We start from the raw sequence: 288,358 nt of genomic DNA, 5'->3' as shown, positions 1-288,358 counted from the left end.
CTTTGCTTTCTGCTATAAGGGTGGTGTCATCTGCGTATCTGAGGTTATTCATGTTTCTTCTGGCAATCTTGATTCCAGCTCATGATTTATCCAGCCCAGCATTTCACATAATGTACTCTGAATATAATTTAAATAAGCAGGGTGACAATATGCAGCCTTGACATACTCCTTTTCCAATTTGGAACCAGTCTGTTGTTCCATATCCAGTTCTATCTGTTATTTCCTGACCTGCATACAGATTTCTCAGGAAGCAGATAAGGTGGTCCCATCTCTTGAAGAATTTTCCACAGCTTATTGTGATCCACACAGTCAAAGGCTTTGGCAAAGTCAATAAAGCAGAAGTAGATGTTTTTCTGGAACTCTCTTGCTTTTTTGATGATCTAGCGAATGCTGACATTTTGATCTCTGGTTCCTCTGCCTTTCCTAAATCCAACTTGAACATCTTGAAGTTCACAGTTCACATACTGTTGAAACCTCACTTGGAGAATCTTGAGGATTACTTTGCTAGCATGTGAAATGAGTGCCGTTGTGCAGTAGTTTGAACATTCTTTGGCATTGCCTTTCTTTGGGATTGGAATGAAACTGACATTTTCCAGTGCTGTGGCCACTGATGAGTTTTCCAAATTTGCTGGCATATTGACTGCAGCACTTTAAGAGCATCATCTTTTAGGATTTGGAATGGCTCAACTGGAATTCCTTCACCTCCACTAGCTTTGTTCATAGTGATGCTTCCTAAGGCCCATTTGACTTTGCACTCCAGGATGTCTGGCTTTAGGTGAGTGATCACACTATCATGATTATCTGCATAATGAAGATCTTTTCTTATGGTTCTTCTGTGTATTCTTGCCACCTCTTCTTAATATCTTCCACTTCTGTTAGGTCCATACTATTTCTGTCCTTTATTGAGCCCATCTTTGCATGAAATGTTCCCTTGCTGCTGCTGCTGCTGCTGCTACTTCTAAGTCGCTTCTGTCGTGTCCGACTCTGTGACCCCATAGACGTCAGCCCACAAGGCTCCCCAGTCCCTGGGATTCTCCAGGCAAGAACACTGGAGTGGGTTGCCATTGCCTTCTCCAATGCAGGAAAGTGAAAAGCGAAAGTGAAGTCGCTGAGTCTTGTCCGACTCTTCTCGACCCCATGGACTGCAGCCTACCAGGCTCCTCACATCCATGGGATTTTCCAGGCAAGAGTACTGGAGTCGGGTGCCATTGCCTTCTCCAGAAATGTTCCCTTGGTATCTCTAATTTTCTTGAAGAGATCTCTAGTCTTTCCCATTCTATTGTTTTCCTCTATTTGTTTGCTCTGATCACCTTGGAAGACTTTCTTATGTCTCCTTGCTATTCTTTGGAACTCTGCTTTCAGATGGGTATGTTTCTCCTTTTCTCCTTTGCCTTTGGCTTCTCTTCTTTTCTCAGCTTTTTGTAAGGGTTCATCAGACAACCATTTTTCCTTTTTGCGTTTCTTTCTCTTTGGAATGGTCTTGATCACTGCCTCCTATACAATGTCATGAACCTCTGTCCATAGTTCTTCAGGCACTCTGTCTATCAGATCTTATGTGCTCATCTTCTCCTGCGAGAATGCCAAAATTGCAACTTGCTGCTGAACAACCATCAACAGGAGAATGTTGGATCCCACCAAAAAAAGGTACCCCATATCCAAGAGCAAAGGAGAAGCCCCAGCAAGCCGGTAGGAGGGACAAAATCATGTTTAGAATCAAACCCCATACCTGCCAGAAATGGTCGGAGGGGTCAAGCAAAACCTGGTGTGCACCAGAACCTAGACACCCCACAGAGACTGAGCCAGACCTGCCTTTGAGTGTTTGAGTATCTCCTGTGGAGGCACAGATCAGCAATGGCCTGTCTCAGGGACAGAGGCTGTTGGTGCAGCAGACCTGGGTCACACAGCGTGTGGCATAAGCCCTCTTGGAGGAGGTCGCCATTAACCCCACCATACAGCCACTGAGCAGGTGGCCCACAAACTGCAGAACAATTATACCAAATAAATTCTGTCACTGTTAAGAAAGTTTTAGGACCCACAGCAGATTTCCCAACCTAGAGATCTGGCAAAGGGACTGAGAACCCCCAGGGGGGATTTAATTACAGAACTTACACGGGACTGGGGAAACTCTTGGGGGGCACAAACAAAACCTTGTGCACACCAGGACCCAGGGGAAAGGAGCAGTGACCCCACAAGAGCCTGACCCAGACTTGCCGAGTCTCTGGTGGAGGTGTGGGTCGACAGTGGCAGGGTCAGGGGCACTGAATACAATAGTGCAGGCAAAAGACCTTTTGAAGGAGGTCACCGTTATCTTCATTACCCCCACCATAGTTTAGTCTCAGGTCAAACAACAGGGAGGGAATAGAGCCCTGCCCATCAACAAAAAACTGGATTAAAGATTTACTGAGCAAGGCCCTGCCCATCAGAACAAGACCCAGTTTCCCCCTCAGTCAGTCTCTCCCATCAGGAAGCTTCCATAAGCCTCTTATCCTTCTCCATCAGAGGGCAGACAGAAGGAAAACCACAATCATAGAAAACTAATCAAAAAGATCACATGGATCACAGCCTTGTCTAACTCAATGAAATTATGAGCATGCCATGTAGGGCCACCCAGGGTGGATGGGTCATGGTGGACAGTTCTGACAAAATGTGGTCCACTGGAGAAGAGAATGGCAAACCACTTCATTCTTCTTGCCTTGAGAACCCCATGAACAGTATGAAAAGGCAAAAAGATAGGACACTAAAAGATGAACTCCCCAGATAAGTAGGTGCCCATTATGCTACTGGAGAACAGTGGATAAATAACTCCAGAAAGAATGAAGAGATGGAGCCAAAGCAAAAACAACACCCAGTTGTGGATGTGACTGGTGATGGAAGTAAAGTCCGATGCTGTAAAGAACAATATTGCATAGGAACCTGGAATGTTAAGTCCATGAATCAAGGTAAATTGGAAGTGGTCAAACAGGAGATGGCAAGAGTGTCAACATTTTAGGAATCAGTGAACTAAAATGGATTGGAATGGGCAAATTTAATTCACACAACCATTATATCTACTACTGTGGGCAAGAATCCCTTAGAAGAAATGGAGTAGCCCTCATAGTAAACAAAAGAGTCTGAAATGCAATACTTGGATGCAGTCTCAAAAACGACAAAATAATCGCTGTTCATTTCCAAGGCAAACCATTCAATATCACAGTAATCCAAGTCTATGCCCCAACCAGTAATGCTGAAGAAGCTGAAGTTGAACAGTTCTATGAAGACTTAGAAGACTTTCTAGAGCTAACACCCAAAGAAGATGTCCATTTCACCATAGGGCACTGGAATGCAAAAGTAGGAAGTCAAGGTATACCTGTAACAGGCAAATTTGGCCTTGGAGTACAAAATGAAGCAGGGCAAAGGCTAACAGAGTTTTGCCAAGAGAACGCACTGGTCATAGCAAACACCCTCTTCCAGCAACACAAGAGATGACTCTACATATGGACATTACTAGATGGCCAATACCAAAATCTGATTGATTATATTCTTTGCAGCTGAAGATGGAGAAGCTCTATACAGTCAGCAAAAACAAGACTGGGAGCTGACTATGGCTCAAATCCTGAACTCCTTATTGCCAAATTTAAGCTTAAATTGAAGAAAGTAGGGAAAACGACTGGAGAAGGCAATGACACCCCACTCCAGTACTCTTGCCTGGAAAATCCCATGGACGGAGAAGCCTAGTGGGCTGCAGTCCATGGGGTCACTAGGAGTCGGACACGACTGAGTGACTTCACTTTCACTTTTCACTTTCATGCATTGGAGAAGGCAATGGCAACCCACTCCAGTGTTCTTGCCTGGAGAATCCCAGGGACAGGGGAGCCTGGTGGGCTGCCGTCTATGGGGTCGCACAGAGTCGGACACGACTGAAACGACAGCAGCAGCAGCAGCAGCAGGGAAAACAACTAGACCATTCAGGTATGACCTAAGTCAAATTCCTTAGGATTATACAATGGAAGAAAAAAGATCTTAATGACCCAGATAACCACGATGATGTGGTCACTACTCACCTAGAACCAGATATTCTGGAATGTGAAATCAAGTGGGACTTAGGGAGCATTACTATAAACATAGCTAGTGGAAGTGATGGATTTCCAGCTGAGTTATTTCAAATCTTAAAAGATGATGCTCTTAAAGTGCTGAACTCAAGATGTCAGCAAATTTGGAAAACTCATCAGTGGCTACAAGACTGGAAAAGGTCAGTTTTCATTCCAATACCAGAGAAGGGCAATGCCAGAGAATGTTCAAACTGCTGTACAATTGTGCTCATTTCACATGTTAGTAAATTTATGTTCAAAATTCTTCAAGCTAGACTTCAGCAGTATGTGAACTGAGAACTTCCAGATGAGCAAGCTGAGTTTAGAAAAGGCAGAGGAACCAGAGATCAAATTGCCAACATCCATTGGATCAATACAGAAAGCAATAGATTCCAGAGGAACATCTACTTCTGTTTCACTGACTATGCTACAGCCTTGACTTTGTGGATCACAACAAACTGTGAAATATTCTTTAAGAGATGGGAATACCAGACCACATTACCTGTCTCCTGAGAAACCTGTATGTGGGTCAAGAAACAAATTAGAACCAGACATGGAAAAATTGACTGGTTCAAAATTGGAAAAGGAGTACAACAAGGCTGTATATTGTCCCCCTGTTTATTTAACTTCTATGCAGAATATGTCATACAAAATGCCAACTAGATGAATCACAAGCTGGAATCAAGATTGTGGGGAGAAATACCAACAATCTCATATATGCAGATGATACCACTCAAATGGCAGAAAGTGAAGAGGATCTGAAGAGCTTCTTGAAAAGGTGAAAGAGGAGGGTAAAATAGCTGGCTTAAAACTTAACATTCAAAAAATTAAGATGATGGCATCCAGTCCCATCACATCATGGCAAATAGAGGGGAAAAAGTAGAAGCAGTGACAGATTTTCTTTCAGCCATGAAATTTAAAGATGCTTGCACCTTGGAAGGAAAGCTATGACAAAACTAGACAATGTATTAAAAAACAGAGACATCACTTTCCCAGCAAATGTCCATATAGTCAAAAATATAGTTTTTCCAGTAGTAATATAAGGATATGAGAGTTGGACTATAAAGAATACTGAGGGCTGAAGAATCGATGCTTTTCAATTGTGGTACTGGAGAAGACTCCTTAGAGTCCCTCAGACTGCAAGGATTTCAAACCAATCAATCCAAAATGAAATCAACCCTGAATATTCATTGGGAGGACTGATGCTGAAGCTGAAGCTCCAATACTTTGGCCACCTGATGCAAAGAGCTGGATTATTGGAAAAGACCTTGATTCTGGGAAAGATTGAAGGCAAAAAGAGAAGGGGTGGGGCGCAAAGGATGAGATGGTTAGATAGCATCACTAACTCAATGGTCACGAACTTGAGCAAACTCTGGGGATAGTGAAGAAGAAGATGGCCTGGTGTGCTGCAGTCCGTGGGGTCACAAAGAGTTGGACATAACTTAGACCTAAACAACCAGGACCCAAGCTCCTTCATGAATATGCATGTACCCTTAGCTTAAAACTTCCCCAATTTCACTGTTCACATAGACACTGCTTTGGGAAATATTTTAAGTGTAGTCTCCTTATTTGCCAAAAGTAATTAATCCTTCTTTCTTCTGTTCTTTGTCTTGGTTGTATCTTTTGGCTCAGTACCCAACAATACGCAAACCCAGTTTTTGGGTAACATAATGAGTCTGTTTTGATTATTGCCTTTTGTCATTCTCAAAACTGACCCACCAGATATTTCCCTTGTGGTCCAGTGGCTCAGATTCTGTGCTCAACGCAGGGGGCCCAGGTTCCACCCCTGATCAGGGAACTAGATCCCACATGCTGCAACTAAGAGTTTGCCTGCCACAACTAAAGACCACACACGCCACAGTGAAGACTGAAGATCCCAAGTGCCGCAACTCAGACCTAGCGCAGCCAAATAAATAGGTAAATAAATTTTAAAGAAAAAAAAGACCCACCAGCCTTACTTCTGACCCTTCTCCTTGTTGAGTCTTTATCTCTCTCCACCAAATTTTCTTCTCTCCACTTTTCAGTCTTTCTTTTGAACCACATCATTTTCTGTCTTCATTTTGCTTATTTTCCCAACAACTCTCCATGACTTCCACTAGTTTGGTTTCCCTTTTAAAAGTCTTATTTTCTCTTTGCATATATGCTTCTAACTTTCTCTGTTTATCTCAATTTTTACACACTTTTCTCCTGTTACTATCTCATTTGGAATCACCAGTTGTCTAAGATAAAAGATCTTTAACCAACTCTCTATATGCTAGAAAAACATCCACATTTTAGGGTTATATTTGTCTGATTTGGAACTTTGAGAACTTCAGTTTCCTCACCTGTGAAATAAGGACAGTAGGAGTCGTATAAGATCATGCATTGGTAAGCACTTTGAAGACTATGTGACACTAAACAAATGTTAGGCGTTATTAGTGCAGAGAACACCAGAGCGTCTTTAAAATATGGAAAGAATAAGTGAGTTCCACTGTGCATTATAAACCAGCCCAAGAATTAGCCACTTTGTTCCTGTTCTTTAATCTTTATAGCCAGTGTTGATATATAGAGCAGAAAGAAGCAAGTACATTAGGAAAACAGAGCATATAATAGCTGCAGGCATTGTACACATAGGTCTCTGCACTTTTTCAGCATTTTTGTCAAAATCTTTTGCAATCTCTTCAAGTCCCTGCTTTTTTCACTAGAATGGGAATAAAAGATTAAACCATAGATTGCAAACTGGTGGTTTACTGGCTAGCTCTGGTATTCTAATATATTTTGTTTGACAGAAAAATGACCTTTTTAAAAATTGCATGTGAATGCATTTAGATAATATTGTAGGCTGGATTTTTCCAGAAGCAGTGTCTTAGCCAAGGATTTGGGTTGTTGTCGTTGTTTAGTTGGTATCATGTCTGACTCTTTTGTGACCCCATGGAATGTAGCCCACCAGGCTCCTCTTTCCATGGGATCTCACAGGCAGGAACACTGGAGAGGGTTGCCATTTACTTTTCCAGGGGATCTTCCTGACTCAGGGATCCAACCTGCGTTTCCTACATTGGCAGGCGGATTCTTTACCACTGAGCAACCTAGGAAGTCCCAAGGATTTTGGTACAGGTGAATTATTAACATTCTTCCAACAGAAACCAATGGGGTCACGAAGCAGAAGAAGGCAATAGAAGAAGCCAAGTTAGGTGTGATTTCAGGTGGCACCCCATGTTCAGCCTGACCCCACAGGGCACAGTAGAGCAGAACTGATGTTTTTCTCATCTAGGGTTTACACCTCCTAGAGGTAAAAGAGGTGGGCTTTTATACACTCACCCCATTGGCTATGGATGACCAGAAAGAGGGGAGGCCATCACTTCTAGGCACTTCTGTCCTTATCAGGGATTAACCCTAAGGCCCAAGAATAAATCTCTCAAGGTCACAGAGGTGAATCTCTAGTAGCAAATCATGTAAGGAGCTGGGAGATGGGCACACAGAGCTCGTGAAAGTGATCTGGGGGTTCCTGTTACAGCGTCAGCAAGAGTCCATTACAAATAGGATACACGCTGTCCAGTTTGCCAAAGTCCAATACTTGTCCTTGGCTAGCTGCAGTACCAAGGTTTCTATAATAGAGAGCTTGGGTATGAGACTGTGTTTGGAAGTGGAGTGCTTGAGTCAGGACCCCCAACTTGAGGCTCTGCTTGCTTAGCATGACAATACAAGTTATACAACATTACATTCAGTTCAGTTCAGTTCAGTTCAGTCGCTCAGTCGTGTCCGACTCTTTGCGACCCCATGAATCGCAGCACACCAGGCCTCCCTGTCCATCACCAACTCCTGGAGTTCACTCAGACTCACGTCCATCAAGTCAGTGATGCCATCCAGCCATCTCATCCTCTGTCGTCCCCTTCTCCTCCTGCCCACAATCCCTCCCAGCATCAGAGTCTTTTCCAATGAGTCAACTCTTCGCATCAGGTGGCCAAAGTACTAGAGTTTCAGCTTTAGCATCATGCCTTCCAAAGAAATCCCAGGGCTGATCTCCTTCAGAATGGACTGGTTGGATCTCCTTGCAGTCCAAGGGACTCTCAAGAGTCTTCTCCAACACCATAGTTCAAAAGCATCAATTCATTACAAGATGAAAAAAACATCAGCTGTTCATGCAATGGAGATCATGGGAGTTGGGATTAAAGTACTCTCTTCCCAAGACTCACCCTTCTTTTTACCATTTTATTTGGCAATTCATTTATTTGGCCTGATCCCTACAGCCATTTCAGTTTGGCAATTTCATAATTGTATGATGGAAGATTAATGGCACCATGAAATGTCCGATCTAAAAAGACCTAGAGTTTTGGCCCCCTCACTTAACTTCACAGATTTTGAAAGGATGTTCCAAGCATTTATGACTTTCTTAAGATCTCAGAGCTAGTCATGAGCAAGAGCAGGTAGCACCTAAGTCTCTTGTCTCTATGGGTTGCTTAGTCTGGGAAGCTGCTTCATCCAGCACCTTAACTTGTGGGTCAGTAGGCTGACTCCACAGGGAGACGAGGGGAATGAACTTATCAAATTGCCGAGCACAATGTAAATGTTTAAGTGTGATTTTGATCTCGAGAATTATCCGGTTCTGCTGAAACTGATGAGTTTTGAGGGGCAGAAGCTACAGATTATTATACAGAAAATGAAAGACATTAAACCTAATTCTCTTTATGATGCCTTCTAATCTCTCCTAAATGTGTTTTGTATCCTTCACATTTCCCACAAACTCATCTATAAAGGCTTTGCTTGATTTTAGTCCATTGAAGATGATGACTGAGGTAGCTTAGAAAATTGGCTTATTCTTCACATTTAAAAAATGTAAGTGATTCCATCATTGTAAACGTCTCAACTGATTTCAAGCATTAGTTTGTGGAGAATTCATGCTATGCCTGTGTACTAAGTAGCTTCAGTCGTGTCCGATTCTTTGTGACCCTATGGACTGTAGCTTGCCAGTTTCCTCTGTCCATGGGATTTCCCAGGGAAGAACCCTGGAGTGGGTTGCTGTGCCCTCTTCCCAACTCAGAGATCAAACCCTTATCTCTTATGTCTCCTGCATTGACAGGCGCCACTAGCACCACCTAGGAAACCCTCTATGATATCTACATTAGTAACATTTACCATATAATATAACCTAAACTAAGAAGATTTATTACTCATTTGACACTACTTCCCATGTAATTCAACATACCAAATGAAACTAATCTTAAAGTTAGCTAGAGATCAAAGGACTTTATTAAATTTTGATATAGAAAGTTTTGTCAATAAATTTTAAAAGGGTTTGGAACACTCAGTCAAATAGGATCATGTTGTTCAGTTGCTCAGTCATGTCCAACTCTTTTGAGGCCCTGTGGATTGCAGCACTCCAGTATCCTCTTTCCTTGGATTTCCCAGGCAAGAGTACTGGAGTGGGTTGAGAATACATCCCTAGAAACATGGAAATGCCAATTCAATGAGATAATGCCCAAATGAACATTTAGTCCTGCGCTTGGTGTAAAAACAAAAGCAGCTAATAAAGTTTTTAAGCATTAGCAAAAACCATATAAAGGATCATAGACTTCTGATTTAGGTTGGAGGTGCTGTTCATTTAAAATTTGTTCCTGCTACATGGGAAGCAGGAAACTTGATTTGGCTGCTGATTGAGATAATTTTCAAGAGGAGATCCAAGGAGGTCAAGCTGAGTGGTAGACATCTTGGAATGTGAACCTGTGATAAAGGAGATGGTGATGCTATAGAAGACATCTGTGCGTTGAAACATGAGGGTCCAGTTTGACTGAAGAGCTGAAGTTGGAGACTGGATTGGCACAGCATAAACCTGGGAAGACACTGCTGGGACTAGAAAAAGAAGCAGATTCTTTACCATCTGAGACACCAACATGAATACTATTCAGCAATAAAAAGTGAATAAATGACTTCTACATACAATAACATGGGAAAGAGAGCAGATGCAGAAGAGAATATATTGTATGATATGTTTAAGAACATATTAGAAGTTCAAGAACAGGCACAACTAAACTATAGAGAAAACTAGCCCCTGTGGGAGAGGAGCAGCTGATAGTCATAGTCTCATCTTGGAATGTTTCTTATAGGGTGTTGGAAACTTTCTATGTCTGGATGGTGATTAGATGGAGATCCATTGAGCTTAGTATTCAGTTCAGTTCAGTATACTTTTTCATTTAATTTATATGTTTTAACTTCAATTTTAAAACATATGAACATATTCAAAGATAAAATACGCAGTATATACATGAAAACAGTTGTCCATGGTGCAGGTAAGAAAGGAATAGGAGTGAAGTATGTGGATAGAAGGAAATCATGGAAACAAAAAAGAGAACTGTAAGAATCAAAGATGACAATGCATCCGGAACTACAACAGCATAATGATCAACTCAACTGTATTCTCTTGAGATCCAAAATTATATACTTTCAAAACATAAATTTTAAGAAAAAGTAAAATTGTGAGAAAGAGGAGCAGAAAAGAAAGAGGCTGATATGCAGCAGAATAAAGAACCAGTTCAGGATGACTCTGACCTGGATTGTAAATGCCAAGAATCAAGGCCCTGCTGCAAAGAAGCGAGGTCTGACTGGAGCCCTCTCTAGTCCAAATCACTGTGTCTGTTTCCTTGAAATCACTGAACACTCCTAGTGAAGCTGGAAGCCAAGACTTAGGAGAACTGGGACTATTAACAAGAAGCTATTTTAAAATATATGTGTGTGGACTCCGGTTCAAGATGGTGGAGATAGAAAGATGTGTGCTCATCTCCTGCTGTGAAAGCATCAAAATTGCAACCAGCTGTGGAACAACCATTGACAAGAGGACGCTGGAACCCACCACAAAAAGATACCCCAAGTCCAAAGACAAAAAAAGAAACTGCAGCAGAACAGTAGGAGGGGAGCAAACACGATAAAATCAAATTCCATACCTGCTAGGTGAGTGACCCACAAACTGGAGAACAATAATACCACAGATATTCTACCATTGTTGTGAAGGTTCTGAACACCATGTCAGGCTTCCCAGCCTGGCAATCTGACAAACGGACTGGGAATCCCCAGGGAATCTGACCTTGAAGGCCAGAAGGATTTGATATAGGACTTCTATAGGACTGGGGAAAAGAGAGACTTCAGTCTTGGAGGGCACAAACAAAATCTTGTCTGCACCAAGACCCAGAGGAAAGGAGCAGTGACCCCACAGGAGACTGAACCAAAAATACCTGCTAGTGTTGAAGGGTCTTCTGTGGAGGTGTGGGTGGGGGCTCACCACAGGGAGGCACTGGTAGTAGCAGTCCAGGAAGGTTCCCCCTTGTGCTAATCCCTCTTGGAGGTCACTATTAACCCTACCATAGAGTCCTTAGACCCTAGGACTGGGTCACTTCAAGCCAAACAACTATCAGGAAGGGAGATAATCCCATCCATTAGCAGATAATTGGATTAATGCTTTACTGAGCAAGGCCCTGCCTACCAGAGCAAGACCCAGTTTTCCCACTGCCAGTCCCTCCCATCAGGAAGCTTACACAAGCCTCTTAGCCTCTTCCATCAGTAGGCAAACAGAAGAAGCAAGAATAACCACAGTCCCACAGTGGCTAAAACAAAAACCATTTTAGAGAAAGTTAGGATGAAAAAGTAGAAATTTATGTCCCAGATGAAGGGACAAGATAAAATCCCAGAAAAACAACTAAATGAAGTGGAGATAGGCAGTCTTCCAGAAAAAGAATTCAGAACAATGATAGTGAAGATGATCCAGGATCTCAGGAAAACAATGGAGAAGATGCAAGAAATGTTTACCAAAGACCTGAAAGAACTAGAGAACAAGCAAACCGAGATGAATAATACACTAGAAGGAATCAGTAGCAGAATAACTGAGGCAGAAGAATGGATAAATGGCCTTGAGGACAGAATGGTGGAAATCACTGCCACAGAACAGAACATAGAAAAAAGAATGAAAAGAAATTAAGACAGCCTAAGAGATCTCTGGGACAACTTAAATGCACCAACATTCTCATTACTGGGGTCCCAAAAGGAGAAGGAAGAGAGACAGGACCTGAGAAAATATTTGAAGATATAATAGCTGAAAACTTCCCTAACATGGGAAAGGAGATATTCAACCAAGTCCAGGAAGCACAGACAGTCTCGGGCAGGATAAACCCAAGGAGGAACACCCAGAGACACATAGTAATCAAACTGACAAAAATTAAAGGCAGATATAAAATATTAAAAGCAACATAGGGAAAATGACAAATAACATAAATGAGAACTCCCATCAAGCTATCAGCTGATTTCTCAACAGAAACTCTACAAGCCAGAAGGGAATGGCACCATATTTAAAATGATGAAAGGGAAGAACCTACAACCAAGAATACTCTACCTAGCAAGATTCTCCTTCAGTTTTGATGGAGAAATCAAAAGTTTTCAGACAAGCAAAATTTAAGAGAATTCAGCACCATCCACCCAGCTTTACAACAAATGCTAAAGGAATTTCCTAGGCAGGAAATACAAGAGAAGGATAAGACTTACAGAAAAGAAACCCAAAACAATTAAGAAAACAGTAATAGGATCATACATAGCAATAATCACCTTATAAATGGATTAAATGCACCAACCAAAAGACATAGACTAGCTGGGTGGATGAAAACATGTGCATGTATGCTCTTCCACTTACCACATCACTCTGTTTGACCAGCCCCCAAAATTGTATGTAATTATTTTATATTGTTAAGTTACTCATGTTCCCATAATGGCTTGCAATTGTAATGATCTTTTATTTTTTGTCTGGCTATTGATTGTGAAAACTATTCTTTTTTTATTTTGATTGTGAAAACTGATAAACATATTTTACTATTGTGATTACGTAACTACTCACTTAATATCATTGTATCATGATTGGTCATCAGAAAAGTAATAGAACTCTATATCACCAAAACTATGATTTAACAGAAAAACCTGCAATCATTTTCTAAAATTCAGAGGCATATCAGAATTATCTTGAAATTTTTTTGAAAAATACAAATGTCCAGATATTTCTTTTTTTTACCTCCAGAGCTCCAGATACATTTCTAATGAGCAGCCATGTTTAAAAACAACTGGACTATATCATGATCTTTTATCTAGTTTGTTTCACTTTTTCTATTTCATATTCAGTGCTCCCATTTCATTTAGTTTGTTTTCTAACTTCTCCATCTCTTCTTTACTTTTCTGATGTTCTTTCTCTTTATCCAGTGTAGTAGAAAAGCTTTTGTATACATGTATATAAATAATGTGTATTATAGAAATATTTTAGAAAACTTACAGATTTTTTCCTAACTATAACATTTTGATTTCACTTGTTTGACTTAGTATGAGTAGAATGCTAGATTGCTAATTTTAAAAGTAGATAAGCAACAAAGGTTTACTGTAGAGCACAGGGAACTATAATCAATATCTTGTGGTGGTGGTGGTTTAGTCGCTAAGTCATATCCAACTCTTGCAACCCCATGGACTGTAGCCCGCCAGGCTCCTCTGTCCATGGGATTCTCCAGGCAAGAATCCTGGAGTGGGTTGCCATTTCTTTCTCCAGGGTATCTTCCCAACCCAGGAATCAAACCCGGGTCTCCTGTATTGCAGCCAGATTCTTTACCAACTGAGCTATGAGGGAAGCCCATAATGGAAAATAATTTCAAAATAATATATGTGTATATATGTAACTGAATCACTTTGCTGTACACCTGAAACATTGTAAGTCAACTATATGTCAACAAAATATATATATTGAGAAGAAATTAAAAGATAATGTAAAAAAAAGCCATCAAATACTACTTCATTGAACTCATTAATGAGGTACCCAATAAGAATTACAAGCAGTTTGAAGGTCAATTTAAAGAGTAGAGACCTATAGGGAATAAAGAACTCTGCAATGAATTTCCAAGTTAATACAAAATAGTTCTATCCACAGAATGGGTCTGTCTATTCATCTGTGTAGTAATCAGTGCATTTCACTGGATACAATTATTTTGCCTTTCTCTAGACAAGAATCATTTATATTATCAGTTTTCTACTAACAGAATTATTTTTAAAACTAAACAAATATAGTGAAAGGATGAGTTAACCTGGATGGGTGAGCTACAGAAGATACCACTGTTTAATCTTTTAAAGTTGTTCTGAGTATATATATACATATATATGTATATATACACACACACATATATATCTATAAAAAGTACATACATACACACACATAAATTTAACACTAGGAAGCCTGATAAAAACATAGATATAAGCCTGTTTTAGTCCATGAACCTTTAGTTTTCAAGTGCTGATTTAGAATAATGAAGGGACCTCAAAGATCATCTAGTTAAAAAATCTCTCAAGCTACAGGAATAGCACTTTCTTGTAGATTCTTGGCCACTTCTCAACAGGAATACATTTTAAGAGACAGTCTGTTCTTCCAAATGTCCAGAAATCACCCCATTTCAGCCACCTGTCTTCCTACTGGTGTGGTTGGCCCTGATTCTGGAATCTGGTTTCATTGCATAATTTTAAAAAATCTCGAATGAGAGGTGCTAGTGTAACTTTCTGATAGAAGATTATCAGATGCTGTTTTCATGGTCATTTGTTTTGCTAGGTTTCTGTCTCAGGTGGCGAGAGAAGATGCAGCTCAATTCTTGATCGCAGGCCAGAAGAAAATGCAGAGTGCACTCAATTTCACAAAAGGAACAAAGCTCATTTACAGCACAGCCCTGCGCATAATAGAATTTCATGAGTCAGTCAATAAGGATAATTAAACAGTGTAGGTCAAGGACTAGACACAACCATTCAACTTCCTGCAAATCCATTAGGCAAAATCTTGAGAAACATTATTTAAAAGCGGGAATATTTAATCATTGGTGCATTTTAAAATGTGGTTTTTTGCTGCTAAATAATGTTGAAAAAACAATAAAAGTCAAATCCTTAGCAACATTACTTTGTCAAAAAAAATAGCTTCAAAATATAGTGATGAGCTTTCTTTTTTCTCAATATGTGAATTCCCCACTCTTCTGCTTTGCTCTTATGGTTTCTTCTCCCTGGTCTGCCTTTTCTCCTCTCAGGAGAAATATTTGTTTCAGGAAGCCCTCTCTGGAGATTGGAGCATGCCAACTCCTTGCCCGCCACCCACTCCCACCCTCCTGCCTCCCCCTGCACCCACCGGCCTCATAAATCCTAAATCCTTTTAGCATTTTTAATACATAGTTTCTGCTGGCACATTTAAAAAATATTGACTTCCTTGAACTATAATTCATGTATAATAAAAATGCACCCATACTGAATGTAAGTTTGGCATGTTTGACAAATGTATCCATCACTACAACCACCATAGAAATTAAAGTAGAGAATATTTCCATCACCTCAGAAAGTCCCCTCATGATCTGTTTTCTGTCACTATAAATGAGTTTTCCCTGTTTCTGAGTTTCACATAAATGGAAGCATGTAGTATATACTTCTGTATCCAGTTCATGTGGCTCAGCATAATATTCCTGAGATTTATCTATGTCTTTGTGCGTGTCGGTATTTTGTTCCTGTTGATGGCTAAGTTGTATTCCATTGTACAAATATATACAATTAGTTGGTCCATTCACCTGTTGTTGGAGATTTGAGCTGGTACCATTTTTCTGCTATTGTAAATAAAGCTCACATGAACATTTGTGTGGATATATATTTTTATTTCTCTTTGGTATATACACATGTACACAGACACAAAAATATGATTGTATGGTAACCATATGTTTAATCTTATAAGAAAACTGCTAAAAGAAGTGATTGTACCATTTTCAATTCCACCAGCCGTGGACAAGATATTCCTTTCACATCCTCAACACTTGGTTTTATCAGCTATTTAAATTTTTGTTATCCTGTGCTGCGTTGCGCTTAGTCGCTCAGTCCTGTCTGACTCTGTGCAACCTTATGGACTAGGGATATCTTATTGTGGTCTTAATTTGATTTGCCTGAAGCTGAGGTGGGCATGTTTTCATATGCACATATCTTCTTTGTGAAGCTCTAGCATTGCTTTGTTTTGTAGCTCAGGGCCTTTTGTCTATTTTTTAGACACTCCTGATTGGTTCCTCCTCACTCTCATTACCTTGCAATGCATTTGCTTTGAAGTTCTTTCCCCATATTGTCACAGACTGGCTCCTTCTCATCAGTGAGACCATGAATGTCACCTCCTCTGAGAAGCCTTCAACTACTCTTCAGCATCTTACCCTGTCTGGTTGCCTTCATAACACTTATATAACTTCTGTCTGAAATTATTTTATTTATGCATTTGCTTATCATCTTCAAAAATATTTTATTATTCGTATTGCTATTTTATTTATTTTTATTTTCTGGCCATATCATGCACCTTCTGGGATATTAGGCTCTTGACCAGGGATTGAGCCCAGCCTCCCCTGCACTGGAATCATGGAGTCTTAACCCCTGGACCACCAGAGAAGTCCCTGCTTATCTTCTTATCATCTATTCATCTCTATTGGAATATAGACTCCGAAGAGTGGGTCTTTTGTTTGTTTGGTTCATAGTCAATACAGACAATTTAGCAGTATAGATCAAGGGCTAGACACAATCATTTGACCTCCTGAAAACCCATTAGTCAAAAGCCTAGGAAATAATATTTAAAAGCTGCAAATTAGATTATTGATACATATGTAAAAGAGCTTTGCTGCTACTACTAGTAAAGTGCATGGAACACTGTAGGTTCCCAGTGGGTATTTGCTGAGCAAACAGCAGTATAGATTTTACAAAGTGCTCTCAAGGAGTTTCACTTCCGTCATTCACTTATTCCATGCACATTTACTAAGAACTATGAAAATATTCCAAGCCTTTTGAGGATATTAAGAAGAATAATTATTCCTACACTCAAGTTGCTTATGATCATTTTGAAATACGGACTTTTATCTCAAAATTAATACATGTTAATGATAGAAAGTTAAGCAGTACAGAAGAGAAAGTCACTGCTTCTCCAAGACCAAAACTTCTTAGGAATAACTATTAGTAGCTTTTTTGTATCCTTCCAGAATTTAGACAGTCATACACACATAAACACACACACACACACACACACACACACAAATGGCATCGTAGAAAACATACACTTTTAAGTTGCTTATGATCTCATGGTAGAGAGTAAGATTGCCAGATTTAGTAAATAAAAATGCAGAGTCCAGTTAAATATGGATTTCAAATAAGCAAGTAAAAAGTTTTGGTGTAAGTGTGCCCAAATATTGCATGAATATACTTCTAAATGTTTATTTGCTTCTCTAGACGTCATATTTAACTGGGTACCCTGTGCGTTTTCTGCCGGCCCGGGGTGAAGGCAGACATTCAGAATGATGTGCTACAGTCTTGCGCTGTGTCTGCAGTCATGGAAGCCAGGGCACAGGTCAAGGGACTACAGAGCAGAAACTAAGTCTACCCGGCAGAATCAGGAAAAGCTTACAAAGCAGACATCTGCACAGGGACTCAGTGTATGAACAGGAGTTTGACAGTTGGAATTAGAGAAAATAGCAGGAAAGGGGAAGAATTGTGGAAAGATTTGGGTGGGTTTGGAAAATAGGATGACCTTTAGCGTCATGGAGGCTTTAGTGCCCGAGAACTCTGTGGGGACACAATATCTGGAGCAGGAAGAGCTGAGACCACAGGCAGCGTCAGACAAAGAAGGATCCTGCACACAGGCTGCCAAGAGGCATTTTTACCCAGGAGACCAGTATTTGCCAGCCTCTTGCTACCTCGACCTTTTAAAAAGAAACTCCGGAATCCCTTTCACGGAAGTGTATAAACTTGCTAGTCTTTTTTGGATTCATTTTTTAAAATCGTTTTTATGGTATAATGTAATTGAATGAGCAAAAACAAAAACATAACTGTTGTGTTACAAAGTTTATTTTAAATACACTCCTTAATAACAGTAATATACAAAGATGAATCTTGACTGTCTCCCATGATGTTTAATTTACTTTTAATTCTATAATAAGTGTGATTTATCACCTAATAAATCAGGATTTTGAGACAGGCTGGGATGTAAGACCTTTTGCTGCGGTGCTGCAATGCTTGTGTCATGACAAACATCTCCTTGAGCAGTAAAATTCTAAGAAACTACAAAGGACTAAAAGCAACTGTGTACACTCGCAGTTGGGGCAAGTTCCGGACAAAAGATGCAAAAGACCAAAAAGCCTAACTGCCATTTCTGAAGAGCCTGGAGCAACAACAGAGTGTCTGGAGCAAAAGGGTACAAAGTGCACAGACTTTATACTCAATTCCACCAAATGGGTGGGCAAAACATCTAATTCGCCCCTCAGGCCAACCCCTGGACACACCCCTGCCCTAATACCATATACGGACACAGCTCACACCCCCCTTAAGAAGTGAGCCAGCAAAGGAATCTTGTTTTCGCTCTCCCCTGCTGCAGGAGGGGCTCCAATAAAGTCTTGCCTGAATTTCTTGTCTGGTCTCTGATCAGGTTCTATTGATTGGAGAAGGCCAAGAACCCTGGCTGGTACCAATATAACCTATTATACCGTGTTTGAGGATGCTAAAATGTGGAAATGAAATTTAATTTTGTTTTATGGCATCAGAAAGACTTAAAATTCTTCTCATGATCTGATGTTTAGAATTCTTGCTTTTTTACAGTTTAAAATGTCAACAGGTTTGTGTTTATCTTTTTATGTTTGACTCTTTAAATGACATAAGAGACAAGGTTTCAGATTTTTCTTAGTACATAACACATACGCATGCTGTTTATATCTAACAAATTAAAAGCCAAATGGAATATAATTGCCACTATATTCCCTCTTTTAATACTATTTTTGTAATTATTTGACATGATGTTACAGTTTTTGATGAGAATCAGGCAATTTACAGATCTATTGAAGCTCCACTTGAGGTGAATTAGTAGCAGTCTTATTTTCCCCTCTTATCATCTTACTGTATTTCAAGACTAATGTTTGTAGGCTTTCTGTCTTTAACCAATGGTCATTGTAACTTGGTGAATTATAATGGGGTAAGTATCCTTGAAACCACCATTTATGTCAGAAGACAGACTTTCCAACATATGTCCTGTTCAATCTCAGCTCATCCTTACTTCAAGAGTAAGCACCTTCCCTGGTAGCTCAGTTGGGAAAGAATCTGCCTGCAAGGTGGGAGACCCAGGTTTGATCCCTGGGTTGGGAAGATCCCCTGGAGAAGGGAATGGCAACCCACTCCAGTAGTCTTGCCTAGAGAATTCCATGGACTGAGGGGCCTGGCAGGCTACAGTCCATGGGCTCACAAAGAGTTGGGCATAACTGAATGACTGATACACCAAGCACTGTACCAAACTTGTAACACTTATACCAAGCAAATATCTTGACCTTATTATATTTACTTAATTATTTTGGGGGACAGTTTCATAGCCCACTGGTGCTGAACTAAACTCTTTAGTTTGGCCTACTTTTTTTTTTTTTTTAAGATTTGTCTTTGAGCCTCTTAATTTACAGATTTCCTCTTCAACTCTTTTTTCCCCTTCATAATTATTTATTGTAGAAACATGCTGATTTCTCCTGTAGTTTCCACAGCCTGAATTTTCTGGATATATTTCCCTCCTAGCATGTTCCTCTGTGTCCCTGTACATAGGTGTTGGATCTCGAGGCTTAAATTCTGGTTAGATTGTTTTTGCAGTACTGCAGCCAGCGCAGCAGGTAGGGATGGAAAGTGGTCGACAGCACAGTTTGGGAAAAAGAAACTAGAGACAGAATTAAAGTTTTAAAGACGGGACCGGTGGACTCAAGACCTCTTGGATCAAGAGCCATGTTCCTCAGAGCCATATCACTTTTATTTAGTATCTTTCTGCAAGCACAAAGTATCTGTTGTGCTACAGTGAAGCCAGCCTCCGGTGTCTCCAGTCATATCTCCCATTTTATTGATTATTTTTTAACTATCTTTGTTATTTTCTTGTACAAGGGGTATCACCTAGCTGGAGGCCATAGACCTGCATATGCCTTGGGAAAGCATCTTGGTGTGTGCACAAGCAGCATTCTGAACTTGCGCTGACCTGGTGTTCCAAGGTCCACAATATATGTTTTTCCTTAGCTTAGCAGGGCATGACGACCCCAACTAATCAACCTGATGTACTTTTATTGCTATATTTTGCTTTTAGTCTTTTCCTGTGGTGATTTTCTCATGGCTTAGCCAGAACAACAGGTGACTGTTATATTAACCCCTGCATGGCAGGACTGTTTCACTTGCTTTCCTCAGCAAGCACATATGTCTGATTGTCCCTTTCTGGTGCCCTGAGAAGTTATGGATGTTTAATGCCTGGTTAATTTAATTCTTAGGGCTTGCAAAATGACAATATTCTTCTTCTCATTTTCCTTCTTCATTTACTTGCTGGAAATCATTTATAAAGAGAAATTTTGCCATGTCTGTTATTTATGTGGCAACATAGTTCATAGTTCACACATAGCAAACACCCTTTTCCAACAACACAAGAGACAACTCTACACATGGACCTCACCAAATGGCCAATACTGAAATCAGACTGATTATATTCTTACTCTATACAGTCAGCAAAAACAAGACCTGGAGCTGACTGTGGCTCAGATCATCAGCTCCTTATTGTAAAATTCAGACTTTTGAATTTTGAAGAAAAAAATGTCCCTACTTTTGAAGAAAGTAGGGAAAATCAATTGGCCATTCAGGTATGACCTAAATCAAATCCCTTGTGATTGTGTAGTGAAAGTGACAAGTGGATTCCAGGGACTAGATCTGGTACACAGCGCCTGAAGAACCATGGATGGAGGTTTGTAACACGGTACAGGAGGCAGTGACCAAAACTACCACAAAGAAAAAGAAATGCAAGAAGGCAAAGTGGTTGTCTGAGGAGGCTTTACAAATAGCTGAGGGAAGAAGAGAAGTGAAAGGAAAGGGAAAAGGGGGAAGATATATGCAACTGAATGCAGAGTTCCAAAGAATAGCAACAGAAGACAGAAGAAGTGAAAGTGAAGTCTCTCAGTAGTGTCTGACTCTTTGCAACCCAGTGGACTGTAGCCTACCAGGCTCCTCCATCCATGGGATTCTCCAGGCAAGAATAGTGGAGTGGGTTGCCATTTCCTTCTCCAGGGGATCTTCCCATCCCAGGGACTGAACCCAGATCTCCTGCATTGCGGGCAGACGCTTTACCCTCTGAGCCATCAGGGAAGCCCAGACATAAGAAGGCCTTCTTAAATTAACAATGCAAAGAAATAGAGGAAAACAATAGAATGGGAAAGACTCTTCAAGAAAACTGGAGATATCAAGGGAACATTTCAAGGAAGGATGGGCATGATAAAGGACAGAAACTTTAAGGACGTAACAAGCAGAAGAGACAAAGAAGAGGTGGCAAAAATACACAGAAAGATACAAAAAAAAAAAGCCTTCATGACCTGGATAACCATGAGGGTGTGGTCACTTGCTTAGAGCCAGACATCCTGGAGTGTGAAGTCAAGTGGACCTTAAGAAGCATTACTATGAACAAAGCTAGTGGAGGTGACAGAAATCCAGCTGAGCTATTTCAAATCCCAAGAGATGATCATGTTAAAGCGTTGCACTCAATATGTCAGTGAATTTGGAAAACAACAATGGCCACAAGACTGGAAAAGATCAGTTTTCTTTCCAGTACCAAGAATGTTCAGTCTACCACACAATTGCATTAATTCCACACGCTAGTAAGGTAATACTCAAAATCCTTCAAGCTAGGTTTCAGCAGTACATGAGCCAAGAACTTCCAGATGTACAAACTGGATTTAGAAAAGGCAGAGGAACCAGAGATCAAATTGCCAACATCTTTTGGATCATATAGAAAGCAAGGGAGTTCCAGAAAAACATCTACTTCTGCTTCACTGACTATGCAAAAGCCTTTGATTGTGTGCATCACAACAAATTGCGGGAAATTCTTAGATGAGAATACCAGACCACCTTACCTGCCTGTATGCAGAAATCTGTATGCAGCTCAAGAAGCAACATAAGAACCAGATATGGAACAATGAAGTTAAGTGAAGTGAAAGTTGCTCAGTCATGTCCAACTCTTTGCAATCCCATGGACTACACAGTCCATGGAATTCTCTAGGCCAGAATACTGGAGTAGGTAGCCTTTCCCTTCTCCAGGGGATCTTCCCGACCCAGGAATCTAACCAGGGTCTCCTGAATTGCAGGCAGATTCTTTACCAACTGAGGTATCAGGGAAGCCCATGGAACAATGGACTGGTTCAAAATTGGGAAAGTACATCAAGGCTGTATATTGTCACCCTGTTTATTAACTTCTATGCAGAGTACATCATGGGAAATGCCAGGCTGGATGACTCACAAACTGGAATCAAGATTACTGGGAGAAATATCAACAACCTCAGATATGCAAATGATACCACTCAAATGTCAGAAATGAAGAGGAACTAAATAGCTTCTTGATGAGGGTAAAAGAGGAGAGTGGAAAAGCTGGATGGAAACTCAACATTCAAAAAAACTAAGACCATGGCATCCAGTCCCATGACCTCATGGCAAACAGAAGGTGAAAAAATGGAAACAGTGCCAAATTTTATTTTCTTGGGATCCAAAATCACTGCAGATAATGACTGCTGACCTGAAATTAAAAGACACTTGCTCCTTGGAAGGAAAGCTATGACAAACCTCAACAGCATGTTAAAAAGCTGAGACATCACTTTGCCGACAAAGATTCGTACAGTCAAAGCTATGATTTTTCCTGTAGTCATGAATGGATGTGAGAGTTGAATCATAAAGAAGACTGAACATCAAAGAACTGATGCTTTCTAATTGTGGTGCTGGAAGAGACTTGAGAGTCCCTTGGACTGCAAGGAGATCAAACTGGTCAGTCTTAAAGGAAATCAACCCTGAATATTCATTGGAAGGACTGATGCTGAAGCTGAAGCTCCTGAATATTCATTGGAAGGGCTGATGCTGAAGCTGAAGCTCCAATAACTTTGGTCATCTGTTGCAAAGAGGTGACTTATTCGAAAAGACCCTTATGCTGGGAAAGTTTGAAGGCAAAAAAAACGGGGGTGGCAGAGGATGAGATGGTTAAACAGCATCACTGACTCAATGGACATGAGTTTGAGCAAGCTCCAGAAGACGGTGAAGGATAGAGGAGCCTGACGTGCTGCAGTCTATGGTGTCACAAAGAGTCAGACAGGACTTAGTGACTGAACAATAAGTAGTTCACACAAGAAAAGCAGAATGAATAATTATTTCCTTTTATTTATCAATTTTCAAATGAATAGCATCTCCAACATGACCAACGAGCTGTTTGTGTGTGTGGTAATTAACTTATAGATTTAAACATATTTGATGTGTTTGGATTAAGTCATTAGCCATTGCAGTCACCGACCTTTAACACACCCTGAAAGGAGTTCAGGGTGAGATAAGGAAGGAGACACTCTGTGCTCTGGGAAAACTGGCAGAAGAGGCCTTCAGATAGTTCAGTTCAGTTGCTCAGTTGTATCCGACTCTTTGCGACCCCATGAATCACAGCACACCAGGCCTCCCTATCCATCACCAACTCCCAGAGTTCACTCAAATTCACGTCCATTGAGTCAGTGATGCCATCCAGCCATCTCATCCTCTGTTGCCTCCTTCTCCTCCTGCCCACAATCCCTCTCAGCATCAGAGTCTTTTCCAATGAGTCAACTCTTCACATGAGGTGCCCAAAGTACTGGAGTTTCAGCTTTAGCATCATTCCTTCCAAAGAAATCCCAGGGCTGATCTCCTTTAGGATGGACTGGTTGGATCTCCTTGCAGTCCAAGGGACTCTCAAGAGTCTTCTCCAACACCACAGTTCAAAAGTATCAATTCTTCAGCGCTCAGCTTTCTTCACAGTCCAACTCTCACATCCATACATGACCACTGGAAAAACCATAGCCTTGACTAGATGGACCTTTGTTGGCAAAGTAATGTCTCTGCTTTTGAATATGCTATCTAGGTTGGTCAGAACCTTCCTTCCAAGGAGTAAGCATCTTTTAATTTCATGGCTGCAATCACCATCTGCAGTGATTTTGGAGCCCAGAAAAATAAAGTCTGACACTGTTTCCACTGTTTTCCCATCTATTTCCCATGAAGTGATGGAACCGGATGCTATGATCTTCATTTTCTGAATGTTGAGCTTTAAGCCAACTTTTTCACTCTCCTCTTTCACTTTCATCAAGAGGCTTTTTGGTTCCTCTTCACCTTCTGCCATAAGGGTGGTGTCATCTGCATATCTGAGGTTATTGATATTTCTCCTGGCAATCTTGATTTCAGCTTGTGCTTCTTCCAGCCCAGCATTTCTCATGATGTACTCTGCATATAAGTTAAATAAGCAGGGTGACAATATACAGCCTTGACGTACTCCTTTTCCTATTTGGAACCAGTTTGTTGTTCCATGTCCAGTTCTAACTGTTGCTTCCTGACCTGCATATAGGTTTCTCAAGAGGCAGGTCAGGTGTTCTGGTATTCCCATATCTTTCAGAATTTTCCACAGTTTATTGTGATCCACACAGTCAAAGGCTTTGGCATAGTCAATAAAGCAGAAATAGATGCTTTTCTGGAACTCTCTTGCTTTTTCCATGATGCAGTGGATGTTGGCAATTTGATCTCTGGTTCCTCTGCCTTTTCTAAAACCAGCTTGAACATCTGGAAGTTCACGGTTCATGTATTGCTGAAGCCTGGCTTGGAGAATTTTGAGCATTACTTTACTAGTGTGTGAAATGAGTGCAATTGTGCGGTAGTTTGAACATTCTTTGGCATTGCCTTTTTTTGGGATTGGAATGAAAACTGACCTTTTCCAGTCCTGTGGCCACTGCTGAGTTTTCCAAATTTGCTGGCATATTGAGTGCAGCACTTTCACAGAATCATCTTTCAGGATTTGAAATAGCTCAACTGGAATTCCATCACCTCCACTAGCTTTGTTCATAGTGATGCTTTCTAAGGCCCATTTGACTTCACATTCCAGGATGTCTGGCTCTAGATGAGTGATGACACCATCGTGATTATCTGGGTCATGAAGATCTTTTTTGTACAGTTCTTCTGTGTATTCTTGCCACCTGTTCTTAATATCTTCTGCTTCTGTTGGGACCATACCATTTATCGAGCCCATCTTTGCATGAAATGTTCCCTTGGTATCTCCAATTTTCTTGAAGAGATCTCTAGTCTTTCCCATTCTGTTGTTTTCCTCTATTTCTTTGCATTGATCAGATAGATATTTTCAAAAGAAAATTTTATAAACCCTAAACCTTTGCATCTTCCCATACTTAGAAAAGCACTAAAACCATTAAGTGACATCTGTTCCTTATAACTAGCAGCAACCTTCTACTGAGATGTGTGCTTAGTTTTACACATACCCACTTCACCAAAATACAAATATTTGACCTCCCCACTTACCTCTTCTGAGCTGTTCCTCATAGCTCTCTGGGAAGCTGTCTCCCAGGCTATAGTCCCCTCATAAAACTGAAATTCACAGCTCTCACATTGTGCACTTTTATTTTAGTTGACACCTCTTACAGATACTTGGGCTTCCCAGGTGGCACTAGCTTCCCAGGCAAAGAAACTGCCTACCATTGCAGGAGACATAAGAGAACTGGGTTCAGTCCCTGGGTTGGGAAGATCCCCTGGTCAAGGGCATGGCAACCCACTCCAATATTCTTGCTTGGAGAATCCCATGGACAGAGGAATCTGGTGGACTACAGTCCATAGGGTCACAAAGAGTCAGATACAACTGAAGGGACTTAGCACGCACATGCACAGATGCTACCCTTATTCATATGAAAACTGTCCGATCTTTGGGACAACTCCTCAGGCTGGCTCCCAAGTCCTCAAAGATATATTTTTTATGTCATTTAACAGGAAGAATCTGAGTGTAAGAAAGGACCACAAGGAAAATAAGAATTTTGTATCAAAGATATTTGGTTTGGATCAGTTAAGGCAGATTTTGTAGCTATGCCTACCCTATTTTATTGGAAATTGAATATTCTTTAATATTGTCAGTTTCAGGCCTGTGTGGGTGACAACATTTACTAAAGACAAGTGACATTAGAATGTGAGTTACAGAAACTCTGCCTGATTTTAAGAGAAATCAGCAGGCTGTTTGACAGATCCTTACTATCTTTCTTGCTGGGAAATGCCCATGGCTGGTCTGAGGAACTGCTGTCTGCCCTCGGGGATTAACAGCCAGGCCTTGACAATAATTTGCAGTCTCCGGAGCATTGGAGCTGTCTGAGTCCATTTATGTTCAAATCTCTTTGCCCTTAATTGCAGCTTCTCTGACTATGTGTGCGTGCTAAATTGCTTCAGTGACTAGACCCTGGATTTAACTGTTTTGAAGCTGCTTTTTGTAGGGAAATAGATTTTGCTGAAATATTTTAAACATACAGAGAAACAGAAAGGCTAACATTATAAACAATGGAACACTGGATCTCTAGACTTCACAAATTTTGTTATTTTGTTATATTTGCTTCAGAATATTTTTAAAAATTTATTTTATTGAAGTATAGTTGATTAATAATGTTGTATTAATTTCTGCTATACAGCAGAATATGTATACATATATATGTATTTATGTATATTATACATATATATGTGTTTACACATATATATACATTCTTTTTCATATTCTTTTCCATCGTGGTTTATCACAGGATATTGAATATAGGTCCCTGTGCTAGTCAATACGTCATTGTTGTTTATCCACCCTATTTGTAATAGTTTGCATCTGCTAACCCCAAACGCCCAATTCATCCCTCCCCTACCCTCTCTCCCTCTTGGTAACCACAAGTCTGTTCTCTGAATGTGAGTATATTTCTGTCTCATGGATAAGCTGTTTGCGTCATGTTTTAGATTTCACATGTAAGTGATATCACATGGTATTTGTCTTTCTCTTTCTGATTTACTTTGCTTAGCATGATCATCTCTAGGTCCACACATGTTGTTGCAAATGGCATTATTTCATTCTTTTTTATGGTTGAGTGGTATTTCATTGCGTATATGTACCACATCTTCATCATTCATCTGTCAATGAACATTTAGGTCATTTCTATGGTTTCAGACCATTTTTTAAAAGAAAGGAGATATTAAGCATGTGGTCACCTTTGTTCTCTACACTAATGCGAGTTTCCTCCCTCATTGTAGAGATGGGTACTATACCAGTGTTGATGGATATCTTTCTTATGCTTGTTGTTATGTTTATGTTTATATGTACATATCTAGGAATAATGCTGAGAACTGTGTGTGTTTTCAAAGTTTATAGAAATGTTATTATACTGTATGACATCTTCTCCACTAAGTAGCTTTCCTCAGTGAGCATTTTGTTTCGGGGATCTATGTTGACATATCATGTTTATTTATTTCACTGCTACACTGCATTCTATCATCTGATTATATGTGAATTTATTCATTCTGTTATTAATGTACACTTATGTTTCTATTTTTTTTCTATTACACACAATGCTTCAAATAACATCCTTGAATATGCATGTGACAGTTTCTCTAGGTATTTGTGTAGAGCAGAATTTCTGGGACACAGAGTATCATACATCTTTAACTTCAATAGCTATTGCCAAATTACTCTCTGATGTGGGTGTCCCTGGTGGCTCAGACGGTAAAGAATCTTCCTGTAATGCAGGAGACCCAGGTTCAATTCCTGGGTCAGGAAGATCCCCTGGAGAAGGGAATGGCAACCCACTCCAGTATTCTTGCCTGGAGAATCCCATGGACAGTGGAGCTTGGCAGGCTACAGCCCAAAGGGTCGCAGAGTCAGACATGACTGAGCGACTAATGCATACACACACTCTCTGATGTGGTTACATTAATTTACATGCCCACCAGTAGGAGCCAAATTTCTTATTTCCCCATATTTAGTGTTATCAGACTTAAAAAATTTTGTCAGCCTACTAGTTATGAAATGGTACCTCATTGATGTTTTAATTTTTATTTCCCTAAGTACTGTTGAAGTTGGATTTTTTTATTTATTGGCCATTTTTTCTTCTAGAGGTTGTAGGGCAGGGGTCTTCAAATTGTTGGAGAGTGATGGCTGTGATGGGGATGTACCTAGGCTTGGAATCCTCATAGCTTCCTCTCTGATTTGCATCTTTAAATTGCTTTGACTCGAAGTGTCTCTGCACTCTTCTGTACATTTCTTGTATCAGGTATCTGAGAGAATAATAAAATTAAGAGGAAAAATAAAATAAATGCAAGGTTACAAAAAGAAGAAAGATAACAGAGACAGTGAAGTCTACTTGGATGTAAGAATTATAAGGCTTTTTAACTTTCTGTTTTGTCCATTGGACTGAGTAGCCCACCAGTACAATATTTCACTAAACAACTGGCAAGGGAATCACAGAATTTAGATTTTAAGCTTTGCCCATACATTCCATAGCTTTGCTTTCTAGGGTCCCCACTTACCTCTTTATCTTAATTGAAGGTATATCTTCACTGCCTGTGTTTTTGGTAGAGGAACAGATTTTTCTCTGAGGTGTGCTATGTAGTAGATAAGATGAGGGCTCTGGAATCAGGTACTAGGCCCATTGCTGGTTCTCTTACTTACTAGCTTTGTCAACCTGGAAAAGTTTCTTAACCATCCTACATTTAGTTTCTTCAAGGTAACTACTACTTACTTCATAGGGTTGTTGGAGAAGGCAATGGCACCCGACTCCAGTACTCTTGCCTGGAAAATCCCATGGATGGAGGAGCCCGGTGGGCTGTAGTCCATGGGGTCGCTAAGAGTCGGACACGACTGAGCGACTTCACTTTCACTTTTTTACTTTCATGCATTGGAGAAGGAAATGGCAACCCACTCCAGTGTTCTTGCCTGTAGAATCCCAGGGACAGGAGAGCCTGGTGGGCTGCCGTCTATGGGGTCACACAGAGTCAGACATGACTGAAGTGACTTACCAGCAGCAGCAGCATAGGGTTGTAGTAATGGTTCATGGATATAATATATGTAAATACTAAGCCTATGACACAGTAAGCCCTTAAGGTCAGTAATAATTAATCATCTAAATAAATAAGACATGGATGAAAATATACTACAGAAATTCAGTATTCTTATCTTAATGAAAAATCTGAAAGTTTGTATGACTTTCCTAGAAGTAGATGTGGTACTTTCTGTGATTGATAGATATACCAGTAACTTCAGGGTGATTTAAGTGGAAATGACTCAATTGATAATAGAATTTCCACCTAGTGTTGGGGAAAAGATGAGCACATTATGAAAGCAATCATTCATTTACTTATTCATCAAGCATTTATTGAAGACTTATGATGTGCCATGAACACTCTGTACAAGACAATGGGGAAATTAAAAAGCTAAATGATACTTCAGTTCAGTCACTCAGTAGTGTCTGACTCTTTGCGACCCCAGGGACTGCATCCCTGTCCATCTCCAACTCCCAGAGCTTGCTCAAACTCATGTCTATAGAGCTGGTGATGCCATCCAACAAAGGCATTGTCTGTTGTGCTCTTCTCCTCTTGACTTCAATCTTCCCCAGCATCAGGGTCTTTTCCAATGAGTCAGTTCTTTGCATGAGGTGGCCAAAGTATTGGAGCTTCAACTTCAGCATCAGTCCTTCCAAAGAATACTCAGGATTGATTTCCTTTAGGATTGCCTGGTTTGATCTCCTTGTAGTCAAGAGTCTTCCCCAACATCACAGTTCAAACACATCAATTCTTCAGCTCTCAGAATTCTTTATGGTCTAACTCTCACATCCATACATGACTACTGGAAAAACCATAGCTTTGACTATATGAGCCTTTGTTGGTAAAGTATGTCTCTGCTTTTTATATGCTATCTAGGTTTGTCGTAGCTTTTCTTCCAAAGAGCAAGCATCTTTAAATTTCATGGCTTCAGTCATCATCTTCAGTGATTTTGAAGTCCAAGAAGATAAAGTCTGTCACTGTTTTCATTGTTTCCCCATCTGTTTGCCATGAAGTGAAGAGACTGGATGCAATGATCTTCATTTTTGAATGTTGAGTTTTAAGCCAGCTTTTTCACTTTCCTCTTTCTCTTTCATCAAGAGGTACTTTAGTTTCTCTTTGCTTTCTGCAATAAGGGTGGTGTCATCTATATATCTGAGGTTATTGATATTTTTTCCTGCAAACTTGATTCCAGCTTGTGCCTCATCCAGCCTGGCGTTTCAATTAAATAAGCAGGGTGACAATATACATTCTTGACATGCTCCTTTCCCAATTTGGAACTACTCTGTTGTTCCATGTCCAGTTTTAACTGTTGCTTCTTGACCTACATACATATTTCTCAGGAGGCAGGTAAGGTGGTCTGGTATTCCCATCTCTTGACAAATTTTCCACAGTTTGCGATCCACATAGTCAAAGGCTTTATAGTCAATGAAGCAGAAGTAGATGTTCTTCTAGAATTCTCTTGCTTTTTCTATGATCCAACAGATGTCGGCAATTTGATCTGTGGTTCCTCTGCTTTTTCTAAAACCAGCTTGAACATATGGAAGTTCACGGTTCACATATTGCTGAAGCCTGGTTTGGAAAATTTTGAGCACTATTTTGCTAGTGTGTGAGATGAGTTCAATTGTGTGGTAGTCTGAACATTCTTTGGCATTGCCTTTCTTTGGGATTGGAATGAAAACTGACATTTTCCAGTCCTGTGGCCACTGCTGAGTTTTCCAAATTTGCTGGCATATTGAGTGTAGCACTTTCACAGCATCATATTTTAAGATTTGAAATAGCTTAATTGGAATTCCATCACCTCCACCTGCTTTGTTTGTAGTGATGCTTCCTAAGGCCCACTTGACTTCACATTCCAGGATGTCTGGCTCTAGGTGAGTGATCACACCATTGTGCTTATCTGGGTCATTAAGATCTTTTCTGTATAGTTTGTCTGTATATTCTTGCCACCTCCTCTTAATATCTTCTGCTTCTATTAAGTCCATTTCTGTTCTTTATTTTGCCATCTTTGCATGAAATGTTCTCTTGGTATCTCTAATTTTCTTGAAGAGATCTCTAGTCTTTCCCATTCTATTGTTTTCCTCTATTTCTTTGCATTAATCACTGAGGAAGGCTTTCTTATCTCTCCTTGCTATTCTTTGGAACTCTGCATTCAGATGGGTATGTCTTTCCTTTTCTCCTTTGCCTTTCACTTCTCTTCTTTCTCAGCTATTGGTAAGGCCTCCTCAGACAACCAGCTTGCGGTTTTGAATTTCTTCTTCTTGGGGAAGGTTTTGTTTACCACCTTCTCTATAATGTTACAAACCTCTGTCCATAGATCTTCAGGCACTCTATCAGATCTAATCTCCTGAATCTATTTGTCACTTCCACTGTATACTCGTAAGGGATTTGATTTAGGTCATACCTGAATGGCCTAGTGATTTTCCCTACTTTCTTCAATTTAAGTCTGAATTTTGCAATAAAGAGTTCACGATCTGAGCCACTCAGCTCCTGGTCTTGCTTTTGCTGACTGTATAGAGCTTCTCCATCTTTGGCTACAAAGAATATAATCAATCTGATTTTGGTATTGACTATCTGGTGATACCCATGTGTAGAGTCATCATTTGTGTTGTTGGAAGAAGGCATTTGCTATGACCAATGCATTCTCTTGGCAAAACTCTGTTAACCATTGCCTTACCTCTTTTTGTGCTCCAAAGCCAAACTTGCCTGTTACTCCAGGTATCCCTTGACTTCCTACTTTAGCATTCCAGTCCCATGTGATGAAAAGAACATCTTTTTTTGTTGTTATTTCTAGGAGGTCTTGTAGGTCTTCATAGAACCATTCAGTTTCAGCTTCTTTAGCATTACTGGTTGGGGCATAGACTTGGATTACTGTAATATTGAAAGGTTTGCCTTGGAAATGAACAGAGATCATTTTATCATTTTTGAGACTGCATCCAAGTACTGCATTTGGACTCTTTTGTTGACTATGATGGCTATTCCATTTCTTCTAAGGGATTCTTGCCCACAGTTCAGTTCAGTCGCTCAGTCGTGTCCAACTCTTTGTGACCCCATGAACCACAGCATGCCAGGCCTCCCTGTCCAACACCAATTCCCAGAGTTTACCCAAACTCACGTCCATCGAGTCGGTGATGCCATCCAACCATCTCATCTTCTGTTGTTCCCTTCTCCTCCTGCCTTCAATCTTTCCCAACATCAAGGTCTTTTCAAATGAGTCAGCTTTTTGCATCAGGAAGCCAAAATATTGGAGTTTCAACTTCAACATCAGTCCTTCCAGGACTGATCTCCTTTAGGATGGACTGGTTGGATCTCCTTGCAGTCCAAGGGACTCTCAAGAGTCTTCTCCAACACCATAGTTCAAAAGCATCAATTGTTCGGCGCTCAGCTTTCTTTATAGTCCAACTCTCATATCCATACATGACTACTGGAAAAACCATAGCCTTGACTAGACGGATCTTTGTTGACAAAGTAATGTCTCTGCTTTTTAATACACTATCTAGGTTGGTCAGAAGTTTCCTCCAAGGAGTAAGCGTCTTTTAATTTCGTGGGTACAATCACCATCTGCAGTGATTTTGGAGCCCAAAAAAATAAAGTCAGCCACTGTTTCCCCATCTATTTGCCATGAAGTGGTGCAACCAGATGCCATGATCTTAGTTTTCTGGATGTTGAGCTTTAAGCCAACTTTTTCACTCTCCTCTTTCACTTTCATCAAGAAGCTCTTTAGTTCCTCTTCACTTTCTGCCATAAGGGTGGTGTCATCTGCATATCTGAGGTTATTGATATTTCTCCTGGCAATCTTGATTCCGGCTTGTTCTTCATCCAGCCCAGCTTTTCTCATGATGTACTCTGCATGTAAGTTAAATAAGCAGGGTGACAATATACAGCCTTGATGTACTCCTTTTCCTATTTGGAACCAGTCTGTTGTTCCATGTCCAGTTCTAACTGTTGCTTCCTGACCTGCATACAGGTTTCTTGCCCACAGTAGTAGATATAATGGTCATGTGAATTAAATTCATCCATTCCAATCCATTTTAGTTCACTGATTCTTAAAATGTTGATGCTCACTCTTGTCATCTCCTGTTTGACTACTTCCAGTTTACCTGGATTCACGGACCTTCCAGGTTCCTATGCAATATTGTTCTTTACAGCATCAGATTTTACTTCCATCACCAGACATATCCACAACTGGGTGTTGTTTTCGCTTTGGCTCAGCCTCTTTATTCTTTCTGGAGTTATTTTTCTACTCTTTTACAGTAGCATATTGGGCACCTATTTATCTGGGGAGTTCATCTTTCAGTGTCCTATCTTTTTACCTTTTCATACTGTTCATGGGGTTCTCAAGGCAAGAATATTGATATTTCGTATTTGCCATTAAGAAATTGAATAGGGGAAATAGCCACAAAAGTAAACTAATGAATTCAATGAATTTTACAACAAAGATGCAGTGGGACCACAAAGAGGGAGTTTTCAGTTCTATATTAATGTATTAGGAAAACGTCCATAGAGTAGCATGTCATAAGGAAGGAAATCTCCCCACCACCTTTCAAATTCCAAGAGGTGGTTGCCTCTGGGCAGAGCCAGGGGAGAGCATCATGGTGAAGAGTAGTATTGGGAGGACAAGTCAAGCTATGAGGGTGCCTGAACCACATAATCTATGGGCTCGTTGCCAGACCAAAGATGCAAGGTAGTGATTAAGAGGAACCAAAGTCACAGCCAGGAATGCAGAAGTATGGTCAAGATAAAGACAGGGCCACGCCCTCTCTGGAAATGATCAGTGAAGTTGGAGATCCAGTCTAGAGAAACAAGAAGAGGTTTGTGGTCCAGATGTAGATGCAGATTCAGGCTTGTTAATCAATGAGCCCCTTTGGCTGTGCCAAGCATCACCCTTGGAATAGTGTGAAGTTATTTCAAGAAGCCATGCCAAGTTGAACAGATGCTGCCTAATTTGTCATCTCAGAAGTCTGATTTTCTAGCTATTTTTCCTCTTCATTCTAGTTCATGTAGGTGCTATCATCCTAAGCATAATTTTTGCTAACAGGTCCTGAAATGTTAAAATTCCTGCTTTAAAAAGTCTCATTTCTATTGGGCCATATTCAGATAGTAAAACACATGATTCATCTATATTCTGTGAAAGGTGTCCAGTGGAAATTGTGTTTAATGTGTTAGATATAAAATTACACCATCCTATTTAAGGCTCTATGAGAGATTCCAGGAGAAGAGGACCAAAATGTGATGATTTAGTGTGGAGAGTGGCCCCAAAGAAAGAGTTGCTTGATGTTCCAGCTACTGAATTCAGAGGCCAGATTTAAATGGTACAAACACATCCAGTACTGATGCTTATTACCAAATGCATACCAGACAGTGGCCCACTTGGCAAATAACAGACATGGTGTGATTTTCCTTCCTTTTGTTGTTATTGTTTAGTCACTCGGTCACGTCCAGCTCTGCACAGCCCCATGGCCTGCAGCACGCCAGGCTTCCCTGTCTTTCACTATCTCCCAGAGTTTGCTCAAACTTGTGTCCATTAAGCCAATGATGCCATCCCACCATCTCATCCTCTGTTGCCCTCTTCTCCTCCAGCCCTCAATCTTTCCCAGCATCAGGGTTTTTCCAATGAGTCAGCTCTTAGCATTAAGTGGCCAAATCATTGGAGCTTCAGCTTCAGCATCAGTCCTTCCAGTGAATACTCAGGGTTGATTTCCTTTAGGATTGACTGGTTTGGTCTCCTTGCTATCCAAGGGACCCTCAAGAGTCTTCTCCAGCACCACAGTTCAAAAGCATCAATTCTTTGACTTGCCTTCCTCCTTGAGCTATTAACTTGCTTTCCATGGATGGTACTCATGTCCATCATGTTTAAATCTGTCCAACTTGTTTAAATCTGTATGATGGTAAAGTGTGATGGGAATTCTGGTCAGATCAAAAATGATTTATCAGTCTCTACAGGAATGGGCAGCTTGCTGGCAGGCCAGTGGCACTTCTGTCATTTTGCCAAAGTTCACAACTGGGGAGAAATAATTAAACCTAGGCATGAAGCTCATAAGTCTTTGAAAGTTTCCTGTAACGTTACCTTCTGCTTCAGAATTTGAGGCTGAATTCAAAGGTCAGTCTCTGAAAACCCAGGGACCATCCAAATCAGCATATTATTTTAAAATAATGCTACTAATAAAAGTCCCACACAGCTTTCTTATCATTAATTCAAAGAACACCTGTCTCTCTTCATATCTTAATAAATTACTTTTGCCCCTGGACAAATATATCCTCTGTCACTTTGCCAAGTCCTCACTTACATGCTGAATACACATTAGTAGAAGAACACAGATGATGTTAGTTGCCACCATAAGAGAGCTCAGCCTTCCTGAATATGAGAAAAATAGCTTTTTTCATGGTTTGGGCCTTCCCAGAATCCAGTCAGACATAGTACAGAGCTACACTGAATCTAAGTTATTAAACTGAACAGGAAGTACCTTGCTCAAATACTAAGCATAGTCTTAAAATTCTATGTTCTCAACTTCCTTCTCATAGTGGAAAAGTTTAGGAGAGTGAGGCGAACCCAACTTGTTTAAATCTGTGTGCCCTGACAGATGAAAGCCAATGGGGTTGGTATTGGGGGATCGGTGGAAGGACACAGTGTGGTATTCAATATAATTGAATGAGAATCCAAAACCAAAGAGGAGGATCTAACGAAATACAAAGCAGGTATGTGAGGAGACCTTATGGGGAAATCTTAGCATAGGCTGTGGGCACTCGTGTGTTTCCCTTTACTCTCTGCGGGGCAATACATAGGTGAGTCAGGTCCACTTAAAGGGCTATGTGGGATGCGTTTCCTTTGCTTTTTTTTTTTTTTTAAGTGCTGTGGAGCTGGTTGGGTTTTACTTCCCCAACCAAGGATTGAACTCCTGGCCCTTAGAAGTAAAAGCACAGAGTCCTAACCTCTGGACCACCAGGGAATTCCTGGATGTATTTCCTTTGATTCCCTCTGTTCATGTGGCTTTAGATGGTCTGTTATATTTATTCCATTTCAAAGGTGAAAGGCAGAATTCTGTGATTTCTGGCACCTACTCCTTTCCTAGTTAACAAAGCACTGGATATTCTTGGGAGCCCTCTGCATCTTCTCAGCCTTGATTCAGTGGGGCTTGGTATTGGGGTATGAAGTAGAAGAGTGGAATTTCTGTGGAGGCAAGTGGGAGGGGGATGCTGGAATACAGATGATGGGCAGACTACTTCTGTTACCCAGGAGCATTCCTAGCAGAGGTCCTCTGGTCTTTGGCAGAGGTGAGGGAATAATTAGCAATGGGAGGAGAGTCAGATGGAAGCTTTGAGTTTCTCTATGTGCCGGGAGCCAGCGTGAGGAACTCCGCCCATGGCAAAGGTCATGAGGAAGGAGGCTCGGCATACACAAAGGCGGGATCAAGCCTCAGGAGTCCCCCTGGAAATTCTCGAGCATCTACCCCCAAAACCAGAGTCTGCCTACTTTACTGCTTTGTGCTCGTACCTACACCTCTGACTTTACGGGGGGCTGTCCCCCACCACCTCTCTCTGAAAAAGAGTTAGCTTACAGCTCCAGTTAATAAAGTTCCTGGGCATGCCAAGGGTGTTTCAACCTACAAACTCCTTTGGAAATTCTCTAGCCTGCCTGAATAGGTTCTTCTGGCCTCATGTGATTGTTCAGAGCCTCCCAACTGTGAGAGGCATCAGATGTTCCAAACTGTCTAAATACAGATTCCTTTGAGCAGTTAAAAGATTGATTAGAGATTGTATTGGTGAAGGGTTTTTCACTTGTTGGGCCAATGTCTGCTGCTAAGTTTCCCTTATCTACTGTGTCCCTGGCAGTGTATTGATTAATATAGTTGGTGTATAGGAATGTAAGTAGTAGCTTTAATGTTTGTAACCTTGGACCCTCGAGTTAATTCTTTTTCTTGTTATAGCCCACCACACCTTTGCCCTATAGGAATGCAACTTTATCTAATGCTTTCGGAGGGTGGCGCCTGACTTTAGAATAATCACCTTTAGAGAAAAATAAGTTTTCTGAAGAAAGGGGCTTAAAATGTTAACATGCCTCCGGGCCAGAAGATGATGTAAATCACCTAAACTTTTGCATATGATAAGTTTGCAGGAAGAAAGCCTGGCTTACTGCATGACTCTACCCCTTCCCCCATTATCCTCTATGCATAACTTAAGGTATAAAAACTACTTTGGAAAATAAAGTGTGGGCCTTGTTCACCGAAGCTTGGTCTCCCCATGTCGTTCTTTCTCTCACCTTCCGGCTGAATTCCTATCTGGGACGTGGAGGCTCGTCAAGCCTACTAATTTTGCCTGGGCTTCTAAGATCTGACCGGGGAGGCCTTAGTGTCTCCTCTCCTTTAGGACAAGGGGAGGACGCCTGCGGCCTATGTAGGTGACGCAAATTCCTTATTTTGGAATTTTATTAGCTTTCCACGTAAACCAAGTTATTCAGCCTCTTTCTCCACTGAATTTTCCTGCTGAGCTATCCTTATTCTATTACTCTTTATATGTCTAATTAATATTTAATTAAAGCTATTGTATCCAGTTCGCCAACACCATCCCCGCTTTGAATTCCCTGGATCCACGGGGGCTGGACCCCGGCATCTATGCCTCTCAGGCATGAAGGCCTTCTTGAACTGTAAGTATCACAACTTGGTAGAGACTGGCTCCTAATTACTGTGGAAAGTCACATTCTGGGTGGAAAATTGTATCCAAATGTCATGGTAACTTAATCAGCCTTTAACTCCAGGAGTGCTGTCTCAGTAGCTGTAGAATGGAGGAACTCTGAGCCCAAATGTGCTCTATTAGGTAAATGGTTCAAACAAGCTGGGAAGTTGGGAAGATGGATGAAAATTTTGAGCTTTTTGAGTAGCATCCTACAAAATAAAAAGTTTGCTAGAGTCAGAGATGGTGTGCTTGGCTCTTCCGTGGAGACGGACAATTTCCTTGCTGATCAAAGATGCAGTAGCTGGAATATATGAAGAAGGAAGACAGTTTGGGGGAGGAGACAGAGTCATTCTTTTTGAAGATACAAGGAGGAATGTCTTTGTATGGGGATGGGAGCAGTCTTAAATGAAGTTTGTTGCCAATGAATCCTCATTTAGATTTAGAACTGGGAAAGGAGATCCCAGATTCTTATACCACCTTGGCCTTTTCCTTTATGATTTTTAAAAATTGAAGTGTAGTTGATTTACAATCTTATGTTAGTTTCTGGTACACAACAAAGTGATTCAGTTATATATGTGTGTGTGTATATATGGTTTATACTTGTTATGGGCTATTGAACGTGGTTCTGTGTGCTATACAGTAGGACCTTGTTGTTAACACATTCTCTGCATAGTAGTTTGCATCTGCTAACCCCAAACTCCCAGCGTATCTCTCCTCCACTCCCCTCCCCCTGGCAACCACAAGTCTGTTCTCTATGCTTGTGAGTCTGTTTCTCTTTCATAGATATGTTCATTTGTATCACATTTTAGATTCCACATATAAATGAAAATGATATCCCATAGTATTTGTCTTTCTCTCTCTGACTTACTTAACTTAGTTCAATAACCTCTAGGTCTATCCATGTTGCTGCAAATGACATTATTTCATTCTTTTTTAGGGCTGAGGAGGATTCCATTGTATCCATGTATCACATCTTTATCCATTCATCTGTCCATGGATATTTAGGTTGTTTCCATGAATTGATTATTGTGAATTGTGCTACTATGAACATAGAGGTATACGTGTCTTTTCAAATTACAGTTTTGTTTGGATATACAACTTGGCCTACTCCTAACTCCCCAAATCTTTGGCCATTATGTTAAGACTTTAAATGGAGTCATCCAGGGTAATTTCTGGGTGAGAGACTTTCAGGCTGTGAAACAGAACTGATCATCCTACTAGATTAGAGGCCTTTGAAGTCCTTGACCCCTGGGGCTCCTCTGCATAGTTCTGGAGCTCCAATAATAGCTACTGCATCTTCTTGGTCAGCTAAAACCTGGGGCTGGATGGTCAAAGATTTCTCACACCAACAATTTCCCAAGGCCTGCTGGCACCCCATTATCACCTTTTATAGACAGCATTCTCTGCCTGGTGGGGCCAGAACTGGGCAAGGAAAAGCCAGGGGTTCCACTTCAGGCTCTCAGGCACCTGTTTCCTGATCTGGCCCCACACATGTTCTATTATCAAAGAATACTCAGATCAGGGGGGGTTGTAATGCCAGGATTGATCAAGAACTGAAACTGCCTCCTATATCCTATGGTGCTCAAGCATAGAGAATCATCCGAATCACCTGAAGGAGTCTTTAAATGGTAGAATCCCAAATTTCTAGAACTCGTTTAATAGAAACAAAAACTAGCCTTCATCAAGTGGTTCTTATTATTAGCCAGGTTTAGGAAACTGTATGCAATATCTTTTAGATCGAGAATATCGAACTGTCTTGTAATTCAGCAAATTGTTGTTCTTGCTTTTGTGGTCAAGACCACTGGTGTCCTGGATGCCCAGGTTCAGGCCAGGACCACCAGAAGAGCAGAGATCAAAAGGTAATTGAGTTGAAGCTGCTGTCATGTTTTAATTGTACTGTTTCTTTGCCTCCTTGATATTATGGAGGCCCTTGTTTTCTGGAGTGCACCCTGGTGCTGAGAACTTTGCTTGGGATCCATCACAGTACATTTGTGATGGCCAAATAGGTTGCAGACCTCCTCAGGTTCCTGGTCTGATGCTGTTTCCTGGTTGGCATTAGGAGCCTGATGTTCCAAGACTCCATCCTGGATATGGAGGAGACTACCTGCCATAGCTAGTTTCATAAGAATACATCAAGGCTTTCCTGGTAGCTCAGTAGTAAAGAATCCTCCGCCAATACAGGAGACACAGGTTTGATCCCTGATCCAGGAAGATCCCACATGCTGCTGAGCATCTAAGCCCATGTGCCACAACTATTTAGCCTGTGCTCTAGAGCCCAGGAACCTCAACTATTAAGCCCATGTGACACAACTGCTGAATCCTGCCTGCCTAGAGACTGTGCTCTGCAACAAAAGAAGCTACTTTAATGAGAAGCCTGCACACCACAACCAGAGAAAAGCCCATGCAGCAACAAAGAGCCAGCACAGCCATAAATAAATAAAATAAAGAATATATTGTAATCTAATCCTGAGATTAGAATACAACAAATGTACAGGAAATCTCTACCCAATTTCCTTCCTTTCTGTTAGAAAACATACAGGGTCAATAAGTAGGGAGATTTTAAAAAGTGAATAATGAATCAGTCAAAGCAGAGGAAGTGATCGTGATGGTGGAGATGTTGGTGCTGGTGCTGATGTTGGTGATGGGGAGATGGCAGTCATCTTGATGACCGTGGTGATAGACATGATGTAGGAATAGTGGTTACAATCTAATAAATGTCTGAGATGGCAACTGTTGCTTGGGGCTAGCCTTTATTTGATCTTTTTCATATGATAAGTGCTGGTGAGTCAGCTACTTTTAAAAGGCTAGGAACAGTGAACAATATATAAATCAAAGTTTAATAAATATTTCCAGTGTGACTCGTTATTAATTTCAGAAGCATTAAATCTTTATTTCTGAATGACCTTTCATTGTCAGTGATGGAATAGTTTAGCCTTAAGTTACCCCCCCCCCCCCATTCTCCTCCCTAACATATAGTTACTTTGTAAAGAAACTGCAAAATGATTCTTGGAACTCATATTTGAAGAATCATTTTGTAATGAGTAGTTGGCATATGTACAATTTATTAAATATTTTTGTTTTCCATCAGATAAAAAATTTTACACTGAAAATTCTAAGAGAAATATGCTGTACCATCCCTAAGGCTACATAGCTCATGAGGAATAATATTTAAAAGACCTAAAAGACAAATTATCTGTGTATTCCATTTTCTTCCTTTTTGGGAGAGATGATTCAGTTAGGAATTTTTAAAAAATAGCAAAAATGTGATAATGATATTCCAGACATTAAAATGACTAAAATAACACTTTGTAGCAACATGAAAAATTTTTCTCTGAAGTTTAAAAATGCTGAAGATAGGATATTAGAAAAAAAACAGAATGTTTATCTAAGAGAATTTCACTTAAAATAAAAGTATATTTCACCACAAACTTTCTAATATAAATCTCAATGAGATAAAGCAATTCAACTAACTTATGAACAACTTTAGTCCAATAACTATAATTATTTTAATTTTCTTATGCTCCTTTTTAGTAGTTTTTGTCATTATCATCATCAACCTGCTATTTTTGTTGAGCAACATTGTATGCTTGACACCATGCTGGACATTTTGCATATACAATCCCTTTGAATGCTCAAAGCAGTACTAGGTGGTATCTGTGATTGTCTCCATTATCAGATGAGGAAACTGAGGCTCAAGGGCTTTTAAGCAATCTACCCAAAGACACACAGCTTGTAAGTGAAGACAGGAATGATTCTGAATAAGGTCAAGATTAAGCTCTTAACTACTATGAGATGCTTATCCACAAGCATACGTAATTCATATGAAGTGAAGTGAAGTCGCTCAGTCGTGTCCAACTCTTTGTGATCCCATGGACTGTAGTCTACCAGGCTTCTCTGTCCATGGGATTTTCCAGGCAAGAGTACTGGAGTGGGTTGCCATTTCCTTCTCCAGGGGATACTCCTGACCCAGGGATTGAACCCAGGTCTCCTGCATTGCAGGCAGACGCTTTACCCTCCGAGCTGTTGTAATTCGTATAGAGCATCTGAATTCAATTTTTTTTTTTTTTTCACTAAACACTGTATTGCAAACATTTGCTCTATTTGCTGGTCTTACACCCCCAGGACTCGTAGGCTGGGATCCTCTCCGGGGTGCACTGCCCTCTGATGGAATTCAGTTCACAGAGTACTGTTATCCCCTCCCCAACCCCTGGGATAAAGAAGGGTTTTCTACTGAATTACTGTCTATTGTTGCTGTTATTATCTCAAATATGGTGAAATGTTAAAAGGTCTTTTTCCTAGCTCCTTTAATGTAGAGAAAGATGATTATGTCCAGTTTTCTGGGTTGAGGGGTTGGAAAATAAAGTGAACCCCAAAGAAGTTCTGAAATATCCTCCAGGGAATGAAGTAAGTACTAGGTGCTCTTGGTGTTGAAAGCTATATGACTGCTCTGTTCCCTGAAGTAATTGGATATTTCAAGCATCTCCCTTCAAATTACATGGAAAGGCTTGAGAATGTGTCAAACTGTGTTAAGACCAGCACTGGAAGACAAAGCAAGACTTTACTGGGATCCATTAAAATAAAAAACTTGGAAATATATTTAAAACACAGGAAATTCAAACAGATCAGGAGTTGTTTTCCTCTGAGCTCACATAACTTCCTCAGTGTTCATATTTTTCTAAAGAATCTTTCAGTTTGATATTGCTAAAAATCCTAATTGGATTTAAATGCATAATTAGATGGCCTTGCAGAGAAGGCAATGGCAACCCACTCCAGTACTCTTGCCTGGAAACTCCCATGGACGTAGGAGCCTGGTAGGCTGCAGTCCATGGGTTCGAGAAGAGTCGGACACCATTGAGCAACTTCATTTTCACTTTTTACCTTCATGCATTGGAGAAGGAAATGGCAACCCACTCCAGTGTTCTTGCCTGGAGAATCCCAGGGACAGGGGAGCCTGGTGGGCTGCCGTCTATGGGGTCGCACAGAGTCGGACACGACTGAAGTGACGCAGCAGCAGCAGCAGCAGCAGTAGATGCCCTTGGTTTAATTAGAAAGGACTTGGGTTAATACCGCATTGTTTTGTAGACTCAGACATAGACTTGTGTGGTTGCCAAGGGGGAAGGTTGGTGGGGGAGGGGTGGAATGGGAGCTTGAGATTAGCAGATGCAAATTGTTACATACAGAATGGATAAACAGTAAGGTCTTACTGTATAGCACAGGGAATCATACTCAACATCCTGTGACAAACCATAATGGAAAAGAATATGAAAAATAATGCATGTATGTGTATAGCTGAATCAATCTGCTAAACAGCAGAAATTAACACCACATTGTAAATCAACTATATGTGGATAAAAAAAATATTGCGTTGTTTTGGGGAAAGTGACAGGAATGTGGTGTGTTTTTTTTTTTTTTTTTTTTCTTTGTAGAGAATTAGGCCATTATTTCTGCTATTGTTCATCAAAAAAAAGAAGCCCTGAGCAAAATTGCTGATGCTATCACATGGAAAAGGGCTGACTGGTGAGTCGTAATTGCTTTGTGTGCAGTCTGTGGGGCACACTATAGAGAGGAAGGGGGAAACCTGCCAGTTTTATCTTTATTAGCAAGCTGGCTCTTAAATATTAGATGTCTTTTATGCTTAGTGAATGACCCAATATGAAAAAGGAGAAGCAGCAAAGACAGGCTTAGATGGTATTTAATAAAAAAGAGTTTCCCAAGGATTCTTAAGGAAATTATATTTCTTCATGGCCTCCACTAAAATTATTTCCTCTGAGCTTAGATTTCAGGACAGGGATTGTAAAAAAAAAACTTAATAAAAAACAAACAATTTTAAAGACAAATACTTCTCAAACTAATACATAGATAAATTACCCAAAGGGTAAAAAACGTCCATGACAAAAATACTCTTTAAGGACAGAAATGTACATGAGAGTCATGGAATATGCATTTAGTAGATTAATTTTGTTCATTTAGAGTCTTCTTTCCCAGCTTTTTTCTTTTTTTTTTTTTAATTGAAGGATAATTGCTTTACAGAATTTTGTTGTTTTCTGTCAAACCTCAACATGAATCAGCCATAGGTATACATATATCCCCTCCCTTTTGAATCTCCCTCCCATTTCCCTCCCCATCCACCCCTCTAGGTTGATACAGAGCCCCTGTTTGAGTTTCCTGAGACATACAGCAAATTCCCATTGGCTATCTATTACACATATAGTAATGTAAGTTTCCATGTTACTCTCCCCATACATCTCACTGTCTCCTCCCCTCTCCCCATGTCCATAAGTCCATTATCTATGTTTGTTTCCCCACTGTTGTCCCTGTAAATAAATTATTCAGAACCATTTTTCTAGATTCCGTATATGTGCATTAGAATACGATATGTATCTTTCTTTTTCTGACTCACTTCACTCTGCATGATAGGTTCATCCACTTCATCAGAACTGACTCAAAGGCATTTCTTTTATGGCTGAGTAATATTCCATCGTGTACATGTACAACAGCTTTTTTATCCATTCATCTGTCAATGGGCATCTAGGTTGCTTCCATGTTCTAGCTATTGTAAATAGTGCTGCAATGAACAATGAGATACATGTGTTTCTTTCAATTTTGGTTTCCTCAGGGTATATACCTAGGAGTGGGATTGCTGGGTCATATGGTGGTTTTATTCCTAGCTTTTTAAGGAATCGCCATACTGTCTTCCATAGTGGCTGTATCAATTTACATTCCAAGCAGTACAAGAGCATTCCCTTTGCTACACCCCTCTCCATCATTTATTGTTTGTAGACTTTTTGGTGATGGCCATTCTGACTGGGGTGAGGTGATATCTCATTGTGGTTTTGATTTGCATTTCTCTAATAATGAGCAAAGTTGAGTATCTTTTCGGGTGTTTGTTAGCCATCTGTATGTCTTCTTTGGAGAAATGACTGTTTAGGTCTTTTTCCCACTTTCGGTTCAGTTCAGTTGAGTCACTCAGTCATGTCCGACTCTATGCAACCTCATGAACTGCAGCACGCCAGGCCTCCCAGTCCATCACCAGCTCCCGGATTTCACTCAAACTCATGTCCATCGAGTCAGTGATGCCATCCAGCCATCTCATACTCTGTCGTCCCCTTCTCCTCCTGCCCCCAGTCCCTTCCAGCATCAGGGTCTTTTCCAATGAGTCAACTCTTTGCATGAGGTGGCCAAAGTATTGGAGTTTCAGCTTCAGCATCAGTCCTTCCAATGAACACCCAGGACTGATCTACTTCAGAATGGACTGGTTGGACCTCCTTGCAGTCCAAGGGACTCTCAAGAGTCTTCTCCAACACTACAGTTCAAAAGCATCAATTCTTTGGTGCTCAGCTTTCTTCACAGTCCAACTCTCACATCCCTACATGACCACTGGAAAAACCATAGCCTTGACTAGATGGACCTTTGTTGGCAAAGTAATGTCTCTGCTTTTGAATATGCTATCTAGGTTGGTCATAACTTTTCTTCCAAGGAGTAAGCATCTTTTAATTTCATGACTGCAATCACCATCTGCAGTGATTTTGGAGCCCCCCAAAATAAAGTCTGACACTCTTCCCACTGTTTCCCCATCTATTTCCCATGAAGTGATGGGACCGGATGCCATGATCTTCGTTTTCTGAATGTTGAGCTTTAAGCCAACTTTTTCACTCTCCTCTTTCACTTTCATCAAGAGGCTTTTTAGCTCCTCCTCACTTTCTGCCATAAGGCTGGTGTCATCTGCATATCTGAGGTGATTGATATTTCTCCCGGCAATCTTGATTCCAGCTTGTGCTTATTCCAGCCCAGCGTTTCTCATGATGTACTCTGCACAGAAGTTAAATAAGCAGGGTGACAATATACAGCCTTGACGTACTCCTTTTCCTATTTGGAACCAGTCTGTTGTTCCATGTCCAGTTCTAACTGTTGCTTCCTGACCTGCATATGGGTTTCTCAAGAGGCAGGTCAGGTGGTCTGGTATTCTCATCTCTTTCAGAATTTTCCAGTTTATTGTGATCCACACAGTCAAAAGCTTTGGCATAGTCAATAAAGCAGAAATAGATGTTTTCCTGGAACTCTCTTGCTTTTTCCATGATCCAGCGGATGTTGGCAATTTGATCTCTGGTTCCTCTACCTTTTCTAAAACCAGCTTGAACATCTGGAAGTTCACAGTTCATGTATTGCTGAAGCCTGGCTTGGAGAATTTTGAGCATTACTTTACTAGCATGTGAGATGAGTGCAATTGTGCGGTAGTTCGAGCATTCTTTGGCATTGCCTTTCTTTGGGATTGTAATGAAAACGGACCTTTTCCAGTCCTGTGGCCACTGCTGAGTTTTCCAAATTTGCTGGCATATTGAGTGCAGCACTTTCACAGCATCATCTTTCAGGATTTGAAATAGCTCAACTGGAATTTCATCACCTCCACTAGCTTTGTTCATAGTGATGCTTTCTAAGGCCCACTTGACTTCACATTCCAGGATGTCTGGCTCTAGGTGAGTGATCACACCATCGTGATTATCTTGGTCTTGAAGGTCTTTTTTGTACAGTTCTCCTGTGTATTCTTGCTACCTCTTCTTAATATCTTCTGCTTCTGTTAGGTCCATGCCTATTATATATGACATTTACTATGTTGAGGTAGGTTCCTTCTATTAGCCATTATGGTCAACAAAAGAGTTCAAAATGCAGTATTTGGATGCAATCTCAAAAATGACAGAATGATCTCTGTTCGTTTCCAAGGCAAACCATTCACTATCACAGTAATCCAAGTCTATGCCCCAACCAGTAATGCTGAAGAAGCTGAAGTTGAATGGTTCTATGAAGACCTACAAGACCTTTTAGAACTAACACCCAAAAAAGATGTCCTTTTCATTATAGGGGACTGGAATGCAAATAAGAAGTCAAGAAACACCTGGAGTAACAGGCAAATTTGCCGTTGGAATACGGAATGAAGCAGGGCAAAGACTAGTAGAGTTTTGCCAAGAAAATGCACTGGTCATAGCAAACATCCTCTTCCAACAACAAAAGACAAGACTCTACACATGGACATCACCAGATGATCAACACCAAAATAAGATTGATTATATTCTTTGCAGCCAAAGATGGAGAAGCTCTATACAGTCAGCAAAAACAAGACTGGGAGCTGACTGTGGCTCAGATCATGAACTCCTTATCGCCAAACTCAGGGTTAAATTGAAGAAAGTAGGGAAAACCACTAGACCATTCAGGTATGACCTAAATCAAATCCCTTATGATTATACAGTGGAAGTGAGAAATAGATTTAAGGGACTAGATCTGATAGACAGAGTGCCTGATGAACTATGCTCGGAGGTTCATGACATTGTACAGGAAACAGGGATCAAGACCATCCCCATGGAAAAGAAATGCAAAAAAGCAAAATGGCTGTCTGAGGAGGCCTTACAAATAGCTGTGAAAAGAAGAGAAGTGAAAAGCAAAGGAGAAAAGGAAAGATATAAACATCTGAATGCAGAGTTCCAAAGAATAGCAAGAAGAGATAAGAAAACCTTCCTCAGCGATTAATGCAAAGAAATATAGGAAAACAGTAGAATGGGAAAGACTAGAGATCTCTTCAAGAAAATTAGAGATACCAAGAGAACGTTTCATGCAAAGATGGGCTCGATAAAGGACAGAAATGGTATGGACCTAACAGAAGCAGAAGATATTAAGAAGAGGTGGTGGGAATACATAGAAGAACTATTCAAAAAAGATCTTCATGACCAAGATAATCACGATGGTGTGATCACTCACCTAGAGCCAGACATCCTGGAATGTGAAGTCAAGTGGGCCTTAGGAAGCATCACTACGAACAAAGCTAGTGGAGGTGATGAAATTCCAGTTGAGCTATTTCAAATCCTGAAAGATGATGCTGTGAAAGTGCTGCACTCAATATGCCAGCAAATTTGGAAAACTCAGCAGTGGCCACAGGACTGGAAAACGTCCATTTTCATTCCAATCCCAAAGAAAGGCAATGCCAAAGAATGCTCGAACTACCGCACAATTGCACTCATCTCACATGCTAGTAAAGTAATGCTCAAAATTCTCCAAGCCAGGCTTCAGCAATACATGAACTGTGAACTTCCAGATGTTCAAGCTGGTTTTAGAAAAGGCAGAGGAATCAGAGATCAGATTGCCGACATCCGCTGGATCATGGAAAAAGCAAGAGAGTTCCAGGAAAACATCTATTTCTGCTTTATTGACTATGCCAAAGCTTTTGACTGTGTGGATCACAATAAACTGTGGAAAATTCTGAAAGAGATGGGAATACTAGACCACCTGATCTGCCTCTTGAGAAACCCATATGCAGGTCAGGAAGCAGCAGTTAGAACGGGACATGGAACAACAGACTGGTTCCAAATAGGAAAAGGAGTACGTCAAGGCTGTATATTGTCACCCTGCTTATTTAACTTATATGAGAGTACATCATGAGAAACGCTGGGCTGGAAGAAGCACAAGCTGGAATCAAGACTGCCGGGAGAAATATCAATCACCTCAGATATGCAGATGACACCAGCCTTAGGGCAGAAAGTAAAGAGGAACTCAAAAGCCTCTTGATGAAAGTGAAAGAGGAGAGTGAAAAAGTTGGCTTAAAGCTCAACATTCAGAAAACGAAGATCATGGCATCCGGTCCCATCACTTCATGGGAAATAGATGGGGAAACAGTGGAAACAGTGTCAGACTTTATTTTGGGGGGCTCCAAAATCACTGCAGATGGTGATTGCAGCCATGAAATTAAAAGACACTTACTCCTTGGAAGAAAAGTTATGACCAACCTAGATAGCATATTCAAAAGCAGAGACATTACTTTGCCAACAAAGGTCCGTCTAGTCAAGGCTATGGTTTTTCCTGTGGTCATGTATGGATGTGAGAGTTGGACTGTGAAGAAAGCTGAGCGCCGAAGAATTGATGCTTTTAGACTGTGGTGTTGGAGAAGACTCTTGAGAATCCCTTGGACTGCAAGGAGATCCAACCAGTCCATTCTGAAGGAGATCAGCCCTGGGATTTCTTTGGAAAGAATGATGCTGAAGCTGAAACTCCAGTACTTTGGCCACCTCATGTGAAGAGTTGACTCATTGGAAAAGACTCTGATGCTGGGAGGGATTGGGGGCAGGAGAACAAGGGGACGATAGAGGATGAGCTGGCTGGATGGCATCACTGACTCGATGGACGTGAGTCTGGGTGAACTCCGGGGGTTGGTGATGGACAGGGAAGCCTGGGGAGCTGAGATTCATGGGGTCGCAGAGTCGGACACGACTGAGCGACTGAACTGAACTGAACTGAGAGTATTTTTCGGAGAAGGCAATGGCAACACACTCCAGTACTCTTGCCTGGAAACTCCCATGGACGTAGGAGCCTGGTAGGCTGCAGTCCATGGGCTTGCAAAGAGTCGGACACCATTGAGCAACTTCATTTTCACTTTTTACTTTCATGCATTGGAGAAGGAAATGGCAACCCACTCCAGTGTTCTTGCCTGGAGAATCCCAGGGACGGGAAAGTCTGGTGGGCTGCCATCTATGGGGTCACACAGAGTCAGAGACGACTGGAGCGACTTAGCAGCAGTAGCAGCCTCAGAGTATTTTTAATTTCTATAATTGCGTTGTTTCTCTCTGCATGTTTATTTAATTCTTCTGCTGCTGCTAAGTCACACCAGTCGTGTCCAACTCTGTGTGACCCCATAGACAGCAGCCCACCAGGCTCCTATCCCTGGGATTGTCCAGGCAAGAACACTGGAGTGGGTTGCCATTTCCTTCTCTAGTGCATGAAAGTAAAAAGTGAAAGTAAAGTCGCTCAGTCGTGTCTGACTCTTCGAGACCCCACGGACTGTAGCCTACCAGGTTCCTCCATCGGTCTTTGTTAATTGATTCTTGCATTTTCTCCATTTTGCTTTCAAGGTTTTTGATCATCTTTACTATCATTATTCTGAATTCTTTTTCAGGTAGTTTGCTTATTTCCTCTTCATTTATTTGGAGTTCTGTGTTTCTAGTTTGTTCCTTCAATTGTGTAGTATTTCTCTACCTCATTATTTTTTTTAACTTATTGTGTTTGAGGTCTCATTTTCCCAGGCTTCAAGGTTGAATTCTTTCTTCCTTTGGTTTCTGCCCTCTAATGTTGGTCCACTGGTTTATGTGAGCTTCTTAAAGGGTGAGATTTGTGCTGAGTTTTTGTTTGTTTGTTTGTTTGTTTTTCCTCTTATGGGCAAGACTGAGTGAGGTGGTAATCTTGTCTGCTGATGATTGGGTTTGTATATTTGTTTTGTTTGTTGTTTAGATGAGGCATCTTGCACAGGGTTCTACTGGTGGTTGGGTGATGCTGGGTCTTGTATTCTAGTGGTTTCCTTTGTGGGAGTTCTCATTATTTGATACTCCCTAGGATTAGTTCTCTGGTACTATAGGGTCTTGGAGTCAGTTCTCCCACTCCAGGACTTGATCTCTGGTCAGGAATTAAGATTCCACAAGTGGTTTGTTATGGCATTAAGTGAGATTAAAACAAATATCCAAAAACGAGAAACCAAAGATGAATCCCAAATGGCAGTTACAAAATCAGGTAAATAATAATTAAAATAATGGAATATACACATATACATATACACCCATGAGCAAAGTCAAAACAGTTCAACTAAAATAAAGTACAATAGATTGACCCAGTGAACAACGGGAATCAAAAATTACATTTACCGGTTAAGAACAAAACTAACTAAAGCACAAACTGGAAAACAAAACTAAAGCAAGGTGCCAAGTGGGGAATAAAGCAATGAAAATAAAACTAACAAATATGTTGAGAGGAAAGAAAAGAAAGAAAGAATAGCTATGCAAAGTTAAATTGAGGTAGATAAAGAAGATTTATATACACTGAAGATTAACTGCAAGGGGAAAAGAATAGTAGGAAAGGCAAACAAAGGAATAAATGTAGAAAAAATATAAAAGGTTAAAAAAAATTAAAAGTTAAAATTATAAAAAGGAGAAAAGATTTAAAAAAAAAAAAAAGAAGAAGAAGAAAGAAAAAAGGGGGATTAATGAAAACTCCACAGAACTGCAAGTGCCCAATGTAGAAGCAGAGGTTTATAAAAACAATAAAAATGTGACTGAATATGCACATATACATATATACCTATAAGCAAAATCAAAACAGACCAAAAAAATAAAGTACTATAGACTGACCTGGCAAACAAAGGGAACCAAAAATTATGTCTCAGTTCAGTTCAGTTCAGTCACTCGGTCATGTCCAACTCTTTGCCACCCCATGAACTGCAGCATGCCAGACCTCCCTGTCCATCACCAACTCCTGGAGTTTACTCAAATTCATGTCCATTGAGTCAGTGATGCCATCCAACCATTTCATCCTCTGTCCTCCCCTTCTCCTCCTGCCTTCAATCTTTCCCAACATCAGGGTCTTTTCCAATGAGTCAGTTCTTCCCATCAGGTGGCCAAAGGATTAGAGTTACTGCTTCAGCGTCAGTCCTTCCAATGAATATTCAGGACTCATTTCCTTTTGGATTGACTGGTTGGATCTCCTTGCAGTCCAAGGAATTCTCAAGAGTCTTCTCCAACACTACAGTTCAAAAGTATCAATTCTTTGGCACTCAGCTTTCTTTATAGTCCAACTTTCACATCCATACATGACTACTGCAAAAACCATAGCTTTGACTAGATGGACCATCATTGGCAAAGTAATGTCTCTGCTTTTTAATATGCTGTCTAGGATGGTCATAACTTTTCTTTCAAGGAGCAAGCATCTTTTAATTTCATGGCTGGAGTCACCATCTGCCGTGATTTGGGAGCCCCCAAAAATGAAGTCTCTCACTGTTTCCATTGTTTCCCCATTTATTTGCCATGAAATGATGGGACCAGATGCCATGATCTTAGTTTTCTCAATGTTGAGTTTTAAGCCAATTTTTTCACTCTTCTCTTTCACTTTCATCCAGAAGCTCTTTAGTTCTTCTTCGCTTTCTGCCATAAGAGAGGTGTCATCTGCATATCTGAAGTTATTTATATTTCTCCCCGTAGTCTTGATTCCAGGTTGTGCTTCATCCAGCCCAGCGTCTCTCATGATGTATTCTGCATATAAGTTAAATAAGCAGGGTGACAATATCCAGAACAAAACTAACTAAAGCACAAATTGGAAAACAAAACTAAAGCAAGGTGCCAATTGGGGTATAAAGCAATGAAAATAAAACTAACAAATATGTTGAGACTAAAGGAAGGACAGAAAGGAAAGAAAGAATAGATATGCAAAGTTAAATAGAGGTAGACAAAGAAGATTTTTATATATTAAAGATTTACTGCAAAGGGAAAAGAACAGTAGGAAAAGCAAACAAAGAAATAAATGTAGAAAAAATAATAATAGGTTTAAAAAATTAAAATTTAAAGAAGTGTAAAAAAACAAAACAAAACAAAAACTCCCCAGAACTGCAAAAGCCCAATATAGAGGCAGAGGTTTACAACAATAAACAGGGTGACTGAGAAAAAAAAAAAAAAGCTCAAAAGCTTAGTTATATTTCATAGTGCCAATAAAATTGACAACTACAAAGAGGTGGGGAAAATCCAAGAGAATCTACAGGACAAGTCAAAACATAAGAATAATAAGTGTTTTTATTGAGTCACTGCTGTCAGAGTACTTTCCTTCGCTGGGAGTCACAGTCCACTTCACCTCCCTAGGATGCCATCTAATGCTGTGCTGATGCCTAGACCTGCTGTGAGGGCAGCTCAGATTCTAATCTGCTCCCACTCGTACTCTGTGTTCTTGCCTCCAATGTCCACAGCTATCAGAACTAGTGCATTTTCTTTGGTGGGAGCTCTCAGTGACATTTTATATATTCCACAGACGCAGAGTCTGCCTAGCTGATCGTGCAGATTTAATTTGCAACTTGTACAGCTAGTGGGAGGGTTTTGGGTCTTCTTCCTTAGTCACATTGCACCTGGGTTTCAACTGTGGTTTTATTACCACCTTTGGATTTGGGTCGTCCACTGGGGTTTGCTCCTGAGGCTTCCCTGGAGGATTTGTGTTTGCCCCTGTGAGGGCCAGGTGTGGAGGTGGTGCAGCTGCTTGAGTCACAGGGGTTCTGGCAGCACTAGGTACTCAGAGGAGTTAGCAGCTAGGGCAGCAGAAAATACAGTGCTCTAGAAGGGTATGGCAACCAGTATTGGCCAATACGCTCCAGTATTCTTGCTTGGTGAACCCCACTCCCTGACAGAGAAGCCTGGCAAGCCACAGTCCACAGGGTCGTAAAGAGTAGGACACTACGGAAGCAAACCAGCATGCATAGGTGCAAGAATTTTTTTGCCTGTGGAAGCTCTGCCCCAGTGAGAATTGAGTGTGAAGGTAGCGCAGCTGCTCGGCTTGAGGGTACCCTGGCAGCGCCAACAGTGCAGTGACACAGACTGCCTCCACCACAGGAGTTATGGCCCTATCAGAGTCTTTTTTCAAGCCTCTTGTAGCTGATGATCAGAAGGCCCCTTTAGCCAGTCTTTCTCTGTAGCTCCACCTGTGCAGGCACTTAGAGGGCTTCCTTGTCTGGGATCCTTCTCTGTTGTTCGGCGCATCAGGCACTTAAAGGAGCACCCTGGGTGGGGTCCTACTCTGTAGTTCAGTGCATTAGGCATTTCATGGGCCAGCCTCTCTATTGTGCAGCTGCGGAGGCTGTCCTGTAGGGGGAGAGAGGCTATGGGGATGGCTCCACCCCAACACGTGACTTAGCAGTATCGCCTTGCTTCCATGGCTGCCCAACTTTCCTCCACAGGCATTTCCCACCACAGTCTCCTCCCTCACATCTCCTTGATCTGTCTCTCTGCAGTCAACAGCAGCCCTCGCCCTAGGATTGCTCCACAATCCCTGAACTCCAGCTCCCAGCTGCTGGCCATCTGGGGTATGTATGGCTGCAGCAAGGACTGTCTGATTCTCATTCCATTTAGGCTGCCACAGATCAGCTGTTTCCCTCTCAGCCTTAAATGTTTCTCCCTTGACTCAGATGCCCCAATGTGGAAGTTGGACCCCTGCTTCAGTTCCTCCACCCGCCAAAGGCAGGTCCAGTCCTACTAACCCTCTTCTTTTCCCCCCTAGTTCCTTCATCCTACTGAGTTTTGTGTGGGTCTATATATTTTTTCTGCTGGTGAGGTACTCCTGTCCACTCTCGGCTGCTGTTCTCCATGCACTTCTGTGTCTGAAGGTGTATTCTTGATGTATCGTGGAGAGAGATGTATTCCACATCCACCTACTCCTCCGCCATCTTGTTCCTCCTCTTTGCCAGCTTTATTGAGATGTACCTGTCACATAACATTGCATAAGCTTAAGATGCACAACATGTTGATTTGCTGCACACATATTGCAAAATGGTTACCTCCACAGTGCTAGCTAATTCTTCCATCACCTTACATAAATTACCATTTCTTTATTTGTGGTGGGAACATTTAAGATGTACTCTCTTAACAACTTTTAAGTATATAATACAATATCATTAACTATAATCACCATGCTATACGTTAGGTCCCCTAATGTACTCATAACCAGAATTTTGTACACTTGATCAACATTTCCCTGTTGTCCCTACATTTGAGATCCTGGTAACCACCACTCTATTCCCTGTGCCCCCTGCTTTTTTTTTTTTTTTCATGAGCTTGACTTTTTTTGATTCCGTGTATAAGTGATATCATACAGTATTTGTCTTTCTCCATCTGATATTTCATACAACATTATGCTCTCAAGGCCCATCAGTGTTGTCACAAATGGTAGGATTTCCTTCTTCTTATGGCTGAACAATATTCCATTGTGTATTTCTACCATATCATCTTTTTCCATTCATCCCTCGATGGAAACTTGGGTTGTTTTTACATCTTGGCTATTGTGAACAATGTTGCCATGAATTTGGGAGAGTAGATGTCTTTTTGAGATCCTAATTTCGTTTCCTTTGGAGATATACACATAAGTGGGATTGCTGGATCATATGGTAGTTTTTTGTTTTTTTTGAGGAACCTCTATACTGTTCTCCATAGAGAACACTGTGAAATGGAATATCCCCTTCCATCTCAATAAATAAAGATGTCACAGCTATCTGAGACTGCAGCCCTCTAATATGAATTTCTGAGCCATGCCAGCAAGCAGCAGCTATGAATTCCTGAGCCAGGCTGACAAGCAATGCCACTCCTTACTTAAGAAACTTAAGGATGTCACAGTCATCAGCAATTAACAGCCCTCAGATGTGAGCCAAAAGGCCCTAAAGGAACTCAAAAAAGAGAAAAATGTCTCTGTAAATATGCTGGATGCTGGCCCCAGATAGCTGAGATGCATATGAAAGGAATGACTAAATAATCCCAGACTCTTGCATCTTCCCATACATAGAAAAACACTGAATTCCTTAACTTGATATCTGGTTTTCCTTACTTAACAATAATCTTTGATGTTCAGACTGCCTGCCTGCTTTGTTGAAAATTTGTGTATAGTTTGACTCCCACTCCTGTCTCCTTGGAGCAGGCTCTCAGGGCAACTGAGATGTTCCTTCCCAGGCTTGAAGTCCTAAACATTCCCACCAAATAAAATAAGTCTCTACTTTCAGATTGTGACTATATTTTTAGTCGACAACACATATACATATTTCATACTACTTGCTCTTCTTACGGGCTTCCCTGATGGCTCAGATGGTAAAGACTCTGCCTGTAATTCAGGAGACCCATGAATTTGATCCCTGGATCAGGAAGATCCCTAGAGGAGGGCATGGCAACCCACTCCAGTATTCTTGCCTTGAGGATTCCATGGACAGAGGAGCCTGGTGGGCTACAGTCATGGGGTCACAAAGAGTTGGACACCACTGAGCTCTCTTTATAATGGGAGCTTGACCTGCCTCCATTGAGAGGTGTATCGGCAAAGAAGGGAGGAGGTGTATGTCCCTTTCTCTTGAATCTGAGTGGACCTTTATAATTGTCTCACTCAACATAAGGTAGAAGATGTGACACTTTGTCACACTGAGGATAGACTATAAAAGGCAATGCAGCTTCCCTCTGACTCTCTCTCTCTGGATGCCCACTCTGGGAAAATAGCCCCCATGTTATAAGGAAACCCAGGTCACATGCAGAGGCTCTGTGTTGGGTTGCAGGTGACAACCCCAGCTAGACCTCCTCCATGGCCAGCAACAACCTCCAGACATGTGAGTAAAAGAACCTTCAGATGATTTCAACCCCCAGAATTTAAGTCTTGAGGCCCCAGACTGTAGAGCTGAGACAAGCTGTCCCCACCTGGATATCAGATCCACAGAAACCATGAGAGACAGTAAATTCTTTTTATTTTAAACCACTATGTTCTGAGGTAATTTCTTACATAGCAATAGAAAACTAAAACATGTTAGGTTAAATCAGATCACTTCCATATATACACAAGGGTCTCATTCAAAGGAAAGGAGTCTCAATCTTTCTGAATTCTATTAAATACAAAGAAAACAAAACAACCACACCTATCCTATAACTACCAGATCCTTCCCTATACCAACATCTTTATTAGTAGTTCACAAAAACATCATGGTATCGATTTTACTATGTGGCAAGTACTGTCAAACTGAATCAATTAACATTTCCGGGAAATTTTCATTTCTACAAGCAAACCACATTCAGCTGCTAGAAACACATGAACTAAATTAAAGGTCACGGGTTTACTTTTATTTTTCAAGGCACATGGGCATCCCCATCTGCTACAAATGAGATCTATAAAGGTCAGATTGTAATATAAAAGTCAGCTCCATCATAATTGCAAACCTGAACAGTGATATCCCCTGGAATTAAGTGACTTTAAAAGTTCTCAGTTCAGTTCAGTTCAGTCACTCAGTCGTGTTTGACTCTCTGCGACCCCATGAATCGCAGCACGCCAGGCCTCCCTGTCCATCATCAACTCCCGGAGTTCACCCAAACTCATGTCCATCGAGTCGGTGATGCCATCCAGCCAGCCATCTCATCCTCTGTCATTCCCTTCTCCTCCTGCCCCCAATCCCTCCCAGCATCAGAGTCTTTTCCAATGAGTCAACTCTTCGCATGAGGTGGCCAAAGTATTGGAGTTTCAGCTTTAGCATCAGTCCTTGCAAAGAAATCCCAGGGCTGATCTCCTTTAGGATGGACTAGTTGGATCTCCTTACAGTCCAAGGGACTCTCAAGAGTCTTCTCCAACACCACAGTTCAAAATCATCAATTCTTCGGCGCTCAGCTATCTTCACAGTCCAAATTTCACATCCATATATGACCACTGGAAAAACCATAGCCTTGACTAGACGGACCTTTGTTGGCAAAGTAATGTCTCTGCTTTTCAATATGCTATCTAGGTCGGTCATAACTTTCCTCCCAAGAAGTACGTGTCTTTTAATTTCATGGCTGCAGTCACCATCTGCAGTGATTTTGGAGCCCCAAAAAATAAAGTCTGACACTGTTTCCACTGTTTCCCCATCTATTTCCCATGAAGTGATGGGACCAGCTGCCATGATCTTTGTTTTCTGAATGTTGGGCTTTAAGCCAACTTTTTCACTCTCCTCTTTCACTTTCATCAAGAGGCTTTTTAGTTCCTCTTCACTTTCTGCCATAAGGCTGGTGTCATCTGCATATCTGAGGTTACTGATATTTCTCCCAGCTATCTTGATTCCAGCTTGTGCTTCTTCCAGCCCAGCGTTTCCCATGATGTACTCTGCATAGAAGTTAAATAAGCAGGATGACAGTATATGAGCAAGATAAATGTATTCACTTTTTACAGTAATTTATCAGTTAAGGGAGCTATTTGGTCAAAAGAGCAGAAAATTCAACTAACATTGGCTTAAACAAATGTGTTTTTTTTTTCTCATGTAATGGGAAATTTGGAGATTGGGGCTGTTGACATTGGTTCAGAGGCCTGAGCATCATTAGGGCCAGAATTTCTGTGATTCTTTTTTTTTTTCTCATGGTCTTAAGTTATGGTCGCATTATAGCTATTGGAGCTCTAGACAATCTGTGGATGGGGGCTGGAAGAAGTCAAAGGAGAAAAGGTGGTGCCAGCAAATTTCTCTTTGTATCTCAGTGGGAGAAACACACCAAAGTCACTCCAGGTGTAAGGGAAACTGGAAAAAAACAGTATTCAGCTTTCACATCCTCTGTAGTAGAGGCAGCAAGGAAAATAGCTAGAAGTTGAATGAACCTGCAGTGTCTGAAATTAATATTAAAAATGACACTTTATCTTGGTCAAATATTCATGAAAATATTGACCAATAGAATGTATAGATACATCAGGCCTTCTTTTCACTCATGAACTCATCCTTCTGATTACAACCTATATACATATACATCTCAGGTTCCAAAACTGCATGAATTTCTAATCAGTCAATTAGTGTGCACAGTATAGTCCTATTTTTGTGAAAAATAAACATGAACAAATAGACATTCAAAATAATGTAGAAGATTTGTTGTTGCTGAGTCCCTAAGTTATGTCCAACTCTTTGTGACCCCATGGACTATAGCACGCCAGGCTCCTCTGTCCATGGGGTTCTTTGCCGGGGTCCAGCCCCGGTGGATCCAGGGAATTCTAAGCGGGGACAGTGTCGGCGAGGATCAGGAAACAATTGCTTAATTAAACGTTAATTAAGGATATAAAGAGTGGTTAAATAAGGATAGCTCAGTGAGAAAATTCAATGGAGAAAAGAGGCTGAATAATTCAGCCAGAAGGTGAGAGAAAGAACGACATGGGGAGACCAAGCTTCGGTGAACAAGGCCCACACTTTATTTTCCAAAGTAGTTTTTATACCTTAAGTTATGCATAGAGGATAATGGGGGAAGGGGTAGAGTCATGCAGTAAGCCAGGCTTTCTTCCTGCAAACTTATCATATGCAAAAGTTTAGGTGATTTGCATCATCTTCTGGCCCAGAGGCCTGTTCACATTTTAAGACCCTTTCTTCAGAAAACTTATTTTTCTCTAAAGGTGATTAGTCAGGCGCCACCCTCCGAAAGCATTAGATAAAGTTGCATTCCTACAGGGCAAAGGTGTGGTGGGCTATAACAAGAAAAAGAATTAACTCGAGGGTCCAAGGTTACAAACATCAAAGCTACTACTTACATTCCTATACACCAATTATATTAATCAATACACTGCCAGGGACACAGTAGGTAAGGGATATGGAAACTTAGCACCAAACATTGGCCCAACAAGTGAAAAACCCTTCACCAATACAATTTCTAATCCATCTTTTAACTGCTTAAAGGAATCTGTATTTAGACAGTTTAGAACATCTGATGCCTCTCACAGTTGGGAGGCTCTGAACAATCACATGTGGCCGGAAGAACCTATTCAGGAGAGAGATGGTGGTGAGGGACAGCCCCCCTTAAAGTCAGAGGTGTAGGTGAGAGCACAAAGCAGTAAAGTAGGCAGACTCTGGTTTTGGGGGTAGATGCTCGAGAATTTCCAGGGGGGACTCCTGAGGCTCGATCTCGCCTTTGCGTTTGCCGAGCCTCCTTCCTCATGACCTTTGCCATGGGCAGAGTTCCTCACACTGGCTCCCGGCAGTTCTTCAGGCCATTTCCCTTTCCAAATACAGGAGAAGAGACACACACTAAACTATTGAGAAAATCATGCTTCTTCCACCTTTTATGCCACCTGATGTGAAGAGCCAACTCATAGAAAAAGACCCTGATGCTGGGAAAGATTGAAGGCAGGAGGAGGAGGGGATGACAGAGAACCAGATGGTTGGATGACATCACTGACTCAATGGACATGAGTTTGAGCAAACTCTGGGAGATGGCGAAGAACAGGGAGGCCTAGGGCGCTGCAGTCCATAGGGTTGCAGAGTTGGACACGATTGAGGAACAACAACACCTTTTATACTGCTTCACTTTTTGTTTTACAATAAAACATATTAACTATGGCAACCCACTCCAGTATTCTTGCTTGTAGAATCCTCATGGACAGAGGAGCCTGGCAGGCTACAGTCCATAGGGTTGCAAAGAATTGAACATCACTGAAGTGACTGAGCATGCACACAAGAAAAAAAGAATAATATACGTAGACAATTAGCATTAAAAATGTCAACTTTTATGAAAAAGGACATATATATGTATAACTGAATTACTACTTTTCTGTACACCTGAAACTAACATAACTTGGTAAATTACTTATATTTCAACTTTAAAAAAGAAAATGGAAAAAAAAGTTAACTTTTAAAAGTATAAACCAATGAGAAATAATCTCCGTTAACATTGGTATCAGTTTAGTTTGGTCACTCAGTTGTGTCCGACTCTTTGCAACCCCATGGACTGCGGCATGCCAGGCTTCCCTGTCCATCATCAACTCCCAGAGCTTGCACAAACTCATGCCCATTGAGTCAGTGATGCCATCCAACCTCTCATCTCAACCTCTCAACCTCTCATCAGTCATCTCATCCTCTATCATCCGGTTCTCATCTTGCCTTCAAGCTTCTCCAGAATCAGAATGAGTCAGTTCTTCTCATCAGGTGGCCAAAATATTGGAGTTTCAGCTTCAGCATCAGTCCTTTCAGTGAATATTCAGGACTGATTTCCTTTAGGATGGACTGGTTGGATCTCCTTGCAGTCCAAGGGACTCTCAGGAGTCTTCTCCAACACCACAGTTCAAAAGTATCAATTCTTTGGGCTCAGCTTTCTTTATAGCCCAACTCTCACATCCATACATGACTACTGGAAAAACCATAGCTTTGACTAGACATTGGTATAAAGCTTTTCAAATGGATACACAATACACTCACACACTTAACATATACTATATGTCAAAATCCTAATATATGATAGTGTTATCTTATGTAATCCAAACAATTATGTGATAAAGTTACTACAGAGAATCTTTCATTTCCCATATATTTATTATCTAATCCCAAAGTTAACAATGAACATGAAAGTAATGGTCATAAAAAAAATCACTAATGAACACACCACCAATAAACCCACTGCTTACTCGGATATCATCCTCCACTCAAAAACTAGCATGTTTTTGTCTAGTACATCAATATCTTTGTGTTTATTTACTACTTTTGACTTACTAAGAATTTGATCTTAAGTAAGTTATTAACTCTCTGTGCCTTCATTTTATCATTTGATAATTGCAGATGTAGAGCTATCTGCTTCATGGAACATAAGTTTAAATGGACAAATATCTGGCACATAATAAGCCCTGTACAAGGGATATCTTTAAAAATTATAACATGCTTAAATGTAATAAGGTTAAATAGACATTAAATATATGAACTCGGGCTAGGTAAGGGTTTGAGAGGGAAAAAAAATATAGGATTGTCAGCATACTGATGATGTTTAAAATCACAGAACTGGAGAGAGGGAGTTTCTTTTTTTCTTTTCCATTATGGTTTATTACAGAATATTGAATATAGTTTCCTGTGCTATACAGTAGGACCTTGCTATTTATCCATTCTATATATAATAGTTTGCATCTGCTAATCCCAAACTCTCAATCTATCTCTCCTCCATTCCCCTCCTCCTTTGCAACCACAATTCTGTTCTCTATGTCTGTGAGTCTGTTTCTGTTTCATAGATAAGTTAATTTGTGTCATATTTTAGATTCCACATATAAGTTATATGGTGTTTTCCTTCCTTTGTTTAGTATGATAATGTCTAGGTCCATCAATGTTGTTGCAAATGATATTATTTCATTCTTTTTTATTACTGAATAGTATTCCATTGTATAAATGTATCACATTTTCTTTATTCATTCATCTCTGGATGGACATTTGTTTTCATGTCTTGGCTATTGTAAATAGTGCTTCTATGAGCACTGGGATGCAGGTACCATTTTAAATTATAGTTTTGTCTGGATATGTGCCCAGGAGTGGGATTGATGGATCATATAGCAACTCTGTTTTTAGTTTCTTAAGGAATCTCCATACTGTTTTCCAGTGGCTACTCTGATCGATTGATATTTTTCCCACCAACAGTGTAAGAGAGTTCCCCTTTCTCCATACCCTCTCTAACATTTTTTATTTGTAGACTTTTCAATGTTGGCCATTCTGACTGGTATATGATATGTTGGATCATAGAAAAAGCCAGGGAATTCCAGAAAAACATTTACCTATGCTTCATTGAAGCATATGTGAAGTCAAGTGGGCCTTAGAGAGCATCACTATGAACAAAGCTAGAGGAGGTGATGGAATTCCAGTTGAGCTATTTCAAATCCTGAAAGATGATTCTGTGAAAGTGCTGCACTCAATATGCCAGCAAATTTGGAAAACTCAGCAGTGGACACAGGACTGAAAAAGGTCTGTTTTCATTCCAATCCCAAAGAAAGGCAATGCCAAAGAATGTTCATACTACCACACAATTGCACTCATCTCACATGCTAGCAAAATAATGCTCAAAACTCTCCAACCCAGGCTTCAACAGTACATGAACCGTGAACTCCCAGATGTTCAAGCTGGATTTAGAAAAGGCAGAGGAACCAGAGGTCAAATTGCCAACATCCGCTGGATCATGGAAAAAGCAAGAGAGTTCCAGAAAAACATCTATTTCTCCTTTATTGACTATGCCAAAGCCTTTGACTGTGTGGATCACAATAAACTGTGGAAAATTCTGAAAGAGATGGGAATACCAGACCACCTGACCTGCCTCTTGAGAAACCTATATGCAGGTCAGGAAGCAACAGTTAGAACTGGACATGGAACAACAGACTGGTTCCAAATAGGAAAAGGAGGACATCAAGGCTGTATATCGTCACCCTGCTTATTTAACTTCTGTGCAGAGTACATCATGAGCAACGCTGGGCTGGAAGAAGCACAAGCTGGAATCAAGATTGCTGGGAGAAATATCACCAAACTCAGATATGGAGATGATACGGATGAAAAACCTAGACAGCGTAATAAAAAGCAGACATCTCTTTGCTGACAAAGGTGCATGGTTTTTCAATAGTCATGTGCAGATGTGAGAGCTGGACCATAAAGAATACTGAGTACCAAAGTATTGATGCTTTCAAACTATGGTGCTGGAGAAGACTCTTGGGAGTCCTTCAGATAGCAAGGAGGTCCAACCAGTCAATCCTAAAGGAAATCAACTCTGAATATTCACTGGAAGGACTGATACTGAAACTGAAGCTCCAATAATTTGGCCACCTGATGCCAACTCGTTGGGAAAAACTCTGATGCTGAGAAAGACTGAGGGAGGAGAAGGAGACAACAGGATGAAATGATTGGATGGCATCACTGATTCAGTGGGCATGAGTTTGAGCAAACTCCAGGAGATAGTGAAGGACAGGGAATCCTGGTGTGCTGCAGTCCATGGGGTTGTGAAGAGTCAGACATGACTGAACAACTGAACAACGTTGTGACTGGTGTAAGGTGGAATCTCATTGGAGTTTTGATTTGCATTTCAAGAGGGAGTTTAAATGGAGATCAAGTGCCTAGAAAGACAGATTCTTTAAACATATCGGTCCCAAGTGGTAGGCACCATATTTACTGAAACACTTAGTTAACTCTGTAGAACATCTTTGCTCCTGATATTTACTTAACATGTTAACTAATGTCTTTTCTACAAAGATTCAAGGGGAAAAAATCCCACCTTGAAGCTGCTCTAGGGAAAAGTTTCCTTTCCCTATGCATGAATTTATTTCCCTTTCCTGGACAATGGCAATACGTAAACCACAAATTTAGTTTTGGGGATTAGTTCCCACAGTTTCAAAGCTCAACTGAAAATTCATCTGCAGTTCAATTCACTGACTCTAAGTACTAATAGTTCTTTACTCTTTTTAATGAATATTTATTGTTTCTGTTTTCACTGTCTGATTTGGTTTTGTAAGGTCACTCCAGATCCTTTGTGGCAAAGTGTTGGTGGAGAAGCAGAAGCGGAAGAACATTGCTGGAGTAGAAGGATGGCACTGATGAGTGAACTCTGCATGCCTACCTCCTCACTGTAGCTGGCTTCACACACTGTCCTTCCCTCCCCGCTACACTGGCTTTCTCCTGGCTCTTTGGTTCAAAATTCTCCCACCATCAGGCTCCTGGGGTGTAATTCGAGGACCACCAAATGGGTGGGGAGTTTACCTTTTTTTTCCCCCCACCAGAAACCAGAGGCCTGAACTCAGTTCAGTTCAGTTCAGTCTTGCCCAATCCGTTTCGACCCCATGGACTGCAGCACCCCAGGCTTCCTTGTCCATCGCCAACTCCTGGATCTTACTCAAACTCATGTCCATCGAGTCGGTGATGCCATCCAACCATCTCATCCTCTGTCATCCCCTTGTCCTCCAGCCTTCAATCTTTCCCAACATCAGGGTCTTTTCCAAGGAGTCAGTTCTTCGCATGAGGTGGCTAAAGTATTGGAGTTTCAGCTTCAGCATCAGTCCTTCTAAACCATATTCAGGACTGATTTCTGCTAGGAGTGACAGGTTTGATCTCCTTGCAGTCCAAGGGACTCTCAAGAGTTTTCTCCAACACCACAGTTCAAAAGCATCAATTCTTTGGTGCTCAGCTTTCTTTAGTCCAACTCTGACATCCGTACATGACTACTGGAAAAACCATAGCTTTGACTAGATGGACCATCGTTGGCAAAGTAATGTCTCTGCTTTTTAGTATGCTATCTAGGTTGGTCATAGCTTTTATTCCAAGGAGTAAGTGTCTTTTAATTTCATGGCTGCAGTTACCATCTGCAGTGATTTGGGAGTCAAAAAATATAAGGTCTGTCACGGTTTCCATTGTTTCCCATCTATTTGCATGAAGTGATGAGACCAGATGTCATGATCTTAGTTTTCTGAATGTTGAGTTTTAGCCAGCTTTTTCACTCTCCTTGTTCACTTTCATCAGAGGCTCTTTAGTTCCTCTTTGCTTTCTGCCATAAGGGTGGTGTCATCTGCATATCTGAGGTTATTGATATTTCTCCCGGCAATCTTGATTCCAGCTTGTGCTTCATCCAGCCCAGCATTTCACATGATGTTAAATAAGCAGGGTGACAATATACAGCCTTGATGTACTGCTTTCCCAATTTGGAACCAGTCTGTTGTTCCATGTTCAGTTCTAACTGTTGCTTCTTGAACTTCATACAGATTTCTCAGGAGGCAGGTCAGGTGGTCTGGTACTCCCATCTCTTTCAGAATTTTCCACAGTTTGTTGTGATATACGCAGTCAAAGGCTTTGGCCTAGCCAATAAAGCAGAAGTAGATGTTTTTCTGGAACTCTTGCTTTTTTGATGATCCAACAGATGTTGGCAATTTGATCTCTGGTTCCTCTGCCTTTTCTAAATCCAGCTTGAACATCTGGAAGTTCATGGTTCATGTACTGTTGAAGCCTGGCTTGGAGAATTTTGAGCATTATTTTGCTAGTGTGTGAGATGGGTGCAACTGTGCAGTAGTATGAACATTCTTTGGTATTGTCTTCCTTTGGGATTGGAATGAAAACACCTTTTCCAGTCCTGTGTCCACTGCTGAGTTTTCCAAATTTGCTGGCATATTGAATGCAGCAGTTTCACAGCATCATCTTTTAGGATTTGAAATAGCTCAGCTGGAATTCCATCACCTCCACTAGCTTAACTCAACCAGTTCCCAAACCAGGGGCGTCATGAGTGTGGACAGGAAGCCCTCCAAGATTGGGGGAGGGGCTTTCCTAAGGCTTTGATTGCAGGACAAAGCTCTGTGGGCTTTTTAAAATTAATATTATAAAGAAGGCTGAGCGCCAAAGAATTGATACTTTCAAACTGTGGTGCTGGAGAAGACTCTTGAGAGTCTTGTGGACAGCAAGGAGATCAAACCAGTCAATCCTAAAGGAAATCAACCCTTAGTATTCATGGGAAGCACTGATGCTGAAGCTGAGCTCCAATACTTTGGCCACCTATTGGGAAGAGCCAACTCATTGGAAAAGACCCTGATGCTGGGAAAGATTGAGGGCAGGAGGAGAAGGGGACGACAGGTGATAAAATGGTTGGATGGCATCACCAACTTGATGCACATGAGTTTGAGCAAGCTCCAGGAGATGGTAAACGACAGGGAGGCCTGGCATGCTGCAGTCCATAAGGTCACAAAAAGTCAGACATAATTTAGTGACTAAACAATAACAACAGCAAAATAATTGCTTTTTTGACTTCCCTGGTGGCTCAGTGGTAGAGAATCTGCCTGCCAAGGCAGTAGATGCGGGTTCAATCCCTGGGTCAGGAAGATCCCTTGGAGAAGGAAATGGCAACCCACTCCAGTAGTCTTGCCTGGGAAATCCCATGGACAGAGGGGCCCAGCCGGCTACAGTCCATGGGGTCACAAAGAGTTGGTTGTGACTTAGCAACTAAACAACAACAACATAATTGTTTCACAATGCTGTGTTAATTTCTGTTGTACAATGTAATGAATCAGCTGTATATATACATATATCCCCTCCCTCTTGAGCCTCCTTCCCATGCACACCCCTACCCCACCCTTCTAGGTCATCACAGAGCACTGGGCTGAGCTCCCTGCATATGCAGCAGCTTCCTACTATCTATCTATTTTACATATGGTAATGTATATATAAGCCTCCCAATTTGTCCCACCCTTCCCTTCCCACCATGTCCACTTGTACATTCTCTACATCCGTGTCTCTATTTCTGCCCTGCAAATAGGTTCACTTGTACCATTTTTTCTAGGTTCCACACATATCCATTAATATATGATACTTGTTTTTCTCTTTTTGACTTCACTCTGTATGACAAACTCTAGGCCCATCCATATCTCTATAAATGACCCAGTTTTGTTCCATTTTGAGGTTGGGTAATATTCCATTGTATACATGTACCACATCTTCTTTATCCATTCCTCTGTCGAGGGACATTTTGGTTGCTTCCATATCCTGGTTATTGTGAACAGTGCTGCCATGGAGTGCATTGTCTTTTGAATTATGGTTTTCTCTCTGTATATTCACGGGAGTGGGATGCTGGATCATATGGTAATTCTATTTTTAGGTTTTTAAGGAATCTCCATACTGTTCTCCATAGTGGCTGTACCAATCTACATTCGCACCAATAGTGTAGGAGGGTTCCCTTTTCTCCACACCCCTCCAGCATTTATTGTTTGTAAGTTTTGTGTTTTTAGTCTCTAAATCATGTCTGACTCTTTTGAGACCCCATGGATTGTAGCCCTCCAGGCTCTTCTGTCCATGGGATTTCCCAGGCAAGAGTACTGGAGTGGATTGCCATCTCCTTCTTTAGGGGATCTTCCCGACCCAAGGATCGAACCCGTGTTTCCTGCATTACTGCTGCTGCTAAGTCGCTTCAGTTGTGTCCAACTCTGTGCGACCCCATAGATGGCAGCCCACCAGGCTCCCCCGTCCCTGGGATTCTCCAGGCAGGAACACTGGAGTGGGTTGCCATTTCCCTCCAATGCATGAAAGTGAAAAGTGAAAGTGAAGTCGCTCAGTCATGTCCGACTCTTAGTGACCCCATGGACTGCAGCCTACCAGGCTCCTCTGTCCATGGGATTTTCCAGGCAAGAGTACTGGAGTGGGGTGCCATTGCCTTCTCCCTCCTGCATTGCAGGCAGATTCTTTACCACTGAGCCACCAGGGAAGCTCTGTTTTTAAGTTTTTTTTGATGATGGCCATTCTGACCAGCTCACAGGCTATCTGCATCCATGATAGTGAAAGAGGCACAGGAGCCTAACACTCAAGGTGGTAACCGGAAAACCATGCCTGTCTGGGAGCTTTGCCAAGGCTGCTCTACCTGCCTGTGTGCCCTTCCCTGGTGTGCCAATGGCTCCCCCCAACTCGCCTGAGCAAATGCACTAAACTGGAGAGGACTTCCCCTTGTCTAAAACCAAAACCACTTCCCTACTCCCTCCTGTCCACCTGGAGAGTCTCAATTCTGGATGGACTGAGTACCTGGGAGCTTTCACATCCCCAGATCTGGGCGTTGATTCAGCTGATCCCCAATGGGACCCTGGATGTTTCTGAAGGTCCACAGGGTGTGGGAGGTCTAATCTATACTCAGGTGGCAAACCACACATCCACCCCCTCACCCCTCACCCCTGAGCACTTACCACTAGATTCCACATCTTAAAATTGCTTATTTGTTTATCATCTGTCCTCCCTGCCCAAATAAGAGCTCCTTGGAGACAGTAAGCCATGGCCATCTGGTTCCCCTCTATAGTCCCAGGGCTGGAAGGGGTCTGGGACTCAGCATGCACTTTAATAAACTTGTGTTCAATGAATAAATACAGGAATTATTGGAGGTCTTAATATGTATTCATTGCTTTGATGATGAAAAGTTATTCTAAAGTCAAGTCTTTAATCTCAAGCTAGGAAAAATAATTAAATCCAATATTATGGGGTCTTTGGGAGGCAAACACATTTCTCCATTCTGATTGTCCTACACATGTAACCTGGTGTCCAGCAAGTGGCAATGGGTGATGAAAATTACAAAAGCATTCATCCCTTTGCTAGAAAAGCAATGAAATAATTACTTATTTTTTTGGCTGCACCTCCTGGCATGTGGGATCTTAGTTCCCCAACCAGGGATCTGACACAAGGCCACTGCTTTTGGAACTCAGAGTATTAACTGCTGGATCACCAGAAGTCCCAAATGACATGACTCTTTTTTTGACAATGAAGTAATGAATAACCAAATTAACTGCAGAGAGGTTATGCAAAAATGCTACATCAGGGGATTTATAAGGCAGTGAAGCTATTCTGTACAATACTGAAACGGTCTATACATGTCGCTGTACATTCGTCAAGATCTACAGCAAAAATGGACAGAAGACCCAAACAGACATTTCTCCAGAGCAGACATACACATGGCCAATAGGCATATGAAAAGATGCTCATCATCACTAATTATTAGAGAAATGCAAATCAAAACTACAATGAGGTACACCTCACACAAGTCAGAATGGCCACCATTAAAAAATCTAGAAATAATAAATGCTGGAGAAGTGTGAGGAAAGGGAACCCTCTTACACCATTGGTGGTGGTAATGTAAATTGGTGTAGCCACTATGGAGGTTCCCCCAAAAACTAAAACTAGAGTTGCCCTATGATCTTACAGTCCCACTCCTGGGTATACATCTGGACAAAATCAGAACTCAAAAATATACATGCACGCCAATGTTCATAGTGGCAGGTTCATAACAGCAAAGACATGGAGACAGCCTAAGTGCCCATCAACAGATGAGTAAAGAAAGAAGATGCGGTGCATAGACTCAGTGGAAGATTAGTCATTAAGAAGAATGAAATACTGCCATTTGCAACAACATGGCTGGATCTGGAGATAATAATACTAAACAAAGTAAATCGGAAAGAGAAATACTATAATGTATCACATACATGTGGAATCTAAAATACCACATAAATGAATGTATCTATGAAACAGAAACAGACTTGCAGACATAGAGAACAGACGTGTGGCTGCCAAGGGGGCAGGAGCTGGGGGTGGAAGAGGGAGGTATTGGGAGTTTGGGATTAGCAGATGACAGCTGTTATTAATATAGAGAGAATGAATAAACAACAAGATCCCACCATATAGCACAGGGAACTATATTCAATATTCTGTGATAAACCATAAGGGAAAAGAATATGGAAAAGAATATGTATATATGTATAACTGAGTCACCATATATATGTGTATAACTGAATCACTTTGCTGTACAACATAAATTAACACAACATTGTAAGTCAACTATATGTCAATAAAATTTTTTTAAACTTATAGAAAGTGAACCCCAATGAAAACTGTGGACTTTAGTTAATAATAATGTGTCAATATTGGCACATCAATTGTAGCAAATATAGCACCTGAATGCATGGTGATAACAGAAGGAACTATGGAGGGGGAATAAAGTGGTATGTGGAAACCTTGAAGTTTCTGCTCACTTTCTGGAAACCGAAAACTACACTTAAGAAGTCAATTAGTAATAAATGAAATTTTAAGCTACAGCAGTTTCTAAGCATGACCAGCTGGAAACAATTTGAGAACCTAGAGATACAGAAATGATGAGGGAACTACTAAGATGGAACCACAATGCAAAAGTTTTGGAATACACAACAGATTTTTTTAATCTCATACACATTGATTTTACTTTAGACTCCACAGCCCTAAAGAAGGTAGGGTAATCACCATCACTCCCAAAAGAGACAGCAGGGTCAGGTGGAGAGATGGGAGGGCCATCTGCTGGTCCCTGAAGCCTCAGGGGGCTTGGACCTGGTATCCTGACTCTAAGTCCACGATTCTTTTCACCCCATTATATCACACACAGAAAAGGGACACCAAAGAGGATTGTCCCACTGCAAGGAAAGCAAGACAGTGTCGAACTTGATATATGAGAAGTGCATAAAGCAGGACTCAAGGAGAAAATCTAAACTAACGCTGGAACAGATTTTGAAGTTAAAGAGTGGTTAATACAGTTCATAGCAAATAGATGGGGTGGAGGGGAGGAGTGGAAACTGTGACAGATTTTCTTTCCCTGGGTTCCAAAATCACTGTGGACAGTGACTGCAGCCACAAAATTAAAAGAGGCTTGCTCTTTGAAAGAAAAGCCATGACAAAGCTAGAAAGCATATTCAAAAGCAGAAACATTACTTTACCGACAAAGGTCTGTCTAGTCAAAGCTATGGTTTTTCCAGTAGTCATGTACGGATGTGAGAGCTGGACCATAAAAGAAGGCTGAGCACTGAAGAATCGATGGTTTCAAACTGTGGTGCTGGAGTAGACTTTTGAGAGTCCCTTGGACTGCAAGGAGATCAAACCAGATATTCACTGAAAGGACTGATGCTGAAACTGAAGCTCCAATACTTCGGCCACATGATGTGAAGAGGCGACTTCACATCAGGAAAAGACCCTGATGCTGGGAAAGATTGAGAGCAGGAGAAGGGGGCAAGAGGATGAGATGTTGGATGGCATCACCGATTCAATGGACATTAGTTTGAGCAAACTTGGGGAAATGTTGAAGGACAGGAAAGCCTGGTGTGCTGCAGTCCATGGGGTCACAGAGAGTCAGACACGACTTAGCAACTGAACAACAAATACAGTTGAATGTGTGTCACCTGGTTGTTCAGGATTTATGAACTTGGCCAAGTTTTATAATGATCATGTTTTAAAGAGACCCAAGCAACAGTTAGAACTGGACATGGAACAACAGATTGGTTCCAAATAGGAAAAGGAGTCCATCAAGGCTGTATATTGTCACCCTGCTTATTTAACTTATATGCAGAGTACATCATGAGAAACACTGGGCTGGAAGAAGCACAAGCTTGAATCAAGATTGCCAGGAGAAATATCAATAACCTCAGATATGCAGATGATACCACCCTTATGGCAGAAAGTGAAGAGGAACTCTTGATGCCTCTTGATGAAAGTCAAAGAGGAGAGTGGAAAAGTTGGCTTAAAGGTCAACATTCAGAAAACAAAGATCATGGCATCTGGTCCCATCACTTCATGGCAAATAGATGGGAAAACAGTGGAAACAGTGTCAGACTTTATTTTTTGGGGGCTCCAAAATCACTGCAGATAGTGACTGCAGCCCTGAAATTAAAAGACACTTAGTCCTTGGAAGGAAAGTTATGACCAATCTAGATAGCATATTGAAAAGCAGAGACATTATTTTGCCAACAAAGGTCCGTCTAGTCAAGGCTATGGCTTTTCCTGTGGTCATGTATGGATGTGAGAGTTGGACTGTGAAGAAGGCTGAGCGACGAGGAACTGATGCTTTTGAACTGTGGTGCTGGAGAAGACTCTTGAGAGTCCCTTGGACTGCAAGGAGATCCAACCAGTCCATCCTAACAGATCAGTCCTGGGTGTTCATTGGAAGGACTGATGCTGAGGCTGAAACTCCAGTACTTTGGCCACCTCATGCAAAGAGTTGACTCATTGGAAAAGACTCTGATGCTGGGAGGGATTGGGGGCAGGAGGAGAAGGGGATGACAGAGGATGAGATGGCTGGATGGCATCACCGACCCGATGCATACGAGTTTGGGTAAACTTTGGGAGTTGGTGATGGACAGGGAGGCCTGGAGTGCTGCGATTCATGGGGTCAAAAAGAGTCAGACACAACTGAATGACTGAACTGAAAGCTCAGGGTCCCAGAAGGCACTTTTTTTTTTAATTGGAGGAAAACTGCTTTACCGTGTTGTGTTGGTTTCTGCCGTACAATGACAATCAGCCATACCGGAAGGCACTCTTGCTGATGTTGAGACACCCTGACTCCCCCCAACTTCTCTGCCCTCTTCCCGATGAGCACACCCTGTGGGCCTGGCCCTCAGGCAGAGTCAGGATGCTAACTGGGGAATTCCTGCGCAGCACCACCCCGCCCTCAGCCTGTGTGCCTCCCCCGACCCCCAGGCTGGTGCTGCTGTACCTGCAGACTCAGGTGAATCTCCAATGATGGCAGCAGTCTGCCAGTCAGAAGGGCTTGTGAAGGATGACTCAGTACCAGCTGAAGGAGTGGCCTCATGATTCAGGCGGGCCTGACTCCTTGCACGGTCATCGGAGTGGGGGGCAGTGTTATTGGGGATCCCCAGGTGATCTGGGAGAAAGAAGCTGAGGGTGGGTGGCTCCTGGCACCGGCCACATCACTGGGTCCTGCCACCCCCTGCCACGCACTAGAGGGAAAGGGAAGGAGCATTATGAAGGGGTGGCCACAGTGACATCGAGGGTCACCACCACCACCATTTTAAAGAAGAGACTCAAGGGACTTCCCTGGTGGCCCAGTGGTTAAAAATCTGCCTTCCAGAATTTATTTGCAGGGCAACAATGGAGAAACAGACATAGAGAATAGACTTATGGACATGGGGAGAGGGGAGAAGAGGGTGAGATGTATGAAGAGAGTAACATGGAAACTTACATTACCATATGTAAAATAGATAGCCAATAGGAATTTGCTGTATGTCTCAGGAAACTCAAACACAGGTTCTGTATCAACTTAGAGGGTAGGATGGGAGGGAGATGGGAGGGACGTTCAAAAAGGGAGGGGATATATGTATACCTATGATTCATGTTGAGGTTTGACAGAAAACAACAAAATTCCGTAAAACAATTATCTTTCAATAAAAAAACTAATTAATTAAAAAAAAAGAATCCGCCTCCCAGTGCAGGGGATGCCAAGTTCTATCCCTGGTCAGAGAATTAAGATCCCACAGTTCTCGGGGCAACTAAGCCTGTGCACCTCAACTTGAGAAGCCCCAACAAAGACCCAGTGCAGTCAAAATTTAATTAATTTAATTTTAAAAAATAAATTAAAGAAATAAAGAAGAGATGCCGGAGACTTCCCTGGTGATCCAATGGTTAAGAATCTGCCTTCCAATGCAGGGGACACAGGTTCCGTTCTTGGTCAGGGAACTAAGAGCCCACATTGCTTGGGGCAACTAAGCATACAAGCCACAACTAGCGAGAAGCCCCGACCTAGACCCAGCACAGTCAAAAAATTAATTCAATTTAAAAATAAATTAAAGAAATAAAGAAGAGGTGCAGGGCAGTTCAGCGAGTCACTATGGAGCAGAGGATCTCAGATCCCAGACCCCCTCTCAGCTCTGCTGGCCTGAGATGACCATCCTCCCCTAGAAGCAGTTCATCCTTTGCTTTGATGCCAGTCCTGGGTTTGAAGGACTTGTGAGACCCCCACCCCAGATCACTTATAGCCAATACCACACTCAAAAGGACATCATCAGAAGTCATCAGTCTTGCCAGAGGATGTCTGGGGTGCTGCCCTGGCAAGCAGGGGGGTCTCACTGTGGATGAGCGGAGACAACCATCTTCAAAGACGCTCACCTATTTCATTCTAAGAAAACACAACAAACTTGTTTCTGGCAAATTGAGCACACGTGGACATTTCTCCATGAACTCCAGTCGGCCAGTCTGCCAAAGTTAAAGACATCAGAGAGAGGGTGGGATGTATGGAGAGAGTAACCTGGAAACATACATTACCATATGTAAAATGGATAGCCAACGGGAATTTGCTGTATGACTCAGGGAAGTCAAACCTGGGCTTGGTAACAACCTAGAGGGTGAGATGGGGAAGGAGGTGGGAGGAAAGGTAAACCATGGCTGATTCATGTTGATGTTTGGTAGAAACCAATGCAATACTGTAAAGCAATTGTCTTTCAATTAAAAATAAATAAAATTTTTTAAAATAGATAACTTCAACTCAAAAAAAAAAAAAAAAGATGTCAGAGAAACTGAAGATTCGCCCACACTCACAGCCAAAGATATCATGAACCTAGGAGAAACGCAGGGAGGGTTCGACTAGCATGGCTCAGTCTCTGGTCAAGAACAAAAGGTGTTTCTTTCCCACGCTAAGTGGTAATGATTGCTTTCCCCTGTATTGTCCCTCCAGAAAGGTATCAGACTTTTCAAACCCGCACGCACACACACTCGTGCACATGCACACACACCGGTCTGTGTTCCAGGGGAGCGTGTCCAGCAGGAGGCGGCCATGCACACACAGCTGTGAGTCCAGACCCCGGCTGGTGGGGGCTGCATGCTTGAGTCCCGCACCTGCCCTGCTGGGAGACCACAGAGGCAGGGAAAAGACTAACCCGGGGATTCTAATTAAAGAAAGCTGATCTTCTATTCCTCAAATAATCTAGGGGCAAAGCATGACATTTTTCCTGAATGTATTTATGGCATTTTTCCATTTGAAAAAGCATCCGCAAAAGCAAAAAAGGAAACAATGCTAAGAAACACTGTCTCCATTTTCAAGGAGAGGAGAATCCCTGTGCGGAGAGGAGAGGGTTGCCCAAATCTGTAAATAGCCAACCTTGGAAGGAACAGCGAAGGAAACCATGTTTGTGCCTGTGTGTGTGTGTGGGCGGGGACGAACCTTCCAGAACTTTCCCATCCCTTGTGATTGCAGGAAGCCCTCTATAAGATGAAGGCTGCAGACCCCACAGGGACCCAGCTAGAAGGAGCTGCTCCCGGGGTCCAGGTAAGAGCCCCTCCACCACCACCGTGCACTTGTGGGAACACACACACACACACACATTATATACGTGTTTCACTGTGTTTATTTCCACTGCAGAAAAGGGAGGAGCGGAGGCTGGGGAGAAAGCACAAGAGCTGCTTTACCCTATGTCTTTGTGTTTGTTGAGTTTGAAACTTGAGATCATGTGTGTGTGTGTGTGTGTGTGTGTGTGTGTGTGACCTCTGGATTAACTGTTGTCTCCTAAGAGATTCTGGCATCACTCCCTAATCTTCAGCAACAACCCACTCTCCTTCTGGGATACAGCACGCCGCCCCTCCTCCCAACCCCGATACACACAGCACACACATCACCCTCACACCACGCACCACACGTGCGCATCACACACCCTGGCCCTTAGGACACCTCCTGCAACATCTGGTGCCAGGCGGGGCTCAGCCTGCAAAGCAGGTTAAAGTCAGGTCACGATGCGCCCACTGACGGACGGGACTGGAAGGGCCCTGCCGTGGAAACCCCAGGATGCAGCGCCACCTAGAGGCTCCTCGGTGACACTGTTTCCCAACTTGGATAGAACAGAACACCAGGCGCATGGCATCTTGAAGAGTGTGGGAGAGCCTGGGATGAGCTAGGAAGGCGCCGCGTTTCTTGGGAGGACTGGACAACTGGGGCTGCCCCTTCGAGGTGCTGGCCGGGCCACCACGGCAGCCGGACGTGCTCCACACCCTGCGATTTTGTGACTCCCTCTTTTGTATATTTATAATTCCTTCAGAGTGCAGAAGAATTGATGCCTTCCAACTATGGTGCTGGAGAAGGCTCCTGAGATTCCCTTGGACAGCAAGGAGATCAAACCAGTCAGTCCTAAAGGAAATCAACCCTGAATACTCACTGGAAGGACGGATGCTGAAGCTCCAGTATTTTGGCCATCTGATGTGAACAGCTGAGTCACTGGAAAAGTCCCTGACGCTGGGAAAGATTGAGAGCAGAAGAAGAGGGCGTCAGAGGATGAGATGGCTGGATGGCATCACCAAAGCAGCAGATGTGAACTTGAGCAAACTCTGGGAGATGGTGAGGGACAAAGAGCCCTGGCGTGCTGCAGTCCTGGGGTTGCAAAGAGTCAGACACAACTGGGCGACTGAACAACAAAAACTCCTTTTCCACTTGTATACACATATTTAATTTTTTCTAATTATAAAAGAAAAGTGTTTGAAAAGATGCCAGATGTCTTTAGTCATCAGAAAATGCAACCTCTGCCACGGGGAGGATGGGAGGAGGGATAGTTAGGGAGTTTGGGATGGACATGTACACATTGCTGTATTTAAAATAGATAAGCAAGGACCTACTCTCTAAGAGCCAACTCCTTGGAGAAGACCCTGATGGTGGAAAAAATTGAAGGCAAAAGGAGAAGAGAGCAGCAGAGGATGAGAGGGTTAGATAGCATCACTGACTCAATGGACATGAATTCGAGCAAACTTGAGGACATAGCGAAGGACAGGAAAGCCTGGCATGCTACAGTCCATGGGATCACAGAGTCCGATGTGATCCATGGATCCATGTGATCCACACACAACCTAGCAACTGAACAACAACAAACCAACTAGGGCCTATTGGATAGCACAGCGAACTCTGCTCAATGTTATGTGGCAGCCTGGATGGGAGGGGAGTGTAGGGGAGAATGGATACATGTATCTGTATGGCTGAGTCCCTTTGCTGTCCACCTGAAATTATCACAACATTGTTAATCAGGCATACCCCAATACAAAATAAAAAGTTTAATTAAAAAAAAAGAATGCAAACTAAAATCATATGCAGCCTCATGAATGCTCATATGGGGAACACCAAGTATTGGGGAGACTGTGAAGCAGCTGGACTCTCATACCCCATGGGGGCATAAATCCAGTACCTGGGGAAAACTGTGTAGGGCTTATCTGTGGAAGTCCAGCCCAGGCAGCCCTGGGCACCATGGTCCCACTCCTGCTATACGCCCAACACACACGTGGGCACACAGACCTGCTGCTCCCCCTCCAGGTGCATAAAATGAGGGCCTGGAGGACCTCAGCTCCCTCACTGGGCCCTTCACTCCTGCAGCGGAAGATCCACCCCCCCGACCCCGGGTGCAGTGGCATCACACGTGTGGCCAGCCCTCTCCACCTGCCCTCTCTCCACCCTCTCTCAAGGCAAGTCCACCAGGGACAGTTTGGCCCCAGGGGACTCTGGGCATCTGGAGACATTTCTGGTTGGCAGCACCAGGGAGGCGGGGTGCTGTGACATCCAGTAGGTGGCAGCCAAGGGTACTGCTCAACATCTTCAAGGGCATAGCGCAGCCCCTGCCAGAGCAGGACCATCTGGCCAAAATGCCAATAGCAGGTTGAGAAACAACCTTAAACGCCCAACTGTGGAGCAGTGGTGTGTAAATTATTACTGCTTTTAAATAAATGGATGTTTTTATCTAAAATTTTAGAATAAAAAATTCTAAATAGAATTAATCAGATGAGATGGTTAGATAGCATCACTGATTCAATGAACATGAATTTGAGAAAACTCCAGGGGACAGCAAAGGACAGAGAAGCCTGGCATGCTGCAAAGAGTTGGACATGACTTAGCGACTGAACAACAAAAGACTCAAGCAGAGCACAGTTATAATGTAAGTGCATCCAGCCTGTATTGAAAAGGACAAAACTTCAGAAGGAAAAAGGGAATTAGCGCACTTGTTTTCCAGGGCGTATGTACAGATTTTAATACCTTTTTTTTTTTATCAACACTGGGGTTGCTCTGTTCTCCAGCTAACATTTTGCTTCCTTACCTAACAACTGTTAGGACTTTGGAGTTGGGAGGACACTCACATCCACGTGCTTCTATACGGAGCCATTCAAGAAATACATTTCTACACACTGTTTTCTCCTTAAGGGCAGTGTCTTGTGCAACATTCCTTTTGCCTAATCGGATAATTTGACTAATTTTTTTTAAATTTTATTTTATTTTTAAACTTTACATAATTGTATTAGTTTTGCTAAATATCAAAATGAATCTGCCACAGGCATACATAAATTTGACTAATTTAATTATGTTACCTATGAGATTGATGATTCAAAGGTCCACATAGTCAAAGTAATTAGCCTCCAATTAAAATAAAGATAAAAATAAATAAAATGACGTTCACATTGAAAAAAAATGAAACAGTCATATCATCTATTATTGTTGGCATTAGCCGTGAAAATTGTTTCCATTCACCATGGATTTATTAGGCATTTAACTTAATATTGCATAGAATTTACTGGATGCCATGGGAGGCACAAAGAAAGTAGAAGACACGGTCTCTACAAATGAGGAATTCTGTGTGTTCAATTTTTGCCAAATACTTCTAGATTGTGGCTCTATCTGGTGTTTTAGAGACACTGAGGTCTCTTTCAGTACTTTTATTTGTTAAACTACATCATTCAGATCCAATCCAACAAAGTTTCAAAATTTATTCTGGCTGTTCAGCTTTTGAAGAATTAAGTATTTTTCTTTGGAAAACAGTTTTGTAGAAGAAACAAAACCCCAGCAGTTCAAAACATCTGAGCAGAAACCAACACGAGGAATCAGTATAATCTTCAAGGGCTGGTCCCAGAGTAATTTAAGGAATCAATGTAGGAGAAAGTCCAATCTAAACATTACTAACTTGTTATAAATTTTAAAAGTCAAACATGTACATCATAAATTAAAATTCCAAACAGCATCAGAAAGTATACAGAGAAAAAGTAGGTCTCCACTTCATATGATTTCCTAGACTCCTTATTTGTCTGTTTTTTTGTGTTCTTTCAGAAATTCTTCAGGCTTCCCTGGTGGCTCAGATGGTAACGGATCCACCTGCAATGCAGGAGACCAGGGGTCAATCACTGGGTCAGGAAGATCCCCTAGAAGAGGGAATGGCAACCCACTCCAGTATTCTTGCCTGGAGAATTCCATGGTCAGAGGAGCCTGGCAGGCTACAGTCCATGGGGTTGCAAAGAATCAGACATGACTGAGCAACTATACTTTCACGTCAGAAATTCTTTATGCATACAACAAGCAAGCATAGACACTTTTATAAGTGGGGGTTGTGCTACATACTCAATGAAACAATGAGCCATGCCATGTAGGGCCACCCAATATGGACAGGTCATGGTGGAGAGATCTGACAAAACGTGGTCCACTGGAGAAGAGAATGGCAAGGCACTTCAGTATTCTTGTCTTGAGAACCCCACGAACAGTATGAAAAAGATATGACACTGAAAGGTGAACTCCCCAGGTAGGCAGGTGTCCCATATGCTACTGGAGATCAGTGGAGAAATAACTCCAGAAAGAATGAAGAGGTGGAGCCAGAGTAAAAACAACACCCAGTTGTGGATGTGACTGGTGATGGAATTAAAGTCCAATGCTGTAAAGAACAATATTGCATAGGAACCTGGAATGTTAGGTCCATGAATCAAGGCAAATTAGAAGTGGTCAAATAGGAGATGGCAAGAGTGAACATTGACATTTTAGGAATCAGTGAACTAAAATGGACTGGAATGGGTGGATTTAACTCAGATGACCATTATATCTACTACTGTGGGCAAGAATCCCTTAGAAGAAATGGAGTAGCCCTCATAGTCAACAAAAATGTCTGAAATGCAGTACTCAGATGCAGTCTCAAAAATGACAAAATGATCTCTGTTCATTTCCAAGGCAAACCATTCACTATCACAGTAATCCAAGTCTATGCCCCAACCAGTAAGGCTGAAGAAGCTGAAGTTGAATGGTTCTATGAAGACCTATAAGACCTTCTAGAACTAACAACCCCCCAAAAAAACGTCCTTTTCATTATAGGGGACTAGAATGCAAAAGTAGGAAATCAAGAGATTCCTGGAGTAGCTTCAAATTTGGCCTTGAAGTACAAAATGAAGTAGGGTAAGGCTAACAGAGTTTTACCAAGAGAACGCACTGGTCATAGCAAACACTCTCTTCCAACAACACAAGAGACACCTCTACACATGACATCATCAGATGGTCAATACCAAAAGCAGATTGATTGTATTCTTTGTAGCTGAAGATGGAGAAGCTCTATACAGTCAGCAAAAACAAGACTGGGAGCTGACTGTGGCTCAGATCATAAACTCCTTATTGCAAAATTCAGGCTTAAATTGAAGAAAGTAGGGAAAACCACCAGACCATTCAAGTATGACCTAAATCAAATCCCTTATGATTATACAGTGGTAGTGACAAATAGATTCAATGGATTAGATCTGATAGACAGAGTGCCTGAAGAACTATGGATGAGTGTTTGTGACATTGTATAGGAGGCAGTGATCAAGACCATCCCCAAGAAAAAGAAATGCAAAAAGGCAAAATGATTGTCTGATGAGGCCTTAAAAATAGCTGAGAAAAGAAAAGATATACCCATCTGAATGCAGAGTTCCAAAGAATAGCAAGAAGAGATAAGAAAGCCTTCCCTGATCAGTGCAAATAAATAGAGGAAAACAATAGAATGGAAAAGACTAGAGGTCTCTTCAAGAAAATTAGAGATATCAAGGGAAAGATGGGCACAATAAATGTCAGAAACAGTATTGACCTAACAGAAGCAGAAGATAATAAGAAGTGGCAAGAATACACAGAAGAACTATACAAAAAAGATCTTAATGACTCAGATAACCATGATGGTGTGATCCCTCACCTAAAGCCAGACATCCCGGAGTGCAAAGTCAAGTGGGCCTTAGAAGCATCGCTATGAACAAAGCTAGTGGAGGTGATGGAATTCCAGCTGAGCTATTTCAAATCCTAAAAGATGATGCTGCTAAAGTACTGCACTCAATGTGCCAGCAAATTTGGAAAACTCAGCAGTGGACACAGGACTGAAAAAGGTCAGTTTTCATTCCAATCCCAAAGAAAGGCAATGCCAAAGAATGTTCAAACTACCACACAATTGCACTAATCTCACAGGCTAGCAAAGTAATGCTCAAAATTCTCCACGCCAGATATCAACAGTATGTGGACCGTGAACTTCCAGATGTTCAAGTTGAATTTAGAAAAAGCAAAGGAACCAGATCAAATTGCCAACATCCACTGGATCATTGAAAAAGCAAGAGAGTTCCAGAAAAACATCTACTTCTGCTTTACTGACTGGGCCAAAGCCTTTGAATGTGTGTATCACAACAAACTGTGGAAAATTCTCCAAGAGATAGGAATACCAAACCACATGACCTGCCTCCTGAGAAATCTGTGTGCAGTTCAAGAAGCAACACTTAGAAGTGGACATGGAACAACAGACTGGTTGCAAATTGGGAAGGGAGTACATCTAGGCTATATACTGTCACCCTGCTTATTAAACTTATATACAGAATACATCATGCAAAATGCCGGGCTGGATGAAGCACAAGCTGGAATCAAGATTTCCGGGAGAAACATGAATAACCTCAGATACGCAGATGATACCACCCTTATGGCAGAAAGTGAAGAGGAACTAAAGAGACTCTTGATGAAAGTGAAAAAGGAGAGTGAAAAAGTTGGCTTAAAACTCAACATTCAGAAAACTAAGATCATGGCATCCCGTCCCATCATTTCATGGCAAATAGATGGGGAAACAGTGACAGACTTTATTTTGGGGGGCTCCAAAATCCCTGCAGATGATGACTCCAGCCATAAAATTAAAAGACGCTTGCTCCTTGGAAGGAAAGCTATGACCAACATAGACAGCATATTAAAAAGCAGAGACATTACTTCTCCAATGATGGTCCATCTAGTCAAAGCTATGGTTTTTCCATTAGTCATGTATGGATGTGAGAGATGAACTAAAAAGAAAGCTGAGGGTCAAAGAATTGATGTTTTTGAACTGTGGCATTGGAGAAGACTCTTGAGAGTTCCTTGGACTGCAAGGAGTTCAAACCAGTTCATCCTAAAGGAAATCAGTCCTGAATATTCATTGGAAGGACTGATCCTGAAGCTGAAACTCCAATCCTTTAGCCACCTGATGCGAAGAACTGACTCATTGGAAAAGACCCTGATGCTGGGAAAGATTGAAGGCGTGAGAACAAGGGGACAACAGAGGATGAGATGGTTGGATGGCATCACTGACTCGATGGACATGAGTTTGAGTAAGCTCTGATTGTTGGTGATGGACAGGGAGGCCTGGCGTGCTGCAGCCCCCGGGGTCGCAAAGTGTCCGACACGACTGAGCGACTAAACTGAACTAAACTGTGCTACATACACATTGTTTTTGCAAGTTGCTCTTTTTTCACTCTTTTATTGTGGTGAAATACACATAAAATTTACTGTCTTGGACTTCGCTGGTAGTCCACTGGTTAAGAATCCACCTGTCAATGCAGGGTGCACACGGTCCGTCCCTCTTCCGGGAAGATTCCATATGCTGAGCAGCAACTGAGCCCTTGCACCTAAACCCGTCCTCCACAACGAGAGACCCCTCCGCGGTGAGAAGTCCTTGCACTGCAGCTAGAGAGTAGCTCTTGCTCACCGCAACTACAGAAAGCCCGAGCACAGCAAAAAAGGTACAGCACAGCCAGAAATAAATAAATGAAGTAATTAATTATTTTTTAAAAAAGAAAAAAATTACCATCTTAACCATTTTTAAGTATACAGTTCAGTGGCATTAAGTACTTTCATATTGCGCAGCTATCACCACTGTTTATTTCCAGAACGCTTTCATCCTGTGAAACTGAAACCATCCCCTTTAAACAACTATTTCTCATTCCTCCCCTGGCGAGCACCATTCTATTCTATACCTTCTGTCTCTATGAATTTAACTCCTTTAGATGCCTCGTATCAATGGAATCATACACTATTTGTCTTCTCTGTGACTGGCTTTGTTACCCTTCACGTAATGTCATCCAGGTTGTAGCATGTGTCGAAATTTCCTTCCTCCCTTTTTAAAGCTGAATAACATTTCACTGTAAGCATACACCATAATTTGCTTATCCATTCATCTCTCAGTGGATACTTGGGTCGATTCCACACTGTAGCTATTGTGAATAACACTGTTATGAACATGAATGTACAAATCTCTCTTCAAGACCCTTCCTCCGATTCTTTCAGGTTTATACTTAGACATGGAATTGCTGGATAATACGCTTGTTGTTTAGTCCCTAAGTCATGTGTGACTCTTTTGCAACCCCACGGACTATGGCCTGCCAGGCCCCTCTGTCTATTTTCAGGATTTCCCAGGCAAGAATACTACAGAGGGTTGCCATTTCCTCATTTCCTTCTCCAGGGGATCTTCCCAACCCAGGGAAGATAAGTGTACAAATCTCTCTTCAAGATTCTCCCTTTAATTCTTTCAGGTATATATTCAGAATTGCTGGATCGTATGGTAACTGTCTTTAATTTTTGGAGGAGCTGTCAAATTGCTTTTCATAGAGGCTATACCACTTCACATTCTCACCAACAGTGTACAAGGGTTCCAGTTTCTCCATATCCTTGCCAACGCTGATTTTTTTTTTTTTTTGTAACAGACATCCTAACTGGTACAAGGTGGCTTCTCATTGTGATTTTAGTTTGCATTTCCCTAATGCCCTGAGGATTTATGATGTTTGGCATCTTTTCATGTGGTTATTGGCCATGTGTATGTCCTCTGTTCACTTTCTGTGGTTAGAACTGAGCCATAAGCAAGAGGTAACTATAAGGAAGCCTGAGAGATGCGGTCTAGTTGGACTATGCATTAGCTATCTGTTATGCCTAATAACGTAACCACTAATTTACTACCTTAAAACTAAACATTTCTTATGTCACAGTTCCTGTGACAGAAGCTTGGGCACAGCTCAGCTGGGTTCTTTGCAAGGCTGCAGTGAAGGTATTGGCTAGGCCTGCAGTCTTTTCTGAAGCTGAACTAGGGAAGGATCTGCTTTTGGTTGTTGGCAAAATTCAGTTCCTTGCAGCTGTAGGACTGAAGACTTCAGTTTCTTGCTAACTACCCATCAGAAGCTTCCCTCAACTCCTCGGAGCCACCTTTAGTTCCTTGTCATATGGGATTTCCTCCAAGCCAATGAAAGAGAGAGAGACTCCAGTAAGACGGGTGCTACGATCTTACAAACACATACATCTGTGTCCTACTACCATGGCCATATTCTGTGGTTACAAACTAGTCTCAGGCCCTGCACACTCAAGGGGAGGGGACTATGCTAGGGCACAGACATCAGGGATTGTGGGCAGCACCCAAGAGTCCCACAGAGGCCTGCCTAGGATTCCAGGACAATGGAAGAAAGAATACAGATTTCAGAGGACAACCGGCTTTCAGCCTCCACCACATTATGTTGCAATGGAAAATTGCTATGTGGAAGATTGACTTTATATTTTAATTTGATGGTTACTTTTTGGTTGAGATTTTATTTTTAAAAATATTAATCTATTTTATTTGGCTGTACCAAGTCTTAGTTGCAGCACCTGAAATCTTTTTTTTCTTCTTTTCAGTTGCAGTGACTCAAACAATAAAGAATTTGCCTTGCAGGAGAGGTGAATTTGATCCCTGAGTTGAGAAGATCCCCTGGAGAAGGAAGTGGCAACCCACTCCAGTATTCTTGCCTGGGAAATCCCATGGACAGTACAGTACATGGGGTCACAAAGAGTCGGACACATCTGAGTCTTTCTTTCATGCAGAATCTTTAGTTGCAGCATGTGAGATCTAGTTCCCCATCCAGGGATCGAACCCGGGCCTCCTGGACTGGAAGCATGGAGTCTTAGGCACTGGATCACCAGGAAAATCCCTTGACTGATTTTTTTTTTTTTTCTAATTTTATTTTATTTTTAAACTTTACATAATTGTATTAGTTTTGCCAAATATCAAAATGAATCCGCCACAGGTATACATGTGTTCCCCATCCCGAACCCTCCTCCCTCCTCCCTCCCCATACCATCCCTCTGGGCCGTCCCAGTGCACCAGCCCCAAGCATCCAGCATTGTGCATCGAACCTGGACTGGCAACTCGTTTCCTACATGATATTTTACATGTTTCATTGCCATTCTCCCAAATCTTCCCACCCTCTCCCTCTCCCACAGAGTCCATAAGACTGTTCTATACATCAGTGTCTCTTTTGCTGTCTCGTACACCGGGTTATTGTTACCATCTTTCTAAATTCCATATATATGCGTTAGTATACTGTATTTATGTTTTTCCTTCTGGCTTACTTCACTCTGTATAATAGGCTCCAGTTTCATCCAGCTCATTAGAACTGATTCAAATGTATTCTTTTTAATGGCTGAGTAATACTCCATTGTGTATATGTACCACAGCTTTCTTATCCATTCATCTGTTGATGGACATCTAGGTTGCTTCCATGTCTTGGCTATTATAAACAGTGCTGCGATGAACATTGGGGTACACGTGTCTCTTTCCCTTCTGGTTTCCTCAGTGTGTATGCCCAGCAGTGGGGTTGCTGGATCATAAGGCAGTTCTATTTCCAGTTTTTTAAGGAATCTCCACACTGTTCTCCATAGTGGCTGTACTAGTTTGCATTCCCACCAACAGTGTAAGAGGGTTCCCTTTTCTCCACATTAAGGAAACAATTCCATTCACCATTGCAACGGAAAGAATAAAATACTTAGGAATATATCTACCTAAAGAAACTAAAGACCTATATATAGAAAACTATAAAACACTGGTGAAAGAAATCAAAGAGGACACTAATAGATGGAGAAATATACCATGTTCATGGATTGGAAGAATCAATATAGTGAAAATGAGTATACTACCCAAAGCAATTTATAGATTCAATGCAATCCCTATCAAGCTACCAACAGTATTCTTCACAGAGCTAGAACAAATAATTTCACAATTTGTATGGAAATACAAAAAACCTCGAATAGCCAAAGCGATCTTGAGAAAGAAGAATGGAACTGGAGGAATCAACCTACCTGACTTCAGGCTCTACTACAAAGCCACAGTTATCAAGACAGTATGGTACTGGCACAAAGACAGAAATATTGATCAATGGAATAAAATAGAAAGCCCAGAGATAAATCCACGCACATATGGACACCTTATCTTTGACAAAGGAGGCAAGAATATACAATGGATTAAAGACAATCTCTTTAACAAGTGGTGCTGGGAAATCTGGTCAACCACTTGTAAAAGAATGAAACTGGACCACTTTCTAACACCATACACAAAAATAAACTCAAAATGGATTAAAGATCTAAACGTAAGACCAGAAACTATAAAACTCCTAGAGGAGAACATAGGCAAAACACTCTCCGACATACATCACAGCAGGATCCTCTATGACCCACCTCCCAGAATATTGGAAATAAAAGGAAAAATAAACAAATGGGACCTAATTAACCTTAAAAGCTTCTGCACATCAAAGGAAACTATTAGCAAGGTGAAAAGACAGCCTTCAGAATGGGAGAAAATAATAGCAAATGAAGCAACCGACAAACAACTAATCTCAAAAATATACAAGCAACTCCTACAGCTCAACTCCAGAAAAATAAACGACCCAATCAAAAAATGGGCCAAAGAACTAAATAAACATTTCTCCAAAGAAGACATACAGATGGCTAACAAACACATGAAAAGATACTCAACATCACTCATTATCAGAGAAATGCAAATCAAAACCACTATGAGGTACCATTTCACACCAGTCAGAATGGCTGCGATCCAAAAGTTGACTGATATTTTAAATACTCATGACATAGAGAAGCTTTCCAATTGGATGAAGTCAAATTCATCAATATTTTCCTTCAAATACTTTCTGAATTTTGAAGACCTCCCCCTCCCAAAGTTATATAAAATCCCATCCACGTTGTCTCCTAAAACAACTCATTATTATAGTCAAGCATCCCATTTGGGGGAAATTTTTCTTCACTGGCAGAGTAATTTGTTTATATAAACTGTTTCGCTGCTGACTCGCTTAAAAAGCAATTTGTTCACAATTTTGCTAATCAGTGACTTTTTAAGGGGACGAAGTGGGATTTCAGCAAATTATTTTCACCCTTTAATATACAATTCTTCGTCTGGTTCTAAGATAAGCAATAAAATTTCATGGAAAGCTCTTTTTTAGTGCAAAATCATCATTATTCCCATGTAGTCCCGGTATTGTTTATTCCATTTCTGAATTCTTAGCCTTTCTTGAGCAGGCCACAACTTCATGTTTTGTTCAGAATGTTTACTTCCAACAGAAAAGTATGATTGTGCCAATGGTATTCATCCACTTAAAGTCACCTGCCTCTCAAACAGAGGTTGAATCATTTAGTAAATCATAAAGGGACACCGTTTTCTTCTTGTCTTTTAGCAAATATTTAGTGCACCCCCTACTCTGGGCAAAGGAACCCGTTCAAAATGGGTAGGGGCTAGCAAAAAAGAAAAATTTGAAAAATTGTCACCAACTTAAGAACCCCATAACTTAATTCTACAGATTCTACAGTTTTGGTAATAGTTTAACATCCCAGCATTATTCACATGTCCAAGTACATGAGACTTTCAAGCATGGCCACCTGTGGTCCTAGTGGCTCGAGTAGGGATAAAAGAGTAAAAGAGGAGACCAGTGTCTCATAAGTCTGTGTCTATGACAGTTTTTGCATCTGCAGTACTCATTCTTTGCCAGGCCCAGAGCTGATGTCCATGAAGTCTTGTGTAATAGATACAGATCTCTGTTGATAAGTTCAGGTGTAACCCTGTTCATTTCTCTGTGCTGGTGCTCAGTCAGTCAGTCGTGTTCCACTCTTTGCATCCCTGAGGACTGTAGCCCACAAGGCTCCTCTGTCCCTGAGATTTCCCAGGCAAGAATACTGGAGTGGGTTGCCATTTCCTCCTCCAGGGGATTCTCCTGACCCAGGAATCTAAACCCATGTCTCCTGCATCTCCTGCATTGGCAGGCAGATTCTTTACCACTGAACCACCTGGAAAATCCCACGGACAGAGGAGCCTGGCAGGCTACAGTCCAAAGCGGTTCAAAGAGTTAGACACGACTGAGCGACTGAACATAAGAGGTGGGAACAAACTGTTTAAAAACTCATTTTTCCATCAGTTCAGTTCAGTCGCTCAGTTGTGTGCGACTCTTTGGGACCCCAAGAATAGCAGCACACAAGGCCTCCCTGTCCATCACCAACTCCTGGAGTTCACTCAGACTCATGTCCATTGAGTCAGTGATGCCATCCAGCCATCTCATCCTCTGTCATCCCCTTCTCCTCCTGCCCCCAATCCCTCCCAGCATCAGAGTCTTTTCCAATGAGTCAACTCTTCGCATGAGGTGGCCAAAGTATTGGAGTTTCAGCTTCAGCATCAGTCCTTCCAATGAACACCCAGGACTGATCTCCTTTAAGATGGACTGGTTGGCTCTCCTTGCAATCCAAGGGACTCTAAGAGTCTTCTCCAACACCACAGTTCAAAAGCATCAATTCTTCAGTGCTCAGCTTTCTTCACAGTCCAACTCTCACATCCATACATGACTACTGGAAAAACCATAGCCTTGACTAGACGGACCTTTGTTGGCAAAGTAATGTCTCTGCTTTTCAATATGCTATCTAGGTTGGTCATAACTTTCCTTCCAAGGAGTAAGTGTCTTTTAATTTCATGGCTGCAGTCACCATCTGCAGTGATTTTGGAGCCCCCAAAAGTAAAGTCTGACACTGTTTCCACTGTTTCCCCATCTATTTCCCATGAAGTGATGGGACCAGATGCCATGATCTTCGTTTTCTGAATGTTGAGCTTTAAGCCAACTTTTTCACTCTCCACTTTCACTTTCATCAAAAGGCTTTTTAGTTCCTTTCACTTTCTGCAATAAGAGTAGTGTCATCTGTGTATCTGAGGTTATTGATATTTCTCCCGGCAATCTTGATTCCAGCTTGTGCTTCTTCCAGTCCAGCGTTTCTCATGATGTACTCTGCATATAAGTTAAATAAGCAGGATGACAATATACAGCCTTGACATACTCCTTTTCCTCTTTGGAACCAGTCTGTTGTTCCATGTCCAGTTCTAATTGTTGCTTCCTGACCTGCATAATAGGTTTCTCAAGAGACAGGTCAGGTGGTCTGGTATTCCATCTCTTTCAGAATTTTCCACAGTTTGTTGTGATCCACACAGTCAAAGACTTTGTCATAGTCAATAAAGCAGAAATAGATGTTTTTCTGGAACTCTCTTGCTTTTTCGATGATCCAGCAGATGTTGGCAATTTGATCTCTGGTTCCTCTGCCTTTTCTAAAACTAGCCTGAACATCTGGAATTTCACAGTTCACGTGTTGCTGAAGCCTGGCTTGGAGAATTTTGAGCATTACTTTACTAGCATGTGAGATGAGTGCAATTGTGCAGTAGTTTGAGCATTCATTTTTCCATAGCCCTGGGTAATTTCCAACAATCAAATCACAGTTCCCCCACCACCAATTTCCTGAGTTGCAGCTGAGTTCTAGGGGAGGTGCATGGTTCCCCAGTGTGGGGCAGGGGCTCAGGGGTCATCTGTCCACACTTGCCCCTGCTGAGGTGGCCTTAGGTGCATCTGTCCTGCTGTCAGGCCCTTCTCTATCCCAGGGCCCCCAGGACCTGGCTTCCTGCTCACGTGTCTCCCACCTGTCCCCTCTCAGCACTCTGTGCTGAAAAGTCTTTTCTGACACCCACTAAGGGTTGGACCACACCCTACTCCCAGTTTTTTCTTTGTTTTGTCCCCTCCCTTCCCTGAGACAACAAAAACCTAACTGAGTGAAGGATCAGAGGGCAAAAGGGGAAACATCAGCCAATATTTCCAAATCACACGCTGCCTCTTCCTTTGGCAAAGAAGAGCCAACTCACTGGAAAAGACCCTGATGCTGGGAAAATTTGAAGGCAGGAAGAGAAGGGGATGACAGAGGATGAGATGGTTGGATGGCATCACCAACTCAATGGATTTGAGTTTGAGCAAGCTCTGAGAGTTGGTGAAGGACAGGGAAGCCTGGTGTGCTGCAGTCCATGGGGTCACAAAAAGTCAGACATGAGAATGAACTGGACCATCAACTGACCATAATGCAGAAAACTCCTTAAAAAAAAAAAAAGAAAAAAGGAGGCTATATATTCTTCTGGAACAATGCAAGGCTAGGTAAGCACTGATTTGCTTAAGCATGATTAAAGTTAGCTTTCAAAAGACACTAGAAGCTTATTATTTTAAATTACAACGTATGTTCATAGCTTTAGTGGAGCTGTAGCCACATTACTACTGGTTTAAACAAGAAAGCCTTTTCTTTTCTCTCCCATTCCATCTAGGTATAGGGTCCCTCTGTCTCTTTGCTCCATCAGTCCTGAGGTGGCTTCAAACTGTCTCAGCACCACCATGGCTGCTGGCCAACCAGTAGAAGAGGAAAAAGGGAAAGGGTCACTCCCAGGAGTGGCATGTAATGCTTCTTCCCAAACCTGGGCCACACCCAGCTGTGAGGGAAGCCCCAGAATTAGGGGTCCTGTTACTGAAGAAGATGGGACAGTGGCTTAAAGGACAGTGGTCAAGTGGTAGAGAATCCGCCTGGCAATGCAGGAGGCACAAGAGACCTGGGTTCAGTCCCTGGGTCAGGAAGATCCCCTGGAGAAGGAAATGGCAGTCCACTCCAGTACTCTTGCCTGGACAATCCCATGGACAGAGGAGCCTGGCGGGCTACAGTCCATGGAGTCACAAAGAGTCGGACACGACTCTAAGCACACACAGCAATCTGTGATGCTCTTCTATAATAAAACAACTACTTTGGGACTTCCCTGATGTTCAGTGGCTGACTCTATGCTCAGAGTGCCTGGGTTCAATCCCTGGTCAGGGAACTAAATCCCACAGGCCACAACTGGGAAAAAAAAAAAAAAGATGTCCTATGCTGCAATTAAGACCCTACACAGCCAAATAAATTGGATAAAAGAGTTACTTTGCAAAAATGCCATCCATCCTTCAAGCCTAGCTCATACATCTCCAGCATCAGCTTCTGAACAAACAGTGATTCCTTCCCCTCCAAACTTTACCCACACCATTCACGTGACAATTACCCTGAAACAGCTTCCTCCTCCCAAGCTGACCCCCTAAACCTCCTCCAGGTCCCAGTAAGACAGCTCCCACCTCTGCCAAAGAGGCGACCATGGGTCGCCTTTCCTGACCATGAAAGTGGTCTTTTTATTGAGCTTTGTGGCCAACAGACCCCTTCCATTCACTCCCAAAGCCCATACAGCTCGCTCTCTCTCTCTCTCTCACACACACACACACACACACATTCACATCACACACTTCTCTGCTCACAGACCCCCATGACAAGAAAGATTGAGGGCAGGAAGAAAAGGGGATGACAGATGATGAGATGGTTAGCTGGCATCACTGATTCAACAGACATGAGTTTGAGCAAACTCCTAGAGATGGTGAAGGACAGGGAAACCTGGGGTGCCACAGTCCACAGGGTCACAAAGAGTCAGATATGACTGAGCAACTGATAACAATGACAATGTGTTCTGTAAGCCCCTGCCCAGTGCTGGGGGAGCCATGATGGGAATAGACCCATCTTGGCAACTTCTCTCCCCTTTCCCATCCACATGTGGCCACATGACCCGATTCTGACCAATGAGACAAAAGGGGACCTTCCCTGCAGGGACCTCTAGGAAACCTGCTGTTTTCCTGCAGAAAGGGTGCAACCTTGGCTGCAAACACGCTCCCCACTTTCCTTTCCCCCTTCCTCCAGCCTGCATCTTGGACATACTTCCTGGAGACCCAGTTTCCTCTGCAACTACAAGGACAACAGGCTGCGAAGGCGCAACTGAAAAAGTAATGGCCAGTCCTTGAGCCCCTGTGGCAGCCCACAACCGCCCCACTCAGACCTCCTGTAGGACTATTCAGTTAACCAGGTTAAAAAGAAATATGCTATCATGCCATGAAAAGACATGCTTATCACTGAGTGGAAGAAGCCAATTTGAAAAGGTGGCACGCTGCACAATTCTAACTCATGATGAACGTGCCAGAAAAGGCCAAACTGCAGAGACAGTCAAGAGATGAGTCTCCGAGGGGCTGGGGCGAGGGATGCGTGAAGAGCTGGATCGCAGAGGATTTTCAGGTGGTAAAAATAATGTATTGTTGTTGTAGTTCAGTCGCTAAGTCCAATTCATGTCCAACGCCTTTGTGACCGCATGGACTGTCACCCACCAGGCTCCTCTGTCCATGGGATTTCCCAGGCAAGAATACTAGAGTGGGTTGCCATTTCCTCCTCCAGGGGATCTTCTCTTCTCAGGGATCGAATCCAAATGTCATTGGCAGGCAGATTCTTTACCACTGAGCCACTAGTGAAGCTTGAAAATATTCTACATGATTATATGATGGTGGATACATGTCAGTATACATCAGTCCAAACCCATGAAACACACAGCACCCAGAGTGAACCCTAATGTAAACTATGGACGCTGGGCAATGATGTGGTGCCGGTTCATGGATTGTAACCTGCCACCCTCTGGTGGGGTTGGTGATAGTGGGGGAGGCCTGCATGTGTGGGATCAGAGGGTAGATGGAGATCTCTCTACCTGCCGCTAAATTTTGCTGTGAACCTAAATTTTCTCAAAAGAATAAATTCTATTCACTTCAGATTAATGTATGTGACTATTCATCCTTGTTTGCATCCACCTCTGCTGACAGATGTTCTGATACAAGCAGCCAAGTGAGCTTCCATCAGACACAAGCTGCAGTCTGCCTTCTCTCCATGCTGAACCCACAGAAACTGCTGGTCCCCTCCCCTCTCCAGGCGGAAGGGATGGGACCCAACCCACCTGAGTCCACTAGCACCCCCAACCCCTTGGTCAACTCCCACCCACTTGGAGGCTGGGCGGCCGGGGATGTCCCTGGGTTTCATGGACAAAAGCCGGGATCCAGGCTGAAGCAGACCCAAGAAACCAGACAGCTCTCTGACTGGTGCTGCCCCAGGTCTCAAGAGTCCAAGGTGACCAGAACTCCCTTCGTAGGGAATCTGAACTCTCCAGTTGCTCCATGCTGGTCTTAGTTCTGAGATGGGACAGATCAGCCCACTGGGCTACAGGTTCCTGGAGGGTGAGTGAGATGCCTGCAGGTCCCCAGGGCTGCGCGGGCATCACGTCATTTGTGCTCTGTGCTAAGTCGCTTCAGTCGTGTCCAATTCTTTGTGACTCCATGGACGGTAGCCCTCCAGCCTCCTCTGTCCATGGGATTCTCCAGGCAAGAATACTGGAGTGGGTTGCCATTTCCTCCTCCAGGGGATCTTCCTGACCCAGGGATCAAGCCCGAGTCTCTATGTCTCCTGCATTGGCAGGCAGGTTCTTTACCTCTACCACCACGTCAGTGTCCATTAAACAATATTAAGCTCCTGTTGAAATCCTGCCATGGCCTCAGGCAAAGATAAGAGGTCCAAGCAGGCCAAATGGCAGCCACCAGAGCGAACACGGCAAGTGTCACCTTCCATGTCACCTTGGATCCAGCCTCTTGAGTCAGCAGAGGCTCCAAAGAAAACCCCCTTTGAAGACTCGAAATCAGGGCCCTCCCTGGGGCCACAGAGCTGCCTGGAAGGAAGCCCAGGAGACAGACAATTTATGGTTCCCAAGAGGGTAGTCGGGGGCCAGCTCTTCAGAGGTGGCTGTGCAACCACGTGGGGTCACATATGGAAACCATCTCGGAGAGGAGGGGTGGGCATCTGCAGCAGGGACCAGGCAGGGCTGCACAGTTAACCGAAGCAGGAAGCCTTGTTAACAGGCCAGCAAAGCTGCACACGAAGCCCCAGGGCTCCTGGAAGGAGGAGAATGCTCACATTCCAGCAACTTCTAGGTCAGATGCCTCAGAAAGCGACAGTGCTGAAATTTGTGAACTTTGAGTTTAATAAATGTCACTGTCTAACAGTGTGTGCTACGTTGCTTAGCAGGGTCTAACTCTTTGTGACCCCAGGGACTGTAACCCATCAGGCTGCTCTGTCCATGGGATTTCCCAGGCAAGAATACTGAAGTGGGTTGCCATTTCCTACTCCAGGGGATCTTCCCAACTCGGGGGTTGAACCCACATCTCTTCTGTCTCCTGCATTGGCAAGTGGGTTCTTTAAGCCACCTAGGAAGTCCCACCATCTAACAGACCCTTGCAAGAGTGTGTGTGTGACAGGGCTCAATTTGGAGCAGGTGACAGTAGAAGACACTGTGACCTGGGAGACCCCTCGGCTGTCCCTTTCATTAGGAACCGTTTCCCCTCATAAGAAACTGAGGCAGCAACTGAAACATTCAAAATAACACAATCTTGCATTTCTCAACCAATAGGCTTCCCCAGCGGTCACTTTCTCCTTGGGAACAAAAACTCCTGAATCTTAAGAATGTCAGTGTCTCTGGGACTGGATGTTCCAGCTCTGCTGACACAGAACAGCATCTTCCAAGAGACGACTGCTTTTTCATCCTTGGTAATAATGAAAATTTCAAAGGAAAAAAAATCCTTAAAAATATATTTAACAGTCAATGGACACTTTTAGGAAAAGGCAATGGCACCCCACTCCAGAACTCTTGCCTGGAAAATCCTATGGGCGGAGGAGCCTGGTAGGCTACAGTCCATGGGGTCTCAAAGACTGAGCGTGTCCGACTTTTCATTTTCATGCACTGGAGAAGGAAATGGCAACCCACTCCAGTGTTCTTGCCTGGAGAATCCCAGGGATGGGGGAGCCTGATGGGCTGCCATCTATGGGGTCTCACAGAGTCAGACACGACTGAAGCAACTTAGCAGGACACTTTTAAAGGTCCGATGCATACATATTTGGGGGGCATGTTTTTAATTGCTTCTGGGTCCTCGAAAAAAGAACAAAGAGTATTATTGAATAGACGTATTTAGAAAGAGCAGATTACCAGATCCAGGTTCAGCAGCCTAAATGAAGAAACTGTGGGGCAATACTGCCCTCTGGTGACCAACTTTTACCTTATTTCAGGGCGGTCCATCTAGAAACCAATGCAGCTAATTTGCATCAATACAATCTGCAGAACAGGACATGAAACAACAGCCTGGTTCCAAATTGGGAAGGATTACATCAAGGCTGTATATTGTCACCCCGCTTATTTAACTTATATGCAGAGTACATCATGCAAAATGCCAGGCTGAATGAAGCACATAGTCAAAGCTATGCTTTTTCCCACAGTCATATACAGATGTGAGACTGTAAAGAAGGACCATAAGGACCATATGTTGGACCATAAATAAGGTTGAGTGCCAAAGAATTGATGCTTTCAAACTGTGGTGCTGGAGAAGACTCTTGAAAGTCCCATGGATAGCAAGGAGATCAAACTAGTCAATCCTAAAGGAAATCAACCCTGAATATTCACTGGAAGGACAGATGCTGAAGCTCCAGTACTTGGGCCACCTGATACGAAGAGCCAACTCCTTAGAAAAGACCCTGATGCTGGGAAAGATTGAGGGCAGGAGGAGAAAGGGGCAACAGTGGAATAGATGGTAGGAGGGCGTTACCAATTCATGGGACATGAGTTTTAGCGAACTCCGGAAGATAGTGAAGGACAGGGAAATCTGGCGTGCTGCAGTCCATGGGGTCAAAAAGAGTCAGACACAACTGAGTGACTGAACAACAACAACAAATCTGCAGAAATAGAGGAATCCTATATGTTGCACCGCTGTTAACGCCTTGAAGGAAGTAAGCACTTGCAGCACCATCTCTAAGTACGGAGAAATTTTAGAACTATGCCATCAAATTATCATAGTGGCTTTCCCAGGACTACTTAAGAAAATGTGGACCATTGATGTGGTAAGGAAGGTCTTGCCTCCATCCCAGCTTTTTTTTTTTTTTTTTTTAACATTCCCCACAAATAAGGGAGCTGCAAATGTCCAAGGGATTAAAGTGTAAATTACTTCCAGCTCATATAACTTACCTGGATTGTTTGCTGTAAAGAGACTGTTGTTCAGATGGTTTGTCTTCCTGACCCAGAACCCTGCAACAGAGAAATCGCTATCGCCAGCCCTGTGTCATAGGAGGAGATGCAGCACGAATAACCATCCAACATCACTAAAGTTGCCCAATTAGGCTGCAGTGCTGATGGGTAGGCACAAGGCTACTGGACTGTGGCACAACGAAGTCCATGGGCCACAACTACTGAATTGTGCTCTAGAGCCCGGGAGCCACAACTGCTGAGCCCACGTGCCACAATTACTGAAGCTGGCACCCTAAAGCCTGTGCTCTGCAGCAAGAGAAGCCGCCGCGATGAGAAGCCCTCACACCACAGCTAGAGAGTAGTCTCTGCTCACTGCAACTAGAGAAAAGCCCGCACGACGATGGAGACCCCGCACAGCCAAAAGTAAATATATACATTTTTAAAAAAGAATGAAACAGGAATAGAGGATAAAGAAAGTGTCGAATGAGTGGGCAGATTTCAGTGGCCATCAGTTATGTAAATCGGTAATAATAACCACTGGATCTTTTCATCTGTGTGGATAGACCTAAAACCCCAACTGATAATCCTATGTCAGGAACAAGAACAGGCTGAATGTTCCCTAAGATCTGTGTATTATCTACGAAGAAGGGGATGCTTTTCATTCATTTCAAAAATAGCTTAATTTCATATGTTTATAATTTCTAAAGCAACCACTAAAAGAACAAAAATAGTATAATTTACAAGCCAGTGAACTGGGAATAAATGGAACAATATAAGGAAGAACTGATAGATCCCAGAAAAGGCAAAAAAAAGAGATAGAACACTGACAGCATGAAATAAGATGACAGAAATAATCCAAATATAACAATTACATTAAGTGTAAATGGAGTAAATGCCTCACTTAAAAGGTAAAGACTTCATTTTTTTATTCAATTTACAAAAGATGCAGGGAAATATATATATTTATGTATATAAATATATTATATATAAATATATATAATATGTGTATACATAATTTATACATATATTTATATAAATATATATATATTTCCTTACATCTCTTGTAAATTGGATATATATATACACAAAAACTGAGCAAATGCTAATCAAAAGAGAGTTCAATTCAGTTCAGTTCAGTCGCTCAGTCGTGTCCGACTCTTTGTGACCCCATGAATCGCAGCACGCCAGGCCTCCCTGTCCATCACCAACTCCCGGACTTCACTCAGACTCACATCCATCACTCAGTGATGCCATCCAGCCATCTCATCCTCTGTTGTCCCCTTCTCCTCCTGCCCCCAATCCCTCCCAGCATCAGAGTCTTTTCCAATGAGTCAACTCTTCGCGTGAGGTGGCCAAAGTACTGGAGTTTCAGCTTTAGCATCATTCCTTCCAAAGAAATCCCAGGGCTGATCTCCTTCAGAATGGACTGGTTGGACCTCCTTGCAGTCCAAGGGACTCTCAAGAGTCTTCTCCAACACCACAGTTCAAAAGCAGCAATTCTTCGGCGCTCAGCCTTCTTCACAGTCCAACTCTCACATCCATACATGACCACAGGAAAAACCATAGCCTTGACTAGACGAACCTTTGTTGGCAAAGTAATGTCTCTGCTTTTGAATATGCTATCTAGGTTGGTCATAACTTTCCTTCCAAGGAGTAAGCGTCTTTTAATTTCATGGCTGCAATCACCATCTGCAGTGATTTTGGAGCACAAAAAAATAAAGTCTGACACTGTTTCCCCATCTATTTCCCATGAAGTGATGGGACTGGATGCCATGATCTTTGTTTTCTGAATGTTGAGCTTTAAGCCAACTTTTTCACTCTCCATTTTTACTTTCATCAAGAGGCTTTTTAGTTCCTCTTCACTTTCTGCCATAAGGGTGGTGTCATCTGCATATCTGAGGTTATTGATATTTCTCCCGGCAATCTTGATTCCAGCTTGTGTTTCTTCCAGTCCAGCGTTTCTCAAAAGGGAGTAAATGTCCCTAATTAATATCAGATAAAATAATATCATTCAGCCTTGAGAAAGAAGGAAATCTTGCCTTTTGCAAAAGTATGAATGGACCTTGAGGGCATTATGTGCTTAGTCACTCACTCGTGTCTGACTCTTTGCAACCCCATGGACAGAGGAGCCCAGCGGGCTACAGTCCATGGTGATTCTCCAGGCAAGAATACTGGAGTGGGTTGCCATGCCCTCCTCCAGGGGATCTTCCCAACCCAGGGATTGAACCCAAGTCTCCCACGTTGCAGGCTGATTCTTTACCACCTGAGCCACCAGGGAAGCCCTGAGGGCATTATGCTAAGTGAAAAAGTCAGAAAAAGAATGGCAAATACTGTATGTTCTCATCTTCATGGGGTATCAAAAAGGCCAAACCCCCAAAAATAGCAAGTAAAATGGTGGTTTCCAGGGACTGGGGTTGGGAGAAACAGGAAATGTTGGTCAGAGAGTACAAACTCCCAGCTTCAAGGTGAATACACTCCGGGATCAAATCGACACACAGTGACTACAATTAACAATACTGTGCTACATACTTGAAAGTTGCTAAGAAGGTAGATCTCAAGTGTTCTCACTACAAAAGAAAAGTGTCAGGACTTCCCTGGTGGTCAGTGGCTAAGACTTCATGCTCCCACTGCGGAGGCCCGAGGTCCCATCCAGGGACAGAGAACTAGATGCCGCATGCCACAACTAAGACTTGGAGCAGACAGATAGATAGACAGTTTTTTAAAAAGCTTTTTAAGTGTAAGGGGGTCTTCCCTGGTGGTCCAGTGGCTAGTGATCCACCTTCTAGTGTAGGGGGAGTAGGTTCAGTCCCTGATCAGGGACCTAAGATCCCACATGACTCAAGGCCAAAAAACCAAAACAAAAACAGAAGCAATGTTGTAACAAATTCAATAAAGATGTCAAAATTGGTCCACATCAAAAAAAAAAATCTTAAATAAAAAGGGTAAGGGGAAAGAGGGGAAAAGGACTTTTTTTAAAAAAACATATAAAAACGTATAATAAGTGAGGAGATAGATGGGTTAGGTAGCCATTTTTGTGGTAATCATTTGCAATATCTACATGTATAAATCACACTGTAACCTTGAACTTGTACATGTTGTATGTCAATGATACCTCAGTAAAGCTGAAGGAAAATAAAAGTAGTGGATGAAAGCTTAAAAGAATATTAAATAAAACATAAGTTTAGTCCAAGGCATTTTTAAAGTCAGATAAGATTGCTAGGGGGACTCTTGGGGCAGAGTTTATTGTTTGACTGAGGTGTTCATGAGAACGTGTCTACTGGGGCTGTAGGTTTAGGATCTGTGTACTTTCTGTACAGAGGAAGTGGGGGCTATTATGGCCACTCAGGCTTCAAGTCTCATTCTTTACACCCAGTGGCTAAAAAAGGACTTTAACTTAAAGTCAGACTTGCACGTGGTGAAAAGGCAGCATCTGTTCTAAGGCCTGAGGTTTTGGATCCTAGACTCTCCCCCCATGTGCCCCTGATATGCCTTACATTACAACTTCTCTGGTGGATCAGATGGTAAAGAATCTGCCTGCAATGCAGGAGACTGGGGTTCAATCCCTGGGTCGGGAAGATCCCCTGGGAAAGTATATGGCTATCCACCCCAGTATTCTTGCCTGGAGAATTCCATGGACTGACGCAAGCTACAGTCCATGGCATCGCAAAGAGTTGGACACGACTGAGGGACTTACATACACACCACATGTCTGGCTTTGCCTAATTAAAATTTTGCCTAATTGAAACAGCTGGATTTGTGTGACAGCTGCATGTGACAATTAGGGACAAACCCTCACACCCCCCCAACCAGGGAGGGGGGGAACACTAAAAGTGAAAAACGAAGGTGAAATTCGCTCAGTCCGCTCGTGTCTGACTCTTTGCAACTCCATAGATTATACGGTCCATGGAATTTTCCAGGCCAGAATACTGGAGTGGGTAGCCTTTTCCTTCTCCAAGGGATCTTCCCAACCAGGGATCAAACCCAGGTCTCCCACATTGCAGGCAGATTCTGTACCAGCTGAGCCACCAGGGAAGCCCAAGAATACTGGAGTGGGTAGCCTATCCCTTCCCCAGGGGACCTTCCCAACCCAGGAATCGAACCAGGGTCTCCTGCACTGCAGACGGATTCTTTACCAACTGAGCTATCAGGGAAGCCCAAAAGTGAAAAATAGACTTTTCTAATAAAGTCAGATTTTAAACACCTATTTATACAAAAATCTTTTTAATGAGATATACATACAAAAAACATTCTAACACACTGACTTTATAAAGTGATTGAAAAGTACATAATTTGTGGATTGGGCAGCTGCGTGCCTTGGTTCTCCTCTCACTTCATGAGCACGAAAAATGAGGTCAGGAAATCCAGAGCCTGAGCTCTACCTGGGAAGTCCTCAGCATCACAGGTGAGCCCCTGGCTGCCTGCTGGCTTCCTCTGTCATCAGCCAGTAGGAGAAAGACCTGCTTTAATTGTCTACAATGAGCCAAGCTCCTAGTACTCCAGATGTGTTGAATGCTCGTAACAATTCTCTAAGGTGAGTGCTAAGCTTACCTTAGTGATGCTCAGCCCCCAGCATCTGAGAGTAGTACTGCAAGTGCCCCGGAGAGCATGGTCCTCCCTCTGTAGGAACTACAATATCAACACATTTAATGAACACCAGCATCAATTGTGCGATAGGTAACTGTCTCCAGGTACCTGTCTGGAGATGTAGGAAAACGCTCAGACAACATGACAAGTACCCTCATGCTTGTGGATGCTTCAAGCCTGCTGCTTTCAACCAGCTAGGAGGGAGACCAGGGGTCTTTGGAACCTGGATGGAGGTGGTGGAGCCCAGAGAGTGGGTGCAAGCACCCTCTTCCTCGTCTGTGTCCTGCCAGAGCCCAGGTTTCCAAAAAAGCAGAAAGATGCCACAGAAAAAGGCTTTTGCACAGGACTAACTAATATTTTGGACGCCATGGACCACCAGGCTCCTCTGTTTCTGGGATTTCCCAGGCAAGAATACTGGAGTGGGTTGCCATTTCCTTCTCCAGGAGATCTTCCTGACCCAGGGATTGAACCCAGGTCTCTGCGTCTCCTGCATTCGCAGGTGGATTCTTTACCGCTGAGTAACCAGGAAAGCTCAACTAAACCCAAGTGTAAATCCTGACTCTGGCACATGCTAGTTGGTGACAGACAAGTTACTTCTCTGATCTGCATTTTTCTCAATCATGAAAATGAGGAAATGCTTACCTTAGAGAAATGTTACGAGGATTCAATACATCTGGAATACCAGGAGCTCAGCTCATTGTAGACAGTTAAAGCAGGTCTTTCTCCTACTGGCTGATGACAGAGGAAGCCAAAAGACAGACACAACCAGCCAGCTTTCCTGAGCGTCCCAAAACCCCTTGGAGATCTTTCTACCCTGGAGACCGCTCCCCTCCAAACCCAGTCCACATCCCTAGAGCAATTCCTGCCTGCCTGCCTGCTTTCTGAAATCCTGGAAATGTTCTGTATTTCCACCGTGCAAAAACCACATGGAGCCACTGAGCCCGGGGGATGTGACCAGAGCGATGGAGGAACTGATCTCTCCAATCCCTTCATTTCACAGTAAAGAGCCACATATGACCAGTGGCTTCTGTGCAGAACGCTAAGTCTTTATAAGCTCCAAGAGACCCACTTAGTTGCTGGAATGGTCAGATGAACTCCAAGTAAGGGTACCCCAGCATTGATTAAGCAGCTCTTGCATCTGACATCTGCATGAATTGCTGGATTCCAGGACTGGGATTACAAACATCAGATAAGTATTTATTTTTGCACTTTCATAAAGAAAGTCGTCCTGATTAGACATAAAACCCAAGCCCTAGTAGAGCCGTTTTGATTCATTGGGTAAGTTTGTCTAAAATATGTTTTGTTTCTCTCTTCATTGTTTCATACCCCACATGTCCACCACACATTTGCACATAAGTGCATGCAAAACCTCACACACTTAGCACTTTGATATCCCAGCCTCCTTCTCCATCTGCTGTTCAGCTGGTGGCCAAGGCAGGGAGCTGGGGTCCTGAAAGTTCCAACCGGGCTCCCCAAGAAAAGCTGGGGAGGGTGTGTTTACTCTGCCTCCTCCTTCAACCCCAGCACCACCTTCCAAGACTGGCCTGGGGCAGAAGGTGCTTCCTGGGAATCAGAGTAACTACAATAAATAGATTTCTAACTTATTTCCATTGTCATCAAAGAAAATACTATATTTGATGCTGTTTAGTTGCTAAGTCGTGTCTTTGTGACCCCATGGACTGTAGCCCACCAGAATCCTCTGTCCATGGTATTTCTCAGGCATGACTGCTGGAGTGGGTTGCCATTTCCTTCTCCAGGGGATCTTCCTGACCCAGTTACCGAACCTGCGTCTCCTGCTTGACAGGCTTTACCACTGAGTCATCTGGGAAGCCCATGATAGTAATCGTTTATTTTGTAAACATCCCCTGTACATTTGAAAACAAAGAGTATTCTGCTGTTGTTGGATGAAGGGTTCTGCAGGTGTCAATTAGGTCAAGGTTTTTGAGAGTGCTGTTACGTTTTCTATTCTTGCTGATTTTACACCTGCTTGTTCTATTGCTGAGAAAGAGTATTAAAACTTTCAACTCTAATTATTGGTATTTCTATTTCTCATTTCAGTTCTGTCAGTTTTTACTTTATGTATTTTGGAGGTCTCTTTTAGGTACAAATAGATTCATAATATTTATTTATTACTGCTGTATGACACTTTCATCGTTATGAAATAGTCTTCTTTGTCTCTAGTAATGTACATTTTCTTAAAGACTCTTTTATCCGGCATTAATAAAAACCACTCCTCTTCCTTATGATTATTGTTTATATGTTTGCATCAGGTACATTTTGTCATCCTCTTACTTCAACCTTTTGGTGTCTTTGAACTTAAAGTGATCTCTTGCAGACAACATCTCTCTCTTTTTCCCAGTTTGACAATTTCTGTCTTTTGCCTGGAATTTTTAGTTCATTCCCATGGTAATGTCCGCCTTTTGCTATTTTTTTTTCCTATTTGTCTCATCTTTCTCTCTCTCTTCTTTCTTTCTTTATTTGGCTGTGCTAGGTTTTAGTTGCGGCTCGTGGGATCTTTGATCTTTGTTTCAGTATGCAGGTTCTTTAGTTTTGGCGTGTGGGCTCCAGTTCTCCAACCAGGGATCAAACTTGGGGTCCCTGCATTGGGAGCATGGAGCCTCAGCCAATGGACCACTGGGGAAGTCCCTTCTCTCTCTTTTTAATGCCTGTTACTATTGCACTATGAAGTTAAACAAACATGTGTTAGTATTTTGTTTTAACTCTTATACTGACTTTTTAGCTGTATTTCTTTGCATTGTTTTGCATTTTATGTAACTTTTACAGTATACATTTTTTATTATCACAATCTATTTCAAGTTAACACTGACTTACTTCAAATACAGTTCATATAGAAATTTTACATTTTTGTAGCTCCATTCCTTTTGTGATGTTTCTGTGCTATTGAGTGTATATATATGTGTGTGTGGTTGTGTGTGTGTGTGTTTATATGTTAAAGCCCAATAAAGTGGAATTAGAGTTTTTGCTTTAGATATTTCTTATTTTAAAGTGAGAGGAATACAGTATACTAACGCATATATATGGAATTTAGAAAGATGGTAACAATAACCCTGTGTACGAGACAGCAAAAGAGACACTGATGTATAGATCAGTCTTATGGACTCTGTGGGAGAGGGAGAGGGAGGGGAGATTTGGGAGAATGGCATTGAAACATGTATAATATCATGTATGAAATGAGTCGCCAGTCCAGGATCGATGCATGTTACTGGATGCTTGGGGCTGGTGCACTGGGATGACCCAGACGGAGGGTATGGGGAGGGAGGAGGGAGGAGGGTTCAAGATGGGGAACACAGGTATACCTGTGGCGGATTCATTTTGATATTTGGCAAAACTAATACAATATTGTAAAGTTTAAAAATTAAAAAAATAAATAAATAGAGAGGAAACAAAGAAACAATTTACATATACATATATTCTTCACATTTCCATTTTGAGTATTCTGTCCTTCTCGTATCTGTGTTACTATCCAGGTTACCATCTGATATTTCTCTTTAGCAGTTCTTTTAGCACAGGTCTGCTAGCAACAAATTCTCTCAGTTTTAATTTTAAAGTTTTTTTTTCTCTCTCTCTCTTAATCTAGAAATGACTTTACTTTTTGTCTTCAGTCTTGAAAGATAGTTTTGTTGGTTAGAGCTTTCTGTTTTCTTTTAGCACTTTGAAAATGTCATTAAGTGGAAAAGGAAAGCACTAAAAAGAATAGGAAGCCACTGTTCTTTCACTGAAAATGCAGTAAATCCACAAAGTATCTTAGGCTGTCAGTGTCTTCTGGCTTTTATTATTTCTATGAAAAGTTAACAATAAATCATATTGTTGTTCCCCATGTATAATGTAAATTTTTCTTTTCCTCTCTTAAAAATTACTTTTTTACTTCTGGCTTTTGGCAGTTTGATCATGAAGTATTTTCTTTTTGTTCTTTGGATCAAATAATTTCCATCATTCTATCAAATTCAGGGATTCTTCCTTCTCACATTTCAAATAAACTCGTGCCATGAATTTTTCATTTCAGTTTAGGGGCTTCCCAGGTGGCACCAGTGACCTGAAATGATTCTTTAATAATCTTGCCAGTTTTGTACTTATTTTCTACAGAGGAAAATCACTTGATTTTCTTTCACCATCATTACCAGAAATAGCTCCAAGATTTTATCCTAAATAGAACAGGAAGTTACTAAAAGGACTCAAGCTACAAAATGATAGAAATCAGCTTTGTATTCTTAAGTGCACATTCTGACTGTTGTATGGGAAATTCGCTGGTGGAAGCAAGTTCCAATCAGGATGTATTTAGGGACAAGTCACAAGAAACACAACACATTCAGCTAAAACAATGAAAGTAATTTTGTTGTTATTGTTCAGTTGGTAAGTTGTGTCTAACTCTTTGTGATCCCATGGGCTGTAGCATGTCAGCTTTCCTATCCTTCACCATATCCTGGAGTTTGCTCAAATTCATGTCCATTGAGTTGGTGATGCCATCCAACCATCTCATCCTCTCACCTCCTCCTCCTGCCCTTCATCTTGCCCAATATCAGGGTCTGTTCCAGTGAGTCATCTCTTCACATCAAGTGACCAAAGTATTGGAGCTTCAGCATCAGTCCTTTCAATGAATATTCAGGGTTGATTTTTCTTTAGGATAGACTGGTTTGGTCTCCTTGCAGTCCAAGGGACTCTCAAGAGTATTCTCCACAGTTCAGAAGCGTCAGTTGTTCAACACTCATTCTTCTTTATGGTCCAACTCTCACATCCGTACATGACTACTGGAAAAACCATAGTTTTGACTATACGGAACTTTGTTGGCAACAAAGTGATTTGTTAGCATATAACCAGAAGTAGGACAATGCAGTTGGAGCCAGATACTCATGATGTCTTTAGAATGGTAGTTCTGTTTCTCTGGGATGCCCCCCTGGTCTGTCTTAAGCAGTCACGGTAGTAAGGTATGTGTCAGGAGCCTCCAGGTTCATATTTCTCCATTTATATCCAAGAAGAAGAATCTTCTCTTTCCTCAGTCATTGAGCCAGAGCACTGGGCTTTTCTCTGGTTGGGTCCATATGCTCACTGCTAGACTAATGACCGTGACCAAAGAGTTCAATGTGCAAATGGCTCTGACTGATCGGGATTGATCCCACCCAGACCACATACCTGGGAATTTCTGGATCTCAGTAGAAAGAGGGGAGGGTTAAGTGGAGGCTGAGGAGGCTCCAGGGTGCCGGAGGGGAGAAGCCCTGGTGCTGTTCTTCATTACCAGTGCACTAGTCAGTGTTGCACGAGTGTTGTTGCTGTTGTTCAGTCACAGGCACGCAAACAGTGTCTGACTGTTTGCGACCCCGTGGACCACAGCCCGCCAGGCTCCTCTGTCCATGAGATTATCTTGGCAGGAATACTGGAGTGGGTTGCCATTTTCTTCTCCAGGGGATCTTCCAAACGTGGAGATCAACCCCCCATTACAAAATCCTGCATTACAGGCAGATTCTTTACCACTGAACCACCAAGGAAGCCCCATTAGTCTGCCCCTTGGGCAGTTATAACAAAACACCACAGACTGGGAGACTTAACAAAAAGTTTATTTTCTCACAGCTCTGGAGACCCGAAGTCCAAGATCAAGGTATCAGCAGGGTGCGTTTCTGTGTGACAAGTCTCCTCAGCTTGTAGATGGCCACCTTCTCCCTGTGTTTGTACACAGCATTCCTCTGGGCTTCCATAGTGGCTCAGATGGTAAAGCATCTGCCTGCAATGCAGGAGACCCAGGTTCAATCCCTGGGTAGAGAAGATCCCCTGGAGAAGGAAATGACAACCCACTCTAGTACTTTTGCCTAAAAAATTCAATGGACAGAGGAGCCTGGTGGGCTACAGTCCATGGGGTCACAAAGAGTGGGTCACAAAAAGTCACTGAGTGACTTCACACTCACATTCACTCATGTGGAAAGAGAGACCTCTAGTGTCTCTTCTTCTTCTCCCAAGGATACCAGTCTTTGTGGGTTAGAGCCCACCTCTATGACCTCAGTTCAGTTCAGTTCAGTTGCTCAGTCATATCCAACTCTTTGCAACCCCATGAATTGCAGCACGCCAGGCCTCCCTGTCCATCACCAATTCCCGGAGTTCACTCAGACTCACGTCCATCGAGTCAGTGATGCCATCCAGCCATCTCATCCTCTGTCGTCCCCTTCTCCTCCTGCCCCTAATCCCTCCCAGCATCAGAGTCTTTTCCATGACCTGGGGAGTTCGACCTCATTTAACCTTAATTATCCTCAGAAACTCAATCTTCAAATACAGTCATATTGAGGGTTAAGGCTTCAGTGTACGAATTTGGGGTTGGTGGAGCAGGGACACAATTCAGTTGATGACATCAAACAAGGAGCAAGGCTTTGGACCACCACTGCTCTCCTCCGCTCTGGCCAGTATCACTGCAGAAGATTCCACATGCCATGGAGCAACTAAGCCGAGTGTGGCAACTTCTGAAGCCATGGGGTCACAAAGACGGGACATAATAGGGCTTGTATCCGCTCTCTCTTTGCCATACAAGGATTCAAGGAGCAGATAGCCATCTTCAAGCCAGAAAAAGAGTCTCACCAGGAACGGAGTCAACCAGCAACATGATGTCAGACTTCCCAGACTCCAGAACTTTAAGAAACAAATGTGTGGGTTTTGCTACCATACAACCCAGCAATATCACTTCTAGGCATACATCATGAGGAAACCAAAACTGAAAAAGACTCATGTACCCCTGCAATATTCATTGCAGCACTATTTACAACATCTATGACATGGAAGCAACCTAGACGTTCATCAACAGATGAATGGATAAAGAAGCTGTGATACATATATACTCAGTTCAGTTCAGCTCAGTCACTCAGTCATGTCCGACTCTTTGCAACCCCATGAATCGCAGCACGCCAGGCCTCCCTGTCCATCACCAACTCCCAGAGTTTACCCAAACTCATGTTCATCGAGTCAGTGATGCCATCCAGCCATTTCATCCTGTCGTCCCCTTCTCCTCCTGCCCCCAATCCCTCCCAGCATCAGGGTCTTTCCCAATGAGTCAACTCTTCGCATGAGGTGGCCAAAGTATTGGAGTTTCAGCTTTAGCATCAGTCCTTCCAATGAACACCCAGGACTGATCTCCTATACTACTCAGCCATAAAAATGCATTTGAGTCAATTCATTAGATGAACCCAGAGCCTAGTATACAGAGTGAAGTAAGTCAGAAAGAGAAAAGCAAATATCATATATTAACACATATATATGGGATTTAGAGACATGGTACTGATGAATCTATCTGCAGGGCAGCAGTGGAGACGCAGATATAGAGAACAGATGTGTGGACAAGGACGGGTGGGGGGCAGGAAGGAAAGGGTGAGATGAATGGAGAGAGTAACATGGATGCATAAACAGTAACATATGTAAATAGATAGCCAATGGAAATTTGCTGTGTCACTTAGGGAACTCAGACTGGGGCTCTGTAAGAACCTAGAGTGGGAAAAAGTGGGAGACGGGAGGGAGGGGACATATGTACACTTATGGCTAATTCATGTTGATATATGGCAGAAATCAAATCAATATTGTAAAGCAATCATCCTACAATTAAAAATGAATAAATATTTTTAAAAATAGTGGTTTTTAAACCACTCGGTCTGTGGTAATTTGTTGTGCAGTCTGAGCTAAGACACTCCTCAACACTCCTCCTCCTGTCCCATACAAACCCAGTCCTCAGGGGACAGAAATGTGCCCCCCCGACAGCTGTCCACCTCTCAGGAGCTTCTATGGCTGGAGACCTCTAAACCCATGGAGTCCATTCTCATTACTCTTGTTAGTAATCAGCTCACCACAAACATGGAGTCACGAGTGCTGAACCACTGCCCTAGGGGAGACATGGGCATGTACACTGTAGATACGCATCTCACACGAATCACAGCCTTTCATCCTCAAAACAACTCATCCAGGCAGATCCTAGTTTCTTTATCTTACAAAAGAGAAAACAAACAAAAGCTTCTGAACAAAGGTTCAGAAGCTTTAAGTGAGTTGCCTGACAGAGAATAGGAGTCAAACCGTGTGTGGCATTCTGAGTTCTAAAATGTGAAGGTGTGAGTCGCTCAGTCGTGTCTGAGTCTTTGCGACCCCATGGACTGTAGCCCACCAGGGTCCTGTGTCCATGGGATTCTCCAGGCAAGAATACTGGAGTGGGTTGCCATTTCCTTCTCCAGAATAAATAATGTGGAGGACCATAACAAACTGTAGAAAATTCTTAAAGAGATGCGAATACCAGACCACCTTACCTGCCTCCTGAGAAATCTGTATGCAGGTCAAGAAGCATCAGTTAGAACCAGACACAGAACCACAGACTGGTTCCAAATTAGGAAAGGAATACATCAAGGCTGTATATTGTCACCCTGCTTATTTAACTTATATGCAGAGTACATCATGAGAAATGCTGGACTGGATGAAACACAAGCTGGAATCAAGATTGCCGAGAGAAATATCAATAGCCTCAGATATGCAGATGACACCACCCATATGGCAGAAAGCAAAGAAGAGAGTGAAAAAGTTGGCTTTAAACTCAACATTCAGAAAACTAAGATCATGGCATCTGGTCCCAACACTTCATGGCAAATAGATGGGGAAACAATGGCAACGGTGACAGATTTTATTTTCTTGAGCTCCATTTCTTGAGTCAGATGGTGACTGCAGCCATGAAATTAAAAGATGCTTGCTCCTTGGAAGAAAAGCTATGAACAACATAGACAGCATATTAAAAAGCAGAGACATTACTTTGCCAAAGAAGGTCTATCTAGTCAAAGCTATGGTTTTTCCAGTAGTCATGTATGGATGTGAGAACTGAACCATAAAGAAGGCTGAACGCTGAAGAATTGATGCTTTTGAACTGTGGTGTTGGAGAAGACTCTTGAGAGTCCCTTGGACTGCAAGGAGATCAAACCAGTCCATCCTAAAGGAAATCAATCCTGAATATTCTTTGGAAGGACTGATGCTGAAGCTGAAACTCCAACACTTTGGCCACCTGATGCAAAGAACTGACTCATTGGAAAAGACCCTAATGCTGAGAAAGATTGAAGTCAGGGGAGAAGGGGACAACAGAGAACAAGATGGTTGGATGGCATCACTGATTCAATGGACATGAGTTTAAGCAAGCTCTGGGAGATGGGGAAGAACAGGGAAGCCTGGCATGCTGCAGTCCACGGGGTCACAAAGAGTCGGACACGACTGAGGGACTCAACAACAAGTCATATAAATAAATATTTTTTTAAAAAACATCTAAGCAGGGACTTCCTTGGTGGTTCAGTGGCATATCTCAAAGGTGGAGGCATCCTGGGACCCCCTCCACCTCTCCATGGACAAGCCCAGAAGCCAGCCTGGTTGGGCAGCCCTGAAGGCAGGCTTGGTCTTGGCTGGCCAGCTGGCACACAGCACTAGCAGTCAGGTCTATGGCCTGGCCTAGTGGGTGATGCTGTCTGGATCAGGAGTTGAGGCAGCAGGTGGACGAGCTCCACAAGAGTCCCCCTGGCACTTCAGCAGCACCTGGCTGGGCCCCACCGAGCTTGTTGGAGGAACTGAGTGCCCACCAGACAGACATCCAAATCCTGCTTTGCCGTCCACAGCCCAGTTCGGCTGCCAGGTCTCTGGCTGGTCCCTTCACTAAACACCTGCAGACATCCTCAGTCTGACTGTCTCTAAGCTACAGCACACATGGCCTCTAATTCCCTTTCCTCCAGGACTTGAGTCTCAACCCTTGCTCTGTCGGCCCAGCTGCCAACCCATGTTTTCCAAACCTGCCCAGCAGGAAACAGGTGCCTACAGAGACTGCCGAGTTCAGATCTTGGAGGAGCATAAGGGGAACCAGGTCTGGAGCTAAGAGGCACGGCGCATGAGAGCCTGTGATGGAAACCCGGGGGCAGAGCTGAGAGAGACCGAGACTCAACAGCCTGGCCCCATGTCACCCTGGCCTGGCCAAAGGTTGCCATTCCGTGTCCAGGTGCCTCAGCTGTGGCCAAGATGGAGCCGTTGAGGCCAGGAACCCGGTTCTTCTGGACCGTTTCCCTCCCAATGAGGCTGAATCCAGTCTCCAGTGGGTGCAAGTTTCCCTGTCTGCTGGTGGTTCCAGCCGTGAGGCCCAGAACCTCGTATCTCCAGCCCTGGGCAGGGCAGGATGGGCAGGACTAAATCTGCTCCTTAGCAGAGGAAAGTTCTACTCAACTCATCTGTATTGTAAAAGAGGCTCTTCCTAGGTCTACTTCAAGGATATGAAATCGGGGAGGGATGAATTACAAGTTTGATTAACATATGCTTGCCGGGAGCCACCAAGGGAGATCCCACCCATGACAAAGGTCATGCAGAGAAGACCTTCCCTGGACCTGCTCGAGCATCTACCCGGAAACCAAAATCTGTCTATCTACTGTTTACTATGTTATGCCTTTCAACCACTCTTCTGATATTAGCAGGGGGCTATCCCCGACCACCTTTCTCTGGAGAAAATCGACTTAGGGCTCTAAGTTGATAAGTCTCCTGGGCATGAAAGGAATATTTCTATTCTAACCCCTCTGTTGGCATTCTAGCTTGCTTGACAGGCTTTTCCTTACTCTTACAACTAATGCACATGATTGTTCACAACTTCCCAACCATGAAAGGCATGGGAAGCCTAAACATTCTACAAGTCCTAATGGGCACAGAGTGAAAAACTATTAGAACAGTACTGGTAAAGGGCTTCACTATTGGGCCAATGCTTGCTGCCAAGTTCCCATATCCCTTATCCATTGTGCACCTGGGAGTGCGTTAGTTAATGTAGTTGGAATGTAAGAAAAACAAGTAGTAGCCTTGGTATTAACCACATCAGACCTTTGAGCTAATAAGTTCTTTCTTTGTTGTGACCCACTGCACCTTTGCTCCATGAGAATGTAACTCTGTTTAGTACTTTCTGAGGCTGACACAGATTAGAAATATAAAGAAAAAACACTTCAAGGGAAAACAAGTTTTCTGGTTGATCAACCTTTATCAAAAAAGGGTCATAAAATGTCAACAGGCCTCCAGGCCAGAAGATAATGTACAAAGCATAAGACCCTTGTTTAAGGAAAGACATACAGAAAAAAAAATCCTGGTTTCGATAAGGGCAAAACTGCTGGAATGTTTGGGCTGACTCTGCATGACCTTGCATCTTTCATTTCCCTCTATGTACAAGTCAGGGTATAAAAGCTCCTTTTGAAAATAAAGTTACGGGCCTCACTCACTGAAGCTTGGCCTCTCCCTGTCATTCATTCGCCAATGCCGTTCATGTTGAGGGTATCCCTGGACTCTGCTGAGGCTGGTCCCCAGCATATGCTCTTGTTGTTCAGTCGCTAACTCCTGTCTGACTCTTTGTAACTCTATGGACTGCAGTGCACCAGGGTCCCCTGTCCTCCACCATCTCCCAGAGCTTGCTTAAACTCACATCCATTGAGATGAAAATGACATCCAACCATTTCATCCTCTGTTGGCCCCTTCTGCCCTCAATCTTTCCCAGCATCAGAGTCTTTTCCAAAGAGTCAGCTCCTTCAGATGGCCAAAATATTGAAGCTTCCCCTTCAGCATCAGTCCTTCCAATGAATATTCAGGGTTGATTTCCCTTAGGATGGACTGGTTTGATCTCTTTGCAGTCCAAGGGACTCTCAAGAGTCTTCTCCAGCACTACACTTAAAAAGCATCAATTCTTCAGGGCTTAGCCTTCTTTATGTAGACACTACTATCTATAAAATAGACAACCAACAAGACCTTACTGTATAGCACAGGGAACTAGCTCAATATCTTATAATAACATACATTAGAAACGAACCTGGAAAAGAAAGGATATATGTATACATATAATTGAATCACTTTGCTGTACACCTGAAACTAACACAACAGTTGTAAATCACCTATATTTCAATTTAAAAAATATAGAAAACAAAGCAGGGACTTCCCTGGTGGTCCAGTGGTTAAGAATGCACCTTCCAATGCAGGAGCCTGGGTTCGATCGCTGGTGGGGGAACTAAGGTCCCCTATGCTGTGGGCTGTGTCCAAAAATTTAAAAATGAGACACACATAAAACAAAAGAAGGGGACATGAAATGACAAATAGAACCCTGTCTAGGCAGCGCCACGTACACTATGAGGATTTAAGAAGCATTTGTCCCTGTTCCTCTGGTTAATCACAGTAGCTTCTTTTTAGGAGCTTAAGGAATTAAGGTGAAAGGGGAGTGAACGCATTTCCAAATGGCCCCGAGGATGGACAAAGCAGGAGGTTTTAGTTCATTCTGTTTGCCTTTTTCCTAAATAAGCAAGTCTGGTGTTCCTGGCTGGAAGTTATCTTTTCCCAAAAGAAACAACACTGACCTGGCTTCTTTGGAACCCGTCCCTTCCCTCCCTCTCTCTCGGCTCTACTGGTGTGAAAGCCAGGAGGACTCAGATCAACCAGCAGAGATGTGTTAACAGTAGTGAGCCAGCTTTGCCTTTCATCTCCCTTCCTTTGCTTTTCTGAGGCGCTAATGAAGAGCGACATTGCCATGGGGTTTCACGAATCATAAAATATCACTTGCAGATTATGCTGAAACAAGACTTCTATTTGTCGTCATACCGGAGATTATTTAAGCAGCGTCAGATGGTGCTTTCTTAAATAGGTCACCAGATAGGGGCTGGAGATGGTTTTCATGTTCCAAAATCGTTGTGGCGGCTGTATTTAACAGGAGGGGGTGGACAACAGACTGGATCACCAGCAACAAGATAGACTGACGTCAGATGATTATTTCAAAGAACTGCACAGACGTGGGTGACATGTGTGTGCGTGTGTGCCTGCACATGCGTGCTCGTCATGTCTCTTTCCAATTCCACGAACTGTAGCCTGCCAGGCTCCTCTGTCCATGGGATTTCCCAGGCAAGAATACTGGAATGGGTTGATATTTCCTTCTCCAGGGGATCTTCCTGATCCAGGGATCCAACCCAAGTCTCCTACATCTCTTGCATTAGCAGGCAGATTCTTTACCACTGAGCCACCTGAAGTGTGTAAAATGAGTTCCTCCTTTCATCGGAGGCTCTCGGCCAAGCTGTATTCAATCTGAGTTTTTCTTCAACTCTGATTTATCTGGAGAGTCCCAAGGGGAAATCCAAGCTTCATCATGCATCCCGCTTCCCTAAAAAAAACAGGAATACCAGGCCACTCTGGAGGCAGTCAGTACCCCTCTCTATTTTCATCTTTCTCACACTTTCTCCTCTCTGCCCCCTCCAAGGCCCAAATGAAGGTCACGAGACTTGACTACAACTCTGAGAGGTCTCCATTGCATTGGAAAAAGAGAAATCAGAAAGAGAAGTCATCTGTGTGCATTATGCTGTTTATTTTTCTCCGGAAACCACCACCATACACATTCGTGATCCACTGGTATGAATAAAATCACAAATCCTAAACCTTGAAATAATTACTGATCTGTTGTGTGCATACTAAATTGCTTCAGTCATGTCTGACTCTCTGGACCCTATAGACTCTAGCCCACCAGGCTCTTCTGTCCATGGGGATTCTCCAGGCAAGAATACTGGAGTGGGTTGCCATGCCCTCCTCCAGGGGATCCTCCTGACCCAGGGATCGAACCTGCATTTTTTATGTCTCTTGCATCGGCAGGTGGGTTCTTTACCACTAGCGCCAATGGGGAAGCCCCATTGATCAGTTACTCTTTATTAATCTCTGTGCAAAGTGAGGGAATTCAACCAACCACCACACTGAGAAATCCAAACTCGTTTTCCTTGACATGTCAGCAGCAAGAAACTCAAATAAATAATCCTTCCTGCTTCAAGCACCTTCTTGGTAGGCTTGCAGGAAACCATGGTCTCCCAGCTCCATCCTACCTTACTGGGGCCCTTCTGGGTCTCCTGGGGTTTCCCTGACTGGTGACATGGCAGGGCCCCAGGGCTTGTCCCTTGGTCCCTCATACTCATTGCCTGGTGATCTCACCCCACCCCAAAGCACTAAAATGGTCCCTTTGCAGACAATTCCCATCTTTAGCCACCAGCCAGGACCTGTCTTCCAAGCCCCAGGCTGTGTGTCCAATTCAACATCTCCACCTGAGCATCTAGTTGACACCTCAGACTGACACCCAGAACCACCCTGGACTTCTCTCCTTAACCTACAGGCCTCCCTCTGTTCAACTGTTCACAACACAGACCTGTGGTGCATCCTGGCTTCTATAGCCAAGCTGTTAGCAAATACTATTGGTCAGATTGCTCAGTGGCTGGTGGGGCAGTATAGATACAAGGAGTGAATTTTACTGGGAGAGAAGTGTCACATTTCTGCACTTGTTAAGAGCAGAGATGCTAATTCAAGGCTGTTTGTGGGGCAAATGATCTTGGAAAATGGAGATTGGGTCTCCTGGAGCAAAGCACAGAACTGCTTCTTGTCCAGTGAAATAACATTTCCTACAGAGAAAAGGCAGGGCTTTCCCGGTGGCTCAGAGGGTAAAGAATATGCCTGCAATGCAGGAGATACAGGAGATGTGGGTTCCATCCCTGGATTGGGAAGATCCCCTGGAGGAGGAAATGGCAACCCACTCCAATACTCTTGCCTGAAAAATCCCATGGACTGAGAATATGACTCAGCGACAAAGCATGCACACAGAGAAAAGGCAGGTTTGCTTATCATTCGTCATGGAAGTTCCAGGTTCCTTAAATCCAAGGGTCTTCAGCTATGATGCAGACCCACTGCAAGCAAGTATCTACCTGGATAGTTCTGCCTCAGCCTATTGGGACTTGGGGGATGGAAGGCAGGTGAAACTGACACAGACATGAAGCACAGGCTCCTTGCTTGCTCCAATTAAGTCCTGTCTCTAGCCTGAAGTTTCATGTCTATACCAGGCCTAGGGAGATTGTGGCAGACTTACCTGTCAGTTTTCAAGTCAGCAAAATTCCTTCATGGTTCTTGACACTGTGATGTTACAGAGTGGACTATGATTAGATATATAGAAACAACACAATATTTTTAAGGGTGTTGTATTTCAGGCCATCATATTTCTACTAATCAGAAAGCTACAAAGCTGCTAACAAAGGTCATTTCTTTGAGAGTATGCAAGGAAGCAATGAAAAAGAATGCCTTACGAAAGGACGGTGAATGAGGTGGGAGAAGTTCTGCCAGAGAAGAGAAACAGCCTTGTCATGGAACCCTTCCCTTGAGTAGGCGGCGGATGCCAGGCACTAATTTCAAGACTGGTACAACTAGTGCCTACTGTCTGTTCGGTTTCCCGGTGGCACTAGTGGTGGTAAAGAACCCACGTCCAATGCAGGCAACGTAAGAGACACAGGTTTGATCCCCTGGAGGAGAGCACGGCAACCCATTCCAGTATTCTTGCCTGGAGAATCCCATGGACAGAGGAGCCTAGCAGGCTGCAGCCCACAGGGTTGCACAGAATAGGACACAACTGAAGCAACTTAGCTTGCATGCATTATCTGTGTTCTAGTCTCTGTGTTTTCAAAGAGAAGCCTTTCTTGCATATGTGCTGTCCCTGTCTCACCCTCATGCACCACGTGTGTTGAGAACAGACAACTTGTCTTTTTAGTTTGTTGGTGTCTGTAGAAGGTGCAACTTGTCTTTTTAGTTTGTTGGTGTCTGTAGAAGCTGCAACTTGTCTTTTTAGTTTGTTGGTGTCTGTAGAAGGTGCATCTTGACCTGATCTAGGTCACAAGATTCTGGACTTTGAGCCTAATACAGTAACTGGATGACACAATGGGTGTACAAGGACTGGGATGCATGTATGTTGCACGTGGGAGAGGCATGAGTAATTGTGATCAGAGGGCAGACCCAGGCACATCAATTCTATTGATGGCCCGTTTCTCATACTCCTGCCCCTGCCCCGTCTATACCTCTTGGGGGCGCCCCCTCCCACATACTACCTCTGGATGTGACCATGGGGATTACAGCCAACTTGATGCAGTGACTTGAAAAAGCCCTTGCTAGTTTCTGTCCCCTCTTTTGCTCCTCTGTAATCAGTGGGAAATTCTGAGGCACGTCTCAGCATATATCCTGGCTCCTATTGAGAGTCAATTCCTAGGCATGTTGATAAGAAGTCCAGGGTCCCTGAGGAGGAGAAAGGGGTCTGGGGCCCTCAAGGAGGAGATAGGGGTCTGGAATTCTCAAGGAGCAAAGGACAAATGTTGTGTTTTTTTTCCCCCTACATTTCTTAGGAAGAATTATATAACAATAATGTATCCTGCTTGAGGACATGTTTCTTCTTCCTGAAAACCTCCTGACTAATCATTATCTTAAAATGTGTATTATGGGAGTGGGTCTAGTAAGGTCTTTATAACCTTGAGACATTCTTTTGATTCATGGGGTCGCAAAGAGTCGGACACGACTGAGCGACTGAACTGAACTGAACTGAACTGAATAACCAATTAAAAAGTATAAAATTCCCTTGCTAAGACTAGGGATTGGGGCACTCTCCATCCCCCTCTGATGTCTGTATCAGCTTTCTCTGTCCCTTTTTATACTTTAATAAAACTCTGCTACACAAAAGCTCTTGAGTGATGAAGACTGGTCCCTGGCCCCGAGGCTAAATCTTCTTCGGAGATCACGAATCAGACACCATTCACCGTAAGCTATCATGATGCTGGGGGAACAGGAGTGATGGGTGAAGAAAGCTCAACCACACCAATCGAGGCCATCGCAGGATCAGCCAGGCCCCGGCAACTCATGTCACACACCTGACTATGGATGTGGGAGCCGAGAGACCAGTCAATCAGGGACACTCGCCCAATCAGCAGACTCAAGATTGACAGAGAATGCATTAGGTCTCCAAGTTCAAGTGTGAGTATTAGGCTGTAGTATTATAGCTAGTAAACAGGTAAGTTACCATTTTGTTCTCAACTGCATGGCACTTCAGCTTAAAATTCAATAATCTAGCTTTTTATGTCTTCATTCTTAGCACTGATGGGACTCTTTCAATTTACAGAAAGTCTTTCAAAGTCTGTCTTCATATTGGAAGAAACTGTTGTCATTAATTACTGTCTCTGGTCCAGTCCCTTCTCCAGGAACAGGCCATCTTGCATCATCTTTCCATTCCTGTCCTTCTGCATCAAAGGACATACCTCAGCTTAATTCCCAACGTAACAGCTTTGTTTGTATTAAATACTGTAATATACATGCAATAAATAGTACATGTACTTACGTGATGCTGCTGCTAAGTCGTTTCAGTTGTGTCCAACTCTGTGCGACCCCATAGACGGCAGCCCACCAGGCTCCCCTGTCCCTGGGATTCTCCAGGCAAGAACACTGGAGTGGGTTGCCATTTCCTTCTCCAATGAAAGTGAAAAGTGAAAGTGAAGTCACTCAGTCGTGTCCGACTCTTCACGACCCCATGGACTGCAGCCTACCAGGCTCCTCCGTCCATGGGATTTTCCAGGCAAGAGTACTGGAGTGGGGTGCCATTGCCTTCTCTGGTACTTACGTGACATACTGCCTACTACTGACACACAATCCCAATTTTAATTCTAAGGGTAAATTTTGGTTTCTTTCCACATCTTTTACACAGTTCTTAAATTTTCCTTTCAGCTAGCTTCTTTAGCTCATACATTCTCAATCTCTCAGAAAAATCCAAAGTCCCTGAATTTAAAAACAGCCTGATAGGTATGGTTCTGTCAACTCCACCATTTTAAAATTTATCTTTGTGGATGCAGGTTACAGTTTAATGAATGGTCCTGTGCAGCAGTGTGGCTCCTTGGAACTCATCACCTCCTCACATTCTAATGAGAACATTCTCCCGCAGCCAAGCTGGGGACATCAGTACAACAGCAACACTGCAAATAGCCCAGCAAGTGTGGGGAAAGAAGCTACCGTAAGAGATTACTGAAAGTCATGAAATACAAATTTTCTGGTTTCATTTTGAGCAAGTATATAACTTCGATTTTTATCCATAAAACAAAAAAACTGAAGAACTCACAATATAGAACCTTTCCGCATATTAAGACTCACCAATACCAGATCATCAGCTTTCAGGTATCACATAGAATTTTTGCACCAAAGTATATATTTTGCCATATTAGTAACACTTGTTAGCTGTAGCTTTTTAACAATTTAACTATCTTACCTTAAGATAGTCAAATAAGACAAAACCCCCACCTTGTGGATAAAGAGAACCATTTGGCTTATTTCAGGTGTGAATAGAACCACCATAAACAAGGAACAGAAACTACAATGAATTTAAAATAAGTTTATTCTGTTAACACTCTCATAATACCCCCGTGGAAAAAAGTAACTACAAAACAGGGTACGCTGCTGCCCTTAAAGGAATGGATGGGTGATACACGGCACAAAACCATCTTGGGAATCACGTGTAAATGTTACTCTGAATCTCATTTGTTGTCATCAATTTCTTCAGTATCTCTGTGCTCTGGGGAATGTTCTGGAGGGAGAGAAGTTGTTAACATAGTGAGAATTTAGTCAGAACAAGGCACACGTGCCCAGCCAGCCCTACTACTGACACAGAAGCAGAGAGGAAACCGGAAAGGACAGGCCCCACCTCTCACCGCCTCACCTGATGGACGGGACATCTGGTGGGTCCTCTTCAACCCTGCCTGAAGCTCTCTGACAGGACCCCAGGCCTCCAGGAGTCTTGAGCCCTTTGGTCACCTCTTCCACATGTGCTCAGTCCTCTCTGCACCCCAACCAAGGGTCCTCCCAGTCCCCTCAAACGCACCTGAGCCTGCCCACTTCACGCCACACTGCCTCGCTGGGCATGTCTCCTCCACCGGGACCTGCCCATCCCTTGGGTCCAGCTGAAGGGCTCCTTCCCGTGGAGCCTCTCCTCGGTTGACCTCACCCCCTGCCCACCCTGGCTGGCAGCTGGCACCTGGCACAGCAACCACCTGTGCCACCTCCAGGCCATGGACCACCCAGCACCATGTGGTCCACACAGCAGGGACGCAAGAGAATTCCATCTTGTTCCCAACTTGAACTCCATCTTGTTGACCAAATACCACTTCAAGAACAGAAGCTCTGACCTAAGCCAGGACGACTGTATTCAGTCACTAAGAAGACAGTGCTCTTCAAAAAGCCCCTTCATCCTCCCATAAGTCATCATGTTTACAGCAAGAAATGAAAAGGTAAAGAGAAGTTAACTACATTTCCCCTACAAAGGATGTTTTTAGACACTTAAAGTTGACTTAAACTCTACATGACAAATGGTTTACAAGTCTCAGAACAAGTACAGAATATTCTGGGTCACTGGAGCCCTGAGCACTGACCAGCATCACAGAGCCCGTGCAGCCCCTTCATGGAAGCATCTGGACGGCTCTGCTTCTGGTCCTTCACCACTCTCACCGCAGAGCTGACGGCTGCGAGGCAATTTGCCATAAAAGACGGAATAACTGGCTGACGGTCTGGACTTTGCTGCCGATGAAGGACTCTCATTTGTCACTTAAGTCTCAGCCCTCACAATGGTATGCAAGGTGACAAGGAGACCTGGCGTCTTAAAACAGGGGACTCTGACAACTACGGACACCGACATGATAGAAAACACGGTGACAAAACTCAGGGGACCATATGTGAAACAGACAGCCAGCCGGAATTTGCTGTATGGCTCAGGAAACTCAAACAGGGACTCTGTATCAACCTAGAGGGCTGGGATGGGAGGGAGACGGGAGGGAGGCTCCAAAGGGAGGGGATATATGTATACCTATGGCTGATCCATGTTGAGGTTTGACAGAAAACAAAATTCTGTAAAGCAATTATCCTTCAATAAAAAAAATAATAAATTTAAAATTAAAAAAAAAAAAAAGCCAAGGGGAAGTGTGAAACACGGGAGCATGAAGCCAGATTGCACGCTATACAGAAAAGAGCACATCAGTGCAAAGCCTTTGGTGATCTGCAGGTGCAGAGTCGGGTCCACGCTTCCCACAGAATTTAGAATGTCCACCAATGGACCTGTGAGAACGGGCCAAGAACAGACAGTGCAGAACAGGCTTCACCAGACAATAGCAGGCTCAGGTCACACATCCACATCCCAGGCTTGGAAACTGACACCTGTCTTAATAAAGGGAGAAATTCTGGTGAAAAAGACGAGGTGCAATGCTGAAAGGGAAACAAATCAACAAGCCTATACGTCTGTACTACCTACACACACACTATGTTCACGTGGACGTACAACCGAGCAGACTAGTGCTTAAGTACAACCCCCAGAACCTGTGCTTTGCACAGCACTGCCAGGAGGTAGATACATTTTAAATGTATTCAAGTATTTCGTGCTTCATAATAAAGTCTAAGTTTGTTATTCATTTCTCTTGTTTCACTATGTCCTTTTTAATGTCCCTCTTTTATTTTTTCATTATTTTATCTCTCATGGCAAAACTGCCTCTCAGACAATTCAGTACATGGTGGCAACATCTGCATGAACGAGCTCATGGCCATGATGTCTGTGGTGAAGATGCTTGGGTGGCAGTGCCCAGAGTGAAGACAGTGGCCACGGCCCCTGCCCTCAATGAAGTGGGAAGAGTTGATCAGGTTATCACAGACGCAGGCAATGCCACTAGTTACCACATCCTCAGAAAGGGATGCTAAATACAAAATAACTTGCCTGAGAGGTTATCCATGACTCCAGGTAAGCTGAAAGATATACTTCAATTATACTAAGTTAGGACTTCACTCTTACTAATTCAGTAAATGCCTGAGGGCCTTTGACACATCAGACTCATGACGTACTGGGGCTACCACAAGAGAAAACGCTCCCACGTAGGTGACAGTCTAATTTACGAAACCTATGAAATTAGCTGATGCCAACAGAAATTACAAAGGAAGCTGCCCTACTCCTAATGGCCATCCTAGAATAAAACAAGGCTTTCAACCTGGAACAATGCTGTTATTATCTCATCCCCTTAAAGAAGAAGTTCTTCAACAAGAGTCCATACTGTCAGCACATCTCTTAGGGAGAAGATGGGAGTCCCTAGACTATCTGAAATTACTGGCAAAACCTTTCTGTACATGCGGATATGTATTTTTCTGGGAAAAGAGCCCACAGGTACATCCAAACTTAGAACAGGGAACAGATTTAGCCCATCTAGTCCCAATGCAAAATTAAGTCAATAAACGTTATGATAATTTGATCCATACTATGCTCCAAAATGCCTTCTCAAAAATTATACTTTGCAGGAACTTCCCCGGTGGCACAGTGGATAAAAATCTTAACTGTTAACGCGTGGGACGTGGGTTCAATCCCTGGTCGGGGAAGACCCAACATGCCACGGAGCAAGGAAGCCTGTACACCACAACTATGGAGCCTGCGCTCTAGAGCCCATGTTCCATGACAAGAGAAACCTCAGCAAGGAGGAGCCCGAGCACGGGAACAAACTGCAGTCCCAACTTGCCGCAAGTAGACAAAGCCCATCGACAGCAACAAAGACCCAGCACAGCCGAAAATTAATTAATTAATGTAAAAAAAAAATATTACACCTTCCAAATTAATAAGTTACAGAAACTTCTTGAAGAGTAAAACCATCTTCCCACACAGACATCTGGGATTTAAAGCACTGGCCTATCCTGACAAACATGAACAAAATATTCTTGGGGTTTCAGAAGTGTATCTAGAAGAACATGTGATAATCATATGCAAACTCCCAGACCAGCAGCTTTCTCTTTACTTGGGGTGAAAAAGATCTCTATTTGCTACTTAGGTTTCACATTCAATACCACATTTATGTTCGCTACCAAGCTCATTATTAAGTCAATAAAATAAAGCCTTACCTTAACCAAACACTTTAAACTTTTGGAAGAAAGTACAGGCTTAAAAGCTTCGATTGTGATCAGGTCTAATTTCATCACATCAGTGTAACACAAGTACAGAACTGCAGGGATTCTCCATACTTGACAGTAACTCAGAACTATGAATAGACAAGAACAAAATCACTTAGGTTTTCTGTTACACAATTTTAAAGTGCAACACCTCTACCTCATAAAGGCTGCTTTTAAAATAGTCGTCTCTGTTGCCTCTTTTCATCATTTATAGCCATTTTGAATCAATTATAACGCATATTTTCTTTCAAAGACAATTTACTTTCCTAAGTTATCTTTGCTTTACAAGTAAGATACAAGATTATAATTTTGTTAACTGCACTGAAGTAAATTAAATGCAAATAATAAATATATAATGCATAATATAAAACATTTAGCCATTTGTTCTAATAAACTTAACGTTTAAAGTTTAAAAAAAACTTCTATTTATGAACAAATAAGTGAATTATATAACATATTAACCACTAAAAAGTGAGAATCAAAATTTGATATGTCAGGGTATAATTGGTAGTATGAATAAAAAATAAACTATTAAAGTAACTACCAAAATTCAATATCTGAAGCTTCTATTCTAACAATTAAAACACACTTTGCCAACTTTTCATGCATGAACAAATGACATCTAACACTGGTTTGCAGGATAAGTTATCAATGCTAGAAAGAAATGGCAGCTCTGAGTTAAGAGCTAAGAACTCAGAGCTGCTCTCATACAATGAATGTGTGTCTGCAAAGTTTAAACACTGAAACCAAATATAACATGCATGCGTGCTCAGCTGCTCGTCATGTCTGACTCTTTGTGACCCCATGTACTGCAATCTGCCAGGCTCCTCTGTCTATGGAGATCTAAATGCAAGAATACTGGAGTGGGCTGCCATGCCCTCCTCCAGAGAATCTTCCCCACTCAGGGATCAAACCCACTTCTCCTGTACTGGCAGACAGGTTCTTTACTGCTGAGCCATCAGGGAAGCTACAAAATATAACATACCTGCAACTACGGATACTGAGGACTAACACCAACACACTGGTATCAATCACCATTAACACCTCAAAAAGATCTCTACTTGTCCTAGCAACAACTATGAAAAAAGCAGTAACAAGAATAGAAGTGAATGGCATGAACTGCGATACTACCTGCTGCAGGAAGGTCGTGGACAATATTTGGTTGTTCTAGCAGTGAACAAAAAGGAGGCTCTTTGAAATTCTGAGTTTTTAGAGCTTTCAGGAAAGGAGTATGAAGGCTGCTGGTAGATTCTGAAGTTTTATAGTCAGTAACATGGCGACATGTGAGAATAGTGACTTGCATATTCTTCCTTGGACAAGAGCCAAAAACCTAACACAAAATTGATTTCAAATTAAAATAGATACAGATTTTGTGACAGAACAGAAATATCCCTCAAGCTATTTACCTAACACCATTCATATAACAGTGTATACGTATGCTCTGAAGGGCTGGACGTGTCAATGGAAAACAGAGCCCCCGCTCTGCTATCCCCTCACTGGGGTGGGACTGATCTTAATTCTGTCACTTTCTAGCCAGGTGACCTTCTCCAAGTCACTTCCCCCACCTGTGAACTAAGGACAGAGGGAGGTGTGATCTGAAGTCAGAGAAGACAGGAACAAAGGAGGCAGAGCAGCTGCTATAACAGCCAGGGACACCATCACAGGTAAGGGAGTCACTCAACTACAAGCACCTGTTCATTTACGCCCTCCCCGCCATCCGCCGACGATGCCTGTAGGCGATTTTTTTTGTTTTGTTCCAGTGTTTGTTCAGTTTCTAAGAGCACTACTTGCCATCGGTGTTGAGAACAATGTTACACTGAATGGAAGTGACACCCATTCTTTGCTGGAGAAAGTGACATAATTAAGATCCTACCTCAATGGACATGAGTTTGAGTAAACTCCGGGAGTTGGTGATGGACAGGGAGGCCTGGCATGCTGCGATTCATGGGGTCACAAAGAGTCGGACACGACTGAGCGACTGAACTGAACTGAACTGAACCTCTAAGAACGCTCCATTTAGACTAGTGTTGTATTAGCAACAGGAAGTGGTCCTCTCCTTAATGCATGGAATGATGGGTTCAAGAGCACTGTACTGAGGATGCTTCTAAGAACATCACTTGCAAGTTGCACTCATAACAGTGTTACATCAGTGCAAATGATTCTTAAATTCACCTTTAAGTGTATTTCCTTTATAAATCAAGTTTCAACTGCTCAAGGCCTCAATGTCCACCTAAGTTGGTACTTCATGGATTTCTAAGGACTCTTTCAGCTTTTAAAATCTCTGGTAACATAAGAAAAGGGAAGAGGCTATCTTCAAGGGGAAAAATAAGAGCAGATTTTAGATCTCTGCACCTCTTCTGAAAATATTTTATGAAGAAAAGAAAGAAAATGGCTATTTCAAATAGCAAGAGAACTGAAAATTTTAGGTTATGTGCTGTAAATGATTTGTAAGACTTTTAATTATAGCATAGCTTTATAAATAAACACATAACTTAACATCATATACATTTATAAGCAATGTTCCATTTAAGAAATATAACATTATTCACAAGGCCTGATTTATCATCCTCTCTGAATACTTATGTTTTGGAATACTTTGTTTTGGAAATGCATAACTTTACATTTTCTCAAGTCAGAGAGAGAAAAGCTATTCCACAGTACAAAACATCATACATAAATTAATAATATAAATTAATACAGCAGTTTTCTACTCTTCTGAGATCTATTCAAAGTTATGGACTCTGTCCCTACAAAATACACATAGGGACATAAAATAAAATGATATATACAGCCATCAGAACATTCATAGACCATATCAGAGAATCTCTCCTTTAATCAAAACAGCTACCAAAAATTATAAAGTGCATTTTAAGTATGCCAATCTAGTTTAAAACAGGTGTGCACAAAACTTACTTCTAATGAACTTAATTATATCTATATTTAACTGACATTAAATATATATAATAAATAAATTAAATATATATCTATATTTAGCCTAACTTTTAAACTGAAACATTTATAAGATGTATTGAAAAGGTTTATTTCATTAAAAAATAATACACAACTAAGAAAATTATGATTATTCCCTAAAATTGTTCAGTTCAGTTGCTCAGTCGTGTCTGACTCTTTGCGACCCCATGGACTGCAGCACGCCAGGCCTCCCTGTCCATCACCAACTCCCAGAGTTTATTCAAACTCACGGCCATTGAGTCAGTGACGCCATCCAACCATCTCATCCTCTGTCAGCCCCTTCTCCTCCCGCCTTCAATCTTTTCCAATGAGTCAGTTTTGCGCACCAGGTTGTGAAAATATTGGAGTTTCAGCTTCAGCATCAGTCCTTCCAATGAATCAGTTGAGTTCAGTCACTTAGTCGTGTCCGACTCTTTGCGACACCATGAATATTCAGGACTGACTTCCTTTAGGATGGACTGGTTGGATCTCCTAGTTAAATTCTTCACTGAAAAATTTTTTACTGGGCACATACAATTGCTCTATTCTCGCACAAAATGAAGACTCAGTTGATCCATCCTAATGCTAAGAAATATGGCTGCAGCTCTGGTGTGAGTGGCGGCTTCGCGCCAGCCCCGTGAACCCAGGTTATGAGACCAGTTCACAGAGGCCTCCCACCTCGCGGCCCCGCGTTTCCAGGCAGCCTGGGCACCATGGCTGGTTCTCACCCGTGGCTGTGCCCTGCTCTGCCTCACGTGGGTAACTTGTTCAAAAATGTGTTACATTTTCATGACCCATGATCTTCAGCACATGCTGGTTACATTTGCTTGTGTTCTTTTATTCTTCATGTTCTAAAACTCCTATAATATTTATAAGGGAAAAAGCAAATACTTGCCCTACGTCAACATCTGACTACGCAGGCTTACATGTAAAGACACTGAACCCTGATACAGTAGCAACCCCAGATGAGACTCTCTCACCTTTTCCAGCCACTGATATTGCTGATCTTCGGCCACGTAGCAACTGCACTGGCAGAGCATGACCTGAAATCAAATTCCGTGTTTCCCGTCAGGTCAAGCAAGCGTTACACACACCCCACGCTGTCATCACATATGCATCATGTGAATCCCAAAACAACCCTTGGATAACATTTGGTTTGCTTAATCTTGTACCGGCTTATTCATTTTTCTTTAAAGTTTAAAATTTTAAGGATCAAGCCACTACTGGCAAGTAGTATCAGAAGAAAGTGCACACTGACAGCACAACCGTGAGGGCTGGCCAAGGAGATGCTGAAGATGCTGTCAGTAAACACCACCAGAGTCCTCTTTACAAAACTGGGGAGAACACCAGGCCTGCTGCCCTTCTCGGGGTCACATACTGTGAAGACCAAACTCAAAAAACAACAACAAAAAAACCACAAAAACATCAAGTGCTGTGAGAGTCAAGGGTAACAGTCCAGCCACATCTCAGGCCAGCAGTACGCAAGGATGGGGCTGATGTCTGGAAGGTGGCGGTAGTCTAGAAGCCACGTGCTCAAACTGAAAACCTGCCACACAGAGGTGTCAGAGGGTAAGATGACTGATCATCAATGCTCGTGGAACGATAGTATCCATAAAAATCAACCGTGTCCAAATATTGCCAGAAACATTAACACCTAATGATGCAAGTGGGAAAACATGAAGCACAGGGACCTTGCCAGCAGCCCAGTTAGACTGCAGGGGCCACGGGTTCAATCCCTGGCTGGGGAACTGAGATCCCACATGTAATATAGCACAGCCAAAAAAAAAAATTAAGCACAAGAGGACAAAAAGGGGCCCCAAGGTTAGGGAGAAGAACAAGACTAGATACATAATTAGTTATACACACAGGGTCTGAATAGTCAAGACACCCAACAAACCAATGGTAAACCTAAACACAGTAACAGAAAGTTCTCCTGCTTGACCCCCAAGACGTATTCTACAGCGAAAACTTTCCACTAAGGACCAGATGAAGAACAAGCTTAGTTCCCTTACTATTTATGCCCCATAAATATTGGGTGCTTACAAAAACCCTTACGTAACATTTTAATAACGTTGGATTACATGTTACAGAAACAAACTGTAAATATTATAAAAGCAAATTTTATCATTTTCAAGGCTAGCCTTATAGTACTGCAGTTACTGATGTCTTCTACTGTCTGAGCCCCTGCCCCTGGCCTCCGCTCAAGCGTCCAGCACCAGTGGAAGAGCACTGTCAACAAGCAGGCGGGCAGACAGGCATCAGCCGCGGGGCCGCCTCACCAGCCTAACGCGTCTCCCCAGCTGTGCTGCTTTTCCGGAATGGTCCCAAGGACAGAAGATGTGCTCAGGTGCTCAGTCGTGTCCAACTCTCTGCAACCCTATGTACTGTAGCCCGCCAGGCTCCTCTGTCCATGGGATTTCCCAGACAAGAAGACTGGAGTGGGTAGTCATTTCCTCCTCCAGGGCATCTTCCTGACTCAGGGATCGAACCTGCGTCTCCTGCCTTGTTTACTATGGAGCCACCTGGGAAGCCTAGGACCCAAGAACAGGACTAGGACAAATGCGATCCAATAAAATCACTAGGCGTCAGCTGCAGAGCATGTTTTACAGCTTAACAAATCAGGATGAATTAGGAATTCTCTAGGGGTCCAGCAGTTAAGACTTCACACTTCCACTGCAGGGGGACCAGGTTCCATCCCTGGTCAGGGGGAACCAAGATCCCTCAGGCCATGCAGCAGCACAGCCAAAAAAAAAATCAGGATGAATTAGGCAAGGATGAAAGCTCAGTGTCAACAGAATTGCATTCAGAGTGCATAAAGCACTCATCTGCTCAGTGTCAACTGAGTGTCCAGTCTATAGGAATGGGTTTAAAGCTAAATGCCAGGTAGGTTTAGGGCAACAAAGCAGAACCCCTGCTTCCACAGCGTGTATGCATTTTCCCATTTAGATCTGCCAGCTTAAATCATTTTCTGAATGAGGGCAAGGTTTAAGTATCTAATGTTATGGTTTGTTTCTAAAAAAGTTACTTCAGAATTTCTTCAGAAGTTTACCAACACACCGTATTTGCCACATTGATATTATACAAGCAGAAAAATGATTACTACCACTGCCAACAGGCAGAATCCCTCAGCCCAAAAGTAGATATAAAGGAATGTGGAATTCAAATGAACACTACATAAATGACGCCTAAATAACTCCCACTTATACACACAAGCCAGGCGCCACATACCGAAGGATTCGATTTCAGGTGATAAAACACACAAAAAGCCTCTGTGGGGGACAGGTGTGCAGTGTCCGTTGTCCTACACCATTCATTCCAGAGTTTAGCACAACCGACTTCTTCCCAGGCTCCTGAATTCATGACAAATGATGACAAAAACGCTGTGAAAAACAAGGCACATCGGTTAGTGCTGGGCTCCACAAGTTGTATTTTCTATTCAATAAAAAACAAATTCAGTATCTACGGCTGATTCATATTGTTGTTTGGCAGAAACCAACACAACACGGTAAAGCAATTATCCTCCAATTTAAAATAAATGAATTTTTTAAAATCATAAAAAATAAATAAATTCAAGTTGAGAATCCTAGTGCTAAAGAGCCATTGAGAGCATCAACCTTATACACATCATCATTGTGCAGAAAAAGAAACTGAGGCCTCAAGAAGTTAGAGGCCATGCCCTGAGTTTAGAGGATACTGGAGCCAGGAATCAGGAAGACAGGTTTACTGACAGGTCTCACCAAAGTCTCACACTGTAACAACCTTCTGGAAAATTTTAGGCCAGGTGAACTGTAAATAAGTGAGTCAGCTATTATTTACCATGTACTGTTCTACAGGCACTGCTGCTGCTGCTAAGTCGCTTCAGTCGTGTCCGACTCTGTGCGAAGGCACTAGGGGTACCTTACAGGGCAAGGAATTTTCACTGAGTTCCCCAAGGCTCTCCTCTGGGCCTATGAACTCCCTAAAATGATACAGGTTTGTGTACTTTTGTGTGTGTATTCATTATTCCAGCTGAACTCTGCACTGTTCCGACTTTAATCTATCAAATGAATTCATATATATATAAACCTTATATTGCTAGAGTTCTCCTTATGATTTTAAAGGAGTCAGTTAACTCACAAACATACAAAGACCCACTGTAACAAGGGACTGCTGACCCCCTGGCCAGCTGGGCCACAACAGGCCCAGAAGCCCAAGAAAACCTGGATACTAGAAACGGGGTTTCCTTGAAATCATAAGTTCCTAAAGCCAAGAATATTTCCCTTAAATCTTAGTTTTCAAGTTTCTCAAAAAGCGCCACATGAGCAGGGACGGATTTCATTCAGACAGTTATTCTGCTATAACTTCTTCTAAAAAAGTAATATCCATCTGAAATCTGTTATGATGCAAAGAAGTAACTTCAGCTTCTGCTCTTTCAACAAAGCGTGTAGTCTAATGCACTTCCACTTACCTACTGCATTATTCCCTATTGCAATTATAAACTTGGAGCAAGGATGTTTTTCCAGCAGAGAAACTTCCAACGTTGTTTTTGTCTGTCTTCGAAAGAGCCGCACCTCCCTAACAAGAGAAACAAAAAAATGAAAGAAAAGCAATTTAAATGTTGTTGTTCAGTCACTCAGTTGTGTCTGACTCTTTGTGACCCTATGAACTGTATCCCACCCCAGGCTTTCCTGTACTCCACATAATTTAAATGTAATTAGTATCATACTGTGACAAAAAGGTTACCACAGGTATGATTTTGTATTAAGTAGAATGCAAACTTTAATTCTATAAAGAACATAATTATCATTTTAAGGAAGCAACGGATTCAAGCAACAATAATTCATAGGTAAAACCGTTTGTTGCCCAGTTTATGGAGAACTGTAGCAGAGAGATCAGGCTGTCCAGTTGATCCACAGATCAATCTGTCTTAGCAACCCAAACAGTGGACAACTAGGCATAGTGTGTGGTGAGAAACGGCAAGCACCACCTCTGAGGCTTTCTTGCAGCACAACACTGACCAAGCCTCTTAGAAGGAACTTCCCTTTACAGGAAATGCATGTGACAGACACACACCTGAATAAAGGACACCAAGAGGAAGCAATCAGGCCAGTCCAGAGGGTGGGACATCCCACAGGACAATCGGTCTCTCGAAGCGGGTGAGAGAGTTGGGGGCGGCGAGGAAACTGCTCTAAATGCATGGAAGTTCAAGAGATAAAACGTCTAAATCTAAGGTGTGTGCCTTGCCAGGGTTCTGACTTCCTCAAACCCACTGTAAAATGTCGTGTTTGAGACAACTGGATAACTCTGACCATGGACTGGCTATATTACACTGTATCCAAAAAGTTAATATGTAAGAAAATACCTGTATCTTTTGATACGCATTCTGAAAGCTGTAGAGGTGAAAGGCCACGGAGACTGGGACCCACCAAAGGGTGGAGAGAGATAAAATGTGGCAAAATTTTCCTGTTGAATTTATGTGACTGGAGGGGCTTAACGTGCCATTTTACTGTTTTCTCTAATGTCTATGTGTTTGGAAATAACACTTTTTAAAAAAAGGACATATCCATATGCTGCTGACACACGATGCTAACCAAGAAGTGCGGCGGAGAATACAGTTTTTAAGAGTTGTCTTATATCCATGAACCAAACGCACGACAGACTTCAGGGAGGAAGACAGCCCCGCAGCGCTGGAGAACGGATCACGCCCGCAGGAAACCACCGGCACCAACGCTGAAGGAAGCCTTTGAAGACGGCAGGAGCCGACGCCCCACCGAGCACCGAGCCCGCGGGCCGCCTCCACCCGGCACCCCCGCAGCCGTCTTGACCCCCAAAGCAGGGGGCTTGGGGGAGGGCGGAGTAGCCGCAACCTCAAGGCCTGCGCGTCCGCTCCGATGCCCCAGGACCTCACCTCTTCCGCGCCAGCTGTCGCCGGACCTCCCTATCCTCGGGCGTCTCCCTATTCCCCTCTTCTTCCTCCTCCTCCTCCTCCGTCCCGGCTCGGCACGGCGTCCTCACCACCTCCCCGAAGAACGTGGCCGCCATGCTCTCCCTTACTCTTTCCCAGCCTAACTGCGGTGCCACTGAACCGCGCACGCGCCCCGCGCACGCGCCCGAGAGCACCGCCACCCCCCGCCCCCCGCCTCCACAGCACCGCCACACCCCCTGCACCACCCCCGCGCATGCGCCCCGAGTCCTTGCGGCGGTGCAAATCCAGGACCTTTTTCTTTCGCAGCCCGAGCCCGGTGGGGCCGCCGAAAAATCGGGTGACTGCAGGCTAGAGAGGCGAGCCGGGGGGCGGGGTCTCCCGTCCCCGCAGGTAACGGACCAGGCCGACAAGGGGCTCGACCGCCCCCGGCCCAGTCCTTACAGCTCCGGGAAGAGGCCAGCCCGGTTACCTTTCCTTCCTTAACTCCGTTTCCGTTTTCTTCTCCGTTAGGAGTGACAGGGTGAGCTTTGGTTTATTAAGAACCCGGCCTCAAACCGCGACCGCCCCAGGTAGGTGCCGGCCCGGCCCGGCGCGTCCTCGGGACAGTGGACAGAGGGCGGATGGACGGGCAGGAAAAAATACAGTGCTTCGCGGTGTTGTAAAAATGAGCCTTTACTCTGGCAATAGGAATTCACATTTCAAAAGCTGATGATCTGAAAGATTTCATGAGAATGCAAAAATAGTTGCTTCTTTTTTAAAACTTGGCCATCTCTGGTACAAAATTTCGTTTTAAATAGCCTTTCATTAATAAGAAACGTATGTAATTATTTTTGAATTGGTTCTCGTCTTTCATTATTTAACAGCACTAATCCATGCAGGAGAGAAGTGACACTATACCATAGCTTAAGTGAAAATATACAATATTGCAACGGAAAAAAAATCCATTTACCTACATTCAGTTGTGCTGAAACTAGAGGGCATTTGCTTACATTCTGGAACCCTATCAATAAATAGTCACAAAGTTAAGTACTAATATGGGGTCGGGGAAGCCTCTTGAGATTAGAAAAAAATCACAAATCTGTTGCTAGAAACATTTTGCTTTTAGATGTGGAGAAACTGTCACCAAAAGCATTTTCATAAGATCAGTTATTTAGCAATTTTACACATTACTGCAAAATAATATATTGGGTTTTGAAGCAAAATATGAACATTATAGTATAAACAATAAGACTAGCTATCTAGTTCACACTTAGGAAACTGGCTATGTTAGCAAGCTAGAATAGACAAGATTTTAAGATTACATTAACACTCCTGGGCTACAGTTGGGCACCACTTTGTCTTAGTCCTTTTGTTGAATAAAATCACAGCACTTTTACCAGTAAGATCTTCAATTTGATTTCAATTACATTATGAAGAAGTCACTTGTGGAAAGCTGATTGAAAATCATAAATAGGGTAATGATAGTACATTTAGTTATGATTGAAATTCTGCATACATTTCAGAGATTTTTACAAGAATATTAAATTTTAAACAAATGCTTATTTCATGCAGTTACAATAAATTTAGGCCAAGCACTGAAAAAAAGGCAAGTATATGTTCAAATCAAATACTCAACCAGAAAAGGGATTCCATTATGAAAGAAGGCTGATGGTACAATCTCAAGTGCTAACAGAAATTAACCCCACCAGAGAAAATTATAACTTCAAAATGAAATCTTCACGACACTAAAATGGTCAAAAAACAGCATAAAATACTCTTAACTGAGATTTTTAACATTTTCATTTTATGACATTTGTTGAGGACATAGCATATCCCAATAAGAAATTTCTGTGAAATTAAGTGCAAATATGGGACTGGAAATAGGTTTAAACATTTCATTAAAGATCAAAAATCAAACCCCATGCACCTAAAAATATTTGCAGTTTATTAGGAATTCTTCCCTTTCTCACCTGTACTATTAACAAGTTACTGGTATCAGTATTTCAGATGAAAATATACTACAAACAGAGCAAATACAGACTCTGGCTTATGCTAAGAAAAAGAAAGTGACAACAAAAAGCCTTTTTTTAAAGCAGACATGCAACCACAAGTAAATTTCTCAATAAGACACTTTAGTTGATCTGTGTAACAAAAAAATGCATTACATTGTCTTTTAATGAAAAAGGAACATAAACCCTTAGATTGCTGTATTTTACTTTAGATTTACACATGCAAATCATATATTAATATTCACAGATACTTTTAAATGGGAAAACAACTTGCTTAACAGTTCATTTTTCCAATAGCATGTTGCTATGTTAAAAAGATTTGACAGTGCGTTCATTTAATCTGGTGATTTTAATTTCAACAAATACCTACTCACAAACCTCATTGCAAATAAATTCTTTATAGTATCAAGACCAGATTTTCGAATCCTAATGAAGGATTGATATAGCCCAGACATGCTGCCTTTAAAGTCTGTTGTGATGAGACTCTAATAAATTTGCTCAAAATATTGATAAAGTTCTAACGTTTAAGGTGCTATAAAGAAACAAAAGATGTGACAGTATCATCTAAAAATATGACTGTTTCCATCTTTATACTTTTTATTTTCTAACTCATTAAGACTAAGACCTGCCTCATAGTGAGGCACATTTTTGGCATTTCTATAAATGCTGCTACATGAAAGTAAAAATGAGAAAAAGTTGTGATAGTCACATTCATAACTTTCATATAAAAATATATATTCCCTGAATTCGTCATATCAAGTGGTCATCATTCTGTATGAATTGCAGTATTATAAACAAAATAAGAACATTAATGGACTTTTTCTATTTCCAACACGACTTCAGAACTCATTTATCAACATTCCCGTCATGGAATCCCCAGGCCCTTCTAGTTTATGACTTTTGGGGTTGTGAATTATAGGGCGTGGATCTTAGTATTTGCTTCACTCAAATGTCCAATAGGCTCAGTGGCACTCACTCTTGAAATGTGCCTATTTTTTACCTTATTTCAGTAATGACACCACAGTCATGGTGGTCTGAAATGTTATACTGTTAACATAGAACCCTGAAAATTAGCATCAGGTTGAGATTTTGAAATGTTTTCATCCTTTAAGTTTTTGCTACCGGCCCTGTACACTTCCCATTTTCTTCCTCTAAAGAATCAAGAGATTTCTTCAAGGCCCTTCCTTTCAGAAAAGGAATAATCTCATGACAGGGCCATTTGTCTTTTCTTCCCACCTCCCCAACTACAGGCTCCACAATCTACTTCCTCCTCAGAATTCTCTTGTCATATGCATCCGTACAAGGGCTGACTAGGAGGAAGCCCTCCTCCCACTTTGCTCCACTGGGTTATGGCTTTTAGAAAATCCCTCAGAAGGTGCCAACAAGGGGTTAACAACGTTAGAGCTAGGAGCGGAATGCAACTGCCAGTGGCCCCTGGTTTTCAATTCCACTTCTACATTTTCATAGTCACTACTGTGCTTTTTCTTTCCAGGATCTGAAACGCCTTAAAAGGGGCATTTTTCTATTAATATCTTCTAGCTCCTTTTCACTTTCAGAATTTATGGTTGTATCATCCTCTTTATAAACATTGAGTAATTTTTTCTTAGCCGCAGCAGAAGCATTTCGATGGGGCAGTTTTCTGCTGCTCTTCCTAATCCACACATTTTCTGGTCCTGAAATGGTTTCCTTTAGATTACTCATTATCTTTATTTTATTTGCAGCAACAGTAGCACATCTGCGGGGAACTTTCTCAGGTACCATTTTTGCTTTCAGAGTCTCACTAGGCATTGGCACTGCATCCTTCTGATTATGCACACATGTTCTCATTTTTGTATTGGGTTCTCTGTCTCTAGGAACAGATTCTGAAAAATGAAAGTTCATGTAAATGCAAAAATCTTGTACCACAAGATTTTACTACTACATTCCTCAACAATACATTCCTCGACAGTGTTACTACTCACATTGCTAAATGAAAAACCAATGATCATCATCAATGACACTACACGTTTTTGATGCTGATATAACCTTCCACTTCCTTGTCTACAAATCAAAGTCTTGGACAGAAGTTACAGCCCCTTGCACACTTCACTGTCTCTAAGGATAACTGTCCCTTAAAGCAGCAGACTTGTAAGAATAGGGTTAAGTACCCTTCAGGGTCATAAAGTGAAGTCACTCAGTTGTGTCTGACTCTTTGCGACCCCATGGATGTATAGCCTGCCAGGCTCCTCCGTCATAAAGCCACTCACCAAAAAGCACTTTTTAAAAATCTTAATTTTTACAGTAGAACTTTGTAGGTTTTAAATTTTTGGTATCATTTCTAATACTCATATGTTGAATTACTTTAAAATATTCAATAGGATTTCTGAAATAATTTTCCTAGAACCTAAACAAGGAGGAAATGCCATCATGACTATGACGACACAGCATCAGCCCTACTTTAAGGTTTCAGTTCCAACACGTATTTCCTTTAGTCAAAAAAAAAGTTACATGGGTCGCTAGTAGATAAAAAAAAAAGTATATTGGTTTTATACAACTGAAATGTGGTTTTAATCCTAGATTAGTCTTTTTCAATTTCAGGATTTTATATACTTGAAATGATTAAATCCTAGTTTCACTGCTATTCAGATAGTTTCTGAGCTGGTGTATGTGGGGCACAGAGAGGATCAGGCTGAAGCTTCTAAAAGACACGAACTCTACACACACAAGCAGTTGCTGTAAGGAACTAAGGAAGTAGCGCAGGCCGCTGTCAGAACTTGTTCTAGAAACTGAACCTCCTAAGGGGCAATGGAGAACTTCTTTCAAGGAAGTGTTATTGTAGCTGAGAACCAGAAACTGGGACAGGATCCAGCAGCAAAAAGGTAGGACAGAAAGCACTCTGCAGAGGCTAGTCCTTCACTCAGCCTCAGCCAGCAGTTTCGATGGAGCACAGTGGGGTTGTGCAGAGCCGCCATGTGGTGCTTACTTAGGTGGGCTCAAATCATTTTCATTTTTGCCAACATCTGAAAGCCAGGTTTTCACATTTCAAATACAAACTTAACTAGCACTGTTTCTTGGGCACTAGTATTTCTTGATAAAAATGCACCTTAAGTTCATTAGCCCCTGAATGTCAGGCCTTATCTGTTGGCAATCTTGTCTTGCTGCCATTAAGAGCCAAACTATCTAAGACTGTCTTCAAGGGGCACAAGTCTTGCTGGGGGTGAGCGTGTAGGATGCTATCTCAGGTTTCCACTCAGCATTTGCTAAGGACAGTCTGCAGCCACTGAAATAACCACACATCATCTGGGACTCACTTCCTTTTCACTGCTAAGGATAGAAAATAAGGGTTTTCCCAGCCGTCAGCAGTTACTCTGTAGCAGTGAAACTACAAACTACCAGCCTTCTTCGTTTTTCCTTTGTGAAGGGAGACATTTAACTGTGATCAAGGGCAAATGAGTACAGGTGAAAATGACTTCTGTGGATTGACAAGTTCGTTAACAACAGAGAGGGTGATGAGCTAAGCCTTAAAACCTCAAAATTAACTCTTCAGAGTTTACCTTAAATCTATGACATGCATTTCAAAGATGTGCTTTTGTTTCCTCCAAGACCCACGAAAGTTCTCCCATAGTTGGCTAGGAACTACTTTGCTAAAAGCAATTTCCCACAAATGCTTCAGTCCTTTTTACCAAAATTACATGATTCACTTGTTTTTACAGTGAAAATTCCATTTCTAAAGACATAAGTCACAAGGCATTGCAAAAATGGCATTTTAGCGGGCTGAGCTGCTCAGCAGGGCCCCCCATAAGGCGCCCCCCAACCTTGCCTTGGTTGGGCTCTGGAGTCGCTGCACAGGAAGTTGGGGAGTGAACGGAGGAGAGGCTTAAAAGTGGTATTACCATTTCAAAAAATGTTTTCTTAGGAATTTTAAAATTATAAACTACTGTCCTCAAATCAATCCTAGATTCAGAGTGAATCTTCAGCACATTAAGCAAATGCTAGAATATGCAACAACAGATGAATAGTTTTAAAAAATACATGGTAAAATTAAGGTGAAATTTCTACTTTACAGTAAAATGAGGATATGTTATTATCAGTCAACAAACTGCGTCCATTTGCATGTTGGAAAAATATTAAAAATATACAATTAGTTCATTCCCAACATATCCAGTGGATTTGTATATATAAAATCCTACTACACTAAATTTCTGTGAGACAAAATGATTGAAGCTGCAGCAACTAATTCCTTTTCAGTGTTGTGATGAAAGTACTTATACTGACACCTTAGAAACCTAGTAAGTACCAACTCTTAAGACATTTGTAATCCAAAATAAGGGAAAAGATTCTACAGAAGGAACTGTAACTAGTCTGTAAAATGCTTTAAGGAAAGATGAACTATTAGAGGGGAGAGGATACAGGATTAAGTTGTATTGTATAAGGTATTTCCAACTCGATTAAGCTGAAATCTCTAAAGGGTTAAACCATAACATGGGAATGTCATCAAGATAAAAACAATCTGAGGAACACAGAATGACAGTGTGGGGAATTTTTAAAAAAGTAATACATGTAAGTCAGTGTCAATTTTATTACTGAGAACTTGGTAAATTATCAAGTGCTTTATTCTGAGAAAACTAGTTTTTAGAAATATATAGACAGACTAATTCAGGGTTAGAAGTTCAATATATATTTATTAGGGTATAAGCTTAAAATTTTTGGAGGATACTTCTCTAATGATAATGTGAGTGCCATTTAATACTAACTAACCAGCACAACCCCGCAAGTCGTACCATCCCAGGTGGTCTTTGGTCAGCCATGGGTGTTGGAATGGTCACTGAGTGCTTGAGGCATTGTTGCCTTTCATTAAATGACTCCTTATTTGGGTATAATAAAAACTTCGTTAATACAGTGACAATTTACATCTTTAGTAGGGCTCTGTCACAGTTTATTGAGATGACCACTTTAAAATAGAACTCACAGATCACTATGTATTCTAATATGGTCTGTAGTGAATAGAAATCTGGATGTAGACATGCTAGTTTTGATTCAAAGCAACAATCTCTAGTTTCTGAAGGATTATTCATATTCCAATTATGATACTTTGTAACACAAAATTGTAGTCCTAGATCTGAAGTAAACTTTACATCATTGCTATAGAAGCATAAACAATTGTATTCTTATCAGCATTTAAACTGAGAGAATTAGAAACAAATTTGAGAATGGAAAAATATAAGAAAATGTCTGAGTCAAAGTAAAAATAATATACTGGCCTATTTCATATACTTAAGTACAGACAACTATTGGTCACTATGATTGTGGGTAAATCAAACTCCTATAAAGGGAAAACATTTTAGTTGCAAATAGTAACCTCTCTACAGCAAGCCTCTCATCAGAGCAGACTTTGAGATGGCCTTTTTCTTTTCTTCATCGTCTGACCTTCACTGATAGGCAATGACCAAAACTCTGGAAGCAAATAACATTTACTGATATTCCCCACAGTATAAGTCTCCAAATACCCCATAACCTGGAAGTCTCACTAGAGATGGGCTGTAGAAGAGGGTTTTCTGTAACTCGCAGGGTTTAACATTTTTTTTCAGGGGAGATGGTAACACTGAGAAGTCAATGGTATGGCAGTGTCAGGTCAAGAGACTGTTAAATAATTCTGTAACCTAGGGTTGTTCTCCAGTAGTTTGGTCACTTCTGTGGTTGAATAAATGGCCTTAAGTCTTCAATTCACTCAATGATGGGTACACAGAACCTTGATGTGTTTTGCATCTACAGCTAATCTAGCTCCCTATAATTTTATCTCTAGAAACAATTGATAATCATTTTTAATGATTCTCACATGAGTTGTGATGGCTACTGCAACTTTTTCTAAAAATCTAAAAAACCTATGAAGTATGAATTCAGGGATCTTAATCTGCTTAATTTGTTAGGAGATGGATCATTTCAGACTAATGCAGGCAGGATAAGATGATATCAGAAGTAAATACTGGGTTTTTCAATCTGCTTTATTAGTTTACAAATGAAAAGCAATGGGGCCACCGACAGCTAGAAGGCAGCCCCCTTTCAAGCACGTCTCCCTCCAGGCTGACTCACACCAAATGTGGGAGTCCTGCATTCTGCCTGCAGGAGAAGAGATCACAGATGGACACAGGGTGGAGAGCTGCTTAAATCCAGAGATGAAAGAGTTGCAGGGGGAACTAGATGGTGCAGACCTCACACAATCAACCAGCTAGGCGGCTTGTAGTAGTTAAAAAAAAAAAAGCCTTTACTTGTAATTATAATGACTATTAAATTTGTTATATTTTACTACTTCAGTTAGTTGAATAAAAAACGAGTTCCTAGTTGACAATGCAGATTCTGACGTGGTAATGAGCTAATTTTAAAAAGTTAAAAGTACAGATCTCAAATGGAGGCAGAAAACTAAAGATTTGCATTTTTGACAAGCTCCAGTTAAGTGGTTAGAATTTTACAGGTGAACCAAATAAGTATGGATCAAAACTTAGAAAATAAACTTTAACCTATTAAAAATTAAAAATTTCTTTAACATGTAATCACTAATCGAAAAAGGTTAACAACTTCTAAATAATTTTCCTTGTGGAACCAAGGTAGGCTGGCTGCTGCAGTCCACATAGTCTGTGCCATCTCATTCAATTGTCAGACTGCCTCTTTACAGTCTGAATTTCCACTGAAGATTTTAATAAATGATCAAACTTACCTTAAAGTTAACTTAAAAAACTAAAGTATGACAAGACAATATGCTGTAGCACTTATAATTCAACGAAATAATCAGTCTTTACAAACAGTCTGAAGTTACTTACATGCTGCCAGAGACAGAGCCTGGAGTCTGCAGGACTCCAACGCCGAGCACCCTACCCGCCTCCCTCCATCAAATCCACACACAATCCTTGAACAGACACCAAGTAAGAGCCTTGATTTTTTTTTTTTTAACCAAATTAGCAATGTATTAGAAACCAGTTTGGCTTATGAGTGATTGGTAAAAATTTCTCTTAAATTTGAGAATTCCCATGTATCCTTAGGCAACATCTATAATTTTTTAAAAGTTATAAGATTTTCCTTAAACTGTGAGAAAAGACAACACAGCCCTCATCATTATATTTTTTACATTTCAATCCTTTCCATTAAATTCACAATTTGATAATACTAATCTAGTTGGACTAGATTTTTCCACAATGCTTCATTTTCTTCCCTAGCTTTGACAAATATATTTGGTCTGATCTGTATGTTCCCAAATAGAGACAGTCTTATTCTGTTAGGTTGCAATTTTCTTAGGGTTTCTGCTTTATTATTTCCTGATACCCACAGAAGATGAGAGATATAACTTAAATAATTAACAGACAAAAAGTTCTTCTACAATGAAGGTGCTTTGTTACACTCCATCATACTAGAATAACTGAACTGTAATTTCCATACAATGTATGAACTAAAGGATTTGGTGACAACTACAAGATACCTGATAAGGTAAGTATACTGACTTAATACCAATGAGAAGAATGGAGATGGCATTTCAGCTATAAAAAGGGAAGGCAAAAAGACCTTTTCTAGCCATTTAAATATTACTCAAAAAACAAATACAATTGACTAGAAAGGAAAACCAAAAATACTGTATGTACCTTTAACAATGTTCTTGCAATCTGATATACAAAACTTCTCATTTTTTCCCCCCAGGTAACACAAATTAAATTTGTACTGACAGAAGAGATTAATAAAGTCCTTCCATTTCAGTTCTTAATACCATACAGTGAACTTAATAAATTCTGTGTTCTGATTATTCTAAAGAAAAAAGGCTAGAAGAGGGACAAAGGAACACAGTATGGACCCACGTTACTCTAAATAAAAATTTTACTTAAGAGATCATCAGCCAATGGAGTGTGAAGGATTTAGTGATGTATTTTATTCTTATTTTTGGACAGTAGTACCTTCAGGTGCTAAGTTTATTGGTTTATGTCTCCTTTTTCCATTTACCTAAAACATAAACATAAGTTCTTTCACCCCATTTCTTATTATAAAACTAATTTTCTTTTTAGGTACAACTCAACGATTCTTGGAAGAAACTTTTATGTTGTAACACAGAGGTTGTGAGTAAATAAATGCATCATTCTTTTGAGGATTACTAAACTGACAAAGGATCTAATCCCCTAAAATTAGAAAAAAAAAAAAAGGGCACAAGGGAGAATGATTACCCTAGGAATTATCTGAAAATGGAATAAAGTTTTCCTTTTATTCGGAAGTTACTATACATTGTCAATATACCCTTTTTAAATAAGGAGGAAATGGGTGGGGGGAAGCTTTTTAAACTTCACCTATTTTTATGTTTGAAATCTTTTTGTCTTAATATGCTTGGTAAAATTAATCCTTAAAAGGAATCAAAACTCCAATCTAAATAACCTCAAACCTTTTTTTAAACCATAAATGAATAAAATCATAGGACTCTGGACATACACAACCACAGTAGTCTTTTCTTCTTCATATACATCATTTAGTTACTTCAAGTGCAATGGAAAGCTCTAGCACTTACTTCTGGATCAGTTCACATTCCACTTGTAACCTTTTATCTTTTTTCACAGGAAAAATACAAACTGATCCCAAACTTATTAAAGTACATCTGTGCATTAAATCCCTGCTCATTTTGCAAAAAGAGAAATAGAAAAAAAAAAAAAAGGTCAAACATGTTCTAGTGCTCAGTGTAAACATTTTGAACTATTAATTATTTATTAATTTTCCTTAAGGGTACTTAGAAGTGTGTGTCACATATTCAAAGTTAACCTTAGGAATAGCACCATGACCAAAAAAATCCATAAAAATGATTCTCTCTATAATCCCTTAGTTTTATTTCAGAACTTGAGAAGCTACCATTGTCAACCATGTTTTCAAAGTCACCAGGCCAATTCTTACTTGTTGTGTTTTTGGTTTTTTGTCAGATGAAACAAAAATACTGCTTCTACACACAAGGGTCTAACCATTTTGGACAAAATGAAAAATTAGGAACTGGCTGACCAGCCAATCAATTCAGTCCAAAAGTTAAGAACAGTTCTACTGATGAAGCCTAAATGGTTTAAGTATCATTTTACCAAAAGAACTGATGTATTTATGAATATATTCCATATTTGTTTATGGATTTTTTTGGTACCTTTCTGCAGATGATGGTAAACATGGAGTTATAACCCTGAGAATAGATATAAAACAGAGAAGTTTAAGAAGAGTTAAAATAAATTAATGGATATGACATCTATCACCATTTCTCAAAATTAAGGAAGTAAAGAGCATGCCATTAATTTTTTTCGGGCCACTAGTCAAGGACAATTATCCTGACTCAATCTGTCAACAATATAGTTAACTCGAACTTTGAGAAGGAAAGCATCATACTTTTGAAGTGGTGATAGCTCTCTCAACAACCAAAGGAGAGGCAGGCAGACCACCTATCTTACTTGGTAATGTCTAAGAATATCCTTCCCCTTACACCAGAGTAGAAAGAGAAAGAACCTTCTACCATGTCAACTGGAATAGAGAACCAAGAAATACCAACACTTCAGAACATTCTAACACTGATATCAGAGTCTGATGCTTTTCAATGTCTACCACCTTAAGGATACACAGGAGAGAAAAGGGTTAATTTTGTCTGAAACCAAACACAATTAGGGCCAATAAATAACAAAGGGTGGGGGTACTGTAACACACCCTTTAGCTACAAAATATGTAAACCACTTGAGTCAAGTCCATCTTCAGGCACAAACAAGCTAGGAATGGCCACCTACACTGTTTGGAGTAGCACAGCCTATCAAGTAAAAATATTTGGCTCGAAAATAAGTGTACTATGGTATTTGATGATGTGGCAAAAGTCACGCTTTAAGTGAATTTCAAAATTATTTTCCCACAACAGTTTCTTAGATTTATACTAGAGGTCACTAATAAAGATACTTAGTTGCACCAGCAAAGAATGCTTGGGATTGCACATGGCAGCAGGAGACTAAGAGAGATGGAGAATGACAAGGATTTTCCTATATAAATGAGATTTGCAATTGCACTCTTACCAAAACTCTACAATTTAAGAGATGGGGGAACACTACATATAATTTAAATACTCTTTTAGCCCTGTACACTCTATTAAAGAACACACTTTATCTAAATCTAAGGCACACAAACTCTATTTCACAGAGTAAGACTATGGAAGACCAAGATTTTGGTTAAATTCCATAAATGGAAAACAGGAGATCTTGGAAAGACAAATTATACAATATTTTGTTAGTGCACAATTTAAAAGAAAATGCTAGCTATGGTCTGGCCTTAGAGATTTAAAATATACAATCAAACATTTTAAAAAAAATAATTTACCAGCACTTTATGAATTCAAGTTTATAAAATAAAGTAGATGATATTTTCCTTAAAAATAAAGAGAAAAAGAAGACCCAACAGGACTTGGAAAGAAAAACTGGAAACCATTTCAATGAAAATGATAAAATCTGGTAAAATGCAATCTACTCAAGTAGCCAGGGAAAGAAAAAAAGTGGCAGGTACCTTGCCTACTAATTGTGGTTACCGCCCCTTCCCCAATTGTTATGTCAGTATGAACATAATATTTACGAAGAATCTGTAAACAAAGGTCATGTGAAATTTATACTACAATAGGACTGGAATTAGAAACTACCACCTCTTGACGAATTCTGAAAATAACTGTATGACACTTGCTACCATAAAAGTAATGCTTATTGGTTCTGATAACCAGAATGTCTAGTGTTTAACATATTTCAAACTCTTGCTATGTGTAGTTAAATACTGTCAAAAGTAGGTTAGATCTGCCCCCAAAATGAAGCATATTTTGGCACCTGTGCTGATGCTGCTACAAAGGCAAGCAAGTGCAAATAAAAATAACAGTCATGATTTAGTCACATTCATAACTTTTCATAGAAAAATATAAATATATTCCCTGAATTGTAGGACAAAAAATAATTTCAACAGCCAGCTTTCACTATCAATTCCAGTCCATTCCCTCTTTTAAGTGAACTGGTCTTCCCTCAAGGTCATAAGGTGCAATCATCAAAATCTAACACATTTTCTAAGCTCCTATCATCATCCCCATCATGGTATCTCACGGTCCTTCTACCCTGATTTCTCGTCTTTATTTTTGAGCGTCGAAGAACTCTTTTAGATTTTGCATAGTCCACATCCTCCCAGTCATTATCATCCACATTTAACCTAGGACGTTTGCTCTGTCTTGGTCGTCTCATAGTTTTAGATACATTAGCTGTAAAAGTTTTACCTTTTCTAACTACTTTTGCTTTCCCTTTCGTTTTCCTCTTTTTGGTTTTTGAATCATCTGTACAGTCAGCATCTGATTCAGTGGCAGATCCCAAATCTGAGTCAGATTTGGGGCTAGTGTCTGGTCCACACTTTGAACTCCCTGTTGTTTCGGAAGCTTTCACATTTTCCAATTCAGTTTGCAGTCTCTTCCTTTTTACTTCTGTCTCGGCAGCTTCCTGCGAATCCCGCACCACTTTTGTCTTACTGAAAGGAGCCTTCCCATAGGTCCGGAGCCTCCTGCCGTTCCACCTACGTAGCCCATAGTTCAGTTCCTCTTCAAAGTTATTCTCTGCAGTAGCTTTGTGCACCAAAGTTGACTCAGAAGAACATTTTCTACCTATCTCACCCCGTGGAATATGGCTTTTTGAATCTTCCTCCAAAGACACAATCAAGGCATTCTTTGTTTTAGAAGGTGCAACACTGGTTTTGAGACTCCTGGTATGCCTGTTCTTGTGTCCTGAATTCAACACACCTTCAGAGTCTGAGTCTTCATTTAAAGACTGACTGATACTTTTTGCACTACCTTCTGAGTCGGCATCAAGTGGCTGCCCTTCACAGCCACTCTGTTCGTTTGGCACTTCACAGTTTACATCCCCCTCAGAATTGCTATCTATCTTCTGGGCTGGGGCACATGCAATATGGAGGGGCTTTTTCCTTGCATTTTTGCGCCTGGTGCACATGTGGTCTACACGGCCATCTTCCTCATCACTCATCAGCTTGATCCGACTGGCAGCGGTGGTGGCACACCTCCGAGGCACTCTCAGAAGGCCTGGTCTGGCTCTGGATGCTTTCTTAACCACCTTCGAATTGCTGTCTGAGTCACTGGAACAGACCCTTTTCCTGGCAGCTTTCCTGCTCTGTCCATGATTTTGTGATGCAGAATCTAAAAATCAAGCATACTCTTTTAATCTTTACTAGAAGAGTAAGTCTAAAGGAATTAAATGTTCAACGTTTTAAACAACTTAAGTCCAGCATTTCTTCTAACTTCAAAGGAGGATGGCAGTGAATGATGGCTTTTACTACTTTCGAACAGTGACTTTTTCAGCCTCAGCACCATTCACAAGTGTAACATACGCCCATCAATAACACCCCATGCATTTCTATCTATATACACAAGACACTCAACACTACAGTATTTTATTTACCTGAATACAAACTAGTCTCTTCACCACTGCACTAAGGTATGCAAACTAACCACTGTCAGCCTTCCTGAAACTTAAAAAGTTGCATCACACACTACGTTTAATCTTAGCTTTACATGCCTCCCATTCTAGTATTTTTCTCCATTTACCAGGACAATCTCAATTCAGTGATTTATCTTAACTCTCCATACTCGAGTTATTATCAATAAAATGGACATAATAATAATAGTACTTATCTCATAAAAGATATGAAGACTAAACTGGTTCATAAATAAATGTAAAGCATTTAGAAAAAAAATCCTGATGACAAATAGCTTGGGAACTGTTCTGTGAGCTATTATTATTACTACCTACCACATTCCTTTCAATCACCCTTTTCTTTCCTTCCTCTTCTCAAACTATTATCACCAACAGCTTATAAATGCTGGCCTCTGCTTTTCTTGAACCCATAGCCAATACAATATCCCCATTATCAATATAAGAAGTGAAATCTCTATTAAAAATAGCTTTGGCCAAGGCTGCCTGTTACCTGAGCAAAACTAAATGTACTCAACAACCAGTAACAGTACACACAGAGAGAAAAGATGAATGGAGAATGCATGGCATGGAAAGAAAGCAGGGAGCAAAGTAAAATTTCATGGGGAAAAAAAAATATGCTATAAAAAAAAAAAGCAGTGAACCAAGATTAAATGTTTTGATTACCTTTTATAAAACTATTTGGTTTTTCTTTTGCTTTCTTGTCATCATCTGAATCCAAATCAGTTTCAGATACATGATCTGAAAAACACTGGGATCTGGCAGCAGGTTCACATTCCACATTCCCTGAACTCGGGTTCATTTCCATCTTATGACATCTGTCTTGTCCATCTTCTTTGTCAGACTCAGAGTCCTCTGAATCACTGAAGAGCTTTGCTTTTTTAAGGAAAGGAGCATTCTTGCGACCTGTGCTGTATTTCCTACTGCTGTATTTTCTTGTTTCAGAATTTGCTTTCTCCTCTTCCTCTGAAATGCTTTCTGCCTTGAGTTTCAGCAAAGATGTTGATGGGCCAGCAGTTCTGCTATGTCCATTATCTGAATCATGACTTTTAGAGTCTTCCTCAGAAGACGCTATTTTAAGGAATTTTGTTTTAGAAGTTGCTGGAATTTGGGACTTGTAACCATTAGCATGCCAATTTTTCCGGGCTACCCGTAAATCACTTTCTGACTCTGAATCTCCATTTTCAGTATTCTGGGCAGCAAGAGAGTTGGACAATGGTGATAGTTGATCTTTTAGCTCCTCTTCTTCAAGTTCTGACTTCAAGCTCTGGTCATCCTCAGAATTATGTAATAATTTTTTTCTAGCTACAGCAGAAGCATTGCGGTGGGGCAGCTTACGGCCAGAACAGACACTTTCAGAGGTAGAATTCTCCTCTACATCACTCATTAACTTGATTTTATTGGCAGCCACAGCAGCACACTTTCGTAGCACTTTCCGGTTATTTCCAGCTCTCACTTTTACACTTTCACCAGTCGCCAAAGAATTGTTATCTGAGTCACTTAAATAGACTCTCTTCCTAGTGGCTTTTCTGCCACATCCATTTTCTAAAGAAACTGGACCTAAAAATAAAGTAACAGTTAGATTAGAAAGGCCTTCCTTATTCCAACAATTTTAAATGACTTCATTATTTTAGTACTAATGTTCCTTATTCTTTTAATGTCAAAACAGATTACACCTGTCTAAATTTAAAAGTTTAAAGGGTAGAACAGAAGAGAATCCAGAAATAACCCAAGCACAGATGGTCAATTAATTTAAGACAAAGGAACCAAGAATATAAAATGGAAAAGGACAATCTTGTCAATAAATAGTGTTGGGAAACTAGACAAGTCACATGCAAAATAATGAACTAGACTACTATCTTATACCATAAGATATACTATATCTTATTCTGTATCTTATACAAAATTAACTCAAGGTGGATTAAAGAATATAAAGACCTGAAACCACAAAACTACAAGAAAATATAGGCAGAAAGATCCTTGACATTGGTCTTGGCAATGATTTTTTACATCTGATTCCAAAAGCAAAAGCAATGAAAACAAAAACAAACAAGCAGGACTACATCAAACTAAACCGCTTCTGCACAGTAAAGGAAATCATCAACAAAATGAAATGGCAACCCACTGAAAAGGAGAAAATATTTGCAAAAATATATATTTGATCAGGGGTTAATATCCAGAATATACAGAGAACTCATTCAACTCAACAACCCCCCTGCCAAAAAAAAGATCAATTTAAAAATGGGCAGAGAATCTGAATAGGCATTTTTCCATAGAAGACATACAGATGGCCAACAGGCACGTGAAAAGACACTCAGCATCACTGATTATCAGGAAAATGCAAGTCAAAACCAGAATGAAGTACCACTTCACATCTGTTAGAACAGCTATTATCAGAAAGACAAGAAATAACAAGTGTTGGTGAGGATTTGAAAGAAAAGAAAACCCTTGTGCACTGTTGTTGGGAAAACTGGTGTAGCCACAATAGAAAACAATATGGTTGGTCCTCAAAAATTATATGATCCAACAATTCCAATTCTGGCTGTTTACCCAAAGAAAACAAAAACATGAATTTGAAAAGATACATGCAACCCCAATGCTCACTGCAGCATTATTTACAACAGCCGAGATTTGGAAACAACCTAAGTGTTATTTCCATATGGATGAATGGATAAAGAAGATAACAAGCACACATCTATACAAACAGGAATACTATTCAGCCACAAAAAAGAATGGATTCTTGCCATTTGCGACAACATGGATAGACCTTGAGGGCACTATGCGAAGTGAAATAAGTCAGACAGAAAAACAAATACCCTATGTTTAAGTGGAATCTATACTTATATGTGGAATCTACAAAAACTAAACAAAACATGCGCCACCAGAAAACAGACTGGTGGTTGCCAGGGGGAGGGTGGATAGGGAGTGGGTAAAATGGGTGAATGGAGTCTAAAGGTACAAACTTCCAGTTATAAAATAAATAAATCATGGAGACACAATGTACAACATGGCAAGCAGAGTTAATATGGCACTGCATATTTTAAAGTTGCTAAGAGTATATCTTAAAAAGTCTTCATCACAAGAAAAAAGAGAATTTTCTGACTATGCATGGTGGCACATGGTAACTAAACATTCTGTGGTAATCATTCTGTCAAGTACACAAATGTCAAGTCAATTACACTGTACACCTGAAATTAATATATTTTATGTCAATTATGTCTCAAGAGAAAAAAAGCATAAAGGACATGTAATCATGTGCAGATGCGTCAGGTAAATAAAGCATTCAATATTTATTTAGCCTTTGGGTTCTCTTGACACACATTTCTCCCAGTACATTGAGCCTCTTCTCACCAGTTTTTCTCTGTGCAGCTCTGGTCCTGGTCACCCTGAGGTTGCTGCTCCTGGCTAGCCCACTACGGGAGGAGGAGTCTCGAGCTCTTGGACTCTCCTTGCTTTCCTCAGAACTATTTGAAGCTGAAGATGATGAAGAGGTACCTAAAGAATCTTCCATTTCACTTTCTAAGGAAAATGAAGCATCAACAGTTCATTACATATACACTCCTATCTTTACACAGTAAGCAGTTATTTTGTAACAACAGACTAAAGGCAGATTCTTAAAACACTTAGAAGTGAGTATATTTTTAAAAACTTTCAAAGAATAGCTGATAATATTAAAAGGTACATAATCAGCATTTGAGTTTGTTCTCTTATTTCTGAAAGTAACATATTAATACTGATTTAGATTCAGAAAATAAGTTTATATACTGATATTTTATAAACAAGCTTTCATTAAAATTTTAACAAGCTCCACAATAGTGGGGCTTCTTCCTGCTTCTGTTTTGAAACAAGTATTTCCTATAGAAAAGACAGTCACTTCAAGTCCAATATTTTAGCAGGCTTTCAGGTCTCTCTCTAGCAGTTGTTCCTAACAGCATCTTTGTACCACACATGCTTCCAAGCTCAAGAAAGAGCATTTCAACATGCAACACACACACACAAAGGTAGAAAAGGTGTGAGATGAGTAAGATAGGAAACCAAATTTCCTGTTCCTTCACCCAGCATGTCTATCACAAAACAAATATTCCATCAAAATGAGTGGGAACATATTGTTAAAGGACTAAATCGTGCTCCATAATACAACCCAATTCTATGTCAAAGAAGAAAGTGGCTGATAGAGGAATGTGTATGTGCCAACTTCTGCATTCCACGTCCCATCATGCTGACTGTGTTTCCAGATTCTTCTCTTTCCCCATGTATCACTGTCAAACTCATTCATCCTCCTGAGACAAAATTTGTCATGTGATTCCCTCAAAACAAGGGACCTTATTAAGTACTGTAAGGCTTGCCAGTCTCTAACTAAGGCTGCATTCTACTTGTCTGATCCTACTGTTTTAAATCACAACAGTAACCACTATACTATCATGACAAGTCACCGAAATCACTCAGAACAAACTCAAGTATGTACATAACACAACCTCATTCACAGGATGTTCACAGTCTGTGTCAGCTACAGTTATACCACCAAATGTTAATAAAATAAACAGTATTTTTTAGTTTCCAGTCATCAAGCCTTAAACTTACATGATTTAAAGAAATTTTTCCATGTCAAATTTTGTACACAAAGTATGATATTTATATCACATTATTTAAAACCTGAAGGATTCAAATTTGCTTAAAATGTGGCCACACCATTTGCAAAGAACAGCAATTATCAAATATAATTATTCCATGTGTTACTTATGTCTCTTCTGTTAAATTTTACGTTCCTTGAATATCAAGACCATATCTTACTTCTTTATTCTTTCCTCAAAATCCATAGTAACTAGCAGTGTTATAAACTTGAGTGCTCAACAGGTGAACACATAACATTCCATTTCTCACCAGATAATGTAGAACCATTTGTCAGAGTGACAGGTCTATTTCTTCTCATTCTTTCTGATGATGCTGCTGAATCTGAAGAGTCACCAGAAGTAACACCTGAAGAGACACTAGCAGTTGTCTTGTGGCTTGTGGAGTAAGTTGCCCTACTTGAGGTAGGCTGGATAGGAGAACCTACGAACTCAGAAATTACTTTTGTCTGAGATTTTAAACGCTTCTGCTTGGTATTTCTGGTCAAAGATAGGAAAAATACAAAAACATTGAGCAAAACAGAGGATGTCTAAATAACAGTGTATTATTAAAGAATAACTTTATGATCAAGACACTGAAATATTCATTATTAACATCTTACTCAAGCTTGGGTTACTATTATTTTACTTTAAATTTGACATTGTTTTATTCCAAATTTGAGTAATAAACAGATAGTAACAGTATTATAGAAAATCATACTGAACATCTTAGATTGTTTGGATTAAATGCTAAGAAGAGCCAACATTTATGTAATACAGGCATTCATTCATATTATAAAATTTTTAAAGTTGTATGTGTAATGAAATTTGTGATTTTTTATTTATTATTTTTGGCCACATCACTACCTGTGGGATCTCAGTGTCCTGACTAGTGACTGAACCCAGACCATGGCAGTGAAAGCCTGGAGTCCTAAACACTTGGCCACCAGGGAATTCCATATATTAAAGAATGAGATTCTCAATATGACAATATTCCCTCTAGGCTCATTTTTATATATTCCTAAAGACAGTATAGACTTCCCTGTAGCTCAAATGGTAAAGAATCTGCCTATGATGCAGGAGACCAGGGTTTGATCCCTGGGTTTGCAAGTTCCTCTGGAGAAGGGAATGGCAATCCACTCCAGTACTCTTGCCTGGAGAATTCCATGGACAGAGAAGCCTGGCAGGCTACAGTCCATGGGGTCACAAAGAGTTGGAGATGACTGAGAGACTAACACACACACAAAGACAGTATAAAATCAGGAGAAATCAACAAAACCTGAACAGAAAGAACAGAGAGGCAAAAAACAGATCAAGCTAGCTTTTTTTTGAGACCAATATGTTTACATCTAAGTGCCAATTCACCGTATTTGATTCCTGAGCCATGTATTATGGTGAAAAAAAGATGGAAGTTTAAGACAATCTGACTTTAAATTACAGATCTGAGTAATATTCATGTTTTTTAAAGATAATCCTTTAAAACAAAATGATTTGGTTTTGCTTTCCCTTAAAACAAAAAGATAAAGGTGCTTTTACTTTTAGGAGTATCTAAGGCATCTGAGCTTACAGATAACCACACTCAACTATACTTCAATTTTTTGAAGAAAAAAAAACCCAATAATTATTTTAAGCAGTAACTTTATCATAATCAAGAAAATTCAAGTTTTCAAATGTAAATAGACCGTTTTTAAAGGCAAGCAGTTTTCCAGTTTCCATGTGTTAAATGCAATCTGTCAGTTACAAATGGGAGGACAGATGGCTGCAAAATGTAGTATCTTGATTTCCTTTATTTAAAAAACAAAAGGATTTAAAAAGAAAACTCAAGTTTATTATGTCAAAAATTTAACTTCCACTAATATCAACCATGGGCTTCCCCAGCGGCTCAGTGGTAAAGAATCTGCCTACCAATGCAGGATGCATGGGTTAGATTCCTGGGTCAGAAAGATCCCCTGGAGAAGGAAATGGCAACTCACTCCAGTATTTTTCCCTGGGAAATCCCAGGGACAGAAGAGCCTGGCAGGCTACAATCCATAGGCTCGCAAAGACTCAAGACATGACTGAATAACTAAACATTAACTAGAGACTAATATAAGAAGAAATAATTACATGCTTATACCTATCATAAACTTGACTTTTAACAGGAGACAAGGTGGAGTAGCTCAAGAATGAACACATTCTCTTTTTATCCTATCCTTTATGAATAAAAAATGAATGAAGCCTCAGAAACCATTGGGAGACCATTAAAACACATCAGCATATGTATAATGGGAGCCCCAAAGGGCTTCCCTTGTGGTTCAGTTGGTAAAGAATCTGCCTGTAATGCAGGAGGACCTGGGTTCGATCCCTGGGTTGGGAAGATTCCCTGGAGAAGGGAAAGGCTACCCACTCCAGTATTTTGGCCTGCAGAACTCCATGGACTGTATAGTCCATGGGGTCGCCAAAAGTTGAACATGACTGAGCAACTTTCACTTTCACAGGAGACAAAAGGAGCAGAACAAAAATATTTGAAAACATAATGGCTGAAAATCACCCAAATCTGATGAAAACAGTGCACATCCACAAAGTTACACAAATTTCAAGGATAAATTCAAACCCACACCTACAGTCAGCTGCAAAATGAAGACCAAAAAAAAAAAAATCTTGAAATCAGCAAGATAAAAACTGCCTGTGTACAATGTAAGGAACCTCAATAAGATTAACAGCTGACTTCTCATCAGAAACACTGGAGGTCAGCAGGCAGTAAGATGACATAGTCAAACTGCTAAAAGAGAAACACTGCCAACTGAGAATTCTATATACAGCAAAACTAGTCTTGATAAAAGTGAAATGAAGACATTCCCAGATAAACAAAGATTAAGGGAATTCATTGCTAGCATGTCTGCCTTACAAGATATAGTAAAGGACTTCATTGACTTCCCTGGTGGTCTGGTGGTTAAGAATCTGCCTGCCAATGCAGGGGACATGGGTTCAATCCCTAGTCCCAGGGAAGATCCCAACATGCCTCGGAGCAACTAAGTCCATGTATCACAACTACTGACCCACATGCTGCCCACACGCTGCAACTACTGACGCCCACATGCTCGAGGGCCTATGCTGCACAACAAGAAGCCACGGCTGTGAGAGGCCATGCACCTCACACGGCCCGTGAGGTGTGAGAAGCCCGTGCACCACAAGAGAGCAGCCACCCCGTGCTGCAACTAGAGGAAGCCCACATGCAACAGGGAAGACACAGCACAGCTCAAAAAATAAATAGGGAAGGCCCTGCTGGTCCAGTGGCTAAGACTCCACGCTCCCAATGTAGGGGGCCAGTTTGATCCCTGGTCAGAGAACTAGATCCCAAGTGCCTCAGTTAGAACCCAAACGAGCACAGCCAAATAAAGAAACATAAATAAGTAATTTTTTAAAGAAATATTAAAGGATTTTAGGTTGAAAAGAAATAAAACCAGAGGGTAACTCAAATCCACGAAAAGAAATAAACGACCAGTGAGAAAGGTAATTACATAGGTAAATATATTGCGTTGACCAAAAAGTTTGTTCTGGTTTATCCATTAAGATGTTACAGAAAATCCTGAATGCATCTTTTGGCCAACCCAATGTAACAGTATAAATAATTTGCTTCTTGTTTTCTTAACTGATTTAAAAGACAACTGCATAAAACAACATATAAAAGTATAAACTGTATGAGAGTTAAGGGCACAAATAAGAAGGGGAAAAGAGCTAAACTGGAACAAAATTCTTAAATCTGTGGGAATGAAATAGTATTAACCTGAAGTAGACTGTTTTCAATTTAGATGCATGATGTAATCCCAAAAACAACCATGAGGAAATCCATCAAGGGTATCAGTGCACATTATAAATGTACACGAAAACAACTAAACACTGAAAAACTCAACTTCCACATTTCAACACTTTAAAATATCTATAAATTTGATATTAATGCAAGCTATAGTCATAAATGACAGAATAATTTACTATAAAAAGAGTAACTCCTGCATTTTATATTTCTTCTCTACAAGTAATCTCTAGTGAAAACATATACATTACATCAAACTGGCACTTTCCCTTACACAATCAAATGCTCAATAGCCATAACTAGTAATCATTTTACCCTCTGCATTAAAAAAAATTCTTATGTGAAAGATAAATAATATTTTGAATAATCCTTAATAAGACTTAATTGATATTTCATTAAATGCTTACAAATTTATGTGATTAAAAATCACCGCAATAGCTCTATATGCAGAGAACTCTTTCAACCTATAAAAAGTGACTATTCTTTTCTGTTCTCTAAAATGATCAAGCATTTCTAGCATAATAAAAATCAAGTATCACAACCTGATTTAAAAACTGCATACAGAGACTACAATAACCAATTCACCTGATACTTTTGTTAGCCTGATTGACACGGTTACAATTTTGTCGTCTCTTAAACCTCTGGCTTCTTCGAAGTTTTTCACTGAATTTTTGACCAATTTTAAAATCAGAGGAGATTTTCTTCATTTTTTCTTCAAATAAGGCAGACAATCTCAATGTCATACTGTAAATCTGCAAGGACATGAAAGCAAAACTAGAACTATAAAATCTTATATTTTTACAAATAAATTTGTAATAATCATTGAGGTACTTGTAATCTATTATATCACTGTTCTAGATAATGGCTGGTCCTTATTTTATCTATTTCCCATCCCTTCCCTTCAAGGACACTGAAGTACCAAATACACACCTCTCTGATAAAAAGAAAGTAATTTTAAATAAATCAACCATCTAGAATCTTGGGTTTAGATCTGTATGTCAGTGGTTCTCAGTTGACTTTTCCCACATCTACATGTACAAACGTCCAAAATGCCTCTTTCTTCTAAAGTTATATAAGAAGTTGATTGGTTTTAAGGTTGCTATTTAGGCAGAAGGGCAGTGTCTCCTTGGGATAAGGGAACATAAGCACTTCCACATCAGTCTCTACTTGAAATCTGAATGCCTCTTATGCCACTTAAGATCTAAATTATTGTTAGAAAGAGATGGCTTGCAGCCAGAAGAAGACATTATGCCCTATAACCTTAATTATGTAAGAAAGATTATGTTATAATAACTTTTATAATTAAAAACATCAAATTTTTAAAAGGACAGCAATGCTACTAACTATTGGCACAGCCTATGTATTTACAGGAAGTACTATGCATTCATCTACAATCATTCCTGAAAATAAAATGTAAAAATATTTAACAAAGTTAAATATCAATCACTCTGGTACATGATGGAGGAAGGTGAAGAGACTAACACTGGAGAACCTTTAAAAAGTGTGTAAAATATGTGACTTTCTCATATTTATATATATATACACATATACTGGAGAAGGCAATGGCACCCCACTCCAGTACTCTTGCCTGGAAAATCCCATGGATGGAGGAGTCTGGTGGGCTGCAGTCCATGGGGTCGCTAAGAGTCAGACACAACTGTTCACTTGCATGCACTGGAGAAGGAAATGGCAACCCACTCCAGTGTTCTTGCCTGGAGAATCCCAGGGACGGGGGAGCCTGGTGGGCTGCCGTCTATGGAGTCGCACAGAGTCAGACACGACTGAGCGACTTCCCTTTCACTTTTCACTTGCATGCATTGGAGAAGGAAATGGCAACCCACTCCAGTGTTCTTGCCTGAAGAATCTCAGGGACGGGGGAGCCTGGTGGGCCGCCGTCTATGGGGTCGTGCAGAGTCGGACACGACTGAGGCGACTTAGCAGCACACATATACAGGTATCCCCCACTTTTAAGAAAGGTTTACTTTCTGCCACTTCATTTTTATAAAAGACCTACTTTATTAGTACCTGTGTTCACTAACTCAAAGAAATTCAAAGACTTTCCCTTTTATGAAAAAAGGTGGAGAGAGAGTTCAGCATCTGTTTGCAACAAGCCATTACAGAGGCACAGCGAACCGCAAACAGCAAGAGCAGTGCCACCAAGCTTCTTCCCAGCAACTACTCTCACCATCTCAGCCATGTGTCACCACAGTTGTGATTTTAGTTTTCAAAGTGACATCCCAAACCAGAGAGATACATTTATTGTGGTTGCTGAGCCTGCACTGACACATCATCACCCATAGTCCATTGACAACATTAGGGTTCATTCCTGATGCTAAATATTCTATGGGCTTTGACAAATTTTCCCTTTCGACAGCCTTCTAGTCGGCAAAGTTTCGGCAGGGAGATCAGCTGATACCCCTTTATGGGGGATCCCTTACTTATGATTCTCTATTTCTCTCTTGCTGTCTTTAAAATTCTTTCTCTATGCTTGACTTTTACCATTTCAACTATGCTATGTCTTGGTGTACATCTATTTGTTTGTGATTCATTTTGTTTGGGCAAGTCGCCACAGTTCTGAACTGTGTCTGTGAGCATCTGAGTTTTATCTTGGTGTATTCTGTGCATCTGTCATTAAGATGTGTCCTAAGGTAACTGGTTCTTCACCTCACACCATTTCCCCTTAAAAAAGATTTCATAGGAATGTTCTACCTTCAAATACAGGAGGAAACCTATACACACACACACACATAATGAGTATATGTGAAATCTGTAATCCCTCTTATCTTTGAAATGATCTTTAACAGTTATTTCTAGTATTTTGTATATATATTCAATTTATTCTTTTCCTTCAAACCTGAACTCTAGTGTAGTCACCAAAGTGACTTTGTTCCTCAATTGTATTAAGTTTGAAACCTTTGAGAATCCTGAGTACCAATTTTTCATATATCTGAAAAATTCAGTAATAATTTTTAATATAAAATAAAATCATCTAACAAAACAAGTGCTAAAATTATCAGTTCAACATGAATATGGGCATGTCTAAAAAACCCCCAGTTATCACTATGCACAGTGGTAAATGATAAAAGACTGGTCAGGAATGTACAAGGATACCTGGTTTCAGCACTGCTACTCAACACTGTACTTAAAATTTTACAATTTTAAGCAATTAGAAAAGAGCAATTAGAAAAGAAATAAAAATAACTCAGGCTGGAAAGGTACAAGTAAAACTATATCTATTTGCAGATGAAGTGATCCTATGTATAGAAACTATCCAAGATTCTACAAGAAAGCTATCAGTGCTAATAAATTAATCCACCAAAATTACAAGGTATGAGAACAACACACAAGAATCTGCCACCAACAATGAACAAGTACAAAAGGAAATTAAGAAAGCAACTGCATTTCAAATAGCATCTAAAACAAAAAAAAATATCTGGGAATACATTTCACCAAGGAGTGGGGAAAACTCTCCACTGAAAAGTACAAAACTTTGCTGGAAGACATTAGACCTAAATAAATGGAAAGGGATCTGGCATTAAGAGACAGAAAGACTTAGTAGTGTCAAGACACCAATGCAGTCCAAAGCCATCTACACAATGAATGCAATCCCTATGAAAAATTCAACTTTTTTAAAACAGAAATGGAAAAAGTTAATCCTCACATTAATAACGAATTGCACCCCTGAATTGCCAAAATAATCCTGAAAGAGATCAAAGTAAGAGAACCAAAAGTTCCTTTGTTCCAAAACATTCTACTAAAAGTACAGTAAGCAAAACATTTTAGTACTGACATACAAGACAGAGATAAGAGACAGAGACTCATATGTACAAACCAATGAACAGAACTGAGCTCAGATACAAACCAATCTATCTATCTAGCAAATTGATTTTCAAAAAGGGTACTAGGCCATTTAATAGGGGAAGAACAGTCTCTTCAACAGATTGTGCTGTAATACCCAGATTTCTACACACAGAATAAACTGGACCTCTGTCTCACTCCATACACAAACAGTAACTCAAAATGAATCAACAGCTTAAATATAAGAACTAAACCATAGGAACATATGAGGTCAATCTTTATGACGCTCAACTTGGCAATGGATTTATTTTTTTAACTATTTTGACCACTATTTCCAAACATTTGCCTCTATAAATTACTCTTTGATATACATGTATTCTGCAAGTATTCTTTTCCACAGTTAATTCTGTCTATAAAAAATAATTAAAATTGGAATTAATGAGTTAATTGACACTTATTTTTCAAACTGCTCCGTAACAGTGTCATATACTTATAGGCTGTGTGACCCTAAGCAGCAATGGGTTCTTAAATATGAAACCAAAAGCACAGAAACCAAAGGGAAAAAAAAAATTGATTAATAATTTTAATTTTATCAAAATTAAAAACTTCTGTGCATCAAAGGACATTATCAACAAGTAAAAAGACAACCTATAGAATGAGAGAAAATAACTGGAAAACACTTATCTGATAAGGACTTAATATCCAAAATATATTTTATAATTCTTACAAAAAAATAAATAAAATAAAATTACAACAAAAAGACAAAATTCAAATTAAAAACTGGGAAAAGTACTTGGAATATATATTTTGCCAAAGAAGATAAACAAGTGGTCAATATGCACATGAAAAGATTCAACATCATTAGTGTAGTGACTGTACTTTGTTTTCTGTATTCTTGATGCTCTGGCATTTGAAGCCTTGATCCTGGAGACTGCCCCTCCCAGGGATAATTGATAGCAAAGGACTCTTTCACAGGTATACCTCTGATACAGAAATCAATCAATCTAGAGCTCACAAACCTAACCATCTTCTTTATCAAATTCTCATACACCAAGTGAATAATATTCCCCCTACCCAAATCGGAGAAGGCAATGGCACCCCACTCCAGTACTCTTGCCTGGAAAATCCCATGGATGCAGGAGCCTGGTAGGCTGCAGTCCATGGGGTCGCTAAGAGTCAGACACGACTGAGCAACTTCACTTTCACTCTTCACGTTCATGCATTGGAGAAGGAAATGGCAACCCACTCAGTGTTCTTGCCTGGAGAATCCCAGGGACGGGGGAGCCTGGTGGGCCGCTGTCTAAGGGGTCGCACAGAGTCAGACACAACTGAAGCAACTTAGCAGTAGCAGCTACCCAAATCACCCCAGGCTAAGAGTCAGACATCTAGAGACCACACCTACAAATCAAAGCTCCAATTATTGGTACCAGCCAGAACTAGACTGTTTGCTCTGTTCTGTCTTGCTTTCCTGTGAAAATCCCAAAGTAGGCTCTGTCATGCTCTTTCCATCCCTTCCCTCTGCCAACTCTGCCTCCTGATCAACTTTGGTCCATCCCCAAGTGGCCTGAATGTTGTATCACACTTCTCTTCCTAGGGATCTGTGAGCATAAACTCTCTTCATGACAATTCATATCTGCATGTCTTATCATATCTGATAAAAATAAATTCCAGGTACAATTTTTAATAAGTCAAATACAAATCAAAGCTACAATGAGATAATACCTCACACTCACTACGATGCCTATAATTTTTTTTACAAACACAGAAAATAACAAATTTTGGCAAGTGTGTGGAGAAACTGGAATCCTTATACATTGCCAATGGGAATGCAAAATGGTCTAGTCATTATGGAATACAGTTTGGTGGTTCCTGAAAAATATAGAATTACCCTATGAACCAGAAATTCCAGTCTCAGATATATACCTAAGAAAATTGAGAATGAGAACTCTTACAGATTCTTATATTCCCATATTCACTGCAGCATCAGTTACAACCACCAAAAAGTAGAAAACAATTCAAGTGTCCATCAACAGATTAATGAGCCAAATGTCATACACCCATTCACCCCACAAAATGGAACAAAGTTCCAAAACAGGCAACAACATGGATCAATGTTTAATACACTAAGTGAAATAAGCCAGACACCAAAGACAAATTCTGTATGTTTAATTTGTATAAAATATCTAGAATAGGCAAATTCATAGAGATACAGAATGAATGAGAAGCTATCAAGGTCTGAGGAAAGCAAAGAATGTAGAGTTGGTTGCTTACTGGTTATAGAGTTTCTGTTTGGGGTTATGAAAGAGTTTTGAAAATAACTGATGGCTGATCAACACTATGAATGTAATTTACGTCACTGAATTGTATACTTAAAGGTGGTCAAAATGACAAATTTAATGTTATGTATATGTAACCACAATTTTGAAAATTTGGTCACATAATACACCAAAACTCATTAATTGTGCACTTTAAATGGGTGAGCTATATGATGAATCCTCAAACATGTACTTTAAACAAAAGGGAAAAAAAGACATGAATGAAATTTATTTTCTCTCTGGGAGGAAGTCTCACAAATGGTGAATACTGATGAAAACATAAACTGAGAAAAATGTTAAGACTTGAATGTCAAACTGATCCAATAAGCAACCTGGATATTGAAATGTGAAGGTTCTTAAATTAAGATAAGAATTAATAACACGGGTGGAGTCTGATAATAAGTAATGAGGGGAAGTGAAATTAAGATAAAACAATTAATTAGCAGTAACAGTCACTGATGACAGAGAAAATGCTATAGCATCTAGCAAGCACTTTAATTTAAAAATCTTACTCTCAAAGTATTGCTGTTTTTTTAAATGATCCAGCACACTGACTACAAGGACTTCTGAATATTCACTGAGAATATATATACAACTTTGTGTACTTAGTATACTTCAACAAGTTTTGAAAAACTATCCAACATGTAACGTTTTAACAAAAATTTAGGAGTGTCCACAATGCTGTTCTTAACTAATCAGATGCTCACATGGTTCTTCTTCAGATCCAAATTATTAGTATGCATCAGTAGTCCCATCCCCACCTCAGATTTTCCTTTTCTTACTTGTAATATTCGTCCAACCTCTATAACTAAGTTCCCAAAGTTCCCAATCCACTTTTCAAGATTCCTGTATATAAGAAAACAGACTTTTCTCACTATACATCCAATACAAATCTGTTCACTCTTCACAGATCTCCTCACTGGTACCAATCTTCTTTTGTTTATAAAACTTTAGGAAAGATAAACACTGTCACCAGGAACCAATATTTCCACAGCAGATACTTGGGCTGTGGTGAAAGCTCTATTCTCAAGAGTAGTCTTATTATACTCTGTTCTTTCATGTTTCCACCTCTACCAAACAATAGAAAATCATCATCTACATAGATCACACATATTTTTTTTTATAAACCACTTTTAATTTTACCTTTGATCTTTTGTTTGGTGTATATGCTTTTGCATTGCTAAATATCAAACGGATGTCTTTGCAAAATTCCAAAGGGCTGTCATAGTTTCCCGCTTCTAAAGTTTCCCTTACTGTTCCAAAATCCATTGGAGTATCTATAATGTCTCGGTAATCCTAGATTTTAAAAACAATAGTTAGTTCAAAGATTCAATTCCTGTCTTTAGAAATGTAAAAGTGCATCAAATCTCTAAAACATTTAAAATGACAGAAGAGAAAAAGGTTATAAGATCTTAAAAATCATTAATAACTTTTAAAAAGACATTCAAACATACAGATAAGAAATGTAACAAAATTATATATTTGGAATCAGGATATGAAACTGTTATTTCCTTCTATATACTCTACTATATAATTTCTAAGCTTCCTATAGCAAATTTGTGCTTTCTATCTTTTAAAAAGGTCATTTTTTATTTCCCTGTTAGAAAGTGGAGAGTGACACTTAAAAAAAAAAATCTTTATTTGGCTGAGCCAGGTCTTAGTTGCAGCATGCTGGATCTAGTTCCCTGACCAGGGATTGAACCCAGGCCCCTGCACTGGGAACAGGGAGTATTAGCCAGTGCACCACCAGGGAGCTCCCAAAAGAGACACTTTTAACCAATTCATAGTTTTCCCAAGGTTGGGCCTACTAACCCTCCGATAATGAGGGGTAACATTGGTAACTAAGTCTTACCCAAAGTACAAGGTACAATTTCTTGAATTCTATTAATTCAAGAACCTTTAAAACAACTCTTCCACCGCTGACTTAGTGGTAAGAGACAAAGTTAACCTTAAGCCCAGATGTCACTTTTTGGTTGCTGGGTTGCAAGGGGCAGGCGGTGCTGGTTGTTTACTATTTCTTTTTTTGTGGCTATGCCTTGAGGCTTGTGAGATCTCTCTCAGTATCCCAACCAGAGACTAACCTGGGCCATAGCAGTGAAAGCCTGGAATTCTAAGCATTAGGCCACCAGGGAATTCTAGACATCTTACTTTTTCATTTAAACACCTCTACCCTAATCTCTACACCAATAAGAAAAGCACCAAACATTCAAATAATGACAACTTACTGGATATTCAACCAAATCAACAGGTTGTCTAAATGGTTCAGAATCTTCACATTGAAAAATTAAGTTCACTAGTTCCTTACACTGTTTCTTCCAGTTGTTTTCAACATAATTGGTTGTTTTGATGCTCCTTTTTTTCCAATCATGAACCTAAAAATACATTTATAATATTAAACGCTTTCTCAGCCTTGGAAAAGCTGCACTATGATATGGTATGGTATCATAGTCATAAGTTGCTCAGTTGTGTCCAACTCTTTTGCGACCCCATGGACTATAACCTACCAGGCTCCTCCATCCATGGGATTTTCCAGGCAAGAATACTGGAGTGGGTTGCCATTTCCTTCTCCAGATCTTCCCAATCCAGGGATTGAACCCATGTCTCCCGCATTGTAGGCAGACGCTTTACCATCTGAGCCACCAGGGAATGGTATGGTATAGTAATGGTAAAAATCTAACTGAACTGTTGTCTTCTGTACTATGTCAAAATATGTCATTATACGATTTTCTATCTACTTAGGCAAAAGTCCATTAAAAAAAAAAAAACACAATACTGTCATATCTGTTACTCCAAAAGCACATTTTCATTCTACCACTTATCTCCTAAGTTTAAAAAATGTTTCACAGCATATGAAGTACCCACACTGGATAACACAGTAGGCAGAATCATATCTACATCTTGGTCCCAAAAACCTGCGACTGTGGCCAAAGGGACTCCACAGATATGATTAAAGGAATGGCTTTTGAGATAGGGAGGTGGTCCTGGATTATCAGGGTGGGCCCAATGTAATCATAAGGATCTTCATACAAGGGAGGCAGAATGGTCGGAGGCATACTGGGAGATGCTATGCTGCTGACTTGGAAGATGAAAGAAGGGGGCCATGAGACTACAGAAGCTGGAAAATGCAAGGAAATTACTTCTGCCCCAGTTTCCAGAAAGGAACACAACTATGCTGACACCCTGACTTCAGTCCAGTGAGACCCATGCCAAACTTCTAAGCTACAGAACTACAAGCTATTTTTATTGCTTAAGCCACTAGATTTGTAATTTGCTACGCAATCAAAGCAAACACTAAACAGATAACTAAATCCTTAAGTCTGTTTAAAAGTGAAATTATATGAATATGACAATAATTCAAGTCTTAACTTTTCAATGTTATTTGAGGCAACGTATTATGAAAACTGATGTGACAGAAAGCTTAAATTTAAGCAGCATTTGAATGAAATTTAAAATAAGTTAATATTAAGCATTTTCAATTAATAACCTTTACTTTTAATTAACATGTTACATTAGAACTTTTTAAGAACTGCTGATGACACAATTTTAACTTATCCAAAACTTATTTCTCACTTTATTCTCCCCTACCCCTCCAACAAATTTTCATTTTTTTAAAAGGTCCAGTCACCAAATCCTAGTTTTTCCATTAAAAGGTCTCATCTTCTTCCCTTCCCCTCTGTTCCTAGCCAGCACTATCCTTTTTTTTTTTTTTTTTTCAAATGGCCACACAGCACGGTGGCTTGTGGCATCTTGGTTCTCTAACCACAGATCGAATCTGAGCCCTCAGCAGTGAAAGCAGAGTCCTAACCACTGGACCACCAGGGAATTCCCAGCCAGAACTATTCTTGACTAGGTTTCCTAACTTTTACTTAAGATTCTTGCAATGAACTCCTAACTTTAATATATTTAGTACCTATTCTCTTTTCCTTCAAAATCTACCGTTTTGGCTATGAAAGTGACTCTACTATAAATTTAAATGAAATCCTTGGTTTTTAATATCATCATAATCTGCTCCCAATATAAAGGCTACATACAACCACTTGGCTTGCTCCAAAATTCAACCCCTACACTAGCCAGGCCAGTGTTCTCAGTACCCACCGACATGCCATACTTTCCTACTTTCTTAAACCCTATACTGTTTGAATTTCCTCTTCTTACTCTCTCATTCTGAGAACACAGTACAAATCCCAACTCTTCCACTAACCCTACCTAGCCATCCACCTTCCAGTGATTTCTCCCATTTCTCTTATAATACAATATCAGTATCAATATCCCTTTTCAAAGACAACCCCTAAAATCTTACATTGATATTAAATCAGAGAATAAGTCAACAACTAAGGTTAATCACGTGGATTAACTTACTCTCCTTCTTCCAGAAGATGTTTTAGGAAGATCACTATCATCCTAGGAATAAAAATCAGAGCACTGTAAGTGGTAAGATTGTCATTAGACAAGCAATAATCTTAACATAAAGTATATCAAAGACTTTTAAGTTCTACAAGGGTTATAACTTGATAACAGAACCTCAAAAGACAGACTATGACATGATCTTCATGGCACTCAGTTCAAGGAACCGACCCTTATTCTTAATAATCCTTTACATTCCCTAATATAAATATGCACTAATTCCAAAATATAGCTATAACAAGTTGTTCTGTGCACGTCCACAGAGGACATGCACAGGATAAAACTTAGAAACACAGTCTCCCACAGATGCTTAGATTATGTTAAGCTACAGGTTTTATCGCCTAAATCGTGTATTAATCATGTATTAGCATACTCATTTATATTCCAATATTAAATTAACAGGAAAATCAGTGAATCACGATAATAGTTTGTGTGGAAACTGACACCACAGAGAATCCTTCCTCCAACTACATACAACAACTTGATTTTGTATGAAGTGAAATTACACACAATACCATGGATATCTGCTTTGTACTTGCACTTCAACACCATCTTGAGTGAAGGACTTTAGGGCACTTAAAACATAGTAATGTTTATTGATTTTTAATTACAATTAAATCCAACTCTCAGATACTGCCTTTCTTTTTTGGCTGCACTATGTGGTTTGCAGAATCTGAACCCAATCAGGGACTGAACCCAGGCCACGGCAGTAAAAGTGCACAGTCCAACCACTGGACTGCCAGGAAATTTGTTCAAATACTGATTTTACCAAAAGTATTTCCAAGGTACTTTTTATATTACATCTTTCTCTACCAAAACTTTGGAAAGAGAACATGTTCCAAACCTAAATTACTTCCCTAGACATTACTTGTTTATTTAGTATCAATTATTGTCTATTACCTCATTGACCATCTAGATAATTTTAAACTGTAGTTTTATCAAGTGCCCTGTTTTCATAGTTCACTGAACTATAGCAAGAATTGATACAGGTAACCAATGTTTTCTACTTCACTCTTCATTCTAAGTCATCATTTGAAATAAACAAAAGCCATTATAAAATTCACAAACTTCATACCAAATCCTCGGCATTTTGCTCATCATTTTCAGAAGTGTTAGAAAGTTCTGAGATATTTATACAGTCTTGATTCCTAAAAGACAATTTTTTACTTTAATATTATGCAAATATAGTTCTTGTTTCTGAATATTTAAACTACTTTAAGATACAAATCCCCAACTATGGAAACAGCTCCCCAACGATGCACACCCAATTAAAAGCAGCAGAATATCAGGTTTTCACTCTATCCTCTGTGGAAACAATTAATCGTACTAGAATACTGAAAGTAATTTTTTTCAATTAAGTATGTATGGAAATTAAGCTGGTAATCCAGAAGTACTGTAAGTATGGCCTCAACTGGATGAATACACAGATGAGTTTTTCTAAGTTATCACCACTGGTAATATTTGTACAGTGAGTATCAGAAAAATGGCTGATTTGAGATAAAAGACAATAGAAACAAAAAAGGAAGTAGAAACTGAAGCAAATTACATCTTGACCTCACTGTAAACACAGCAGCAAAAGGAAGAATGTTAAAATAGGGAATTTATTCACCAGTTTGGAGCCAGATGTTTAAAATCATGTCAGAATTTAAAAATTATCTTCTCTAATTCATAATTCTTTCAAAGAATTTTTATAACTGTGGGGGAAAGCATATAAGATCATACAGCAAAAATCATATGACATTTTAAAGGAAAGAGGCTAGTATGTCCAAAGTCATCCAGAAAGTTGACTAGAACAGACTAGGTTGGGACTAGGATCTCAATTTGCAGGTCAGTTTTAATCCTACTATTTGAAACTGATTTCCAAATGCCAGAAAGTGTGGACTATTCATACAGACACACTTTCACAGGATACAATCCAAAACAGATTAAAACTCAATCTAATCATGAGAAAATATCAGACGACCCAAATTAAACTACATGCTACACCTGACCTGCCTCTTGAGAAACCTGTATGCAGGTCAGGAAGCAACAGTTAGAACTGGACATGGAACAACAGACTGGTTCCAAATAGGAAAAGGAGTACGTCAAGGCTATATATTGTCACCCTGCTCATTTAACTTATATGCAGAGTACATCATGAGAAACGCTGGGCTGGAAGAAGCACAAGCTGGAATCAAGATTGCCAGGAGAAATATCAATAACCTCAGATATGCAGATGACACCACCCTTACGGCAGAAAGTGAAGAGGAACTTAAAAGCCTCTTGATGAAAGTGAAAGAGGAGAGTGAAAAAGCTGGCTTAAACCTAACATTCAGAAAACGAAGATCATGGCATCTGGTCCCATCAAATAGATGGGGAAACAGTGGGAACAGTGTCAGACTTTTATTTTGGGGGGCTCCAAAATCACTGCAGATGGTGACTACAACCATGAAATTAAAGATACTTACTCCTTGGAAGGAAAGTCATGACCAACCTAGACAGCATATTAAAAAGCAGAGACAGTACTTTTCCAACAAAGTTGCATCTAGTCAAGGCTACGGTTTTTCCAGTAGTCATGTACAGATGTGAGAGTTGGACTATAAAGAAAGCTGAGAGCCAAAGAATTGATGCTTTTGAACTGTGGTGTTGGAGAAGACTCTTTGAGAGTCCCTTGGACTGTAAGCAGATCCAACCAGTCCATCCTAAAGGAGAGATCAGTCCTGGGTGTTCATTGGAAGGACTGATGTTGAAGCTGAAACTCCAATACTTTGGCCACCTCATGCAAAGGGCTGACTCATTTGAAAAGACACTGATCCTGGGAAAGATTGAGGGCAGGAGGAGAAGGGAATGACAGAGGATGAGATGGTTGGATGGCATCACCGACAAGATGGACATGGGTTTGGGTAGACTCCAGGAGTTGGTGATGGACAGGGAAGCCTGGCGTGCTGTGGTTCATGGGGTCGCAGAGTCGGACACGACTGAGCGACTGAACTGAACTGAACTAAATAAGGGTACAACATTCATTAAAAAATGATGATGTAATTAAAGAAAGAAAAGACTAGATTAATGGAGACTAAGAAAGAAAAGTCTAGATGAAAGCAAACTATGAAAACCAAAGAGCGAACGAATGCAGTGGGAATTCTGGATTGGATCCTGTACCAGAAAAAGACACTGATGTAATAACTGATGAAATCCAGATAAATTCTGTACTTTAGTCAATAGTACTGTACCAAGGATAATTTCTTAACACTTCATAAGGACACCACAGCTGTATAAGATGTCAACCTAAGGGGAAAACAGGGCAACTCTCTGTAGTATAAAATTATTTCAAAATTTTAAAGAAAGAGAAAAAATTTGACTGTTCAACTTCTTATTCCTTTACCTAAATTATAACCACAGAAGGAGAAATTTAAAGAAATGTCCTTTAATATAACACATTAAAATGCAACAAATTAAAAACACAATATGCAAAGTAACTTTTCCACAACATCTGTAACATGAGGTCACTTACTTGATAAATTTTAAAAGCTGGTCTGTTATCTTCTTAGCTGATCTTGCAATTACACTCTCAGGTTCATTAAATGTTCTGGCATTGTGTTCTATATATCTGACTTCCCAAACTAACGCAGATAGCCTCCTTCAAAGTAAAAAACAAGGAAGTTAGGGTTTAAAAAATGAAAATACAGAAACCAAGTTAAAAAATCCTGCATGTTAAGCCAGTATGATACAGTAAAATAATGCTGTCAACTTCATCACAGTCATAGCAATTATATTAGAAGCTAAACTGCAGAGAATACATTTAAGGACTGAAAATCTTAACAGATCACTTAATCACATCCAGAAAACCAAAAAAGCAACTCTCCCTTTTCACACTGCCTTTAGGAATGTTTGAAGCTATAGACTCAATGAACAAAATATGTTAAGTACCATCAATCCTAAGAAACTCAATCTGACTACAGACTGACAAAGTAGTTTCTGACTAAACCCACGTTTGCAACACTACAGAGGTAAATTAACACCAACAATACGAACTCAAGAAGTCAATATTTTGTAAAGATAATTTTCCCAAAGTTGCTGAATCATACAGAATAAAATACCATAACCTGCTTAAAAAAAAAAATCATTGAGAATAGGAAATTTTATAGTTTTCAGCACTCTAAAAGCCAGAGACAAAAAGTTGATGATTCCAGCAAATTAATTTTCAAAGGTCAAAGTCTAACTATTAGTTCAGTTGCTCAGTCGTGTCTGACTCTGTGACCCCATGGACTGTAGCACGCCAGGCTTCCCTGTCCATCACCAACTCCCGGAGCTTGCTCAAACCCATGTCCTTCGAGTCGGTGATGCCATCAAACCATCTCATCCTCTGTCGTCCCCTTCTCCTCCTGTCTTCAATCTTTCCCAGCATCAGGGTCTTTTCCAAGGAGTCAGTTCTTCACATCAGGTGGCCAAAGGACTGGAGTTTCAGCTTCAACATCAGTCCTTCCAATGAATATTTAGGACTGATTTCCTTAGGATTGACTGGTTTGATCTCCTTGCATTCCAAAGAACTCTCAAGAGTGTTCTCCAACACCGCAGTTCAAAAGCATCAATTCTTCGACACTCAGCTTGCTTTATGGTCCAACTCTCATGTCCATACAAGATTACTGGAAAAACCATACTTTTGACTGGTATGGTTTGTCAGTAAAGTAATGAATGTCTCTGCTTTTCAATATGCTGTCTAGGTTGGTCACAGCTTTTCTTCCAAGGAGCAAGCATCCTTTAATTTCATGGCTGAAGTCACTATCTGCAGTGATTTTGGAGCCCAAGAAAAATTATTAACTAAATTTTATATTTAAATGGAGCAGCTTTTGTAAGAAAAATAGAATACTAAAGACTAAGGAATGAAACGTTGTTACTTTTCCTTGTCCAGGTTCTATCCATACCTACCCATAGGCATCTAACCCTGTCTTACACACAGGGCCAAGAAATGACTATAATGAAAGAAGAGAATGAAATGGAAAATAATGTTAATCAGCCCCCACTCCAGCACTGTCACTGTCAGCCACTACTACCTCTTTTCACTCTAAATGGTATGGCCCAAATTATCTTTAAAGTAGGTTTCTACTCACCTGTAAAATCGATTCACAAGTCTCATTCGAATGGTGTACAGATCAGTTGGGTAAGCCACTACAGTACAGTACTTCGGATATGTACACAGATCAACCGGACCTGCAAAAGCTGCTGCGATATCTGTAAGAGCAGAAGGAAGAACCTTCATCTAAATTCACGACCTCTATGGGATATTTCTTGACAAATCATTCATAAAACAGAGCTACAATCAACACTGCAGGCTTACCCCAAAAGTAACAAATGGAAATTGTAATAAAAGAACATAATCACATTACTGTTTTAAAATACCTCTATGGAAAAGAAATCGTGAAAATCAAACTTTTTCACCGTAAAAAACTTACCAAGATTCAAAAGTTGATCTATACCACTAATAATTCGTTCACATTCTTCATCTCTTGATTTCTGACCCCATTCACCATCTTGGGGTTTGTAAAGCAATTTCTCCAGCTCATCTGAAGTGACAGAAATACTAGCGCCTAATTCTTCAGGTGGATCAACTATGATTTCATTAAAAAAAAAAAAAAGAAAGAAAGAAAGAAAAAAAAAAAATCAAACCAGAAACCAAACATACACTATATTTTAAATTCAGTTGCCCAAGTTCATAAACAGGATACTAACCAAAGGAAAAAGAAGCTACTTTGTAGCGGACAAACCTGGCCGACTCCACCTAAATCAAATGATTAAAGTTAACATTCCCAGTAATAGGACAAAATGCTATCAGATGCCTCCTACAGAATGTACTGGGAAAGCCACAACATCACTTCCTCTGACACTCCTGCCAAACATGCGAACTCCAGAATTAATCATGGGGGATATCAGACAAACCCAAACTGAGGGATATTCTACAAAGTGGCCAGTGCTCTTCAAAGGCATCATGGCTGTGAAAGATAATGGGAAAATTCAGGGATCACAGACGAAAGGAAACAGAGAAGACATGGTGATGAAACCCAAGCTGTGAAGAAACATCAGAACTATGGTAAAAACCTGGAAAAGGCCAGGAGGATTAGAACTGTTACAAGGGTATTTCCTGATTTTGATGACTGCACTGCACTTATGGAAGATGCTAACATTTAAGAAAGCTGCTGCTGCTAAGTCGCTTCTTACTGTACTTTTTAAACATTTCATTTTGAAATAATTTCCAGCTCAAGAATACTACAAAAAAGAGTGTGCGCATTTTAAAAAGGAACAAGAGGCAATATAAATATTTAGCGAATAGTTTCTTAAAAATTATTTTAAAAGGAGAAAAATGTCAACAAGCCTGGAAGACAAATGTATCACTCTAATAATCTGATAGGTAAAACAATATTTTATTATTACTTAATGCACATTTCCAAGACTGATAATGAAAATGAGCTTTTCTTCATATACCTCCAAATTTATCTTTCTGCCTATTCATGTTGTTTGACAACTCTTCCAAAGGCTTCTTGGCCTCATGAACATGTAAAATCTTTCTATGTGAGTGCTTTCACTAATTTGGCATTGTTTACAAAGAAGTATCTACAACTGGCTGTTAAAAACACGGGCTGATGCCAGACAGCTTAGAATCCTAACTCCTATCCTTTTCAGAGCTGTGCAACTCAGAACCAGTTACTGGAGACTCTCTTGAGTCCACATTCCTTCACCTGTAAAATTAATAACAGAGCATCACTTCAGAGAAAGATTAAATGAATTGATACACATGAAGTTCTTAGCAACAGAGTAAGACCTCAAAAAGGGTTTATTTTATCTAAAGGGTTTATCAAAAAGGGTTTATCTATATATGCATTATACAATGCAAAATTTCATTTCACATTGCTAAGTATTATTTGTTAAGATACTAAGCTCAAAAGAAAATTTAATGAAGAAGTCACTGGTGACTTTCAAGACATAGTTATTTTTTCAAATTTTTCTGGAAAAACTCCTAATTTCCAAAGTAAAGCAAGACGACAGTTGATGGAGATATGTCAGTGAATAAAACATGGAGGAAAAGGGCTTGGCCCCTAAGGCAGACACAAGAACACCACACAGAGCAAAAGTTTCACGTGTCAATAAGTGGAGGTAGACAGACAAAAGTTTTTGCATGTTTTTATGTTCAGTCAACACTAATACAGAAGAAAGGCCTGACAGAGGAGAGATGGAGACAAGAGATATACAGGGCACCCCTTCAGAAAGTTTAACAGGAGTGAAGTTAATTCAGTAGCTAAAATGTTCAAGAAAATGTAAGGAGAGCTGTTTTAAGGTACAAGACACAAATTCAAACTTGAATGGAGATGGGAAAGTTTCATTGTTGGAGGCAGTGAACTCAGTGTCAATACCGGGTCTGAGAGGAGCTCAAACCAGGGGACAGCAGGCACTGCAGAAGAGGCTGCTGTTGGAACAGACACTTACCTCTGACAGGAAAGGAACAGACAAACCCTAGTAAGACAGGAAAGCTGACATAATGCAAGAGACAGAAAAAAGTCAAATTAGACTTTTCTTTAAACAGGGTACTAAAATAAGGATGAGGAAAAGGAAATGGAGGGTTCATGAACGAGGTCAAGAAGAGATAAATACATAGTTACTTGAGAAATGATAGCTGGTGACTAAGGTACAGTCAGAAACAGGCTGGAAACAGGATAAGAAATAAGGAGCCAGGATACACATAATTCTGTTCACTTATTTACTAAAGCTCACAGTTACCATAATAATTCTAATGTTTCTCAAAGATCACAAATGCACTCTATGTACATGAGTAAGATAAAAATACTGAAAACATATTTTCATCATTTAAAAACTACATACCATTGTCAGGTATTGGTTCCATATCCCATGGGCTAAGTTTTTCAATTTCAGTATTGTCCCACCTGTTAAGACCAAAAAAGTTTGGTTAGCCTTTCACAAAGACAATTTCTGGCTAATAACTAGGTATTCACTATTAGAGTAAACAAATGATAGAAAATGCAAAAATTAACCTCACTGTAGCAATGAAATAAGTATTAACAGTGAGTGTTCTTCAGGATACAGTATAATGCATGCATGCATGCATGCTAAGTTGCTTCAGTCGTGTCCAACTCTGCACGACCCTATGGACAGCAGCCCACCAGGCTCCTCTGTCCACAAGATTCTCCAGGTAAGAATACTGGAGTGGGCTGCCATTTCATTCTCCATATAAAGGTATAAAAATGTATGGCAGCTTCAAAAACAGAACGAAAAATCCTGTGTGGCCTGTACCCAGGGTAAGTGAAGAAAGACAGTGTGAAAGCCTTGAATGCCATGCTTCAGAATGTGGACTGTTTCCACAGCCAATGCAAAGACAGCAAAGACTTTTCCTGAACAAGGGAAATGGAGTAATATGTGCTCTTGAACAGTGAAATGATCCTGCAACACTGGGCTGAGGAAATATTGTGCTCAGTCACTCAGTCATGTCCAACTCTTTGCAACCCCATGGAGTCTGCCAGGCTCCTCTATCCATGGGGATTCTCCAGGCAACAATACTGGAGTGGATTGCCATGACCTTCTCCAGGGGATCTTCCCAACCTAGAGATCACACCCACATCTCCTGTGTCTCCTGCACTGGCAGGTAGATTTTTTTACACTGAGTCAGACCTACACAAAAGGCCCCTGGGAAGCAAGGAGAGCCCCTACCAATGAAGGCACTAGCAACAGAGGCATGCTAGAAAGACTCTACAATGTGAGACTGACATAGTAACAAATTCGATGGTGTTATTTTTATTAACCTGAAACACATCAGTGATTTATATCACAACCTGTCACAATGAACAAATTTTGGGAGGACTATTTTCATTGGCATACAGACCTCACAATGTAACACTGGAAATGACTATCAGGGTACTGTGGCTGATATGGCTCTTGACGTAGCACTGTTCCAAACCACCAAGCATCATCAATGATGGAACGGAACCTGTCACCTGTAAGAGACAACCAAATCTGAGATATCAATTTGCTAATAACATTAACAATTTTAATTTTTACAACACCTATGACACAGATAAATCAAATAATATTTTTATCTAAAAATGAGTCATTCCTCTTGTAGAGAATCAAGGTTAAAAAATTTTTTTAATGGAAAAAAAATTGAAATTTATTGAATTTTTGAAAAAATTTATTAAAAAAAATTTATTGAAACAGAATGGGAACTTATAATTTACACATTATGGGGGTTGAAAAGCAGGAATAGCTAGGAACTATCAAGTTCTTTGGGACCTGGCTGTACAATGTTAACTTCCATATATTCCAGTTGTCTGGTTTTTGTTTTGTTTTTGGTGCCTAGATGTTCTTCTTCAAGAAAACGTTCATCTCCTCGGTCCTCAAAATAATCCTGATTACCTGAGTGGACATTACCATTCAACTAGGCTACCAAGAGAAGTCATAAATTCATTTCAAATAGGGACTCAGGGAATTTATCTAAAATTTACCTATTTGTATTGTCTGTAGAAAAAGGATAAAGAAATTAGAAAAACTAATGAGGTCAAGGCAATGGCACCCCACTCCAGTATTCTTGCCTGGCAAATCCCATGGACGGAGGAGCCTGGTAGCCTGCAGTCCATGGGGTCGCTAGGAGTCAGACACGACTGAGTGAATTCACTTTCACTTTTCACTTTCATGCACTGGAGAAGGAAATAGCAACCCACTCCAGTGTTCTTGCCTGGAGAATCCCAGGGATAGGGGAGCCTGGTGGGCTGCCGTCTATGGGGTCACACAAAGTCAGACACCACTGAAGCGACTTAGCAGCAGCAGCAGCATTTATGAATGTGTACATGAACTGACACAGTGGAGGTAGAACAGAGTATTTCATTAAAACTGATAAAAGGAGAATGAGCTGTTCTAGGTGCCTGAAGTCAACCTAATACATGAGTTCCCCAGAAGCACTGCATACTGAACAGCAATACATGCAAAACTGAAACAGCTATGACAGGTGCTGGCCTAATGACAGTCATCAATTACATCCTGAGGAGATTAATGACCACTTAAGTCTAAGCAAGTCAGCCCACTGGCCTGCTTTAAATGGTCACCGCAAAAACAACATTCAAACCACATTCAAATACCCACATTAAAAGCTAGTGCCTACATTTAGGTGATTTTATTTTCTCTGTCCACCTATATAACTCATGGTTATAAAATATCAATTTTATACAAATTTTTAATTTTTTAAAGGAATAGTTTTCTCAAGTCAATCTATTTAAGTCTAGGTTGATATAGTATCAAAGGCAAGATATTCAGGTATACCAGAACACTATCAGTGTAACAGCTGCATCATTTTTCAACTTTCTTATTGTTTTATATCACAGGTAATTTTATGGATTATACTAGTGTCACATAATAGATGGAGATAATGCAGTGTAGACCAGTCAGAAAGGAAATAAAAGGTCTACTCTAGCCTATAATCAAGGAGTAAGAAATCATTCTTCTGAAATGTCACATATCATACTAATCCCTAAGCAAAATATACTTAGCAGTCATTTATATTTCTTTCCAGATTTTACATTTTTCCATCCTCCATAATAAGCAGCACAACTAAAAAATTCATATCAATGAGAGATTAATTTCTCAGGGTATACATAAAATCCAATAAGAACAGACTTACAAGACTGCCAATTCCTCTGTCTTGCTTCATCATAAAACTGACGCAAGACAAGAAAGTCAATAACATCTGGCATGTCATGGTATCTAAACAAAAATAAAAGATTGTTAAATTTCCTTCATAGCAGGTTATAGTCCAGAACAACAATGTCCAAAGAAAATATAATGGGGCCCATATATGTAGTTTTTAATTTTCGACTAGCCTTATTAAAGTAAAAAGAAACCAGTGAAATTAATTTTAAGTGTATTTTATTTAACTCAATATACCCTAAATATTGATTTACCAAATAATTAATACAAAATAATGAAATATTTTACATTCTCCAAGCCTTCAAAATCCAGTGTGTAAACTTACATCATACTCAATTCAAATTAGCAACAGTTCAAGTTTCCAGCAGCCACATCTGGCTGACAGCTACCATACTGGATGGCACAGGTTTAGAAAATTATTCTAACATTTTCTGAAAACAACTGTAGATGCCATCTCCACTACAGGCCAGAATTCTCTACACATTTAAGTGGCATGGAAAATGCAATCGACACACTCCCGCCTAGTTGCCACTGTAGACCCAGGATTTTTACTTCTATGGGTCCCCTCTATCAGAACTGCAGCTTACACCTGTGCTGTCCACCGTGCTCTACTATTTACCCTGCGGCTGAAAGGAAAGGACATGCTAACCAGGCAGGAGGTAAAATCTAAATTTAAGTAACTCCATTTAAAAAATATAACATGTACCTAATAGAGAAAGATTTGTCCATAAGTTTTCCAGTTGCAGGATCTATAAATGCTAGTTTGAGGCAACAAAGTGTCGGGGGTCCAACCTCATATCGTATTCCAACTATTTTGACCAATTCTTGATCCTGTTAACAGATATTTTAAAAAAGAATTACTAGAGCTAATCAAGGAATATAGTAAAGTTGCAGGATATAAAATCAACACACAGAAATCCCTTGCATTCCTATACACTAATAATGAGAAAACAAAAAGAGAAATTAAGGAAACAATTCCATTCACCATCAAACGAAAAGAATAAAATACTTAGGAATATATCTACCTAAAGAAACTAAAGACCTATATATAGAAAACTATAAAACACTGGTGAAAGAAATCAAAGAGGACACTAACAGATGGAGAAATATACCATGTTCATGGATCAGAAGAATCAATATAGTGAAAATGAGTATATTACCCAAAGCAATTTATAGATTCAATTCAATCCCTATCAAGCTACCAATGGTATTTTTCAGAGCTAGAACAAATAATTTCACAATTTGTATGGAAATACAAAAAACCATGAATAGCCAAAGCAATCTTGAGAAAGAAGAATGGAACTGGAGGAATCAACCTGCCTGACTTCAGGCTCTACTACAAAGCCACAGTCATCAAGACAGTATTTACTGGCACAAAGACAGAAATATAGATCAATGGAACAAAATAGAAAGCCCAGAGATAAACCCACACACCTATGGACACCTTATCTTTGACAAAGGAGGCAAGAATATGCAATGGAGAAAAGACAATCTCTTTAACAAGTGGTGCTGGGAAAACTGGTCAATCACTTGTAAAAGAATGAAACTAGAACACGTTCTAACACCATACACAAAAATAAACTCAAAATGGATTAAAGATCTAAATATAAGACCAGAAACTATAAAACTCTTAGAGGAGAACATAGGCAAAACATGCTCCAACATTAATCACAGCAGGATCCTCTATGACCCACCTCCCAGAATATTGGAAATAAAAGCAAAAATAAACAAATGGGACCTAATTAAAATTAAAAGCTTCTGCACAACAAAGGAAACTATAAGCAAGGTGAAAAGACAGCCTTCAGAATGGGAGAAAATAATAGCAAATGAAGCAACTGACAAACAATTAATCTCAAAAATATACAAGCAACTCCAGCAGCTCAATTCCAGAAAAATAACAACCCAATCAAAAAATGGGCCAAAGAACTAAATAGACATTTCTCCAAAGAAGACATACAGATGGCTAACAAACACATGAAAAGATGCTCAACATCACTCATTATCAGAGAAATACAAATCAAAACCACTATGAGGTACCATTTCACACCAGTCAGAATGCCTGCGATCCAAAAGTCTACAAGCAATAAATGCTGGAGAGGGTGTGGAGAAAAGGAAACCCTCTTACACTGTTGGTGGGAATGCAAACTAGTACAGCCACTATGGAGAACAGTGTGGAGATTCCTTAAAAAACTGAAAATAGAACTGCCTTATGACCCAGCAATCCCACTGCTGGGCATACACACCGAGGAAACCAGAACTGAAAGAGAGACGTGTACCCCAATGTTCACCACAGCACTGTTTATAATAGTCAAGACATGGAAGCAACCTAGATGTCCATCAGAAGATGAATGGATAAGAAAGCTGTGGTACATATACACAATGGAGTATTACTCACTCATTAAAAAGAATATATTTGGATCAGTTCTAATGAGGTGGATGAAACTGGAGCCAAGTATACAGAGTGAAGTAAGCCAGAAAGAAAAACACCAACACAGTATACTAACACATATATATGGAATTCAGAAAGATGGTAACGATAACCCTGTATGCGAGACAGCAAAAAAGACACAGATGTATAGAACAGTCTTTTGGACTCTGTGGGAGAGGGAGAGGGTGGGATGATTTGGGAGAATGGCATTGAAACATGTATAATATAAGAAACGAATCACCAGTCCAGGTTTGATACAGGATACAGGATGCTTGGGGCTGGTGCACTGGGATGACCCAGAGGGATGGTATGGGGAGGGAGGTGGGAGGGGGGTTCAGACTGGGAACACGTGTACACCTGTGGCGGATTCATGTTGATGTATGGCAAAACCAATACAATATTGTAAAGTAATTAGCCTCCAATTAAAATAAATAAATTAAAAAAAAAAAAGGATATACGGTTAAAATAAAACAATTCCTCAAGATGATAATTCTCCACATATTCCCAAATTAAGTCAGCTCACAATTCAGGATTTCAAACCAGACGAGGGATTTAATTTATCATTAATTATAGTCATTTTTTTGCTGTATCTTCACATCTTTTTGAAGGTGTATTTAAACATTTTCTAATGTAAGCAATATGCTAATTTTAGGAAAAAACACAACAAAAGTATAAGGAGGAGGACACAAATCACCCATCAGCTCAGTATCTAAAGACAACCACTGTATACGATCGGAACTTCCTTCTCTTTCTACAGACACATTTTCATTTACATAATTTTGTATTATGCAAATCAAAATATACAAGCATTTGGCTTCCTATTCTTCAAAAATTTGATATTAAATTTCAACCTGATACATTGCCATAAATACTTGTTTATATGAAGATCTACTGTGTGTTGTGAGCTGCTCCAGGCAGTTGGGGTAAGTAAGACAGGCAAAAGGAGAGGTTCCTATTGTGAGAGAGCATCCTACTCATTAATGAGCCTTCTACCAATATCTGCTTCCTTAATGCTAACAGTATGAGATCATTCATCCACTTATTCACTACACAAAATGTTATAGTTATAATATGCCAAAGTGCTAAAAGTACAGTTGATTCTCATTATCTGCAACATTCTTATCATTCTACAGGGCCACTTAAAACAGGCAATCAGTGAGTTCACAGTGAATACTGAACCACTGCTCCTGAAGGAAAAACAAGCTCAGGTTGATACAAGTCACAGCATTTCAGTCACCTAATTAATATAGTATCTTGTGTAATGTGAATCTCCGTGTTAAAAAACCTCCTTTAATATATGTGCTGAGTCATTAACACTGGACTCACGGCCAACAGCACTATGACTCATGTCTCAGTGAAGCTACTCTAACACAGACCTTCTACCTAAGGTACATCATCACTTTCTTGTGTTTAGTTACACAAGACAGTACTTGAGCACTATGTTTGGGGACCATTTTAAACAGCAAGTCAAAAAAAAAAACCAAAAAAAAACCAGCAAGTCACCACAAAAAAGCACAACAACGTGAAAAAAATTTAATGTGGCAATGAATAAAATGAAAAGAACACTTATTTACAACATGAGAGCTCAAAAGAAGCTCATCTTGTTCACCTCAGCTAAGAAACATGTTAGGTGGGCAGATCAAATTTTTTGCCAAGCTATGCATGTCTGCAAATGACTAGAAAGCATCTTGAATACTGATTCTGGTGTTACAAATAGTATACAGTGAATAGGCAAGTTGCAAATAAAAATTCACGAAAAATGAGAATCAACTGTCCTCAGGTACACAGTAATAAGTAAAAGAGATATACATTTCAAGGTATCTTAAAGCCAACTGCACAGAAGCAGAGTTTTTTCACCTTCTATAGTTAATGAAAGTATTAAAAAATACGAAGTATAAAAAATAAAAATTACCTATAATACTATTCTACATTTAATCACCACTGACATTTGTATTTATTATGGTTGACCCCATGTCTTTAAAATTTTTTTGTAACTAAAACTGTAATTTCACATCCCATTTTTCCTCTTACTGGTGAAAATGTAACGTTCATGTAACAAATACTTTACAACTTTCAGTTACATGGTGGGCTCTACATAGTAGCCAAATATAGAAACATATTGTGATTTGGTTCCTTCAGTATTGTGGGATATTTGGATTTTTTACTAATTTTTGGCTTTTATAAACAATGATACGGAATTACCTTGCTCATAAATTTGTATGCACTTTTGGTTGTTTCCTAAATTACCAAAAGTAAAATCACTGATTTTAAAGGTGTAAATATTTTCAGTTTTAATTCTAATTACCAAGATGCCTTCTAGGGAGCCTGGACTTGTTTCTTGCACCTTTATCACCAAGTTGAATAACTATTAATAAACCAAAACCTTTGCTGCTACTTGTTAGAACATGGTATTTTTCTTTAAATGTTAAAAATACATATACAAAGTACAGGGAAGCTAAAGTTTTTCCTGTACTTTATTATGCATGTCACTGAAACTTTTTTTACCAATTTTTTTGTTTGTTTGCTTTTTGGAGACTTGCACTTCTTTTGAAAATCTGTCCTGGGTACAAGCATTTTAATATTAATGGTAATATAGTCAAGATACCTTCCAGCATTGGTGGACAATGCTTATTGTCCACCAATAAGCATGTCTTCTGACTAGACCTTAATGCTTAGCAGGTTAACAGCAAAAATGTTTTTAAGGTGGAAATTAATGGAAAGATAGTAATATGGTATGCCTCCAGAGTGTTTCTTAAATGGATTTACAAATAACTACATATATATGTGCTAAATGTTTAAGACTTCATAATGCCATCATCTTACCCTAAGATCCATTTTTCTCCATGGCTCCTTGTTAGGGTTCAGTTCATAAATGTTATTTCTTCTGACAGCCTCAATATAAGCTTCATGACCCTGTCGAAAATATATTACCTACAAAAGGGAAACAGACATTTAAAAATAAAAACCTAAGAGTAATTTAATGATCCATATCCATATTTTCAAACTCTGTAACTCTCACCTCATCACCCATTTGAGGAACAAAAGGAGATTTTCGAAGTGTGGTGTCAGTTATCCAAACTGGAGGATGAAATTCATATAAATGTTCCACGTCTGCAAGCTCTGCCTGAGTCATCCTCCGCAAATTCTGCCAAGGGGAAGAGCACAAAGTTTAATAGGATAGAAAGTGGCGGCATGCACTGTTTAATTGAAAACAAAAGACTTTGGCTGTTTTATAAGCATGTCACCTAATGATTAGTTCCTAACAGCACATATATTTGGTTCATACATACACAAGAACATTATCAGTTGTATAAGCATTGTAGATCTACCAAGCACTTTCTCCTGAATCTCTAACAGATTCTTCACAGCACTCACATTACATCCTATGAAATGGGGCTAATTTCCAACTAAACCCTCTTCAACAACCCTCTTCAACACACTAAGCCTGCTTTGCCAAGACTCCCCAGTGAATTCTACCACAGACTAATTATCTCAGGCAGTCTCCTGTGGATTTGAGGTTTTGAGACTGGTAATTTTACATATGATTTCACTTACATGTGCAATTTAAAAGATGACACAAATGCACTTTCATAAAACAGAAACAGATTCACAGGCGTATAACAGACTTGTGGCTGTCAAGGGGAAGGGAGGTGGTAGAGGAATGTGTTGGGAGTCTGGGGTTGGTAGAGGCAAACTATTATATATAGGATGGATAAACAACAGGTCTACTGTAGAGCACAGAGGACTATATTCAATATTCTGTGATAAAATAGAGATAAAAAAGAGACTGGTAATTTTAAAACAGAACCACAAATTCTGATACTCTTCCTTTCCTCTTTAGCAGGTGGAGCCCAAGTCTCCTCGACTGCAGTGTGGGCTCCAACTCCTTTTAACAAAGAGAAAAAAGCATAAGTAACAATGGGCAACTTCTAAGCCTAGGTCATAAAAGGTTTAGCCCTTGTTTAATTTTTGTTCCACTTGCTCTGGGGACAATCTGCTACCAAGTTAAGAAGACACTCAAGCAGCCCTATGGAGAGATCCATGTGGTGAGGAACTGAAGCCACCAGCCAGCCAATCCATGAACAAGCTTCAAAGATCCACCTCTAGTCAAGACTTCACCACACTGTGACCCACGCCAATACGATGACTGCAACCTCATAAGTCAAAAATCAGCTAATCAGTTTCTAAATTCCTGATTCATTAAAACATGAAATAATACATGTTTGTTGTTTCTAAGATAAGTTCCAAGATGATCTGTTATACAGCAAAAGATAACTAATACAAAGACATAGCATCTTTAAATATTCAACAGGAGCACATGTACTATACGTGTAACGAGGTATAGGGATGTTATAATTAGGAGAAAAGTACTAAGACAGAACATGTCAAATGAAAATGGGAAACATGACAATAGCAGACAAAACAAAAAGGCCCTTAAAATGCCTTTAAGTATATTTCTGGTGTTGAAATTGACAGGAGAAAATAAGAGTTATGGTGGGGTTCTAAGCAAAATAGATCTTTCCCTCTGAAGTTATAGATTCAAAAAGGTGTTAAGTGCCAAGTTCAATTCAGAGCAGATTAGATAGTTTTTATAATAAAGAAATGTTTCCAAAAGTAAGTTTGTATTTTACATTTGACTCCTGATGATATATTATCAATCAAAAAAATAATAATGAAGGCTCCAAATTCCCAAACATACCCAATTTCTAAATATGGACAGAAACTATGAAAGTGTGAAAGTGAAGTCGCTCAGTCGTGTCCTACTCTTTGCGACCCCATGGACTGTAGCCTACCAGGCTTCTCCCTCCATGGGATTCTCCAGGCAAGAATACTGGAGTGGGTTGTCATTTCCTTGTGCTATACTGGCTTTTTTTTTCTGCACTGGGTTTTGAACCTAGGTCTTTCTGCCTCCAAAGTCTGTACTTTTAGCTGCTATACTTTGCAGCAGCCTATATATGTTTTGCATGTGTGCATGCTAAATCACTTCAGTTGTGTCTGACTTTGCAACTCTGTGGAATGTAGCCTGGTGGGAGTCAGAACTCCACCATAAATGAAAGTGTAGATAGATGTTATTTTTAAGGGTATACTTTTCGTACCTCTTTTTTAGGCTTATTTTCTTTCTTTCTCTTTCGTCTCCTTTTTGGAGGAGATAAATTCTCAGCAGACATTTCATCCTCTGAACTGCTGCAAAATCGAGTAATTCGTCGACGAGATGATGTTCGTAAAGGAGGCTGCAGGTGGATGCCTGCGTCAGCTGTCCAATCAGAATACCTAGAAGAAGAGTCACTGGAAAAGGAAAAGTTGTAAGTTGTATGGAACCAGAATCTAAGCCTGAATAGCAAATTAATCTACCTTAAGAGAGACAGAGACAACAGGGAGGAAAGAAAAGATCCTAGGAAGATTCAACTACCCTCACCATCAACAAATACTGACATGACCAAAGATCATGAGAAGAGAAAAATCTTCACTGACACTGGAAATTAGAAAAGGATGTAAGCCTGAGTAAATGTTTTTAAGTATAATTTAGATGAGACCTCAAGAAAGACAACATCAAGAGCCAACTAATAATTTCCCCTTCCAAAAATGAAGTGTAGTTATGAAAACAGTAGAGACCAGAAGAGCAGCACTTCCCCTAAACCGCAGGAAGCTCAGAAATGGACTCGAAATGTTAACTGGAATGACAGATCCATCAGTGAGTATACTGAGAAGCACAAGGAAAGCACAGCCACATCAAACAGAAAGCTATAAGTGGGCACAGCTTCTTGCCAAGAAGGGGATTCTCCCTGATATGAGGAAAGATCCCACAGAGGGACTAGTCTCGGCCTACTCTGGAGCAAAAGCAGTCAAATAGGAAACTCAATCTAGAAAACTAGCCCCTGCCACTGCCAGCTTTAGCAAACACAGAAGAGGATAAAGACCTTCTAACTGGGGCCATCATTACCCAACCACATACCTCCCAGGCTCCATAAAACCCATATCCAAAAGCTATTTACTATAAATGTTATTTCTGCATTATCTTTTACGCTATAAAAAGAGCTGTTTTAAAAATCTTAAGAGCATGTGCTTTGTATAATAAAATTCACGATAAGCTGAATTCAAACATAATGAATACAGAGACAGAAAGGCAACGGTGGTAGTTGCCAGGGTAGGTGGGGTGGAGTGATGAATTGCTGTTCAGTGGGTATATGTCTCAGTACTGCAAGATGAAACGAGCTCTGGAGACTGGGTGCACAACACTGTGAATATACTTAACACTACTCAACTCTACAGTTAAAAACAATTACGACGATCAATTTCATGTTCTGTATATTTCCAATCAAAATTAAATAAAAAAGACTGAGCACCAAAGAATTGATGCCTTCGAACTGTGGTGCTAGAGAAGACTCTTTTGAGAGTCTCTTGGACAGCAAAGAGATCAAACCAGTCCAATCCTAAAGGAAATCAACCCTGAATACTGACTGGAAGGACTGATTCCAATACGTTGGCCACCTGATGTGAAGAGCCGACTCACTGGAGAAGACCCTGATGCTGGGAAAGATTGAAGGCAGCAGGAGAAGGGGGTGACAGAGGATGAGATGGTTGGATGGTATCACTGACTAGATGGACATGAGTTTGATAAAACTCCAGGATGTCCATCACCATCGAAGGACAGGGAAGCCTGGGGTGCTGCAGTCCATGTGGTCACAAAAAGTTGGACACGACTGAGTGACTACAACAAACAAAACTAAACAAGTATTCTAGAAATCACTCCAGCTCCTAAGCATAATGGAATAAAAAGAAGACAAGAAAAGAAGCCAGGGGTATGATATAATAGTCTGTAAAGCAAAGTATCAATGGAAATTAAAATACTGAGTCATATTTAGGAGAGGTAATTTTCTAGACATGGTTACAGAAATAATTACGAAGAGAGAATGACGTCTAGGTTTCTGGTCTGAGCATCTGCCAAGAAAGTTGACATTTATCAAGATGAGGAGCAGATACTAACACCTTAAGTCCCATGAATTTGGATACCAAAACTAAACAAAAGCTAGTATGTATGATAAAATAACGTTTATATTTTAAGACAGGACAAGGAAAATTCAACATAAAATTATCTCTGTGTGACCATTTGGGCCTCCCTCCCTAATGAGCAGTGGGCATCAGCATTATATGTTAGCCAGAGCCACTCAAAGACAGGAGTGCCTGCTCAATAGTAAAGATCATTTTTTCTCCTTTCTTCTGACATTAGCAATTTAACTTCTTAAAAGAATAACCTGCTTTCCCAGCTCTGGAGGAGGTCACAGTACTTAGTGCTCACTTTGTACAAGTTGACCTAGACTATGTATCCTTGGTGAAACTTAAAGAAAACAGCAGTATGTCATCCTGATATACCATCTTTTATCTTGAAAATGCACGTGATTGTGCCTTCAGCTTCCAACAGGCCCAACAGTTCTCAGAGCTTCCTGCGAATCTGCCTCCTGGTTTTAATTGTTAGTTTGGCCTGATTGATTAAAATTCCCTTTTTCTTCTTCTTGATTAATTAACTGAATTTCCATCAACATAGGCAATAACTAATAAAAAATTTAACAGTGATTTTACCATTTAGACTTTGGATATTCCTCTTTATGAATGTAGCCCAAGGCTAAATTGATATTCTGAGTACACATATTTACACTTTGGCTCACATGTTTTATAGTTAAATAAAATACCCAAAATATTTTCTATAGAAACAACTGTTAATCTAGGTTTTTTTCTCCTTTTAAATGTATTAAAAACCTGACAGATGGAAGCTCTTAGATCTTGAATGTCACTCAAGTATGATTCCATTCAAGGTTATGACTAAAACGCTTCAAAGTTTAAAACAAGTAAAAACAGGTACCTTGAACTTTCACTGTCACTTTCACTCCTTCTATCACTTTTCCATTCTTCTTCTTCAGAAGAACAAGAACCTTCACTTTGATCACAAGAAGTCTCCTGATTTGTGGAAGGGAGAAAAATAAAAATCTTAATCTCCTATTTTAAACAACACAAGTCAAGAGAAACCACACAGTCCTTCTAACCAGGTAACAAAATATAATTAGGTAAACTTAAAACAAAAAGCAAGTGTCTTTACTACATCCCTTTTCTTATCAAAGAATTAGGCAAGAGAAAATATCTGTGAGACTTAATGCTACTACTATTAGCAAATAAAAACCTGATATAAGAGACCATTCTCTGAGCAAAGTTAATAAGAAGACAATGTAAACATTCTCAGTGTTTCAGACTCAAGCCAGTGTTAAGACGTGGGCAGTAGCATCTCGTGCACTTTCAGTTCTCTAATGACATATGATGTTGAACACCTTTTAGAATGCTTATGTGCTACCTGTATATCTTCTTTAACAAAGTGCCTGTTAGATCTTTTGTCGATTCTTAAATTCAATTATCTTTTTATTGAATTTTAACAATGCAAGTCCTTTATCAGATATGAGTTTTACAAACATCTCCCAGTCTGTGGCTTGTCTTTTCATTCTCCTAACAGTATTTTTCAGGCTTTTCTATTGTCAGGTTTTTCTTTCATGGATCACGGCCCTGGAATTGTATCTAAAATTCATCACACCCAAGGTCATCTAGATTTTTATTACATGTTATCTTTTAGAAATTTTATAATTTTGTATTACATTTACATTAAGTTTATGATAATTTGGAGTTAATTTTTGTGAAACTGTGTCTAGATTTTTTTCTTTTTCTTTTCCATGTGGCTATCCAGTTGTTCCATACCACTTGTTGAAAAGACTATGCTTTGTCCATTGAGTGGTCTTTGCTCCTCTGTCAAATGCTAATTGAGTCTATTTGTACTGGTCTATTTCTGGGTTTCTTATTTTGTTCCACTGATCTATTTGCCTATTCTTTCACCAGTACCATGCTGTCTTAAAAACTGTAGGTTATTTATACTAAGTCTTAAAGTCAGGTAGTAGCTATCAGTCCTGTCCTTTTGTTGCTCTTCAGTATTCTGTTAGTTATTCTAGGTGGGTTTTTTTTTCCCTCCAAACAAACTTCAGAATCTCTTCGCCAATATCCACAAAATTAACTTGCTGGGACTTTAACTGGGACTGTGTTCATCTATAGATGAAGCTGGGAAGAAATAATACCTTAACAAAGATGTGGAACACAGGAACTTTCATTCACTGGTGATCAGAATATAAAATGTAATTCAACCACTATGGGTAACAGATTGGCAATTTCTTACAGAGCTAAAAAGAAGCTGACCACAGAGGAAAATTAAACTCACATTACTAAAAAGGGGTCAATGTGAAAACGCCACATACTTTTTGATCCAACTATATAACATTTTAGAAAATGTTTATGTTCAAAACAGACTTCTAAAAAAATAACAGTAATAATAAGCTATTAAAATATACTACCTGGAAACCACACATTCTGTGAAAAATTTTACATGTTTTATCTCAGTTAACTCTCAAAACACTTCTGTAAACAAAGGCAGGGTGTTAAGACAAAGCTAACAAAACTTAAGTTTCAGAGGCTTTCAATTTATCTTGTCTATCAAGGCCTTGTGCCTTGTGTCTACTTGTAACTCCTGAGTTCTTTTTCTAAAAGATGTCCCTAAGTTTAACAAGATTCAAACCCCCAAAATCCTGGATCTATCCTGCCTGTGAGTTTTATACTGTCAAGTCACTACCTGCCCACTAACTAAATAACAACTGTGGAAAAAGATGTGAAGAAAACTGGAAACTGCATACATCACTGACTGGGACTATAAAATGCAGCCACTTTGGAAAACAGTCTGGCAATTCCTCAAAAGGTTAACTACAAAGTTACTGTATGACCCAGCAAATTGACTACTAGATATAAACCAAAATGGAAATTTATATCCTAACAAAACCCTGTACATAAATGTTGATAAGCAGCAATATTCGCCAGTCAAAAAGTAGAAGCAGAACTTCCCTGGTGATCTAGTGTTTAAGTATCTGCAGGGGATACCAGTTCAATCCCTGGTGCAGGAAGATTTCACATGCCATGGGGCAACTAAGCCATGCACCTACAGCCTGTGCTCCACAACAAGAGAAGCCAGCACAACAAGAATCCCACACACCACAACGAAGAGTAGTCCCCGCTCTCCCCAACGAGAGAAAGCCTGTGCACAGCAGCAAAGAACCAGTACAGCCAAAACTTAATTTTTTTTTTTTTGAAGTAGAAATAATACAAATGCCCACTAGCTGATGAGTGAGTAAACAAACTGCAGTCTATTCCTATAATAGAATATAGGGCAATGAAAAAGAATGAAGTACTAATCCTGCCCTGGAAGCAATGGAATCAGCCCTGAAAGCATTAAGTGAAAAAAGCCAATCACAAGATCATACTGCATGTGTTTATTAAATGAAATGTCCAGAATACAAAAATTAACAGGAATAGAAAGATTAGTGGCGGCGGCCATCCATGGAAGTACTTGCAAATGGGTATACGGTTTCTTCTTAGGTGATTAAAATATTTTGAAATTAAACAGTGGCGGTGACAGCACAATTTTGTTAATATTCTAAAACCACTGGACATTGTACATGGTATGGTACAAAGGTGTTCAAAATTGTTAGAGAAATTCGAAATGTGAAATTTCATCTTAATCTCTAGAGAATACTATTGTCGTTAGTTTAGTCGCTAAGTCATGTCAGACTTTTTGCGGCCCCATGAACTGTAGCCATTTCCCAGACAAGAATACTGCACTCCAGGGGATCTACCTGAACCAGGGATCAAACCCACAAGAAATAATAATAATGATGATAAAAATAAAAAGTAGAATACTGTATTTTTACATAATTTCAAGGTAGATTCAAAGTAAAGAATTAAGACAAATTATTATTCAAGATAATTTTGTATGTTTTAAAGTTATGAAACTCACATGTCTTATGGAGCTTGAAGATTCATTTCCAGAAGACAACTCAAGCCGTCCAAGATTTCTTCTACCATAATTTGGATATTTACGCCTACATGTCCTCTGTCTAGACTGTGACATAAAAGTCACCGAATCAGACTGAAATACAAATGTGCAGATGAGAATAAACACTTAAGTAAGTACAACCTTCAATAAAATATTAATCATTCTATCAAGTCCCTAAAAGATTTAAGGCAAAAATAATAATAGTAAGTTCAAAAAATAAAATATTCTTGAATGGGTATTTTTGCCACATATTGTTAATCAAAATTGGTTGTTTTTTGCTTTTTTGTTTTTAACTTTTAAGATATTTAGACATGGCTAAATTTAATAAGCACATTAGATCAGCATCTTCCAAACTGCATCATATTAATGCATTTACCATAATAACTACAATCCAAAAAAGAAATTACTTTAAAATATTTATCTTAGAAGTGAAAGTATATATTCCTATATTATGATGCAGTAACCAATCTTAAGAAATATATCACTGTGTGAATGCACGGAGAGAAATATCTGAAATGATCCTTAAATAACAATACAACCTATTTTCAGGTTTTAACTTTTTCGATGATTTGTTGTCAGTACTTTTCAGCTGTGCTTGAATTTTTTTAAATACTTTTTAATTAACAAAATAATTAAATAATATTTTTAAATCAGCCAAGTAAAACAGCTAGACTGAAAGAGCAGCAGCTGGGAGTGAAGTGGGGAGGAGCATGCTATTCCTTAAACACCAAAGTCACATATGTGAAAGCACTCCATGAAAGTATATATTCCAAGAACTGATACACAAATCAATTTTCATGTTAGTGTCATCTGTTTATAACCATGAGGGTGTTTTATTAATATATCCTGGCTGATTTTAAAACAACTGCTTTCCTTAATCTGCCAGTACATTTTTTTTTGTTAAAGGAACAATTCCTACTAATGAATTTCATGACTAAGAATACGTAAATCAGATGGACCAAAAAACTACCACTAAGAACAAGAAAATCTGTCAAAATACAATTTTTAAAAAAAGTTTGAGGGCACTATATACCTAGCAAGTCTATGAAGATTTACAAGACTAATACACACAAAAAAGTTATCAGCAATGTAAAAGAACCCTAGATTTTCACTCTGGAAGAGGAAGCTGAAAGATTTAGCAGATAAGCAAAAAACTGACACACTAAATTCTTGAGTTAAGCTAACAAAAATTGCAATCCAGGGTCTCCTATATATAGGTGAGCACCTCAAGCTTCGGCTGTTAACCCAAAGGACTACAATCTAGACTATAAGTAAACTACAGATTAACAGTAATCCCAAGCAACCAGAAGTCCATCCTTGTCTGGGTTAAGGTGATACAAGCTTGAAAGTTGCCCAAGTAGCCTACGAGAAGCAAATCATACGTGCTCTGGGGAGTAAAAACCATCCGAGGCTTCAAATCATCTCTAACCTCTAACATTCAATGAAAAAACACAGGGAACAGGACTTCCCTGGTGGTCCAGCAGTTAAGAAACCCCCTGCCAATGCAGGGGACACAGGTTCAATCCTTGGTCCAGGAAGATTCCACATGCTGCAGGGCAACTACGGCCGTGCACCACAACTACTTGAAGCACACACTAGAGCCTAGGCTCTGCAGCAAGGGAAACCACAACAATGAGAAGCTTGCACACCACAACTAAAGAGTAGCTCCCACTCACCGCAACCAGAGAAAGCCCATGTGCAGCAATGAAGACCCAGAGCAGTCATAAATAAATTAAAAAAACATAGGCAACAAAGAAAATGTAACTGTAAAAAAAATGAGAAAAAAAAATCAATACTGAATGGAAACGTATCAACAGGGGAGTAAGATACTGAAATACTCAAATGGGTTTTTTAAATAACTAGGGCTGATTTTCAAGGAAATAAATAATGAGAACTTCAGAAAATGGAAAATTCTGAACTGAAAAAAATACAATAACTAAAACTAAGAACACAAATTTAATAGGGGATTACACACAGAGAGCTGCAGAGAACTAAATGGAATATATTCAGTCAGAAAAAAAAATTCAGAACAGCAAGAAACAGCCTAGAAACAAAAGAGATAGAAAATAAGAGACAGAAAGTAAAGAATAAAAACATACTATGCAAACACTAGCCAAAAGAAGGCTAGCACAGCTACAATCCTATAAAAGAATCTGAAGAATAAAGCACTACTACAGATAAATTCATAATGATAAAAGGTTCAATTCAGTAGGAAAAAGGAAAATTCTAAATATGTACACATGTACACACCATATGACATAGCTTCAAACTACATAAAAAACAAGCAGAATCAAAGACATCTACAGTGATATTTTAACACACATCTCACCTTATAGTGATATTTTAACACACATCTCACCTTCCTTATAGAAGAGTTCAATCATTTTGAAACCACATGTAGCATTAACTACTACAGCTGAATATACACATATATGATCCAATAATTTTGCTCCAGTGCATATACTCAAAAGAAATATATACACGGATACCAAGAAATATGTACAAAATGTTCAAAGCAGTATTCCTAAGTTATTATTCATAATATGAAAATAATCCAAATGTCCTTTAAGAACAAATTAAACAGCAACATGCTCATTGTGTGAATACTATCCAGTAATGAAAACAACTGAACTGCAACTACTCACAACAAAGATAAATCTCACAAGGTCAAATGCAAGCCAGATACAAAATATTACATATACATACTGTATGATTCCATTAAGATCAGTGTTTCTTATCCTTTTTCACATTATCATTGCCCTATAAGAAACTTGACTTTCTCATTTGCCCCCTCAAAATTGTTATTACCACAGATACCATGTAAGTATTTATGTACTATGTATGTATCCATGATTTGTATACAAATATATTAAGGTTTAAAGTGTTAGCCTTCTTATCCAACAGTGTTTAAAATAGCTAGAAACAAAAAGTTAATTGAAAACTTTAAGGGCTGCATTTGATTTGTAACTGTTTCTTGAATAAATTTTTGATGTAATTTAATTCAAGTGTAAAATATCAAATTACATACCCAAATTAGAAACTTATGAACATATATGCTGTGCTATGCTTGGTCATTCAGTTGTGTCCGACTCTTTGCAACCCCATGGACTGTAGCCTGCCAGGCTCCTCAGTCCATGGGGATTCTCCAGGCAAGAATACTGGAGTGGGTTGACATGACCTCCTCCAGGGGATCTTCTCAACATAGGGATCAAACTCAGGTATCCCGCATTGCAGGTGGATTCTTTACCGTCTGAGCCAGCAGAGAAGCCCAAGAATATTGGAGTGGGTAGCCTACTCCTTCTCCAGGGGCTCTTCCTGACCTAGGAATTGAACTGGGGTCTCCTGAATTGCAGGCAGATTCTTTACCGTCTGAGCCAGCAGGGAAGCCCAAGAATACTTCCAATAGCACAAGCTACAGTGGGTAGCTTATCCCTTCTCCAGGGGATCTTCCCAACCCAGGAATCACATCGGGGTCTCCTGGATTACAGGCAGATTCTTTAACAGCTGAGCTACCAGGGAAGCCCTCTATGAATATATAATAGCACTGTAATCAAATTTTAAAAAATCTTTCATAACTTATTTTTTCAGCAAAAACAATTGAAAAAAATTGATTTCTTAAAAATTGTAGTTAAATATAACTTTAAAGTTTTTTCAAGAGGAAATACCCTAACTAAAGCTGAAGATATACTCATTCAGATAGTCAACATTTTCTTTGAATTTCTTTTAAATTAAATAATAAGATAGAGACAGCTTTTATTGAATTCTCAAAGCCCAAGTCATAAACAAAGGCACTGTTTATGTGGCAGCATCAAGATAGTGAATGTGGCAGCCAGGCACACAGAGGCCATTTCTCATGATACAGATACAAGACTAAATGATCCACTGAAACAGAATACCTTGCAAACACAACCATGTTTCAACACAGTTTTGTAGCACTTATCTTGCATATATTTTGTGTAAATTTCATTAACTTGCTAATGCTTCATATGTGATAGTTATGAAAATCTAAAATGAGCAATTAAACACTAAGGAATAAGATTTTTCTCAAGTGGGTTTGGGCTTTACATGGTTACATACCTAAGATTTTTTACAGGTATGACATCTAAGATTTTTAATAAATGCATGATTTGGAAAACATCAGAAACAAAGCTAACCAGCATCTTTAGAAGTCAAATAGTTGATTACCTTCAGGTGAAAGGAGAAGTGATTGAGAATGGAAACAAAATGCTTTTGATTGGCTCATAATGTTCTAGTGATTATTAAGAGTGTAATCATTTTTTCTTTTTCTTCTTAGACCACGCCATGAGGCATGCAGGATCTTAGTTTCCCGACCAAGGATTGAACCCAGGCCTCCCAGGCCCTCCACACTGGGAATGGGGAGTCTTAACCACTTAACCACCAGGGAAGTCCTGACAATAATTTCCTAGAATCCTTCAGCACTCTCAGCCATTAGGCTACTTACTGTAAGTTTCAAGCCACTTTTCCTAACAGCTGTACAACTTTATGTCTACCATTTAAAATTCCAAACAGAAGACTAATATTACTAATATTCGCATTGACCAAAAAGAAAACTGTAAGTTTCAGTTCAATTTCTAATTTGTTTATTCCTAAGAAAATGGAATTTAGGTTACCTTTTGTGAGAACTGGAGAGTCTTCCTCTTTCTTCCAATTATATAAAGATTTCTTTCTTGTTCACCTTTCTCTATTCTGAAGTCTTCCAACTTCCTACAAATTTAAGTACCCAGTTATATTAGTTACAGATAAAGGATATATATATAGAAAAAAAAATCAGTACGATTCTGGGAATCATAAATTACTTTTTTAATATGGAAATTCCTAAAGTTACAATAAAACTTAAGTCAAACAGTAGTTTGCAAGGAACTTAATATAAACAATATCTTACAGGCAACTAGGAGGTCCTATTTTTCATATCTAACACACAAATATTCATTTATGTTCTGCTTGGCCCTATGAGGACCAATTTGAACAGAATCTCTCACATTAGCTACTCAAAATGTATCTATGATTTTTCAAAATTGCAATTCTATTCTCTAAAGAAAAAATAAGAGCAGAATCCTCCTCCAAACTTAACACTTCTCATTTTGTAATTTCTGGAAACGAGAACAGCAATGTTACTGGTTCTTCTAATCACCTATATTTCACTCACATGACACACAAGAAAATTCATAATGTTGCTGTGACCAATTTCAGAACAAGGGGTCTTTGGCAATGAAGAACATTTTCCTTCTTCACAACTAGAGGGTTCAAGTAACTAAATGTCTTTTTTATCAGATATGAACGTTGTTGAAAACATGGCTTTATGCCTTGTGTGCTCACTTTAAAATTCCACTAGAAAAGTTTCAAAACTGACTTTGTACCCATGCTCTAAGATATAAGTGAACACTGAAATGAGTATAAGCATAAATGATATAAAGACACAAACTGATTTCCAAGGACATCACTGTTTTCTCAAGACACATCTGCAGCCCACACTCATATGACAGCCAAACATCATCCACAGGGGAGTTCTAAGTCAGACTCCCCTTCACAAGTAATCAATTTCACCAGCAGTATGTGTATTTAAGGAACTACCATAAGGTTTTTCACTTGTAGCCAAATGAAACTCCTACCCTATACCTGTACACCTCCCTTTATTTTGACAGTGAACCACTACACACAATTTATTTTCAATCAATAATAAAGCAAAGGAACATTCTAGATCTTCAAAAGTACCAATTTCAACTGTGCGTGATTCCACACCTATGTGAGGTGGTCAGCTAAGAAAAGTAACATTATGAAAGATCACAATATATATATGTGAGTCACTCATTCATTTAGAATGAACATAATTTCTATTTATTGGATTAAGACAAACTATATACCTGAACTTTAGCCCCAAACAGAACCATGCCAGGTCATGCTAAGTCACTACAGTCATGTCCGACTCTTTGTGACCCCATGGACTGTAGCCCGCCAGGCTCCTCTGTCCATGGGATTCTCCAGCCAAGAATACTGGAGTGGGTTGCCATGCCCTCTTCCAAGGGATCTTTCCAACCCAGGGAATTCTGGGACTTCCCTGGTGGCACAATGAATAAGAGTCCTCCTGCCAATGCAGGGGACACCAGGATTTAACCTCTGGTCCAGGAGAATTCCACATGCCTTGGAGCAAATAAGCCCATGCACCAAAACTGTGGTGCCCTAGAGCCTGTGCTCCGCAACAAGAGGAGCCACTGCAATGAGAAGCCTGCACACCACAACGAGTAGCCCCAACTTGTCACAGCTAGAGAAAGCCTGCACACAGCAAGGAAGATACAGCATCACCAAAAATAAATAAAAATATTTTTAAAAAAAACAAAAGAAATGCTTGTTTAAGGAACTGTTCTTCAGGACTTTCATTTCTGATAACTGTGTGCTTCCCTTGATTTTGACAACAAAAAGTATAGCAAAATGACATGATCATGCAACTCAAGACAAATTTTAAGGCTTAACTATAGCATACTACATACATGGTGGTGATTTTCTGTATTTCTTATCCCAATTTCAGGTTTTGCTTTTCACCAGTTTATTGTATACTTACAAACATTCTTAAATTCACTATATAAAACAGAAGTATCATAAAATACTAATCACTGACTCTTCTGGCTAAACACATGAAAACTTACACAAAATTATCTTCAAGGTATTAGTTATTACAAGACACAAACATGACAGAATGCTGAAAGGTTTTAGATACCAACAAAAATAGTATTTGCTGCCTCCATTTTGATAACTTGAAAATCAGTATAGTACAATTCAGTACAAGGAAAATCCTACCATCCATAATATACTTAGGAGCTATCATTTCTCCCTAAAAGAGAATAGGGCTACTTAAGAAGAAAGCCTGATCCTAGGTCTAGGTAAAGAAATTTACAAAATGAACCTGTAACCCTATCATGCCTGACATCAAAGATGATATGCAAGGGTATTACATCATTTCAAAAGGACTCCAGGGCCAACCTGCAGAAGCTCCTCCTGGCCAGAGATGGATAAACTTAAATATCAATAAGGACATTAGAAACAGCTAATCACAGCAGTGTGATTAATACAGTGAAAATACAAACACACACAAACTGGCCACTCTAGGATAGAAAGGAATAAATTTTTATTTTGAAGGCAAATAAAGCAAAATCAACAAGCATCTATCCTATTTTTTGTATACAAACTTTACTACTAGATGATCAAATTGTAGAAGTGGGTAAATTTTTATTTAGAAGTATCCAAGATAATAAAGAACTCAGAGCTGAAATATCACTTTTATAATCTCTAAAGAATTAATGCATCTAGGGTAGTCAGCATCAACACCTGCTACCACCACAAAAAAAAAAAAAAGGAAATTATGTGCCTTCTGATGGAATTTTACCACTTATGAAATAATCTCACAAAAAACTAAAAATACGACATTTGGAACAACTGGAAATTTGAACACTGGCTATTTGGTTCTATTGAATTGTTTGTTTCTTTTTAAGATATGACAATGGCACTTATGGTTTTAAGATAAGGAATTATCTTCAGAAATTACATACTGATAAACTTTTGGACAAAATGGTAAGTCTGAAACATCCTTCAAAATAATATTGAAGGAAGAAAAGGCAGGTGTTTATGAAGATGAAACAAGATGAGTTATGAAAAAATTTACCACAGTAAAAAGTTAGAGAACAATTTTGACATTTTTCTACCACAATTAAAATATATCCCAATCCATTACTAAAATATATGTATATGATTATTTATACCACTAAAAATTTAACTATGTGTAAATAACCATATAGATATATTTTTATAGATATAAACAATATTAATAGATATCCTAAAACAAACCTAAATATGCCTAGTGGTACCTCTGGGACAACCACTCTTCGCTTCCAAGCCTGCAGGTCACGCTCCGTAGCCATCTGACTGCGCGGAGCATTCTGGTGCATCTGACGGACACCTTCCACTTGTCCACTACGACGCAGACCAATATTTGGAGGAGACTGGATGTCTAAGCTTAGTCTTCTAAAACCTAGGAAAAAATTGTAAAGAATGACTGCAAAACAAACGTCAATCTAATATGCATACACATTCCTCCTAATATGATACAAACCAAAATAAAACGATCTACTGAAAAAACTTTGGAAAAAAGAATTAATGTGACTTAGATAAAAATGTAGAATACAGAACATGATTATTAACATCATTTTCCATTTTTACTAGACTTTCTGAATTTTATGTTACAAGCATTTTCTATAATAATATTATACTTGCAGTCCTAAAATCCTTGCCTTCCTCAAAACTGCAAGCTAAAACATTATCTTTCTGGAAAAATCAGCAATGCAAATACATGTCTCAAACTGTGGTGGCTTGATAATAAGAGCTCTAATAACAAAAATTATTTATGACCTAAAGAGATAATCTAAGCCACTCAGGCAGGCAGCCTGCCAGAGACCATTATTAAAAATTCACAAAAATGTGAAGTGGGGATATGCCAGCAGCACCTGAAATGGAGCTAGGGGAGTGGGTAACAGGGCAATGTGGACAACACTGAGCCCTGAGCCTGCGCAGAGCTGGGCAAGCAGACACAGGAGGTGGCAGGGTAACCTCCCAGGAGCTGGAAGTCACAAAGGATGGAGACTACCCTGAGGGGTTGCAGGGCGGAAGCCCAGGCAAGTACTTGTTTCCTTAAAATACAGGGTGAGCACAGGGAACTCTACTCAATGCTCTGTGGTTACCTAGATGGAAAGAAATTCCAAAGAAGAGGGGATATATCTATATGTATAGGTAATTCACTTTGCTGCACAGGAGAAATTAACACAATGTTGTAAAGCAACTATACTCAAAAAAAATTTTTTTTAAGAAAGTTAAAAAAACAAAAACAAGAGTGAAGAGGACTCTGCTACTAACTGGGGGCGATGTACTTTTTGGCCACCTCTAAAAAGCAGAGACATTATTTTGCCAACAAAGGTCCGTCTAGTCAAGGCTATGGTTTTTCCAGTGGTCATGTACGGATGTGAGAGTTGGACTATAAAGAAAGCTGAGCACCAAAGAATTGATGCTTTTGAACTGTGGTGTTGGAGAAGACTCTTGAGAGTCCCTTGGACTGCAAGGAGATCCAACAGCCCATCCTAAAGGAGATGAGTCCTGGGTGTTCATTGGAAGGACTGATGTTGAAGCTGAAACTCCAATACTTTGGAGTTTGGCCACCTCATGCAAAGAGCTGACTCATTTGAAAAGACCTTGATGCTGGGAAAGATTGAGGGCAGGAGGAGAAAGGGACGACAGAGGATGAGATGGTTGGATGGCATCATCGACTCGATGGACATGGGTTTGGGTGGACTCCGGGAGTTGGTGACGGACAGGGAGGCCTGGTATGCTGTGGTTCATGGGGTCACAAAGAGTCAGACACGACTGAGCGACTGAACTGAACTGAACTGATGCCAAGAGCTGACTCATTTGAAAAGACCCTGATGCTGGGAAAGACTGAAGGCAGGAGGAGAAGGGGACGACAGAGGATGAAGTGGTTGGATGGAATCAACAACTCCATGGAGATGAGTTTGAGTAAACTCCAGGAGTTGGTGAATGGACAGGCAGGCCTGGTGTGCTGTGGTCCATGGGATTGCGAAGAGTCAGACACGACTGAGTGACTGAACTGAACTGAAGGAGGCTATTAAATTTTACTTCAAATATACCAGCTCTCCTTGCCTAGGATAAAATTCAAATATGAGTGAATGCAACTTCTGCACTCTTCGACATACAACATTCTGTTTACCGATCAAATGGGAACCAGTCTGTACTGCACAACATACTATACTTCATCTATTAAAAATGACATTAAGTGAGCCTGCTATTAATCCAAAATTTATATTAAAACATACTGATGTTTAAGAAACAATTTTTGCATTTAGAACTAAAAATAAATTCTAAATTTAACTGCCCAAGTCACAGCATTATTCTCCAACAATTTGAAGAAAACATGCACAGGTTACTTATCTCAGGTTACTTTTCATACTTGCTGTTCAAAGTATGAAAAATAACATGAGTGACCATAAACAGACTAATCACAAAGAATGGTTATTCCACACAGTGGAATACTATGAAGCTATAAAAAGGAATGAAGAAGAGTTCTATGAATGGATAGGAGTGATTTCTAGAATATACTGTACAGGAAAAAAGCAAGGTGTGCAGAGGAATGCATACATATCTTGAGTCACTTGCTCTGATGCACTGAGATAAACACAGCAGCAACTATGCAGTGTGTGTGTGTGTGTGTGTGTGTGCGCGTGCGCGCGCGCGCGTGCGCACTTGTGTTATTTTCGTAGTCGTGTCCGACTCTTTGCAACCCCATAGACTGTAGCCCACCAGGACACTCTGTCCATGGGATTCTCCAGGCGAGAACACTGGAGTGGGTTGCCATTTCCTTTTCCAAAAGGAACTATAGAAAGAAAAGAAAGTGAAGTTGCTCAGTTGTGTCCGACTCTTTGCGACCCCATGGACTGTAGCCTACCAGGCTCCTCCATCCATGGAATTTTCCAGGCAGGAGTACTGGAATGCATTACCATCTCCTTCTCCAGTATTCTTGCCTAAAATGTTGAACCTGAATCCAATTATGAGATAATGAGACACATGTAGGGAACTGAGGAAAAATTGAGGGAAAATCTGTGAAATAACAGGCCTGAACTCTCGTAAGTACCAGCACCATAAGGGAACTGTTCTGCTGCTGCTGCTAAGTCGCTTCAGTCATGTCCGACTCTGTGCGACCCCACAGATGGCAGCCCACCAGGCTCCCCGGTCCCTGGGATTCTCCAGGCAAGAACACTGGAGTGGGTTGCCATTTCCTTCTCCAATGTATGAAAGGGAAAAGTGAAAGTGAAGTCGCTCTGTCATGTCCGACTCTTCGAGACCCCATGGTCTGCAGCCTACCAGGCTCCTCCGTCCATGGGATTTTCCAGGCAAGAGTACTGGAGTGGGGTGCCACTGCCTTATCCAGTTCTAAATTAGGAGAAATAATAATTAAGCACACCAACCAAGGCTTGATTAAATCCTAAAATTTTAAAAAGCCCTGAAGGACAATTTTGGAACAAGTGAGGAAATAGGAAGATTGTACATTAGGTAGCAGTATTTTATAGTTTGTATACTGTACAGTATTATAAAGTTTGTTGACCTATGATCACTATATTATGAACATATAAAAATGCTTCTGGTTCTTGGAAGATACAGAATCATGTCTGAAGGGATAAAGTTCACAGTATCTCCAACTTGCTCTAAAATTTAGGAAAAAATTACCAGAGACAGAAATTATTTCAAGTGTATATGAGAACCATACAAGACTTAGTATCATTTCTGTTTGAGATTAGTAAACTCTCAAAAGTACCCAAAAGTCCATCAAGAGAATGAATGAATAAAATCAGATATAGGCATACAATAGAGTACACAAGTCAAAATTAATCCAATGCAATAACTGATTAATCTTAAAAATACAGCATTCTAATGGCAGAAAACGAAGAGGAACTAAAGAGCCTCTTGACAAGGGTGAAAGAGGACAGTGAAAAGCTTGCTTAAAACTTAACATTCAGCTCTTTTCCGGTTATCGTGGCGTAGGGAACTATGAGCAGCAAAGTCTCCCGCGACACCCTCTACGAGGTGGTGTGGGAAGTCCTGCACAGGAACCAGCGCAAGCGCAGAAGGTTTTTGGAGACGGTGGAGCTTCAGATCAGCCTGAAGAACTATGACCCTCAGAAGGACAAATGCTTCTCAGGCACCATCAGGTTTAAGTCCACTCCCCGCCCCAAGTTCTCCGTGTGTGTCTTGGGGGACCAGCAGCATTGTGATGAGGTCAAGGCTGTGGATATCCCCCACATGGACCTCGAGGCGCTGAAAAAACTCAACAAGAATAAAAAACTGGTCAAGAAGCTGGCCAAGAAATACGATGCCTTTTTGGCTTCAGAGTCTCTGATCAAGCAGATCCCCCAAATCCTGGGCCCAGGCCTAATCAAGGCTGCCAAGTTCCCTTCCTTGATGACCCACAATAAGAACATGGTGGCCAAAGTTGATGAAGTGAAGTCCACAATCAAGTTCCAGATGAAGAAGGTGCTGTGTCTGGCAGTGGCTGTTGGCCACGTGAAGATGACAGATGATGAGCTTGTGTACAATATCCACTAAGCTGTCAACTTCCTGGTGTCATTGCTCACGAAAAATTGGCAGACTGTCAGGGCCTTGCACATTAAGAGCACCATGGGCAAGCCCCAGCGTCTGTACTAAGGCACAGCTTAATAAACCATACTAAACCATCAAAAAAAAAAAAAACAACTCAACATTCAAAAAAGTAAGATCATGGCATCCAGTCCCATCACTTCATGGTAAATAGATGGGAAAACAGTGGAAACAGTGACAGATTTTTTTTTTACCTGGGCTCCAAAATCACTGCAGATGGTGACTGCAGCCATGAAATTAAAAGACGCTTCCTCCCTGGAAGAAAAGCCTGACAAACCAATATAGCATATTAAAAAGCAGAGACATCAATTTGCTAACAAAGGTCTGTCTAGTCGAAGCTATATGGTTTTTCCAGTAGTCAGCTATGAATGTGAGAGTTGGATCACAGAGGCAGAGTGCCGAAGAATTGATGCTTTCAAATTGTGGTCCTGGAGAAAACTCTTGAGAGTCCCTTGGACAGCAAGGAGATCAAACCAGTCAATCCTAAAGGAAATCAACCTTGAAAATTCATTGGAAGGACTGTTCCTGAAGCTGAAGTCCCAATACTTTGGCTACCTGATACAAAGACCCAACTCACTGGAAAAGACCCTGATGCTGGGAAAGATTGAGGGCAGGTGGAGAAGGCGACAACAGAGGATGAGATGGTTGGATAGCATCACCAACTCAATGGACATGAATCGTGAGCAAACTCTGGGAGACAAAGGAGAATAGAGAAGACTGGAGTGCTGTAGTCCCTGGAGTCACAAAGAATCAGACACAAAGTTCCCTTTATAAACCTTTTTATAGTTTCAAAACAAAAGCTTTTTATTAATACATTTAAGAATGTCAAGTTTATTTTTAGAATGCAAAGGAAGGATCAACAGAATTGTCATCTTGGGAGAGGGAAATAGAGCAGGACCACATAAAAGATGTGATTATCATGATTTTTTAAAAAAAGAAAAAGAGCATCTGTGAACCAATGATAAGACTATGTCAATAACAAAATTTGAGAGTTTTGTTGCTGTTGTTAAGTATTTACTTATTTACTTGGCTATACCTGGTCTTAGCTGCAGCATGCAGGATCTAGTTCCCTGACCAGGGATCGAACCCAGGCTCCCTGCACTAAGAGCATGGAATCTCAGTCACTCAACTACCAGGGGTTCCAAGAACAAAGTTTTGATAGACCCGATTCTGTGCTGCTAGAAACCAAAACAACTAAATATATAAAAGAAGTAAAACTTAAAGTATAACGCAATAATTTTAAAGAGAATTAATGAAACTTCTTTAACAGTCATTTCAAATAAAAATCTAAAGCTCTCCGAGTTTTCTGGAGTTCAGTGGTTACAACTCTGTCCTTTCACTGCTGAGGACCTGGGTTTGATTCCTCGCCAGGAAATTAGATCCCATTGGTCATGTGGCCAAAATAATAATAATAAAAAATCTAAAGTCTATTAGATGAAAGAGAGCAAGAGTGAAAGGGCAGAAAGAGCTGAAGAAACTGTTCAGAACAGAGCAGGAGCAATAAGAGATAGGAAATTCTATAGCATTTTATGGACTCAAAAAGAGGTTTTAACTTTCCCAGAGTTCAGTTGCATAACAATCATCCATCTCTTCTAGATTATTTCCATTAGTATAATTATTACCACATTCCAGTATTAAGTACTCTGCCCTGAAATTCACTGCAAGCTTTCTGATTCTACAAGAAACATTAGGGCTCTACTCAACTTTTTAAAAGATTACATAAAAAGGAAACCTAATGTTCCTTCAGAAAACACTTTGTTCTCTAATCTTTTTAACTCAAAACAATTTAATATAATTTTGTAAATACTCTTATTTTAGAGCAAAAAGACTTCAACAGCCTTTCAAAGTACCTGAAATTCAAATGCTCATTTCTTAGTCTTTCAACCTTATACCTAATAAAGCTATCCTCCAGACTTCTGCTCAAAGTTGTAAACGTATACTGCTTAGTATACTGCTTTTATACTGATAAGTTTTTCACACTGGATGCAGGGGACAATGACTTGATTTATTTGTCAATTTCAATCTAGCCATGTTAAGGCAAAATACCTCTGCTATATTTCTTACCTCTTCGGGGTGTTTCTTCCCCATTTGAAAGTCCACTTGGAACAGCCTCCTGACCTGCTCCCATTCTCTGATCTTGCTGCTGCTGCAACTGTCTTATCATTCCATCCAGGACACTGCGCTCTGGGCTTCGTTCACCATTATCATTGGTTTGCAGGCTTATAATTTGTTCTATTACCTCTCCATCACCTGCAAATTCAATGAATGAATATCACATCATAATACATACAAAGATGGAAAAAAAACTTTCAACAATTAAAATTACATTAGAAATTGTCAGAAGACTTGTTTTTCAAAAATAATCATTCAAGATAGCCTTTATTTTCACAACTAATTAAGTTAGAGAAAAGACTCAAAACTAACTTTACGGTACTAATTTCCACAAAAACCTCAACAGAGCTTCTGAAATCTGTCAAATTAAGTAGAGGAAAACACATTTCAGCAAAAATCTTGTTTTTCTGTTTCAGATCAATGCCTCTTATTTACACATTTCATTAAAATCTTATTTCCCAAGGTCTCCGACTATAACAGATCAACAAAGAATCAACTGGACTTCACTGTAAACCTCTGAGTTTTCTATGCAACTCCGTCTCTGATGTAGAGTAAAGCACTGGCATTTCTTTAGTCTTAAGAAATAAAAAAGAGTGAGTAACACCTTTTTGGCCTTCAGCAAATGACCACTCCGAACTCCAGCTATAATTCTTCAGATATAAAATCAGATTTTTTTAAGTGTCTTTGCTTCTTTATTTTTCAAACCACCCTTATGGCAGAAAGTGAAGAGGAACTAAAAAGCCTCTTGATGAAAGTGCAAGTGGAGAGTGAAAAAGTTGGCTTAAAGTTCAACATTCAGAAAACGAAGATCATGGCGTCTGGTCCCATCACTTCATGGGAAATAGATGGGGAAACAGTGGAAACAGTGTCAGACTTTATTTTTTTGGCTCAAAAATCACTGCAGATGGTGACTGCAGCCATGAAATTAAAAGACGCTTACTCCTTGGAAGGAAAGTTATGACCAACCTAGATAGCATATTGAAAAGCAGAGACATTACTTTGCCAACAAAGGTCCGTCTAGTCAAGGCTATGGTTTTTCCTGTGGTCATGTATGGATGTGAGAGTTGGACTGTGAAGAAGGCTGAGCGCCGAAGAATTGATGCTTTTGAACTGTGGTGTTGGAGAAGACTCTTGAGAGTCCCTTGGACTGCAAGGACATCCAACCAGTCCATTCTGAAGATCAGCCCTGGGATTTCTTTGGAAGGAATGATGCTGAAGCTGAAACTCCAGTACTTTGGCCACCTCATGCGAAGAGTTGACTCACTGGAAAAGACTCTGATGCTGGGAGGGATTGGGGGCAGGAGGAGAAGGGGATGACAGAGGATGAGATGGCTGGATGGCATCACTGACTTGATGGACGTTTGATTCTGGGTGAACTCCGGGAGTTGGTGATGGACAGGGAGGCCTGGCGTGCTGCGATTCATGGGGTCGCAAAGAGTCGGACACGACTGAGCAACTGAACTGAACTGAACTGAATACATTTTCAGAGATATTTAATACAGTCATACTTATTGTAAATGGAGAAAAAGTGCTGGATAGTTGTGGAGTCTTGAAACGTACTTAAGACACTAACATTTATATACATAAACAATTCCTTACTTGTCCTCCCACCATAAAATACATCTTTGAACACAGAACACAGACCTTCCAACCACACCAACTTATAAGAAACTTCTAACAAATTGAAATGAATAGGGTATTAGGCAAAAAGACTGCAAAGATACACATGTATACATGCATCCACAGTAACACATGAGAAACTGAAAAATGTCATACTATTTCAGGGAAAAAAAGAATACTTCTATCCTACTACATGAGTTAGATTCCCTTGTATCTCAGATAACATCTCCATTTTACTACGGAAATCAATGAAGAACTTAAAAGAGCTAAACAAAAATCACTGAAGCTTTTTTGATGACTCTTAAAAAAAAAAAAAAAAAAGAGCTAAGAAAGCAGAAGTAGAGCCCTAATCTAAAAGGATAAAAAGACTTTCATTAGAACCAGGAGTAACATAACATTCCTAAGATCACAACATGGAACCAAAGGGAAAAGAGCAGAAAAGGAGACTTCCAATCCTCTCCCCTCTCCCCAGAAACCCATTTAACATTTCTCTCCTGGCCCTGGACTTAGACGTAAGCTTGGCAAACACCATTAGGAATGATACTGGTTTCTATCCGGCATAATGCAACCACTATACAAATATTAAAGAAGGCTTCAATGCTACAGTATTCTTTCACTACAAAATACTACAGCACTGGAAAAAATACAAGAAAGAAGGGCTTTCAAATACTGGATAACTGGGACCCCTGAGAGAAGACAATAGAGTCCAGTCTTTGGATTGCTCCAGGTAACAGCATGGAGGCAATTTCCAAGGTGTAGAACAAGGAGAGGGAACCCAAATACCATCCAGAAATCACAATGAGTTGAGAGACAGAGGTCAGGGTCTGGGAGCAAGCGGGAAGACTAAAATATGCAGATTGGTTAGAATTGAAAAGATATGCCATGATAACACTAATTTTAAAAAAACTGGATTATTTACATTAATATGAAACAGTCTTCAAAACAAGAAATACTCTCCCAAGAATAAACAGGGACATTTCATAATGATGAAAGAATTCACAAAGAGCACAATCTGAAATGTGTATTTACATAATAACAGAATTTTAAAACACATAAAGCAAAAACTGATTGAATCAAAGGAAAAAAAATAAGACAAATCCACAGGATAGTTGGATATGTCAGCACTCCTTAAAACAGCCACAAAATGGGAAAAAGCCAAGTGTTCTCCAGCTACTAGTGAATGGAGAAATAATGGTATATCCATGCAATGGTGCATGATCACTAAAGAAAAAAAAAAAAAAAAAAAGACTGATATCTGCAACAGGAATGAATCTCAAAAGCACCATGCTAAGTTAAAGAAGCCAGACACAACAGACTACATATTGTATGATTTCAATGATATAAAAATACTTTAAAAGGAAAAATTAAAGTGACAACAGTCATTACAAGAGGCCAGGAGAAGGGAGAGGAATAATTCTACACAGGCTCAGGAGAATTTCTGGGGGCACTGGAAATGCTCTGTATTTGGATTGTGGTGGTGGCTTACATAACTCATTTGAACTGCACACTTAAAAGTGGTGAATTTTGCTGTATGTAAAGTATACTTCAATCAAACTAATAAAAAGAATTTGGAAGAGTAAACATATGGTGATTTACATTAATCTTTAACCTTAAAGTTTTAGCAAATCAATCCTCATCCAAACAAAAGTATCTTTTTAAATTTTATTTTTAATTGGAGGATAATTGCTTTACAATGTTGCATTGTTTTCTGCCATACATCAACATGAATCAAGTCATAGGTATACACATCCCCTCCCTCTTGTACCCCCTACCACCTCCCACTTTATTGCAAAGACGTATCTTTTTTCCTTTGCTTAGTACAAGAATATTAGAGAAAAACACTACACTGCTATGAACAAAAACAAAACAAAGCAAAACACCTCTGCCCTTGGCTAGGACAGGCAAAGGACAAGATGGAACTGGAACCTTCTCTGCCAGAAAGTTAGTGTTCCAGGAATGATGGGGACTTGGGAAAGGACACAAAACTCAGCCTAAAGGGTTTTCACAGCCAAATTCAAGGATAACATGAACAACTTAGTAACAACAGTACTGGATTTTAACTCACTATATAATGATCTGGAAGTCCAGACTAAAACTTAATAAATGAGAGAGTAGTAGATGGTCAGCTAATGGTAAAATGAAAAAGCAATGATAGAAGAGTTAGAAAACCATTTCACAACCTTCAGAACAACTACTGATTCAGGCAAGAATTACCAATGGATCCTGAAAGTTATAGGTAAAATTAGAAAAGGAACAGGTTATTTACACAAGTTACTAAATAATTACAAAGAGGAAAAAACCTTCAGAGTGGAGAACTTTGGCAGATACCCAGTGTTCAAAGTCAACACCACCAATAATTGGATGAAACACAGTCACAGGCATCCTGACATGATACTCCAAGAAGACTACATCATTTATGTTGTGCTCTTCAAAAATGCACAACCTGAACTTAATGACAGCTAAATTTAATGTTCAGTCCCAAATTAAAATCTACACCAGGGAGAGAAAAAAACCTGTAACAGGCATTATTAGAATAACAAAATTTGATTACAGGCTATAATAGTATAAATGTTAAATGTTCTATTTTTGATAACTGTTTATGATTACATAAGAAAACATATTTTTTCTTAGAAAATACATACTTAAGTATTTAGTGGTAAATGGACATGAGGCCCAGAACTTAAGTCTCAAGTGGTTCACAACAATGATATCTATCTAGAGATAGAATAATAAAACAAACATTGCAAAATATTAAGGACTGGTAAATCTGAAAGTACAAGAGTTCTCTGTATTATTACTTACATTTTTCAAATTAAAAAAAAATTTTTTTAAAGGTTTAGCACTTACTTGTTGCCACATAGCCTAGTTGTGGAACCAAATGTTCATCTGCAGAATTTTCTCGGCCAGGCACTAATCGCTGATACTTAGTTGGATGAGGGTTTCCGTCTACATCTACCAAGAACGGTGGAGGCATAAGGTGAGGGGCCTGCTGAGTCTGCTCGTCTAAGACGTAATTATTAGAATCCCTAATCAGCGGTCGATAGTCAGTATGGAAGAACATCTGGTCAGGAATCTAGAAATGGAAAGTTTACAGACTGAAATTTTGAGGATTAAACATGTTAAAGAACATAAATATTAACCAGTTAATTTTATTGGAAAGGATAAAAAATCAAATCAATACATCTAACCTATTTTAAAAACATCCTTCTTAACTATTTACATGCTCTAAGAAAGTATGTAAAATGACCTTTTCATATGGCTTGCTGCATCCAAAACCAAATATCAGAAGGTGACCATGAGAATCTGTACAGGCAAAATGCTGTCCATCCTGTGAAAACTTACAATCAAAGACAGCTCCATGTCCTTGTCCTTCAATCTAGGAAACAAAGATGGAAATTTTTATAACCATTTCTATGTAACACCTTTAGTTATTATATAAAATTCTGATTTAAAAATGAATTTTTCATTAAGCACGTCAATATTTTCATAAAGTAAAATTCACTTTAGATATCACTGGCCTAGAAAAAACCTTGATGGATCTTCTGAGAATTAGTTCTCAAAATGATCAAATGAAGGATCATAAACCAACCCCAAGTGAAGGCTTTCTTTACGTCTTATGAGAGAATGAAACCTCCATAAACTTTCTAATACATAACAAAAATCTATTGATTAATAACTTTGGGAAATGATTAAAGATTAATAAAGTTTGTTATTCATGAATTAAAATCAATACTTTTATGGAGTTTAAGCTTTCCACTTAATGACTAACCACCATGCAAAATTTGTAATGCTGCAAGTGTCTCAAGGGTGCATATGTAAATTCTTACACCTGCAACTACCTTACTTCAGACTGCCACAAATTTCTAAGTGTGTTGTGAATGTTGGGCTTCCCTCATAGTTCAGTTGGTAAAGAATCACCTGCAATGCAGGAGACCCTGGTTCGATTCCTGGGTCAGGAAGATCCCCTGTAGAAGGGAAAGGCTATCCACTCCAGTATTCTGGCCTGGAGAATTCCATGGACTGTATAGTCCATGGGGTGGCAGAGTTAGACACAAATGAACAACTTTCACTTTCATGAATGTTGCCTTAAATAAGTAACTTCTAAACTGCTTTATTCTTGTTACTTTAACTCTAAATTCAATTAGTTTAGTATTAACAATTTATAGTTAGATGAGATGTTTCATTAACTCATTAGTACAGAGCTATGCATACTTGCTGTTTCAGCCTATAAATAATAATTAAAATTCAGGACAAGTTAACCTAAATCGGTACTGGAAAAAGGAATCATCCACCCAAACAAAACAGAAGTATTTATTTTCACTGCCAGAACAAACTCTCATACATACCTAAATACCCACTTGAAAAACAATTCACTTCTGCTATACCACACATGAAAGAGTGCCTTTAACAAAATGGGGGGAAATTAAGGTATTAGGATACTTAGGGACCTGCTGAATAAGATAATGCCCCCCTGACCTGAGACTCTCAGTCCAAGTAAAGCAAAGGCAGGTGGGGAGGCAAGAGCCCTGGGCTGGTCAGGCAAAGTTGGTGGCAGTTACTTTGCTACCACACATGTGCAAATAACCTCAGCAAAAGTTAAGGGTACCTACTAAGAAGGAAGTTTCCGAAGTGGGCAAACCTACCTAAGCAGAGCAAGACACACACCGCGTTTTATCTGCTGTCAGAAGAGTCCTACACAATCATTCCTAATAAAACAAAAATAGCCTGCAAATGTATCTGGAGAACACTTCAATGTCACACGATGTTTGTTGTGTTAGTCACTCAGTCGTGTCCGACTCTTTGCAACCCCACAGACTGTAGCCTACCAGGCTCCTCAGTCCATAGGACTTTCCAGGCAAGCGTACTGGAGTGGGTTGCCATTTCCTTCTCCAGGGGATCTTCCCGACCCAGGGATCAAACCCAGGTCTCCCACATTGTAGGCAGACGCTTTACCGTCTGAGCCACACACTATGTTTACTACTTTTTTAATGAAACTCTGTCTTATTAGCTTAAAACCCAAGAATTAGGAGACTCTCGGGTGATCAGTAAAGGTAAGAATTATTCAGCCTACAAGGTCAATTTCTGGTATCTGACTAGAAATAAAACCACCATTGTCCGTTTGAGACTTTTCAGGTTACTCTTTGGCTTAGTGGTTATTTTAGATTATATTCTGTTTAAAGCCTGAATTAATGTAGTCTTCTGTTTTAACAGATTAATTTTAGGATGTTCCTATTGAGTTTTAAAGGACAATTAAGAAGATGGATGTACCTATGAATTTTAAGGCCAAAGAAAAACTAAAGAAGGCTTATTTGTTTTCCAAGGATTCTGAACAGAGATGTAACATTCAGAGATGCCTAATGATGTACTTTATGCTATTTGAATTGTTTTAGTGCATTTAATGTTAGTAAATAAAACACTTTATTTTGGACAGTTAAACTGTCCAATGTAAGCATACTGAAATTAAAATTTTAAAGGTTAAAAAAAAAAAACAGGAAAAACATGGAACATATGGACGAAGATGGTTTTCAATCAAAAGGTCTAAGAAACACTCATCTGTAGGATGCTACTGTACTGCCTCAAAAATTAATTAGCCTTTGAATTGGGTCTCAATATACATAAAGAGTAATTTCAGAAAACCCATCATGTGTGTGTCTCCAAAGTCTTAACAATATATAAGCCCTTTTATACATTCCCCTCAGAATTTATCCCAAGGAAATAATCAGGGATCTACATAAACAGACATGTATATTCAAACTGTTACTGTTGTGCATGTTTTAGAAACTACTTAAATACTCAACAACAGCAAATTAGCTACATAAGTAACATTCTTCTAAGAAAGGCTGAATTTACCATCAAACATACATTTACAAATTCTTAAAAATATTTTAGGGCTTGAAAAGCATTCTTTACATAAAATGAGAAGGGATTACAAAACTGTGTACAAAAGAGTAAAAACAAACAAAAAACTATGTGTAAGAATGCCAACTAATAATTCTATAAAAATGATGCCATCAGAAAATCTTCAATGGATATTGATACCTGTGAAAGTTTAATGAGGAACCAGACATTTACACAGTCTCTGGAAAAAAATCAGTTTAAAAATTACGAAGAAAAGAAACATTTAAAAAATTAGTGCAAAAACTTGGCAGATGTCACCTTAACCAAATACTTATAATTATCACCATATTAATAGTGGATATATATACATCATTAAATATAAACATCATTAGCCTCCTAATACAATGCATGGAGGGCACAATACAATACAATGCATGGAGGGCACATTATCATTTATTTTTTTAATCAAAAAATATACAGGAGTATTACATCATGAAGAAATACCAGACAAAACAAATATCCTGTAATATTACTTGTCTGTAAAAAGGTAAGATATGCAGAGTGAAGGATTACTGATTTTACAAAAGTGGAAATATGTAACTACTTAATATGATGCACGATCCTGAGTTAGTCCAAGAGGTAAACATAACTATAAATGCATTATTAGGACAATTGACAAATTTTTAATGTAAACCAGATTAGATAATGCTACCTTATCAATGTTAAATTTGCTGATTTTTGGTGACTATATTGCAGCTATGTATAAGAAATTCTAAAAATATGCAATAAGATCATAATCTGGTTTTCAAACATTTGTGTGCAAGAAGAAAAAAGCTGAGGAAACAAAAAACGATGTTTGACTCCTGAGAGGACTTAACTGAATAATATTTTTTACTACAGGTATTTTAATAAGTTTAAATAGTGAAAAAGTATGAATTACCATAATTTTGCCAATTTAAACACAAACAGGGACACATTCACAGACACAAAGCTAAATAAATAAACTTTTAAAATCTTCCCCTCATGTGAATTAGTTGTACAGATTTCACTTACATATGTACATTTGTACATATGACTATCAGATATTTATTAGCCTTAAAGTAGCACCATGATCTCTAGAAATACAAACTGCCAAAAACATGCAGATCGGTTTCGGCTACATCTCCTTATCCAAACATTTGAAACAAGTGCAAACAGGTATAGAGACACACACTCCCCCCACTTACCATATTGAAATAATGTTTCATCTTGGTGCCTTTTGTGATATCCCATATGAATATGCTGCCGTCATGTCCTGCAGATAACATAATTCTGGAATCAAAGGGATGTGTCTCCAAAACAAATACTTCATCAGCATGTCCCTTTATTCAACAAAGTCATATAGTTAAGGAGGGTCTGCAAGTTATAAGTTTAAAATTAAAAGCCCATGTTGTCACAGTATCTAAGGGCTTTTAAAAATGCATTAATGACAGTAATTTATACATTAGTATATATACAAATTTCTATTCATTTGATAATATAAAAGTTTTTTTTTAATTTGTTAAAAAAAAAACTTTATTTGTTGTATGTTATAAAACTACCTACCAACAGGTTATGAAGCAGCTGTCCAGTGTAAGAATTCCACACTTTGAGGACATGATCATTCACAGCTGTGACAACAATGCTATCATTCTGATTCCAAGCTATCATTGTTACTTTGGGTTTCATAAACCTTTCCTCTTCCAAAGATAAATCTCTAAGAAAAAAAATACAACATGTGCAGTGCTATATGTGTAGGAGGCTACACAATCTCTCATAGATACAAAAATAGTAAATAATCTAGCTCACATCCACACCTTATCCACTTCACAGAGTTTATCACATCTGACCCACAAGAGGTTATCTACAAACAGATGAGGGCAAGATCCCAAGGGGGAAGGGATGATCCAGAAACAGTTCAGGGGCTGAACATGGGCAGACTCCAGAACACCACATTATTCATAAAAGCAAAGCTTTTCTCTACATCTAGGATTCCTTTCTCTTGACTACAAGGCCTATTGGTAATATTTTCAACTACTTGGAAGACAGAAAGAAGGTAATTCACCTTCATGCCCTCAATGTCTAGAAAAGTGCCTGACAGACTTTCAGTATGCTGAACTACCTCTTTACACTTCCCTACAGACTATTCCTACGGCTCCCTTGGCAAGAAGAGTCTTATACACACGTCTGCAATGTTTTGTTGCCTTCATGAAAGCAATATGCAGTTTCTGTGTAAAATACAGCAGTCAGTAATATGGGGGAGGGGGGTGGGGGAGAACCTAGCTGTTTCTGAAGTCATAGAGCACATTCTAAGAAATTATAAAATAGACATGTATTTTAAAGAAAACAGCTACAAGAAGGAGTGCTATGTAACAGCTACCTGTGTAAGCACAATGGAACACAAATGACTGAATAATTCTAACTAGATTGGTCAGAGGAAGTGTAACACAAGAGACAAAATGGAATACAAGCTAAGATTCCATGCTTCACCTGAATTTACTAACAGATGTGTTGCATTTCATCAAATAGATCAGCCAAGATCAGAACACTAGAACAAATATATCCATCAATTTATACACACAGAAAACACTGCTTTTCAAGATTTGAAAGAGGTAAAACTTTAAATGAGAAAAGAATATTTCTACCCGGAGGGGAAATACAGGAAGAGTTCTCTCCATGAAGACAATATAGCAACAAGAAAACTAAACAGTTCTCAATCTCATTTAAAAGAATTCTGGACCTCCCTGGTGACGCAATAATAAGGCATCCTCCTGTCAATGCAGGACTTGGGTTCAATCCGAGTCCAGGAGGGTTCCACATGCCATCAGGCAACTAAGGCCCGAGGCAGCCAAATAAAATATTTTTAAAATTTTATTCAAGTTTTTACAATGATGTTCCTATTTTGCCTAATAAAGTACAACTGTTCATACGTGAATACAGTTTCAAATTTTCTTCACTGTTATTCATTCATTATTATTCACTTTCACACTAAAATGCTGAATATCCAAATGTAACATCTTTAAGTAATTGTAAAGATATGTTTGTGAACAGGGATTATCAGATTTCTAGTATGTATTCTTTCCATTCTCTACCACAGGTCATTTCACAAAAATAGTAATATCAAATTTATTTTGAAATCCAATACAACTGTTTGAGCCACAGTGGAGAATGAGTTGATTTCTCCTACTATTACTAAAAATAAAGCAGACATGAAGATTTCTAAACAACAGAATGTGTAACATTTCTCAGAAAAAATGCTAAAAACAGTGATATGCCTACTCTACACCAAGTAGACTGGGCTCGCCTCGCAGCTCACTCAGTAAAGAATCTGCCTGCAAAGCAAGAGACCCAGGTTTAACTCCTCAATCGGGAAGATCCCCTGGAGAAGGAAATGGCAACCCACTCCAGTATTCTTGCTTGGGAAATCCCATGGACAGAGGAGCCTGGCAGGCTAGTCCATGGGGTCACAAGAGTCAGACACAACTTAGCAACTAAACCACCACCACCACACCAAGTTCTGCTAGAAATCTGCATATGATTTTCAATTGCCAATAGTACTTAAAGGCAGATAGTTTCATCTCCCAGATGATGAAACACATTGTGATGGTCTCAAAATGATATAGCTATAAAAAGTGTAAGTGGTATTTGAGCAAAGTTCTGACTCCAAAATGCATATTCTTCCCACCACCTATACAGTCTCCCAGTATGTACAAATCCAAAACCACAATGTATTTGAAATTTATAATATCTATCTTGGGAAATACTGAAATTATCTCAAAGCTGCTCAAAATATGTTTGAGACTCTGGAGTGTTGGGGGAGGGGCACAGTTAAGACAAACTTGCCTTCAGTACCATTTTACAAACCAAAATTTTACCACGTAAAATAAAAATATCACTCCCAATGGAGACCAATTTTTAAAAACAGAAACAATAAAATGTATTTCCTTATTTTTTTTTAAACCAGATATAGCTTTTTAAAATATAACTTTTTAAAGATTCATGTCAGTGTGTGGCAAAACCACTACAATTCTGTAAAGTAATTAGCCTCCAATTAAAATAAATTAATTAAAAAATAAAAAATTCTAGATCTTTACATAAGTAAAAAAAAAATAAACTAAAAAAAATAATCCAAAAATCGTATCTTCATTTCTGTTTTCCCGGCTTGTAGGATCTTAGCTCCCTGATCAGGGATTGAACCGATGGCCCCTGCAGGGGAAACCTGGAGTCTTAAACACTGGACTGCCAGAGAGGTCCCATCCTATCTTTAGAAAAATAGAAATTTCTGAAAATCTCCACGTTTGACATACTTGAGTTATTTATATATTTAAAGCAGTAGGTGGTTTTAAATGCAACACCTCAGAGGAAGTCAATGCTTTGAACAATGGAATAAATACAGTGTTCTTTTCTACATAAATCTAAGATTGTAATAGGTTTAAGTATCTGTCAGATATGCAGGAAGGAGCCATTCACTTAGATTGGAGGTGGCTCTAGTTCCTGAACAAAGCGAAAAACCAACCAGAGAGACAGACCAAGTACTCAGGATGCATCTACTTAGAAACAAACCATCTCAACTTACCCTGAGATTCTAGTGGCCATATCTAGTAAGATGCTTCTCCATTCTAACTGTTCAAATCTCCAAATTCGTGCTGTTCCATCTCTGCTACCACTTAAGAACCTTAAAATAGAAGAAACAGATCTACTTACATATATGCTACCAAAGGGTACAGTTAAAACCACAAGCAAAAAAATTTTTAATGTAGCTATCTTGCCTGCAGGTAAATCTACAGGTATAAATTCAAAAAAGACAGGGATTTACAGCCTACCTAAAAGGAGAAAAGGAGCTTCCCTTGTGGCTCATCTGGTAAAGAATCCGCCTGCAATGCAGGAGACCTAAGTTCGATCCCTGAGTTGGGAAGATACCCTGCAGAAGGCAAAGGCTATCCACTCCAGTATTCCGGCCTGGAGAATTCTATGGACTGTTATAGTCCATGGGGTTGTAAAGAGTCAGATATGACTGAGTGACTCACTTTCTAAGCTACCTGGTGGCTCAGATGGTAAAGCGTCTGCCTGCAATGCAGGAGACCCAGGTTCGATCCCTGGGTTGGGAACATCCCCTAGAGAAGGAAATGGCAACCCACTCCAGTACCCTTGCCTGGAAAATTTCACGGACGAAGGAGCCTGGTAGGCTACAGTTCATGGGGTCGCAAAGAGTTGGACACGACTGAGCGACTTCACTTCACACGAAAAGGAGAAAATCTGCTTTACTCTGATTTGCCTGGCCCTACTGTAAAGCACATTTCAAACCCAATCACTACCTTGTCAAATAGTTTTGAAAATATATGTACGTAAGTAATAGGGGGCTGCTGCTGCTGCTAAATCGCATCAGTCATGTCTGACTCTGTGTGACCCCATGGACGGCAGCCCAACAGGCTCCTCTGTACCTGGGATTCTCCAGCAAGAGTATTCTCTTGGAGTGGGTTGCCATTTGGGGAAGCACAATTAAAGATGAATGGGAGAATTAGTAAAAGCAAAAGTGCCATTATAAGCATTTAAACTCTAAACTCAATTTCACACTAGTCACTTATGTATAAATAAATCCCTCACTTAAGTGTTAAAAAGAAGAGGTAAGAGGTACCTGAAAAGACACTGGGGACCACAAAAAAGGATATAATTGAAGGGATAATTTTGTTGCAGATTACATCACAGTAATTGATTAGAAAAGATTTAACTATTCAAATAGGCATCCCTGGGTGGCTCAGCTGGTAAAGAATCTGCCTGCAATGTGGGAGACCTGGGTTCAATCCCTGGGTTGAGAAGATCCCCTGGAGAAGCTAATGGCTACCCACTACAGTATTCTGGTCTGGAGAATTCCATGGACTGTACAGCCCATGGGGCTGCAAAAAGTCAGACACAACTGAGCGACTTTCACTTTCACCCAACTACTCAAATGTAAGAAATTCCATTATCCTTACACCTAATTTTCCTATAAATCAAACAGCCAGCAGTGAACTAAAGAACCACTTTTGATATATGAGGCTGCAAAAACTACAATTCTAAAAACTTAATTTGTTTCCTCCCTGACACAGATGCTTTTCCCTCAATTACTACAGTTACTAACAAGGGCCTGCCATATGATATATACCTGGCAAAGTGACACGTAAGCTACACTAATAGGAAGCAAAACACATTTACCTAAAAACACACTCACAAATACAAACTCACACTTACCGATCACCATTGTTACAAAATTGGATACTATCAACTTTATCCTAAAGAAAAAACCAAACACAAAAGTAATCATCTATATAGTTTATAAACAAAGAAAGAGCCCACCCAGTTTTACAGTTAGAAGCACATTTGGTTTAAAGCAAGAGATCTACACTTTTGCTGCTTAATCCTGTCATTCAAACATATATTGTATGTTTAAGAGCAAAGAACCTAACTACATATCAAATCAGACTAAGACACAGCTTTTATCTCAGAGACAGACACATAGGGTTTAAAAAGAAAAAACAGCCTGCTTCTAAAATTAAACCTGTATTTACAATTAATTACATCTACAAAATTAATATGGATAGAAAGTGATAATAAAGTTTAAGTAGCTGAAAACAAGTCGCATTCACTTTGATGATTATGTGCAAAACAAACAAAAATTTCCTTTAAAGTGATTCTGTTTTTTATCAAATAACTTTACAGAACTTCCTTAAGGAGAAAAAGATGACCTGACTGCTGACCAGTACTCCAGAACACTGAGAGTTACCGATCTTTAGTGCACGTTAATAAAATAGCATTCTAATTCCATGAGCTTGGTTAAGATAAACAGGCCCAATTTGAACCTAATCCACCCAAATCAATTGTCATAATCAAATGTACCTGAAGTAGAAATAACCACTGTAAAGCATTTGCACAGTAAGGTTCTGAGCTTATCAGTATCATCTTTCATCTTTAAATGCAATTCCTCCTCCATTTAAGTTGAAAGTAAAATCAATAACAATCTCCGTTATTGAGACTATATACCAACAGGAATATCATAAGTAAATCTTAATTTTAAAACATGAAGACTTACAGTGTGACTTTCAAGTTCTGCGATTTTTTCAGGTGCTTCAAAACCCAAAAAATACATTCTGATTACATGATCAGTACTACCTGTGGCTAGAAACATACCACCTGAAACAAAAATTTTAAGTTTTAAAAATCCAGTTTGTAACAAATGTCTTAACCAAAGTTCTATATTAAGCTCTCTACGCCAAAAGTAAATTCATCTCAATAGATCCATCTCATTATATAAAGAACTTTTAAAAATTAACATAATATATTGTGATATGATTTTTAGGAAGAAATCTGTTTCTGGCTGAACTCCTAAAAACCCTTAGAATTTCCTAAGTGAAATGATACTGGTATCTTGATGTTCATATAACAAACCCATTTCAATCACACCAGAGTTTATGTTAATGAGGTAACTTTTGAAAAGCATCTATGGAAGAGGAACCAACCACGTGATAGAGGTTGGGAAAGAGGGCTGGGAGACAGTTGAATCCATCCTTATGGCCAATGAGTTAATCAACTGTGCCTGTGTGATTAAGCCCCATAAAAAACCCAAAGGGCAAGACTCGGAGAGGTTCCAGGTGGATGAACAGGAGAAGATTAGAGAAGAATAGCAGGACTGGAGAGTCCTCCTTCCCACAGACTTTATCCTAAGCATCTCCTCCATCTAGCTATTCCTGAATTATGTTCTTTCATAATAAACCAAAAATCCACTGAGTAAAAGGACTGCCGTCAGCTGTTCCAGCAAATTAACTAAATCCAGGGAAGAAGTTGTGGGAGCCTCTGACCTACATACAGCCTGTCAGCAGAAGCAAGGTGACAACCGGGTCTGAGGCTGGGGGTGGGCTGGGAATCTTGTAGGACTGAGCCTTTATCCTGTGCAGTCTTCACACTATTCTCTAGGTAGGCAGTGTCAGAATGGAGTTGAAATGTAGGATGCCAAGCTAGTATCAGAGAACTGTTTGGTGGTATTATAGCGGGGCGGGGGTGGGAGTGGGGTACACATCAGATGAGGCTTAATTTTAAAAAGTTAATTCAATCTGGAAATGTTCATTATCTCCCTCTGTCATACTGGTTGTGATAAGGACTAAGATGCTGCCACTCCAAAAATGCATGAAAACAGGTTCTGCTTTCTAAATACCTTTACACTCCTAAGGAGTTCCTGGTGACTTAGATGGTAAAGAATCTGCCTGCAATGTGGGAGACCTGGGTTCAGTCCCCGGGTCAGGTTCCATCACTGGCTCAGGAAGGTCCTCTGGAGAAGGAAATGGCAACCCACTCCAGTACTCTTGCTTGGAAAATCCAATGGACAGAAGAGCCTGGTGAGCTACAGTCCACAGGATCAGAGAGTCAGACACGACTAAGTGACTAACACACACCTAAACATAGCTATGGTATATGAAGTTCACTTGTTTGCATGTTCAGACTTCTATGGGGGAAAATCTTTGACCTCTCCCCCAAACAAAGGTTATCACACAAGTCCACTGTACAAAAAAGAAAAAGAGGAATAATTTCACAAGATGTGTGCAAAACAAACTTAAACTACCAAAAACCAGCAATTCAAAGAAAATCACAATCTTGGCTTATCATACACATGGGGCACATGGCACAGGAACTGCTCATTTGGACACTTTAAGCATCCTTTTTGCCAGTTCTTATATCCCTGGCTCTGATTACTATGAAAAATCGAAGAAAGTCAGCATGGGGAAGGTAAGGAAAACGCTAATTAACATCACAGGTTAAATGTAATGAAATGAACGTAAGACATTCACCATCTATCTGATAAAAGCCATTAGCCATGTGGTTGCTCAAAAAAACTACAAAACTAAGAAAAAAACACTAAAGGTATCTTACCAACACTAAATGAAGAACACAGCATTTGAACACCTGGTCTAGGCTTTTCAGTGAACTTCAGGGGACGTGGACTAGAAAAGAAGAACATGTTGTTTTAAAATACATGTTAACACAGTTTAACATAGTGGAAGTTTCTATAAGCCTCTTATCCTTATTTCATCAGAGGGCAGACAGAATGAAAACCACAATCACAGAAAATCAACCAAACTATCACATGGACCACAGCCTTGTCTAATTCAACGAAACTATTAGCCATGCCATGTAGGGCCACCCAAAACGGACAGGTCATGGTGGACAGTTCTAACAAAATGTGGTCCACTAGAGAAGGGAATGGCAAACCACTTCAGTATTCTTGCCTTGAGAATGCCAAGAATAGTACGAAAAGGCAAAAAGATGTGACACTGAAAATTGAACGCCCCAGGTCGGTAGGTGCTCAATATGCTGCTGAAGAAGAGTGGAGAAATAACTATAAAAAGAATGAAGACACAGAGTCAAAGCGAAAACAACATGCAGTTGTGGATGTGACTGGTGATGGACATAAAGTCTGATGCTGTAAAGAACAATACTGCATAGGAACCTGGAATGTTAGGTCCATGAATCAAGGTAAACTAGAAGTGGTCAAACAGGAGATGGCAAGAGTGAACATCAACATTTTAGGAATCAGTGAACTAAAATGGACTGGAATGGGCGAATTTAATCAGATGACATTTTATCTCCTATTGTGGGCAAGAATCCCTTAGAAGAAATGGAGTAGTCCTCACAGTCACAACTGAAATGCAGTTCTTGGTTGCAATCTCAAAAATGACAGAATGATCTCTGTTTCCAAGGCAAACCATTCAATATCACAGTAATCCAACTCTTTGCCCCAATCACTAATGTTGAAGAAGCTGAACGATTCTACGACAACCTACAAGATCTTATAAAACAAACACCAAAAGAAGAAGTCCTTTTCATCATAGGGGACTGGAATGCAAAAGTAGGAAGTCAAGAGATACCTGCAGTAACAGGCAAATTTGGTCTGCTAAGTCGCTTCAGTCATGTCCGACTCTGTGCAATCCCATAGACGGCAGCCCACCAGGCTCCCCGGTCCCTGGGATTCTCCAGGCAAGAACACTGGAATGAGTTGCCATTGCCTTCTCCGAAATTTGGTCTAGGAGTACAAAATGAAGCAGGGCAAAGCAAACACCCTCTTTCAACAACACAAGAGACAACTCTACATATGGACATCACCATATGGTTAATACCGAAATCAGACTGATTATATTCTTTGCAGCCAAAGATGGAGAAGCTCTATTGCTTCTCAGCCTTTTGGCTAAGATCAGACACAAAGATGGAGAAACTCTATCTAGTCAGCAAAAACAAGACTGGGAGGTGACAGTGGCTCAGATCATGAACTCCTTATCGCAAAATTCAGACTGAAATTGAAAAATGGAAAACCACTAGACCATTCAGGTATGACCTAAATCAAATCCCTTACAATTACACAGTGTGACAAGTGAAAAATAGATTCAAGGGATTAGATCTGATAAAGCGTCAAGAACTATGGACAGAGGTTCGTGACATTGTACAGGAGGTAGGGATCATGACCACCTCCAAGAAAAAGAAATGCAAAAAAGGCAAAATGGTTGTCTGAGGAGGCCTTACAAACAGCTGAGAGAAGAAGAGAAGCTAAAGGCAAAGGAGAAAAGGAAAGATATACCCATTTGAATGCAAAGTTCCAAAGAACAGCAAGGAGAGAGAAGCCTTCCTCAGTGATCAATGCAAAGAAATAGACGAAAACAATAGAATGGGAAAGACTAGCGATCTCTTCAAGAAAATTAGATATCAAGGGAACATTTCCTGCAAAGATGGACACAATAAAGGAGAGAAATGGTATGGACCTAACAAAAGCAGAAGATATTAAGAAGTGACAAGAATACACAGAAGAACTATATGAAAAAGATCTTAATGATCCCAATAACCACAATGGTGTGATCACTCACCTAGAACCAGATATCCTGGAGTCCAAAGTCAAGTGGGCCTTAGGAAGCATCACTATGAACAAAGCTAGTGGAGGTGATGAAATTCCAGCTGAGCTATTTCAAGTCCTAAAAGATGATGCTGTGAAAGTGCTGTACTCAATACGCCAGCAAATTTAGAAAACTCAGCAGTGGCCACAGGATTGGAAAAGGTCAGTTTTCATTCCAATCTCAAAGAAAGGCAATGCCAAAGATTGCTCAAACTACCGCACAATTGCACTCATCTCACACACTAGCAAAGTAATGCTCAAAATTCTCCAAATGAGGCTTCCAGAGTAAGTGAACCAAGAACTTCCAGATGTTCAAACAGGACTTAGAAAAGGCAGAAGAACCAGCAATGAAATTGCAAGCATCCACTGGGTCACAGAAAAAGCAAGAGTTCCAGAAAAACATCTACTTCTGCTCTATTAACGATGCCGAAGCCTTTGATCTGTGGATCACGACGAACTCTGGAAAATTCTTAAAGAGATGGGAATACCAGATCACCTTTCCTGCCTCCTGAGAAATCTGTACGTAGGTCAAGAAACAATAGTTAGAACTGGGCATGAAACAATGGACTGGTTCCAAACTGGGAAAGGAATACGCCAAGTCTGTATATTGTCACCCTGCTTATTTAACTTCCAAGGAGAGGACATCACACGAAATGCCAGGCTGGACGAAGCACAAGCTGGAATCAATATTGCCGGGAGAAAGATCAATAATCTTAGATATGCAGAGGACACCACCCTTATGGCAGAAAGTGAAGAGGAACTAAAGAGCCTCTTGATCCAAGTGAAAGAGGAGAGTGAAAAAGTTGGCTTAAAACTCATTCAGAAAACGAAGATCATGGCATCCAGTCCCATCACTTCATGGCAAAGAGATGGGGAAACAATGGAAACAGTGATAGATTTTATTTTCTTGGGCTCCAAAATCACTGCAGATAGTGACTGAAGCCGTGAAATTAAAAGACACTTGCTCCTTGGAAGAAAAGCTATGGCCAACCTAGACAGCATAATAAAAAGCAGAGACATCACCTTGCCAACAAAGGTCCACCTAGTCAAAGCTATGATTTTTTTCATAGTCATGTATGGATGTGCGAGTTGGACCACAAAGAAAGCTGAGCACCAAAGAATTGATGCTTTTGAACTGTGGTGGTGGAGAAGACTCTTGAGAGTCCCTTGGACTGCAAGGAGATCAAACCAGGTAATCCTAAAGGAAATCAGTCCTGAATATTCATTGGAAGGACTGATGCTGAAGCTGAAATTCCAATACTTTGGCCATCTGATGTGAAGAACTGACTCACTGGGAAAGACCGTGATGCTGGGAAAGACTGAAGGCAGGAAGAGAAGGGGATGACAGAGGATGAGACAGCTGGATGGCATCACCGTCTCAATGGACATGAGTCTGAGCAAGCTCTGGGAGTTGGTGATGAACAGGGAAGCCTGGCATGCTACAGTCCATGGGGTCACCAAGAGTCGGACACGACTGAGTGAGTGAACTGAACTGAACATACTGGCTTTATGCTGAAATCAAAACTGTGATTCAAACATCTCCCCAAAAACAAAAGCCCACAACCAGAGAGCTTCACAGCTGACTGGAGTAGAGCTAATGCCTATCCTTCTGAAACTCTTTCAAAAAATCGCAAAGGAAGGAACACTCCCAAACTCATTATATGAGTCCACCATCATCATGATACCAAAACCAGACAAAGACATCATAAAAAAAGAAAATTACAAGCCAATATCACTGAACATCAACACAAAAATCCTCAACATTAATTCAAGCAAACAGAATTCAACAACACATTAAAAAGATCATACACCATGATCAAGTCGGGTTTATCCCAGAAATGCAAAGATTCTTCAATAAACACAAATCAATCAATGTGATACACCATATTAAATAACTGAAAGATAAAAACCATATGATAATCTCAACAGATGCAGAAAAAGCTCCTGACAAATTCAAAAGCTTGTTTTGCCCATTTATGGGCATAGAAGGAACCTACCTCAACATAATAAAGGCTATATACAACAAACCCACAGCAAACATTATTCTGAATGGTGAAAAACTGAAAGCATTCCCTCTAAGATCAGGAATAAGACAAGGGTACCCACTTTCACCCGGAAAAGGCAATGGCACCCCACTCCAGTATTCTTGCCTAGAAAGTCCCATGGATGGAGGAGCCTAGTGGGCTGCAGTCCATGGGGTCGCTAAGAGTCAGACACGACTGAGCAACTTCACTTTCACTTTTCACTTTCATGCATTGGAGAAGGAAATGGCAACCCACTCCAGTGTTCTTGCCTGGAGAATCCCAGGGATGGGGGAGCCTGGTGGGCTTCCGTCTATGGGGTCACACAGAGTCGGACACGACTGAGGTGACTTAGCAGCAGCAGCAGCAGCCCACTTTCACCACTATTATTCAACACAGATTTGGAGGTCTTAGCTATGGCAATCACAGAAGAAAAAGAAATAAAAGAAATCCAGATTGGAAAAGAAGCAGCAAAACTCGCACTGTTTGAAGATGACATCATACTATACATATAAAATCCTAAAGATGCTATCATGAAATTACAACAGCTAATCAGTGAATTTAGTAATGTTGCAGGATACAAAATCAATACCTAGAAATCACTTGCATTCCCATATGTTAACAATGAAAAACAACAAAGAGAAATTAAGGAATCAATCCCATTTACCACTGCAACAAAAAGAATAAAATACCTAGGATAAAACTTACCTAAGGAGTCAAAAGACCTGTATACAGAAAATTATGAGACTGATAAAAGAAATCAAAGATGACATTAGCACATGGAGAGATATTCCATGCTCCTAGGCTGAAAGAATCGGTATTGTGAAAATGACTGTACTATCAAATGCAATGTAAAGATTCAATGCAATCCCTATCACGTTATCAAAGGCATCTGTCACAGAATTAGGACAAAAAATTTCACAATTCGTATGAAAACACAAAAGACCCCAAACAGCCAAAGCAATCTTGAGAAAGAACAAGGCAGCTGGAGATATCAACCTTCTTGACTTCAGACTATACTACAAAGCTACAGTCATCTGGACAGCATGATAAAAAACAGAAATGTAGGCCAATGGAACAAGATAGAAAGCCCAGAGATCAACCCATGCACCTATGGGCACCTTTTGACAAAGGAAGCAAGAATATACAGTGGGGCAGATAGTCTCTTCAATAAGTGGTGCTGGGAGAAACAGAGAATGAAGAATTGAAAAATGAAAACACTTCCTAACACCATACACAAAGATAAACTCAAAATGGATTAAAGACCTAAAAGTAACATCAGAAACTATAAAACTCTTAGAGGAAAACATAGGCAGAACACCATATGACATAAATCACAGCAAGATCCTCTATGACTCACCTCCTACAGTAATGGAAATAAAAACAGTAAGTGGGACCTAATTAAACGTAAAAGCTTCTGCACAGCAAAGAAAACTGTTAACAAGGTGAAAAAGACAACCCTCAAAATGGGAGAAAATAATAGCAAATGAAACAACTGACAAAGGATTAATTTCCAAAATACATAAGCAGCTCATTCAACTCAATATCAGATAAACAATCCAGTCAAAAAGTGGGAAAAAGACCTAAACAAACGTTTCTCCAAAGAAGACATACAGATGGCTAATAAACACACGAAAAGATACTCAACATTACTCTAAATTATTAGAGAAATCCAAATCAAAACTACAGTGAAATATCACCTCACACTAGTCAGAATGGCCATCATCAAAAAATCCATAAACAATAAATGCTGGAGAGGGTGTGGAGCAAAGGGAACCCTCTAACACTGTTGGTGGAAATGTCAATTGATACAGCCACTGTGGAAGACAGTATGGAAATTCCTTCAAAAAAAAAAAACTAGGACTAAAACTACCATATGACCCAGCAATTCCACTACTAGGCATATACCCTAAGGAAACCAAAAGTGAAAAAGACACATGTACCCCAATGTTCGTTCACTGCAGCACTATTTACAATAGCTAGGTGATGGAAGTCACAACATAGACTGTCCATCAACAGATGAATAGATAAAGCAGCTGTGGTACATACATACAATGGAATATTACTCAGCCATAAAAAGAAACACATTTGAATGAGTTCTAACAAGGCAGATAAACCTAGATCCTATTATACATATGAGTGAAGTTAAGTCAGAAAGAGAAAAACAAATATCACATATTAATGCATGTAATATGGAATCTAAAAAGATGGTGCTGATGAACCTATATGCAGGGCAGCAATGGAGACACAGACACAGAGAACAGACTTATTGACACAGGCTGGGGAGGAGGTAAGAAGAAGGTGGGATGAATGGAGACAGTAGCATGGAAACATATACACTACCATATGTAAAACAGATAGTCAATGGGAATTTGCTGCATGACTCAGGGAACTCAAACCAGGGCTCTGTAAAACCTAGAGGGGTAAGAAGGGATGGGAGGCAGAAGGGAGGTTCAAGAGGGAGGGGACATATATCCGGCTCATTCATGCTGATGTATGGCAGAAAGTTAAAACAATGTTATAAAGCAATTATTCTTCAATTAAGAATAAATTTTTTAAAAAGATAATGGCTTTAATCTAGCATACATAAATGTTGCCATCTTACTTCTATAGTACCTCTTCGTATACCAAATATTTCCACAAACACTGTTATAGGTGGTGGATGTGAGAGGACTGTCTAACCCCCAAACTTACATGGATCCTAGTACACAGAAAGAGCAAGCCCACTAACCACTGTTCTGTAACTGAGGTGATTAAAGCTCACAGAGTGTAACAGAACCCATTATCAAGGCCGCAGAACAGGCTGTAAAACCACCAGATGATAGCATGCTCTAACAGAAAGAGAGCGCAAGCTGCATATCAAACATTAAATTTTTAGTAGCCACATCATAAGTAAAAAGATAAAATTAGTTTTAATCCATTTAACACAATATATCCAAAATACCACAACAATGTTAATAAAATTTTAATGAGAACTTTAATTGCTTTCATAGTATATCCTTTAACTCTTCCGTAGCATATTGGACACTTATAATACATCTCAATTTGAAAAGTTTTCATCAAAAATACTTGATCTGTACTGAGATTTCATGAAACTTCTAGTTGAAAAACTAATTCACATACTCAAGTTGTTTAAAATACGCTTAAAAGTTCTATAAGTACTGAATCATATCCATTAAAAACTTAATAATTCGATTCCTCAATTGCACCAGCCACAACCAAAGTGCTCAATAGAGATGTGTGGTTAGTGAGTACCACGTTGGGCAGTGTAGGGCTATAATCCAGGTCTGATTCTTAAATAATTCCTGCCTAAATTTCTGCCTATGCATATAATTATATATATTTCTAACATTTTTCAAAATGTTTCACATACTATCACTTTTCAAAAACATGTGACCACTAAGAGAGAACAGCTCTGCCCCTTTAACATACCCAAATATCTAAATGGTACAGTGTAAACAGCAGTCAATAAGGTACATGCACTGTATGTATCAAAAATTACGTTTAAAAGTAAAAAGGCAATCACAATACATAATTTCTCTTTATAATCAGATTTCATTTTTAGACTAAACTGTAACATCACGAAAAAAGAAAAAACTTACTACACAATTACAGTCACTTACCTGAATTTCAGGGATTCTAAATCCCACTGCCAAAAACAAACAGTCCCATCAGCACCAGTGGAGACCATGTATCTTTGCGAGCCTTTGGCCATGGGGCTAAACTAAAAAGGAATAAAAACATTTACACATCAGTTTCCTGAGCTGGCACTAACATTACAGTTTAAGTTTTTCAAAGTTAATTTCAATTGACACTTTGAGTAACACACAGGAAATCCAAAATACAGGTGATGCTATAGTGAGAACTCCTAACCAATAAAAAAAAACAAAACAAAATGAAAGTCTATCTCTAATTTATAAATGTAATGTGATCTCAATAAAAGTTTATTTTGGAAACTAATAAGAACGGTCAGAAAAACTTTCATTAAGAGAAAGTAAAGATCTAGTCCTGTTGATATGAGACCTACCACAAAGCCTCAATAATTAAAACTATGGGGCACAGTACGTACATTATGACAGAAAGACCAACGGAAAACTGTGAAGTCCAAACTGGACCCTAATACACAAGACATACAACAAAGGAGCCATCTCAGTCAGATGGGGAAAAAATGGACCATAAATGCATAAATGGTACAGGACAACTATGCAACAATCTGGGGGAAAATGGATCCATTCTTGAGACTATAAAGCAGGATAAATTCCAAGTGATCAACATTTTAAATATTTAAATAACAAAACCATAGAAGTATTATAACAAAAGAATTATACTGTAACTTCAGAATAGGGTTAACACTTGTGTTTAATAAAGTACCAACTGTGTTACACAAACAAGCTAGAGAAAGGAAGATCCTTTTGGTCCAGAAACATCCAAGACAGCTTAAAAGACACAGAGGGAATTGTAAGGAAAACAAGAAAAACACACTTAGCAAAGGAGTAAGATAAACAAAACTACCAAAGTGAGAGGGAATGTGGTATGTGATAGCAACAGAAAGATCTATACTAACACTGAAGTTACCTTGGAATACATGAGCTCTTATTACTGTCAGTTTAATTCTATATATAATCTAAAACCCTAGAAATGATATTTGTTGCAGGTGGTCAATGTTTATTTCCATTTACCCATACACATTTTCTTTCAATTCTTCATTCCTTCTTATTACTCCAAGCCTGGGATCACATTCCTTCTCTGACTGAAGAATACTATTTCAAATTCCCCTTAGTGCTGTCCCATCAATAAAAAAACTCTGAGTCTGACTGAATATGTGTTTACTGCACTTCAGTGGATTTTCAGTAGGTTCAGAATTCTTGACCTGCAGTCATTTCCTATCAGCACTCTCAGAAAAGCACTCCTTTGTCTATGAACCTCCACTGCTTCTACTGAGAAGCTGGCCATCAGTCTTGCTCCTTTTGTTATTTTCCCCTCTGATTCTTTAAGATTTCTCTTTGTTTTTGGTTTTAAAACTAAATGTGATGTTCAACAGTTGTAGTTTTCTGTATATTTACTCTGTTCAGGAACCTTAGCATTTCTTCAATCTGTGGCTTTATTTCTTTAGTGTATTCTGCAAACTTCTCAGCTATTATCACTACAAACACAGCTTTTGCTTCATTCTCTCCTTCAGGAATTCCAGTTACACGTATGGTACATATATATGTATACACATGTGGAATCTTTTCAGCATTTCCTCTTTATTAACTAACCTATTTTGGTACATTCTAAACTCTTCACTCTGTGCTTCCATCTGTTTATTTTCTCTGGCCTCATTGCTAACTCATTAACTCTCTCTTTGACTTCCTTAGTAGAATTTAGTCTGCTGTTAAAACCATCTACTGAACTACTAAATTCAGTTGTACATGTCAGTTCTCAAATTTCCTTTTTACTAATTCTAGTTCTCTGATGAAATTTCATCAGTAGCTGAATTTACTATGCATGGATATTTCCAAGATATATCCTCCCCAACCCTACAAGTCTGTCAAAATTTCTGCTAAGCTTCTCAGTCACCTATGAAACTGCTGTTGCTAAGTCGCTTTAGTCGTGTCCGATTCTGTGCGACCCCAAAGACGGCAGCCCACCAGGCTCCCCTGTCCCTGGGATTCTCCAGGCAAGAACACTGGAGTGGGTTGCCATTTCCTTCTCCAATGCATGAAAGTGAAAAGTGAAAATGAAGTCGCTCAGTCGTGTCCGACTCTTAGCGACCCCATGGACTGCAGCCTTCCAGGCTCCTCTGTCCATGGGATTTTCCAGACAAGAGTACTAGAGTGGGCTGCCAACTGCTAAATGCCTTCAAATTCAAGGTTCCTCGCTCTGGGCTTTCCATATCTTGGCTACATAATTTCTCACTATGTTAGTACTTTGTGGAATGGAATGGAAATGAAAACAGTGACAGACTTTACTTTCTTGGGCTCCAAAATCACTGCAGATGGTAACTGCAGCCATGAAATTAAGACACTTGCTCCTTGGAAGAAAAGCTATGACCAACCTAGAAAGCATATTAAAAAGCAGAGACATTAACTTTGCCAACAAAGTTGGCATCTAGTCAAAGCTATGGTTTTTCCCGTAGTCATGTATGGATGTGTGAGTTGGACCACAAAGAAAGCTGAGCACCAAAGAATTGATCCTTTTGAAATGTGGTATTGAAGAAGACTCTTGAGAGTCCCTTGGACTGCAAGGAGATCAAACCAGTCAATCCTAAAGAAAATCAGTCCCGAATATTGGACTGATGCTGAAGCTGAAACTCCAATACTTTGGCCACCTGAGGCGAAGAACTGACTTAGAAAAGACTCTGATGCTGGTAAAGATTGAAGGCAGGAGGAGAAGGGGACGACAGAGGATGAGATGGCTGGATGGCATCACCAACTTGACAAATACAACTTTGAGCAAACTCCAGGAGTTGGTGATGAAGAGAAGCCTGGCATGCTGCAGTCCATGAGGTCACAAGGAATCGGACACAACTGAGCAACTGAACTGATTAGTACTCTGGATACTTTTTCACCTTCATCCAACTTTTCTATTAATAGTTTCCACCTAAGCATTATGTCTCTTACTCCTCAACATCTTGATGCTGCTGCTGCTGCTGCTAAGTCGCGTCAGTTGTGTCCGACTCTGTGCAACCACATAGACGGCAGCCCACCAGGCTGCTCCGTCCCTGGAATTCTCCAGGCAAGAACACTGGAGTGGGTTGCCATTTCCTCCTCCAATTGTTACTTGATACTCAAGGTTCTAACTCTAACCCAGTTAGTCTAATACTAACACTATTGAGAATGTAAGCAATCTGTGTTTTAAAGAAAGCCTCCAAGTGACTCTCATACGCATTAAATAAAACTACTACTCCAGATCCAACAACCAACTTACAAGAAACACAAAGAAACACGTTAATCTATTCTACAAGGAAGCAAATGGTACCCAAACTGTGGGAACTTTATAGACCCAATTTCCTCAACAAAGAAACTGCACAAAAATTGGACTAGATGGTGAAACTTGTTGTAAAATTCTTTTAATGTATAGCAACCAATTGTAAGATATTGACTTTGGTTCCTAATTCAAACAAACTAAATAAAATAATGCTATTTATGAAAGAGTCGTGACTGACTCTTTGCGACCCCACAGACTATACAGTCCATGGAATTCTCCAGGCCAGAATACTGGAGTGGGTAGCCTTTCCCTTCTCCGGGGATCTTCCCAACCCAGGGATTGAACCCAGGACTCCCACACTGCAGGCAGATTCTTTACCAGCTGAGCCACCAGGGAAGTCCATTTATGAAACTATTTGAAATTTGAACATCAACAAACAAGTGTGATGATAATGTTTTTGGTTGTGTTTTTAATAAAACACAGTAGACATACTGAAGCATTTACAGATGAAATGATATGAAATCTAGCATTTGCTTTAGGTACAAGGCGAAATAGATGAAGAACTGGCCAGGGATGATGGACACATAAAGGCTCATCGTACTATTTTGTCTACCATCTATACGGTTCAAAAAAATTAATGTCCGCAATAAAGAAAAAAATATAGTTCAGCCAATTTAATCAACTTATCAAAATCCACAAATTTTAAAGGAGAAAAATTATTAACCTGTCACCATGAGTGTATGTATAATTGCCACTCACTCAGTTCAACTGTAAACCTAAAGGAAATAGTAAGTCATCCCAGTAAAGCTCTTAACTACATTAGGTATCTATTACATTACCCTTCCAAGATTCATGGAACTATGATTAATTATATTTTTCCTGATTACTAAATTTAAAATAGATCATGTAATTACTAAACATCTCACTATTTCTCATCTCCAAAGATAATGACCATTTAAATGAAAAGGAGACAGTCCACAAATGTGCACACTAAAGTGGGTTTTACCTGTAAAGATGTAATTGACCCCGTGTGTCCTTGGAGCACAGCAACTGGAGCACAGGTTCTCAGGCACCACACTCTAATTATTTTATCACAGCTCCCTGCAGCAATCATTGTATTCTCATAGTTTACTGCCATATCTGAAATTTCTGCAGAATGACCTCTTAACGTGGACAATAGGCGGCCATTGTGTGTTGACCAAATCTTCACCAAACAATCATCTGAACCCTAAGAAAAAATATACCCCAAGATAAAATGTTAATACAGCAAGTCTTATATTTCATTAAAAAAATACCATCCACTTGTCACACAAATTAAATGTCTATATCTCCTCCTCTCTTTCCAACTGTCGAATACCCTGTAAATTATGAATCTGATGGCCAAGAACACTTACAATGTTTTTTTTCCTTCAAATCAAATAATAAAAAAGATACATTCTTGCAGTTTTCATTTCTATGGCTTAGACCTATTATAAATACTATTTTCTCCAAATTCTCTGCCATGTAATAAGTCCAACTAAAAGTCCAAGGCTCATCCATTTCAGTTAACAAAGTTAAATGTTTGTTTAGTTCACATTAAGTTAAATAACTTGGTAAGTATTAGTTAGGACAGTTCTGTTTCACAATGGCAATTGTGGCAATTCCAAAAACAAAAAATAATGGGACTAAAGCCCTCATTTTAAATAACTAAGCAACAGAATCTCAAATTTATAGTACCATCCAGTATCCATCCATCCAGAAAATATCTGAATATCAACTGTGAATCTCAACAACAGAAAAATGAAATCTAAACTTCTTATCCATCCTAACTTCCCTTAAAACACTGAAAGTGAAGTCGCTCAGTTGTGTCCAACTCTTTGTGACCCCATGGACTGTAGGCCACCAGGCTCCTCCATCCATGGGATTTCCCAGGCCAGAATCCTGGAGTGGGTTGCCATTTCCTTCATCAGGGGATCTTCCCGACCCAGGGATAGAACCTGGGTCTCCTGCATTGCAGGCAGACGCTTTAACCTCTGAGCCACCAGGGAAGCCCAAATTCCAAAAATTTACATGTAGTTTTACAATAATTATAAAATAATCTTTCAGTGTTAATCAATTTCCCCAGATCATGAGTAATCAATGTGAATATGAATCACCTGTAGACATCTGGATTTTGAGGGGAGAGGGTCTTTCTGATTAGGGGATTTTTTGGATTGTTTTTGGTTAATACACACTAGAACCTAATTCAGTAGGTCTAGAATGAGCTGGAGGTGATCCACCAACACCATACAAGGCCTGATTATCTGCTTCAGAATTACAGGGGATACTTAATAAAAATGCAAATAAAAATGCAAAAATGCACAGACCCCACACCAGACCAAGTCAAAATTTCTGAGAAAGGGAAAAGACATATTTAATTAAGCTTTCCTAGATAATCATGAGGCACACGAAAGTGCTCCAGATGATACCAAATTGACTTTAAAATGGTAACTCACTGTAAAGATTCTATGTCCTGTCCTATCAAATGCTACACAGTAAACAGCAGACAGATGTCCGAGAATCCTCCTGTGCATTTTTATGTGCTGATACATAGCTCCTGGAAATGCTGTGCTAAAAGTGGAACACCCTGTGAGCTGTTTTCCTCGATGGATCTCCACTAGGAAATAAAAACATGAAAATGGTTAAGGGGAAGCCAGTATGTGAGAAGCTAAGAAAAACTCCAAAACAATTTCTAGAGGGCCACAAAAATTAACACTTGAGAAATCCTAATGATGAAGTTTCTTCCCAATTCTGTTCTATTATAAGCACTGCTGCTGCTGCTGCTAAGTCGCTTCAGTCATGTCCGACTCTGTGCGACCCCATGGACTGCAGCCTACCAGGCTCCTCCATCCATGGATTTTCCAGGCAAAAGTACTGGAGTGGGGTGCCATTGCCTTCTCCGACTATAAGCACTAGTACAGATTTATTAAATAAGATTGTTCTTCATTACCTTTTATTACTTTTAGTAATAATTTTAGGAAAGCAATTATCTGAAACATTACCAGCACCTCCTTTAAAGTTTTAATACAGCAGTTACAAAATTGGTCAAGAAATTAAGAAATTATTTTGGGCAACTGAAAAGTCAACCTCACTTACCAAGATTTGGTGGGGAACCATAATTCACCGGCATTTCAGGAGGTCTTCCTCTATGAAGAGCAGCAAAGGCAGAGCCCTTCCAAACTGTGTGCCTGCAGTCTTTAAAATGAATTTTAGATACACATAAAATCTTGAAAGTTAACCCCAAGAAAGATTTTATAGAATACTTACGTATATTGTAATAAACTGTTTATTAAAAGGTTTACCAACTAATATACTTTAACAGAAAAGCCCTAGAGGTTTATTAGACTATTTCTGAAGGAAAAAAAAAAATTTAAGACATCTCAGATACAACAACAACAACTAACATTTGTGTAGCACTTTACAATTTACAAAGTGCTTTCCACATACATTATCTCATTGAATCCTCACAACAACCCTGTGAGGTAGGTATTATCGCCAATTTACAAGTGAGGTAACTGAGGCTCAAAGGTTCCAGGACCTTTAAAGAGATCCACTGCAAATACTTGTCAAGATGGACCATAAAACCAAATCTTTTGACTCCAAGTCCTACTCAATGCCAAATGGATTTTTATTTTTCATCACAGAATTACACCATACAATCATTAGTGATAAAGGTCTTACTCGCAACTGATCCAATTTTCCCATAATGGACATTTTTGTAAGGAAATTTTTTTTTCATTTATATGAAAATCCTTGACTTATTTAAATGTTACTGAGTTTAAAATTAATGCTGGCCAATATTACCATGACTTTAATCTCCTTAGTATTGACAAATGGCTTTCCTCTTGTTTTAGGATCATAGACAATCCTTTACACAAGAGCACATGTAGGACCTGTGAGTCTGAACACTTAATTCTGAAGTCCTATCCCTCTTAGCAAATACACAAAGAAAACTGTCTAACCCCCTCTAGAGGAGATAGCAGCAGAGCACAGAGTATGCTGTGCTAGAAATTAGCTTCTGCAGAACTGGAGGAGGAAGGGAAGAAAGGAATTATATAAACCTCCACTGAGCCTCGGGTGCCCCAAACTAACAGGCATATCATGTTTTACAGGAATGAATTCATTACCACTATCATTATCAGTTACAAGGCATCCTCTCATGTCACTAGTACAAACAGAGAAATATAGTCCCTACCCTAGGACAGCTTGCTGAAAAGCTTCTTCTACAGTCTGCCAGTTCTAAAGCAGTGCTCATCACAGAACAACATTGAGCTTGACACAAGTAAAGAAAACAGAAGAAAACAGGCTACCCAAGCAACTACTATATAACAACCTAAAATAGAATAATTACAAGGTGAGTAGAACACAGAAAAAGGAGGAATATGAACAGTTTCCTGATTCGAGCCACAGTGTGGCGTGACTACATAGAGCACTGCAAAACAACTAAAGCTGACAAACCAGTCTGGCATGGAACCAAGAGGAAGGGTTGCTCTTTCTCAGTCAAACTTTATACTGGTGGAGCCATCTAAGAGGCAGCATCACAACAGCAACAGATCTTAAAAATAATCATGAGGGATGAATGTGACGGATACTCAGGATCAGAAGAGCCAACATTCTTGCCCATTAGCGGTTAAGCCACGTTGTATACATAGATTGTATCACATACATATACTCAGTCTAAGTGATTTATACCAAGCTAACAGAAAAACAGCAATTCCAAACATTTTGCTACCACACAATTTCGCAAAAAATTAAATTGGTGGAAAAAGAACCATGCAATTGTACATTTTTGGTACTCATTTTCAAAATGCTACCAAATTTAGAAAATCACTTCCCCTTATAACAAAGGGCTTGCAGAATCTAAATATCAAATGAAATACTTCTAGCATTTAAAGAGTTTATTAGACACATACAATTACATTCAATGAAGTTATAAGTGAGCTACAAAATGGAAAATTAAGAACTCACATTGATAAAACCTCAAACACATCTCAGAATAAATTCAAGCTTTTGAGCTTAACATCTGTACCTTTATCATTTTTTAAATGCAGAAGGACCCATTAAACACTGACGTAATAGAAATCAATGCCTAGGCTAAATGCAGAGAATTTTATAGTCCACAGCATGGTTTTTAGTTACATATCACCTTTCTTCCACAATGCTTACATTACTTCACAATTATAGTAATTATTAAGCTAGTAATACAAAGCAGAACACTTCTTCAAATTAAGGTACCTTTTGCTGTACGTAGCAAAGACTGCCTTCCTGCCCCAAGTAAAGAAGTGACTCTTGAAATGCTGGGTGGGATCTCTTTATCCAGCATGGGACCGATGCGTTGGCAGATTTGCAACAGATGGTCAGGAGCCACATGCTTATTGGACAAGACCTGATTGGAGAGCAAGTTTTGAAAACAACATTTTTTACAAGAGTTTCAAAAAACAAATACTTAGGGACAAGTTTGACGAAATATGTGAGAAACATATACAAAGAAAACTACAAAATGCTGCTCAGACAAATTAAAAAACAAAATAAGCAGTAAATTAATCTACAGATTCAAAGGCATCCCAACCAAAATCCCAGTAGGCTTTTTTTGTTGTCGTTAGAAATTGAAAATTTTATTCTAAAATGTATAGCAAACAGCTTAGAAAAGCCAAAACAGCTTTGAAAAAAAGCAAAGTTGAGAACTAACCACCTGATTTCAGGACCTGTTATATAAGAACTGATTTTTAGCAAAGGTGCAAAAAAGATAAATCTTTTCAAAATTGGTGTCAAAACAAGGGAATATCCATTTGTCTAAATAATTATAATAATAATGAAAGTGAAAGTGTTAGTTGCTCAGTCATGTCCAACTCTTTCCAACCCCAGAGTTTGTAGCCCACCAGGCTCCACTGTTCATGGAATTCTCCAAGCAAGAATACTGTGGTAGCCATTCCCTTCTCCAGGGGATCTTCCCAAACCAGGGATCAAACCTGGGTCTTCGCATTGGAGGCAGATTCTTTACCATCTGAATCACCAGGTAATTAACTTTAATATGTACATGACACCATAAACAAAAATTATCTCAAGATACATCATAGATCTAAATGTTATCATCTAAAACTTTAAAATCTATAAAAGAAAACTTTAGAGAAAAATCTTTATGACCTGACATTAGGCAAAGATTTCTAAAATGACACCAAAAACAAAATCCACAAAAGAACAGATCAATAAAGTATACTTCACCAAAACAACTTCAGTAGGTATTGTTAAGAGGATGAAAAGACAACCATAGGCTGAAAGAAAATACTGGCAAAGTATGTATCTGATAAAGGACTCATATCCAGAATACATAAAGAACTATCAAGACAATAAATTTTTAAAAACCTAATTTTTAAGAATGATTTGACTAGACACCTCACCAAAGAAGACATACAGATGGCAAACAAACACATGAAAAGATGCTCAACATCACTGGTAACAGATGAAATACAAATTAAAACCATAATGAGATATCACTACACATCTACTAAAAAAGCTAAAATCTAAAAAACTGACCAGACCAAGATCACAAGAATGTAGAGAAACTGCTGGTAGAAAGGGAAAACAGTACAATCACTTTGGAAAACAGTGAGGTAGTGTCTTTAATAGTAACACATACCTAACCATTTTATCCAGCTGTAATACTCATAGGTGTTTACACAAGAAAAAAGGAAGCGTATGTTCACATAAAGGTTTGCACATGAATGTTCTTGAACAGCTTTCTTCTCAAGAGCCCGGAAGTAAACACAATTCAAACGTCTATTAACAGGTGAATGACTAGACACATTACTGTGTCTGTACAATGGAATACTACTCAGCAATAAGGAAATTTAGTAACACAAATTAATGGGTGAATCTCAAAATAACTGTGGAAAGAAGCCAGAAAAAGAGCACATCCTATATGATTCCATTTATATAAAACTCCAGAAAATGCAAATTAACTTATAGTTACAGAAAGCAAGTCACAGGTTACTGGGGGCTGGGAGAGCAGCAGGAGGAATTATGAAGAGGAAACCTTTGAGTGTAAGAGGGATGTTCACTATGATGATGGGTTCATGGTGTAACACATCTAAATCTATCACTCAAACATTTTATATGCAGTTTATTCTGTCAATTATATCTAAAAAAAAAAAAAACCTAATGTTACCTGATATAATTTGGCATAAATTTTAACACTTCATCCCATGGGCTCCTCAATCGCATTGAGGAAGTTCTGACAAAACATCACTGTCAGGACTGTCCCAACATTCAAGACACACAGTATCTCTGCTCCCTTCCATTAATACCAAAAATATTCCCCATGCCATTCTGATACCAACAATGCTCCACATTATTTCCAAATTCCTTGAGAAACCCCATTCCAAAAAAATTTGAAACCAAGTTCTATTAATAAATCTCTTTTGGCTCTGAATCATGAATTCAAATGTAAAATAAACTTGGATTCAATATAAAGTTTTTGTTCATAAACCCTGGTGACATCTTTAATTTTCCAACCTGACTTAACGTTTCCCACCATAATAGATGTTCCAAGGCAAAACTCAAAAGATATTATCAGAGCTCAGTCAGACCTCAAAAAAGCATTCACTTTTTTGAGTGCCAAGATATCACTTGGCACTCTGCTGCAAAGTGTCAGTATGTAAAAGTTCAAGAACTGTTGCAGATAATTAGCTCATCATAAGAGTGGAGAGGAAGACAGGAGAACTAGAAGGTAATTCCAACAGGATCAAGAAAATCAAAGATCTAAGACTTTGTCAGTAAAGAAAACCTGAAAACAAAACCCCTATTAAAGCAATTGTATTGAGTGACCTGAACAACATAAGGATTAAATATCCTATGGATTAAATATATAAGATAAATGACTTTGGGAAATGGCAACATGACTTCCATAACGTGGAAAATCACACTTCTCTAATAGTTCTCTTTGAGTTTTCCACTATTTAGGTGGATGTGTGTGTCAGTCTCTCAGTCCCGTCCAGCTACTTGTGATCCCATGGTCTGCAGACCACCAGGCTCCTCTGTCCATGGGATTTTCCAGGCAAGAATACTGGAGTGAGTTGCCATTTCCTTCTCCAAGGAATCTTCCTGACCCAAAAATCAAACCCAGTCTTCTGCATTGCAAGTCGATTCTTTACCTTCTGAGCCACCAGGGTAGCCCATTAGGTACACAGAGAACTCTTAACTATATACACAACCAACTCTATCTGAGTTGAATGGAGACTTGTTTTGAAGATCAGCTATAAAAGCTATGGATAAAAAAAAAACTCTCCAGAGAAAAGGTATGGATAGAAAATTTTAAACAGATTGTTTCCCAGTGGTAGAATCTTATTTTCTCTCAAGTGATATGGAAAGAGAGCTTTACAAACATGCAATAAAAGACTGCCTGTATTGAAGCAGCAATAAAACTGATCATTAAAATAATAGGAAGCTTCAACACAGATAAATGGATCTAGATAAAGTCCTTATAGGAATACAGATTCCATATGACAGCTATTAATTCCCATGAAGAGAATTACAGATTCTCTGCATTTTTTCTGAGGATTCTAATGTAACCAAATCTAAATAATAATAATGATAAAAATCAGAGATCTGGGGTGGGGGGGACATCCTATTCTTGTACAAAATAAGATGTATCTGAAAAATAATATGGTCCTAGTACCAATATAGACCAAAAAAAGAAAAAGAAAAACCAGTCCTGAACTTTAAAAAATATCATTTTGACAAAAATTAATATAAGTAATAAATAGGTAATTTTCCTTTAATATTTTCAAGTCCTAGATAGGAGCATTAGTAACAGTTTCTAACAAGAGCTTCAATCAGTATGTCAGTTATACAAGGCTCTCAGGAGTCAGGCCAGAAGCTAAATCCTTTCAGTGGCCAAACAGCCAATCCCTCGACCCTCTAGTTCACTGTAGCCATATTCAGTTTCAGGAAGTTTATCAGCCACAACCCTAGAATCACTGTGTCATTATCACCAAGTTCTGGTCATAGTGATCATGAGCCCCTTTCAAGCCCTGGGTGGCAGTTACAGAAAGTGGGTGTAGAGTCTAGATAACCTAATTGGAAAATTATGGGGGAAAATAGCTTGTTCTATAAAGTTTGGGATGCTGTAATCTAACCAGGATCTAAAATGAATATTTAATATCTTAAAGATGTACCTGTCTGACCTTTACCTTTCCCTCAAAGTATCTTAAACTACATCTAGAAATTTTGCAATGGAAAATGTGTAAGTGTTAAACTACCATAACTCCTGTAACAATGAAAATTACAGTACAACAATGAAACACAAGAAGTGACAGAAAGCACTGCCTTTTACACAAAATACAAAATTTGGTGTCTTCCTTAAGAAATTCTCCTCAGCTTCTGATGACAGACGTTCTTTATTTAAAATGTGCAAATTTAGTATCAATGGCAAAATATTCCCCTAAGAAATAAGAGGAAAAAAGAGCTTAACAGTATAGACAAAAGACCTACACAGAGAAATGTTCTAGTGCTGGTGTGAGATCTTCATGTAAAAGCACTTTAATGCGTTTTAATTACAGAAAGTTAACTAGCTCTAGCTTCTCAGAGCAATGACTGCTTGCTTACCCAACAGCCATCACCTCCCCACTTCAGCATTACCTCACTTTTCCAGTTTCTTTCATAACCAAGAGACCACATGATCTAGTTCTGGCCAATGAAACTGAGAAGAAATCTCCTGAGGCAAGGGAACATTCCTGGAAAAATTCTCCTCCCTAATAAAATAGTCACAGGAAGAAAGAATTCTTCCCTCCCAGCATTTCTAGGGTATGATGGCAAGAACTGCAAAAAACCATCCAGCAACGTAAAAACTAAGAGTCTGAAGTAAAAAGACCAAAACGGCAAGGCTGCCAAAGAAGAAAGGCAAAGACTGACTCTAGTGACGCCATTAGACCCCTGCATCAATTCTATTTATAGACATTTAAGAAACCATTGTCGATCTTCATTGTTACTTAAGCCACTGCTTCTCAGCAAATGTATTGATCAGATAAGACTATTGTGCCACATGCAATCTCACCAATCCTAACAGCATGTTTCCCAATCTGAGTATCTGTAACAAAGTAACCCACCAACCATCTCAATCAAGCCAGGCTTGCCTAGAAAATGCTATTAATGCTGACTGCTATGTTAAACCGGAGAAGGCAATGGCACCCCACTCCAGTACTCTTGCCTGGAGAATCCCATGGATGGAGGAGCCTGGAAGGCTGCAGTCCATAGGGTCGCTGAGGGTCGGACACAACTGAGCGACTTCACTTTCACTTTTCACTTTCATGCATCGGAGAAGGAAATGGCAACCCACTCTAGTACTCTTGCCTGGAGAATCCCAGGGACAGGGGAGCCTGGTGGGCTTCCGTCTACGGGGTCACAAAGAGTCACGACTGAAGTGACTTAGCAGCAGCAGCAGCAGCTATGTTAAACAGAGATACAGCCTTAGCTAACATTTCTATGCAGTTCTATTAATACCATTTTCATCCTCCCTTAGCAAAACAATGATCCCCCTTTCTAGACCATTTCAGCTTTTTCAAATTACAAACTATTCAGGAGAAAAAAAAAATCTAACATTTCTGATATTGTCTGCTTGTTTGGGATAGAACCCTGGCCCTGGCAGTGAAAGTCCTACCCACTGGACTGTCAGGGAATTCCCATAAGATTTCTGATTTTGTTGATAAGAGAGTTCTCTTGCTGTTTCTAGACCTAGCATCAGATCATCTGACAAGAGTAAAATACAGAAAGCAAAATTCTCAGGAATTTTATCCATAAATCAGCTGACTTCTGAAGCATCTTGAGATTTGTGTGCATCAGTCTCCTCTGACTCTGTGCAACCCCATGAACTGTAGCTTGCCAGGCTCCTCTGTCCATGGGATTCTCCAGGCAAGAATACTGGAGCAAGTAGCCAAGCCCTCGTCCAGGAGATCTTCCCAACCCAGGGACTGAACTAGCGTCCCTTAAGTCTCCTGCATTAGCAGGTGGGTTCTTTAACACTAGTGCCAGCAACATCTGGGAAGCCCCATCTTGAGATTTCTGCTATATCAAATCAAAATAACAGAATTTTCTAAGCTGAGTATGACCAAAACATGGATTTATTAAAGTCTGAATTCTATATGGAACTTAATGAAGAGATAAATATTCTCCCCCCCAAAAAACTTCATTTTTTAAAAATGTTTAACAAGATGTAGCATTGGGTTGGCCAAAAAGTTCACTCATTTTCCCAGTTACGATGGATCTAGTAGCACTTAGTTGTCTTACCTTCATTCGAAGTAATTTTGTTAAGATTGTCTTGTGACAGTTGTCATATCAGCATGCATTAAAAAAAAAAAAAACTTACTGAAATTGGTGAATTTTTGTGTAGCCATTTTAAAATTGAAGATAGGGGAAAAAGCAACATTTTCAGCATATTATGCTTTATTATTTCAAGAAAAGTAAAAACCCAACACAAAAGACTTGTGCAGTTTATGGAGAAGGTGCTGTGACTGATCCCAAATGTGTCAAAAGTGGTTTGTGAAGTTTTGTGCTGGAGGTTTCTCACTGGATGATGCTCCATGGTCAGGCAGACCAGCTGAAGTTGATAGCGATCAAAGTGAGACACTGAGAATAATTATACCATGAGGGAGTCAGCCAACATACTGAAAATATCCAAATCAAGACTTCCCCGGTAGCACAGTGGAAAAGAATCTGCCTGCCAATGCAGGGGATATGGCTTTGATCCCTGGTCCAGGAAGATTTCACATGCTGTGGAGCAAGTAAGCCCATGAGCCACAACTTCTGAGCTTGCACTCTAGAGCCTCAACTATTGAACCTGGGTGCCACAACTATTGAAGCCCAAGCACCTAGATCCTGTGCTCTGCAACAAGAAAAGCCACCTCAATAAAAAGCCTGCATACCACAGTGAAGATCAGCCTCCACTCACCACAACTAGAGCAAGTCCTAGAGTAGCAATGAAGACCCAGTACAACCAAAATTAAATAAATAAAAATTTAAAATATCCAAATCAAGTGCTGAAAATCATTTGCACCCAGTTGGTCATGTTCATTGCTTTCATATTTGGGTGCCACAAAAGCTAAGCAAAGAAAACCTTCTTGACTGCATTTCTGCATGCGAATCCCTACTTAAACATATGAAAACCGTTGTTTTTTAAAGCAAATTGTGACAAGCGATGAAAAGCGGATATTTTGCAATCATGTGAAATGGAAGAGATTACGGGGCAAGCAAAATGAACCACCACCAACCTCATCAAAGGCTGGTCTTCACCTAAAGAAGGTGATGCTGTGTAAATGGTGAGACTGGAAGGGAGTCCTCTATTATGAGCTCCTTCCAGAAAACCTAATGATTAGTTCTGATTAGACCAACTGAAAGCAGTATTCAATGAAAAACATCTGGAATTAGACAACAAAAAAATGAATCATCTTCCATCACGATAAAACAAGACCCATGTTTCTTTGATGACCAGACAAAAACTGTTATAGCTTGGCTGGGAAGCTCTGATTGGTCTGCTATATTCAGACACTGCATCTTTGGATGATCTTTTCAAAATTCTCTTAATGAAAAAAAAAAATTCAATTCCCTGGAAGACTATAAAAGGCCCCTGGAATAGTTCTTTGCTCAAAAAGATTAAAAAAAAAAAAATCAAGGAAGATGGAACTATGAAGTTGCCTGAAAAAAGATAGAAGGTAGTGGAACAAAATGGTGACAATGCTCAATAAAGTTCTCAATGAAAACGAAAAACCATGTCTTATTTTTACTTAAAAACCAAAGGCAATTTTTGGCCAAACCAATAAAACAGAAGAGACCGGCACATTTTTTTTTTGGCCACACAGCTTGTAGAATCTTAGTTCCCCAACCAGAGATCCAACCTGTGACCCTTACAGTGAAGCGCAGAGTCCTCATCACTGGACAACCAGGGAACTCCCAATACAGGTGCACTTTTAAACGCATGAATTTTACAAAAGCTACAGCCTACAGAAGATATGAAATAATAAAAGTTCTTGGTCAAATAATTTCAGTCACATGTACATAGTAAAGACCATAGATTTCAACATTAAGGCAAAACATCTCCTAGTCAGTCTGAGCTCATTATTTCACCCAGAAGTCTGTACCTATTTCAAATGATCAAAAGAAATAAAACCTATTCATATTAGCTACATCTTTAAAACAAATTCATAAAATACAATACAAACATAAATCAAGAGTTTACAGAGTCATATAAAAGAAATGTAGTTGATGGAAATTTAAAGGTTCAGCTGCTAAGCCCAGAAATGTCTGAAATACTAGGTAAATGCAATTAAACACTCAAAAGGGAAATATTAATTCCCAAATAAAAAGCCAGAAAGGACCTATGGCTTCACAGCTGTTGGTTAAATTACAGTTCAGAGCCAATTCCCTAGTATGTAATGATCACCTTCATTAAAACAGTACAGAATGCCACAGGAACAGAAAGAGATCATGGAGGAAAGTCAGAAAGAACTTAGAAAATAATGATGACTGTGTTCTCTACAAAGATGACTCAGATGGTACTCGTTAACTGACTGACAAACTGGAAAAGGCTAGACTCAAATATATCATATTAACCAAATGCTAAAATACACTCTACATAAAGACATTAAAAAAGAAATTATAAATGCCATAGGAAAAAATATAAATGGATATATAATACTGCCTTTATAATTTTATTGTACAGAAAGGCTTTAAGGACAACCATAAAGGCAAAATAAAGATTAAGAGATGCAAAATATTAAAAATCTTGAACCACCAAAAAGAAAGAAAAACCCCCAAAGAAAACTAAAAAGCAACCTGAAAACTGGAAAAAGGAATTCAGAACAAGTGACAGACTAAAGAATAACCTATATATATATATGTGAGTGATATATATTATATATCCATTTATATTTTTTTTCTTATATATGGAGAATACTTACAAAACAGTAAGACAGTAGTAGAAAAGCAGATAAAAGATATAAAAAGGCAATTCAAAAAAGATGATTACCAACAGCCAATAAACTCACTTCTTTTAAAAAAATCCTAGACATTTAACTACTGGGTCAGAGATTAGGCAGGTTTTTAAGGCTGACGGTGACCACGCTTTCTTCTGATCTTCACATAGCTGGCTCCTTTTCATCCTTCAGGTCAAATGTTATCCCATCAAAAAAAGGTTTCCCTCACCATTCCTTAAATATCAGGTTCTCCTTTCACCCTCCCTTCCCAATCCCCATCACCAGTCTTAATTTGTATTACAGTAACTGGACTGCTGCTCCTGGTCAGTTACACCCCAAGGGGCCAGCTCCAATAACGTAGGAGCGTTGTCCATCTCCTCCAGACTGGTATCCCCGGAACTCTGAACATTGCAGATACTTATTGATTGCATAAATGCACCACGCATTACTGAATGAACAGTCAACATACAAAGTGCAGCATACAGCCCAAATAAACATAACCTCATCCAAGTTACTTGTCTCTTCCAAGTTCATTTCAAACAGGAAATCATGATATATGTAAGGTAACAGGGTTGCTGAGAAAACTAAGAGAGAAAACGCAAAGGTTAAAGCTCTTCTGTGCAGTACCTGGCAAAAAATGCTTCGAACCTTAACCATGAGTACTATTTTATCCATCAAATTAACAGAGATAAAAAAGGTTATGTGGCTATGAAATCAGTGTATTACTGCATACAATAGTCGAAAGTTTAAACAGGAACAAACCTAAGGAGAACAAATCAAACATTATAAAATATAAACCATTTTGTGAAGTGAAAGTCACTCAGTCATATCTCTTTGTGATCCCATGTACTATACAGTCCATGGAATTATCCAGGCCAGAATACTGGAGTGGGTAGCCTTTCCCTTCTCCAGGGGATCTTCCCAACCCAGGGATCAAACCCAGGTCTCCCACATTGCAGGTGGACTCTCTATCAGCGGAGCCATCAGGGAAGTCAGTAAACCATTTTACTCAATGATTAAATTTCTAGAAATTTATTACAAGGGACAATTATGTACATAGATAAATAAATACATAGATATATAGATCTCAATTTGATATTCACAGAATCACTAATAGAAAAACCTGGAAACCAAACGTCCAAGAAGCAAATAGTTAGGTAAAATTTTCCAGAGAAATGGCAAGGAATTAATTTTTTTTACCCCAGTTTTGTTAGATTATATGCATAAAGAAAAATAAACACTTCTCATTTTAGTGATTTTTTTCATTTTCTCTTTGCTTTTGCATTTTCTAAATATTCTACAATGAAAGTAAGCAAGCTTTAACATTAGGCCAATTTTTAGTCACAGTTCACACAGAAAAGCTAATGAACTAATTACATACCAGTTTGTAAATACCTATAGAAAGGTCACTACCAATATCTTCAAATATTTACATAAAAGTAAGGGCAAATTTTAAGGCTTTAAATTGAGGCTCTACCACAACATCTTTCTCAGGCAAAGGTCTCTCCATCTAGAATCTGGCCTCAAGTAAACCAATGATAATTTAACTAACAGATACCAGAAAAAAGGGGGTCAGGGACTCTCCAGATCCACAGGAAATACGGTTAACAGTTCTAACTCTACATCTAGCTAGTTATGGGAAAGCTGGACAAAGTACTCACTAGGACTTCAGATTCCACATTAACAAAAATAACAAGAGGAAATAATGTATATTTACAATGTACATGTCTAAGTATTTAAAGGTTTTGACTAATTCATTACATTAATAACAGCTAATACTTACATAGTAATTATTATCTGACACTGTTATAAGAACTTTGTATACACTAGCTTATTACACCTCCCAACTAATTCTCACCTTAAAAATGAGAACAAGCTGGGACTTCCCTGGTGGTCCAGAGGCTAAGAATCCGCCTACCAATGCAGGGGACATGGGTTTGATCCCTGGTCTGGGAATATTCCACATGCTTCCAAACAATGAAGCCTGTGCGCAACAACTACTGAGCCTGCATGCCTACAATTCATGTCCTGCAACAAGAGAAGCCACCTCAATGAGAAGCCCAAGCACCACACCAAAGGCCTTATTCAGCAACGAAGACCCAGTGCAACCAAAAATTATTTTTTTTTAGGCGAGAACAAGCTGGATTATCTTTAAAATAACTTTTATCACTATCTCCCCTTCACAGAGCTAAGGAAACAAATCTAAGTTAACTACACCCCAGAAACTGATAAGCCCTTCTGTGAATAGAAAACAAGACTTCAGCTGTTTTCATCCCTAGCAGACAGGCAGGAAGAACTGACACCAACAAGAAAAAGAAAAAATATGCCAAACCTTTAAACAGCTGCCTGCAGACTCGCACAAGTGATGAGAATGCTAAGGAGCTTCCTCAGAGTAAGTGGCACCCACTCCCATTCCCTTCCATAGGCCTTCACCAACTACACAGAGCCAAAAACTGGATGCAGAGCAGCTGGGAGAGAAACCTCCTAAGGGTAGGGATAGTTCAAGGTAGAAAGCCAACGGCTGGACTGGAGAACAAAGAGAACTCTTCATCAAACAAAAAGTAGGCAGCTGGAATATAAAACAGTATACGATCTTACGAAGTCCGGAAAGCTGGTAACTGGCCCATAAAGTATGACCTCCCAAGAATCTCACTAGGGCCCAAATTTCAAAATCGGCTGAAAAAGTCTTAATCCCACCCTCAAAAAATGTGAGCCAGTTATTAAATGAATACAATTAAAGTCACACAAAAGGTCAGAGATGATCAGATACAAATTAGATTGACCCAACCCCACACTAATAGTTTGGGGGGTGGGGCGGGGGGTGAGAAGCACATCTTTTTTTTTTTTTTTTGGACCAGATCTGAAAGCATGTGGGATCTTAGTTCCCCAACCAGGGATCAAACTCTTGCCCTATGCAATGGAAACACAGACTCTTAACCAGTGGACCACCAGGAAAGTCCAAGTACCTTCTTTACGGAGACTGACAGACTAAACTACTCTTAATATAAAAAGGCCCACTATACGTCAAAAGATGATGAAAAACACAACAAAACAAAACATGAGAGGTCAAGAGAGGGAGTGGCCAACAGCAGCAGACCTAGAGCTGGCCAAGATGTTGGAAAACGTTCAGCCATTATCTCCTCAAAATACTTACTCTGCCCCGTGCTTCCATCCTTTCTACATGGGACTTTTAAGCTATTCATTGAACTACTTGATATCCTACAGGTTTAAGAAGCTCAGAGAACCTTTAAGTGCCAAAAAAATCCACCTAGGCACATGTGGTAGGCAGTTTCTGACATGGACTCCAATATCTCCACCTTCTGATACTCACAGACTTGAGTCCCCTCCCCATGAGTAGCTTATTTCTAACCAAAGAGCACTAACACTGGGTAACATATCCATTACTCGCTTACAAAAGAGCGTGACTTCCGTCTTGCCTGCAGGCTACGCCTTGTCAGCTTTCATCTTCCGACAATGCAAGTTGCTAGGTTGGAGAGATTAGTATGCAGCTGAGGGCAGCCAAGAGCCAACCAGGAATCGAGTCAAGGCTCTCAGCCCAACAGTCAACTCCGCGGACTGAACCAGCCAAAAAACATGTGAATGTGGAAGCAGTTCCTTCCACAGTCAAGCCTTCAGTGGAAACGCCAGCTCTGGCCAACACTTTGAGTGCAACCTTGAGACGGAGACAGAGGAATCAGCTCAGTTGTGCCTGGATTTCTGACAAACTGTGAGAGAGTAAATCTGTGGGAATTCCCTGGTGGTCCAGTGGTTAAGACTCAGTGCTTCCAATGCAGGGGGCATGGGTTCCTTCCCTGGTCGGGCAAATAAGATCCCACATTCTGTGTGGCATGGCCAAATAGAAATAAATAAATAGATAAATAAATTAATAAATTTGTGCTGTTTTAATTCACTAAGTTTCAGATAATTTGTTATACAGTGATAATGACTATAGTATATCACATAAACCTTCTGAAAATTAAAGACAAAATGAAAATCTTGAAAAGCAATCATAGTGAAAAACATTATATTGGGACTTCCCTGGTGGTCCAGTGGTTAAGAATTCACCTTACAATGCAGGGGACGCCGGCTCAAATGCCTCAAAGCAACTAAGCCCCGGTGTCACAACTAAGACTCAACACAGCCAAATTAATTAATTAAACACACACACACCTTAAAAGAAGAAACAGTAAGACCGATGGCTTTTCAATACTAATGTGCTGAAAGAAAAAAAACAGAACTAAGCAACCAGAATTTCACAGCTTAAAAAAAAATGCATTTAATAAAATCAAAACAAGTTTTCAAACCAAAAAGGAAAACTAAAATCATTGTCAACAAACTTTCATTAAAAGAAATATCAAAATAAGTTGTGGAGACCAAAGAAAAAAGTAGCACAGCCAAGGCTAAGTGGCTGAGACAGCAGCACCACTACCATAATTTGGCACTAAGCTAGAGAGACTGACTGCCATTGTCCATCCTACTCTGTGGTCATCCATAAGGGTAAAAACCAAGTATCATAAGCCCACATATTAGAGCTCACATAGACTGTATTTTGTTATTTCACAAAACACTACAAATATAAATTAGGTGAAGGGGAAGTCTACACAATATGACTTAAATGTCCCATCAATGTTATCACTCATAAATACTACTGATTACTACTGTGTGCCCAGCACAGCAAAATCATTTTTTTCAGTATTTTTACAACACTTTTTATTGTTATACAGACTAAAGAACTGAGGTAGAGATTAAATAATTCGCCTGAGATTACATGTATCAAAGCTATGGTTTTTACAGTAGTCATGTATGGATGTGAGAGTTGGACCATAAAGAAAGCTGAGCACCGAAGAATTAATGCTTTCGAACTGTAGTGCTGAAAAAGACTCTTGAGAGTCCCTTGGACTGCAAGGAGATCAAGCCAGTCAATCCTAAAGGAAATCAACCCTGAATATTCATTGGAAGGACTGGTGCTGAAGCTCCAATACCTTGGCCACCTGATGCAAAGAGCCTACTCACTGGAAAAGATCATGATGCTGGCAAAGATTGAGGGCAGGAGAAAAAGCAGACAAGAGAGGATGAAATGGTTGGATAGCATCACTCACTCAGTGGACAAGAACTTGAGCAAACTCCAGGAGACACTGGAGGACAGGGAAGGCTGGAATGTTGCAGTTCATGGGGTCGCAAAGAGTCAGACACAACTTAGTAAATGAACAAGAAAATGTAGTAAGCAACTAGAAAGGCAGGATTACAGCCCAAATCTTTAACTTAACACTGTCCTATTGCTAGACTGCAGCTCATCACACTGTTATGATCATTAAGTGTTCCCAAGTGGTATCAATGAAATGCCTACAGGAGGACAGATCTCTACAGTCAAGTACAAAGAAAATGCAGAATCCATATGGAGAGGGAAAAAAAAGGCTGCACTCAGGATAAAGGGTCTTTAGAATCCACAATGAGCAAAAAAAAAAAAAAAAAAAGTACTGTGACTAGCTGCGATATAGATTTGGAATACACAGTTGTATCATTTTAGTTATTCATTTTTTGGCTGTTTGGCACAGCATACAGGATCTCAGTTGGAACCCGTGACCCCTGCAGTGGAAGCACAGGGTCTTAACCACTGCCAGGGAAGTCCTGGGAGTTTTGTTTCAAATGAGTAAATAGCCTTGCTATAAAAAAAAAAAAAAAAGTTTCAACTTTAGACTCCAATAGAGTCTATCTGGCAGTGCACCTGAATTTCACATCTTGGGTTAGAATTTTCTAACATAACCTGAGTCCTCAATCCAATAAGAAGCTCAAGATGGTTATACCACTCTCCCCTTGATTTGAAGAGTGAATTCCTAAACTGAGAAATATTGACAAATAAGTAGAAGTGAAGAAAAGCAGCAGAGATATATTTGTACAAATCAGTTATTCTGATATACTAACAAATGTACTTACTGAACTATTTTTAATGTTTGAAAGAGTAAAAAGTAATAATCTACTATGATAAATTTAAAATATATTTACAACACTTAAATTATTAGAAAGATTATGCTTAGATCTAAATGTGCCGTATAGAGGCTTCTAAAGATTAAAATCATCATTGTAAATATAGTGTGGAAATCCCTAAGGAAATTTAATTAAGTGGTGTTAATATTTTTTAAGTGGTGTGAAATACTTTAAGATTAAATTCACATGACAAATCAAACACTAATCAGAATGTAAAAATAAACATACTGGTTTCTACATATTACTAGATTTATAAGATTTGTAAATGAACTTAAAGGTTTAAGAAAAATGACTACTTAAAATTCTAATAAAATACTGATTTCAATATAAATAACTCTGTTCTCCTTACACAAAAGGTCTACTCAAACATGACCAAACAAATTAAAAAAAGTTAATGATAATAAACCCCCTAATGATAGTCCACAATTTAAGAATCTTGATTTTTTTTCCCCTGCTTAAGGAAGAGACTGGCCTACAAAAATTGATCTATCATGTCACTCAATTACAAAGTATACCAAATCTCTCTCTCCTTTTCAAATACACCCCTCCTTTACAAACCGTTCCAATTCTCATGCCCAATTCTATACTTGTATTTCATTCTTCCCCTTTACCACCAAAACTCATAAAAATTACATAAAAATTCACAGGCTCAACTGCTAATGCAGAGTTGGTATTGAGAGATAACTAGTTTCAAATTTCCTAAGAAAATACCAAAAATATTCTTGCTTCCAAAGCACAAGCTGGACTAGTAGCACAGTCACAAGTCTAAGATAAACTGCAGCTGTGCAGACAGTGATACTAGAATCACTTGAAAGGCTTTAAAATAATAGTGATGTGCAGTCAGTCCCACCACAAAGACTGATTTAAGTGGTCTGGGGCACAGCCTGGGCAAATTTTACAAAGCTTTCCAGATGGTTGTGATCCAAGAATCAGAACTACTGAGAAAAAGGAATAAACAACATACAGAAACAAACAACATTTATAAGGAATCAGACAAAACCAAAATGTGAAATATTCTACAGAATAACTCAAGTATCTTCAGTAGATCTACAGCACAGGGGGGGTGGAAAAAAACTATGCAAGATAGAAAGATTTCAGATCATTTCAGTGTGACCCATGAACCTTGTCTGAAGCCCAATTCAAGGCATATATTGAAAAATATAGCAAACTGGTAATGAATTTATAATACGGAAACTCGTTACATTGTTATCATTTGTGTATATTTGAATGTGTCCCTGCTAAGTCGCTTCAGTCATGTCTGACTCTTTTTGAACCATAAGGACTGTAGCCTGCCAGGCTCCTCTGTCTGGGATTCTCCAGGCAAGAATACTGGAGCGGGTTGCCATGCCCTCCTCCAGGGGATCTTCCTGACCCAGGGTTCAAACCCACATTGGCAGGAGTGTTCTTCACCACTAGTGCCACCTAGAATACTTTAAAATATGTATTTTTAAAGAGAAAAAGAGTTTGGAGAACTAGAAGCTACTCACATACCCCTGACAAAAGAATAATTCTCCACACAGAAAGCTCACTGTCTACCACTTAGTGCTGAGAAAGGAGGCAGGAGGAAGGTAAAGGAGGCAGAGGCTCCTCACCAGACAAATCACCCAGGCAATGAGAAAGCATATGTCACAGCCACATCACAGGGCACATCACAGAGCAAGATTCCCAATACTTTAAAGCAGAATTTTATTATGTTTTTGGCCACACTGTGCAGCATATGAAGGATCTCAGATGAAGCACAGAGTTTTAACCACTGGACCACCAGGGAAGTCCTGAAAGCAGAATTTTAAGCAGTACTAACAGGAAAAGCCAAAAAATATATGAATCTATTTTTAATGTAACTTTCCCAGTAGTTATAGCATCATGCTTATTTCAAAATGTAAACAACTTTATCCTCAGTAACATAGCTGCACGTCTTATCAATAATGCTTTGCTGGGGAGAGGCGGTTGGAGAGGGTTAGACTGGAGGAAGTTTGGGGTTAGCAGATGCAAACTGGTCATACAGAATGGGTAAACAAGGTCCTACTGTATAGCACAGGGAACTATCTGTATTCTGCAAGAAGCCATAATGGAAAAGAATATGAAAAGGAACGTATATATGTGTGTAACTGAGTCACTTTGCTGTACAGCAGTAATTAACACATTGTATTTCAACCATACTTCACTAAAAAAAAAAAATTTCAAAAATTATGTTTTTCTGCTTCACGGATACACTGTTTGCACCTAGTAACAGGAGTAAAACATCCTTTAAATATTCCCTTTAAGGTTCAAAATGTCAAACTCAAGAAAACATTAAAAACTCTGCCATGATGAAGAATTTTTACAACTCCCTTTCCTGAAAATACTTTGAGTTGGCTTCAAAAAATTCTAGGAAGGGAAATACTAAAACTGGCAATTAAAATAGAGTCTTTTGTTACATTCACCCAGCTTTAAGTGTCAACACTTAACTGTTCAGTATCTATCAAGCATGAAGACTCACAAACACAGAGAACAGACTTGTGGTTGCCAAAGAGGAGGTGGCAGTGGGGGAAGGACAGACCGGGAATTTGGGATTCACAGACGCAAACTGTTGTATCTGGGATGGATAAACAACAAGGTACTTCTGTACAGCACAGGGAACTATAATTAATATCCTGTGACAAACCGTAATGGAAAAGAATATGAAAAAGTATGTACGTATGCGTAACAATCACTTTGCTGTACAGCAGAAATTATCACAAAACTGTAAATTATGTTGTAAATTAACTATACTTCAACAAAGGTTTAAAAAAAACTTTTCATATATAGGTAACAAATCTATTTCTGTTCTTTTATATAATTTAAAAATGGTGATGTTATTCTATATTAACACCTACTTCTACTTGCAGTTGTTAGAACTACAGTAAAAGATCACTCAGCTCTTTTTCCGTCAGCTGTTTTGCACGTACAAGACGCTGAATATGCAACTAACGAAAATCCTTTGTCCTAATACAAGAGTCAGAAAAAAATTTTCCTGAGAAATATTTTATTTCACTAAGGACTAACAAGTGGCTCAAACCAAATCACATACTGTGAGAGCAACTAAGATGACAAAGTACAATGAAAAGAGAACTGTAATCCATGTTACCGGTGCTCCAGCAAGAGAAACTGCATCGTTAGGACCTACATTCAAGTTATATACAGCAAAGAGCAATATTAAAAATTCATAAAAATAAGTTTCCTAAGGCACTACTCTACAAGTGTAGCACAGTTTAGAGCGGCAAAAGTACTGGAGGAGTGGTAGAGTCTCACAGCAGCAAGATTTTTATTACTCTGCTGAGGGAAAAAGAAAGAAAAACGTTCCGAGACTCTCCACCTTTGAGACATGAATGCTTCTATTCCTAGGAACAAGTGGTTGGAGGATCTGGGAGGGGCAAATGGAGGAAGACCAATCAGAGGTCGAGTTACAAGTCGGGATCCGAAGAAACACAAATGAGAGCAGCTCGCTGACTGGGTGGCGTGCCCCCGGCTCTCACCAGACGCACCGCACCTGGGGACCCACCCGGCCACAAACCGCGGCACAGGGTCGCCACCACCTACCCCCGCCGCCCCCGGGGCCGTTTCCTGCCCAAACAAACCAGCCACCCCAAAACAAAACAAAAGCTACGGGGGGAAGTCCCGCCGTCCCCGTGGCTCCCCGGCCGCCTGCCCGCCCCCTCCGAGCGCCGCTCTGTCACTTCGTCCCTCCAGCGGGAGCCCCGAAAAGGGGGCGGGGGGGGGGGGGGGGGCGGCGGCGGGCGCTGGGAAACATCGGGATGGAAATGTCAAAAGTCTCACCAATTCCTCGTAGCTCCTGTTGTGCTCGTTGCCCTCCCAGTCCAACCTCTTCGGCAGCAACTGCAAAGACCCGAGACGCACACGACTGACCACCGCGCAGGGCAGGAGGGGTGCGGGGGCGGGGGGCGGCGGGGCAGGGGCGGGGGAGCCGGGGAGCAGGGCGAGCGGCCCCCAGGCAGGGACGGCGGGGGACGCGGAGGACGCCGCCAAGCACAGACCTGATACTGCTCCAGCTCCTGCACCAACACCTGCAGCCGAAGAGACGCGCAATTAGGGGGGCGGGTGCCGCACCCCGGTCCACCCGACGCCCTCCTCCCCACGACCCCGGGCGGCCGCGGGGCCCGGGCTCCCGGAGCGCGGCCACCGCCCGCGGTCCCGCACTCACCTGGGCGGCTCTCCGACATGGGCCGGCTGATAGGTACCGGGCGATGAGGAAGTACAGTTCTGCGGAGAAACGGGGAGACCAGTCAGGAGACCGGGAGACCGCGGCGGCGGGGAGGGGGCCGGGGCCCAGGCGGGGGCGTCGGGGGAGGGCGCGGGCGCCGCGCGTCTTACCCGACTCGATGAGAGGCACCGGGCGTCGGGCGGGCGAGGGCTCCGCCATGGCCGGGCGGGGGCCGGGGCGGGAGCGGGCGAGCAAAGCGTGTAGGCCGCGCCGAGGCCTGACCGGGCCGGCGTCCCTCTACCTCAGGCGCGCCGCCGCCGCCATGCCGTGCGCGCCGCCAGCGCTGACGCCTCCGCGAAGTAGTGCCCCCGTGGGAGAAAAAGTAGTTCCTCTGTGCCAGCCGCCTGCGACATAGGACGAACGACGTTTGGGCCCCGCCCGGAAGAGTGAGCCTTCCTCCTTCTCTGCCTCAGGGGACGCAGAGAGGAGGCTGTATGCGCCAGGAGTCGGGCCCCGGGGAGGCGGCGGGTGGGGGAGGGGCGCGCGCGTGGCTGGGATCCCTGCGCGCGGTGAAGCGGCAGCCGGCCATTGTGAGGCGGCGGCCGGGCTGCGCGGCTGGGCTGGCGCCGGGGGCGGAGGTCGGGCGGGGGCAGCACTGGGGGCTGGGTGGGGGTGGGGACAGGTTCCCGCTTTTCCAGCCAGAACTGAGCCGCGAGACGCGGGGCCGCAGGGGCCCAGGAGGGGCGGCGGAGTCTCCGACTTCGGGCTGTCAGAAGAACATCACAGTCAACTGGGGCCAGTACGTTTGCCCCCCGCGAAAGAACGCTGTCTTTGAGGACGCGAACCCCTTAAAACTGAAAAGCGTGCTAGCTGCAAAGAGTAGAACGCTGGCCCGAGAAACTTTGCCCGGAGACGGGAGGAGGAATGCGGGGAAGACAAAGGATGGGAGAACCGGGGGCGGGGAAGGGGGGCTGCCTCGGACACTAACCCTCTACGGTTCGGAGGGTACTGCAAACGTTACGGAGAGTCCACGTTGCTGAGTGCAGTAGGAAGAAGATAGAACCGTGAGACCCCCGCCGCAGTCCTGGGGAAACCCAGAAGGGTGAAAGAAAACGCACTACATGGCAAAGGATGTCGACCTGGCTAGTTGGGGAAGGCAGTCCAGGCCGGCGATGACTTAGCCGGATAGGAAGTGGAGTGGGAGGAAGCGGGCCATAGAAACGCAGCGGCCCACTCCCTTAGACGACACCTGGGGGAGGGGGAAGCCATGCGTACTTAGGATACTCTTGGAAGGCAGTAGTAGGATTTGAGCCTGGGGCAGCGGACGAGGATCCGGAAATTTTCCTTGAGGCTGTGCTAGGATGCGGATTCGTTCACTCCGCCTAGCCAAGGCCCTGTCTGAGCTCTAAAGAAGAACAGCGGGAAGCAAAACACTGCCCTTAAGGAGTTGTTTATTCTACAGTCGCTCAGTCGTGTCCGACTCTGCGACCCTATGGACTGCAGCAAACCAGACTCCCCTGTCCTTTGCTGTCTCCTGGAGTTTGCTCAGATGCATGTGAGTCCGTGATGCTATCTAACCATCGAGAGTGGACACTGAAAATTCCAGTTTCTACTGCTGTAGAGTGACCTTCACAGCATAGAGAAGTTAGGATAGTGGTTTAGATCAGACCCTGGAGTGGGACTAACCCTGGTCCTTGCCGGGCTATTCAGTGTGTGACTTTAAGTAAATCACAACCTCTGAGGCCAGTTTTCTTCACAAGTGAACTGCAAATATTTGTCCCTACTTTATAGGGGAGGATATAACGGGTTAACCTGTGTTCTTAGCATGTAGCAGGCACCATATACGTGCCAGCTTTTATTCACACCACGTGACAAAAGTTTTTATACATGTTTGTGAAGGAATAGTCCAAACGTGTTTGAGCAAGTGCGTCTTGTATCTATTGGTTCAGCAAATACTATGAAGTGATGAGGATAAAGATGAAGGAATAAGCTACAGCTTTGCCATCCCAAATTTCAGTGTCTGTTAGGAGAAAGGGTGCAAAGAATGACTGAGATTTAGGGCAGGGATAGAAGGGAGGTTAACCCACATGTGGGAGGGGGAGAAAAGTGAAAGCATTAGTCACTCAATCCTGTCCGACTCTTTGTGACCCCACGGACAGTAACCCACTAGGCTCCTCTGCCCTTGGAATTCTCCAGGCAAGAATACTGGGGTGGGTTGCCATTCCCTTCTCCACAGGATCCTCCCAACCCAGGGATTGATCCCAGGTCTCCTGTATTGTACCCAGAGTCTTTACCCTTTGAGCCACTAGGAGGGGGAGATTTTAGAAAAGTCTTGGTGTGGGAAGGTCCAAAATGTGAATAACATTCCAAGTTTAGGAACTCAAGTTTAGTAAGACTGCTTGGAGTAAGTTTGGAGGTGGGATGGGACTCACTAATTCAAACTTAAAATTAGGGGAGGGGGAGTTGAAACTGGGAGCAAGTAAAGGGTTCTAAACAAGATAGGATTCTTTTTCATCTAGAATGATTTGAGAGTGTTAACACGGGAAACCACTTAGACCCCTAAAATAGGAAACAGTTGAAGTGCAGTCATTATAAGGATAGAAAGAGATGGCTTCAGAAATACCTAAGAGGTTCAGTCATAAGATGAGGTTGAAGTGGAATGAGAGGAAATGTCATAAAAATCTCAAGTTTGAGGCTTAGTAGGGTCAAGGTTGGGAGAAGGCAATGGCACCCCACTCCAGTACTTTTGCCTAGAAAATCCCATGGACAGAGGAGCCTGGTAGGCTGCAGTCCATGGGGTGGCTAGAGTTGGACACGGCTGAGCGACTTCACTTTCACTTTTCGCTTTCATGCATTGGAGAAGGAAATGGCAACCCACTCCAGTGTTCTTGCCTGGAGAATCCCAGGGACGGGGGAGCCTGGTGGGCTGCCGTCTATGGGGTCGCACAGCGTCGGACACGACTGAAGCAACTTAGCAGCAGCAGCAGCAGCAGGGTCAAGGTTGGGCCACCAACTGAGATATGGCACACAGGCGGTAGCTAAATTGTTAAGATGGATAACTGTCCAGAACAGTATGATTATTTGACATTACAGTGCATATATCCCTGTAGGACAGTATGCTCTGATGCTCCAAGATAACCAAAGTTAGCAAATAACAAAAACATTAAGAGAGAATCTCACCTTTCAGAGATGGCCAGGCAGTTGCATATTTTATTTTGTAGCAGTCTCATAAAAGTAAAAGATAGCCCCCAAAACATGTTACAAGAATTTATATCCGGAACACTGGTCACTGTCCAAAACTGCAGTTCTGGTGTGGGCAGCTTGGTAACTGTTATAAGAGGTCAGAGAGATGGCAGGAGTTTGCCGTTGCACAAGCCCTACTGGTTCCTTTACAACTCACTGACGTCTGTGACAAACACCATTCCTAGATTTGAAGTAGAAACGCAAGATTGCTGACAGGAGGCAGAATATCTTCCCCCCTCCAGCTTTCGAGTGACAGAGACCCAGATTTGACTCCCACTTATGCCAGTGAAGTGGAGGAAAGGGGGAAATACTGTCCATCAGCAACTCCATAGTAGGGACTGCTGGAAATGGTCTCCAAACAAGACACGAATCTTGTCTGTCTCTCACACAACTGAATCCACACCATTCCAAATGTACGCCCTTAGGTCTGCTTTGGGGGTAAATGGAAAGAACTTCTGAATGTCAAAGTAATCGAAGGAAAGCAATTATTGAAGAAGTGCTTGGTAAGCAAAGGTTGAAAGATCTCAATGGCTGGTGACATCAGCTGTAACGCTGTCACCCATCTCCACTACAAGGAAACTACTACAACATTTTAGTCCTTGGATGCTTTAGTTCTCCTGAATAAGCGTCTCTGATCTCCACAAAGATCAGGTGCTACTAGTACTCTTACTTCACAGTGACCTCAGCCGAGAAAACAGGCCCAGAGAAACTGAGGAGGGCCCAAGGGCACATAGCTGCGAGCCTGGTGGGACAGTACTACCTTAGACAAAGCACATCCCACAAAGCAGGATGCTTTGTACCCTGGCCACATTGCATGAAAGAGGAAGCCGGGGCCAGAGAGCTTGGACAAAAGCACACAGCTAGTAGGTAAGAGCTGAAACCTGAAAATGCATAAGTGTCTGATCTCACCACAGACAAGTCTGAGCCAGACTCTATTATTCTCGATTTAAGGATAAGGAAACCGAGGCTTAGAAAGTTTAAGAATTTGCCTAAAGGGGCTTCCCTAGTGATCCAGTAGTTAAGACCCCGGGGCCACCAATGCAGGGGGCGTGGGTTTGATCCCTAGTTGGGGGATGAGGGGTACTAAGATCCCAGATGCCATGTGGTATGGCCAAAAGATTAAAAAACTTTAAAAAAGAAGAACTAATTTGTCTTAAAAAGTAAATTGTGATGGGGCCTTCCAAGTCACTGCTTAGGAGCCACAAAGTCATGAAGTGTGAAAAGCACATCTGGAATACGGTGAGCAAAGCAGCCTGTTTCCAACACCTGCCATAGGAGAGTGATCCAAAATGAGGGTCAGAGTAGGTTGCAGTCACTTTTAAGAGTAAAAAGGAGGTCAGTCTGTGAGCAGTGGAGATTATACAAAGAAAATTATTTACATTCTAATTCTAATTTCAATGTGTAAATGCAAATATCTGTGGTTAACTGAATTTAGTTTCAGCTTGTTGTTTTAGCTGCTCAGTTATGTCTGACTTTTTTGCGATCCCATGGACTGTAGCCTGCCAGAGTCCTCTGTCCATGGGATTTCCCAGGCAAGAATAGTGGAGTGGGTTGGCATTTCCTTCTCCAGGGGATCTTTCTGACCCAGGGATTGAACTGTCGCCTCCAACATTGGCAGGCAGATTCTTTACCACTGAGCCACCTGGGAAGCCCTTCGTTTCAACTAGCAGGAACCAGTACTGCAGGGACCATGTCAGCATAGTTCTGAGGAATGTAAAGAGAGTAGAGGACACTGGAACCTCTGAAAGAACAATACCACAAAACTGCATCAGTACATGGAAGTAAATTCAAGTGCACACAAAACCTGGCATCATTTCATTCTTTCAACAAAAGTCGAATTTCCCTAAGGCAGGCCACATGGGGTAAACACTGGCTCCTGAGTTTCTATAAGATAACTTCCCCAGAAGTAGAAGAGTTAATATCTTGAAAGATTTCCAGGGAACTTTGAAAGAAAAAAAAAAAAAAAAACACGAGTAACTTTGGGATCAGGCCCTAGTCACTAGCAGACCTTGCATCTAATTCCCAAGGCCCCTCCTCCATCTCGGGGCAGTGTCGCCTTTCTCTCAGGACCTCTTCTTCCCTCTTAGTCTAGCCCAGTCAGCTGTCCCTTGAATGCAGCCAGTCCCTGCCTCCCTCAGCAAATTGTTTCCACATATATCTCTTCCCTTTCAGTTCTGCCTCTCCCTTCCCTTTCAGTTCTGCCTCTCCCTTGTCGTTGGCTTCTGTCCCTCATGTTCCCACACTGCAGGCACTGGCCCGTGTCCATCTCCAAGACGTACCAGTTCTTCCTTTGAAGTGTCTCTCAGGGCACTGCGGAAAACAGTGAGGTTGGGCATGACCTTGGGAACATGGGAGCCAGCATCAGAATGTCCCTGTGGTTGAACATGGCTTACTAGTTGAGCAGCTTCTCTGTGGCTCAGCATTTGTTTTTGATTTTTTAATCATCTTTATAATGGGGGTGCCAGCTAATAGATCACACATGTTGAATGTTTCTGTTTCCTGGGCGCTGTGCTAAACCATTGACTGTACCATTTACACTCAGTGTGATAATTGAGGCTACTTATGAGCACTTCCTAATGCCTGTGGAGCTCTTTGAGCAATGCCTCTCTCTCAACATGATGCTATCACATAAAAATGAGTATTCTGTGCTCCATTCCCTCCCAAAGAGGCTCTTCCTTGACTCCCTACCCAATTTCCCACAGCACAACTCTGTGTATTCTATATTCAAGCCTTTCTTGATCCCTAACACCTAAAGTTAAACTCCTGGCATGTTCTGAAAGCTGGGTGGGCTGCCTGGTGCTCTACCCTCTCCCTCCCCACCCCACCCCTACCCCCTGCATCCCCAGGCCAGCTGACTGCACTAACAGTAAACGGCTCTCTTGCCCTTGGGCTTCATCCAGTAGGAGGCCCCCGAGGGAGGTGAGAGAGGCGGGTTTCTATTTTCCCAGCTACCTTCCTGCCAGGCCATAGGTTGGTGGCAGCTGTTGTTCCTCAGCTGGAGGCCACAGTTCTTGAGAAATAGCCCTGTGTCCACACAGCAATTGTCTTGGGGTTTTGATACCCCTGCCCCTTTAGGACTTGGGCTTGTCTTCCCAGTAAGACGAAAGTCCCTGAAGGTGCTTCACCATCCCTTGTGCTAAGTTGCTTCATTCATGTCTGACTCTGCAACCCCATGAACCATAGCCTGCTAGGCTCCTCTGTCCATGGGATTCTCTAGGCAAGAATACTGGAGTGGGTTGCCATGTCCTCCTCCAGGGGATCTTCCCAACCCAGGGATCAAACCCTTGCCTCATGCCTCCTGCTTTGGCAGGCAGGTTCTTTACTACTAGCGACACCTGGGAAGCCCCTTTATTTTTACTGCCCACACTCTTATAAGTAATCATTGTTGTTGTTCAGTCACTAAGTCATATCTGACTCTTTGTGACCCCATGGATTGCAGCATGGCAGGCTCCTCTGTCCTCCAGTATCTCCCAGAATTTGCTCAATCTCCTGTCCATTGAGTCAGTGATGCTATTCAACCATCTCATTCTCTTGTCGTCCCCTTCTCCTGCCCTCAGTCTTTCCCAGCATCAGGGTCTTTTCCAATGAGTCAGTTCTTCACATCAGGTGGCCAAAGTATTGGAGCTTTAGCTGCAGCATCAGTCCTTCCAATTAATGTTCAAGCTTGATTTCCTTTAGGATTGACTGGTTAATAACATCACTACTGCTCCTCCCTTATCCCAATGTGTTATGCGTTCTGTATTCTTCCAGAACTCTGGTAGGTGCTTATTCTCTCCACCATGACTGCTACCCTCAACTGTATCCCCTGGGACGGTCCACAGCACCCCCTGTCCAGCTCTGTCTCCCCTCTGCTTCCAGATTTCTTTCTTGTCTATACACATCTGTCTTCTAGCCTGAAAGTATCCACCTAGACCTCTAAACTCCCTTCACAAAATGTTTCTGAAGTCATTCTGGTTCTGGTTAATCTCTTTTCAGAAATTTTAGAATCATCTGTCTTTACTACCTCACATGCTCATCAGTAAGCCCTGAGGAGCCAACCTTCAGGGTAGATCTCTAATCTTAGCACTTCTCACCCAAATGAGCACAGCAATCTCCTAAATGTCTTCCTCCTCCTGTCTTCATCCTGTTACTGCCCATCCTCAACAGGCCACTGATGGATCTTTAAAACTTGTCAGATGTGTCCTTCTCTAAAAATGCTTCACAGGTTCCCATCTGACTCAAAGGCCAAGGCCCAAGAGGCCCAGAGGAGCTGATCTCACTGGTCTTTCTCTGACCTCTTGACCCACTGTGCTCCCCTCCTTTCACTCTGCTCTGATCATATTGGCCACCTTGTCATGCCAGGCATGCTGCTGCCCCAGGGCCTTTGAACATGCTGTCCTTCTGCCAAGAACCCTCTTCCCCTAGAACACCTCATAGCTCCCTTCCTACCCTCCTTTAAGTTTTCACTCTAGTGTGTGTGCTAAGTTGCTTCAGTCATGTACGACTCTGCGACCCTATGGACTGTAGCCCGCCAGGCTCCTCTCCAGTAGGAATACTGGGGTGGGTTGCCATGCCCTCGTCCAGGGGATCTTCCCTACGTAGGGATCAAACCCACATCTCTTACGTCTCCTTCATTGGCAAACGAGTGCCACCTGTTAGTTTGGCTCTAAATCCATTGATTAAGTCTTGGCTCAGAGACCTTTCCTGAATGCCCTACAAAAAAAAAGTAAAACCTACCCTCACTCTGCATGTCCATTTCCCTTTCTTTCCTCCCTGCATTCTTTTTTTCCTTAGTACTTTTGACCTTCTAACCTACTGTGAAATTTGCCCATCTCTTTTGTTTATTGCCTGACTCTTCTCACTCTGAGGGCAGACAGAGATATATGCCGTCTTGCCCTCTGTAATCTCTCTAGAGCTCCATCAAAGCCTAACGCACGGTAAGCACACAATAAATAGCTGTTGGATGTTTAATGAAAAATTTCTGGAGCAGACAGTTCCTAAAATATGAGATAGTTATGCTCTGAACACTCACTCATAAAGCTTCTGGATGGTGTGGTAGGTAGACCTGGCGACAGCCCACAACAACCTGTTAGCCCTTAACAGACCTGGAGACCTGTCCCGCCCCGGCCTGGCCACAGTGCCACCACAAAGACTAGACCAGCAGAAGTCAAGCCTGGAAGGCTGGGTGTGCCCTGTCCCTCTCCAGAACTACTCCCCACAGTGAGCCCGCAGGAGAAGGACCTCCTGGCTTCTCTCAAAGGCAGGAAGGAAGCCTTTTTGAGAGACCAAGGTGAGTGGAAAGACCATTTTTGAGAGCAGGAACAGAGGCTGCTTTAGGGAGAGGATCAGAGCACTCCATGGGTGGAAGTTCTGTCCTGCCTTTCTCATGGGCGTAGTGTGGCCTCAGCCTCCTCCCTGGCCACACAGTGCGCTATACCCACCGTACCCCCCAGAGACCAGCTGGCTTTACCCCAACTGGTCCACAGCCTCTGGCCTGAGCCCTAACAGCAGAAAGCCCACCCACAGGACCCTCCCCAGCCCCTCCCCCAAGCAGGCACTGCCTTCTGGGTTTCCTCCAAGTTTCACTCCGCAAAGATGAGGAGAGAAAGGAAACTAGCCTCAGGGCCTCCCCAAGATGTGAGCCACCACAGCTCCCCTGAGGGAGGGGAAGGAGGGGAAGCCCAGTAGGCTCAAGAGGAAGTTTGTACAGAGGAAAGGACAAAGGGTGGAGTCTAGGGAAGAAAGGAGCGCTCCAAGGTCCCTGGGTCGCCTGGCTGGGGAACCCTCCCCTCCCAACTAGGGTTGTTGGTTGTTGTTCAGTCACTAAGTCGAGTGGACTCTTTGCGACCCCATGGACTGCAGCCCGCCAGGCTCCTCTGTCCTCCACTATCTCCTGTTTTGTGTTAGTCACTCAGTTGTGTCCAACTCTATGCGACCCCATCGACTGCAGCCCACCAGGCTGCATGGGATTCTCCAGGCAAGAATACTGGAGTGGATTGCCATGCCCTCCTGTAAGGGATCTTCCTGACCCAGGGATTGAACCCCTGCTATCTCCTGGAGTTTGCTCAAATTCATGTCCTTTGAGTCAGTGATGCCATCTAACCATCTCATCTTCATCTGCCCCCTTCTCCTTTTGCCTTCAGTCTATCCCAGCGTCAGTCTTTTCCCAAGAGTTGGCTCTTTGCATTCAATGATCAAAGTAAACAGGAGTCCTTCCAGTGAATATTCAGTGTTGATTTTCTTGAGAATTGACTGGTTTGATCTTGCAGGCAATGGCATGTGTAAGCTAGGTGCCCCAGGCAAGACTGCATATTTTCTTTGATGATGTTTGACACCTAATTGCAGTGATAACATCCCTGTTTACAACCTGAAGAAAGTTTCCTGGTCCCCCTTTTTCACTTATGAGTAAATCTGGCCTAGAGAAGGGTCCAGAAGCCCAGAGTCTAACACAAAATAATCTTAATTTTTAAAAATTACCTGGAGAGGGAAATGGCAACCTACTCCAGTATTCTTGCCTGGAGAATTCCATGGACAGAGGAGACTGGGAGGTGGGCTACAGTCCATGGGGTTGCAAACAGTTGGACTCGACTGAGCACACATGCAGAGAATGCACATATATAATTAATAAGAACTGCTGTATAACACAGGGAACTCTACTCAGTACTCTGTAATGGCCTATGTGGGAAAAGACTCTTTAAAAAAGTAGATATATGTACATGCATAACTGATTCCCTTTGCCATACACCTGAAACTAACACAACATTGTAAATCAACTACACTCCAATAAAAATTTAAAAAAAGAAAATAATAATTAAAGCCACCAAAGGTTTAAGATATGAATGTTGGTTAGTGAGATGAGGGGAATTCCGAGGTGGGGCTAGTGGTAAAGAACCCATCTACCAATGCAGGAGACCTAAGAGACGCAGGTTTGATCCCTAGGTCGAGAAGATCCCCTGAAGGTCATGGCGACCCACCCCAGTATTCTTGCCTAGAGAATCCCATGGACAGAGGAGCTTGGTGGGCTGCACTCCATAGGGTCACAAAGAGTCAGACAAAACTGAAGTGACAGCACACATGCACTGAGATAAGGTGAAGATAATATTAAGAACCCAGAATCTCAAATCTTGTCCTTCAGCCACTTTCTTCCTCAAAGTCTCCAGGGAAAGTCCATGCATGGTGGACACTGCTGCAGGGGTTGCTTTATGAACCCTGAGCCCACCACCTGGTGATCTAGGCTAGATGGCATATAGAATTATTTGTTCAAGCCAAGCAGTCTCAGGAGACTAAGACAAAGTAGCCCCAAAGGGCCCAAGTAGGCATGGTGGTTCCCCATAGTCGGAGTCTGCAGGTGCACCTTGCCTGGAGAGGCCCATCCCCCCAGTACTAGGACTTATGGGCATGGCTCCTGCCCCTCCCCCCAGGCAGATCCTTCTAGCTACTTGAGAGGGAAGACTTGATCAACCTACTCCCCATAGGACCCAGCCTGACCTCTGGAAGAACTGGCCTTTGTAGGGGGTTAGATAGGGCTTCCCTGGTGGCTCGGGGGTAAAGAATCCGACTGCCAATGCAAGGGATAAAGTTTCCATCCCTGGGTTGGGAAGATCCCCTGGAGAAGGAAATGGCAACACACTGCAGTATTCTTGCCTGGAGAATTCCAGGGACAGAGGAGCCTGGAGGGTTACAGTCCAAAGAGTCAGACATGGCTGAACGTCACACACATACACACACACACACACACACACAAGCGCTGGTGTGTTTCCTAGGCTTTTAAGAGGGCAGAGACCAGCACACTGACCAGCCAATGGATTCATGCGAAAGGAGATAACAGAATTAACGCAGTCATAAGTAGTGTTAGAATTATCACAAAGTGGGTATGTTCAATAATCTTGTGAGTAGATTCTCTTTCCAAAACAGCAAATAGAAAGTATAATTTTCCTACAATGAACCTATTAGACAAACTTTGCCACAAATCTACCTCACCAAGGTTATACATTCCACAGAATTTAATTACACATTCCACAGAATTTAATTATAAAGCTCTTAGATCAGATCAGATCAGTTGCTCAGTCGTGTCCGATTCTTTGTGACCCCATGAATCGCAGCACGCCAGGCCTCCCTGTCCATCACCAACTCCTGGAGTTCACTCAGATTCATGTCCATCGAGTCAGTGATGCCATCCAGCCATCTCATCCTCTGTCGTCCCCTTCTCCTCTTGCCCCCAATCCCTCCCAGCATCAGAGTCTTTTCCAGTGAGTCAACTCTTCGCATCAGGTGGCCAAAGTACTGGAGTTTTAGCTTTAGCATCACTCCTTCCAAAGAAATCCCAGGGCTGATCTCCTTCAGAATGGACTGGTTGGATCTCCTTGCAGTCCAAGGGACTATCAAGAGTCTTCTCCAACACGACAGTTCAAAAACATCAATTCTTCAGTGCTCAGCCTTCTTCACAGTCCAACTCTCACATCCATACATGACCACAGGAAAAACCATAGCCTTGACTAGACAGACCTTTGTTGGCAAAGTAATGTCTCTGCTTTTCAGTATGCTATCTAGGTTGGTCAGAACTTTCCTTCCAAGGAGTAAGCGTCTTTTAATTTCATGGCTGCAATCACCATCTGCAGTGATTTTGGAGCCCCCCAAAATAAAGTCTGACACTGTTTCCACTGTTTCCCCATCTATTTCCCATGAAGTGATGGGACCGGATGCCATGATCTTCATTTTCTGAACGTTGAGTTTTAAGCCAACTTTCTCACTCTCCACTTTCACTTTCATCAAGAGGCTTTTGAGTTCCTCTTCACTTTCTGCCATAAGGGTAGTGTCATCTGCATATCTGAGGTTATTGATATTTCTCCCGGCAATCTTGATTCCAGCTTGTGCTTCTTCCAGCCCAGCATTTCTCATGATGTACTCTGCATATAAGTTAAATAAACAGGGTGACAATATACAGCCTTGAAGAACTCCTTTTCCTATTTGGAACCAGTCTGTTGTTCCATGTCCAGTTCTAACTGTTGCTTCCTGATCTGCATACAAATTTCTCAAGAGGCAGATCAGGTGGTCTGGTATTCCCATCTCTTTCAGGATTTTCCACAGTTTATTGTGATCCACACAGTCAAAGGCTTTGGCATAGTCAATAAAGCAGAAACAGATGTTTTTCTGAACTCTCTTGCTTTTTCCATGATCCAGCAGATGTTGGCAATTTGATCTCTGGTTCCTCTGCCTTTTCTAAAACCAGCTTGAACATCAGGAAGTTCACGGTTCACATATTGCTGAAGCCTGGCTTGGAGAATTTTAAGCATTACTTTACTAGCATGTGAGATGAGTGCAATTGTGCGGTAGTTTGAGCATTCTTTGGCATTGCCTGTCTTTGGGTTCAGTAAAGCTCTTACTGGGTTCAATCCCTGTGTTGGGAAGATCCCCTGGAGATAGGAATGGCTACCCACTCCATTATTCTGGCCTGGAGAATTCCATGGACTGTATAGTCCATGGGGTTGCAAAGAGTCAGACAAGACATGACTGAATAACTTTCACTTTACAGAGAGCAGAATGTGACAGAACATCTTGGTCTTTACAGTAAATAATTAACTCAATTTCATGACAAGATCTACTATAAAACATATATTTTCCTTGTACTAGAACTTGGTCCTACATGGTTAATGTTTTGGAATAATTAAGATATAAGTTCTTCAGCTTTCTCTTTTTTCTTTATAAAAAAGAGTAATGGCCAGCCCAGTACTTTGAATTCTCTACAATCTTAAAACTTTTCAAGGATTCTAACTGCATAATTATCTCATTAAGATGATGGGGATGGACTGACCTGTAGGTATAAAGTTTCCCCAGCAGCCAAGAACACAGATCTAAAGTTTGCTAGTTACACAAGGCAGGAGACACACAACCTGCCTGCTTGCTCCCAGCCAAGCACAGCTTTCCAGACCTGCATTCCCTGAGAGAACCCACAACTTGCAAAGATTCCGGTGGGTGGATGAAGCTCTTTTATTTTTTGTCATTCTCCTGATTTTTTTTTTTAAACTTCTGGATCCGCTTTCCCACCTGACACTTCTTGAGGCTTAAATGTCCTGCCACCAAGGACAAAACACCCCAGGATTTTTCTGAGTGCATTCCTTGCATTTTAACACACCATTGATGTACACCTTAACACACCCAAGGGATGTATGTCACAGCCTAAAATAAACAGACCGTCAACAATTGCATCATTTTAAAAGTAAACCAAGACACACATGAAGCAGATACTTTCGTCTGATCTCTCAGCTTCATTCCACAGCTGAACTTTACCTCACTGCCAGTTCCTGGGGCCCAGGGTGTTGGGAGGCTGGGTAAGACAGGCTGCAGAAAAACAGGGAAGTCAGGGACAGGGAGAAGGGGCAGGCTCAGGAATGGGAAGGATACAAATGAAGCCAAATGGTGGTTTCCCCAGTACCCCCTGGGGGAGCGGGGTGTACGCACACCCTATGACCCAGCAGTCTCACTTCTCAGATTACACACAGCAGAGATGTGTGTTTGTGTTCATCAGAAGACACATGCAAATAAGTTCTTGGCAGAACTTACTATCACCCCCAACCGGGAACATCCAAATGTCCATCAGCTGTGGAATTGATAAGAAACACATTTATTCAAAATACTGGGGGACTTCCCTGGTGGTCCAGTGGTTAGGACTCCACCCTTCCACTGCAGGGGGCATCGATTCAATCCCTGGTTGGGGAACTAAGCTGCCATATGCCACAAGGTGTGGCCAACAACAACAACAAAAATAACACACAGACAAAATACGGGTGAACTATACAGATGTGAGTTTATCAGTATTTTGTGACTTCCCTGGTAGCTCAGCTGGTAAAGAATCCGCCTGTAATGCGGGAGGCACCAATTCGATTCCTTGGTCAGGAAGATCCCCTGGAGAAGGGATAGACTACCCACTCCAATATTCTTTCTTGGGCTTCCTTGGTGAGTTAGTAAAGAATCCACCTGCAATGTGGGATACCTGGGTTCAATCCCTGGGTTAGAAAGATCTCCCAGAGGAGGGCATGCAACTCACTCCAGTTTTCTTACCTGGAGAATCCAATGGAGAGAGGAGCCTGGCAGGCTGCAGTCCATGGGGTTGCAGAGAGTTGGACACGATTCAGTGACTAAGCACACACATACAGATATGAAAAGAGATGTTCAACACAAATGACTTATAAGGATTAAGAGAAAGAAATCAGACACAAAAGAGTACATACTATGCAATTCTGTCGATGTGCAGTTCCAAGCCAGGTGAAACGAGTCTGTGGCATTAAAAATTAGGATAGTGGTTGCCTTTGCAGGTAGGGTATGTGAGTGGGGCATGTGGGAACACATGCACATTTCTGTGTGATCTGTTTCTTTTTTTTCTTAATATATATTTTTTATTCAAGTATGGTTGACTCCAGTGTTCTTGCCTGGAGAATCCCAGGGACCGGGGAGCCTGGTGGGCTTCCGTCTATGGGGTCGCACAGAGTCGGACATGACTGAAGCGACTTAGCAGCAGCAGCAGCAGCACAGTTGACTTAGTGCTCTGTTTCTTAATCTATTATGTATTATTCACTTGGTGAAAAGTTCATTCAGCCATAGGCATATGACTTCTCCACTTTTCTAAACACGTTACCTTTGATTAACAGCTTACATCGGAAGAAAAGAAACAAGAAAAAAATTCCATGGTGCCTGTGGTAGTCGGATTAATGACACTCCACAATATCCACATCCTAATGCCCAGAATTTGTGAATACATTGGGATGGCCAAAAATCTCGTTCAGGTTTTCTGTAACATTTTATGGAAAAATTCGACTGAACTTTTTGGCCAACCCAATATTATATTACATGGCAAAAGGGACTTTGCAGATGTGATGTGGTTAAAGGATGTTGTGACTCAGAACCTAACCTAGATTATCCAGGAATGGCAATGCCATCATAATCGTCCCTATACAAAAAAAGCAAGAATCAGAGTCCAAGAGGAGGGACCCAGAGGTTAGAGATGGGCTTTGAAGTTGGAAGCAGGAGCCACAGGCCAAGAAATGTGGGCAGCCTCTAGAAGCTAGGAAAGCCCAGGGGACTTGTTCCCCACCAGCCCTGAGCCTCCTTAGGGAGCACAGCCACCCCCAATACCTTGGTTCTGACCCACTAAAACTCATTTTGATGTCTGACCTCCACAGCTGTAAAATAATAAATAAATAATAACCTACTAAGTTTGTAGTCATTTGTTACAATAGCAGTAGATGCCAGAAGCAACTCCTGTTTTGGCTGTGCTGGGTCTTTGTTGCTACACCTGCGCTTTCACTAGTTGCACTGAGAGAGCTCACTGCAGTGGCTTCTTGTGTTTTGGAGCGAGGGCTCTAGGGTGCTCAGGCTTAGTTGCTCTGTGGCATGTGGGATCTTAGTTCCCTGACCAGGGATCAACCTGCATTGCAAGGCAGGTTTTTAACCACTGGGCCAACAGAGAAGTCCCAGAAGCAACTTTTAAGATCCTAATAATCAACACGAGTAATATAATTAACAATTTGCCAGGTTACATGAAACTAGTTATCATTCAAAAATTCCAGACTCTAGAAAAGATACCTCTCTCTTTCCTCTCAGCTTAATTAGATAATTCTGGAAAGTAGGTTCAGATGTGACTCCAAGCTATTTAAAGATGAGTGATCACATGATTTACATTTGGCCACTTACTTTTTTTTTTTGTTTTGTTTTAAGTTTGGGCTTCTATCAATAGTCAGGATTCCACCAAAGAAGCAAACTGCTGGTTATATAATAAGCATCTGTTGTTCAGTCAATTCAGTCATATCCAACTCTCTGCCTCTCCATGGACTGCAGCACACCAGGCTTCCCTGTCCCTCACCATCTCCCGGAGTTTGCTCAGACTCATGCCTACTGAGTCGATGATGCCATCCAACCATCTCATCCTCTGTCACCCTCTTCTCCTGCTGCCCTCGACCTTTCTCAGCATCAGGGTCTTTTCCAGTGAGTTGGCACTTCCCGTCAGGTGGCCAAAGTATTGGAGCTTCAGCATTAGTCCTTCCAATGAATATTCAGTTTTGATTTCCTTTAGGATTGACTGGTTTGATCTCTGTGCTGTCCAAGGGAACTCTCAAGAGTCTTCTCCAGCACCACAATTCGAAAGCATCAATCTTTTGGTGCTCAGCCTTCTTTACGGTCCAACTCTCACATCTGTACATGACTACTGCAAAAACCATAGCTTTGACTATTAGGACTTTTGTGGGCAAAGTGATGTCTCTGTTTTTTTAACACACTGTTTAGGTTTGTCACAGCTTTTTTCCCAGTGAATAAAGTATTTTACTTTCATGGCTGCAGTCACCATCTGCAGTGATATTGGAGCCAAAAAAAGTAAAGCTTCTGCAATTGCAGAAGCTGGTTAATCACTCTCTGTGAAACTATTGTCTTTCTTACTTAAGATGGCGTCTGGTGTCCACAGGGCAGACAGTCAAGAAGAGAAAAAAAATGGACATAAAGGGTGTGAAAGGAGGACAAACAAACCCATGGAGACAGAAGCCTGTATCGTGTCAGAGCTAGCCTCCAACTCCACATCCTCCAACTCCAACAGGATGTGTGTCCTGTTAGAGAAGGTAAAGCACACTTTGTCACACCTGGAGAATCCAGAAGGAAAAAAGAGTAGCTTGGGAGAGACTGGGCCAGCAGGTAACCTATGCATGTGAACTTCAACAGCACCTTGGTACCCTGCACAGGTCTGCTGGGCGTAAGACTCCACCAGGCTCTGGCTCCACCCCTCCCTTCCCACTTGGATGCAAAATGTCTTTTATAGCCCCACAAGGAACTAAAGAGCCTCTTGATGAAAGTGAAAGAGAATAATGAAAAAGCTGGCATGAAACTCAACATTCAAAAAACTAAGATCATGATATCCGGTCCCATAACTTCACTGCAAACAGAAGGGGGAAAAGTAGAAGCAGTAACAGATTTTATTTTCTCGGGCTCCAAAATCACTGCAGATGGTGACTGCAGCCGTGAATTTAAAAGACGCTTGCTCCTTGAAAGAAAAGCTATGCCAAACCTAGACAGTGTATTAAAAAGCAGAGACATCACTTTGCCCACAAAAGTCCCAATAGTCAAAGCTATGGTTTTTCCAGTAGTAATGTACAGATGTGAGAGCTGGACCATAAAGGAGGCTGAGCACCAAAAAATTGATCTTTTTGAATTGTGCTGGAAAAGACTCTTGAGAGCCCCTTGGACATCATGGAGATCAAACCAATCAATCTTAAAGGAAATCAACCCTGAATATTCATTGGAAGGACTAATGCTGAAGCTGAAACTCCAATACTTTGGCCACCTGATGTGAAGAGCCAACTCATTGGAAAAGATGATGATGCTGGGAAAGACTGAAGGCAAAAGAAGAGGAGCAGCAGAGGATGAGATAGTTGGATGGCGAACTCCGGGAGATGGTGAAGGACAGAGAAGCCTGGCGTGCTGCTCTCCGTGGGGTCTCTAAGAGTTGAACATGACTGAGCAACTGAAAAACAACAACAACCCATCCGAGTGACACACACAGAGGAGAATTCTGGGAATGCAGTTTTGCTCCTTGAGTTGGCCCATTAAAAACTACCATATGGCTGTGCTCTTACAGCCAGCATCCTTGCAGTAAATTCCTTCACTTCATCTGAAAAGTGGAAGCTGTTGTAATTTCACATGGACTTTCATAAGACTTCAAAGAAAGACTATATATTCTAGGTACTCTGCCTAGAATATGACACTCAGATTTCTGTTGAATGGGTTCATTGATCCTGTTGTGAACTTTGATGCTCAAAGAATGTGCTTTCAGTCTAAATGGGTTACTCATAAAAATAATTAGCCCCTTGAAATTGTAAAACAGAATTATTACATGCAAATTTAAGATGAATGATAACATCATAAAACTTTCATCCATTTCTTTACCAAAAAAGCCCAAAATCACAAACAACAGTTCTGCAGTCAGACAATGTGGATTTGACCCTGGACTCCACCTTGTACTTGTCCTGTTAGCAAGTTAGGTGAACATGATGACTGTGGTGTTAGTAACAGAGGAAAGTGGTAGTTCTAACCTCTCGGAGTTGTGATATTAACTTAGAAAGTGTGAGTGCCTGCTTAAAATAGTACCTCGTACATATAAGTGTAAAATAAACTCTTCCCGCCCCACCCCCACTGAATAATAAAAGACTATTTCTGTGGGATTGAAAGCAAAATGATGTGAAAACATTATTTGATCTAGTATTTTATGTTTTTTTAATTTTATTGGGGTATAACCCAGATAATCATGATGGTGTGATCACTGACCTAGAGCCAGACATCCTGGAATGTGAAGTCAAGTGGGCGCCTTAGAAAGCATCACTATGAACAAAGCTAGTGGAGGTGATAGAATTCCAGTTGAGCTATTCCAAATTCTGAAGATGATGCTGTGAAAGTGCTGCACTCAATATGCCAGCCAATTTGGAAAACTCAGCAGTGGCCACAGGACTGGAAAAGGTCAGTTTTCATTCCAATCCCAAAGAAAGGCAATGCCAAAGAATGCTCAAACTACCACACAATTGCACTCATCTCACACGCTAGTAAAGTAATGCTTAAATTTCTCCAAGCCAGGCTCCAGCAATATGTGAACCATGAACTTCCTGATGTTCAAGCTGGTTTTAGAAAAGGCAGAGGAACCAGAGATCAAATTGCCAACATCTGCTGGATCATGGAAAAAGCAAGAGAGTTCCAGAAAAACATCTATTTCTGCTTTATTGACTATGCCAAAGCCTTTGACTGTGTGGATCACAATAAACTGTGGAAAATTCTGAAAGAGATGGGAATACCAGACCACCTGATCTGCCTCTTAAGAAATTTGTATGCAGGTCAGGAAGCAACAGTTAGAACTGGACATGAAACAACAGACTGGTTCCAAATAGGAAAAGGAGTTCTTCAAGGCTGTATATTGTCACCCTGCTTATTTAACTTATATGCAGAGTACATCATGAGAAACGCTGGACTGGAAGAAACACAAGCTGGAATCAAGATTGCCGGGAGAAATATCAATCACTTCAGATATGCAGATGACACCACCCTTATGGCAGAAAGTGAAGAGGAACTCAAAAGCCTCTTGATGAAGGTGAAAGTGGAGAGTGAAAAAGCTGGCTTAAAGTTCAATGTTCAGAAAACAAAGATTATGGCATCTGGTCCCATCACTTCATGGGAAATAGATGGGGAAACTGGAAACAGTGTCAGACTTTATTTTTTGGGCTCCAAAATCACTGCAGATGGTGACTGCAGCCATGAAATTAAAAGACGCTTACTCCTTGGAAGGAAAGTTCTGACCAACCTAGATAGCATATTGAAAAGCAGAGACATTACTTTGCCAACAAAGGTTCATCTAGTCAAGGCTATGGTTTTTCCTGTGGTCATGTATGGATATGAGAGTTGGACTGTGAAGAAGGCTGAGCACCGAAGAATTGATGCTTTTGAACTGTGGTGTTGGAGAAGACTCTTGAGAGTCCCTTGGACTGCAAGGAGATCCAACCAGTCCATTCTGAAGATCAGCCCTGGGATTTCTTTGGAAGGAATGATTCTAAAGCTGAAACTCCAGTACTTTGGCCACCTCATGTGAAGAGTTGACTCATTGGAAAAGACTCTGATGCTGGGAGGGATTGGGGGCAAGAGGAGAAGGGGATGACAGAGGATGAGATGGCTGGATGGCATCACTGACTCGATGGACATGAGTCTGAGTGAACTCTGGGAGTCGATGATGGACAGGGAGGCCTGGCATGCTGCGATTCATGGGGTTGCAAAGAGTCGGACACGACTGAGTGACTGATCTGATCCGATCTGAGTGTGTTAATTTCAGGTATACAGCAAAGTGATTCAGTTATGCATATATATATTCATCCTTTTTTAGATTTTTTTCTCATATAGATTATCACAGAATATTGAGTAAAGTTCCCTGTGTTTTTCTTTAAGTATAATTCAATTACAATATTTTATTATTTTCAGCTGTACAGCATAGTGATTTGATATTTTTATGCATTACAAAATGATCACCATGATGTCTAGTTGCCATTTGTCACCATACTAAGATTTTATAATATGATTGAGTATATTCCCTAAGTCATACAGTTGTTATACATTTATTCTGTAACTGGAAGTTTGTACCTCTTAATCTCCTTCATCTATTTCACTCATCCCCCAGGCCCCTAGTCTCTGGCAACCAACTGTTTGTGAGTCTGTTTTGTTACGTGTGTTTGTTTGGTTTTGGGTTGTTTTTTTTTTTTTTTTGAGTTCCACAATAAACATTTGCTCATTGTCATCATCACTTTTTCTAGTGTGTAGAAAACAGCCTGGAAGCTCCTAAATACTACCCTCCATGGTGGAATGTCATTGGTTTTGTTTTATTCTTTGTGCTTTTTTTTGTTTGTTTGGGTCTTCACAATCATCTACAATAAATGTACAGGCTATGTTTGAAACAATTCCCCACCCTCACATAAAAACCGTTGCCTTTTTTTTGTCCCACCCTCTCCTTCCACCCCTTGCCTTTCTTTCACAAGCCCTTTCCTCTGACTCTGTTTACACACTCTTCTCTACATTCTACCTTCTGCTCTTCCACATAGGAAAAAATACATAAAATTAGATCCTTTCTGTGTTCCCAAGATCAACCATGCATCTCACTCTCTCCGTATAGTTTTCTATCATTATCCCATCTGTTAGAATTCTCTTGTTCCTCCTTAGGTGAAGAGTGACAATTTCTGTCTTAATTCCTAACTATTAGGTAAATATTAAATGTATCTTGTGAATAGTTGTACTGTAAAATTCAAATATGATTAGCATAGGGAGAACATTTTCTTCTAGCCAGTAGGAGAGGCACAGCCTGCCAAAATCAACTCTACCTTGTCAACTTTTAACTCAAAGAGCAAATATTTCTCCATGACTACCCTGTAATCTAAATATAGGTTGCTTCAGCAAAAGTATCTGCATTTTAAAAATATTTATTTCAAGATCCCAAATAAACGTAATGTCAAGTTTAACAACATCAAAGCATAACAGTATTTTATTAACCAAGTAATGCTCTTCTTTTACTGTTGTTTTTCATTTTTCCCCTCAAATTTTTATCTTGACAATCACAAGCCTATAGAAAAGTTGAGAGAATGGTACCCAAAATATCTTATATATCCTTCGTGTAGTTCATCAGTTGTTAACTTTTTTCCATATTTGCTTATATTTGTTTAACCTGACCCACGTGAAACAAGTTATACACATCATGACTTTTCATCTCAAATAGTTTCTTGTGTGTCTACTAAGAATAAGGACATTATTCCACATGAGCACAGTACATGATTATACCCAAGTAAATGAACAAAAATCTTTCAAGGTTATCTACTATGCAGTGTATATTCAAATTTCTCCAATTGTCTAAAATTGTCAAGTACAACAGCTTTTTTTTTTTTTCGGATGCAGGATCCAGTCAAGTTTCAGATACTGTATTTGGTTTTATTTCTTTGGTCTCTAGAATTGTTCCTTCCCCAGCCTTCTCCTTTGTGTATGTTTTTACTGAAGAAAAATTGGGAGACCTGGGTTCGATTCCTGCATTGGGAAGATCCCCTGGAGAAGGGAACAGCTACCCACTCCGTATTCTGGCCTTGAGAATTACATGGGCAGAAGAACCTGGCAGGCTATTGTCCATTGTTGCAAAGAATCGGACACGACTGAGCGACTTTCACTTTCATAGTTGATTTAAATATCATGTTAGTTTCAGATGTACAATACAGCGACTCAGTTTTACATATATATACACACACACACACACACACACATATTGTATAATCCTTTTCAGATTCTTTCCATTTTTTCCATTATAGATTGTATTACAAGATATTGAGGGCTTCCCAGATGACACAGCAGGAAAGAATCCGCCTGCCAATGCAGGGGACACAAGAGACACAGGTTTGATCCCTGGGTCAGAAAGATCCCCTGGAGGAGGAAATGGCAACCCACTTCATTGTTCTTACCTGGGAAATCACATGTACAGAGGACCCTGGCAGGCTACAGTTCATGGGGTAGAAGAGGGTAGGAAATGAGTGATATTGAATATAGTTTCCTGTGCTAAACAGTAGGTCTTCGTTGGTTATCTATTGTCCCTCACTTTTTTTTAAGACATTGATTTTTTTTTTACAACAATGTAGGCCATTTGTCTTCAAAATTGTTTCTGAATTTGTCCTACTATTCCTCATGATTAGATTCCAGCCAAACATTCTGGACAAGACTGTCTCGGAGGTGATACCATTTATAGTCATTTTTGTTTGTTTTTTGGCCATGCCACTCAGCATTTGCAGTCTTAGTTCCCCAACCCCTGCCACCTGCAGTGGAAGTGCATAGTCTTAACCACTGGACTGCTGGGGAAGTCCTACCATTTAGTTTTCAGTTCTTCGTAATAGGAGAGGCACTATATCAGTTTGGATGATGTGGGGTAATGCCAGGTTTGATTACTTGTTTTTGTCATATAAATCATGCAATGATTAATTTGCTTGAGATTAAATGTAACTTAAGCTCAGTCGTGTCTGACTCTTTGTGACCCCGTGGACTGTAGAGTCAATGGAATTCGATAGGCCAGAATACTGGAGTGGGTAGCCGTTCCCTTCTCCAGGGGATCTTCCCAACCCAGGGATCGAACCCAGGACTCCCACACTGCAGGTAGATTCTTTATCAGCTGAGCTACCAGGGAAGCCAATTAACATAAATCATGCAATGATTAATTTGAGATTAAATGTAATTTAATTATTATTTTGCTTGTCTCAAGCAATACTTTGAAAATCTTTGTTTTAGTAGATCCACACTGTTTTTCATTTTTTTCAACTGTTACAATCTTTCATAGGGTGGTATATTCAACATTTCACAAGATCTGGGATATCTACTAATATGGACTGAATGTTTGTTTCCCCCCTGCCCAGCATTCCTGTGTTGAAACTCTACCCCCATGTGATGGCCATAGGCGGTGTGGCCTTTGAGAGTCACAGAGGCCTTTTAGGTCACGAGGGTGGAGCCCTCAGGAGTGGGAATACTGTCCTTATACAAGAGACCCCAGAGAGCTCCCTTGCCCCTCTGCCACCTGAGAAGACAACCAAGAGATAGCTGTCTGTGAACCAGGAACTGGACTCTCACCAGACACTGAACCTGCTAGCACTTTCATCTGGACTTTCAGCCTCCAGAACAAATAATTTTGTGTGTAAGCCACCCAGTCTATAGCATTTTGTTACAGCAGCCCAATTGAACTAAGACAACTGGCCCAAATTTTTAACATCTGCAAATCATGTATTTGATAAGGGATTACTATGCAGAATATGTAGAGAACTCCTAAAACCTAACATCAAATAAACTTATGATTAGTCCTAGGGCTTCTTTTTCTTCCTGCCTCTGGGCTATCCAAATAGCTTCTTACATAATGTTACATTATGACATTTGTTTCAGTCCCCTGTGAGAATGTTTCTCTTTTTCTTATGTTTTACCTGATCTATCCCTGCCCCATATTTTAGCTTTCCAGTTTGATTCATGTAAAATAATTTATGTATTAAGTGATGAATCCAGCCCAATATTAAAAGGAACTCCCTGGAACACATCGTCCAACTAAAGAGCTTTTCAGTTGGATATTTAAAACATGTTAGGAGAAGGCAGTGGCACCCCTCTCCAGTACTCTTGCCTGGAAAATCCCACAGACGGAGGAGCCTGGTAGGCTGCAGTCCATGGGGTCGCTAGGAGTCGGACGCGACTGAGCGACTTCCCTTTCACTTTTCACTTCATGCATTGGAGAGGGAAGTGGCAACCCACTCCAGTGTTCTTGCCTGGAGAATCCCAGGGACGGCGGAGCCTGGTGGGCTGCCGTCTATGGGTTCAGAGAGTCGGACACGACTAAAGCGACTTAGCAGCAGGACTCCCTTTGCAATTCAATGATTAGGATTCTACTTTCACTGGCTCGACCTGGGTTCCATTCCTGGTCAGGAAACTAAGATCCTGCAAGTCATGTGGTGCAGCCAAAAAAAAAAGATTAAAAACTAAACAACAACAAAAAATCAACGTTGTCGAAGTTACCCTCCCAATTTTATTCCATGTGTGGCCCCCAGAGGAACCTGTTGGCCTAAACTGTAAGTTTATCCAGCACTGCTTTGGTTTTTAGTTCTAAATAGTTTTACCAGGTACATAGGATTCCTTCCATAGCATACTGTTCAGCTTCCTTGGTTTCAAGCTTTGTAAAAATGCGATCATATCATCTGTAGTTGTATCAGCTGGGATCTCTCTAGAAAACAAACGTCATGGATCAAGTAAAAGATTGTACTGAAGGAGCTACAAGTTGTGGCCTAAGTTGAGGGAAGCAAGAAAGACCATGGTGCACAGTGCAGCCAAAAAAAAAAAGAGAGAGAGAATGGGTGGACAGAAGCAAATCAATGAAAACATGTCTATACTTGGTGGACATTTTTCTCTCACTCTATACAGTATTGCTTCTTAGGTTCAGCCTTGCTGTGTGTGATGGTGATTCATTCATTTTTCAGATCAGATCAGATTAGATCAGTCGATCGGTTGTGTCCGACTCTTTGCAACCCCGTGAATCCCAGCACACCAGGCCTCCCTGTCCATCCCCAACTCCCGGAGTTCACCCAGACTCACGTCCATCGAGTCAGTGATGCCATCCAGCCATCTCATCCTCTGTCATCCCCTTCTCCTCCTGCCCCCAATCCCTCCCAGCATCAGAGTCTTTTCCAATGAGTCAACACTTTGCATCAGGTGGCCAAAGTACCGGAGTTTCAGCTTTAGCATCATTCCTTCCAAAGAAATCCCAGGGCTGATCTTCAGAATGGACTGGTTGGATCTCCTTGCAGTCCAAGGGACTCTCAAGAGTCTTCTCCAACACCACAGTTCAAAAGCATCAATTCTTCGGCGCTCAGCCTTCTTCTCAGTCCGACTCTCACATCCATACATGACCACAGGAAAAACCATAGCCTTGACTAGATGAACCTTTGTTGGCAAAGTAATGTCTCTGCTTTTCAATATGCTATCTAGGTTGGTCAGAACTTTCCTTCCAAGGAGTAAGCGTCTTTTAATTTCATGGCTGCAGTCACCATCTGTAGTGATTTTGGAGCCCAAAAAATAAAGTCTGACACTGTTTCCACTGTTTCCCCATCTATTTCCCATGAAGTCGTGGGACCGGATGCCATGATCTTCATTTTCTGAATGTTGAGCTTTAAGCCAACTTTTTTACTCTCCACTTTCACCTTCATCAAGAGGCTTTTGAGTTCCTCTTCACTTTCTGCCATAAGGGTGGTGTCATCTGCATATCTGAAGTGATTGATATTTCTCCTGGCAATCTTGATTCCAGCTTGTGCTTCTTCCAGCCCAGCATTTCTCATGATGTACTCTGCATAGAAGTTAAATAATCAGGGTGACAATATACAGCCTTGATGAACTCCTTTTCCTATTTGGAACCAGTCTGTTGTTCCATGTCCAGTTCTAACTGTTGCTTCCTGACCTGCAACAGATTTCTCAAGAGGCAGATCAGGTGGTCTGGTATTCCCATCTCTTTCAGAATTTTCCACAGTTTATTGTGATCCACACAGTCAAAGGCTTTGGCATAGTCAATAAAGCAGAAACAGATGTTTTTCTGGAACTCTCTTGCTTTTTCCATGATCCAGCAGATGTTGGCAATTTGATCTCTGGTTCCTCTGCCTTTTCTAAAACCAGCTTGAACATCAGGAAGCTCATGGTTCACATATTGCTGGAGCCTGGCTTGGAGAATTTTGAGCATTACTTTACTAGCATGTGAGATGAGTGCAATTGTGCGGTAGTTTGAGCATTCTTTGGCATTGCCTTTCTTTGGGATTGGAATGAAAATTGACCTTTTCCAGTCCTGTGGCCACTGCTGAGTTTTCCAAATTGGCTGGCATATTGAGTGCAGCACTTTCACAGCATCATCTTTCAGGATTTGGAATAGCTCAACTGGAATTCCATCACCTCCACTAGCTTTGTTCGTAGTGATGCTTTCTAAGGCCCACTTGACTTCACATTCCAGAATGTCTGGCTCTAGATCAGGGATCACACCATCATGATTATCTGGGTTGTGAAGATCTTTTTTGCATAGTTCTTCTGTGTATTCTTGCCATCTCTTCTAAGTATCTTCTGCTTCTGTTAGGTCCATACCATTTCTGTTCTTTATCGAGCCCATCTTTGCATGAAATGTTCCTTGGGTATCTCTGATTTTCTTGAAGAGATCCCTAGTCTTTCCCATTCTGTTGTTTTCCTCTATTTCTTTGCATTGGTCGCTGAAGAAGGCTTTCTTATCTCTTCTTGCTATTCTTTGGAACTCTGCATTCACATGTTTATATCTTTCCTTTGCTCCTTTGCTTTTTGCTTCTCTTCTTTTCACAGCTATTTGTAAGGCCTCCCCAGACAGCCGTTTTGCTTTTTTGCATTTCTTTTCTACGGGAATGGTCTTGATCCCTGTCTCCTGTACAATGTCACGAACCTCATTCCATAGTTCATCAGGCACTCCATCTATCAGATCTAGGCCCTTAAATCTATTTCTCACTTCCACTGTATAATCATAAGGGATTTGATTTAGGCCATACCTGAATGGTCTAGTGGTTTTCCCTACTTTCTTCACTTTAAGTCTGAATTTGGCAATAAGGAGTTCATGATCTGAGCCACAGTCAGCTCCTGGTCTTGTTTTTGCTGACTGTATAGAGCTTCTCCATCTTTGACTGCAAAGAATATAATCAATCTGATTTCGGTGTTGACCGTCTGGTGATGTCCATGTGTAGAGTCTTCTCTTGTGTTGTTGGAAGATGGTGTTTGTTATGACCAGTGCATTTTCTTGGCAAAACTCTATTAGTCTTTGCCCTGCTTCATTCCGTATTCCAAGGCCAAATTTGCCTGTTACTCCAGGTGTTTCTTGACTTCCTACTTTTGCATTCCAGTCTCCTATAATTAAACGGACATCTTTTTTGGGTGTTTTAGGAACTGTTTAATATGCTGTTGGATGGATATACTGCCACTTATTAACCCATTCTCTTGTGGATGGATGTCTGGGCTGTTTCTGGAGTTTTATGACTATGGACAATGCAGGCAGCCATGAAGATTACTGGGATGGGGGGGTGGCCAGGGGGTTGCCTACAAACAAGAGTCTCATCAGAGCTGGGAAGAACCCTGGGCTTTTAAAATCTTTTCTGGAGCAGACGTGACTCAGTCACCTCATCTCACACCTCACTGGGATTCATCAGCAAGATGACATTTTTTGCTTTTCATTGTGTTAAAATACACACAACACAGAATTACCACCTTAACCATTTTTAGTGTACAACTCAGTGGCATTAAGTGCATTCACAGGGCTGTTGTTCATAAAAGGAGTAAAGTTGAACAGCTATCTGGCATGATCTTTATGCCAAGATTTTTCCCACGAATTTTACATACATAATATGTTCAATTTTTCACATTTCTTGATTTATCTGTAAGAAAGGTACACACAGTTCTGGGTGGAATTTAGTTAAAAAGAGAATACAAGTTTGGGGGGGGTTATTTATTTATTTATATTTATTTTTGTTTGCAGTGGGTCTTTGCTGCAACATGAAGGCTGCTTTCCAGTTGCCATGTACGGGTTTCTCATTGCGGTGGCTTCTCTTGTTGCAGAGCAAGGGCTCTAAAGCACAGGCTCAGTAGTTGTGGCACACAGGCTTAGTTACCTCGACAAGTGGGATCTTCCTGGACCAGGGATCCAACCCATATCCCCTGCGTTTGCAGGTGGGTTCTTCCTCACTGCACCAGGGAATCCTATATATATTCGTTGATAACTGTATCACTTTGCTGTGCCCCTGAAACTAGCACAACATAGTAAATCAACTATGCTTCAGTTAAAAAACAGGAATGAACAATCCACACATGCAAGAACATGGATGAATGTCAGAAACATTCCTCTGAGTGAAAGCAGCCTGTTATAAGAGTACATGCCACAGGGTCGCATTTCCATGAAGTTCTAGAATTGTTCAGTTGCTAAGTCATGTCTGACTAGGACTGCAGCATGCCAGTCTTCCCTGTCCTTCACTATCTCCCAGAGTTTAATCAAACTCATGTCCATTGAGTCAGTGATGCCTCTGTTTTCTCCTTTTCCTCCTGTCCTCAATCTTTCCCAGCATCAGGGTCTTTTCCAATGAGTTGACTGTTTGCATCAGGTGACCAAAATTTGGGGACTTCAGCTTGAGTATCAGTCCTTGCAATGAATATCCGGAGTTGATTTCCTTTAGGATGGACTGGTTTGATCTCCTTGTTGTCCAGGGGACTCTCAAGAGTCTTCTCCAACACCACAACTCAAAAGCATTGGGCTAACATGGTGGATAAGGTAAGGCTGGGGTGGGAAAAGGGTGGAACAGGAAAACCCATGAGGGGACTTCTGAGTGATGATGATTTTCTGTATCTTCATAGGAGTTTGGGTTACACAGGTGGTTCTCATCAACAGTACACTTGAGAGTTGTACATTTCAGCAGATGAAAATCTAACCTCAAAAGAAAAAAATAGAACCATAAACAAATGTTGAACTCTAATTAAATAATATGCCTGCTTAAGTATTAGGAGGAAGTGTGCTGATGTCTACAACTGACTGTGAAATATGAAAAACACAAGATGAAATTTTGGTTGGAGGGAGGAGGAATGGGTACATGGACAGAAAGTATGTTAGTTGCTCATTCATGTCCAACTCTTTGTGACCCCATGGACTGTAGCCTGTGTCAAGTTCCTCTGTTCATGGAATTCTCCAATCAAGAATACTGGAGTGGGTTGTCATTTTCTCCTCCAGGGGATTTTGCCAACCCAGGGACTGAACCCGGGTCTCCTGCTTTGCAGGAAGATTATTTACCATCTGAGCCACCAGGAAAGCCCCATGGACAAAAAGATATGGAATAAAGCAATTGTAATCAGAACATCAATGTTAAATGGGTGTTCCAGCAGCCAGAGTTAGCTTTTAAAAGTAAAAATGAGGACATTGATCATAAAGCTTTCCCATCACACTTAGACTAATACCCAAACTCTTTCTGTGATCTGGTTCCTATGTACCTATTTCTCCTCAGCCCCTGCTGCTCTTCCTAACAATGATGAAGCCTGCCTTTACTTCCTTGGCTAAACCCAGCTCGTGTCAACCTCAGGGCCTTTGCACTTGCTGTTTAGGGAGGGGTGAAGGACAGAAGGGTGGAGGACAGGGGGTAGAGCCCAGGACTCTAAGAGATGGGCATAGATTTGAGTGACCTTCTTCTCCTTGAATGCTCCAATTTGTCTTTTATACTAATTTATGGACATTCCCTGGTGGCTCAGATGATAAAGAATCTGCCTGCAATGTGGTAGACCTGGGTTCAACCTCTGGGTCAGGAAGATCTCCTGGAGAAGAAAATGGCTACCCACTCCAGCTTTCTTGCCTGGAAAATCCCATGGACAGAGGAGCCTGGCAGGCTACAGTCCATAGGTCTGTATGGAGTCGAATATGACTGAGTGACCGACACTATGGATACTTGAAAATGTCTTTTCAGAACCTTTCATCTGAAATAAACTGTGACAGAGCAGAAGCTGGAGATGTCTGGATTGAAATGCAGAGAGCACACTGCTGTTTAATGATAAACTGTCATGAGGTATACTGTTCCTCCTTCCTGCCAAGGCTGTCTCACCAAGATTAGACTGCAAGATCTTTCAGAAATGTCTTCAACTTATTAGTAAATTGGTGATGATGCTGGAATCCATAACTGCCTATTAGCTGCCACTCAGTGGCAGATATTTTACAGAGAGATGGGAGAAACCCAAATGTCCATAAATGGATTTTAAAAATATGTTATATACCTAAATGGAATCACTCAGTCGTGCCTGACTCTGTGACCCTGGACTGCAGCGCACCAGGTTCCTCTGTCCATGAGATTTTCCAGGCAAGGATACTGGAGTGGGTTGCCATTTCCTTCTCTAGGGAAATGGAATATTATTCAGCCTTAAAAAGGCAATTCTGACATATGCCAGAACATGGATGAATTCTGAAGATACTATGCTAAGTGAAAAAAGCCCATCATAAAATGACAAACACTGCATGAATCCACTTACACAAGTACTTATTCAATCCATAGAGACAGTGTTTAATGGATATAGAGTGTTTAATGGGTACAGAGTTTTAATGAGAGAAATGAAAAAGTTCTCAAGATGGATGGTGGTTAGATGAGATCAGTCGCTCAGTCATGTCCGACTCTTTGCAACCCCATGAATCGCAGCATGCCAGGCCTACCTGTCCATCACCAACTCCCGGAGTTCACTGAGACTCACGTCCATCGACTCAGTGATGCCATCCAGCCATCTCATCCTTTGTTGTCCCCTTCTCCTCCTGCCCCCAATCCCTCCCATCATCAGAGTCTTTTCCAGTGACTCAACTCTTTGCATGAGGTGGCCAAAGTACTGGAGTTTCAGCTTTAGCATCATTCCTTCCAAAGAAATCCCAGGGCTGATCTCCTTCAGAATGGACTGGTTGGATCTCCTTGCAGTCCAAGGGACTCTCAAGAGTCTTCTCCAACACCACAGTTCAAAAGAATCAATTCTTCAGCGCTCAGCCTTCTTCACAGTCCAACTCTCACATCCATACATGACCACAGGAAAAACCATAGCTTTGACTAGCCGGACCTATGTTGGCAAAGTAATGTCTCTGCTTTTCAATATGCTATCTAGGTTGGTCAGAACTTTCCTTCCAAGGAGTAAGCTTCTTTTAATTTCATGGCTGCAATCACCATCTGCAGTGATTTTGGAGCCCAGAAAAATAAAGTCTGACACTGTTTCCCCATCTATTTCCCATGAAGTGATGGGACCAGATGCCATGATCTTTGTCTTCTGAATGTTGAGCTTTAAGCCAACTTTTTCACTCTCCTCTTTCATTTTCATCAAGAGGCTTTTTAGTTCCTCTTCACTTTCTGCCATAAGGGTGGTGTCATCTGCATATCTGAGGTGATTGTTATTTCTCCTGGCAATCTTGATTCCAGTTTGTGTTTCTTCCAGTCCAGCATTTCTCATGAGTACTCTGCATATAAGTTAAATAAGCAGGGTGACAATATACAGCCTTGATAAACTCCTTTTCCTATTTGGAGCCAGTCTGTTGTTCCATGTCCAGTTCTAACTGTTGCTTCCTGACCTGCAACAGATTTCTCAAGAGGCAGATCAGGTGGTCTGGTATTCCTATCTCTTTCAGAATTTCCCACAGTTTATTGTGATCCACACAGTCAAAGGCTTTGGCATAGTCAATAAAGCAGAAATAGATGTTTTTCTGGAACTCTCTTGCTTTTTCCATGATCCAGCAGATGTTGGCAATTTGATCTCTGGTTCCTCTGCCTTTTCTAAAACCAGCTTGAACATCAGGAAGATGGTGGTGGTGACTGTATAACAATGAATGCACTTAATGCCAGAAAATGGTATACTTAGAAATGACTGAAATACTTTTGTCTGATTTATGTTGATATTTGACATAAAACAGCAAAATTCTGTAAAGCAATTATCTTGCAATTAAAAAATAATTTTTTAAAAAATTTAAAAATGATTGAAATAGTAAACGTTATTGTTATGCATATTTTACAATTTAAAATATGATTTTTTAAAATTTAAATTTATTTATTTTAATTGGAGGCTAATTACTTTACAATATTGTATTGGTTCTGCCACACATCAACATGAATCCACCACAGGCATACACGTGTTCTCCATCCTGAATCCCCCTCCCACCTCCCTCCCCGTACCATCCCTCCAGGTCATCCCAGTGAACCAGCCCTAAGCATCCTGTAATGAACCTGGACTGGTGATACGTTTCTTATATGATATTATACATGTTTATCAGAAAGCTGTGGTACATACACAATGAAGTATTATTCAGCCATTAAAAAGAATACATTTGAATCAGTTCTCAGTTGAATGAGGTGGGTGAAACTGGAGCCTATTATAGAGTGAAATAAGCCAGAAAGAAAAACACCAATACAGTATACTAACGTACGTGTATGGAATTTAGAAAGATGGTAACGATAACCCTGTATGCGAGACAGCAAAAGAGACACAGATGTATCGAACAGTCTTTTGGACTCTGTGGGAGAGGAGGAGGGTGGGACGATTTGGGGGACAGGCACTGAAAAATATGACTTTTTAAAATTTGTATTTCTTTGTGAATTGTCTTTAAATATTTGTGTTATTTCTATTGATATTTTTCTTTTTCATAGTGACCAAAGAAATTATTTCTATGCTTTGGATTTTAATCCTTTGTTTTATATATATATATAAAATATTTTCTCTCAATCTAACATTTCTCAGATATTTGTTTAAAAAAATCATATAAAAGCCTGAAATGTTATAAGATCAAATATTTAGCATTTTCCTTTATGGCTTCAGATTTATTACTTAACAGAGAAAAGCAGGCCATTGAATAATTATAAAACTATTTTATACTTTCATAGTTTTTCTATATTTAGATTTTAAATCTATCGGAAACTGTGTGTGTGGTGCAAGGTAGAGAATCTAATTTACTAATTTATTGTACCATAAACTAACTGAATTTATAGTTTCCTAAAGGAATGGCCTTTTCATTATAGGGGACTGGAATGCAAAAGTAGGAAGTCAAGAAACACCTGGAGTAACAGGCAAATTTGGCCTTGGAATACGGAATGAAGCAGGGCAAAGACTAATAGAGTTTTGCCAAGAAAATGCACTGGTCATAGCAAACACCATCTTCCAACAACACAAGAGAAGACTCTACACATGGACATCACCAGACGGTCAACACCGAAATCAGATTGATTATATTCTTTGCAGTCAAAGATGGAGAAGCTCTATACAGTCAGCAAAAACAAGACCAGGAGCTGACTGTGGCTCAGATCATGAACTCCTTATTGCCAAATTCAGACTTAAAGTGAAGAAAGTAGGGAAAACCACTAGACCATTCAGGTATGGCCTAAATCAAATCCCTTATGATTATACAGTGGAAGTGAGAAATAGATTTAAGGGCCTAGATCTGATAGATGGAGTGCCTGATGAACTATGGAATGAGGTTCGTGACATTGTACAGGAGACAGGGATCAAGACCATTCCCGTAGAAAAGAAATGCAAAAAAGCAAAACGGCTGTCTGGGGAGGCCTTACAAATAGCTGTGAAAAGAAGAGAAGCAAAAAGCAAAGGAGCAAAGGAAAGATATAAACATGTGAATGCAGAGTTCCAAAGAATAGCAAGAAGAGATAAGAAAGCCTTCTTCAGCGACCAATGCAAAGAAATAGAGGAAAACAACAGAATGGGAAAGACTAGGGATCTCTTCAAGAAAATCAGAGATACCAAGGGAACATTTCATGCAAAGATGGGCTCGATAAAGAACAGAAATGGTATGGACCTAACAGAAGCAGAAGATATTAAGAAGAGGTGGCAAGAATACACAGAACTGTACAAAAAAGATCTTCACGACCCAGATAATCATGATGGTGTGATCACTCATCTAGAGCCAGACATTCTGGAATGTGAAGTCAAGTGGGCCTTAGAAAGCATCACTACGAACAAAGCTAGTGGAGGTGATGGAATTCCAGTTGAGCTATTCCAAATCCTGAAAGATGATGCTGTCAAAGTGCTGCACTCAATATGCCAGCCAATTTGGAAAACTCAGCAGTGGCCACAGGACTGGAAAAGGTCAGTTTTCATTCCAATCCCAAAGAAAGGCAATGCCAAAGAATGCTCAAACTACCGCACAATTGCACTCATCTCACACGCTAGTAAAGTAATGCTCAAAATTCTCCAAGCCAGGCTTCAGCAATATGTGAACCGTGAACTTCCTGATGTTCAAGCTGGTTTTAGAAAAGGCAGAGGAACCAGAGATCAAATTGCCAACATCTGCTGGATCATGGAAAAAGCAAGAGAGTTCCAGAAAAGCATCTATTTCTGCTTTATTGACTATGCCAAAGCCTTTGACTGTGTGGATCACAATAAACTGTGGAAAATTCTGAAAGAGATGGGAATACCAGACCACCTGATCTGCCTCTTGAGAAATCTGTTGCAGGTCAGGAAGCAACAGTTAGAACTGGACATGGAACAACAGACTGGTTCCAAATAGGAAAAGGAGTTTATCAAGGCTGTATATTGTCACCCTGCTTATTTAACTTATATGCAGAGTACTCATGAGAAATGCTGGACTGGAAGAAACACAAACTGGAATCAAGATTGCCAGGAGAAATAACAATCACCTCAGATATGCAGATGACACCACCCTTATGGCAGAAAGTGAAGAGGAACTAAAAAGCCTCTTGATGAAAATGAAAGAGGAGAGTGAAAAAGTTGGCTTAAAGCTCAACATTCAGAAGACAAAGATCATGGCATCTGGTCCCATCACTTCATGGGAAATAGATGGGGAAACAGTGTCAGACTTTATTTTTCTGGGCTCCAAAATCACTGCAGATGGTGATTGCAGCCATGAAATTAAAAGACACTTACTTCTTGGAAGGAAAGTTATGACCAACCTAGATAGCATATTCAAA

The 288,358-nt window shown here is 40.5% G+C and overlaps 2 protein-coding genes and 1 pseudogene across 7 annotated transcripts; 1 reads left to right on the top strand and 2 right to left on the bottom strand.

Annotated features, from left to right (window-relative positions):
• Positions 1–117,990: 117,990 nt before the first annotated feature.
• On the bottom strand, positions 117,991–130,578 carry PSMG1 (proteasome assembly chaperone 1). Of its 2 annotated transcripts, XM_086343373.1 has the most exons (7): positions 130,414–130,578; positions 128,974–129,080; positions 127,755–127,906; positions 125,507–125,569; positions 122,709–122,907; positions 121,530–121,666; positions 117,991–118,197 (listed from the first exon to the last, which is right to left on the bottom strand). In XM_086343373.1, the coding sequence occupies exons 1-7, from the start codon at positions 130,545–130,547 to the stop codon at positions 118,123–118,125; spliced, it is 867 nt and encodes a 288-aa protein (XP_086199499.1). In that variant the 5' UTR covers positions 130,548–130,578; the 3' UTR covers positions 117,991–118,122. The 2 variants fall into 2 exon arrangements, with proteins under 2 accessions (XP_086199499.1, XP_086199583.1); XM_086343457.1 differs by lacking the exons at positions 121,530–121,666; positions 122,709–122,907; positions 125,507–125,569.
• A 507-nt stretch (positions 130,579–131,085) lies between these two features.
• Positions 131,086–253,946, bottom strand: BRWD1 (bromodomain and WD repeat domain containing 1). 4 transcript variants are annotated; one of them, XM_086343160.1, is made up of 43 exons: positions 253,784–253,946; positions 253,614–253,672; positions 253,447–253,476; positions 253,229–253,288; positions 247,619–247,665; positions 234,723–234,873; positions 232,584–232,682; positions 231,944–232,104; positions 230,476–230,697; positions 226,184–226,284; positions 218,532–218,602; positions 216,700–216,800; positions 215,862–215,902; positions 214,210–214,308; positions 211,200–211,350; positions 210,842–210,976; positions 207,025–207,153; positions 206,625–206,850; positions 202,110–202,295; positions 195,678–195,861; positions 192,452–192,545; positions 187,782–187,913; positions 184,770–184,864; positions 182,008–182,197; positions 179,931–180,056; positions 179,735–179,842; positions 175,190–175,314; positions 174,458–174,540; positions 172,670–172,781; positions 171,655–171,716; positions 169,236–169,391; positions 168,894–169,014; positions 167,297–167,422; positions 164,882–164,954; positions 163,762–163,803; positions 161,628–161,774; positions 160,546–160,698; positions 153,875–154,041; positions 149,771–149,997; positions 148,241–148,408; positions 145,556–146,449; positions 143,671–144,594; positions 131,086–134,281 (listed from the first exon to the last, which is right to left on the bottom strand). In XM_086343160.1, the coding sequence occupies exons 6-43, from the start codon at positions 234,808–234,810 to the stop codon at positions 133,890–133,892; spliced, it is 6,711 nt and encodes a 2,236-aa protein (XP_086199286.1). In that variant the 5' UTR covers positions 234,811–234,873; positions 247,619–247,665; positions 253,229–253,288; positions 253,447–253,476; positions 253,614–253,672; positions 253,784–253,946; the 3' UTR covers positions 131,086–133,889. The 4 variants fall into 4 exon arrangements, 3 of the variants coding, with proteins under 3 accessions (XP_086199286.1, XP_086199213.1, XP_086199356.1); XM_086343087.1 differs by lacking the exon at positions 247,619–247,665; XM_086343230.1 differs by lacking the exon at positions 247,619–247,665 and having other exon boundaries at positions 195,698–195,861.
• Positions 197,078–200,138, top strand: LOC147379074 (large ribosomal subunit protein uL1 pseudogene; annotated as a pseudogene). Its single transcript, XR_015143196.1, has one exon. The product of XR_015143196.1 is annotated as a large ribosomal subunit protein uL1 pseudogene (transcript).
• Positions 253,947–288,358: the final 34,412 nt, after the last annotated feature.

This window comes from Bos grunniens, chromosome 1 (assembly GCF_055505025.1).
Source record: "Bos grunniens cultivar Pamir isolate PY7600 chromosome 1, Bosgru_T2T1.0, whole genome shotgun sequence".
NCBI classification, from domain to species: Eukaryota; Metazoa; Chordata; class Mammalia; order Artiodactyla; family Bovidae; genus Bos; species Bos grunniens.
Note: the sequence above shows the minus strand (reverse complement) of the source record. Positions and strands in the feature narration are given on the sequence as shown.

Coding starts and splice junctions, on each gene's coding strand:
- PSMG1 (XM_086343373.1), bottom strand. CDS start 130,547: ATGGCGGCCACGTTCTTCGGGGAGGTGGTGAGGACGCCGTGCCGAGCC. Junction 129,081..130,413: donor CGACAGCTGGCGCGGAAGAG/GTGAGGTCCTGG, acceptor TTCTCTTGTTAG/GGAGGTGCGGCTCTTTCGAA. Junction 125,570..127,754: donor ACCTGAAATCGAATCCTTCG/GTATGTGGCGCC, acceptor ATTTGATTTCAG/GTCATGCTCTGCCAGTGCAG.
- BRWD1 (XM_086343087.1), bottom strand. CDS start 253,832: ATGGCGGAGCCCTCGCCCGCCCGACGCCCGGTGCCTCTCATCGAGTCG. Junction 210,977..211,199: donor AGCTGCTTCATAACCTGTTG/GTAGGTAGTTTT, acceptor TGTTGAATAAAG/GGACATGCTGATGAAGTATT. Junction 161,775..163,761: donor CATCTTCTGGAAGAAGGAGA/GTAAGTTAATCC, acceptor ATGTATTTTTAG/GTTCATGATTGGAAAAAAAG.